The following is a 288,358-nucleotide window of genomic DNA, read 5'->3' on the forward strand; positions in this document are numbered from 1 at the left end:
CGAAACAGAAGTGGGCTGAACAAACTATATATAACCCCACCCTAACAACCAAACAAGAAACAGGTGATACCAATCAGACAAAACCAAAGGAACACAGAACAACGGATCGGTGATAGCTAGTAGACCGGCGACAACAACCACCGAGCGCCACCCGAACAAGAAGGGGAGTCACCTTCGGTAATATTCGTGACAGTCATATACGGAATTTCAACCAGATAAACTCCTAAAAGTAATAGTCCATACAAGCCATTGAGAAGACTGAAGCAAACCCCATTGCTTAAATTGTCCCTCCATTGCTTATGAAGACACACCCGACACCAAACAGAAGCATATCAGGCAATGCTGACTTCTATCAGGTTGTTTCCTGGGGGGGTTGCTGACTGTTGTCCCTCTATACCCTCCTCAACCCTATCTTCTAACACGCATGTTAAAATAGCCCGCTGTCACGTTCTGACCTTTATTTCCTTTGTTTTGTCTTTATTTAGTATGGTCAGGGCGTGAGTTGGGTGGGCAGTCTATGTTTGTTTGTTCTATATTTTGGGTATTTCTATGTTTCGGCCTCGTATGGTTCTCAATCAGAGGCAGGTGTCATTAGTTGTCTCTGATTGAGAATCATACTTAGGTAGCCTGGGTTTCACTGTGTGTTTGTGGGTGATTGTTCCTGTCTCTGTGTTTGCACCAGATAGGACTGTCAGGGTTTTCACATTTCTTGTTTTTTTTTGTAGTCAGTTGTTCATGTGTACAGTACGTATTCAAAAGAACCATGGACACTTACCACGCCGCGTATTGGTCCTCTGATCCTTTTCGCCTCTCCTCATCCCTTACACCCGCCCTCCCCATTGGCACATCCCCTCCTCCATGGTAAACATATGTGGGCTATTCAACTGGATGGGTCATTTATTAAAATAAACCTAATTTTCCATGATATATTAAATCTCTGCCTCAGTAATCATGGCCCATTTCATTGTAGTGAATTAGGCGCCCGCTGCTTTGTGAGATCAGAGGCCTGGAAAATGAAGCCGCCCCTCATATTAGTGAGTGTTCACAGGCCGCTAATGGTCAGGAGACTGAATAGATCACCAGACAATTCATTACAGTTCACTGGCAAAACTGAGCACCCAAATACAGTATGTGTGCATGGTCAGAGTGCCATCTGTGTAACAGCCTCCACACATATGAGGGCTCTGGAGGTCTCCATCATCTCCATCACTATATTGATGTGTTGATGTACTGGGAGGGAGAAGGATAGCATCTAGGCGACAATCTACCAAGGTGAATGTTGACACTTTTCTAATATCTTTTCAAACTAGGTATGCACTAGGTGTACCTACAGAATAACATCAGTGTTAGTGCTATGACAATCCTACAACCCTAGCAGAACAGTACACTGGCAAATTTGTCCATGCTAAATCTAGTGAACAATATCTTGTTTGATACAGTTGGATAGAACTGGCATATCCCATCACAGTCTTCTAAAGTGTGGCCAGGCCCAGGTTTCTCTATCTGACTGGCTTTTTCCTCATTCGATGTCTTTAAGCTAGACCCTAGACTGAGGAAGTCAGGATAAAGGCTGTCAAAAGCCAAACCTAGCGCCATCCTGCTGTCTGCACCCCAACATGTAAGGTACAAAAGAGGACAAAGTTGCTCCAAATAAATGCACATTCATAGACATATTACATCCAGTTCATTCTCATAACTACATTCTTATATTACATCCAGTTTATTCTCATAACTACATTCTTATATTACATCCAGTTTATTCTCATAACTACATTCTTATATTACATCCAGTTTATTCTAGTTTCATTCTTATATTACATCCAGCTTATTCTCATAACTACATTCTTATATTACATCCAGTTTATTCTCATAACTACATTCCTATATTACATCCAGTTTATTCTCATAACTACAGTGCCTTGCGAAAGTATTCGGCCCCCTTGAACTTTGCAACCTTTTGCCACATTTCAAGCTTCAAACATAAAGATATAAAACTGTATTTTTTGGTGGGACACAGGTGGGACACAATCATGAAGTGGAACGACATTTATTGGATATTTCAAACTTTTTTAACAAATCAAAAACTGAAAAATTGGGCGTGCAAAATTATTCAGCCCCCTTATGTTAATACTTTGTAGCGCCACCTTTTGCTGCGATTACAGCTGTAAGTCGCTTGGGGTATGTCTCTATCAGTTTTGCACATCGAGAGACTGAAATTTTTTCCCATTCCTCCTTGCAAAACAGCTCGAGCTCAGTGAGGTTGGATGGAGAGCATTTGTGAACAGCAGTTTTCAGTTCTTTCCACAGATTCTCGATTGGATTCAGGTCTGGACTTTGACTTGGCCATTCTAACACCTGGATATGTTTATTTTTGAACCATTACATTGTAGATTTTGCTTTATGTTTTGGATCATTGTCTTGTTGGAAGACAAATCTCCGTCCCAGTCTCAGGTCTTTTGCAGACTCCATCAGGTTTTCTTCCAGAATGGTCCTGTATTTGGCTCCATCCATCTTACCTGTCACTGCTGAAGAAAAACAGGCCCAAACCATGATGCTGCCACCACCATGTTTGACAGTGGGGATGGTGTGTTCAGGGTTATGGGCTGTGTTGCTTTTACGCCAAACATAACGTTTTGCATTGTTGCCAAAAAGTTCAATTTTGGTTTCATCTGACCAGAGCACCTTCTTCCACATTGTTTGGTGTGTCTCCCAGGTGGATGGTGGCAAACTTTAAACGACACTTTTTATGAATATCTTTAAGAAATGGCTTTCTTCTTGCCACTCTTCCATAAAGGCCAGATTTGTGCAATATACGACTGATTGTTGTCCTATGGACAGAGTCTCCCACCGCAGCTGTAGATCTCTGCAGTTCATCCAGAGTGATCATGGGCCTCTTGGCTGCATCTCTGATCAGTCTTCTCCTTGTATTAGCTGAAAGTTTAGAGGGACGGCCAGGTCTTGGTAGATTTGCAGTGGTCTGATACTCCTTCCATTTCAATATTATCGCTTGCACAGTGCTCCTTGGGATGTTTAAAGCTTGGGAAATCTTTTTGTATCCAAATCCGGCTTTAAACTTCTTCACAACAGTATCTTGGACCTGCCTGGTGTGTTCCTTGTTCTTCATGATGCTCTCTGCGCTTTTAACGGACCTCTGAGACTATCACAGTGCAGGTGCATTTATACGGAGACCTGATTACACACAGGTGGATTGTATTTATCATCATTAGTCATTTAGGTCAACATTGGATCATTCAGAGATCCTCACTGAACTTCTGGAGAGAGTTTGCTGCACTGAAAGTAAAGGGGCTGAATAATTTTGCACGCCCAATTTTTCAGTTTTTGATTTGTTAAAAAAGTTTGAAATATCCAATAAATGTCGTTCCACTTCATGATTGTGTCCCACTTGTTGTTGATTCTTCACAAAAAAATACAGTTTTATATCTTTATGTTTGAAGCCTGAAATGTGGCAAAAAGTCGTAAAGTTCAAGTCACTGTACATTCCTATATTACATCCAGTTTATTCTCATAACGACATTCTTATATTACATCCAGTTTATTCTCATAACGACATTCTTATATTACATCCAGTTTAATCTCATAACTACATTCTTATATCACATACAGTTTAATCTCATAACTACATTCTTATATTGCATCGCGTTTATTCTCATAACAACATTCTTATATTACATCCAGTTTATTCTCATAACTACATTCTTATATTACATCCAGTTTATTCTCATAACTACATTCTTATATTACATCCAGTTTATTCTCATAACTACATTCTTATATGACATCCAGTTTATTCTCATAACTTCATTCTTATATTGCATCCAGCTTATTCTCATAACTACATTCTTATATTACATCCAGTTTATTCTCATAACTGTAACGGTTTTCATGCGGTGAAGGAGAGTCGGACCAAAATGCAGCGTGTAGATTGCGATCCATGTTTAATGAACAAAACGTAACACGAATTTAAATACAAATACTACAAAACAAAGAACGTAAAGAAAACCGAAACAGCCTATACTAGTGTAAACTAACACAGATACAGGAACAGGGACACTAAGGACAATCACCCACGAAACACACAAAGAATATGGCTGCCTAAATATGGTTCCCAATCAGAGACAACAATAATCACCTGACTCTGATTGAGAACCGCCTCAGGCAGCCATAGACTAACGCTCGACATCCCACAAAACCCCAAGACAAAAACACACCACAATAACCCATGTCACACCCTGGCCTGACCGAATAAATGAAGAATAAACATAATGTATTTCGACCAGGGCGTGACAGAACCCCCCCTAAGGGGCGGACTCCCGGATGCACATCAAAACAATAGGGAGGGTCCGGGTGGGCGTCTGTCCATGGTGGCGGCACCGGCTCCGGCGTCTGGTTGACTGGCGGATCCGGAAGAGTCTGGCTGACTGGCGGATCCGGAGATCCTGGCTGACTGGCGGATCCGGCAGATCCTGGCTGACTGGCGGATCCGGCAGATCCTGGCTGACTGGCGGATCCGGCAGATCCTGGCTGACTGGCGGATCCGGCAGATCCTGGCTGACTGGCGGATCCGGCAGATCCTGGCTGACTGGCGGTTCCGGCAGATCCTGGCTGACTGGCGGTTCCGGCAGATCCTGGCTGACTGGCGGTTCCGGCAGATCCTGGCTGACTGGCGGTTCCGGCAGATCCTGGCTGACTGGCGGTTCCGGCAGATCCTGGCTGACTGGCGGTTCTGGGCAGACTGGCGGCGCTGGGCAGACTGGCGGCACTGGGCAGACTGGCGGCACTGGGCAGACTGGCGGCGCTGGGCAGACTGGCGGCACTGGCGGCGCTGGGCAGACTGGGGGCGCTGGGCAGACTGGCGGCGCTGGGCAGACTGGCGGCACTGGCGGCGCTGGGCAGACTGGCGGCACTGGCGGCACTGGGCAGACTGGCGGCGCTGGGCAGACTGGCGGCACTGGCGGCGCTGGGCAGACTGGCGGCTCCTTGCAGACTGGCGGCTCTGGCTGCTTCATGCAGACTGGATGCTCTGGCTGCTCCAAACAGACTGGCAGCTCTGGCTGCTTCATGCAGGCTGGCAGCTCTGGCTGCTCCATGCAGGCTGGCAGCTCTGGCTGCTCCATGCAGGCTGGCAGCTCTGACTGCTCCATGCAGGCTGGCAGCTCTGGCTGCGCTGAACAGGCAGGAGACTCCAGCAGCGCAGGAGATGAGGAAGGCTCTGGCTGCGCTAAACAGGCGGGAGACTCCGTCAGCGCTGGAGAGGAGAAAGGCTCCGATAGCGCTGAACAGGCGGGAGGCTCCGGCAGCGCTGGAGAGGCGAGGCGCACTGTAGGCCTGATGCATGGTGCTGGCACTTGTGGTACTGGGCCGAGGACACGCACAGGAAGCCTGGTGCGGGGAGCTGCCACCGGAGGGCTGGTGTGTGGAGGTGGCACAGGATGGGCTAGACCGTGAAGGCGTACTGGAGATCTTGAGAGCAGTTTTGGCACAGGACGTGCAAGGCTAGGGATGTGCACAGGAGGCCTGGTGCGTGATGCTGGCACCAACTTCACCAGCCGACTAACACGCACCTCAGAACGAGTATGGAGCGCTGACCCAGGTGCCATCAAATCCCTGACACGTTCTGTCGGGCGAATTCCATTCAAAAAATACCAACACAGCAACTCCCTCATTTCTCTCTCCTCCAATTACCCCATTAACTCCTTCACAGTCTCTGCTTTGCTCACCTCCAACAACGGTTCTGGTTCTGGTCTCCTCCTTGGCTCCTCACGATAAACAGGGAGAGTGGGCTCAGGTCTGACTCCTGACTCTGCCACACTCTCCCTGAGCCCCCACCCCCAAGAAATTTTTGGGGCTGACTCTCGGGCTTCCATCCGCGTCGCCGCGCTGCCTCCTCATACCAGCGCCTCTCAGCTCTCGCCGCCTCCAGTTCTTCTTTGGGGCGGCGATATTCTCCAGGCTGATCCCAAGGTCCTTCTCCGAATAATTCCACCTCCCATGTCGATACCTCCTTTTGTTGCTCCTTGGGGCGGCTACACTCCCCTGGTTTAGCCCAGGGTCCTCTCCCGTCAAGGATTTCCTCCCAAGTCCAAAAGTCCTTTTTACGCTGCTCCTGCTGCTGCCTTTGCTGTTTCTCCTGTGGCTCCTGCCTGTTGACACACTGCTTGGTCCGTTTGTGGTGGGTGATTCTGTAACGGTTTTCATGCGGTGAAGGAGAGTCGGACCAAAATGCAGCGTGTAGATTGCGATCCATGTTTAATGAACAAAATGTAACACGAATCTAAATACAAATACTACAAAACAAAGAACGTAAAGAAAACCGAAACAGCCTATACTAGTGTAAACTAACACAGATACAGGAACAGGGACACTAAGGACAATCACCCACGAAACACACAAAGAATATGGCTGCCTAAATATGGTTCCCAATCAGAGACAATGATAATCACCTGACTGATTGAGAACCGCCTCAGGCAGCCATAGACTAACGCCAGACATCCCACAAAACCCCAAGACAAAAACACACCACAATAACCCATGTCACACCCTGGCCTGACCGAATAAATGAAGAATAAACATAATATATTTCGACCAGGGCGTGACAATAACTACGTTCTTATATTACATCCAGTTTATTCTCATAACTACATTCTGATATTACATCCAAATTATTCTCCGAACTACATTCTTATATTGCATCCAGTTTATTCTCATAACTACATTCTTATATTGCATCCAGTTTATTCTCCGAACTACATTCTTATATTACAACCAGTTTATTATCATAACTGCATTCTTATATTACATCCAGTTTATTCTCATAACTGCGTTCTTATATTGCATCCAGTTTATTCTCATAACTGCATTGTTTTATTACATCCAGTTTATTCTCATGACTACATTCTTATATTGCATCCAGTTTATTCTCCGAACTACATTCTTATAATACATCCAGTTTATTCTCATAACTTCATTCTTATATTACATCCAGTTTATTCTCATAATTACATTCTTATTTTACATCCAATTTATTCTCATAACTACGTTCTTATATTACATCCAGTTTATTCTCATAACTACATTCTGATATTACATGCAATTTATTCTCCGAACTACATTCTTATATTACATCCAATTTCTTCTCCGAACTACATTCTTATAATACATCCAGTTTATTCTCATAACTTCATTCTTATATTACATCCAGTTTATTGTCATAACTAAATTCTTATATTACATCGTTTATTCTCATATCTACATTCTTATATTACATCCAGTTTATTCTCATAACTGCATTGTTTTATTACATCCAGTTTATTCTCATAACTAAATTGTTATATTACATCCAGTTTATTCTCATAACTACATTCTGATATTGCATCCAGTTTATTCTAATAACTGCATTCTTATATTGCATCCAGTAAATTCTCCGAACTACATTCTTATATTACATCAAGTTTATTCTCATAACTACATTCCTATATTACATCCAGTTTATTCTCATAACTACATTCTTATATTACATCCAGTTTATTCTCATAACTACATTCTTATATTACATCCAATTTATTCTCCGAACTACATTCTTATATTACATCCAGTTTATTCTCATAACTACATTCTTATATTGCATCCAGTTTATTCTCATAACTGCATTCTTATATTGCATCCAGTTTATTCTCATAACTGCGTTCTTATATTGTATCCAGTTTATTCTCATAACTACATTCTTATATTACATCCAATTTCTTCTCCGAACTACATTCTTATAATACATCCAGTTTATTCTCATAACTTCATTCTTATATTACATCCAATTTATTCTCCGAACTGCATTCTTATATTACATCCAGTTTATTCTCATAACTGCATTCTTATATTGCATCCAGTTTATTCTCATAATGTAACGGCGTTCTTCGTTTGTTGAAAGAGAGTCGGACCGAAATGCAGCGTGGTGGTTACTCATGTCTTTAATGAAGAAGATAGCGATACATGAAATAACTTAAATAAATACAAAAACAACAAACGGAACGTGAAAACTAATTACAGCCTATCTGGAGAACACTACACAGAGACAGGAACAATCACCCACGAAATACAAAGTGAAAACCCAGGCTACCTAAATACGGTTCCCAATCAGAGACAACGAGAATCACCTGACTCTGATTGAGAACTGCCTCAGGCAGCCAAGCCTATGCAACACCCCTACTCAGCCGCAATCCCAATAACTACAAAACCCCAATACGAAATCTTGGATCCAAGATAATTGTGCAGTTTAGAGTGTGTAGACTTAGAGTGATTATCTTAATTTACCGAGGTTAGCTAGCCAGCTATTTGTCGTCCTTAACGTAGGAAATGCTGCTAGCTAGCTAGCCAACAGCTAGCCAACCTCTACCGAATTTAACTCCAACTACCCGGTCAACATTCCGCGTCGCTCCACAGGTAGTATCACATTTTCATTTCACTTCATTACAGTACAACGGTTTGATTTGTTTGATCGTAGCTAGCCAGCTACATAGCCGTCTTTGTATCTAAGACAATTGTGTAGTCTAGAGCGATTTTCTAGGTTAGCTGGCCAGCTATTGTCGTTCTTTTAACGTAGCTAGCCAGCTAGCCCCGAATAGCAGCACTGTAGTAACTATTACAGTACAACGGTTTGTTTTGTTTGATCGTAGCTAGCTAGCTACATAGCCGTCTCTGTATCTAAGACAATTGTGTAGCCTAGAGCGATTTTCTAGGTTAGCTGGCCAGCTATTGTCGTTCTTTTAACGTAGCTAGCCAGCTAGCCCCCGAATAGCAGCACTGTAGTAACTATTACAGTACAACGGTTTGTTTTGTTTGATCGTAGCTAGCTAGCTACATAGCCGTCTTTTATCTATGACAATTGTGTAGCCTAGAGCGATTTTCTAGGTTAGCTAGCCAGCTATTGTCGTTCTCTTAAGGTAACGTAACGCAATCAACCTGCTAGCTAGCCAGCTAGCCCCCGAATAGCAGCACTGTAGAAACTATTACACTCGACGGAACGACTTGATTAGTGTAGTGTCAACATCGCAGCCACTACCAGCTAGCCTACTCCAGCAGTACTGTATCATTTCAATCATTTTAGTCAATAAGATTCTTGCTACGTAAGCTTAACTTTCTGAACATTCGAGACGTGTAGTCCACTTGTCATTCCAATCTCCTTTGCATTGGCGTAGCCTCTTCTGTACCCTGTCAACTATGTGTCTATCTATCCCTGTTCTCTCCTCTCTGCACAGACCATACAAACGCTCCACACCGCGTGGCCGCGGCCACCCTAATCTGGTGGTCCCAGCGCGCACGACCCACGTGGAGTTCCTGGTCTCCGGTAGCCTCTGGAACTGCCGATCTGCGGCCAACAAGGCAGAGTTCATCTCAGCCTATGCCTCCCTCCAGTCCCTCGACTTCCTGGCACTGACGGAAACATGGATCACCACAGATAACACTGCTACTCCTACTGCTCTCTCTTCGTCCGCCCACGTGTTCTCGCACACCCCGAGAGCTTCTGGTCAGCGGGGTGGTGGCACCGGGATCCTCATCTCTCCCAAGTGGTCATTCTCTCTCTCTCCCCTTACCCATCTATCTATCGCCTCCTTTGAATTCCATGCTGTCACAGTTACCAGCCCTTTCAAGCTTAACATCCTTATCATTTATCGCCCTCCAGGTTCCCTCGGAGAGTTCATCAATGAGCTTGATGCCTTGATAAGCTCCTTTCCTGAGGACGGCTCACCTCTCACAGTCCTGGGCGACTTTAACCTCCCCACGTCTACCTTTGACTCATTCCTCTCTGCCTCCTTCTTTCCACTCCTCTCCTCTTTTGACCTCACCCTCTCACCTTCCCTCCTACTCACAAGGCAGGCAATACGCTCGACCTCATCTTTACTAGATGCTGTTCTTCCACTAACCTCATTGCAACTCCCCTCCAAGTCTCCGACCACTACCTTGTATCCTTTTCCCTCTCGCTCTCATCCAACACTTCCCACACTGCCCCTACTCGGATGGTATCGCTCCGTCCCAACCTTCGCTCTCTCTCCCCGCTACTCTCTCCTCTTCCATCCTATCATCTCTTCCCTCTGCTCATACCTTCTCCAACCTTTCTCCTGATTCTGCCTCCTCAACCCTCCTCTCTTCCCTTTCTGCATCCTTTGACTCTCTATGTCCCCTATCCTCCAGGCCGGCTCGGTCCTCCCCTCCCGCTCCGTGGCTCAATGACTCATTGCGAGCTCACAGAACAGAGCTCCGGGCAGCCGAGCGGAAATGGAGGAAAACTCGCCTCCCTGCGGACCTGGCATCCTTTCACTCCCTCCTCTCTACATTTTCCTCCTCTGTCTCTGCTGCTAAAGCCACTTTCTACCACTCTAAATTCCAAGCATCTGCCTCTAACCCTAGGAAGCTCTTTGCCACCTTCTCCTCCCTCCTGAATCCTCCTCCCCTCCCCCCTCCTCCCTCTCTGCAGATGACTTCGTCAACCATTTTGAAAAGAAGGTCGACGACATCCGATCCTCGTTTGCTAAGTCAAACGACACCGCTGGTTCTGCTCACACTGCCCTACCCTGTGCTCTGACCTCTTTCTCCCCTCTCTCTCCAGATGAAATCTCGCTTCTTGTGACGGCCGGCCGCCCAACAACCTGCCCGCTTGACCCTATCCCCTCCTCTCTTCTCCAGACCATTTCCGGGGACCTTCTCCCTTACCTCACCTCGCTCATCAACTCATCCCTGACCGCTGGCTACGTCCCTTCCGTCTTCAAGAGAGCGAGAGTTGCACCCCTTCTGAAAAAACCTACACTCGATCCCTCCGATGTCAACAACTACAGACCAGTATCCCTTCTTTCTTTTCTCTCCAAAACTCTTGAACGTGCCGTCCTTGGCCAGCTCTCCCGCTATCTCTCTCAGAATGACCTTCTTGATCCAAATCAGTCAGGTTTCAAGACTAGTCATTCAACTGAGACTGCTCTTCTCTGTATCACGGAGGCGCTCCGCACTGCTAAAGCTAACTCTCTCTCCTCTGCTCTCATCCTTCTAGACCTATCGGCTGCCTTCGATACTGTGAACCATCAGATCCTCCTCTCCACCCTCTCCGAGTTGGGCATCTCCGGCGCGGCCCACGCTTGGATTGCGTCCTACCTGACAGGTCGCTCCTACCAGGTGGCGTGGCGAGAATCTGTCTCCTCGCCACGCGCTCTCACCACTGGTGTCCCCCAGGGCTCTGTCCTAGGCCCTCTCCTATTCTCGCTATACACCAAGTCACTTGGCTCTGTCATAACCTCACATGGTCTCTCCTATCATTGCTATGCAGACGACACACAATTAATCTTCTCCTTTCCCCCTTCTGATGACCAGGTGGCGAATCGCATCTCTGCATGTCTGGCAGACATATCAGTGTGGATGACGGATCACCACCTCAAGCTGAACCTCGGCAAGACGGAGCTGCTCTTCCTCCCGGGGAAGGACTGCCCGTTCCATGATCTCGCCATCACGGTTGACAACTCCATTGTGTCCTCCTCCCAGAGCGCTAAGAACCTTGGCGTGATCCTGGACAACACCCTGTCGTTCTCAACCAACATCATGGCGGTGGCCCGTTCCTGTAGGTTCATGCTCTACAACATCCGCAGAGTACGACCCTGCCTCACACAGGAAGCGGCGCAGGTCCTAATCCAGGCACTTGTCATCTCCCGTCTGGATTACTGCAACTCGCTGTTGGCTGGGCTCCCTGCCTGTGCCATTAAACCCCTACAACTCATCCAGAACGCCGCAGCCCGTCTGGTGTTCAACCTTCCCAAGTTCTCTCACGTCACCCCGCTCCTCCGCTCTCTCCACTGGCTTCCAGTTGAAGCTCGCATCCGCTACAAGACCATGGTGCTTGCCTACGGAGCTGTGAGGGGAACGGCACCGCAGTACCTCCAGGCTCTGATCAGGCCCTACACCCAAGCAAGGGCACTGCGTTCATCCACCTCTGGCCTGCTCGCCTCCCTACCATTGAGGAAGTACAGTTCCCGCTCAGCCCAGTCAAAACTGTTCGCTGCTCTGGCCCCCCAATGGTGGAACAAACTCCCTCACGACGCCAGGACAGCGGAGTCAATCACCACCTTCCGGAGACACCTGAAACCCCACCTCTTCAAGGAATACCTAGGATAGGATAAGTAATCCTTCTCACCACCCCCCCCCCGTAATGATTTAGATGCACTATTGTAAAGTGGCTGTTCCACTGGATGTCAGAAGGTGAATTCACCAATTTGTAAGTCGCTCTGGATAAGAGCGTCTGCTAAATGACTTAAATGTAAATGTAATGAAATACAACATAAACCCATATCACACCCTGGCCTGACCAACTAATTAACTAAAACACAAAATACTAAGACCAAGGCGTGACACATAACTGCATTCTTATATTGCATCCAGTTTATTCTCATAACTACATTCTTATATTGCATCCAGTTTATTCTCATAACTACATTCTTATATTGCATCCAGCTATTCTCATAACTTGCATTCTTATATTGCATCCAGTTCATTTTCATAACTACATTCTTATATTGCATCCAGTTTATTCTCATAACTACATTCTTATATTGCATCCAGTTTATTCTCATACTACATTCTTAGATTGCAACCAGTTTATTCTCATGACTACATTATTATATTGCATCCAGTTTATTCTCATAACTACATTCTTATATTACATACAGTTTATTCTCATAACTGCTCGACAATAACGGAACATAAAGTGGATAAGAATAAATCTGCAGTCTCTCAGAATGAGCCAAACCCCTGAGACCATTTCGTGTGGAGACAGACAAAGCCTGGTCATTGTCATGTTGTTCAGCTTGTTTTGGGTTGAAACAAAATTAGCAGCTTCAGAGTTTTGAGGTCTAGGGAGTGGCAGGGACAGCACCCTCTCACGTAGTTCTGGGGCCGCCATTTGTAATTATGTAATTTGTCTGTGCTGTTTTCCAGCAAACAGGAAGTCCCCTAAACCAGTAGAGGATGTGGCGAGGGCCCGGTCTCCTCAGGAAGGATAATGGGTAACGGTTGATGCGATTGGACTGATCCAAGCTGGTGTGGTTATCTGACGGTCGGGAGGGATATTTTCTCTCTCTCTCTCACTCCTCTGTTTCTCTCTCTCTTATTGTACTATGCAACTGGCTTGGACAGCCTGCCAGAGATCCTAACCAGTCAAAGACATATCCCACAGAAACATTTTCATACCTGTAGTTCTTTGCCTCTGATTTCTCTTCTGAAACATGAATCTTGGACTTGTTTTTTCTGGTTTAATAGCAGTGAGAGACATGATATTTGTTGTATTACTGCTGCCATGTGTAGATAGTGTGATGGAGGCAATGAATAAGGTGATCCTAATATTGAGGCCATTCAACATTATTTACAAATGTCACACAGACAATGGTTCAAGACTCATTTTCATATGGTCCAAGATGTCCACAAACCCATATGACTCCTCTCAGACTTTCTTACTTAGTAGACTGTATTGCATGGTGATAATGCCAATATGTGCTATACCCCAACTACCAGTGAGAGTATTTGATCATAAAGTTCTCTATCCATATCAAGTAGAAGCCATGATAGCTGTCAGAATATGATGTGCCATGACACCACCATCTAGCAACATAATGTCACATAATGATACATTTGTTACCGAGCTTTACGTCATAGATATACGGTGGCGAAAAGACCATTATCTGCAGTATACACAAGTGTCAGAACTGCCAGTTGGCATGAACATGATTAAGGGCTGAATGGTGTCCCTCATGCCTTGGCATCATAGGCCTATTTCTATAAATGACTCAATAATATATTAGTGTCCTTTACACCTAGACCCTACTGCTCTCTAACCTAAAGGGTCATACACTCTGACAGCCATGGCTTACTTGACTCTCTCTTTGGGTAGCATACAGTAGGTCGTCCATGAACTTCCACGAGTGGACTCAGGGTTGTGTGATTTTCTCCACTTATTTCCTGGATGTTGTGACAGCCATGCTAGGGGCTTATCAGGTCCTGGCCCCTGTTAAATACTCCGCCTCCTAGTCACTACTGTGGAATGACAAAATAAGAGTATAAGTCAATGTAACACATTAAGTACATGTGGAATCATATCCGTGAGCTAGTGGACAGCCAAATGTGAGTTGGGGTTTATGATGATGGGAAAACAAAAATTAGACTTTGGGCTGCCAAAACAATGTAGTTAACCCTGCAGGGCATGGTTCTACTTGTGTTCCAGCCATCTAACCATTTACCCTGCTCTGTCTACAACTCCCTCTATAACAGCACGCAAAATTACATTAGTATTCTTTGAGACAGACAGACCATCAGCTTCAGTTCCAGCACTCAGTGTTTGTAAGCGTCAGATCTGAGACGACACAGTAATATCAATAAAATACCTTCTACTTCTTTCAACCTTCACTGTGGTGGGTATCAACTGTGTACTGAATAATGAAAGGTAATTATGTAGCTATACAAGCCCCACGGTAATGGGCCTTTGTTTTATTATTGTAACTTGAAATGAAAATACATTTTGTGGCTGAGCAGCGTGTCTGTCTGTTCTTCTTCTGGATCCTCTGTGGGTCATGCTCAGGACACATCACCACCACCACCACCAGCCTTCCCTGTCTTTTTATTGTGATTATTCCCATCCAAATGAATTAGACACAAGGTGTATGTATGAATGATGTGAACAGAACAGAACAGTGCAGCCAGACAATACAGAACAGAACAGTGCAGCCAGACAATACAGAACAGAACAGTGCAGCCAGACAATCCTGCTAAAACCTGGAGGAAAGGAAACAGGAGCAGGCTGCTCAGATTGTGTCTGTGGATTAATTATTCACAGCGTTGGATTCTCTATCCAATGACCCCAGTAAAGAAGCACAAATTATTTAGCGAGCTGCCAGGTCGGCGTTTGGTGTGAGGGCATGAAGCATCCGTTCCCACTGACTGAGGTATCAGAGGAGGCATGTGAGCCCTGCTTAAGGCAGACACACGCACAGGCAAGCAGACACACACACACACACACACACACACACACACACACACACACACACACACACACACACACACACACACACACACACATTGAGCTGCTGCATGACAAAGAGAGTGTATTCATGGCAAGATCAGATCAGGGTACAAGGATATGGTTTCCCTCCCTGGACAATGTCCAAACACACACACAGACACACACACCAAATTAGATGAGAAGAGTAGGGCATAATTGAACCGCTTGTTTGTTAGCAACAGTGACTAAATTAGTGTTTTTAGAAACCAGAATCCAGATGCAACTGAAGCTGTGACCTCGAAAGACCTGCTCTGTGAGGGATGCTGACCTTATAACCTTTGCCACTGAGTTCAAATAGTAGTGTGACTTTTACTGGTTACGCATTACTTTTAAGAGGTGGAAAAGCTGCATGTAGGTGTTTTCCATTAGGTTCATTAGGTCACTATGTTTCTAAACACCAGACTAATTTGTGAGGTAAACAGGTGGAGTAAGACAGACCAACATCGTGTGTGTTGTCGACTAGTAATAACACATCCTTTTAGTCCGTTTCTGCTGTCGATGTAGCAATCATTGCTTAGAACTTCAAGTGACAAAAGGCTGAACTCAGATGCCATTTCTAGAGAAGTATAATAGTCACCCGTCTGTGATGTTATTTCTGCAGCACTCAGTGACTTGAACCAAGCGGTATATTTTTCACGGCCACTCAAAAGGTGTCATAATTTCAGAGTGTTCCCATGAGAGAGAGAGCGAGAGAAAGAGAAAGGGGGAGAAAGAGAGAGAGAGAGAGTGGGAGCGAAAGAGAGAGCGAGAGAGAGAGAGGTGTTGGGGGAGAGGAGTGAGTGTTACCCTTGATCTTGTTAGTGGTGATTGGGGTCTCTCAGACCTCACACTGGGCTGTGGGTGTAATTGCCTCTGGCAGGCCTGTAACATGGGTTAGGGGAGGAGGAGAGTGCCATGCCTTTGTTTGCGGCAGTCACCACATGTCTGCCTGTGTGGCACTGTACTGCCTGCCTGCTGCATTCCCAGGCTTGGGATACAGGGAGATGATCGTTATAGCACTGGTGTTGGCTTTTAAAGGGCCTTTTAATGGGAATGCATTTCACAGGCGAGAGCAGCAAGGTTTCAGGAAACCAACATCACAGCACCACTGGGGCATAGGAGTTCCGCTCAGACTGAAGGAGCCTCCAACCGTGGAGAAAGACTGCCACCTACTGGTGATCGAGAGGATTATCAGGAGAGGCATTTGTTGACTCTATAATTATCACCATTAGCACATTTCAGTGCATTGTTATATTATAGTTCATTATAGATATTATAAAATTGTGTATCTGTTGCATGGCAAAGAACTTCTAGTAGTCTATTATAGACCTATGTTAAACAGTTATTGTATGCTATAGGATAATGTCGATGTACCCACTGAAAGTAGATGTTATTTCCTATTCTGTTTGAAATAAATTACTTTGCTCTGACAGTATTGTATTCTAAAATCACAATTTCTATGTTATATTGTTTTAAGTCAGTCAACCACTGTTACCTCTCAGGGGCAGTGTAATTACACTGTTATGTTTATAAGGCATTGGCTTCATTTTCTATTTAAAAATGCTATGTAGCCTCATAAACAAACAACACATTGGCCATGTCGTCTGCGTGTAAACATGGTTGTAAAGTAATTACTAAAGATCCCTTCAACACGTGACCTTTCTGTTTACCTATAGGCACTTTGACGCTCTTTCTTAATGAATGAATTATGGAGTAGCCTCTACAGATGAAAAGCATTTGCTGCCTAATGTGTTTGCCTAAATCATACTCAAGAGTAGGCCTACCTTTAAGTGGATAGTGTAGCCCTGTTCCGCCTGCGGTAAGTGTCTGGTTTAATTTAATTCAATAATCCCAATAGGCCTAGATGAAATAAATCCCTTATGGGACACTCATTTCTTGAGTAGTGAGATCATGTGAAATGAGGTTCACATAGAAAATATTAGGACATTATGGTTGATTGAGCTTTAACAAAAAGCACTATTATTAATACTGAGGTATTCTTTATGTTTATAAATTTGCTTTAATGAATGAAGGCAACCATGTGGAAAACAATCAGCCACCAAAATGGATGAGAATGATTGTGGGGCTTAGTGAGAGAATGATTTAGCATTTCACCCACTCCCAATGCAAATTGTTTCACTTAAACTTTTTAAATACCATTTTGTGTTCTGACTTCATTTTAATAAAACAGTTTTTAGATAAGAAGCATGAGGCGTGAAGTTAATGGGCAGACTGTCTGTATCCGCAACAGACGGACTTGTTATATATTGATTCAAGAGAGAAAATGAGCTAATTAAAAAAGAAAGAACAGTGTTATGATCTCCTCAGTAAAAGAATAATAGAGTTTGTGCTGAATTGATATTATTTTAACTATAGAAATAGCCTTATCATACGGATATTTCAATCATGTATTTTCTTTATGCATGAATTTTCTGTCACATAAAATGTATTGTCCAAACTCATCCTTCTCTTAACATCGATTTAAACAAGTGCATGCATATAACAATGGAAAAACATGTATGAAAGAAACACATTTCATTTTGAATTAAATAGCCCAATTAAAAAAGGCCAGTTTGTAGTATTTTCATTTTAGTAAATTACATTGTAAAACATGGCCATTTGTAAATTAGGCCTAAAAACAGAAATGTGAGAATATGGGCCTACTTGATTTATTTCTGACTCATTTAAAGGCGATCGGTCCACTCTCTACTATCCTCTGTTCACTATAGCTGACAACTGGGTATTTATGGACCTGGGTATTTTTTTATCATAACTGCAGCTTTGCATATCGTTGTCTTAGGGCGCCCTCCAGTGATATTGGATATTGCTAAATTTCATAAAATGGCTTGATTATCAACAATAGAAACTGTCCACCACTAGGCACAGGTTGATTTATCAAATTATATCTTGATAATGTGTGTGTTATTATAACATTTTATATGAGTCTCTCTCTCGCTCTCTCCAGTGTTCTCTATATTGGCACCAGTCACTACTCACTCTTAACTGAGTAAAATGGAATGAGTTGTCCTTGAACATCTGCTGTTCAGCCAACCCTCAAAGGTAATCACAGTAATGGACTTCGAAGTTATCGACATACACATATAAATAAATGTTTCCAAAGAGAATAGCTCAATGACTTGCCTGCTGCTGCTAACTAATCAATCGTAGTGGCTGCATCTGTTGATGAAAGTTTGTGGAAGTGCAGCGTAAGATATCGATGCCTGGCAGTTCGACTGCCCATATGAGTGACAGTCACCGCTCCACCGGGACACAACTATTACGCACACAGACTAGCAGACTTCTTGGCAGTTGAAAGCATAGCGTGCACAACATCACAAACAGATGTCACTCAGTTTCCCCATGACACACAAGCAAGGAAATACATTGGCAGAATGTCTATCGACAATACAGCGAGGAGAATCAGGGTTCATGCCACTGGAATAGACTGATAATTACAGGTCAAAGGTATGATCTAATTGAGTCTTATGGAAATGTCATGTTCCTCTCCTGTACACACAGCTGTCTTCCAGGATTGGATATGAAAAGACCATAGCCTAATGACAGTAGAAATAACAGTGATCTTGGACTACAGACCATTATTCTACATTGACAAATGTGTTTAGAACATGCCGTATTGCACTTTGTCTTTGGATGCATACTCTTGTGACTTGGCCTGTAGAGAAAAGTTCTGTTCAGACAGATCTACATTGTTTATGACATGAAAACAGCTAGTCCACAGGTATGGCTTTCCTTTATAAACCTCATATTAGAGTAAATGTATGATTTCGGAGAATCTCAGACATCACTTTTTTCTGAATCTCAACAGACACTCAAACTCAAATATTTTTAGTGCCTGGGTTTATGACAGCACAAGAACTGTCTGCATTGGAGATAACAGACCACCGAAGCAGGGCTTTTTGGATCACTCCTGCTGCCGAGCAATATTCATAAATTTAATTTCCAATCCGCTCTTCTTTTATTAGTTTGGATGTTATTAAATGAGATTGCTTCATCTTAATATATTTCTAGGGCCGAGGAATGTGGCTGGGAGCTGATATTCAAATCCAATAACACGGCCTGTACTTAAATAAATGCCAGCCTAGCTGTGATGCATATGCAGAAGGGTCTCACTCGCTTGTGTCACAGCAAGCAATAATACTCATGGTGTCCTTCAGAGTGATCGTACTGGGCTGATGTCTCCCTCCACCCCTCTACCCCGCCGCCCCCCTCTCCTATAGGTCTGAGGAAGCCCAGGTGACCTGAACAGGAAAAGCAGGTGTCTACACAGAGGTAGAGTCTATTTTCCATATTGATTTGGCTGGATTTGGCTCTGGACATGGTTTTTACACCCAGAGAGAAGACAGTGGCTTTGATCCTCTCCTTTTCAATATATGTCTGCTGACCTTTGAGACCTGCTATATTGGCATTTGGAAAAACATCACTGAGTGGATCATTCATTTCAGAACAATAAAATTGGCACTATGTGCCTCTGCTCTGTACTGAGTGGCATCAACTGAACATCAGTAGGCCTACTGCTTGCTAAGGTGAGACATATACCCCCCTCGGAGCAAAGAAAGCAGGACTGTAGAATGTTGGCTCTCCCCTTTGCCCCTTCAGGGTTAAAGCATTGACATGCTTCTCCCCCTCCCATTTTACCAGAGGAATCAGACAACTGCTCATGTAAAGGTTGCAGCTTAGGAAGCTTAGCAGTTTCACAAAGTGACCTTTACCTTTATTATGAATATTTCTATTTCATTATTATATAGTGTAATCTATGCACATGATCAGCACAATGGATTTCTTTTTCATTAGTTGTGTAAAATGCCAGTCAGTGAGTGTTAGGTATCAGGGGTTGACCCAGCAGATTACACTAACCCCCTTCCCCCATCTCTCCCCCACTGTCACGGCAGGATCTGACAATTGGAATTAATATGCATGGAGATCCTTCTCCTTCGTTTGCTGGCTGAGGCTCTTGCTGCCTGGGCAACTTTATCAGGGGTAACATTATCGAGAGCTTTGCCGGGAGCTTCTTCATCATGCTCACATCCGTGTCTGCCCAACACTTGTCACTGTCAATCACAAGGTGATAATACACAGATGATTCTCTCATTTGGTTTAATAAAATCTCCAGGCTTATTTGAACTGCAGTCATTACAGCAGATAATTGCTGCATTGAGATGTTAGCCTGGCCCTGGCCTGAGGGATAAGACAAGACTATTGCTATATGAAGGATCTGGTTGATTTTTTTGTGTGTGTGCCTTTTCCGCTCACCTTCCTAAAAATGAATATTGCATTTGAATCCAGCTCTGGCTTTTCTTATTTAAACTAACATTGTTATTACTTATTATCTGGACGTGGAGTCATCCGTTCTCACTTTTTTATGTCTGTGCTGTCAAGGCAAATTTCACCGGGGGCTGACAATTGCAATTTTTAACTGTCATTTAAACCAAATTGCAGATCTGAATTTGCGAGTCCCAAACTCTCTGAAGGAATGGACTGACAGGAGGCATAACTACAGGACATATTTCACCTTGGTTCAAATTCAGGGGCTTACTTATTATACTGTTCCTCCTCTTATTAGAAGTTTATGTATATAGACTGACCATGACCATGTTAACACTAAATGTTTTATAAAAACACAATTAATAGATTCCTAAATAGAACCAATTATGTTTGTAAAATTTGACAAATAGTTACTGACACTTGCCAATGGACTTGTCTCAAACAGCTGTATTGAATAGTCCGATTTAAATGGTTCTGTGATGTTGGGTCGTCAGATCTGATGCATGTCTTTGCACTGTGTGTCTGTAGCCTAACTCACAGCTGCACTTTAAACCACTGTGAAAAGGGGATCAGAATAGGCTACTCATGGTTGCAGACAATAGACAGGAGGATTTCATGGTACTTGATTAATGAATCACTAATGTGAAAGGGTGACACAGACTAAGTTTAGATTCATTGTTTTGTTGCTGTAATTGTTTCTAACATAAGACTGAAAGGAAAATAATGTGTTAAAGTGATGTTGAAATCTATATTTGTTGTCAAGATTAATTTGATATCAAAGTAGTAGACAGGTCAAAGGACTAATCATTGTGTAACCATTTTCAATCTTTCAAATGGCATGTAAATAACACTGCCCATAGCAGCACTCTCCAGTCGTTCATGTCCTTACTAATGAAGGGCAACACTTGTGGAGAATAACCATCGACCTGGTCGTGAGGGTCGGTTTGAGATAATTACCCAGTGACTATTACCATACACATTATTATCAGTCGGGGAGATGTTATCATACTTTTAAGGGACATTTCAGGAAATGATTAAGCCCAATCTTTCTTCTCTGATTGTTTTAATGTGTTTGTCTAACCATGCAAAGGTCACAATAGTTGATTGTAAAAAAGAATTAATGCCAAATACAAAAAGTCATTAGGAAATCAGTGGGGTAGATGTGCGACTTTCTCCATGTCTGAGATTATCTCAATGTTGGATGATGGCGAAACAGACATCAAGTTATTTATGTAGTTGCTCTGGTCTTTGATTTGTATGAGTCAAAGGAGTCAGTGACCTTGTTTTGTTGACTGCCCTAATAAAGAAATTGAACGCTAATTGCCTTTGGCACTGAAGTGAACTTGAGGACAAAATAGAATCAGATAATATAGCAATAATGAAGTCAATAATTCTTTTATGGTTTCAAACTTGGACAATGTAATTTCCTCTAATTAATTCAATCGGTGGTGCATTAAATTTGTTTTTTTTCTTCTGAATCATAATTAAGCTTAATTGTCAGCAAATCAATCAATCATCATGCAGCAATGGCTACTGAAGCGTGGACCAAAAATAAAACAATGTGATTACAAACAAGAGGCTTGGATGTGTCAACCTCTCTGGACCAAGTCTGTGCATCACACTAGGACAAAATACTTTCTCCTATGGACTTCTATTTCATTTGTTTGTTTCATTTCTGGAAACATGAATTTGTCCGTCCGACTCCACACTCAATGTCAGTTGCCAATCACTGTGACTTCATTAAAGGATTTAACAGGAGAAAAATTAACATACTGAATACCGGACAGGTGCAGTGAAATGTGCTCCAAATGTGAAATTAAATTAAGTGAAATGTGGGCAGCAGAGTGTTGGGCCAGTAACAGAAAGCGTTGGGCCAGTAACAGAAAGCATTGGGCCAGTAACAGAAAGCATTGGGCCAGTAACAGAAAGGTATCTGGTTTGATTACCCGAGCTGACACGGTGAAACATCTTTCGATGGGCTCTTGAGCAAGGCACTAATTTGATCCAGGGGTGCCATACTACTATGGCTGACCTGTAAAACAACCCATTCAATTATCCTGTAGTCCATCAAAAGGTCAATGATGCAGAAAGATCCATTCTAGAAAGCAATGGACTGTTGGAGTCACATAGGCAAAGATAGTAGGACTACAGTCTAGGTTCCTCATCACAGGAGACTTGGCATTATGGACATAAACCAGCTAGCTAAACAACAATGTTTGCTCCTCTACTTTGTCAAACAAATCAAAATGCAAAATTAGCTATTCTCGTGTTATCTGTGCAGAGTTCTCTCACTTATCGACAGATTAATTTGAGATTATGTACACTAGCCACATTTATATATTTTTTGCATTACATTGTTTAGAATTTACCTAGGTATGCCCTGCCACAACGTTTGCTAACTAACATTAGGTTAGCTAGCTTCTCACATTCAGCTAAACCAAATATTATGTATACTCTCTGGCTAAACAAACTGGTTGACATCAATACATGTTAAATTCCTTTGTTGTTTCTAAAAATGTGTTTTTTATTGAGCTAGTGAAGTTGTACAATAATACTTTGGTTGGTTTCTTCTTACACTGCCGAACTGCTGCCACACTGTTGTCCACCATTATTTTAGAAAGTTGGATCACGTGACCCTCAGGGCCCAGGTCAAGGCAGGCAGGGGATAATGGGGAACATGGACGACACCAGGAGGGGGGTGGAGACAATCACAAAGACAGGTGAAACAGATCAGGGTGTGACAGAAATTTTTTGGTTGTAGAGCCTTTCACCTTTCTAAAACCACCCTGAATGCACACTTCCAGTGCGATCAAGATAATCCAGATTTTCAGGATCAAAACTATCCTTATTCACCTTTGAAAAACGCAAACACAACATTTGATCCTGATTAAAGGTCAGACAGTTTTCAATGGTGCTAACATAATTACAAAAGGGTTTTCTAATGGTCAATTAGCCTTTTAAAATTATAAACTTGGATTAGCTAACATAGGAGTGATGGTTGCTGATAATGGGCCTCTGTACGCCTATGTAGATATTCCATAAAAAATCTGCCGATTCCATTTACAATAGTCATTTACAACATTAACAATGTTTACACTGTATTTCTGATCAATTTGATGTTATTTTAACATACAACATTTTTTGCTTTTCTTTAAAAAACAAGGACATTTCTAAGTGACCCCAAACTTTTGAACGGTAGTGTATATGGAAAACATATTGCATAAGTCAATATAATATAACATATCTATAAGTCAATATGCATTCCATAGAAAGTGATTTTCATTGTGGCCAATTGAATGGGTAGAGTAAATGGCTAGCAACACTCCATACTATTCAGTGCCTCATGAAAAGACATCATATACAGTATACATTCTACAGAATCTATTGAGTATTCCATACAATACTTTTACTGCGGCACCTAGAATAGTTTTTGCTCTATAAGCCAATATGTAATCGATATACAGTGATTTCCATTGTGGCCAATGGAATGGGTGGAGTAAAAGGCCAGCAACACTCAGTGTTATTCAGTGCCCCATGAAATGACACCATATACAGAGCCTTCGGAAAGTATTCAGACTCCTTGACTTTTCCACATTTTGTTACGTTACAGCCTTATTCTAAATTAGAACTCCTCAGCAATCTACACACAATACCCCATTATGACAAAAGAAAAACAGGTTTTTAGAAATGTTTGCAAATGTATTAAATAAAAACAGAAATACCTTATTTACATAAGTATTTAGACCCTTTGCCATGAGACTCGAAATTGAGCTCAAGTGCATTCTGTTTCCATTGATAATCCTTGAAATGTTTCTACAACTTGATTGGAGGCCACCTGTAGTAAATTAAATTGATTGGACATGATTTGGAAAGGCACACACATGTCTATATAAGGCCCCACAGTTCATGTCAGAGCAAAAACCAAGCCATGAGATCGAAGGAATTGTCCTTAGGGCGCCGAGACAGGATTGTGCCGAGGCACACATCTGAGGAAAGGTACCAAAAAATATTCTGCAGCATTGAAGGTCCACAGTGGCCTCCATCATTCTTAAAGGGAAGACATTTGGAACCACAAAGACCCTTCCTAGAGTTGGCCGCATGGCCAAACTGAGCAATCGGGAGTGAAGGGCCTTGGTCAGGGAGGTGACTAAGAACCCGATGGTCACTAACAGAGTTCTAGAGTTCCTCTGTAGAGATGGGAGAACCTTCCAGAAGGACAACCATGTCTGCAGCACTCCACCAATTAGGCCTTTACGGTAGAGTGGCCAGATGGAAGCCACTCCTCGGTAAAAGGCACATGAAATCCCGCTTGTAGTTTGCCAAAAGGTATCTAAAGACTCTCAGACCATGAGAAACAAGATTCTCTGGTCTGATGAAACCAAGATTGAACTCTTTGGCCTGAATGCCAAGCATCAAGTCTAGAAGAAACCTGGCACCAACCATATGGTGAAGCATGGTGGTGGCAGCATCATGCTGTGCGGATGTTTTTCAGTAGCAGGGACTGGGAGACTAGTCAGGATCGAGGCAGAGATGAACAGAGCAAAGTACACAGAGATCCTCAATGAAAACCAGCTCAGGACCTCAGATTGAGGCAAAGGTTCACCTTCCAACAGGACAATGACCCTAAGCACACAGCCAAGACAATGCAGGAGTGGCTTTGTGACAAGTCCCTGAATGTCCTTGAGTGGCCCAGCCAGAGCCGGACTTGAACTTGATCGAACATCTCTGGAGAGACCTGAAAATAGCTGTGCAGCCACACTTCCCATCCAACCTGACAGAGCTTAAAAGGATATGTTGAGAAGAATGGGAGAAACTCCCCAAATATAGGTGTGCCAAGCTTGTAGCGTGATACCCAAGAAGACTCAATGCTGCAATCGCAGACAAGGTGCTTCAACAAAGTACTGAGTAAATAGTCTGAATACTTATGTTAATGTGATATTTCCCTCTTTTTTTATATAAGTAAGCAAAAATGTATTTTAAAAATGTGCTTTGTCTATTGTGTGTAGATTGATGAGGGGGAAAAAACAATTTAATCAATTTTAGAATTAGACTGTAACGTAACAAAATACTTTCCGAAGGCACTGTATATATATTAAACAAAACCTACGGAGTATTCCCTACAATAATTTTACTGCTGCACCTAAAATAGTTCTTGGCTCTATAAGCCAGCCTGGTCTCATAGACTAAATGTAACATAGTAGTTGTAAATCAGGGGCAGTCAAATTTGTATGATATGTTAAGTTTGGTATGGTTACATAAAACAAGTGGTTACTTAAGGCAGAAATGAAAGAAGGTTGGTTAAACCTAACATATTATACTAAACGTAGCGTCTCAGATTTACATACAGAATAATACAAAATGCTCTGAGACCAGTTTGGGCTACTGCATAGCAACCAACTGTTTATATATACACTAGATAACAGACAGAGGGTGCTGTTTGGAAGCTGACACACCTCCATCTTGGCACTCCCCCACCAATGTAAAACATATTTTGGAAGCTATAGAAATGCATGTACAAATTTTTACATTTGTTTTAGCCATAATGCATACTTAAATTATATGTGAGCTAAACACAAAAATAAAATATTTTTTAAAATTCTTAAAGTATAATTTTTAGAAAGTACTAATGCTACTGTCCCCACTACCGTTGTGAACTACAACACAAAAAATACTTAAATACATGTAATTTTGTCCTTGAAACATCTAAAGGAAATACTGTAAAATACTAAAATTCCACTGCTTTTCTGATGAATGGCAACATGGTCGACCGGTGGCTTCAAAACCTCTCTTTGGCCAAAACACATCATCTGCAATCGTGTATGTATACTGGTATTTCTGCAATAAAAAAATCAAATGTGAACGAGCTTACCATGAATGCCTTACCCAGGTCTGTCCTAGAAAGCCTACATAAACTTTGATCGCCTGAAAGGCCAAACCATTTTATTTATTTTTTTTACAGATGTTTGGGCTCTAGAATTTGTTTATTAAGATCAAGTTTGATCCCCACTGTGAAATATTTTAAAGTTCACTACAAATCTAAATATTTATGTCATGCATAGGTGTAATAGGTGGCAGGGAAGTCAGGCGCAGGAGAGTCAAATGGAGTGTAAAATGGAGTCTTTTAATAAAGTCCACAGAGTATGCTCAATAACACTAAAAGTACATAACAAACAAACACGGGTACAAGGACCCGACGCGCACCTATACAACAAACACACTACACTGACAATAAAACAATCTCTGACAAAGACATGAGGGGAGACAGAGGGTTATATACACAACAGGTAATGAATGGGATTGAAAACAGGTGTGTGGGAAGACAAGACAAAACCAATGGAAAATGAAAAAAGGATCAATGATGGCTAGAAGACCGGTGACGTCGAACGCCGAGCACCGCCCGAAAAGGAGAGGCAACGACTTCGGCAGAAGTCGTGACAATTTAAATAAACTGTGATCCATTCTGACTACTGCATTTGTCATCACACAGGACCACGTGCTGACACCTCCAGCAGGCTTTGACGATGCTCCCGGGTTGACTCTTTCATGCACGATGAAAACGACTACATTGACCACGAACCTTTGTTAGTTCGAACTACTAATTTTGAAAATGACTCTCTCCAGAAATAAGTCTCTCACTGTTGCCACCTGATACCGACCCCCCTCAGCTCCCAGCTGTGCCCTGGACACCATTTGTGAATTAATCGCCCCCCCATCTAGCTTCAGAGTTTGTTCTGTTAGGTGACCTAAACTGGGATATGCTTAACACCCCGGCAGTCCTACAATCTAAGCTAGATGCCCTCAATCTTACACAAATCATCAAGGAACCCACCAGGTACAACCCTAACTCTGTAAACAAGGGCACCCTCATAGACGTCATCCTGACCAACTGGCCCTCCAAATACACCTCCGCTGTCTTCAACCAGGATCTCAGCGATCATTGCCTCATTGCCTGTATCCGCTAAGGAGCCGCAGTCAAACGACCACCCCTCATCACTGTCAAACGCTCCCTAAAACACTTCTGTGAGCAGGCCTTTCTAATCGACCTGGCCCGGGTATCCTGGAAGGACATTGACCTCATCCCGTCAGTTGAGGATGCCTGGTCATTCTTTAAAAGTAACTTCCTCACCATTTTAGATAAGCATGCTCCGTTCAGAAAATGCAGAACTAAGAACAGATACAGCCCTTGGTTCACTCCAGACCTGACTGCCCTCGACCAGCACAAAAACATCCTGTGGCGGACTGCAATAACATCGAATAGTCCCCGCGATATGCAACTGTTCAGGGAAGTCAGGAACCAATACACGCAGTCAGTCAGGAAAGCTAAGGTCAGCTTCTTCAGGCAGAAGTTTGCATCCTGTAGCTCCAACTCCAAAAAGTTCTGGGACACTGTGAAGTCCATGGAGAACAAGAGCACCTCCTCCCAGCTGCCCACTGCACTGAGGCTAGGTAACACGGTCACCACCGATAAATCCATGATTATCGAAAACTTCAACAAGCATTTCTCAACGGCTGGCCATGCCTTCTGCCTGGCTACTCCAACCTCAGCCAACAGCCCCGCCCCCCGCAGCTACTCGCCCAAGCCTCTCCACGTTCTCCTTTACCCAAATCCAAATAGCAGATGTTCTGAAAGAGCTGCAAAACCTGGACCCGTACAAATCAGCTGGGCTTGACAATCTGGACCCTCTATTTCTGAAACTATCCGCCGCCATTGTCGCAACCCCTATTACCAGCCTGTTCAACCTCTCTTTCATATCGTCTGAGATCCCCAAGGATTGGAAAGCTTCCGCAGTCATCCCCCTCTTCAAAGGGGGAGACACCCTGGACCCAAACTGTTACAGACCTATATCCATCCTGCCCTGCCTATCTAAGGTCTTCGAAAGCCAAGTCAACAAACAGATCACTGACCATCTCGAATCCCACCGTACCTTCTCCGCTGTGCAATCTGGTTTCCGAGCAGGTCACGGGTGCACCTCAGCCACACTCAAGGAACTAAACGATATCATAACCGCCATCGATAAAAGACAGTACTGTGCAGCCGTCTTCATCGACCTTGCCAAGGCTTTCGACTCTGTCAATCACCATATTCTTATTGGCAGACTCAGTAGCCTCGGTTTTTCGGATGACTGCCTTGCCTGGTTCACCAATTACTTTGCAGACAGAGTTCAGTGAGTCAAATCGGAGGGCATGCTGTCCGGTCCTCTGGCAGTCTCTATGGGGGTGCCACAGGGTTCAATTCTCGGGCCGACTCTTTTCTCTGTATATATCAATGATGTTGCTCTTGCTGCGGGCGATTCCCTGATCCACCGCTACGCAGACGACACCATTCTATATACTTCTGGCCCGTCCTTGGACACTGTGCTATCTAACCTCCAATTGAGCTTCAATGCCATACAACACTCCTTCCGTGGCCTCCAACTGCTCTTAAATGCTAGTAAAACCAAATGCATGCTTTTCAACCGATCGCTGCCTGCACCCGCATGCCCGACTAGCATCACCACACTGGATGGTTCCGACCTTGAATATGTGGACATCTATAAGTACCTAGGTGTCTGGCTAGACTGTAAACTCTCCTTCCAGACTCATATCAAACATCTTCAATCGAAAATCAAATCAAGAGTCGGCTTTCTATTCCGCAACAAAGCCTCCTTCACTCACGCCGCCAAACTTACCCTAGTAAAACTGACTATCCTACCGATCCTCGACTTTGACGATGTAATCTACAAAATTGCTTCCAACACTCTACTCAGCAAACTGGATGCAGTTTATCACAGTGCCATCCGTTTTGTCACTAAAGCACCTTATACCACCCACCACTGCGACTTGTATGCTCTAGTTGGCTGGCCCTCGCTACATATTCGTCGCCAGACCCACTGGCTCCAGGTCATCTACATGTCCATGCTAGGTAAAGCTCTGCCTTATCTCAGTTCACTGGTCACAATGGCAACACCCATCCGTAGCACGCGCTCCAGCAGGTGTATCTCACTGATCATCCCTAAAGCCAACACCTCATTTGGCCGCCTTTTGTTCCAATACTCTGCTGCCTGTGACTGGAACGAATTGCAAAAATCCCTGAAGTTGGAGACTTTTATCTCCCTCACCAACTTCAAACATCTGCTATCTGAGCAGCTAACCGATCGCTGCAGCTGTACATAGTCTGTTGGTAAATAGCCCATCCATTTTCATCTACCTCATCCCCATACTGTTTTTATTTATTTACTTTTCTGCTCTTTTGCACACCAATATCTCTACCTGTACATGACCATCTGATCATTTATCACCCCAGTGTTAATCTGCAAAATTGTCATTATTCGCCTACCTCCTCATGCCTTTTGCACACAATGTATATAGACTCCCCTTTTTTCTACTGTGTTATTGACTTGTTAATTGTTTACTCCATGTGTAACTCTGTGTTGTCTGTTCACACTGCTATGCTTTATCTTGGCCAGGTCGCAGTTGCAAATGAGAACTTGTTCTCAACTAGCCTACCTGGTTAAATAAAGGTGAAATAAAAAAATAAAAGTTGCGGCCAGTGTCTCCCTGTAGCAGGTGTTTTTCTTTTTCTTCTTTCACCCCCCAAGCAAGGAGTTTTGTATGGAAGTCAATGAGTGTCGAATTTGGTCAACAACTAAAAATATGGCTTATTTGCAACTTGAGGTTTATTTGATTGAATAGAAGGTTCATAATTCTTAAGTTAAGAGGGCTTTTCTTTGTGATGATAGCCAAAGGGTTTCACTGTGTTGATATCTCTGGTCTGTTACTAGTGCCGTTTCAACTAGTTTTATCTTGTTCTTGATACCATGTCTTGTTTTGACTGATGCTAATATGGCAAAAATTCACTTACTAACCAACAATGTATTTAACCCTTGTTTATCCTCACAAGGCTGCCGGCCCAGACAGCATCCCTAGTCAGGTCCACAGATCATGTGCAGACCAGCTGGCTGGAGTGTTTACTGACTTATTCAATCTCTCCCTATTCCAGTCTGCTGTCCCCATATGCTTCAAAATGTCCACCATTGTTCCTGTACCCAAGAAAGCAAAGGTAACTGAACTAAATGACTATCGCCCCATAGCACTCACTTCTGTCATCATGAAGTGCTTTGAGAGACTAGTCAAGGAGCATATCACCTCTACCTTATCTGACACACTAGAGCCACTTCAATTTGCTTACTACCCCAATAGATCCACAGATGATGCAATTGCTATTGCACTGCACACTTCCCTATCCCATCTCGACAAGAGGAATAACTATGTAAGAGTGCTGTTCATTGACTATGGCTCAGCATTCAACACCATCGTACCCTCCAAGTTCATCATTAAACTTGGGGCCCTGGGTCCTGTCGTGGCATTTTTCTGCATTACCAAATGGAGAGAGAGCGAGACAAACTTCACACACCAGTCAGAGTTATACTTAAACTACATATTTCATAACAATTAAGCTTTGCAATAGCATTTGACTTTCAACAATTCACTACCTCTAATGAACCGTTGAGAGTGCCACCAGAAAAGGACAAAAATATTTTATAGGCAAGATACACCCCTCTCAACTTACATGACGAATCACAGATCTTAGGAACAGTTCACAAATGTTAAGATTTGTATGAAAGATATCTATAAAACATAGCAGACAGTTACTGCTGTGTCAACAGTTCTCATTGTAAAGACCAGTGTCTGGCCCCCTCCTACTCCAAACTGGAATCCGTCTCGCCCTGGTATGGTATAGCATGAAAACATTACCTGTACTATCTGGAATGCTCTTTAGGCTTTATTACCCAAAGACATCGTAAATCTCCTCTGTCAGTGCTATCTCATAAAATCACATCCTCAGTGGAACACACACACAATACTCTATTCTGTCGAATGTAACAACTATTATAATGTAATACAAGCATTATAACAATCTTACAAGCATTAAAACATAATCTTGCAATTTTCCACGATAGTCCCGTCCTGTGCAACTGGTTCCTGGACTTCCTGACGGGCCGCCCACAGGTGGTGAAGGTAGGAAACAACAACTCCACTTCGCTGATCCTCAACACAGGGGCCCCATAAGGGTGTGTGCTCAGCCCCCTCCTGTACTCCCTGTTCACCCATGACTGCGTGGCCATGCAAGCCTCCAACTCAATCATCAAGTTTGCAGATGACACAACAGTAGTAGGCCTGATTACCAACAATGACGGGACAGCCTACAGGGAGGAGGTGAGGGCCCTGGGAGTGTGGTGCCAGGAAAATAACCTCTCACCCAACATCAACAAAAGAAAGGAGCTGATCGTGGACTTCAGGAAACCGCAGTGTGAGCACCCCCCCCCTATCCACATCAACGGGACCGCAATGGAGAAGCTGGAAAGCTTCAAGTTTCTCGGCGTACACCTCACACAGACAGGGTGGGCAAGAAGGCATAACAGTGCCTCTTCAACCTCAGGAGGCTGAAGAAATGTGTCTTAACACCTAAAACCCTCACAAACTTTGACAGATGCACAATTGAGAGAATCCTGTTGGGCTGTATCACTTCGTGGTACGGTAACTGCACCGCAACCACAGGGCTCTCCAGAGGGTGGTGTGGTCTGTCCAACGCATCACCGAGGGCAAACTACCTGCCCTCCAGGACACCTACAGCAACCAATGTCACAGGAAGGCCAAAAAGATCATCAAGGACAACACTCACCCGAGCCACTGTCTGTTCACCAGAAGGCGAGGTCAGTACAGGTGCATCAAAGCTGGGACCGAGAGACTGAAAAACAGCTTCTATCTCAAGGCCATCACACTGTTAAATAGCCATCACTAGCACCTTAGAGGCTGCTGCCCTATACACATAGACTTGAAATCACTGGCCACTTTAATAATTGGAGCACTAGTCACTTTAATAATGTTTACATATTGCATATACTGTATTCTATTTGACTCTATTTTAGTCTATGCCACTTTGACATTGCACATCTTAATATTTATATACTCCATTCCTTTGCTTTAAATGTGTGTGTATTGTTGTTAAATTGTTAGACATTACTTGTTAGATATTACTACACTGTTGGAGCTAGAAACACAATAATTTCGCTACACCTGCAATAACATGTGTTAAACATGTGTATGTGACAATACAATTACATTTGTATTTGAGAGACCACAAGTGTTCATTGACCACATGTATTTATTTTTTTAATAAGCATTGGAGACGAAATATCGTTGACATGTTGTCAACTATCAAAGTCCGTAATTGCGCATGCGTCGGTGTTACTAAACTAACCAACCCATCTCAACATGTTCTACAATCAGCAAATCGGACATTTCTGAGTTTCCTATTTCCGACTAGTACGTGAACGCGGCATAACAGCATGACTTAAGTGATAGAACGTCAGCGAATCATACTTTATCCACCCTTTGTTATAAGCCAATAGAAATATCCCGCGGTGAATAGGAAACGCCTATCATGAGGTTTATGATTGATTTCCGGTGTCTGTGAAATTACTTAGCTAGCAAGTTACGGTACACCTTTTTTGTTTTGACCAGTGGTGATTGCAACGTCTTTAAAACGCACATTTTGAAATTGTTCACATAAATGGGCAATTTTTGAACAGGTACTTGTCTGAATTTTCGTTCAGGGAAGGTAAGCTGGCAACTGGATAGTAGCTAGCTAGCTACCTTTGGCTTTCAAGCTAGGTAACGTTAGCTGGTTAGCTTGCAAGCTAGCAGATCTGGTTGGTTTGCTAAGTTTGTGTTGTGAGCGTTCTTGTCGTTCATCGAGTCGTAAAGTATGCCTATTTCATTATGGATAATAAGCAACAGTGCTAGATTCCATCGCAAATGATTATGTATACTTGATTTGTAATTGCAGACCTGGCGTCCAGCTAACGAACTGGACGTCTGGACGTATCTTGTTAACAATCTAACTAGCTACTGTAACGTAACTATATATCTTAACTAACTAGCTATGTGTTCAAAGTCATTTCGCAGAAATAGTTTCCTGCATAGGAACACGTGACCCAACACGGATACAATGTCAACATTGCTAGTTGCCATAGTAGTTGGCTACACAAAGATCTTAGTTAACTAACTTGTCAACTACTGTAGCCAACGGCAATAACAATGCCTTTTGGTAGTATGCGAATTAAATAATGAATCTAACACTCAACCTCCATGTTAAACAACCATTAAACACCAGACATCACGTATGTCTGGATTATTTCCGGTGGGGTTTAAAGTGCTTGGCCTGACAGAGACGTAAGTTATACATGTTTGACGTCATGACATGAATGAGGCACGACTGTCTGAGCAGCAGCATGGTCAGCAGATCAGCGATTCAGCAGTTGTCATTGAATACAGGTTGCCCCATTTTGTGTGTGCTCAGTAGAGGGCCTCATCTGTCATTTGGTCTCGTGTGGCTGTTAGTAGAGCATGGTGCTTTCAACGTCAGTTTTGGGTTTGATTGTCATGGGGGACTAGTATGAAAATGGCTCTAAATGAATAAAAATGTAACATTTGTTCTGTCAATTGTATCCCCAGTGATGCCAGTGAATGGCACAGGCAACACTTGTTGTGGGACTGACCTAGAAGGCGAAGTTGCACCTCCATGAGTAATGAACCTGAACCCATTCTGGAGCATGTCTACCAATACTGGTCGTAAGGTAAGGGAGCGCTCTTCCTCTTCTGCACTGAAAGCCAACTTCTGTCAAGTTCACCCAACACACAAGCGAGAAGAGAGACAAAAAAACAGGATCTTCAAAAGTTCCCAAAGAGACCCCCACACACTGAAAGTAAGACTTGTGTGGTCTGTCTTCCTAACGTTTCCCACAAAGACTGCATGGCTTCCTTGAAGCTTCATGCATTTTACTGCTGTTACCACCTGTCTTTTGTTTGAGAGGAATCTTGGGAGGACTGGAATTGTGGCATGGGAATGTCTAACTTAAGGTGTGGTGTCCTCTAAAAACGCATTAGGCCTACTCATGCCTTTTCGCCAACTCCTTGCCAGGGACACTCCTTTGCAATCTCGTCCTGAAAGTGGGCCGTTTCAGGGTTGCCTTTTACTACCTGGTGCTCATTAGGGCTGTGACAATACTCATATTGCAATATTTGACACGAAGCAGACCGAACTCTTTGGTCCTTTAATAACCTGCTGTATGTAAAATATTGTGCTATAGCTTGGAAAATATATTTGACTGGATGACAACTGATTGTTTCCAACTTTATGGCTGTTTTTCCTAAAAGTTAAATCTGTTTTGTTTCCTTGCCACTATCGTAGTACCTCTGCCAGTAGTAACATAGGTGTGACTACTCTCTGTCCTGCCTTGTCAGATGAATGGTTCACTCATTGCTCTGTGCCTCCTAAAAACATTAATTCTACAACATGGTTTGTTTAATGGCACTCACTGTGCTGTCCGTTAACCTGAATTATTTCCCTAGTTGCAGAGGGATAGGCCTTGAGGGTTTGTTGCTAATCTATTCCTTAGCTTACTGGCATCTCTCCTGCTGTGAACTAGCCTATCCTCCTCCCCTGTGCTTCCCACTGAGCTAGCATTGGTGGGATATGATGCGCGCTGTGTTTAGGGATGCTCTCTCTGGGTGCTCTCACCTCCCATGGAACAAGGAAACTGATGCCAGACCAGACTCTCTGAAACTTGAGGTTGTCACCACATGCCTATTGCCCAGGGCTCAACATGTGCTCCCACTGCTGTCTCTGTTGCCTTGTAGTTTGACAACAGAGCTTGCCTCTGTTTATGCAGGTAGATGTAAGACTGGCTTGAAATTGGTTGTCTGCATTCTCTGTAACATGGTGAATAGTGTTTTGCTAAGTGGGTTAAATCTAGGCATACTCCCCTCCTTGTAATAATCAATGCTACCAGTTTTTACTTCCTAGACATATATATTGAGTTGTTAAATGCCTTTTGTTCACTCTTCTGCTGAGCAGAGATCTGATGGTGAGGAACAGAGTGGAGAGCAGCAGCAACAAAGAGCCAGTCCAGCCCGTCCTAGCTTTGGGAAGAAGCAGCTTCCCTCCATCCCCAAGAATGCAGTCCCCATCACCAAGCCTGCCTCTCCTGCCGCCACGGCCCTGTTGGCCAACGGAACACATGCCTCCTACGGTCCATTCTACCTGGAGTACTCGCTGCTGGCTGAGTTGTAAGTACTGGCCCCAGATCAAACTTTATTTTGGGTAGTGGATGTAGTAGACTCACTGGCTCTGTTTTGGATACCTTTAAAATGATTCGTGCCTACCTCCTTTGCTAGAGGTAATCACTGATCTGTATGTGACTGGATAAGTGAAGGTATGTTTTATTTTCACCAATCCAACATGTCAGATCATTGATTAGCCTACAGAAAGGAAGGATGCAGCTTCGATGTATTTGTGCATAGGCCACTATGTTATGTAGTTCATTTAGAGAAACTGTTGATGAAAAAATGTGCTGTTAATTTCCATATCCATTTTCTGCTGCATTGATTTAATTCCATGTAACCATGTTACCCTGTGACCCACAGCACGCTAGTGATCAAGCAAAAACTGCCTGGAATCTATGTGCAGCCATCCTACAAATCAGCATTGAGTAAGAGCCTAATCTGTCATGTTTGACTGCATAATCTACACATAATCTATACAAAGGGATCCTGAGATTCTTTTCTTTCCAGTGTGGTTCGGGGTCATTTTCATCAGACATGGCTTGTACCAGGATGGAGTCTTCAAGTTCACTGTGTATATTCCAGATAACTATCCTGATGGTGAATGTCCTGTGAGTACTTTTGTGGACCTGCTGTAACACTACAGCTGTTTACACAAAATAAAGCATTTTCTGGCACATTTCAAAGGTTAGTTTGTTCAGCATTTCCTGCTTTGGTGGCCGAGACTGATTGGTTTGTGACAATCATAGTGCATTTGAAAAGTATTCCCTTTTCCACATTTTGTTACTTAACAGCCTTATTCTAAAATGTATTTTTTTCTCCCCTCATCAATCTACACACATTACAAAACAGGTTTAAACATTTTTAGCGAATTGATTAAAACTGAAATATCACATTTACTTTATTTGCTGCTCTACCATAAAGGCCTTATTGGTAGAGTGCTGCAGAGATGGTTGTCCTTCTGGAAGGTTCTCCCATCTCCACAGATTAGCTCTGTCAGTGTGACCATCGGGTTCTTGGTCACCTCCCGAACCAAGGCCTTTCTCACCCCGATTTCTCAGTTTGGCCGAGCGGCCTGCTCTAGGAAGAGTCTTGGTGGGTGGTTCCGTACTTATTCCATTTAAGAATGATTACGGCCACTCCGTTGGGGACCTTCAATGCTGTAGAACTGTTTTGGTACCCTTCCCCGGATGTGCCTCGTCGCACTCCTTTCTCTGAGCTCTACGGACAAATCCTTCGACCTGATGGCTTGGTTTTTGCTTTGACATGCACTATCAACTGTGTGACCTTATATAGACAGACACGTGTGCATTTCCAAATCATGTCCAAAAAAATGCACCTGAGCTCAATTTCAAGTCTAATGGCAAAAGATCTGAATAATTATGTATATAAGCTATTTCTGTTTTTATATGAATTTGCTAATTTCCAAACTTGTTTTCGCTTTGTCATTATGATGTATTGTGTGTAGTTAATCAATTTTAGAAATAAACCTGTAATGTAACAAAATGTGGAAAAAGTTGAGGGGTTTGAAATGTGTGTTTAGCTATTTATGCAGTATTCTAACTACTATTTTCTCTCCTGTACCCCCATTTAGAGAGTGGTGTTTGATATCCCAGTCTTCCACCCACTTGTGGACCCTGTTTCAGGAGAGCTTGATGTCAGGAGAGCCTTCACCAAGTGGAGGTCAGTGCATGGCTTCTATGCCCAGATCATTACATCAAAATGAATTAGGATGATTTAGAAATTGGTGTTTGTCAGGTACATGTGGCGTGATATTTTTCCATTAGTGTAATGTCTGCTCCACTATGTACTAGCCACTACTACACAGCCTTACACATCCCTTGATAGGCTAAATGCAGTTACTACTTTTTGATCTATGATGTTAATGCTTCATGTTGTGATTGATATGTGTTCTCTCAGGATGTTGTTCTGGTGGTAAATAGTGATACAGTGCTGTCCCTGAGAGTTGAACTGCGTGGGCCTGTCTGTAGTGTGCCTTAGTTAGAACTGACATGCGTTACATCAAGGCCCAGTGTTTACTCTGACTGCTGTTCCAGCTCTGTTCCTCATGGCCTGTTTCTTCAGCTGGACAGTGACACAGCCTTGTAAGGTCTTCTCCTCTTAAACCTCAGTCTCTATCAGCTGAAGGTAGATTTATAGGAGCACAGCACTATATGTTTTACTGAATGGGGAAAGTTGTCCAAGGTTTCCATTGAGAATGTCAGTCTCATTATGGTGTATATGTCACACTTTGGCTGTGCACTACTGGTGTTTGAGCAGTGCCACTGTTGGGTATTTCACTAGTCTGAGATGAACCTATGCACCATGGAATGCCTTTATGATACTTGTGTATTTACTGAGACTGGAGCTGTATTGGTTTGCCATTATGTTGAGAGAAACATAAATGTCTCCCTGTGGACATGAAGGCGTAATCACAACCACATCTGGCAAGTCCTGATGTATGCACGCACGGTGTTCTACAAGATCAACACTATGGAACCACTCAACCCAGAAGCTGCTGTGCTGTAAGTCTGTACTTGTTCCCTTTCTCCTCACAGCCTTCCTTCTCTTACTCCTGTACTGGGTCATGTGTACGTGTGGCCTGGGTCCGTTTATATAGGTCAACAAGCAAGCTAGTCTTTGTGCTCCTATTGTGTACGTACCCTGAAACTTCAATGAATAGCCCATACATTTATTTGCTTCAGTCACTGAACACAACCAGTGCTTATTAGATGGGCTTCTATTTGAGTTAAGTGTGTATTTCCTTAATGCACACAGCTATTGCACAAAATGTTGAATACTACCAAACTGTTATTTGTTACCAGTATAAATATAACAAATCAATCGCAGATCAAACACCCCGATTTGGCACCATGGAGAACTTGAGTTGTGTTTTGATAGCGAACAATGTTTTTAATGCACATGACTGGGATTATCAGAGCTGTGTCCATGGTAACATCGTAAACAATGAATTTAGACCCATTGTTTATTTACTGAAATGTGTGCCGATGCCCGGCTACTAAAAGGGACAGGCGGCTCTTGAGACTTGCTGTTTAATTGAAATGTTGTGGTATTCTGAGTCCTTTTTTTTAAATTCTCTTAGCTAATGAATTAGATTGTGGCCAAGTTGGGGCAATTATCTCTCCACACTGTATTGACTTGCAAATTGCATGTTTAATCAAATGTATTAGTCACATGTGCTGAATACAACAGGTGTAGACCTCACACAGTTTTTTCAGGTACGACAAGGATGTGCAGTTGTTCAAAAGCAAGGTGGTAGACAGCGTCAAACTATGCAACAGTCACCTCTTCGACCAACCCAAGATGGACGATCCTTATGCAATAAGGTTGGTAGTTGGAAATGCTCCTCGTTCCTGGAATTCCATTTCCCATTCTCATAGCTCACGAACAATCTGAACATTGTCTTTAATTTTTGTTGTCAATAAGTAACCTCCTGCAGCATATGAAAGGAGATTCAATAAATGGTTGAGAATTTGTTTCTCTTAAGTGTTATTTTTTATGCTAATTTTTCCAGTTTCTCTTCATGGAACCCAGCAATCCACGACGAGGCGAAGGAACGGATGTTCACACATAAAGTGAGTCTTCTAAACCCCAGCAGTATGCTTTTCAGACTTATGTAAAAGGACACAAAGCTCTGAGTCTGTCTGCTATGGTCCAAGGACTCAGGTTCCCTCTGAGCTTACTCCCAAAAGAGGCTTGTTTACTTGAATGAGAGCCAGCATGGCTGTGATTGGTCAAGCTGTGTGAGCGGCCATTTGTTTCCATGGTGCTAGTTGAACAGTGTGGTAATGTGTGTCTGTTATTCTAGAGACGGCCTGAGGATCACCAGAAGGGGCTGCAGGTGTCAGGACTGTCTTGGGTGAAGCCCGGATCCACACAACCCTTCAGCAAAGACGACAACCCTCCCCTGAGCTGAACCTGCAGTCCTTGTCAGCAGCCACTAGAGGAAGATGCAGAGCAGAATGCCACGCCACAGACTAGCTTCAGCAGCCGTTCAGTCGTTTGAATAGGAACTGAACAGGTTGAATGGACTTAATTTTACATTTCAACACTTGCACTCAGCTTTAAAAGCATTATAGGTATCTTGTGCTCAAACAGCTATAGAACAAAAATGTGTATATTATGTCAACCAGTTGTCATTGATTTACTAAGTAACACCGGCTACAATGCAATCGGCGCTTTTTCCCTTTATTTTCTTCTCTGCTCTTTGCACATGTTTGGGTTTGGTCTATGAAGATAACCACTCAAAGCTGGTTGAAAGGTGAGAATAAAAATCAGCATTAATTATAGGTATACTGTATGAGTTGACTATGGATTCATGACCGCTTGGTAAGGTGTGGTCAGGACAGTTAATTATTGGGACTTGGAATGTTTTTCAATGACTTCAGACTGAAGATGGACTCTAACCTTGGGTATTATTTTTTTCCCAAACATATTTCACTGAAATAAAATTAAACCAACACTACATTTTTGGGTTGGGGGGGAATTTGCATCCTTTTGGATTATGGTTTGGTATATTTTATTTCTTTACTGTGTAAACTACAGGCAAGATGGGTAATATATATTGCAGGTATGGTTTTAATGAATATGCTAAGTAAAATCATGGCTCTTTACATTGCTTTTAAATCATTTTGGATGTTCTATTTACCCTTATTGAGCTGATTAAAGGTTTGTCTAAATAAATAAAAATGTGCGGTGGGAATGGCAGCCCTCAACAGACATTGTTCAGCTCAAGCTTTTGGCTACTTGGCACTATATTGCTGTGAAATGAAGTAAACACATGCTTTCTGGACTGTTGAATTTGGTAAAACAATGCATATGTGGACTTCTCATTTTAACGTTCTTATATGGAACCAAATCTTCAGTCAACAGTTTACTCTGTATAGGTAGTGAGTTTGGAAAGCTTTTCTTTGAAAGGAAATAAACATGACAATGCATACCAATGACTGTTTTAAATTGAGCCTTTATATAACTAGGTAAGTCAGTTTAACACATTCTTATGTATAATGACTGCATAACCCGGATGATGCTGGGCCAATTGTACCGCTGCCCTATGGGACTCCCAATCATGGCTGATAGATGATACAGTCTGATATCAAACCAGTGTCAAGTGACACCTCAAGTCCTGAGATGCAGTGCCTTGGACAGCTGTGATGTACATGTATGTAGTGATTAAGGTTTGAGGTAAGCATTGTTTGCCATTGACTAGCTGTGGAGATCTAAGTATCCTTTATTCATCACATAGGGGTGTGTGGGTCATGTCGCACGACAACGTGTTAGAGCTCAATTTGGCCTATGTGACTCCAGACTCCGCAAATGCGTGACACCATCCATACGATGCTTATAAATCATATTTTCAGATCAATCATACATTTGCTCTTTAATAAATCAGCTGGACAGGTTGATAACCAGGGGTGAACTGAACATACGATGTTCGTGTTGAAAAATTTCGGAGCCTCAGAGGCACGCGAGGCCAAAAAAGTTACAACTTTACCCAGTAATACTTTCCGAAATTAAGGCATGTTCTTTGATTTAACTTTCAGAATAATCAAAAGGAGCGCGTTGAAGTATGTGTGAAAAATCTGGTTGGATCTCATAGATTTTAGAAAACCTTTCCACTATTTCTGATCTCATGGTGTCAGGCATAGATTTATGGTTCACGTCAAGACCATACTGACTTGGTTTAGCAGTACTGTCAAGAGCCACTGGGGGTCACCACACACCAACGACAGGTTGCCATGTTATTTTCCAACGATCTTGCCTGTCAGAGTCAACGTTATCCGGGAGACTACAGGTTTGTGTTATCAAAGTAAAACCTCCGCGGATTGGCTTCAGATCTACCGCGGCCATCTTGTGTGTCATGCCTTTATAACCAATTTTGTCTAATATTTGTCATTTTATTTTTTTACATATGAGGAGTTATTATGGAACAAAATTGAAAATGAAATTTGTCCATGTGGAACCGGCTCCAAGTGTAATCTGAGATTATAAAAATTGAACGACTCCTCAATTGTCCAATCAGAGAGCAAGTAACTGATATGCAAATTGTGTCATCATCGATTCGTCACGTCAGCAGCATTGGAGCCGCTGTGGTCAACTAGTTAACTTCGCTCTTATAATTTTCAGTCAACGGATTTTGCGTCACTTCGGTAAGTAATAAAATCATTTTCTCGTCATAAATAGAAAGTATTGGCTCCACACAGAGCCTTGAACTCTGGGAGCAAACCGTCATTCTAATGCCTGAGAGACAGTGACGCTCAGCTGTGGTCACTAACGTTACGTTAACAGTGAGAATCCCGGTCTGAAAAGCACCCAACTAGCTAACTACAATATCAGTCAAATGGCTCGCGGAACATTGTGAGTTATTCCATTTCCATAATGATTCTCAGAGTTCGAATTATTGCATTCGTGTTACTAAAGTTATTGATGGCGCTTCTGAACTGACAGCGACCCGCTGTGATGGGGTACGAGCCTCGAGCCAGCTCAGCAGCGTTACCATGAATGTTCATGCAGAGGGTAAAGTGATATCAGTCGGGGGTCTCAACGAAACTCGGTCGGGTCCATCAACAACTGGTTGAATTGTCTGTTGTCAATCTATTGCATTGTTCTTAATGAATGACTGTCGACCCCATCCACCTTTCCCTCCTCTCATACTCAGCAGAGGCGTCACGACACCACTGAAGTCGAGAGGAGAGGGGCTTGGATGAAAGACAAGTGGGGACACGTGTACGATTCGAGTCTCGAGGAGAACAGATGGTGGGAAAAAATCCCAAAAGCTTGCCACCTGACTTTCAGATTCAGAAAGTTAAGATTCAGCTAATTTCTCTAACTAGGTAGCTAGTTACCTGTTGTGATTGGGAAACACATCGAGTGCCAAGCAGCCTTTTACTAGGAGGTGCAGCAAGGCTATTGTGAAGATTCGATGCTCAGATAGCCACGAGCCATAGCTGCACTCAAGAGGATGCGGAGGTTAGTGGCCATTACAGACGGACTTCTTTTTATCATGGCTTCATTGTTACAGATTCTCGCTGTGCCACATAAACCAGGTGTGGTTAATTGAGGGATTCTAGAACCCATTCTAAAGTAAAATTTAACAATGCAATAGGATACTTATTAACCGTTCTTACTTCGTAATAATACTGTTATTCTTTGGATTATTCTTATTTAGCGTCTTTACAAACGATTGTAATCAGCAGCCAGTTGATTAAAGTCGATTGATGATTGTCATGGATGTCCGTTGCACGTATATGTAGTTTGTGCAAATTCTATTTTGATTTCTGAATCCATGATGGAGTTGGGTCGTTGACAGACGACGGGTTTGTGAGTTTAGACAGTTTGATTCTGCATTGTTTCTGTCTCTATGTCGTTATTGTGGCTGCACTTGTTATTTGTATTTTTTTGTTGTTGAGGATGCTTAGATAAGTCACCAGGACTGAATTCGACGACGCCTATTTATTTGTTGTGTATAGTGGGTTGGTGATATCATGCTACTTGAGGCAAAGAGGCATAGACTCATGGTAAACAAAGAAGCAAGCGGCAGGCATGCAGAGGTAGCTAGCCCACTGGGCACAGACTTCAATTCAACGTCTATTCCACGTTGGTTTAACGTAATTTCATTGAAATGACGTGTAAACAACGTTGACTCAACCAATGTGTGACCAGTGGGAGGAGGCTAAATGTAGGCAGGAAGCGCAGCAAAACACGAATGCATTTATATTACACTGACTGTAGTGGAACCTGTTGAATGTGCTCTGGAATGGCCTTGATCAGTGAAATTAATCTCCATTGTCCAATGCAGCTTTTTAACAAAATAAAAGTTTATTCAGGTGGTGGGGGGGGGGTCTTTCCTTATTGGTGGGCTGGTTATTACCCAATACTTTGAGGGTAGAGCCTACAGATAAACCAGCCAAACAAATAGTCTACATTCGATATGGCTATGAATTATGTTTTACATTTTAAAGTGGGTTTCACTGTAGCTAAATCTTAACTCCAGATATTAACTAGAGCTAGTTTCACTGCATATCTGGGTTCAACATCAATTTATAAAGACTTTCAAGACTGCATAAAGTTTTCATAAGAACTACATAGATGGTTCACAACCCTAGCATTTATAAGCAAAGTCATAGCCTACCTACTACATGCAATTCCCCCCCAAAACTGCCTGAAACTAGATCCTCAACATTCTGGTCTTGATGAGAATAAAAATAAAATATATGTCTGGATCTTATGCATTGTTCAACCAATCTAGTAAATGTAAAGGAGGAGTTAATTTGGAGTGTCACCTTGTTAATGGAAGGGCAGTCGTGTCACAGGCTATCTCTTCCATTTTCCCTGGAAACCGGAACTTGATTGTTGCCAACTCCGCTAAGGCTGCACCCTAGGGTAGTGCTATTTAAAAAAAAAAAAAACATTTTTTATTTTTTATAAACTGATTGACAGACGTTGGTTCAATTATTTGAATTGCATTTCCTATTTTTTTCTTCTTCGTTGAGCTCAATGATCACATTTCACACTTTCTCTAGAGATAAATCAGATCCAGCCTGGACTGTGCGATGTAGTAGGGAGTTGTTGTTTCCAACAGGTCAAATTTGGACATAGTTTAGCACATAAAACGTGAAAATTAACAAAAATTACCAAAAATTAACAAAAATTTCTTTCATGCCTGCTACAGAAGAGACAGAAGAATGCGCGATTGTGAGGTGATATAGAGAGCAGCTGTTGCAGTATCTCTACCTGAAAATACATGATCTAAGTCATTGATAGTTGGTGTCAGCAGTCATAAAAGTATGTCTTGTTTACTTTGAAGAACTACAAAATTGTGATTTTGTCAAACAGCATATGTAGCAACTCTATAAAGATGAGATGATGACTTGAATCAAATAATAAAGCCATCAAATAAAACAAATGTAATATACACAATAAGTTAAGTATTTTTGTAAAGCAAACTGGCTCTAACCAGAATAGAAAGAGGATTGGGAGGCCCCGGTGGACAACTGAGCAAGAGGACACAGATCCTCAACTGGCAGCCTAGAAGGCCAGCATCCTGGAGTCGCCTCTTCAAATCAAAAATCAAATCAAATTTATTTATATATAGCCCTTCGTACATCAGCTGATATCTCAAAGTGCTGTACAGAAACCTAGCCTAAAACCCCAAACAGCAAGCAATGCAGGTGTAGAAGCACGGTGGTTAGGAAAAACTCCCTAGAAAGGCCAAAACCTAGGAAGAAACCTAGAGAGGAACCAGGCTATGTGGGGTGGCCTGTCCTCTTCTGGCTGTGCCGGGTAGAGATTATAACAGAACATGGCCAAGATGTTCAAATGTTCATAAATGACCAGCATGGTCGAATAATAATAAGGCAGAACAGTTGAAACTGGAGCAGCAGCACGGCCAGGTGGACTGGGGACAGCAAGGAGTCATCATGTCAGGTAGTCCTGGGGCATGGTCCTAGGGCTCAGGTCCTCCGAGAGAGAGAAAGAAAGATAATTAGAGAGAGCATATATGGGGTGGCCAGTCCTCTTCCGGCTGTGCCGGGTGGAGAATATAACAGAACATGGCCAAGATTTTCAAATGTTCATAAATGACCAGCATGGTCAAATAATAATAAGGCAGAACAGTTGAAACTGGAGCAGTAGCACGGCCAGGTGGACTGGGGACAGCAAGGAGTCATCATGTCAGGTAGTCCTGGGGCATGGTCCTAGGGCTCAGGTCCTCCGGGAGAGAGAAGGAGAGAATTAGAGAACGCACACTTAGATTCACACAGGACACCGAATTGGACAGGAGAAGTACTCCAGATATAACAAACTGACCCCAGCCCCCTGACACATAAACTACTGCAGCATAAATACTGGAGGCTGAGACAGGAGGGGTCAGAAGACACTGTGGCCCCATCCGAGGACACCCCCGGACAGGGCCAAACAGGAAGGATATAACCCCACCCACTTTGCCAAAGCACAGCCCCCACACCACTAGAGGGATATCTTCAACCACCAACTTACCATCCTGAGACAAAGCTGAGTATAGCCCGCAAAGATCTCCGCCATGGCACAACTCAAGGGGGGGCGCCAACCCAGACAGGATGACCACATCAGTGAATCAACCCACTCAGGTGACGGCACCCCTTCCAGTGACGGCATGAGAGAGCCCCAGTAAGCCAGTGACTCAGCCCCTGTAATAGGGTTAGAGGCAAAGAATCCCAGTGGAAAGAGGGGAACCGGCCAGGCAGAGACAGCAAGGGTGGTTCGTTGCTCCAGAGCCTTTCCGTTCACCTTCCCACTCCTGGGCCAGACTACACTCAATCATATGACCCACTGAAGAGATGAGTCTTAAAGGTTGAGACCGAGTTTGCGTCTCTGACATGGGTAGGCAGACCGTTCCATAAAAATGGAGCTCTATAGGAGAAAGCCCTGCCTCCAGCTGTTTGCTTAGAAATTCTAGGGACAATTAGGAGGCCTGTGTCTTGTGACCGTAGCGTATGTGTAGGTATGTACGGCAGGACCAAATCAGAGAGATAGGTAGGAGCAAGCCCATGTAATGCTTTGTAGGTTACCAGTAAAACCTTGAAATCAGCCCTTGCTTTGACAGGAAGCCAGTGTAGGGAGGCTAGCACTGGAGTAATATGATCAAATTTTTTGGTTCTAGTCAGGATTCTAGCAGCCGTATTTAGCACTAACTGAAGTTTATTTAGTGCTTTATCCGGGTAGCCAGAAAGTAGAGCATTGCAGTAGTCTAACCTAGAAGTGACAAAAGCATGGATTAATTTTTCTGCATCATTTTTGGACAGAAAGTTTCTGATTTTTGCAATGTTACGTAGATGGAAAAAAGCTGTCCTTGAAATGGTCTTGATATGTTCTTCAAAAGAGAGATCAGGGTCCAGAGTAACGCCGAGGTCCTTCACAGTTTTATTTGAGACAACTGTACAACCATTAAGATTAATTGTCAGATTCAATAGAAGATCTCTTTGTTTCTTGGGACCTAGAACAAGCATCTCTGTTTTGTCCGAGTTTAAAAGTAGAAAGTGTGCAGCCATCCACTTCCTTATGTCTGAAACACATGCTTCTAGCAAGGGCAATTTTGGGGCTTCACCATGTTTCATTGAAATGTACAGCTGTGTGTCATCCGCATAGCAGTGAAAGTTAACATTATGTTTTCGAATAACATCCCCAAGAGGTAAAATATATAGTGAAAACAATAGTGGTCCTAAAACGGAACCTTGAGGAACACCGAAATTTACAGTTGATTTGTCAGAGGACAAACCATTCACAGAGACAAACTGATATCTTTCCGACAGATAAGATCTAAACCAGGCCAGAACTTGTCCGTGTAGACCAATTTGGGTTTCCAATCTCTCCAAAAGAATGTGGTGATCGATGGTATCAAAAGCAGCACTAAGGTCTAGGAGCACGAGGACAGATGCAGAGCCTCGGTCCGATGCCATTAAAATGTCATTTACCACCTTCACAAGTGCCGTCTCAGTGCTATGATGGGGTCTAAAACCAGACTGAAGCATTTCGTATACATTGTTTGTCTTCAGGAAGGCAGTGAGTTGCTGTGCAACAGCCTTTTCTAAGATTTCTGAGAGGAATGGAAGATTCGATATAGGCCGATAGTTTTTTATATTTTCTGGGTTGTTCTTAGGCTTACTGAAGCCGCGAACCCAGTCATCATCGTTGTCCTCCATAATCTCCAAGGAAGGAGATTTGGTTTGATGGGATATTCTGTCACGATTGTCGGAATAATTATCGGACCAAACTGCAGCGCGATTGCTACTTAAATATGATCCCCAATTAGAGACAATGATAGCCAGCTGCCTCTAATTGGGAATCATACCAAGCACCAACATAGAAAAACTAAACTAGAATCCCACATAGAAGATAATAACTAGAGTCACGTGACAGTCATGCACAAAGTAGATGTCCTAACCGACTTAACAAGAAATCTCTGAGTGGTTGAAAAACTAGTTTTAATCAAACGTTTTCTGTAAGTCTTCACACGGTTTTCACACACTGTTGCTGGTATTTTGGCCCATTCCTCCAAGCAGATCTCCTCTAGAGCAGTGATGTTTTTGGGCTGTTGCTGGGCAACATGGACTTTCAACTCCCACCAAAGATTTTCTATGGGGTTGAGATCTGGAGACTGGCTCGGCCACCCCAGGACCTTGAAATGCTTCTTACGAAGCCACTCCTTCGTTGCCCAGGCGGTGTGTTTGGGATCATTGTCATGCTGAATGACCCAGCCACGTTTCATCTTCAATGCCCTTGCTGATGGAAGGAGGTTTTCACTCAAAATCTCACGATACATGGCCCCATTCATTCTTTCCTTTAAACGGATCAGTCGTCCTGGTCCCTTTGCAGAAAAACAGCCCCAAAGCATGATGTTTCCACCCCCATGCTTCACAGTAGGTATGGTGTTCTTTGGATGCAACTCAGCATTCTTTGTCCTCCAAACACGACGAGTTGAGTTTTTACCAAAAAGTTCTATTTTGGTTTCATCTGACCATATGACATTCTCCCAATCTTCTTCTGGATCATCCAAATGCTCTCTAGCAAACTTCAGACGGGCCTGGACAAGTACTGGCTTAAGCAGGGGGACACGTCTGGCACTGCAGGATTTGATTCCCTGCCGGCATAGTATGTTACTGATGGTAGGCTTTGTTACTTTGGTCCCAGCTCTCTGCAGGGCATTCACTAGGTCCCCCCGTGTGGTTCTGGGATTTTTGCTCACCGTTCGTTCTTGTGATCATTTTGACCCCATGGGGTGAGATCTTGCGTGGAGCCCGAGATCGAGGGAGATTATCAGTGGTCTTGTATGTCTTCCATTTCCTAATAATTGCTCCCACAGTTGATTTCTTCAAACCAGCTGCTTACCTATTGCAGATTCAGTCTTCCCAGCCTGGTGCAGGTCTACAATTTTTTTTCTGTTGTCCTTTGACAGCTCTTTGGTCTTGGCCATAGTGGAGTTTGGAGTGTGTCTGTTTGAGGTAGTGGACAGGTGTCTTTTATACTGATAACAAGTTCAAACAGGTGCCATTAATACAGGTAACGAGTGGAGGACAGAGGAGCCTCTTAAAGAAGAAGTTACAGGTCTGTGAGAGCCAGAAATCTTGCTTGTTTGTAGGTGACCAAATACTTATTTTCCACCATAATTTGCCAATAAATTCATAAAAAATCCTACAATGTGATTTTCTGGAATTTTTTTCTCATTTTGTCTGTCATAGTTGAAGTGTACCTATGATGAAAATTACAGGCCTCTCATCCACAAGGAGACTGCCTGTTACGCAAATGCAGTAAGCCAAGGTAATTTGCTAGCTAGCATTAAACTTATCTTATAAAAAAACAATCATAATCACTAGTTAACTACACATGGTTGATGATATTACTAGATATTATCTAGTGTGTCCTGTGTTGCATATAATCTGACTGAGCATACAAGTATCTATGTATCTGACTGAGCGGTGGTAGGCAGAAGCAGGCGCGTAAACATTAATTCAAACAGCACTTTCGTGCGTTTTGCCAGCAGCTCTTCGTTGTGCATCAAGCATTGCGCTGTTTATGACTTCAAACCTATCAACTCCCGAGATGAGGCTGGTGTAACCGAAGTGAAATGGCTGGCTAGTTAGCACGCGCTAACAGCCTACAGCTGTGTCTGTTCGGAGCTCACTGGCCGGATACTCTGAGGGCCCAGAATATGTTATACATAGGTGCAAGTTTGCTAGCATGAGCTTTAGGCCACACTCTAGTTAATAGTTGATACAATGATGTTGGTTTTATGAGCTGTTTTTACATAGTTGGCAATGAAAGTAACTTTAGGTTTGTATCATTTTCATTAAGATTTGGATAGAATTTTGATTAACCACATAACAATGATTTTGACATACGTTATTATAAATTAAATCTAACTGTTACACGAAAATGTGCATATGAAAACCATAACTGGCATGTAGATCGGTAGAAATTGTAAGATAAAATGGCGTTCCACATCAGAAAAGTTACTGACTCGTGTAGCCTATTACCGGCAACTACAGAAGATTAGCTGCAGAATCTGCGAAAGCCAGTAGGAGCGGGAGAAGGATGGTCAGGTTAAGTTTTTCTTCTGATTATCTTCATCTCTGGCACCCTCATTTGTGTCTTATTTAATCAAAACTGCTCTTAAAGCATCAGACAAGCTCAAAGCATATATAGTTGCTTTTATTTAAATACATTTGGTGTGTCTATATGTGGAGAAATGCACATTTATAGGCTGTCTATGGTTGAGACTAGGGCTGTCCCACACTAAATAATAGAATCGACCAATCGATTGGTCGATAGAACAGACGACTTTCGGTAGACCAAGATATTATTTAGTGTGGGACAGCCCTAGTCTCAACCATAGACAGCCTATAACCGGTTGTATTGTACATCATACAGCTTAGGTTCTACAGTTCATCATTGGTCCCAACTAATACAAGACGAAGAAGCAGCAGCAGGAAAAACTATGCGGCTCAGATAAATACATTGCATGTTCATTGTAAGCTCATTTAGTCTACTTGTGACTGCCAGCCTATTCATTCAGTTTGTTGAGTGGCCCGGGTAGGATTCTGGTCTGATGTTACCTCTAATTGAGTGATCAGATTTTCCTGTCTGTTTGGGAGAATTAGGCCTAGCCATTCTGCTCATTGTCAGTTACAATGGAGCCCTGCTAAGTGACTGAGAGCGATGGGAGTTCTCTTTTCATGCCTAGCCTGCCCTCAACTGTAGGTCTGTGTTGCAAGAGAAGAGAATACTCTCCTATGACTGGGCTGGCTGCTAGTCACATGAGAACAGAGCTCTAGTATAGCCAAGAGCTGGGCATGGGATATGATCTGGCCCCTGCTATCTGGTGCTCCTGTTAAACACAGTTCTAACTGCTATAGCTGTCCATGTTGTGCTGAACCTCCATTCCATAACATCTGTCATTTATGAAGATGAGTAAGGCTACATTAATGATTCACAGTAACCATGTTAGGGTTAAGTCTTGATGCTTCCTGTATGAATCTTGTGTATTGTCTTGGTTGTGTGCTTGTGTCATACTGGGCCTTTGTAGCAATGAGTAAAAGGTAAGGTTTCATCATAGCCAGGGACAGCCCCACTACTAGGGCTGGGCAGTGTGCAGATTTTCATATCTTAATACTGTTCTTCTCTCATCCCGAGATGTACAGTTTTACCATGGAGGCTGCTAGCTAAATATGCTAACAAGCGCAAATGGAAAAATATTTCAAAGACCGGAGGCCCAGCTATAAAGTCATACATACATAGGTAGGAGCTACTGAATGTCATTTTTGGTGAGTCTGGACATTTACAAGCGAATGTGAACGAGATACATTGTGCAATAAACAGTACTGGCTCTGGAGCAGCATGTGTACACGCTGTGTCTGTGTGGAGTCTGGAGTCTCTAGGGCAACAAGCCTGCTTGCTCTGCTTAGAGAAGAAGAGACAGAATGCCCTTTCTGTTCTCGGCCTATCAGCTGACAGCGTTCTGATGAAGCTACTTTTCTCGGTGTAGCCAGCCTACTTTGCTCCAGATTAACTTCAAGAAAAACATTAGGAAATGTAGCTACATTCTTTCTATAATAAACAGAAATATGATGGCCATGCATTGTTTTTGAAAAAATACATTGCATGTTCATTGTAAGCTCATTTAGTCTACTTGTGACTGCCAGCCTAATAGCGTTGCGCTTCTGTTGTCATCTGATGAAAATGAAGCTATATTCTGCTGAATGTGTTGCAGTAATATATTTTATGTGAAGAAAAACTATACTTGCACATCCCTGATCACTCTATTGAAGCAAAAAAACACTTGCCTTTCAATATAAAACTCGACCCCTGTCAATACACAGCTGGACTCACCTGCTCCCGCTTTGTGCCATTAACAAACAAACACGTGACGGCTCAACTGTTCTGGGGAACTACGGTGAGCTTCATAATGGAAAATAATGTGACAAGTGAAATGAAGAACGCTTTATCTTCTAACATATTGCCCAAGTTGACTGCAGGTATTTACTTACAAAGTAGCTACAAATATTAAAATATATAGAAAAACTTCAAATAAATAGTTAACGGTATTTGTATTTGAAAACCCATCCCGTGGCTATTTCCAAATACCCTGGTATACGGTATATACAGTATACTGCCCAAGCCTACCCACTACCCCACTTAACCTTAGCAGAGGTTCACGAGTTGTGGTTGAGGCTTTGGATCTCAGTTGTATGTCCCCCCTCTGTATCAGAAGACTTGTGAGAGCCATGACTGTACATTCAGGAAGGCATGTCAAAGTGTTTGTAGTGAGGTGAGTGTGTGTGGTGAGTATGAGTCAGCAGGTCTTGACTAACACAAGTGTTCCGTCATCTTCTATTGGTCATTGGTCTGTGGTTAGATGCATCCTGAGCCAACCTCCCTGGCTGTTGACACAAACAGCATCAGCTGTCTATCTGTCTGTCTGCACCTTCCTCCCACACCTTCAGTAGCTACTAGCAGACAGACGGCTCGATAGATAGCAGGCACAGCAAAGCCACAGGGCTGAGGCTGAGCGGAACAGGGGTCTTTGAACTGATGAAGACTAGAGGCACCTGGCTGTTGGTCTGTCTGGCAGTTGGTTCAGTTTAGATCAGATCAGATGCGTTACCACACAACTACCTGCTGCCAACCAGAGATAATTGACAGAGCCTAATTTATCCCAGGCCTGTCTGACCTAGCCATTACTTGGCTTTTTGGCAGCCGCTGTTTTCACTGTTGACGTTTACGTGGCTGAGAGCGTCTGTTATGGTAATAAATTGTAGTGTATATGAGGTAGAGGTGTATGGAGATCTTGAAAACAACTAGAAGTGTATTGATTTGAATAACACAGGATGATGAACATCAAAAAGAGACGGGCTAAATTTCTTAAAATCTATTTGACAACTGAAAATCTCTTTATTGTGCAGCCCACACACATCTCAGTATGAACGAGACATGTTTAAAGATGTTTTTCTTCTCTCTGTTAAATCTGACTTGAGGTTTTGTCTTAGTTTTTCTCTCCAGAGCCAGTCTGTGATGGACATACTGTAGCTCAGTAACACGTGGCGCTCCTCAGCACCAGCTAGAACCCAGCAGAGGTCCAACGTGGGGGACTGGTCTCCGGAAGACTGACCCTGGCCCCTGGGCCATGACAGATCCCATCATGGACTTCTTTGACGACCCCAACCTGTTTGTGGGAGGGCTGGACGGGTTGGCTGAGGAGGGCTTCCCCCCTGGACCCTCGCTGGTGGATGAGCTCAACCTCAGCGCAGGCTTTGAGCCCCTACAGGTGGAGCCGATGGGGGCAGGGAAACACCCCGGGATGATACCCACCTCCATGCCCTCTTCCACCCAACAGAGCATGGCTTATGGGCAGCAGATGGGGCATTTTCCGGGCATGAAGGCCCAGAACTCCATGGGACAGCCCTTCGCTGGCTCTGAGGGTGTGGGTGGTGGAGGGATGATAGCAGCACAGCATACCCAGTTCCATGGACGCTCAACTGGTCAGGCACCCCAATCCAACGCGTTGTTTTCCAACAGCAGCCCCATGTGGGGCAACCAGGACCAGAACGGGAACCTCTACCACTCAGTGCCCCAGCAACAGCAACAACTACATCAACAACAGCAGCAGCAACTCCACAACCAACAGCATCACCTCCGACAGCAACAGCCACAGCAGCAGCACCACCCTTGTCAACAACAACTTCAGCAGCAGCAACACCAGCTTCTGAACCAGCGGCAACAGCAGCACCTTCATCAACAGGTAGTGAACCCTCAGTCTCTGCCCCAGCAGCACCACAGCTTCCCCTTCCACCAGGCCAACCAACAGCCAGCATCCCACAACCAGCAGCTTACCACCGGGGGGACCCAGTTCCACTCCAGGGCTGTGCCTAACTCAGGGGCTCTGGCCACAGTTAATGTGGAAACCCCCAATGCCTCGTTGGCTGGAACCCCACCACAGCAGGGTGGCTACCAGCTGGTGCAGGGGACTCAGGGGGCCTTTCCTGGGGTAGGGCCAAAGGACTCTAGCATGTCCTTCTCCATGCAGACCTGCTCCCCCATGGCTCACACCCAGTCCTCCTGCTCAGTGAGCTCCACCACCGCCTACCCTCCCTCCCTGTACTCCTTCCCTGGCCAGGGACAACCTGGCATCTCCAGCCTGAGCCAGCCTCTCTCTTTAGCCCCAGTGTCCATGATCCCCACCACCACTCCCCTGCCCTCCTCAGTGCCTGAACTCTCTCTCGTGGGAGCTGGATGTGCGTTTTTGTCTGTTCCAGGGATGTCTCAGCATCACCAGCCCGAGCAGGTCCCAGTCAGCCAGGCTGAGGACGAATGTCCCTTCCGGGCTCTGCGCTGCTCCAGGCAGACCTTAGGGAACTACGACTCATCTGAGATGTTTGGCCAGGCCATGAGCTGCTATCCCAGTGCAGTCAGCCAGCTCGTTCCAGACCAGCACCAGAGCTGTGGATCTAACTTAGAAGTTACCAGACCTGCGGCCAGCACCACTACCACTAACGGCTACGTGTCTCTAGAGGTTAGCCTGGCAGGGCTGCAAGGGGAGGTGGAGGCCCAAGGAGGGGGCTTTGAGGGCCTGGAGGCTCCGGACCTGCTGGCTGATGAGCTGCTGCCTCAGCTGGAGGCTGCCCTCAGTCAGCACGACCACCACGACTCCAACTGTTCCTGGACCAATGGTGGGGATGGAGAGAGGAATGGAAAGGGAGAGGAAGAAGAAGAGATGAAGGAGGAAGAAAGGATCTCCATATCCATGGACTACAAGATACAGGTAAACCCATTGGGCCATTAACACTTGCTTTCAGTCTGAGGTTGACTTGGCTGACATATGCTGACAGACATATGCTGAGAGAAAGGATGATATGGATGAAGTACCTAGTTATCCAGATTCCGCAGAGTTCTCCTTCATTCATCTATTTAAAGATGCACTATGCAGAAATCACTCTGCCATTTCCTGGTTGCTACAATTCTAATTTCAGTTTATGTGACAAAACAAGCAAGTGTAGTGTAGAGAGTCATCGTACCATCTAAACCACTGTGAAATATATTTCCCATAACCCAAAATATTGTATTTTCAGCTGTTTGAAGCTTGTGTACAAAACTTTAAGTAAAAGATGCAAAAATGGAAACGGAAAGCGTAGAAATAGCCCACATAGAACAGATCTACGACTTCTTGCTTTCAATTAGGATGACAGATCTATGTCACATTTCTATGTGAATTTGGTCAGGTCATTCAAAAAGTTACATATTGCAGCTTTAATGTATTACTACAGGGAAAGAAATACACATTGCCGATGTATAGAATAGTTGTGGTTGTTGGTGCTAATAGTTGTCCTTCCACTTGACCACATGGGCAGGAGGGGATTGGTCAAGCGAATTGTCAAATGTCAAATTATTTCTCATTCCATTCCCATTTAAATCTATATCTGCATCTTGTCCAGGTTGTTTTATCTATTCAGTTCCAACTATGTTGGAAATTAATGGAAAGAATTGACAGTGAGACATGTATTTGTGACAGCTACGTTAATGGATACATCTTTTGCACTGACAGAGAGACTCGAGAGAGCCTTGCCATGCTTTCACTCCTCTCAGCAGCCAGACGCCCGCCAGCCACCCACCCATGTAATGTTTAACTAGCCCTGGAAGAGCATGAGCATATTTGGTGCACCTGCAATCAGGGGGAGGTGGAGGGAGGGAGGGAGGGAGGGAGGGGAAGGAGGCTCAGCCCTCCTTTAAATGATAATAATACAGCCTATTCTAGCTATCCTCTCAGTATTGTATCCCAAATGACACCCGTTTCCCTATACCCCTTACCAAAGCCCTGGTCAAGAGTAGTGCACTAAATAGAGAATAGAGTGCCATTGTGGGACATAGACAGACAACAGGTAATTACAGTAGCCTAGCTGTGTCCCAGGGCCTGATTAATAGTGGCAGCAGTGTCTCCAGGACTTACAGTAACTAAGCGTACTCAAGGCTATAGATGTGGGTCGGGGCAGGCTAGAGGCTAGAGACACTGCCTGACTGTCTGTCTGTCTTGCTGCTGCGCACTGCACTCACTACATGGCTAGATAGAGTGTGGGAGTGGTTGCTGTTGTGGTTTTCTCTGTGTGTGTGTGTCTTTGAGTGAGAGAGAGGGAGAGGAGGGGGAGGGAGAGAGGATAGAGATGGACAGAGGGAGTGGTGAGTGAAGGAGGGGAGGGGGAGGGAGAGAGGATAGAGATGGACAGAGGGAGTAGTGAGTGAAGGAGGGGAGGGGGAGGGAGAGAGGATAGAGATAGACAGAGGGAGTAGTGAGTGAAGGAGGGGAGGGGGAGGGAGAGAGGATAGAGATGGACAGAGGGAGTAGTGAGTGAGAGAGAGGAGGGGGAGGGAGAGAGGATAGGGGTGGATAGAGGGACTAGTGAGTGAGAGAGAGGAGGAGGGAGAGAGGATAGAGGGAGTAGTGAGTGAGAGAGGAGGGGGGGAGGGAGAGAGGATAGAGACGGATGGAGGGAGTGAGTGAGAGGAGGGGGAGGGAGGGGAGAGGGAGATGGAGAGGATAGAGATGGACAGAGGGAGTAGTGAGATGGACAGAGGGAGGTGAGGAGGGAGGGAGGGGAGGGAGAGAATAGAGATGGACAGAGGGAGTCAGTGAGGGAGGGAGAGGAGGGAGGGAGAGAGGATAGAGAAGGATAGAGGGAGTAGTCAGTGAGGGAGAGGAGGGGAGGGGGAGAGATGATAGAGATGGACAGAGGGAGGAGTGAGTGAGGGAGTGGAGGGGGAGGGAGGGAGGGAGAGAGGATAGAGATGGACAGAGGGAGTAGTGAGTGAGGGAGAGGAGGGGAGGGAGAGAGAATAGAGATGGATAGAGGGAGTAGTGAGTGAGGGAGAGGAGGGGAGGGGGAGAGAGGATAGAGATGGACAGAGGGAGGAGTGAGTGAGGGAGAGGAGGGGGGAGGGGATAGAGATGGACAGAGGGAGTAGTGAGTGAGAGAGAGGAGGGGGAGGGAGAGAGGATAGAGGGAGTAGTGAGTGAGAGAGAGGAGGGGGAGGGAGAGAGGATAGAGACGGACGGAGGGAGTGAGTGAGTGAGTGAGTGAGAGAGTGGAGGGGGAGGGAGGGAGAGAGGATAGAGATGACAAAGGGAGTAGTGAGTGAGGGAGAGGAGGGGAGGGAGAGAGAATAGAGATGGATAGAGGGAGTAGTGAGTGAGAGAGAGGGGGGAGGGAGAAAGGATAGAGAGGGACAGAGGGAGTAGTGAGTGAGAGAGAGGGTGGGGAGGGAGAGAGGATAGAGATGGATAGAGGGAGTAGTGAGTGAGGGAGAGGAGGGGAGGGGTGGGAGAAGGGGAGAGAGAGAGAGAGAGAGAGAGGGAGGGAGGGAGGCTAATGACAGACACAGAGAGAGGTAGAGAGGTAGAGGAGGTAGAGAGTGCATTAGTGTGCTGCTCTGGCTCTGACAGGCACAAGGCAGATCCTGAAACAGAGCTGGCCAGTAGCATAGCAACATCCATCCACACACCTCTCTTAGCCTGGTTCCACAGTGATGCAGACAGCCAGGCAAAGAGGACCGTCAGCAGCAGTCTGTACTTTATGTCAGACCTGGGTTCAAATACTATTTGTTTAGGTCAAATACTTAAACTGTGCTTGAGTAATGGAACCAATAGAATAGTCCCAAAAGTACTAACCCCACTGATCTGGAACTCCAGGCAGGCTGAAGATTTCAAATAGTGTTTGAACCCACATCTGATCACCAGCAGCACAGTGTGTCTGTTCCCTTCCATGACCCTAAGTGCTGGCACATGCAGCTCAGCACTCATCAGAACTATCTCTGACTGGCTCTGTAAATTGTAAACAAGTGAGCGCACACACCCACAAACACACACACACACACAACTACTCTCTGGTGAATGGTGACTCATAAGTCGCTAGGTCTTTACCCTGCCTCTACAGCATAGCTCTGTCCCTCTCAACTCTACCACTTAGACTAACAGGTAGGCTGAAATACTCAAGCACAGACTGGTGTTTTGACCCAGCAGCCAATTTGTCCAATTTGTCCATCCGCTAATTGAAATGGGACATGGAACACCAGCGAACAGGCCCAGCTTCCCTACAGTCTGTGTCAACATCCACCCTTGTGTTGATGCTTATGGGTAGACTACTCTATTCATGTCCACTGGTGTGTGAAGAGCCAACAGATAGTGTGTTTGCTGAACAGGCAGGGCATCAGGGGATAGAGTGGTGCCCATCCCCCTGTCCTAGTCTCACTGCCTGTCTCTGGCCCTGTCTCACTGCCTGTCTCTGGCCCTGTCTCACTGCCTGTCTCTGGCCCTGTGTCACCCCCTAGTCCTGTCTCACTGCCTGTCTCTGGCCCTGTCTCAACCCCTAGTCCTGTCTCACTGCCTGTCTCTGGCCCTGTCTCACTGCCTGTCTCTGGCCCGTCTCACCCCCTAGTCCTGTCTCACTGCCTGTCTCTGGCCCTGTCTCACCCCCTAGTCCTGTCTCACTGCCTGTCTCTGGCCCTGTCTCACCCCCTAGTCCTGTCTCACTGCCTGTCTCTGGCCCTGTCTCACTCCCTGGCCCTGTCTCTAGCCCTGTCTCACTGCCTGGTCCTGTCTCACTCCCTGGTCCTGTCTCTAGCCCTGTCTCACTGCCTGTCTCTGGCCATGTCTCACTGCCTGGTCCTGTGTCTGGCCCTGTCTCACTGTCTGGTTCTGTATCTGGCCCTGTCTCACTGGCTGGTCCTGTCTCTGGCCCTGTCTCACTGCCTGGTCCTGTCTCTGGCCCTGTCTCACTGCCTGGTTCTGTCTCTGGCCCTGTCTCACTGCCTGGTCCTCTGCCTGGCCCTGTCTCACTGCCTGGTCCTGTCTCACTGCATGGTTCTGTCTCTGGCCCTGTCTCACTGCCTGGTTCTGTCTCTGGCTCTGTCTCACTGGCTGGTTCTGTCTCTGGCCCTGTCTCACTGCCTGGTCCTGTGTCTGGCCCTGTCTCACTGCCTGGTCCTGTGTCTGGCCCTGTCTCACTGCCTGGTTCTGTCTCTGGCCCTGTCTCACTGCCTGGTCCTGTCTCTGGCCCTGTCTCACTGCCTGGTCCTGTGTCTGGCCCTGTCTCACTGCCTGGTCCTGTCTCTGGCCCTGTCTCACTGCCTGGTCCTGTCTCTGGCCCTGTCTCACTGCCTCGTCCTGTCTCTTGATTTGGGTTGGGCTTATTGTTTGTGCAAAATTGTAATCTATGTTTGAGACCAACGCATGTGAAGCACACCTGTGTCTCTTACAGAACTGAAACAAGATTCACTTTCTATGATCTCTCTCTCCCTCTCTGCCCTGATAGACATGAATGAGCCTGCAACGCTGATCTCTCCAGTGTTGCACTTCATCATTTATTTCCTTATAGAATCATAGCCATGCGAAGGGTTCTGGAGGAGCTGCATCACCCCTGATACATTTGCCAAAGTTATAGAGTTACTGCTGTCTGTTCAGAAATAAATGAAATAATTCAGAATAGCCTAGTACACCATGAGAAAGCATATCATTTAGCAACAGAGGAACATTAGCGTCTTTAAAAAAAATGTGCCTAGCTGTGAAATGTAGCCCAATAACAAGGCATAGCCTACAGTTGGGAACACATGGGAAATCTGTCAGTTAATAAACAGCATGCATCAATACTGGTATATAGTATACCACCCAGACAGTTGTAGGCCTAGTCCTCAGGAGCTAGTGCTTGGCTGTTCACTGTTAGGCACACAGAGAGACTGACTTCTAGACAGAGGGCTTTTGTTCCCAGTCATTGTGAAGACAGCAGTATGATAAAGGAGCTGAGTATTTATTTTTTACCTTTATTTAAGTAGGCAAGTCAGTTAAGAACAAATTCTTATTTTCAATGATGGCCTAGGAACAGTGGGTTAACTGCCTTGTTCAGGGGCAGAACAACGGATTTTTTACCTTGTCAGCATGGGGATTCTGTAACGCTTGTCGTCTGGAGAAAGAGAGGAGGACCAATGCACAGCGTAGTAAGTGTCCATTATTTTAATAAAACAACTGAACAAAAACGACAAACAAACAGTCCTGTAAGGTGACGAAAAACACTAAACAGAAAATAATCACCCACAACTAAAATGGGGAAAACAGGCTACCTAAGTATGATTCTCAATCAGAGACAACGATCGACAGCTGCCTCTGATTGAGAACCATACTAGGCCGAACACAGAAATACAACAAAGAAAAAAGAACATAGACTACCCACCCCAACTCACGCCCAGACCAAATTAACACAAAGACAAAATAAAGGAACTAAGGTCAGAACGTGACAGTGCCCCCCCCCCAAGGGTGCGGACTCCGGCCACAAAACCTGAACCTGTAGGGAAGGGTCTGGGTGGGCGTCTGTCCGCGGTGGCGGCTCTGGCACGGAACGTGGACCCCACTCCACCATAGTCTTTGCCTGCTTCAGTGCCCGCTCCAGTGGCGCCTTTAGAGCGGCGAACCTCGTTGCCGACCTCGGACTGGGGACCCTTGCAGCGGGACATGAATAGATGGGAGACTCCGGCAGCTCCTGACTGACGGGCGGCTCTGGCAGCTCCTGACTGACGGGCGGCTCTGGCAGCTCCTGACTGACGGGCAACTCTGGCAGCTCCTGACTGACGGGCGGCTCTGGCAGCTCCTGACTGACGGGCGGCTCTGGCAGCTCCTGACTGACGGGCGGCTCTGGCAGCTCCTGACTGACGGGCGGCTCTGGCAGCTCCTGACTGACGGGCAACTCTGGCAGCTCCTGACTGACGGGCAACTCTGGCAGCTCCTGACTGACGGGCGGCTCTGGCAGCTCCTGACTGACGGGCAACTCTGGCAGCTCCTGACTGACGGGCGACTCTGGCAGCTCCTGACTGACGGGCGGCTCTGGCAGCTCCTGACTGACGGGCGGCTCTGGCAGCTCCTGACTGACGGGCTGCTCTGGCAGCTCCTGACTGACGGGCGGCTCTGGCAGCTCCTGACTGACGGGCGGCTCTGGCAGCTCCTGACTGACGGGCGGCTCTGGAAGCTCCTGACTGACGGGCGACTCTGGAAGCCCCTGACTGACGGGCGGCTCTGGCAGCTCCTGACTGACGGGCGACTCTGGAAGCTCCTGACTGACGGGCGGCTCTGGCAGCTCCTGACTGACGGGCTGCTCTGGCGCCCCCCCCCCCCAGGTGCACGTTTTCATCATCAAGCTTTGATTATTTGAATCAGCTGTATAGTTCTAGGGAAAAGACCAAAACGTGCACCCAGGGGGGGTCCCAGGACCGGGTTTGGGAAACCGTATTATAGACAACAACTAGGCTACTAGATGTAGTTGGCAGAGAACATCTCACCACGGGTTGTGCATTCCCTTATCTGTCCTCACACGTGATGCAGTCTTACTGCATGACAGCCCCATTACAAACAAATAGCCTTTTGATGTGGTCGTCTAAGCAGTAGGCACACCCTGGTGGTTGAATAGCTGATGATGAGCTGCTGTGCTGTATAGCAGGTGCCTCCTGTCTGACTCAGTGCATCAGTGGTTTAGATTTATTCTTCGACTCCCCGACCTCACTCTCCCCTCACCCCCTCCTCTGGCCTCTGGGGGCTTTGAAACTAAAGTGTGTGTGTGTGTGTGTGGGGGGGGGGTCAGGGGGGCCATGTGTGTGAAGCCGACTCAGCCAAGAGTGTCTGTGGCTGTCAGCCCCCACTGCATTGCTGTCTTTGTTGCTTCCTGACCTTCCTGGGTGAGGTTTATGTAACTCCCAGCCAGCCAGTCAGCCAGGCAGAGAGTGCTGCAGTCAGCCCTGAAACATGACACCAAGTCACTACTCTACTCTTTGGAGGGGGAGGGGCCCACTGCCGCTGTTTCTCTGGCTGCGGTTGGCTCTCTCTCTGGTCTGTAGGTCTATCAATCTCTCTCGATCTCTCAATTCAATGTTCAATTTAAGGGGCTTTATTGGCATGGGAAACATATGTTTACATTGCCTAAGCAAGTGAAATAGATAATAAACAAAAGTGAAATAAACAATAACAAATGTACAGTACACATTAGACTCACAAAAGTTCCAAAAGAATAAAGACATATGATGTCTATATACAGTGTTGTAATAATGTGCAAATAGTTCAAGTACAAAATGGAAAATAATTAAACATAAATATAGATTGTATTTACAATAGTGTTTGTTCTTCACTGGTTGCCCTTTTCTTGTGGCAACAAGTCACAAATCTTGCTGCTGCGATTGCACACTGTGGTTTTTCACCTAATAGATCTGGGAGTTTATCAAAAATGCATTTGTTTTCAAATTATTTTGGGGTCTATGTAATCTGAGGGAAATATGAGTCTATAATATGGTCATACATTTGGCAGGAGGTTAGGAAGTACAGCTCTGTTTCTACCTCATTTTGTGGGCAGTGTGCACATAACCTGTCTCTCGCTCTGTCTCTCTCTAGCTCTTTCTGACTGCCTATCTCTCTCTTTATGACTGCCTCTCTCTGTTCCTCCAGTCATCCGGCCTCATCTGCCTGCTGGTAGTGGAGGCCTGCCAGGACTGGGTGGTATCTAGTGGAGGTCAAAGGTGAACAGGAAGTCGGCTCTATTTAAAGTGGGGCGGTCTTTGCTGTGGACGGAAGGGGCGGGCTGTGGGGGGACACTAGAGGAGGAAATGGGTGGCTAGTTAGTAGAGGGAGGGGTGGGAGAGTTGTACTTGGATTTAGCCTAGACTGTGAGGAGCATGTGGGAGCCTTGCCAGCCCCAAACTGCACAGTAGGTCTGAATAAAAACCCATTCTTTTTTATTCTGCATTTTTTCTCTCTCCCGCTCACAGGGGATTAAATAGCTTTGACTATGTTGGCTGGCTAGGGTTTTGGAGAGGAGCGTGCGATAGCCAGCGGGTTCAGTGCTAACATGAGGTTTTGTGTGAGAGGAATGTGAGGGGCGACACAACCCAACGTGACCTCTTCCTTATACTGCAGTCAGGTTAACCTTTCACTGGCTGACAGGAATGAATTTAGCTCAACCACCAGGCAGCCTGCTGAACGCTAGCCTGCCTAGCATAGTCTGTCTCCGGGGAGAGAAAGTGGAGAACAGATTGACACAGTCTACTCTACAGGGACTCTAATGAGACTTTCAGTGGCTCTCATTCCGTTAGCTTAGCATTAAATAGGGAACCTAGCACTAAATAGGGCAAGGGGAATAAGGGAAAGGCATTTGGACTGTGGATCATGACATTGTGCTTTTAGTCAGCAGATTCGGCCCACTTGTTACAGCTGCACTAAGGTCGGACAGCATAACTGTGTTGATCAAGACACCGGGGAGCTAGCACGAGATATAGCTTGGAAAACCTACCTCAATATAGGGATGAGAAATGCATTGCATCCAAATTGTCTCATTATCCCAACTGTTACACCAGAAAGTTTGAACGACTGATAGTTTTTTTGGAAAGCTGCCCTTTTCGTCCCCATGCTTGTTAGCAGAAGCCACATCAGCCATTTTGAAATGGCACTAGAATGTAAGTTGAACATCAAACTATAGTCAGCCAATCAGGCTCCTTGCGGACTACGTCATCGCGCTGTGGAAATGTAAAAAAAGAGTTGCGGGTGGGGAATGGTTTGTATATTGCCGCGTTCAAAAACACTGGAAACTCAGTGGGAACTCTGAAAAAATTGTCTTGAATGGTCATCAAACTCGGAATTCCAAGTCGGAAACTCAGGCATCTTTCTAGAGTTCCAAGATGTCTTGAAAGTACCATAGGTCAAGCTTGACCAAAACTATGGATGCTTGTCTGAAGTACAATAATTCATTGGTAATCCATGTCATTGTTGTCAAGGGTGGATTAACAATGGCAATAAACAGCCACACACTAGAAAGTTGTTGTGTTTATCTTTCAATAGTTTATTTCTTTGTTCCAACAATTTTGCCTTTGTTAATGCACCCTTGACAACATTGACATGACCAATTATCAATTAATTATTACCAATTAATTATAACACTGGCTTACCAATAAATTATTACCAATTCATTATAAAAATGGATTACCAATTAATTATTGTACAGACATAGTTTTGGGAGAGTTTAACATGTACAAAGCCACACCTCACTTTTATTTTGACATTATCACAGTGCGAAGATGTAGGCTGACTATCCTTTGTTGTTCAACGCATGTGGCTTCTGCTACCTAGCATGAGGAGGAAAGGGCAGCGTTCAGGAAAAGTAGCAGTTATTCAATCTTGTAACAGTTGGGATAATAGGACAATTCGGAGTACAACTAATTTCTCATCCCTGGATTGAGGTACGTTTTCCAAGCTGGCTCCATGGTGTCTTGATCTACACAGTCGTGCTGTCTGACCCTAGTGCAGCTGTAAGTAAACAGGTCGGATCTTCTGGCTAATTGTTCTTTATGTGTCTGCTATACTTCATACAGTGTGCCTTTTTTGCCTTTATGTCTAAGGAACACTTGTTGGTTTGCGTTAGCTATTCCATGAAGATGACAGTTGCTTGGTGTGTGTGTGTGTGTGTGTGCGTGTGCGTGTGCGTGTGCGTGTGCGTGTGCGTGTGTGTGTGTGTGTGTGTGTGTGTGTTTTCACACAGGAGTCTCAAAGCAATCAGACAGGTTTGTCAGGTAGCTGCTGGTTCCTAGCCGGTTATGTTCACTGGTTTCCATGGCGCTGGGCCCTGAGTCAAGGGTTTGTTTACACAGAGAAACACTTTCACAACATTACACTGACTCTGTGGAAAGGGACAAAATGTAGGCTAACACTATCCTCTGTCTGTCTGCCTTGGATAAAGTTTAGTTTTATACCTCTAGTCTACAACACATAAGTTAATGTTTTAACATTTCAAAGTACAAAATGGAGGGTTGCTCTTTTCTCTCAGAATGTGTAGGCATATGTCTTGCTTGGATCCCTGAGGTGAATATGTTGGAAGAATCCTGTGAATTCCTTACTATTTAACTCAATCCTCTGTTGCTCAGTGCAATTACGAGGCTGCAGGTTTCAATGTTTTCACTGGCCTATTGGTCTGTGGCATTTGGCCTTCATATACATTAAATCAATCTCTGTGGAATGTTGAATCACATGGTTGCTTTCACTATACTGCCACAAAGCTGCTGTTATTTTGTATGCCCTCACCTCAAGACTGTCCTGTCTGCTGAGTTGTCAGTATGAAAAGCTTAGTGTTGTGGCGTGGATCATTCATTTGATTTATAAAGACTTTCTTGACATTCCTGCTCAGAACAGAACTACAAGTCTGTCTGTTGTCCTCAGTTGAATGTGTGTGGCTGTTCCCTGGGCCCTGTCCTCTGTTGACCCTATAATTTGGTCTCACCGCCATCATAGTTCTGGATAAGTCCATAGTTTGGCGATTCCACGGCAGCTTAGGCGGAAAATATTTATCAACAATCTGATTGTTCTGTCAATTCTCACATAGAAAATTAATTGGAAGGAAGGATGTTGGACAAGCTTTTAACATTTGTATCACAAATAATTTTCTTGAAAATCATTATGAAATTGGCAATTTCAGGCCCTTTTTAGACTTTACATGTCTCCTGTAAAACCATATGATCTGTGAACTGTACATGATACAGACAACATCTTGGTGTCATTATACTTCTTATCATGTTATCTCAAATATGGAGTATGTCTAGATTCTGAAATACAAATGTTCACATTCATGTTTTCAACGTAAAAATATCAATATAAATATCTCAAAAGTACCCTTTTTTATTTTGTTTATTTTTTAAACGTATTGTTTAGAACAATATACTTGTCAAAAACGTCAAATTTCCAGAGGGAGCTCTCTGGTACCTTTTGTAAATATGATCCATTTTATACGTAGAAATGGACATTATAGGTCATTAACCAATCACAGCCCTTTCAATCCATTTTCCCATTCACTGTGTTGGCGGTGCTCATAAAATGTATCATAACTTCAGAATTAGCACAGAACCCACTGGAAATGTCATGTACTTGTAAAGGGTACTTTTGAGATGTTCATATGCATGTTTTTTATATATATATTGAATGAATTAACGTGAAAATGTGTATTTCAGAATCTAGACATTCTCCATTTGTTAGAGCCCACTATAAGCAGTATAATGAACAATATGTTGTCTGTATCATGTACGGTTCAAGCAACAAGGTTTTACCGGAGGCATTTATAGGTCAAAAAAGTGGTCCTAAAATGGCCACTTTCATCATGATTTAAGAAAACAATTGTTTGTGATACAAATGTAAAAAGCATGTCAAACATAATTTACATTTACATTACATTTAAGTCATTTAGCAGACGCTCTTATCCAGAGCGACTTACAAATTTCTCCCAATAAAGTTTATATGTGAGAATTGACAAAACAATATGAGATAGCAAAAATAGTTTCTCCGTTGCAGCACTGATGCCTGCTTTTTTGCTGCTAACAACCTGGCTTCTCCTGATTTAACCTCTTATTATTGAGAGCTATAGCATGAAGAAAACTGGTGATGAACCCACCAATTGCTCATTTGAATGCATAAATCATACTATTTTGTGTGTTACCACCAGGTAATGCTGATTCATTTCTCAGTTCTCAAGCAAGGAATAGGCCTATGTTTAGAAATTTGTGACACTCCGCGACCCATTCAAAACCTCCCACAACCCAAATGTGTTGAGAATCGCTGTTCTAAGTGTAACAGTATAACTAACTAGCTAGCTGTTTCACATCCGTTACATAAGCTCTAAGGGAACCACTGTTGTTGGAATCCCCTCCCTCCATCTCTGCTCCCCAGTAAGTAGGCTGCTCATTGGCAGGTTGTTTTGATGGCTATATTGAAAGTTATTCTGCAATGACCTTGAATGTGTCCATTGTAATGCTTGCTATGATAATGTAATAACCATCCAGCTTATTTATCTGGAGAGGCCTAAAAACCTTAAGGTTTTGGGTGTGTCACTACACAACAAAGGGAACATTAGTTTGCCTGTATCATTGGGTGCTTAGCTCCTGACTTGTGGTGTATCGTACAGGCTCTCTCAGACCTTCCCCATACTGTGCTAATGAGAGATACAGCATCATCTTCAATGACCCCAGACTGCCCTCTTCCCTCTGACACCCCTCTGCTATCCTATAGAATCCCTAACGACCAGGCCCAAACCACCTTACCCTGCCCACTCCCAGTCCATCCATGAACCACTCCTATCACCATCCCTCTCAGAGATGCAAATGGCCATCGCATGCCTCTCTTAATGAAATGAAGGAGTCAGTTAACTGAATGACTAATGGACAGCTAATAGGTGGCTGTTAGTAAAGCTTCTTCATTGGGAGCTATTTGAGGATGTGTAATGGGTGTGATGGTGCAGCCGTCTCTCTCTGCCATGGCAGGTACGGCTAATGATATCATAACCTATGTGAATTGCTAATCGCTGCATTTGCAAGGAATTACATGCCAAGCTGTTTGTGTGTGTGTGCATGTGCCTGTGTGTGTGTGTGTCTTGGCCTGGGCCTTAGAGCTTTCTGGATAATAACTATAAATATCTCAACAGACCAGAGAGGGAGGCCCACACACACAGCCTAGCGTACTAGGAGTGTGTACTTGGTTGAAGCTATAGTTCCCCTGTGAATAGATCTACAGTGTTTAATACCATTATACCACCTAGTAGTGTAAGTGCATTTCTTGGGAAATAAGGCCAAGGCTTATATAGTATAATATGTAACTTTGGACTGGGAATCTAATGTTATTCATGTTTATACCATGGCATTGTGGAATACTTGTTTCTGATTGGCTTGTAGGGCATTCTAGAGTGTGAGTTATTTTAAGTGATAATGCAGAGAAGCCGGTGTTTGGAGGGTATATTGGCCCTGGTGCTGTTAGGCTCGAGACCAAGCCAATATATCCTCTAAACACCGGCTTCGAGGGCAGTATCACTTTTATACAACCAGTTACCAACATATTCAAATAATGATTGACATTATTTTTTATGAATTTATTCATACTATTTCATCCTTCCATAAGATATAGTCACGACACAAATCTAAGGTTGCTACCCAAGAAGGCTGGTCGTTTGTTCAATCGGTTTGGTTGCCTGAGACGCGACCCAGTCGTTCAGTCTTTTTGTTCTGTATCTTCAATATGGACGCAACCCAGTCTTTTTGTTCTGTATCTTCAATATGGACGTGACCCAGTCTTTTTGTTCTGTATCTTCAGTATGGACGCAACACAGTCTTTTTGTTCTGTATCTTCAATATGGACGTGACCCAGTCTTTTTGTTCTGTATCTTCAGTATGGACGCAACCCAGTCTTTTTGTTCTGTATCTACAGTATGGACGTGACCCAGTCTTTTTGTTCTGTATCTACAGTATGGACGTGACCCAGTCTTTTTGTTCTGTATCTTCAGTATGGACGTGACCCAGTCTTTTTGTTCTGTATCTTCAGTATGGACGTGACCCAGTCTTTTTGTTCTGTATCTTCAGTATGGATGTGACCCAGTCTTTTTGTTCTGTATCTTCAGTATGGACGTGACCCAGGCTTTTTGTTCTGTATCTACAGTATGGACACAACCCAGTCTTTTTGTTCTGTATCTTCAGTATGGACGCAACCCAGTCTTTTTGTTCTGTATCTACAGTATGGACGTGCCCCAGTCTTTTTGTTCTGTATCTACAGTATGGACGTGACCCAGTCTTTTTGTTCTGTATCTACAGTATGGACGCGACCCAGTCTTTTTGTTCTGTATCTACAGTATGGACGTGACCCAGTCTTTTTGTTCTGTATCTACAGTATGGACGTGTCTTTTTGTTCTGTATCTACAGTATGGACCAGTCTTTTTGTTCTGTATCTACAGTATGGACGCAACCCAGTCTATCTTCAGTATGGACGCGACCCAGTCTTCTTGTTCTGTATCTACAGTATGGACGCAACCCAGTCTTTTTGTTCTGTATCTACAGTATGGACGCGACCCAGTCTTTTTGTTCTGTATCTTCAGTATGGACGCAAACCAGTCTTTTTGTTCTGTATCTACAGTATGGACGCAACCCAGTTGTATAATTCCCTATATTAGCACGGTAGAACTCAATGGCTATAGTTCATTCTTACATGTTCTATGTTTGAGCTGCTTTTTAAAGCAAAACTTCAATTGAAAACTTTATTGGCATTGTTGAATCAGATTTTCATGGCAAGCTAGGACTGATGGTTTAGTTAGCCTAACTAACAAGTTTGTTTGTTTGGTTACCACAGCAACTACTGTAGCTATCTTGTAAACTTGTTCAGTAGATGTCGAACACATTTCTACCGGAAAATGAACACATTTCTGCTGGAAAACGAACACATTTCTACTGGAAAATGAACAGTTTCTAGCAGCAAATGTGTTAAATTATAGATGTGATATAAAAGAGATAATCAAATAGGGGCTATCCGTTCTCAGGAAAAAAAACTGTTGAATGTCAGTTCCACTTCGCTAGTGCATCGTGGAACACACATTCCACGTCATCCAATATTTTCCATAGAACGCATAGCCCCTCGTTGATTATCCTTCACAAATGGAATAAGAACACTAGATTTTTTAATTCAATACAACTTTATTGATAGTGTTTCTATACAGAATGGATAATTCCCTGTAGTTTCCCCCTTCCTAATCTGTAGGCCTAGCCTACCACACATGGTCTGCAGAACATTAGCCTAATTCGGCTATGGTATTAGACTTAACTCTGTAACATGTCCGTCCTTCTGCCACCCACATTTCTCCACCTCCGCTCCTCCATCCAGACACAGGCAAGCAGTACCCTTTTCACACTAAGCCAAACTAATCTTGAGCTGTACTGGGCTGGCCATTTGCCTGGTTACACATCCAACATAGAATAAGAAAATAGTGGTATCAGAGCCAGACTGTAAGGACCGCCGCCGGACAGGAGAAGCAGGTAGAGTCAGACATTTATTCGGGAACAGACAAAGAAACAAGACAGGAACAGCGTCAGAACCTGGGTAACACGGACATGAGATAATTAATCCCGAAGCAGGGAACAGAACTTGGGAACAGACAGATGTAGAGAAGGTAATGACACAAGTAATTGAGTCCACGTGAATCCAATGACTGCTGATGCACGTGACGGGGGGAAGGCAAGTGTGTGTACTGCTGGTGGTTTGAGTGCGTAATGCTGGGGATCCTGGGCCCCTTCGAGGGCCATGGGGAGGAAGAGCCGGAGCAGGCGTGACACAAGCAGTATGGTTTGGGTCAACCCAATGTGAATACAGCCCAGTTAAATGCCATATATTGTACTACTGCAGCTCTGCCTAAGGCCCTGCTGCCATGTGACCTGCTAGAGCTGTGTGCCAGCCAGGCTGTGACAGCACAGGTCAAAGTGGACCAGGTCAGAGAGTGACGATGGAGGACCTGTAAGCCCTGTTAGTCCACTGAGTGTCACTTCTGTTATTAGCCTCTCCCCGGGACAAGAGGTTAGCGCCAGCACACCTTACCTTCCCTCTCCTACCCTGTGAAGGATCATTAAGGCCTGATGCTCTTTTTAATTGGTTCAGGAAGCATCGCCGTGCAGTGTGCCCCCTTTCATTTATCAACTACACCTCTACCTCCCCCTCTCTCTCTCACACACAAACACTCCATCTGTCTCTCTCTCCTCTCTCTCTACCTCTTTCCTCACTCTCCATGCATGACTTTAAATTGGTCCACAGCCATAGGCCTAATTAACAGGCCTAATCTCTTCCCCACCTCCTGACAGACTAATCTATATTCCATTAACCAGGCAGTAGGTTTGGTCTCTGGTTAGGCTATGGTTGGGAACTGGGAAGGTGGGTAGTGTTGTATACTGCTGGTATTATCCCTCTCACAACACAAAGCCAAGAACTATTCTTAGGGACGTTATGCACAAAGACGCAACACACTTTCCTGTGAGGAGTGATTTTAAGGAAGAGTCGACGTCAAAGGTTGACTTCTAGGTAGACTTCAGATATTTTTAAAAGGAAAACGTTTAGACAAAGGCTGAAGTGAGAGAGAAACAGTGGATCATCTCTATTATTCCTGTACTATGCACTTTATTACTCATCAAAAGAAAAGTAGGCTGTCATTGATTAAAGTTCTAGGGACCAGTACCACACACCGTCTCCTATATTTGCTCTGAAGGAACACTATGTTCACTTGCTCAGCTCTCTGTTACAACAGCACTTTCCAACTAGCTTTTTCAACCAGCATTACAGCACTACCTAGTGGGTGAAAATATAGGCTAACTGTTGATATGGTGGGTCTTGTGGGCTCTATGATTGGCTATAGTGTGTGCACAGTTATAGTGCGAGTTCCATCCTGTCCTAGGATGATAAATGTCAATTTCCCTAACGGTGTGTTAGTGGAGTCCTACTCAAAGGCCCGCAGAGGGAGGCAGAAGTAAGAGTGGCAGGCACACTAATACAGGCTCTGAGTCTGTGATGAGGTTATTATGGACTGTTTAGAGACTCACACCTGTGCCTCTGGATCCCTCTTTATCTCTTTCTGTCTCTTTTACTCTTTCTTTCTTTCTCTCTCTTTCTTTTCTTTTTTACTCCCCCCTCGTCTCTCACTTTAGAGGGAAGCCCCCCCAGCACACTAATTTTTCTGCCGGGAGGCCTATTTGCATGTTAACAGTTGGGTTGCCAGCCTAGAGAGACAATACACCCTGTGCAGTCGCTGGCAGCTTAAAGCCTTCCTGTGTATGAATCCACGTATACAAGGGTGTAATTGAATCTCTTCCTAGCTCTCTCTCTCTCTCTCTCTCTCTCTCTCTCTCATTGAACAGCCTGTTATATAGTCTTTTGCATTATGATGTTGTCCCAGACTTAAAGGATGCTGTCTGTCCGTCCCAGTGAACCCCTCAGTGTACTATACATCAGCGCACTGTACTCCAGATCAGGTGTTCAAATGCTCATGCTCAACATGCAGTACATAACATGGTTGCATACCGTTTAGGCCTAGTCTCTGAAAGAACTGTTGTTAAAATATCTTCCTGAATTACTCTATAGATACAGTATTTGTACCTGTTCTTCTTGACAGTGTTTTAACAGCTGTGAATTGATTGTTTTCAGGGGCTCTGTGAAAGTGAGGATCTGTCTCTGTCTCTGTGAGAGTGTGACTGTCTCTGTGAAATTGAGGCTCTGTCTCTCTGTGAAACCGAGGCTCTGTCTTTGTGAGAGTGAGGCTCTGTCTCTGTGAAAGTGAGGCTCTGTCTCTGTGAAAGTGAGGCTCTGTCTCTGTGAAAGTGAGTCTCTGTCTCTGTGAGAGTGAGGCTCTGTCTCTGTGAGAGTGAGGCTCTGTTTCTGTGACAGTGAGGCTCTGTTTCTGTGACAGTGAGGCTCTGTTTCTGTGACAGTGATGCTCTGTTTCTGTGAGAGTGAGGCTCTGTTTCTGTGAGTGTGAGGCTCTGTTTCTGTGAGAGTGAGGCTCTGTTTCTGTGAGAGTGAGGCTCTGTTTCTGTGAAAGTGAGGCTCTGTCTCTGTGAAAGTGAGTCTCTGTCTCTGTGAGAGTGAGGCTCTGTTACTGTGAGAGTGAGGCTCTGTTTCTGTGAGAGTGAAGCTCTGTTTCTGTGACAGTGATGCTCTGTTTCTGTGAGAGTGAGGCTCTGTTTCTGTGAGAGTGAGGCCCACTGCCACTACACAATAGTTTATTCCTGTTGTATGGGATGCTCCCATCTGGCATGTGACATGTTCTCGCTCCACTGCAGGGATGGTAATTGACATGTTGTGTCATTTAGTTCCCTTCGTTCTGTCTCTCCAAGAACAGGAGTCCATCTCCAAAGGCCTAGCCTGACAGCTAGTCTATGGCAGATGCCCACTCAAACATGGGGAGAACACACATACAGTGGGGCAAAAAAGTATTGAGTTTGACCTCTGTCATTGCCAACAAAGGGTATATAACAAAGTATTGAGTTAAACTTTTGTTATTGACCAAATACTTATTTTCCTCCATAATTTGCAAATAAATTCATTAAAAATCCTACAATGTGATTTTCTCGTTTTTTTTCCTCATTTTGTCTGTCATAATTGAAGTGTACCTATGATGAAAATTACAGGCCTCTCATCTTTTTAAGTGGGAGAACTTGCACAATTGGTGGCTGACTAAATACTTTTTTGCCCCACTGTATAGCCTACCAGTAGTAAGAACTAGAGGTCGACCGGTTCATCGGAATGGCCGATTAATTAGGGGCGATTTCAAATTTTCATAACAATCGGAAATCTGTATTTTTGGGTGCCGATTTTCCGATTTTAATTTTTTTTTAAATGTAATTTTTTTTTTAAATATTATTATTATTATTATTATTTTTACACCTTTATTTAATCTTTATTTAACTAGGCAAGTCAGTTAAGAACGCATTCTTATTTTCAATGACGGTTTAGGAACCGTGGGTTAACTGCCTTGTTCAGGGGCAGAACGACAGATTTTCACCTTGTCAGCTCGGGCGATTCAATCTTGCAACCTTACAGTTAACTAGTCCAACGCAATAACGACCTGCCTCTCTCTCGTTGCATTCCACAAGGAGAATGTTACGCGAATGCAGTAAGCCAAGTTAAGTTGCTAGCTAGCATTACATTTATCTTATAAACAATGAATCATAATCACTAGTTAACTACACATGGTTGATGATATTACTCGATATTATCTAGTGTGTCCTGCGTTGCATATAATCTGACTGAGCATACACGTATCTAAGTATCTGACTGAGCAGTGGCAGGCAGAAGCAGGCGCGTAAACATTCATTCAAACATAGCACATATTGCACTTTTACTTTCTTCTCCAACACTTTGTTTTTGCATTATTTAAACCAAATTGAACATGTTTCATTATCTACTTGAGGCTAAATTGATTTTATTGATGTATTATATTAAGTTAAAATAAGTGCTCATTCAGTATTGTTGTAAATAAAAAAATTGTCCGATTAATCGGCATCGGCTTTTATGGTCCCCCAATAATCGGTATCGCGTTGAAAAAAATCGGTCGACCTCTAGTAAGAAAGCACACAGACACATGAGCACACACACAGCACAGGCTAATTTATCTAGACATGGGCATGGGGACAAACACATGGGCACTAGATTGGAGTTAACACAACCTACTGTGTACATTGTGACCTCCCACACATACTCTACGTTGGACTTTAACCAGTCGTATGTTATTCCTACATTTGTACAGTTCAATGTTTTGTCGTGTTTGTAGTTCCAATGTTTGTAGTTCCAATGTTCTTCCACAAAGTTAGGTGTCTGGCAGGTTTTTTAAGAGAGTTGTGCTCAGACATTGGCTGCAGATAGCAGAGGCAAATGATATTGCAGCTAAGCTGTTGTTTATTTAGCCAGTCAGGAAGGAGGGCTTTCCTTTTAGCTTTCACCTTTATTTCCTACCTCTCTCTCCCCTTCTCTTTCTCTGTAGTTTCCCCAACGCCTAACAGAAAGTTAGGAATATTGACATAGATTCTGTCTTACTTTAGGCCTACTAATCATACTAGTCTACTTATTAAACCGATAAAGCAACACAGATCAGCTAAGTGAAGTAGGCCTTTGTCCTTAAGAGCTCAGTGCCCCTTTCAGCTATTATCCATGTGAGATAATTCTGCTCTAATATCATTAAACAGTGTTATATTTCAGCCAGGGAGAGAGCTGATGCTCTGCTGCAAATGTCCTTCCCTTAGCCACATAGCCATGTAGCCTTTAGCCTGTAGCTTACTAGTCTGTAGCTTCAGACCTGTTACTGTTATTTCTAACTAGCAGGGAGCTAACTATCCATCTCCAGGTACTTGGCCTCCCCCTAGCCACATAGCCTTCGAGGCTAGCCATAGCCTGTTGCTTACCAACCTGTTCCCAGTTACTTCTGACTAGCAGGGAGCTAACAGTCAATCCCCAGGCTATGTAGTCCTTTGTGTAACCTGAGAAGGGGCTTATATGTTGTGCACAAGATTTCAAACGAGAGTTCACTGTGAAAACACAGTCGTGCTTTGAGAGTAAGATGTCTCCTTAAGATTGTGAGTGTGTGTGAGCGCGTGCATGCGTGCGTGTCTGTCTGGTGATGTGTGTGTCTCCACTCTGGGACCTAACCCTGTGCCAGGCAGGCTCTAGGCCAGCCAGGCATGTCCGTGTGTTCCCCTCCCAGCACTATGTGCCTGCTGGAGCACATGGTCCTTGTGTCATGTTCCAGGGAGCCCCCTCCCTCTCTTCCATTGCCCCTCCAGTGACTGTCAGTCATGGAAGGGACAGAAGGCTCGTCACGACCTGTCCTTTCACATCTTGCATACATTTGTGTGTGTGGAGGGCTATCCTGTCACCTCTTGCGAGAGGGATTCTCTTCCTGGTGGGAAGTGAACACGGCTGTGTGGCTGGGTGGCCAGCATCTGTCTTTGTCTCTTTCCCCACCAGAGTGTGTCTGAGACCACTGCTTTACTGACAGTCTCAGGGAGTGAGCTCTCAGTGTGTTAGTGTGCTGTACTAGGGACAGTGCTGTGGCTTTTTAGCGTCACGGTTTCATGGTTTTGCACACGTTAGTTGTTTGCTGTTTGGTTGTTTAATAGTGTCTCATTTAGTTTTTTCCTCATAGTGGATTTTCATGTTATGATTCTGTACAACATAAAATTATGTCATTCAGTTTCTTGTGTATACTGTTTTATGTATAGAGCAATGTGCAACACATGCGAGCCTGCATTCCTTTTATGTTAATCTCTGTGCTTGTGTAGAAATCCAGTGCTTTTGGGGTTAAGTTGTGAAAGTTAATGTAATAACTGCTAGCACCATCTGCTGGCCTACTTCCTCACAAAGAGAGAGTGAGTGAGTGAGAGAGAGAGTGAGAGAGAACGAGTCTGGATTTTAACGACATCTCTAATATTCATGCTGATGCATTTTGCTGCTTTGTGCTGCTTTCATTTTCCACCGCTCTGCTGCTGGAGACTCCAGCTCCTCGCCATACACACCCCAACACGGGAGAGGGAGGGCAGAGAGGGAAGAGGAGAGGAAAACCTGTGGAAAAAGGAAAACAACCAAGCAAGCTAGCTAGCTCAAAACCCTTTTTGTGTACAAAGGAGTAGCCTACCTTACCCTGGGATGTAAGAGAAAGAGGCACGAACGAAGGGAGCAAGAAAAAGGAACGAGTAGAGAGAGTAGAGCGAGCGAACGGAGAGAGCACGCGATTGCTGGTGGAGGGGAATCACTGAGAAGAGAGGAGGGTAGAGCGAGAGAGCGACGCTGACACTCACACCACGACCCGCCTGCCTGAGCCGGACGGAGCTGAAGCACGCAGTAGCAGCAGAATGAAACGAGCTTCCTGGACCTTCACTGCTTCGCACCTCTTCTGGCGCAACCAGCCCTTCTCCCAGCTCTCCCAGTGATCTAACAGCCCAGCCCCATGCACTCCTACTGAGCCTGAGCCCTGCCCGCTAGGGGAGGAGAGGAGTGGAGAGGAGGTGAAGGAGAGGAGGCTCCACCGCCCGCTTGTACGCTGCCTGTGGAGGGGGGAGGGGGTGGACACGCAGCTCAAGCAAGACAAACTGTCGAACGAGAGAGAGAGTGAGAGAGAGAGAGACAAAAAACCCGGCGAAAGGGCAAGGCTTTTGTTAGGTGGTTGGAGAGAGGGGGAGGAAGAACAAAAATTGAAAAAAACATGTCTACAGTGAAGAGGCCAAGAGGAAGGGTAAGTGAGCTGCACAGAGAGAGAGGGGAGGAAGGGTAAGTGAGCTGCACAGAGAGGGAGGAGGGGCCACACGACAGGAACTGAACAACTGAACAACCTCCTCTGCTACTGGCTCATGCTGCCTGCCTGATGCAGCTCCACTGTCGCCATCTTGAACTCCTTGTTGCTGCTCTTTCCCATACTAATTTGCTTAGCTGTGCTAGCTATGCTCTCCCTTCACTACCCCCCTCCTTTCACTTTATCCCTCGTTTTCTCTCACCCCCCAAACCCCTTCCCTCCATGGATTCCTCCCCACCTCTGGTTCGATGCAAAAGGCGGTGTGTGTGTGTGTGTGTCACAAGATGAGTACATCAGTCACACAGCGTTCTGCATGAGGGACTGAGGGAAGTAAGGGGTTAGTGAGTGAGTGAGCGGACTAACTGGCCCAAATGTCCTGGCTATCTCTATCTCTCTGTCGTCTTTCCTTACTGTAATAGTGCAAAGTGTTTTCGTGGGAGCGTGTGGTGGCAGAGAGAGAGATTGAAATCACTGCAGTGCTGGCAGCCTGTCATTTCAGTTATTTATAGTCCTATTACACAGCTGCAGGACACTTGGTTTTGGTGCATTTTTCTTCTCTCTCCCTTTCTCACTCACTTTTTATACAAACTCTCATTCCCACCCTCTGCCCTTGCTCCCCTTTGCTCCTTCCCTCTTTTCCCTGTTCTTTACCTTGACTTTCTCTTTCCTCACCCTCTTTTTTACCTTGAACTTCAATAATGAGAATATTTCAGTTCTGGGCAATGATTTCCACTAATAGCCTGGGCATTACAGCACATGTTAAACATAAACAAGAGCTGCAGCTACAGAATTATATCATCCAAATGAACTGTCATTTATTTCTCCCCTCCCCCTGCTTTGTTTGTGGCAGTTCAAGATAATTCTCTTTATTTAGCAGTCAGGAAAGCAACTGGCTGTGCTGTGCTGTGGCCCGGCCTCAGGTCATGTAGCCATCCACTCTGACTGCAACACGTTGAGATTAGCTCATCCATTTATAGGCTCTTGGCCCACCCGAAGGGAATAAACCTCAGCCCATGTTTTATTCCCATTTCATCACGTATCAGCCTTGTCTATATTATTTATTCTAGTTTGGCTGAATGTCAGTGTGCTGGTCCTGCCTGTCTCTGTTTCTTTGTGTCTGTCTTAATGAAAGTTTGTGCTGCTGCAATCTATGTGACTAGGGGGAAAAATGTGTGGCTAGCAGAAAGTTCAGAGAGCAACACTTTCAGTATGTCTGTGAGGTCGTGGGGTAGAGACACAGCAGCAGAATGGGATATTCTGGTGACTGGTTGTTTGTCATTAAAAGGCTATCAAGCCTATGTCAAGGCTATATTATTATCAAGCCTATGTCAAGGCTATATTATTATCAAGCCTATGTCAAGGCTATATTATTATCAAGCCTATGTCAAGGCTATATTATTATCAAGCCTATGTCAAGGCTATATTATTATCAAGCCTATGTCAAGGCTATATCATTATCAAGCCTATGTCAAGGCTATATCATTATCAAGACTATGTCAAGGCTATATCATTATCAAGCCTATGTCAAGGCTATATCATTATCAAGCCTATGTCAAGGCTATATCATTATCAAGCCTATGTCAAGGCTATATCATTATCAAGACTATGAAGACTATGTCAAGTCTATATCATTATCAAGCCTATGTCAAGGCTATATCATTATCAAGCCTGTGTCAAGGCTATATCATTATCAAGCCTATGTCAAGGCTATATCATTATCAAGCCTATGTCAAGGCTATATCATTATCAAGCCTATGTCAAGGCTATATCATTATCAAGCCTGTGTCAAGGCTATATCATTATCAAGCCTATGTCAAGGCTATATCATTATCAAGCCTATGTCAAGTGTATCATTATCAAGACCATGTCAAGGCTATATCATTATCAAGCCTGTGTCAAGGCTATATCATTATCAAGCCTATGTCAAGGCTATACCATTATCAAGCCTATGTCAAGGATATATCATTATCAAGCCTATGTCAAGGCTATATCATTATCAAGCCTATGTCAAGGCTATATCATTATCAAGCCTATGTCAAGGCTATATCATTATCAAACCTTTGTCAAGGCTATATCATTATCAAACCTATGTCAAGGCTATATCATTATCAAGCCTATGTCAAGGCTATATCATTATCAAGCCTATGTCAAGGCTATATCATTATCAAGCCTATGTCAAGGCTATACCATTATCAAGCCTATGTCAAGGCTATATCATTATCAAGCCTATGTCAAGGCTATATCATTATTAAACCTTTGTCAAGGCTATATCATTATCAAACCTTTGTCAAGGCTATGTCATTATCAAGCCTATATCAAGGCTATATCATTATCAAACCTATGTCAAGGCTATATCATTATCAAGGCTTAGAGGGTCTAATAAGAGAGGTACAGCCAACAAGCTAACAGTGTTGTTGTGACTTCTGCTGTGTGTGTTTTCTAGACCAGCTGGCTGTTGTTTTCAGTGTTCTCTGTCTATGTCTCTCTCTCTCTCCCCACGTCACTAAGCAGCAGTGTAAGTATACAGCTTGATTGTTATGCACATGGGGTTTTTTCAGAGCTTCACTGATTCACTTTTGTAATCCCATTCCTTTGTGTTTACAACATTTCCTTATTGAGCCTGACTGGGTGACTTGACTCTCATTCCAGGCAGCAAACGTGATATGGTACATTTCACACTTCTGTTCCTGAGGGGAAAGATGATGTGTGAGAGAGGCTGTGGAGGGTTAACCGAAGGGGAAGATGATGTGTGAGAGAGGCTGTGGAGGGTTAACTGAAGGGGAAGATGATGTGTGAGAGAGGCTGTGGAGGGTTAACTGAAGGGGAAGATGATGTGTGAGAGAGGCTGTGGAGGGTTAACTGAAGGGGAAGATGATGTGTGAGAGAGGCTGTGGAGGGTTAACTGAAGGGAAGATGATGTGTGAGAGAGGCTGTGGAGGGTTAACTGAAGGGGAAGATGATGTGTGAGAGAGGCTGTGGAGGGTTAACTGAAGGGGAAGATGATGTGTGAGAGAGGCTGTGGAGGGTTAACTGAAGGGGAAGATGATGTGTGAGAGAGGCTGTGGAGGGTTAACTGAAGGGGAAGATGATGTGTGAGAGAGGCTGTGGAGGGTTAACTGAAGGGGAAGATGATGTGTGAGAGAGGCTGTGGAGGGTTAACTGAAGGGGAAGATGATGTGTGAGAGAGGCTGTGGAGGGTTAACTGAAGGGGAAGATAATGTGTGAGAGAGGCTGTGGAGGGTTAACTGAGGGGGAAGATGATGTGTGAGAGAGGCTGTGGAGGGTTAACCGAAGGGGAAGATGATGTGTGAGAGAGGCTGTGGAGGGTTGACTGAGGGAGAAGATGATGTGTGAGAGAGGCTGTGGAGGGTTAACTGAAGGGGAAGATGATGTGTGAGAGAGGCTGTGGAGGGTTAACTGAGGGGGAAGATGATGTGTGAGAGAGGCTGTGGAGGGTTAACTGAAGGGGAAGATAATGTGTGAGAGAGGCTGTGGAGGGTTAACTGAGGGGGAAGATGATGTGTGAGAGAGGCTGTGGAGGGTTAACTGAAGGGGAAGATGATGTGTGAGAGAGGCTGTGGAGGGTTAACCGAAGGGGAAGATGATGTGTGAGAGAGGCTGTGGAGGGTTAACTGAAGGGGAAGATGATGTGTGAGAGAGGCTGTGGAGGGTTAACTGAAGGGGAAGATGATGTGTGAGAGAGGCTGTGGAGGGTTAACTGAAGGGGAATGTGAGAACTAGGAGCTAAATGATCTAACTATTCAGTCTGAAATTCAGGAATGTCGGTTTGGTTTGGCTATATGAGAACATGAACATAGTGGGGGGGGGATTAGTGTGTGTGGGTTAGGGCGGGGGGATTAAGGTGTGTGTGTGTGTGTTAACGACCACAAGATCATCCGCTTCGCAGGAAATTACATTAAGATCAGGGCGAGAGTCCTTTGTAATACACAGCTCTTTCCAGTCTTGCTATTAATGCAGATGTATGTATGTTACAATGACATCATCCTGTTGGTATATGTGTTCCCTCAGTCTGATTAATATCCCCCCTCCTCTCTCTCCTCTTCAGCCTCCCAAGAACAAGAATGCTAATGGTCCCAACAGCCACACAGCAGCGCGGGTCCTCAGCCCCCCGATGAAGAGCAGCTCATCCTCCTCGTCTTCGTCCTCCTACAGCTCGTCGTTGGAGAAGCGGGCCCAGCGGAGGCTGGTGAAGGAGCAGAGGGAGCAGCAGCAACTGATGGAGGAGGCTGGGGAGGACAAGCAGCAGAAGGCTAACAGGATCATCCATGAGGCCATTGCTAAGGCCCGGGAGAGAGGAGAGAAGAACATCCCCAGGGTTATGAGTCCAGAGAGCTTCCCCTCTGGGAGCTCCTCGGCCCACAGGAGAGAGAGGGACAGAGACAGGGAGAGGGACCGAGGCAACAAGACCAGGACCAAGGCCTCCAAGAAGGCCCGCATTGTGTCCTCGTCCAAGCCCAAACAGAAGGCCAAGATCGGGTAGGTGTCTCACTGACCTTGTTCTCATATGCCTCACTATGCCCTTATAACACCACAGCTGTATGGCATGATATAGGTTCACGGTGTTGTATTTCTTTTGAAAAGTAATTTCAGTGGCCTTCCACATTAAATCTACCATTTTGTTTTTGTTCTGCATCCTGTCTAAAGCAAGTTGTGTCACACTGTCAATTCTCCTTTACGGCTTGGCTTCCTTAGTGCCCATTCATTTCTGGAGCACAATAGAATAGCTAGTTGACTATCTGCTAGCAGCTGCCAGCTTGACAGACATAGCTGCTCATAAAATAGTAGCTGCCAAGATGGCAGCTCAAAGTTCATTTTAAAATTCATGACACAGACAGACACGAATGAGCAACAACGGCTGCCGTTAGCATTTAGGCTAGCTTGCTGCAGATAGGACAGCAAGGTTAGGACAGAGACTAGTGGATATAGGGATTTAGTATATACTGTATCCAGTCCCCTTCCCCCTGTACAATAAAACTGTGCTGTTATACTGTAAGCCACACCTTGTGTGAGCTCATGTAATAGCTGACCTGAGGTGGAGAAAGACAGGCAGCTAGGCTTGGAGACAGGAAGAAGGCTGGCTGGGAGTCAGGAAGACTGGCAAGCTGACTGGCTGGGAGGCAGAAAGACAGGCATGCAAGCTGGGAGGTAGGAGGACATGCAGGTAAGCTGGGAGGCAGAAAGACAGGCATGCAAGCTGGGAGGCAGGGAGACATGCAGGCAAGCTGGGAGGCAGGAGGACATGCAGGCAAGCTGGGAGGCAGGAAGACATGCAGGCAAGCTGGGAGGCAGGGAGACATGCAGGCAAGCTGGGAGGCAGGAAGACATGCAGGCAAGCTGGGAGGCAGGGAGACATGCAGGCAAGCTGGGAGGCAGGGAGACATGCAGGAAAGCTGGGAGGCAGGTAGACATGCAGGAAAGCTGGGAGGCAGGTAGGAGGAATCTGTATATTGTCACTCAGGTCATCACCAGGGCTGTTATGGAAGATGTGAAATGAACCAACCAGGGATAGAGAGAGACACTCTAGTTTCATATTCTCATCAAGCGAGCAGGGCTGAGAACAACATAATGGCCGACTATATTGTCTCCCTGCCTGCTTCTCTGCTTCATGATTAATGATTATATGAGCTCGGCTGCGGCATGTGGAAATGGCAGTAACAGATAATGGATTTTGCTCTATTTGTGAGAGATAGCGTGTTGCAGATGTTAATGAGGGAGAATAGACATCTGTCAGGAGGGTTGGGCTGAACCGGGTCTGTATGGTTCATACTCAGGAAACCCAATGGGCCTGATGTTGAACACTAGAGATGGTTTGAAATAATTTCACTATTAGAATAGTATATTGAATGTTTGTCAGATATTCATTATTATTATATATATTTTTTAAGTTTTTAACCTGAGTATTGCTGCGCGAGGGAGAGAGGCTGGTGCTCTATAGCTGCAGCTGCAGAGGGGGCGGTGTTTGTGAAATGAGAGTGAAAGAAAGAGACATTAAGGCGCCAACTCGGTTACAGCCAAGACTAGCTAACTTGTAGCAGCCACAATGTTATTTATCATCCCATATACAGTGGGGCAAAAAACTATTTAGTCAGCCACCAATTGTGCAAGTTCTCCTACTTAAAAGATGAGAGAGGCCTGTAATTTTCATCATAGGTACACTTCAACTATGACAGACAAAATGAGAAAAAAAAAATCCAGAATATCATATTGTAGGATTTTTAATGAATTTATTGGCAAATTATGGTGGAAAATAAGTATTTGGTCAATAACAAAAGTTTATCTCAATACTTTGTTATATACCCTTTGTTGGCAATGACAGAGGTCAAAGGTTTTCACACACTGCTGCTGGTATTTTGGCCCATTCCTCCATGCAGATCTCCTTGAGAGCAGTGATGTTTTGGGGCTGTTGCTAGGCAACACAGACTTTCAACTCCCTCCAAAGATTTTCTATGGGGTTGAGATCTGGAGACTCGCTAGTCCACTCCAGGACCTTGAAATGCTTCTTACGAAGCCACTCCTTCGTTGCTCGGGCGGTGTGTTTGGGATCATTGTCATGCTGAAAGGCCCAGCCACGTTTCATCTTCAATGCCCTTGCTGATGGAAGGAGGTTTTCACTCAAAATCTCACGATACATGGCCCCATTCATTCTTTCCTTTACACGAATCAGTCGTCCTGGTCCCTTTGCAGAAAAACAGCCCCAAAGCATGATGTTTCCACCCCCATGCTTCACAGTAGGTATGGTGTTCTTTGGAATCAACTCAGCATTCTTTGTCCTCCAAACATGACAAGTTGAGTTTTTACCAAAAGTTCTATTTTGGTTTCATCTGACCATATGACATTCTCCAAATCTTCTTCTGGATCATCCAAATGCTCTCTAGCAAACTTCAGACGGGCCTGGACATGTACTGGCTTAAGCAGGGGGACACGTCTGGCACTGCAGGATTTGAGTCCCTAGTGGCGTAGTGTGTTACTGATGGTAGGCTTTGTTACTTTGGTCCCAGCTCTCTGCAGGGCATTCACTAGGTCCCCCCGTGTGGTTCTGGGATTTTTGCTCACCGTTCTTGTGGTCATTTTGACCCCACGGGGTGAGATCTTGCGTGGAACCCCAGATTGAGGGAGATTATCAGTGGTCTTGTATGTCTTCCATTTCCTAATAATTGCTCCCACAGTTGATTTCTTCAAACCAAGCTGCTTACCTATTGCAGATTCAGTCTTCCCAGCCTGGTGCAGGTCTACAATTTTGTTTCTGGTGTCATAAGGTGAATTCACCAATTTGTAAGTCGCTCTGGATAAGAGCGTCTGCCAAATGACTTAAATGTAAATGTAAATGTCCTTTGACAGCTCTTTGGTCTTGGCCATAGTGGAGTTTGGAGTGTGACTGTTTGAGGTTGTGGACAGGTATCTTTTATACTGATAACTTTTATACTGATAAGTTCAAACAGGTGCCATTAATACAGGTAACGAGTGGAGGACAGTAGAGCCTCTTAAAGAAGAAGTTACAGGTCTGTGAGAGCCAGAAATCTTGCTTGTTTGTCGGTGACCAAATACTTATTTTCCAACATAATTTGCAAATAAATTCATAAAAAAATCCTACAATGTGATTTTCTTGATTTTTATTTCTCATTTTGTCTGTCATAGTTGAAGTGAACCTATGATGAAAATTACAGGCCTCTCTCATCTTTTTAAGTGGGAGAACTTGCACAATTGGTCGCTGACTAAATACTTTTTTGCCCCACTGTAACAGTGCCGGTCTTGACTGGAGTAGCCTAGAGAAGCTAGCTAGCTGGGCTAATTGAGGCCACATGCTGTGCTTTCTCCCCAACCCCATTCAGATAAAAAACTTATAATTCCCTGTATCACAATTCCAGTAGGTCAGAAGTTTACATACACAAAGTTGACTGTGCCTTTAAACAGCTTGGAAAATGCCAGAAAATGATGTCGTGACTTTAGAAGCTTCTGATAGGCAAATTTACATAATTTGAGTCAATTTTTTACATTATTTTATGTATTTTTTATTTCACCTTTATTTAACCAGGTAGGCTAGTTGAGAACAAGTTATCATTTACAACTGCGACCTAGCCAAGATAAAGCATAGCAGTGTGAACAGACAACAACACAGAGTTACACAAAGTCTCCAACTTCAACGACTTTTGCAATTCGTTCCAGTCACAGGCAGCAGAGAACTGGAAGGAAAGGCGGACAAAAAAGTATTGGCTTTAGGGATGATCAGTGAGATACACCTGCTGGAGCACGTGCTACGGGTGGGTGTTGCCATCGTAACCAGTGAACTGAGATAAGGAGGAGCTTTACCTAGCATGGACTTGTAGATGACCTGGAGCCAGTGGGTCTGGCGACGAATATGTAGCGAGGGCCAGCCGACTAGAGCATACAGGTCGCAGTGGTGGGTGTTATAAGGTGCTTTAGTAGCAAAACGGATGGCACTGCATCCAGTTTGCTGAGTAGAGTATTGGAAGCTATTTTGTAGATGAAGTCGACGATCGGTAGGATAGTCAGTTTTACTAGGGTAAGTTTGGCGGCGTGAGTGAAGGAGGCTTTGTTGCAAAATGGAAAGCCGATTCTAGATTTGATTTTGGATTGGAGATGTTTGATATGAGTCTGGAAGGATAGTTTACAGTCTAGCCAGACACCTAGGTACTTATAGATGTCCATATATTCTAGGTCGGAACCATCCAGGGTGGTGATGCTAGTCGGGCGTGCGGGTGCAGGCAGCGAACGGTTTAAAAGCATGCATTTGGTTTTACTAGTGTTTAAGAGCAGTTGGAGGCCACGGAAGGAGTATTTGTATGGCATTGAAGCTCGTTTGGAGTTTAGATAGCACAGTGTCCAAGGAAGGGCCAGAAGTATACAGAATGGTGTCGTCTGCGTAGTGGTGGATCAGGGAATCGCCCGCAGCAAGAGCAACATCATTGATATATACAGAGAAAAGAGTGGGCCCGAGAATTTAACCCTGTGGCACCCCCATAGAGACTGCCAGACGACCGGACAACATGCCCTCCTATTTGATACACTGAACTCTGTCTGCAAAGTAGTTGCTGATCCAGGCAAGGCAGTCATTAGAAAAACCGAGGCTACTGAGTCTGCCGATAAGAATATGATGATTGACAGAGTCGAAAGCCTTGGCCAGGTCGATGAAGACGGCTGCACAGTACCGTCTTTTATCGATGGCGGTTATCGGTTATCGGTTATCGTTATCGTTTAGTACCTTGAGCGTGGCTGAGGTGCACCCGTGAACGGCTCGGAAACCAGATTGCTCAGCGGAGAAGGTACGGCGGGATGGTCAGTGATCTGTTTGTTGACTTTCCTTTCGAAGACCTTAGATAGGCAGGGCAGGATGGATATAGGTCTGTAACAGTTTGGGTCCAGGGTGTCTCCCCTTTGAAGAGGGGGATAACCGCGGCAGCTTTCCAGTCCTTGGGGATCTCAGACAATATGAAAGAGAGGTTGAACAGGCTGGTAATAGGGGTTGCGACAATGGCGGCGGATAGTTTCAGAAATAGAGGGTCCAGATTATCAAGCCCAGCTGATTTGTACGGGTTCAGGTTTTGCAGCTCTTTCAGAACATCTGCTATCTGGATTTGGGTAAAGGAGAAGCTGTGGAGGCTTGGGCGAGTAGCTGCAGGGGGGGGGGGAGCTGTTGGCCGAGGTTGGAGTAGCCAGGAGGTAGGCATGGCCAGCCGTTGAGAAATGCTTGTTGAAGTTTTCGATTATCATGGATTTATCGGTGGTGACCGTGTTACCTAGCCTCAGTGCAGTGGGCAGCTGGGAGGAGGTGCTCTTGTTCTCCGTGGACTTTAGTGTCCCAGAACTTTTTGGAGTTGGAGCTACAGGATGCAAACTTCTGCTTGAAAAAGGTGGCCTTTGCTTTCCTGACTGACTGCGTGTATTGGTTCCTGACTTCCCTGAACAGTTGCATATCACGGGGACTATTCGATGCTATTGCAGTCCGCCACAGGATGTTTTGTGCTGGTCGAGGGCAGTCAGGTCTGGAGTGAACCAGGGGCTATATCTGTTCTTAGTTCTGCATTTTTTGAAAGGGACATGCTTATCTAAGGAGGTATATTGGAGGTGTATTTCAAGGCCTACCTTCAAACTCAGTGCCTCTTTGCTTGACATCATAGGAAAATCAAAAGAAATCAGCCAAGACCTCAGAAAAAAAATTGTAGACCTCCACAAGTCTGGTTCATCCTTGGGAGCATTTTCCAAATGCATGAAGGTACCACATTCATCTATACAAACAATAATACGCAAGTATAAACACCATGGAACCACGCAACTGTCATACCGCTCAGGATGGAGACGCATTCTGTCTCCTAGAGATGAACGTACTTTGGTGCGAAAAGTGCAAATCAATCCCACAACAACAGCAAAGGACCTTGTTAAGATGCTGGAGCAAACCGGTACAAAAGTATCTACATCCACAGTAAAACAAGTCCTATATCGACATAACCTGAAAGGCCGCTCGGCAAGGAAGAAGCCACTGCTCTAAAACAGCCATAAAAAGCCATGCACATGGGGACAAAGATCATACTTTTTGGAGGAATGTCCTCTGGTCTGATGAAACAAAAATAGAACTATATGGCCATATTGACCTTCGTTATCTTTGGAGGAAAAAGTGGAAGCCAAAGAACACCAAGCCAAAGAACTTGCAAGCCAAAGAACACCATTCCAACCGCAAAGCACGAGAAAGGAAGCATTATGTTGTGGGGGTGCTTTGCTGCAGAAGGGACTGGTGCACTTCAGAAAATAGATGGCATCATGAGGTAGGAAACTTGTGGATATATTGAAGCAACATCTCAAGACATCAGTCAGAAGTTAAAGCTTGGTCGCATATGGGTCTTCCAAATGGACAATGACCCCAAGCATACATCCAAAGTTGTGGCAAAATGGCTTAAGGACAACAAAGTCAAGGTATTGGAGTGGCCAGCACAAAGCCCTGACCTCAATCCCATAGAATATTTGTGTGCAGAACTGAAAATGCGTGTGCGAGCGAGGAGGCCTACAAACCTGACTCAGTTACATCAGCTCTGTCAGGAGGAATGTGCCAAAATTCACCCAACTTATTGTGGGAAACTTGTGGAAGGCTACCCGAAACTTTTGCCCCAAGTTAAACAATTTAAAGGCAAATACTAATTGAGTGTATGTAAACTTCTGACCCATTGGGAATGTGAAATAAAAGCTGAAATAAATAGTTCTCTCCACTATTATTCTGACATTTCACACTCTTAAAATAAAGTGGTGACCCTAACTGACCTAAAACAGAGAATTTCTATTAGGATTAAATGTCATGAATTGTGAAAAACTGCGTTTAAATGTATTTGGCTAAGGTGTATGTAAACTTCCGACTTCCAATTTTGTTTTCTGAGGTCTTTGCTGATTTCTTTTGATTTTCCCATGTCAAGCAAAGAGGCACTGAGCTTGAAGGTAGGCCTTGAAATACATCCACAGGTACACCTCCAATTGACTCAAATAATGTCAATTAGGCTATCAGAAGCTTCTAAAGACATGACATCATTTCTGAATTTTTCCAAGCTGTTTAAAGGCACAGTCAAGTTAGTGTATGTAAACTTCTGACCCACTGGATACCCACTGGATTGTGATACAGTGAATTATAAGTGAAATAATCTAAACAGTTGTTGAAAAAATGACTTGTATTATGCACAAAGTAGATGTCCTAAACGACTTGCCAAAACTGTAGTTTGTTAACAAGAAATTTGTGAAGTGGTTGAAAAGCGAGTTTTCATGACTCCAACATAAGTGTATGTAAACTTCCGACTTCAATTGTACATAGGGTAGGGTTAACGTGACTAAGCAACAGGATAGATTATAGACAGTAGCAGCAGTGTCTGTGATAAGTGTGTAAGTGTCTGTGTGGCTACAATGTGCCTGTGTATACGTGTTGTGTGAGTAAGTGTGTGTGTTCATGTGTATGTGTTTGAGTGTCATTGTGAGCGTGTGTGTAGAGTCCAGTGTGTTTGTAAAGAGTCAAAAAGGGTCAATGCAGATAGTCCGGGTAGCTATTTGGTTAACTATTTGTCCCATTCCTCCTGACAGAGCTGGTGTAAAACTACCCTATGTAGTGCTTTGCGGTCGGATGCCAAGCAGTTGCCATAGCAAGAGCTTATGCAGCTTTTCAATATGCTCGCAATGGTACTGCTGTAAATGTTTTGAGGATCTGACGGCCCATGCCAACTATTTTCAGCCTCCCGAGGGAAGAGGCGTTGTCTTGCACTCTTCATGACAGTATTGGTGTGTTTGGACCATGATAGGTCCTTAGAGATGTTGACACAGAGGGACTTCAAGCTCTCGACCCACTCCACTACAGCCCTGTTGATGTGCATGGGGGAGTGTTCGGCCTTCACCTTTCTATAGTCCACAATAAGCTCCTTTGTCTTACCGACGTTGAGGGAGAGGTTGTTGTCCTAGCACCACACTGCCAGGTCTCTGACCTCCTCCCTATAGGCTGTCTCATCGTCGTTGGTGATCAGGCCAGCAGTTGTGTCATCGGCAAACTTAATGATGGTGTTGAAGTCATGTGTGGCCACACAGTCATGTGTAAACAGAGAGTACAGGAAGGTACTAAACACGCACCCCTGAGGGGCCCCGTGTTGATGGTCAGCATGGCGGATGTGTTGTTGCATACCCTCTTTTTCTTCTCTATATAAGCGTTGTTGTACATTTAAGACACGGCATTTCAAACAGTCAGCAATAATCTAATTCAGGGTTTGTGAAGTTATACTTAGGCTAAATGGAAGCTTTCCACAACCATAATACACAATAATAGTTTAATTATTTTATCAAAATAGTTTAACCTGCTTTTTCTTGCAACAATCACTAATCTGGCTTTCAAGTCCGTCTATGAAAATGCTATTTTTTTGTTACAAATATAACTTCTTATGGGCAGGTGGGACGGTAGTGTCCCACCTGGCCAACATCCGGTGAAATTGCAGTGTGCGAAATTCAAACTACAGTGTTATAAATATTTAACTTTCATAAAATCACAAGTGTAATACATCACAATAAAGCTTAACTTCTTGTTAATCCAGCCGCTGTGTCAGATTTCCAAAAGTCTTTATGGCGAAAGCAAACCATGCGATTATCTGAGGGCAGCGCCCCACATGCAAGCACATGAAAAACATATTTCAACCAAGCAGGTGCGACACGAAAGTCAGAAATAGTGATATAAAAAATGCCTTACCTTTGATGATCTTCTTCTGTTGGCACTCCAAAAGGTCCCAGTTACATCACAAATGGTCCTTTTGTTCGATATATCTATAAAAACTCAGTTTAGCTGGCACGTTTCTGTCAATAATCCACCCAGTTTCCTTCCATCAAAATGCATTCAAAATTAATCCCAAGCATTACTAATAAACTTTTCCAAGCAAGTCAAACAACGTTTATAATTAAACCTTAGGTACCCTAATACGTAAATAAACGATACAATTTAAGACAGAGAATCTTTATTGTCTTTACCGGAGAAAAATACCAAAGAACGCGCTCTCTTCCACTCGCTTGGAAACTCTACAGCCAAAATGGGAGCCACCTAGAAAAACTACAATTTCTGGCTCATTTTTCCAAAAACCAGCCTGAAACTCTTTCTAAAGACTGTTGACATCTAGTGGAAGCCCTAGGAACTGCAATCTGGGAGGACTTGGCCTTACAATAAAAGTGATAGTGTCACGGCTTTCCTCCTCTTCGTCTGAAGAAGAGAGACGAAAAGGATCGCAGGATCAATATGCGGCGTGGTAAGTGTCCATAGTTTTAATAGGAAAACTCAAACATGAACAAACTACAAAACAATAAACGTGAAAACCGTAACAGTCCTAACTGGTGCATAAAACACAAAGACACGAAACAATCACCCACAAAATACCCAAAGAATATGGCTTCCTAAGTATGGTTCCCAATCAGAGACAACAATAAACACCTGCCTCTGATTGAGAACCAATCTAGGCAACATAGACTTACCTAGACAACTGAACTGAACACAACCCCATAAATCTACAAAAAACCCTAGACCAGAAAAAACACATAAATCGCCCATATCACACCCTGGCCTAACCAAAATAATAAAGAAAACAACGATAACTAAGGCCAGGGCGTGACAGATAGCCATTGAAAATAGTGGTAGGGAAAATTTTATTTTTGGGGGATGGTTTGTCCTCGGGGTTTCGCCTGCCATATCAGTTCCATTATTGTCACAGACATAATTGTAACAGTTTTAGAAACTAGAGTGTTTTCTATCCAAATCTACCAATTACATGCATATCCTAGCTTCTGGGCCTGAGTAACAGGCAGTTTACTTTGGGCACGCTTTTCATCCGGACGTCAAAATACTGCCCCCTACCTAAGAGAGGTTAACTAGAACCATGACTAATGCACATTCACTAATAACGACTAACTTCTTGTAGTTGGCATTTGGCTTTAGATAATTAACACAGGTCTCATCAACAATCTCTCAAGTCCACGTGTTAGTGAATTGTTATGAACACACCCTTCTGTCTCCAACTGTTTAACAGCATGTTATCCTGTCCACTTTATTCAGATTTTGAAATCAAGTGGTCTACCTTATTTCTCAGAATGAGGTTGAGTTGACAGTTCTTTATATAAATTGTGTTTTATGTAGAGGTCGACCAATTATAATTTTTCAACGCCGATACCGATACCAATTATTGGAGGACAAAAAAAGCTGATACCGATTAATCAGCCTTTTTTTATTATTAAAAAATGAATTTGTAATAATGACAATTACAACAATACTGAATGAACACTTATTTTAACTTAATATAATACATCAATAAAATCAATTTAGCATTTAAATAATATAAAAAATAGTGTTGGAGAAGAAAGTAAAAGTGCAATATGTGCCATGTAAGAAAGCTAACGTTTAAGTTCCTTGCTCAGAACCTGAGAACATATGACAGCTGGTGGTTCCTTTTTAACATGAGTCTTCAATATTCCCAGGTAAGAAGTTTTAGGTTGTAGTTATTATAGGATTTATAGGACTATTTCTCTCTATACCATTTATTTGTATTTCATATACCTTTGACTATTGGATGTTCTTATGGGCACTTTAGTATTGCCAGTGTAACAGTATAGCTTCCGTACCTCTCCTCGCTCCTACCTGGGCTCGAACCAGGAACACAACGACAACAGCCACCCTCGAAGCAGCGTTACCCATGCAGAGCAAGGGGAACAACTACTCCAAGTCCCAGAGCGAGTGACGCTTGAAACGCTATTAGCGCGCACCCCGCTAACTAGCTAGCCATTTCACATCACATCGTTACACCAGCCTAATTCGGGAGTTGATAGGCTTGAAGTCATAAACAGCAGAGCTGCTGGCAAAACGCACAAAAGTGCTTTTTGAATGAATGCTTATGAGCCTGCTGGTGCCTACCATCGTTCAGTCAGACTGCTCTATCAAATAATAGACTTAATTATAACATAATAACACACAGAAATGCGAGCCTTAGGTAATTAATATGGCCAAATCCAGAAACTACAGTGCCTTGCGAAAGTATTCGGCCCCCTTGAACTTTGCGACCTTTTGCCACATTTCAGGCTTCAAACATAAAGATATAAAACTGTATTTTTTTGTGAAGAATCAACAACAAGTGGAACACAATCATGAAGTGGAACGACATTTATTGGATATTTCAAACTTTTTTAACAAATCAAAAACTGAAAAATTGGGCGTGCAAAATTATTCAGCCCCTTTACTTTCAGTGCAGCAAACTCTCTCCAGAAGTTCAGTGAGGATCTCTGAATGATCCAATGTTGACCTAAATGACTAATGATGATAAATACAATCCACCTGTGTGTAATCAAGTCTCTGTATAAATGCACCTGCACTGTGATAGTCTCAGAGGTCCGTTAAAAGCGCAGAGAGCATCATGAAGAACAAGGAACACACCAGGCAGGTCCGAGATACTGTTGTGAAGAAGTTTAAAGCCGGATTTGGATACAAAAAGATTTCCTAAGCTTTAAACATCCCAAGGAGCACTGTGCAAGCGATAATATTGAAATGGAAGGAGTATCAGACCACTGCAAATCTACCAAGACCTGGCCGTCCCTCTAAACTTTCAGCTCATACAAGGAGAAGACTGATCAGAGATGCAGCCAAGAGGCCCATGATCACTCTGGATGAACTGCAGAGATCTACAGCTGAGGTGGGAGACTGTCCATAGGACAACAATCAGTCGTATATTGCACAAATCTGGCCTTTATGGAAGAGTGGCAAGAAGAAAGCCATTTCTTAAAGATATCCATAAAAAGTGTTGTTTAAAGTTTGCCACAAGCCACCTGGGAGACACACCAAACATGTGGAAGAAGGTGCTCTGGTCAGATGAAACCAAAATTGAACTTTTTGGCAACAATGCAAAACGTTATGTTTGGCGTAAAAGCAACACAGCTCATCAACCACAACACACCACCCCCACTGTCAAACATGGTGGTGGCAGCATCATGGTTTGGGCCTGCTTTTCTTCAGCAGGGACAGGGAAGATGGTTAAAATTGATGGGAAGATGGATGGAGCCAAATACAGGACCATTCTGGAAGAAAACCTGATGGAGTCTGCAAAAGACCTGAGACTGGGACGGAGATTTGTCTTCCAACAAGACAATGATCCAAAACATAAAGCAAAATCTACAATGGAATGGTTCAAAAATAAACATATCCAGGTGCCTGAAATGTGGCAAAAGGTCGCAAAGTTCAAGGGGGCCGAATACTTTCGCAAGGCACTGTATCATCTCGAAAACAAGACGTTTATTCTTTCAGTGAAATACGGAACCGTTCTGTATTTTATCTAACGGGTGGCATCCCTAAGTCTAAATATTCCTGTTACATTGCACAACCTTCAATGTTATGTCATAATTACGTAAAATTCTGGCAAATTAGTTTGCAATGAGCCAGGCTGCCCAAACTGTTGCATATATCCTGACTCTGCGTGCAATGAACGCAAGAGAAGTGACACAATTTCACCTGGTTAATATTGCCTGCTAACCTGGATTTCTTTTGGCTAAATATGCAGGTATAAAAAAAATATACTTCTGTGTATTGATTTTAAGAAAGGCATTGGTGTTTATGGTTCGGAACACGTTGGAGCAATGACAGCCCTTTTTCGCGAATGCGCAATGCATCGATTATATGCAACGCAGGAACACGCTAGATAAACTAGTAATATCATCAACCATGTATAGTCATAACTAGTGATTATGATTGATGAAGTTTAATGCTAACTAGCAACTTCCCTTGACTTCTTACTGCATTCGCGTAACAGGCAGGCTCCTCGTGAGGCAGGTGGTTGGGGCCGTTGGTTTAGGTAACCGGAAGGTTGCATGATTGAATCCCTGAGTTGACAAGGTAAACATCTGTTGTTCTGCCCCTGAACAAGGCAGTTAACCCACGGTTCCTAGCCCGTCATTGAAAATAAGAATGTGTTCTTAACTGACTTGCCTAGTTAAATAAAGTTTAAATAAAAGTGTTAAAAATTAAATAAATAAAAAAAAATCTGCAAAATCGGCGTCCAAAATTACCAATTTCCGATTGTTATGAAAACTTGAAATCGGCCCTAATTAATCGGCCATTCCGATTAATCGGTCGACCTCTAGTTTTATGCTTATTGCACATTCATAAAACACAGACTAGACAGCTAGTATAACAGTCTTTGGCTAAAATTCTGGTAGCTGTACCCCAATGCCAATCGCGACAAACAGAGCATACATATTCTCCAAAATGACCCAAGGAAGTGAAGCTACAGTATTAGCATTTAAACCTACAGTATTTGTTGTATCTCTGGAAGTTGACTTAGGCCTATTTATTTAAACTTTTCCCTTTTCTCATTGTGTTATTTCTTTGTCATGTCTGAGATTATTACTAACATCACTAAATTAGTAGTATGCCCTAGCCTTACAATAAATAGCATATCATATAAAGTATGTAACCTAACCTATTTTTACACAATGTAGAACTTGTAAAGCAAAGGTCTGATTTGTGAAACTAGGCTAAACACAGAAGTAAAATTAGTCTTTCCACTATTGCTTCAATGCTGCTTTCATGAAGCTTGTTACGTCATACATTCCAGCCATTTTGAAATATCAAGGTAGGCCTAATTCATGTTGAGGAAAACACTCTTACCTTACACAGTACAAATCACTGAACCAAACGGACCAATGAACTAATGTAATCTGATTATGAATGGAAGGAATAGCTCCTTACTCTAAGGAGATGGATGGTAGGGAGGGGGTGGAGGGTAGGATGGTAAGGAGGGGGTGGAGGGTGGGTAGGTTGGTGTGGAGGGGAGGATGGTAGGGAGGAGATGGAGGGTAGGATGGTAGGGAAGGGGTGGAGGATGGTAGGGAGATGATGGAGGGTAGGGAGGGGATAGATGCTCGGATGGTAGGGAGGGGATGGAGGGAAGGGAGGAGATGGAGAGTAGGGAGGAGATGGAGGGTAAGGAGGGTAAGGAGGATATGGAGGGTAGGGAGGAGATGCAGGGTAGGGAGGCGATGGAGGGGAAAGTAAGAGCGTCATCTCTTACATACCTTAGCCTAAATTCATTACAGTTAAGTGTTTTGGCCTGTACATAATGTTGCTAAATAAAAAACATGCTTAGACCTGTCCCGCATCTAAAGAATGAACTTCCTTCAGTGCAGGTTGGTCCATCCCAGAGTTCCTCAGTCTCCTCTCTGACTTGTAGGACTGTGCTCGTGATCCTATGAGACAGTCCCAAAGCCTTCCTCCCCAGGTGTCTGATTTACAGTAGTGTCTGTGGAGATCTGTCCAGAGCAGGGAGAGCAGAGAGGCTGACACCCCAGTGCCAGGCCATACACTAGAAAACCAGGCATGGACTCTGTCCGCTATAGGGAGGGATGGTCACTGTAGGGATGTTGTCTCAATGCAGAGGAGAGAAGAGGATGTTTTACTATGACCGACCCCTCTCGCAAAGCTTTTGCCTTGGTTTATATGTGTGTGTGTGTGTGTTGAAGACTGTTGTTCTACAGTGTGTCTATATGAAAGGATGTTTTCGTTGCTTTGAGTGGGTTGGCACAGTAGCATAGCATGTGCTTTCATGTTTGTGTCCTCTGTTCTGTTGTTGTTGCTACGTACCTGTAGGCCTATATGTTATGTGGCGAGTTTATGTTTGTGCTTTCTGTTGTCGCTGTGTGCCAATGTGGCTAGTGTACATGTGTGTGCCTGTGCAGTGTGTGTGTGTGAGGTGCGGTGCAGTAAAGTGTGAGGGATATTCCTCGTGCAGGGTAATGAAGACAGCAGGAGTACATGGTGCTCTGGGGAGGTTTCATGCAAACAGAGGAACCACAGTGTGTGTGTGTGTGTGTGTGTGAGGTGCGTTGCAGTACAGTGTGAGGGATCATCCTCGTGCAGGGTAATGAAGACAGCAGGAGTACATGGTGCTCTGGGGAGGTTTCATGCAGACAGAGAAACCACAGTGTGTGTGTGTGAGGTGCGGTGCAGTACAGTGTGAGGGATCATCCTCGTGCAGGGTAATGAAGACAGCAGGAGTACATGGTGCTCTGGGGAGGTTTCATGCAAACAGAGGAACCACAGTGTGTGTGTGTGAGGTGCGGTGCAGTACAGTGTGAGGGATCATCCTCGTGCAGGGTAATGAAGACAGCAGGTGTACATGGTGCTCTGGGGAGGTTTCATGCAGACAGAGAAACCACAGTGTGTGTGTGTGAGGTGCGTTGCAGTGCAGTGTGAGGGATCATCCTCGTGCAGGGTAATGAAGACATCAGGAGTACATGGTGCTCTGGGGAGGTTTCATGCAGACAGAGAAACCACAGTGTGTGTGTGTGAGGTGCGTTGCAGTACAGTGTGAGGGATCATCCTCGTGCAGGGTAATGAAGACATCAGGAGTACATGGTGCTCTGGGAGGTTTCATGCAGACAGAGAAACCACAGTGTGTGTGTGTGAGGTGCGGTGCAGTACAGTGTGAGGGATCATCCTCGTGCAGGGTAATGAAGACAGCAGGAGTACATGGTGCTCCGGGGAGGTTTCATGCAGACAGAGGAACCACAGTGTGTGTGTGTGAGGTGCTGTGCAGTACAGTGTGAGGGATCATCCTCGTGCAGGGTAATGAAGACAGCAGGAGTACATGGTGCTCTGGGGAGGTTTCATGCAGACAGAGGAACCACAGTGTGTGTGTTCTGCCCTCCCATGGTCTTCTCATGTAATATTAACGCTCAGCCTTCTCCCTGTCAGCACCCGCACCGCTGCAGAGGCACTTACCTTCCACAACTGTGCCTCTGCTATGTGGGTGTGTGTGTGCTCGTAATTATTTCTAGGTGTGTTCTTGAATGTGTGTGTTTATATGGTAGTTATACAGTATAATATAAGGGTGTATGTATGTGATTGTGTGGGACCGTGTGTGTGTGTGAGTATAATACACAACGTAAGCAAGTGTTTGTGTGTGTGTGTGTGTGCCTGTGTGTGTCTGTGTCTGTGTGTGTGTGTGCCTGTGTGTGTCTGTGTCTGTGTGCATGCATATGTGCCTGCATGTTTCTCTGCCATGTGACCAGCATGCTTGTCTGAGTGGGGGGTTGGGACTGAGCTAATAGTATTATCACGCTGGATGTAGGAGCCTGCAGGGGGGAGTAGCCTGTGTCTGTAAGACCATCCCAGCACAATGATTGTTAAGGTGTCAGCATGCTTCAGCTCGGCTGGCTTCTAGCTGAACTTGGCTAGCTGAACAGAACGAGTGTGCTCACATACTCCCTTAAAAGACCTTCGGTTGAAAAACAAGAAAAAACGCAATAGTACTGTTTGTCCATTTTGAGATGCCGTAGCCAGTATTCACTTTGAAAATGGTCAGAATTAATCTAAGATAACTCAAGACATCTGTTATTCATTTCAAAATTTTTGCAGAGGAGATAGATCGTAGTCACACAGTCTAACTAAGATGTTTGGTGCAGTATTTCTCCAGTAATTGTTTTGACATGTAAATGAGTTGTCTCGTTGAATGACAACAAACACTTCATTAAAGAGTCTACTGTTGACCAATCACCGATGAAGGGGCATAGACTCTGGCTACCGACTTCAGCTTGCCTCGAGAAAAAATGTAACGTGCACAAACAGCCGAAAAAACACTTGCCCAAGACCAAAACAAACAAAAAACGTCACAAAATGTTGTCATAATATATGCACAAACTGTTCAGAACTGTTTCGGATGGGAAGCATGCGGACGCCTTTAGACAATGGGTATGGGACCAGAGGACAAGGGGAGGGAGGAGTATGGGACCAGAGGACAAGGGGAGGGAGGGGTATGGGACCAGAGGACAAGGGGAGGGAGGGGTATGGGACCAGAGGACAAGGGGAGGGAGGGGTATGGGACCAGAGGACAAGGGGAGGGAGGGGTATGGGACCAGAGGACAAGGGGAGGGAGGGAGAGGACAAGGGGAGGGAGGGGTATGGGACCAGAGGACAAGGGAGGACCAGAGGACAAGGGGTATGGGACCAGTATGGGACCAGAGGACAAGGGGAGGGAGGGGTATGGGACCAGAGGACAAGGGGAGGGGACAAGGTGAGGGGGGGTATGGGACCAGAGGACAGGGTGAGGGGAGGGGGGTATGGGACCAGAGGACAAGGGGAGGGAGGGGTATGGGACCAGAGGACAGGGTGAGGGAGGGGTATGGGACCAGAGGACAAGGTGAGGGAGGGGTATGGGACCAGAGGACAAGGTGAGGGAGGGGTATGGGACCAGAGGACAAGGTGAGGGAGGGGTATGGGACCAGAGGACAGGGTGAGGGAGGGGTATGGGACCAGAGGACAAGGTGAGAGGAGGGGTATGGAGGGGGGTATGGGACCAGAGGACAAGGTGAGGCAGGGGTATGGGACCAGAGGACAAGGTGAAGGATGGGTATGGGACCAGAGAACAGGATGACCAGAGGAGGGGAGGGAGGGGGTATGGGACCAGAGGACAAGGTGAGGGAGGGGTATGGGACCAGAGGACAGGGTGAGGGAGGGGTATGGACCAAAGGACAAGGTGAAGGAGGGGTATGGGACCAGAGGACAAGGTGAAGGAGGGGTATGGGACCAGAGGACAAGGTGAATGAGGGGTATGGGATCAGAGGACAAGGTGAGGGAGGGGTATGGGACCAGAGGTCAGTAAAACGGGGGGGGGGGGGGTAGGGAGGGGATGGAGGGTAGGGAGGGGATGGAGGGTAGAAGGGTAGGGAGGGGAGGGAGGGGATGTAGGGTAGAAGGGTAGGGAGGGGAGAGAAGGTAGGGAGGGGAGTGAGGGTAGGGAGGGGAGTGAGGGTAGGGAGGGGAGTGAGGGGATGTAGAGTAGAAGGGTAGGGAGGGGAGTGAGGGTAGGGAGGGGGGAGGGGATGTAGGGTAGAAGGGAAGGGAGGGGAGTGAGGGTAGGGAGGGGAGTGAGGGTAGGGAGGGGAGTGAGGGGAGGGATGGAAGGGATGGAGGGGAAAGCCTCAAATCAAATGATCCTGAGGCGGTTACAGCTAGAAGTCAGGGTTGGCTGATTACACACTGCTTTCTGAAATTGCATAGTGTTTTTATAGCTACCTACCTGGTGAAAAACAAGCTCATCAGGAGATGAAACCATTATTGTAAAGCACCTTCCTCTTTATTCCTATTCTCCTCTCCTCCTCCCTCCCTCTCTCCCTAGTACATTTTCCTAAATATTCCTCCCCAGATATGGTATCTTCCTAACATACTGGGGGCTGTTAGCAGAAAGCTTCCTCCGTGTGTGTGTGTGTGTGTGTGTGTGCGTGCGTACGTGCAGGGCAGCAGGCGTGATCTGAATGTGCTGATACTACACTGTTGTCTACTGTGAAACATCTAACAAAATGGTGCAAGCGAGATCAATTACAATATAAAATGGGGGTTTAGGGTAGGCCTATAGACTACAGTAGAGTCAGTGTAGAGAGGGTTGGGTTCATATCTCCATGCCTGCCTGCCACGCAGTATAGTCTTCTTATCTAATCCTCTTCACTCACACTCTGATTAGAAAATCCCAAAGCTGTTTTCTTAATTAAGTGTTTTTTGTAATCCTTTGTGTGTGTGTGTGGGGGGCATGTAAATGTTGTGTGTGTGTGTGTGTGTGTTTGCGGGTATGTGAGCATATGCCGGCATATGGGTGTGTGAATGCCTTTGCTTCTGTGTGTGCATACGTGTGTGTGTGTATTTTTTCAATAGGTTAGTGTGTGTGTGAGCTCATAAATCGACTGCATGCAGAAAGAAGCATAAATCCCTTGTGCAGATCTCTGCACTCAGCTGATATTTTCCATCACCAAGCTCTCTGTGTGTGTGTGTGTGTGTGTGTGTGGGGGGGCAGATTACACGGCCATTCATAAGGAGGGGGATTTTCTCACGGCGCCCAGGCAGCACAGAGCCAGCAGCAAAACTGTCACTGTAATCCCCTCAGGATAGGTTCCACTGTGTTGCTTACACACACACACACACACACACACACACACACACACACACACACACACACACACACACACACACACACACACACACACACACACACACACACACACACACACACACACACACACACACGCACGCACAACATACATTCTACACACTCCATCCGCTGCCGGATTCATTCATCTCAGTCCATCTACAAACATGTAGCCTTTTAGCTATACAGTTGTAATGTTATACCCTGAAAGGGGGGATATGAGAACTGATTCACACTGACACGTAGCATCAGTGACTGTTCAGTCAGTTCTAATGACCAATGACATAAAATCATCAAATCGTTACATACATCTTTTTCTCAACTCACATAGCGTTGACATTTGTATTCCTAGGCATTACTAATTAGTGATGCACCGACATTACATTTTTGGCCGATACCGATATTTTCCTTGCCAAAAAAACGATACCTATGTTTACAATTTTAGCGGCCTTTTAAGCATTCTAGTACAGTTAAATAGTTAACACACACGCATGGACGCAGAGGTCTAAGGCACTGCATCTCTGTGCAAGAGGCGTAACAGTCCCTGGTTCGAATCCAGGCTGTATCACATGGGAGTCCCATAGAGCGGCGCACAATTGGCCCAGCGTCGCCCGGGCCGTCATTGTAAGTAAGAATTTGTTATTAACTGACTTGCCTAGTTAAATAAAGGTTACACACACGAACACCACGCTGACCAAAAAATTATTTTGTTGGCATTCATGTATGTCCCCATTACCAGAAAAACATAATCAAAACCTATTCCTTTCACTTACTTGCTGTGCTGTTTCGTTGTTCATTTGTTCAGTGATTTCATTCTCAACCAGGGTTTCTATGGAACTCCATTTGGGTCTTTGCGTGTCAAAACAAAATTACACCAATCAGGACCTGAATATGACTGCCTGTCACATAATAATTTAACACGTTCATTCATTTTTTACGTAGTTATAACACATTGATTACACTATCACTCATATTTCACATGTCACATTGATTCATCAATACATATGCTATGATGTTGGTAAAGTTGTCTTGCACATCTACAGTGCTGGTCATAAAAAAAGCTAGCTAGCTCATGGATGCAAACACTGTTCTTCCCCCAAAACATAGCAAAACGACATAACCTGTTTCAGTAGCTATAGTTAGCTAGCTAACTATACAGCTAGGTGTCATCTAAAATAACCCTAATTTATAAGACCGTTCTTATTTGATTAATGGTGGTCGGACCCATCTATGTGAAGCTAGCCACAATAAGGATTAGCCACAATAGTGGACTTTGCGGTTAGCCTTCAAAATAAAAGTATGGCATAATTCTACTTTTGTAATCATTTGCATCACTGTCAATGAGTTTTATTTTGAAGGCAAACCGCAAATTCCACTATTGTACCTAATCCTTATTGTGGCTAACTATTTTTTTTCAAGAAATGAAGAAAAGTTCAATTTCAATAGGCGAACAACAACTGGCAACCTTTCTAATACTTACTCACAAGGATTCCTAAATCATTGCTAAGAATAATGAAAATGACTGCAGTTTCTACTGGTTGCAGTTTCTACAACAGGCTGGTTGTATTGGTGCTTGCTAGGTATCAAGCTAAAGCTAGCTACCCCAGGAGGTCCGGTCAAATAAATTATGCTTTATTACCAACGTGATTTTATTTATTTTATTTTACCTTTTTTTTAACCAGGCAAGTCAGTTAAGAACACATTCTTATTTTGAATGACGGCCTAGGAACAGTGGGTTAACTGCCTGTTCAGGGGCAGAACGACAGATTTGTACCTTGTCAGCTCGGGGATTTGAACATGCAACCTTTTGGTTACTAGTCCAACTCTCTAACCACTAGGCTACCCTGCCGCGATAATTGTAAACACATCGTTCGCGTCCGGTGTTTGCTTGTTTGCAGATTTTCTCTACAGCTTTGACAGTGCTACTGTATCTTTTTAAACACGCAAACACCATGGCGTTCCATGGTATGTCAGTCGTGAAGCTAATAGCAGTGACGCTATTACTGTGTAACTCCGGTAGGGCAACATCTGAAAAATAGCTCACTTGGTAGTGTGTACCGGTGCTCGACCAGTCAGCGAAAGTCAACATCACCCACAATAGAGAACGGTTGATTGTCAAGGCCAATGAATACCATTATCTTGGCTTTCATGGATTTAGCCTTTTGAGTTGTCTTTCTGAAACGTTCTTACTCTTTCAAATGATTGCTGGACTGGTTGATTGCTGGATCCACACAACAGACATTGTAGGCTAGGTTAGGAATATTGTGTTGAACGTGTAGTGCAACATTTCTACGTGGCATCATTACGTCCTGTACCTACGTTATATAGGTATGCACGGCAGCTTTAACATCAGTTTATAACATCGGTGTTAAACTAGACATCTGCCGATACAGATGTTGACATTTTTAGCTAATATCTACCGATTCCGATATGTATGATTCTGTAATAATATCAGTGATGTAGTGGTAAAAAAGGTGGGTAATGGGTAAACTATAAACTCCAGTGGGAAATGGAGATAAGACAAACAACCACTGATATCAACAAAAACGTATGACATTTTTAGAGTCTTGTTTTTTTTTAAGTTACTAACTTGTTTGATAAGATTAGTAAAAGGGATGTATGTTTCCCTTTCAGGATGATTCGATACGTATCTAGATACATGGGCTCGGATACAATACAGGAACAATCTGTTTTAGTTTAAAATGATTCAGTGGGATAAGGTTTGATAGAGCTGGATCTGTGTGTGTGTGTGTGTGTGTGTGTGTGTGTGTGTGTGTGTGTGTGTGTGTGTGTGTGTGTGTGTGTGTGTGTGTGTGTGTGTGTGTGTGTGTGTGTGTGTGTGTGTGTGTGTGTGTGTGTGTGTGTGTATGATGTATGTCTATAGTGTATACCAGGGGTACTCAACTCTTACCCTACAAAGTCCGGAGCCTGATGATTTTCTGTTCTACCTGATAATGAATTGCACACACTTGGTGTCCCAGGTCTAAATCAGTCCCTGTTTAGAAGGGAACAATTAAAAAATGCAGTGGAACTGGCGAGTTGTGAGTTGAGTTTGAGGGGTGTGTATGTAGGGACCTGATCTGAGCCATAATGGAGACTAGGCATCTACCGCCCCACTATCAGATTAGGAGAGAAATGTAGCCTATGTTTTTGTCCACCTTTTGGTTCTGAAATCACCATCACCCACTAATTCATTTGTCATTTATGCAGATGAAGTGTTTGAGCTAGTAATCAAGCAATATTTATCATTTACAAATTAGCAATGACATAGCCAATGAATATATAGCACAACTTTGGATTTCACCCCCATCTCAAAATCAAATGTTTTTGAACATTTTTAAGTTTTTAGTTTGCTTCTTTTCTCCTCCTACTTTGGCATGCAGTGCGCCTCGCAAATGTGATTCATTGTTATGAAATTAGCAACTTTATTCAGTATATTAAAAAATACCGTACACTGATTGTTTAAAGCAAAACTACCAAAACTATTGCTGATGGTGAACCTGAACAATCAAGATAAAATAAATTGTAAGCCAGTAGGAGTGTTGTGAGTGTTGTTTCCAGTAGCTTACTTTTATTCCAGTAAAACACCATTTTCAACAGTGCATAGATAGCAAATTACATAGGTTGCCACTCAACTAATAAAGACTAATATCACGCAAGACATTTTAGCATTTGAATGCTGAAGGTGCCGGGCAGATGTGCAAGAACAGAAACATGCCGCCTAACTCGCGTTTGTCAGCATTCAGGCTGGACACAGTGCGAAGTTTGACTAGGCTACTGATTTTCTCTAGGGTTGTTTGGAATGCAAAATGACTTGTAGTTCAATAACTGTCAACACAGTTACATGCTTAGTTCCACACTGAAGGAGACGACACATCAGTTGTAACAAAATATTAGGTGTTTTCTGAAGGTAGAAAGAAATTAGTATGAGCAAAAAATGTAAATGAATCGATGGTTCATAATGTTTCAATCAATTTTGTGACCGACGCTGTCGTATCTTAAACATTTGAATCAAGGACCGATGTGTATCGATGAACCGTTACACCCCTAATTAGTATAGACTTTCTTAAGGTACCCTACTTGAGGCCCAGACCCAAGTTTGGGAACCACCATACTAATCTCTCGCTCTGCTTGCTTCTTCTCTCTCTCTCTCTGTCTCATCTGCTTCCTCCTGCGTGCATTTCAGGCTGCCCCAGCTTCACCACTGAGTACCACATCACTGTCTGTCTAAGTAGCCTACTCTCTGTATAGCAAAGTTAATATGAGAACTTAGTAGCCTATTTGGGTAGGCTCCTTTTAACCATCGCTTCTTACTGCATTCTTCTAGCTGACTAAGTAACACAATCCAGAGCCCTTCAACGTTACTTCAATAGCAAGGCAAATCAGGGAGGAAAATCAGGGGGGAAATCCGTAGGATGCAGGGGAACAAACACACAAACCACTGTTCATGATTCTACTAATTATCAGAGGCAGGTGTGATTATAACTCATTCAGAGTAAAGAATATAAGCGTTCTGATCTTTGAGGTGATGGCAGCAGATGAATGGCACAACAATGGGCCTCGGGATCTCGTCATGGTATCTCTGTGCATTCAAATTGCCATCGAAAAATTGCAATTGTGCTTGTTGTCCTTAGCTTATGCCTGCCCATACCATAACCCCACTGCCACAATGACCACTCTGTTCAGAATGTTGACATGAACAAAACGCTCGCCCACACGACAACATACACAATGTCTGCCATCTGCCCAGTACAGTTGAAACCGGGATTCATCCTTGAAGAGCACTCTTCTCCATCGTGCCAGTGGCCATCTAAGGTGAGGATTTTCCCACTGAAGTCGGTTACGACGCCAAATGGAAGTCAGGTCAGACTCTGGTGAGGATGACAAGCACGCAGATTAACTTCCTTCAGATGCTTTCAGACTTTTTGTGCAGAAATTCTTAAGTTGTGCAAACTCAGTTTCATCAGCTGTCCAGGAGGCTGGTCTCAGACGATCCCGGCGGTAAAGAAGCTGGATGTGGAGGTCCTGGGATGGTGGGGTTAGTACTGACAAATTTTCTAAAACAATGTTGGTGGTGACTTATGGTAGAGAAATTAACATTAAATTCTCATGCAACACCTCTGGTGGACATTCCTGCTGTCGGCATGCCAATTGCACACTCCATCAAAACTTAAGACATCTGTGGCATTGTGTTGTGTGACAAAACTGCACATTTTGGATTAATTATCTTGGCAAAGGAGAAATTCTCACGAACAGGGATGTAAACATTTGAGAGAAAAAGCTTTTTGTGCGTATGGAACCGTTCTTGGATCTTTTATTTCATCTCATGAAACATGGGACCAACACTTTACATGTTGTGGACCTCTGTGTCTTGTTATGTAGGTACGGCCCTGGCTACAGTGAACTTGGGGGTAACACTGGCACCTTGTGTAGGCTGGTCTGTCCCAAGTTCTCATTCCTCACGGGGGACCCTGGAACACGTCAGTGTGCCCTCAGCCTACAAAATGCTGTCACACTGTTCTCCCTCCAAACACACAGAATGGTGGGTTGTGTGCCAACTAGGACAGGGCAGTGCTGGGGGGCTGAGCATGGAGAGGAGAATGCTGGGTTATTAGACACCAGGCAGGATGAGGATCTGCTCATGGGAGCCAAACGGGGCCACTGCCAGAACTAGAAGTACAGCTCTCTGGGAATCACTGTAACAATCCATCAAACTATCTAGCCTGTCTGCTGGAATGAAGGCCAAACTCACCTACCGCGCAGGGGACAGCTGGACTTGAGAGGAGAAGGACATGTAGAGAGAAAGAAGATGAGAGATGGCACCGCTGTAGTTAAGTATTGGGTGCCTGATTGGTGCCTGTGTGGTTTCAGTAATAGTGCTATTGTTCTGTTATTTACTCTATGTGCGTGTGTTGGTGCGTCCCTGTGTATGTATCAACTGTAATACCTATGAAACGTCTGGAGTGGTGGTATTAGTAGTAAACTGTGGGTGGGAATGTATAAAGCCAGTCTGTGGTCTTGGTTGGGTTCTGAGGCTGTAAAGCCTGTGTGATGTGGGATGAGTTCCACGTGTGTGTCTGCGTCACACCTCCTCCTCCATTCTTCCTCGCCCTCCCATCATACTCTCTGTCTTCCTCTCTGAGGTCTTACTAAATCTCCATATACATTCCAACAACACTGACGCACATCACAGCTGCCAACCCATTGGATGCTTCCTCCCTCTCTCAAATCAATGATTTCACAGTAAAATTAACTGAAGAAGTGTCACTAATTGGTGGTTTTGATGGGGGGGGTTGCTATAGTCCAGTATGCCATTGACAGTCAGCAGCATGGTTTGATAGCCTTGTAATGGCCTCATTATATTAAGATAAAGCAAGTGCGTCTTGCTATAAATAGGTTAGCTCACAACGTCACGAAAACCATGTGCATGCTTCATTGGGGCAGAAGGCTGTGAGTTGTGTTTCTGGATGGCCAGATACTTAGCAACAATGACAAGAAACTGCCATCGCAGGTGAATCGTTTCAGCTAGTTTTATCTTGTTCTTGATACCATGTCTTGTTTAGACTGATTTTACGTCACTGCTAATATGGCTAACAGTAGCTAGCTAACAAACATCTATAACAATGTATTTGAGAGACAACAAGTGTTCTTTGTGCAATGTTTTCAATAAAAATTGGAAATTAAATAGTTACGTGTTGTCAACAATCTAAGCCAACCCTGTCTGTTTTGCCCCAGTTGCGCACGTGTTGGTTTTGTTGCTAAACAACCAACACGTCTATAGGAGAGAATATAGTATGGCCTACTGTCTGATGATAGGAGATGAAATTGCTGTATTTCTCTCTTTCAGTATTTCAGTCCTGCCTGTGTGGGAGAACATTCTCTTGTCCATATTTCCTTGATATTAGAGCGGTCTTGCCGTTTCTCATTCTCCTCAGCTGCTCATTGCGTCGCAGAGTAGAGTGTTCGCTCCGTTGCCACTCACAGGAAGTGATGTCACATCCACCGCCCACGCTGCCAACTATACTCCCTGGGGCACGTTGCCAGGCAACCGCAAAGTGTCATTGTGGATAGGATTATGGTAGTGTAATATCATCCGGAGGAGTAAAGTGAGAAAGATAGCTTTAGTCCCCACAACAACACAACATGTTCAAGGAGACCATGAAAGCTCTATTATTGACAGATAGTGGGAGAAACGCTCAGCCTCCTACAGACCACAGTGTGTATGTGTGTGTACACATAAATGCATGGTTATTTGTATAAATAACTGTGGTTGTGTGTGTATGTTTTATGCCTTCTCTCTAGCACCCTCTCTCTCCCTTTGGCTCCATCTAAACCACCACAGCCAATATCAGTCCTGATTTAGTGGGAAATGTCCAGGTGGGATAGTGTATCCTAGACCTAGCCTCGCGTGTGGCCGAGGACCAGTGTGTGAGGAAGAGACCAGCTTAGTGTGACTGAGACAGGCTAGGCTGTGGTATTAGCTGTAAGCACTAGGCAGGATGAATGCCTGGCTGGTTGAATGACTGGCTGGATGACTGACTGGCTGGCTGGTTTTCCTGGCTCCACTGTACTGTATTGGAGCATAAGCCCAGAGGGAGTCTTCTATCGCTTAACTAGAGACAGGCTAGCACAGTGAAGCATTTCTTCTTCTTTTGGCTCTATACTCCAAAAGTTTGGATTTGAACTCGAACAATGACAACACGTTTGAAGTGCAGACTGTCAGCTTTAATTTGAGGGTATTTTCATCCATATCAGGTGAAACATTTAGAAATTACAGCACTTTTTGTACATAGTACCCCCATTTTAGGTGACTAAAAGTATTGAGACAAATTCACTCATACAGTATGTACTGAAGTGAGAAAGTTAGATGCACAAATATCATACTCCCAAGACATGCGAACCTCTCACCATTATAATAACAGGGGAGGTTAGCATTTTATTGGGAGGTATGATATTTGTATATCTGTAACTTTCCCACTCATCATTACAATTAATTCAGGATTATCCATAATCATGGTAGCATCCACATTAATTTTGAAGTGTTTAGAAACATTCTATTCTTAATTACAATTAAAGTGACTCCAAAGTGACACAATACATTATTTACCATTAATTTCTATTGGGCACAAAAGAATCAGAAGCTCAACCAAAACAAACACAAATGCATCCAACAAGTTTCTAGAGTCACAAGCTTGATGTAGTTATTGCGTGTTATGAATATGGGAACAAATACTTAAATTTAATACACATACTTGTAGTCCCTTAAAATGGGGGGGACTATGTACAAAAATGCTGTCATTTCAAACTGTTTGCCCAATATGGATGAAAATACCTTAAAATGAAAGCTGACAGTCTGCACTTTAACCTCATAGTCATTGTTTGATTACAAATTCAAACTGTTGCAGTATAGAGCCAAAATAAAAAACAAAATTCTTCCCTGTCCCAATCATTACGGAGGGCACTGTAGTTAGCTATGTGTGCGTGTGTATGTGTGAGTACTTCTTTCAGAGTAGTTGGTGTTGTGTGAGAAGGAATCTACTTACTGCGTGTCTGCTCGTGTGAGCGTTGCCGTGTTTTGGAGAGTATCAGACAGAGCTAGAGAGCTTCTGTTCCTGTTGCTGTGTGAGAGAGTACAGGGGGAGGAGAGGGGTGGAGGAAGACAAGGTGAGAGATAATGTGCATGACAGAGGGAATGAGGGAGGAATGATCTGGAGCACACACAGAGAGAAGACAGGAGTACGGCCCCGGGAGGGAGGGAGCTGTTGTATTATCTCTGTGTGTCTGATCTCAGGTTATGTAGGGCGTTTAGAGCACTTACAACAGACATTGAGTACAGACATAGGCCTGTACAATACTGACATATACAGACATATATATGGTCCATGTCTAGGCTGAGGACTTCACAGTAGAGGTCTTCCCGGATCCACCTGTACCCAAATACCTGAGACCCAATCCGGGACCCCAAGCTAAACGTGCCACTCTTTTAACGAGAGTGGCACGTGTAGCTTGCTGTTGTTTTTGGCCAATCATAAGTCATCAAAGCGGCAATAGGCTACAGCCATAGAGCCTCCGTGTTAGGAGATATTGAGTCAATGGAAGATGGAATTCAAATTCTGTAATTAAAAATGAAAGGAGAATGATAGGCGACAACGACCAAGAGCCAACAGCTAAGCTGCTACTTTATATTCTGAATGGAGTTGTTGTTTAACTGTGCAGGATGAGAAAGCACATGCATTCTCAATTAGCCTAGCAGTTTGATGCAGTCAAGACAGGCTACATAATCATATTGGATGATAAATAACCTATCTATGGCAGCTATTAGTCTACTATAGCGCGACTCTGCTTGGTTGGTTGCTGTCTCTTCCTCCCACCTCCCTGTTCCCGTGTCACTCGCTCACACTCTCAGTAGCCTACACACACAGCACAGCCCCTACCCGAGCTTCACCTATGTTTACCTCCACTCCCTCACACTTTATCAGCTCCAGGTAATTAATAAAGTAGCTTAAAAATATACTTTTCTGCTGCTTCCTTCACTCGGATCGGACGACCAGGTCTATATGGAACGGGTCTAGTTGTCCGTGGGTCCTTTCGGAAGGGGTCTCTATATAATTTTGTATTTTATTTATGCATATCGGGTCCAGATGGGAAAGCCCCAGGTCCATTTCGAATGGGTCAATGTTTTTGGACCCGTGAAGGACTCTATTTCACAGTTCAATGAGATGGATGTGCCACTGTGTTTTCCTTTTTTGTAGTTAGGTAACGAAGTTCGGACGAGGGAAGAGACACAGGAGTATTAGCATGGACTTATACAGTGCATTCGGAAAGTATTCAGACCCCTTGACTTTTTCCATATTGTGTTATTTTGTTAAAGCCTTATTCTAAAATTGATTAAATATTTTTTCCCTCATCAATCAACACACAAGACCCCCATGGGGTGGCAGGGTAGCCTAGTGGTTAGAGTGTTGGACTAGTAACTGGAAGGTTGCAAGTTCAAATCCCCAAGCTGATAAGGTACAAATCTGTTTTTCTGCCCCTGAACAGGCAGTTAACCCACTGTTCCTACCACATTTACATAAGTATTCAGACCCTTTACTCAGTACTTTGTTGAAGCATCTTTGGCAGCGATTACAGCATTGAGTCTTCTTGGGTATGACGCTACAAGCTTGGCACACCTGTATTTGGGGAGTTTCTCCCATTCCTCTCTGCAGATCATCTTATGCTCTGTCAGGTTGGATGGGGAGCATTGCTGCACAGCTATTTTCAGGTCTCTCCAGAGATGTTCGATCAGGTTCAAGTCCCGGCTCTGGCTGGGCCACTCAAGGACATTCAGAGACTTGTCCCGAAGCCACTCCTGTGTTGTCTTGGCTGTGTGCTTAGGGTTGTTGTCCTGTTGGAAAGTGAACCTTTGCCCCAGTCCAAGGTCCTGAGTGCTCTGGAGCAGGTTTTCATCAAGGATCTCTCTGTACCTTGCTCTGTTCATCTTTTTCAGCGGCAGGGACTGGGAGACCAGTCAAGATCGATGCAAACATCCCCACAGCATGATGCTGCCATCACTATGCTTCACTGTAGGGATGTTGCCAGGTTTCCTCCAGACGTGACGCTTGGCATTCAGGCCAAAGAGTTCAATCTTGGTTTCATCAGACCAGAGATTCTTGTTTCTCATGGCCTGATAGATTTAAGTGCCTTTTGGCAAAATCCAAGCGGGCTGTCATGTGCCTTTTACTGAGGCATGGGTTCCGTCTGGCCACTCTATCATAAAGGCCTGATTGGTGGAGTGCTGTGGAGATGGTTGTTCTTCTGGAAGGTTCTCCGATCTCCACAGAGGAGGTCTAGAGCTCTTTCAGAGTGACCATTGAGTTCTTGGTCACCTCCCTGACCAATGCCCTTCTCTCCCGATTGCTTAGTTTGTCCGTGCAGCCAGCTCTAGGAAGAGTTTTGGTGGTTCCAAACTTTTTCCGTTTAAGAATGATGGAGGCCACTGTGTTCTTGCGGATCTTCAATGCTGTAGAAATGTTTTGGTACCCTTCCCCAGATCTGTGCCTCGACACAATCCTGTCTCGGAGCTCATGGCTTGGTTTTTGCTCTGACATGCACTGTCAACTGTCAACTGTGGACCTTATATAGACAGGTGTGTGCCTTTCCAAATCATGTCCAATCAATTTAATTTACTACAGGTGGACTCCAATCAAGTTATAGAAACATCTCAAGGATGATCAATGGAAACAGGATGCACCTGAGCTCAATTTCGAGTCTCATGACAAAGGGTCTGAATACTTATGTAAAAAAGCTATTTCTGTTTTTTGTTTTTTATACATGTGCAAAAAAAAATGTAAAAGCTGGTTTTGCTTTGTCATTAATGGGTATTTTGTGTAGATTGCTAAGAGAAAAAATATTGAATCTATTTTAGAATAAGACTGTAACACGTAACAAAATGTGAATGCAGTAACGAAGTCAATAGAACGCAGACCCTTCCATTGACCAGATTGGCGCACATTCAGCAAATTGGATCTAGCAAAGTGGATATTCCTCAAATCTGTCATGAGTTATGTATTGTATCAGGCCCACAATGCACTTACTTATGTCTGATTTTTATATATTTGGCTTTGTTCGCTGAATAACATTTATAAGTTGTCCGGCCTAAAAGAAGTAACTGTTAAACGCTAACTCCTGCTCGTATAAGCTGGTTAGCATAGCTGGTGCATACAGAAATCAATGGTGGTAGTCAAAGTAGTTTTTAACTGTAATGAAGTTGATTGGTGATGATGACATGAACATATATTGGGGTTGACATCCATACAGCATGATACTCTGATTTCCACCTCAGCATAGTGTGAAATACACATATGAACAATATCCTAAAAGTATTCTAATTTTGCTGGGATTCAGTGAGCAGACTCGGGATCTTTCCCCCACTCTATTCCATGGCAGTTGAGTTCAATTGAACTCTTTATCGCATCTACAGTATTAGCCTGTTAGATCCAGCCACGCTAGTCTCTATCTGCCTGCATGGGGATTTGGAGTCTGGACTGGCTCTTTGTGTAGGTTGAATCATATCCATGTTTATGTGTTTTCTGAGCCATAGAGGGAGGGGGGAGAGTGGAGAGGGATGGAGGGATTGGAAGAGAGAGCGATGGAGGAGAGACAAGATAGAGAGAAAGGTAGGTGGCAGGAGGCGGAGACTGAAAGGGGGGAGAAAGAGAGCGAGACCAGAGAGGAAGAAGTGAGGGGGATAACTGGGCCTAAAATCAGTCTTCTCCAGCAGGTGGCGGTAAAAAAAAGTAATTATCGCTCACCAAGCGAGGTGTTTTTGTATGGAGTGTCGAATTTAGTTAACAAAAAATGTAATGGCTTATTTTACGGGCAGTCATTGTAAATAAGAATTTGTTCTTAACTGACTTGCCTAGTTAAATAAAGAAAATGTGTTAGATGTGGCTTATTTGATCTGATAGAAGTTTGGTAATGCTTTTACCAGTCTAATGATATTAGGAGGACATGTGACATCCCGGCATCTTTGAGAAAAAAACACTATTGGAGTTTTGCCTGTTGTTCACACGCATATCTGCCCTCTCATTGGCTAGAATGGTCCCACCTGATCTTGCCTCCTCCCGACTGCCTTCCATTTCTGAAGTCATTTATTTTCATTGTTAGATCGACCACTTGAGTATCTGGTCAATATAATGGATCATCTGTGGCAAGACAGAGAGCTAGAGACGGAGAAGGGAGGAGGCTCAGTCACTATCTATATCTCTCTGTTTTGATCCAATAAACATGTTGATAAGAACACAGCAGGCTGGGGCAGGCAGGCAGGCACAAGAGAGAGAGACTGTATCTGTGTCTCTCTCTCAAACTGTACATAGCAGAGATCTATTGTATCAGTCTCCTGGTTCATATGTTCCCTGTCTGCAGACACACACACACACACACACACACACACATACACTACATATTTTCTCCCTGAAAAATATCTCTTCATTCTGCACATTATGAGATATTGAGTCACCACAGTCATGGACATATTAGAAGCTGATTCTCACACAATAACCAAGAGGGACATTATATTATTATATTATTGAATAAAAAAAAAAGTGATAATCCCTTATTGAGGTCATTAGGTCATTCAGTATGCTAAAGTATTTATTTAAAATATGTGCTAATATTGTAGCTAATACTGTACTGCATGGTTACTTCCCATGAAAATGTATGTTTTGAAGTGCTATAACTTAAATGTACTGCAGCCTTCTTGAATCAGTCACTATTTGTATCTAGGTTATGAAAGTGCATTTAATAAGGCATTAAGCAACCATGGAAACAATTAAATCATTCATTGTAAGTGAGGAAAATAAACAGAGCTGGACTGGTAATAACAGTGAAACAAAATAACTATTCTTACTTAATTATAATTCTTTGTGTAATAATTCCTTTTTGAGTTTAAAAGATGCAGTGAGGAACACGGCATGTACTGCACCGCACCACACGGCAGCACACACTCCTGAGGTCATTTATTTAGCACAGCAAGGACAAGCTTTATATTATCGTTCATCAATTATTCAGAGACAGTTTCCATGAAACATAGAGGGAAAGAGGAGAAAATAGAGTCCAGTTTTCCTATTTTGTCTCTCGTTTAACAGACGTTGATCCTTAATATTTGTCCTGATATCTTTATTTCAGGAAAATCGTCATTAAATTTGGAGGGATGAAGAAGAAGAGGGAGACAGAGTCTTCAGAGGAGGGGTCTGATGAAGAGCGTCCGCCTCGAAGATCCTTTAAAGACGATGACTCGGTGAGTCCCTCCCCCAGTCTCCAAGCTGCAGCTCGCAAAAGCCTTATGACGGTGTTATTGTGATTATTAAAGGCATGGAGTCCCTCCCCGTGTCTCCTAGGCTCTTCCAGTATGCAGGCTCTTTATGGCTGCAGAACTCTTATGATTGTGTTTTTGTGATGTTTAAGGCAGGGGTAGGCAAATATATTTATTTATCTATTGTAGTATTATTATTAAAAGGCATCGAGAGGCCATTTCCTCAGTCTGCAGAACGCAGGCCTTTGTGTTTAATGATTCATGTCATAAAGACTGGTTCTTATGACAGTGTTGTTGTGATAGTTAAAGCCATGGAGAGTCCCTGTCCTTGGGCTCTTATTGGCCATGCTGATGCTGATGCTGAGTGGAATACAGGAGTCACAGCTGTGGTATGGAGTCAAAAGTACACCGGGTGATTCAGAGTGAGTTCAGGACCTAACCAACTCAAGAACGAATAGCTCCAGTGTAATTTACTGTTGTTGATGGTAGAGTTGAGGATTATGTAGGGGTAGGCTTCTCACCCCTAACTCCCCTCTCCCCCTGGCTGTGTCATAGTATGGAGCGACTGGGGATTACACCCCCCCCTGCCCATGTGTGGGTATAATTATCCTCATTATCATCCCACCCAGTCTTAATTAGAGCTGTCTGAAGATGTCATTTAGAATGATTCTCCATTCCTGTCTGTTGCACTATAAGTGATGGAGTATGTAGACAGACAGCTCTGAGAACAGCTACAGCATCATCACCACAGGGGACCCCTCAGCCTGGGAGGTAACCTGACAGGCAGGGAAGGAGGGACCACTCAGCCTGGGAGGCAGCCTGACAGGCAGGGAAGGAGGGACCACTCAGCCTGGCAGGCCTGAGTCTTTTATGGGTTATTCTCATCCACAGACACGTTATTAGTTTCAACTGAATGGTATTTAGTATCTCATTAAACTGTGGCTGTCATTAGCAGGGTCTCTGATGTGATTTCCTAATAATAAACACTAAACACACTTCAATGCCACACCTATTGCTGCAGAGTGTATACAACTCACAGACACATGCACACACACTATTGAGAATAGACAGGACTGCCTTCGATGGCTGCCTACATATTAACCCAGTAAATCATAGGAAAAGAGTTATACTGATATTTTGGCTGTGCTGATTTGTACAATACAGAACCTCCGTAATAATAAACGTCTTTCCCTTACCCCCCGTAGACACGTCGGTCGAACCGCCAGGTGAAGAGGAAGAAGTATGCAGAGGAGGGAGAGGCCAGGGTGTCTGATGAGGAGGTGAAGGTCATGGTTAAAACCAAGAAGACCAGCACTGCTGCAGCACGCAAAGAGCCAGCACAGCAGCTGTTTGTGGTGAGGAGATACTGGCCTGGCCCAGGCAGCAATCAATAACTCTCAATAACATTCAGTTGTTCTAGACCAGTTGTTTCCAACTCCAGTCCTCCAGTACCCCCAACAGTACACATTTTTGCTGTAGCCCCAATGAGTGGAATCAGGTGAGTTTGTCTGGGGCCACAACAAAATTGTGTACTGTTGGGGGTACTGGGGGACTGAAGTTGGGAAACACTGTAGGACTGATAGGTTCTACAGTACCAATACATCTCAAGATTACATTCTTCATTGCTCTAGCATAGCCCTATCTAGTCTAATATGTATGTTGCATTGCAATGCATCTCAAGGCCATACTTCATTCTGATATACATTGAACATACATGAAACTGGTGTGTGGCGTATGAAGGTTGTACATGGAGCTGTTAAAGTGGTTTGTTTCCAATGCTGCAGGAAAACCCCAGTGAGGAGGATGCTGCGGTTGTTGACAAGATCATGTCATCTCGAATTGTCAAGAACGAGGTAGGATTACAATCATTATCTTTAATGCCACACTCACTCATACCACTCTTTGTAGTACTATAGTATTTTAGTTTGCAGTAGTACAACTACAGTCGTGGCCAAAAGTTTTGAGAATGACAAAAATTAATTTTCACGAAGTCTGCTGCCTCAGTTTGTATGATGGCAATTTGCATATACTCCAGAATGTTATGAAGAGTGAATCAGATCAGATGAATTGCAATTAATTGCAAAGTCCCTCTTTGCCGTGCAACTGAACTGAATCCCCCCCCAAAAAAATTCCGCTGCATTTCAGCCCTGCCACAAAAGGACCAGCTGACATCATGTCAGTGATTCTCTCGTTAACACGGGTGTGAGTGTTGACGAGGACAAGGCTGGAGATCACTCTGTCATGCTGAATGAGTTTGAATAACAGACTGGAAGCTTCAAAAGGAGGGTGGTGCTTGGAATCATTGTTCTTCCTCTGTCAACCATGGTTACCTGCAAGGAAACATGTGCCGTCATCATTGTATTGCACAAAAAGGGCTTCACAGGCAAGGATATTGCTGCCAGTAAGATTGCACCTAAATCAACCATTTATCGGATCATCAAGAACTTCAAGGAGAGCGGTTCAATTGTTGTGAAGAAGGCTTTAGGGCGCCCAAGAAAGTCCAGCAAGCTCCAGGACTGTCTCCTAAAGTTGATTCAGCTGCGGTATCGGGGCACCACCAGTACAGAGCTTGCTCAGGAATGGCAGCAGGCAGGTGTAAGTGCATCTGCACACACAGTGAGGCGGATACTTTTGGAGGATAGCCTGGTGTCAAGAAGGGCAGCAAAGAAGCTACTTGTCTCCAGGAAAAACATCAGGGACAGACAGATATTCTGCAAAAGGTACAGGGATTGGACTGCTGAGGACTGGGGTAAAGTCATTTTCTCTGATGAATCCCCTTTCCGATTGTTTGGGGCATCCGGAAAAAAGCTTGTCCCGGAGAAGACAAGGTGAACGCTACCAACATTAAAGCATTCTGAGACCATTCATGTGTGGGGTTGCTTCTCAGCCAAGGGAGTGGGCTCACTCACAATTTTGCCTAAGAAAACAGCCATGAATAAAGAATGGTACCAACACATCCTCCGAGAGCAATGTCTCCCAACCATCCAGGAACAGTTTGGTGACGAACAATGCCTTTTCCAGCATGATGGAGGACCTTGCCATAAGGCAAAAATGATAACTAAGTGGCTCAGGGGACAAAACATAGATATTTTGGGTCCATGGCCAGGAAACTCCCCAGATCTTAATCCCAGTGAGAACTTGTGGTCAATCCTCAAGAGGCGGTGGACAAACAAAACCCCACAAATTCTGATAAACTTCAAGCATTGATTATGCAAGAATGGGCTGCCATCAGTCAGGATGTGGCCCAGAAGTTAATTGGCAGCATGCCAGGGCAGATTTCAGAGGTCTTGAAAAAGAAGGGTCAACACTGCAAATATTGACTCTTTGCATATAATTGTCAATAAAAGCCTTTGACATTTATGAATTATACTTCGGTATTCCATGGTAACATCTGACAAAAATATATAAAGACACTGAAGCAGAAAACTTTGTGGAAATTAATATTTGTGTCATTCTCTAAACTTTTGGCCACGTCTGTACTTACCTTCCACAATGCGGGTTTGATTTAATTTAGCCCTCTGTCTTTTCCACTATACACTGAGTGTATAAAACATTAAGAACACCTTCCTAATCTTGCACCCCCCTTTTGCCCTCAGAACAGCTTCATTTCAACGGGGCATGGACTATACAAGGTGTCAAAAGCATTTCACAGGCATGCTGGCCCATGTTGACTCCAATACTTCCCACAGTTGGCTGTTGAGCGTGAAAAATCCTGCAGCGTTGCAGTTCTTGGCACAAACCGGTGTGCCTGACACGTATTAGCCCCGTTCAAAGGAAATAAAATATTCACTCTCTGAATGTCACACATACACAACCCATGTCTCAATTGTCTCAAGGCTTAAAAATCCGTCTTTAACCTGTCTCCTCCCCTTCATCTACACTGATTGGAGTGGATTTAACAAGTGACATCAATAAGGGATCATACCTTTCACCTGGATTCACCTGGTCAGTCTATGTCATGGAAAGAGCAGGTGTTCTTAATGTTTTGTACACTCAGTGTATGATGAGCTTTTGGACCATGCTGGTCATTTATGAACATTTGAACATCTTGGCCATGTTCTGTTATAATCTTCACCCGGCACAGCCAGAAGAGGTCTGGCCACCCAACATAGCCTGGTTCCTCTCTAGGTTTCTTCCTAGGTTTTGGCCTTTCTAGGGAGTTTTTCCTAGCCACCGTGCTTCTACACCTGCATTGCTTGCTGTTTGGGGTTTCAGGCTGAGTTTCTGTACAGCACTTTGAAATATCAGCTGATGTAAGAAGGGCTATATAAATACATTTGATTTGATTTAGTCTGTATTCTGTTCTGTAATATTGGTTCCTCTTCTAGGTCGCTCCAGGAGTTATCGTAGAAGTGGAGGAGTTCTTTGTAAAATACAAAAACTAGTAAGGCATTCTTTTTCATTCCAGCTAAGATAATTGCATTCACATTTTTTAATGTTTGTATTCAACCGAAAAAGCCAAATACAGTATGTTAAACAGAGCGATGTAAGACACAGCTTGTCATTACTCGTTCTTGCACTACCACTTTGAGATGCCTTTGACTGAACTCACATGTGACCTCATTGTAGTTTCAGTAGAACAAAATCCAGGCCAGTCTGAAATGAAGACTAATTTGGTGTGTAGTAGATTGTAAATCCTATACAAATGTCAAATGTACAAAATAGCACACAAATGGAACATTTAAACATAAAGTAAACATATATCCATTTGAAAGATGTACGACGTCATAAAAGACATTCAAGGTTTAGTTTGTACTATACGTGTGTGTTCTCGTGCGTTCCTGACTCTGTGTGTTGTCCCTCGGTCTCTCTCAGCTCCTACCTCCACTGTGAGTGGGCCGTAGAGCAGCAGCTGGAAAAAGACAAGAGGATTCAGCAGAAGATCAAACGTTTCAAGATTAAACAGGCACAGAGAGCCCACTTCTTTGCAGATGTAAGACCCTTTCACACCTGTGTGTGTGTGTGTGCGTGTCAGTGTGTGTGTGCGTGTGTGTGTTTGCCTGTTCAGCACAGGCGTGTTTGCATGCATCTCTGTAGTGTGCTTTAGGCCTTGATATGTTCATCCCACCCACCCATACAGTCATACAGTGCGTTTTTCCCCCCAGACTCCAGCTGGCATGAAGGCGGTTTACTATGTCTTCCTGTGTGTTTTAGATGGAGGAGGATCCCTTTAACACTGAATATGTCTTCCTGTGTGTTTTAGATGGAGGAGGATCCCTTTAACACTGAATATGTCTTCCTGTGTGTTTTAGATGGAGGAGGATCCCTTTAACACTGAATATGTCTTCCTGTGTGTTTTAGATGGAGGAGGATCCCTTTAACACTGACTATGTCTTCCTGTGTGTTTTAGATGGAGGAGGATCCCTTTAACCCTGATTATGTCTTCCTGTGTGTTTTAGATGGAGGAGGATCCCTTTAACACTGACTATGTCTTCCTGTGTGTTTTAGATGGAGGAGGTTCCCTTTAACCCTGATTATGTCTTCCTGTATGTTTTAGATGGAGGAGGATCCCTTTAACACTGACTATGTCTTCCTGTGTGTTTTAGATGGAGGAGGATCCCTTTAACCCTGATTATGTGGAGGTAGACAGAGTACTGGAGGTGTCCTATTGTGAAGACAAGGACACAGGAGAGGTACGACCGGTGGGGGGGCAGGAGGGGGGCCTCTTTCATTCACAACAAATGACCTCCAACGGAGAGATGATTAGACTGCCTTTTGTTAGAAAGAGAGAGAGAGAATGAATGTGTATGTCTGAACATTGTGTGTGTGTGTGTGTATGTCCTTGAGTGTGTCTCATCTCCTCATTTGTAGAAGATACTATTGTAAAGAATGGGGTCATTCCATACATGTGTATTATGGTTTTTGTCTCTGTTACTTTAGCTGTGTAGCTACTAGTGTTGCTTGGTGTACCAGTACCACGGTAACACCACAGTAACACCACGGCAATACCACGGTATCAACACCTCATGATAACTTATGATACCAACATTTTACAATACCATAGTACCGTTTGATCTAAAGAACCTGCTGGTGCCAGTTGAATTTAAGCATCTAGTCTGTTGTATGAGCAGGTCCAATAATATCCACTTCACTTTCATCAACATATCACGTGGCAGCTGTAATCAGCCAGCCTCATCCCCTACCAGCCCCCACTGACCTGCTTCTCTCCGGCCCCTCTTCATGCTCATCTATTCCTCCATATCAGCTCGTGATGTCGACCCTGATGAGACCTCTGTTGTTACATTTGTACATTTGTTACATTGGAGCAGCACGCAGAGCGAGCAGCAAAGTTTGTACATTATATAATTTCATCACCGGTTATAACCAAGAGCACAGGCCAGTTTGATCTGACTTTGCAAGTTCACTGTCGTGCAGCCTCTGAGGGTCAGAGAGGGAAAATAGAGCAGCGCTTCACGACAGGCATGCTTACAACTTTACAGCAAAGAAAATGCTTGTCCCTCGGGTAACCATGTCACCGCCACACCGGTGGTCAGGACACATGACGACAGTCAAATTCCACATGACCGTTTAGTTGCGGAAATTAGAGTTCTCCGAGCTCTGATACTTAAGCTCTGATACCATAAAAAAGCCAGCTCTGATAGTAGCCTACCAAACTTGCTAACTCTGTTGTCCCTCTAATAACTCTGACATCAATGCAAATGTAGTTGAAAATCTAATCAGACACTTCATATGAACTTGTGCAACATTTCAATAGGCTATGCAATTGTGTGAGAAAATCGAGTGATGGCTTCTCCTGAAAAGAGGAAGATCAGCCTTCTATAGGCTAGGCCTACTATACTATTTTTCAACTCCTAATATGAAGTACATTGCTTCTCTTTACAACAGTAGTATGGCCTACCTGGCTGGCATGAAAATGAACCACGGGAAAAGTGTCCTCCATTCGCTATTTAAGTACATAGATGACGTGTATTTGTCCCCCTGCCAGTTTCGACACAGTTGCATGATAATGGTCCATTCTAAATCAAAACAAATGTCACACATATATTATTTAGTATACGTAAAGACAAGATTAAATCAAGAATAGTCTGATGGGTGACAATATTAGCCTATCACTTGTGAATGATATCACTTGTGAATGATACCCAGCTTCAGGCAAACAGCTCATCATTTTTTAAATACTTTTTCAAATCATATTCGCACACCTCATATAGCCTAGCCCATAGACCTATATGTTTTGATAACATTTGTATCATAACTAAAGTGGCCAAAGTAACTTCTCAAAATTAAGCACATTCATCAACTTTACAATGGGTGTAGAGCCTAAATGACATACATCAAGTTTGGGGAAGATAATTTTTGCCATAAAAATGCACCTTTATAATAAAAACAATACATGCATAATCACATTTGGGTTACTTTTGAGAGTGGTGTTTTCCTGCTAATGGAACATTCACACTTACAGTTGAAGTCGGAAGTTTACATACACTTAAGTTGGAGTCATTAACCTGTTGAAACTCTAGGGGCGCAATTTCATTTTTGGATGAAAAACGTTCCCGTTTTAAACAAGATATTTTGTCACAAAAAGATGCTCGACTATGCATATAATTGCTACGATTCGAAAGAAAACACTCTGACGTGTCCAGAAATACAAAGATATTTTCTATGCGTGCCCTAGAACGTGAGCTTCAGGCAAAACCAAGATGAGACGGCATCCAGGAAATGAACAGGATTTTTGAGGCTCTGTTTTCCCTTGTCTCCTTATATGGCTGTGAATGCGAGAGGAATGAGAATGCCCTTTCTGTCGTTTCCCCAAGGTGTCTGCAGCATTGTGACGTATTTGTAGGCAGATCATTGGAAGATTGACCATAAGAGACCACATTTACCACGTGTCCGCCCGGTGTCCTGCTCCGAAATTGGTGCGCAAAAGTCACCTGCCACTATTTTTCCAAGGGATACAGAGAGTAAAGCAAGCTTCCACGAACTGCATGTCAATGAAGAGATATGTGAAAAAACACCTTGAGGACTGATTCCAAACAACGTTTGCCATGTTTCGGTCGATATTATGTAGTTAATCCGGAAAAAGTTTTACGTTGTAGGTGACTGATTTAGTGAATTTTTTTGGTAGCCAGACGCAATGTGGAAAACGGTTCGTCTTCAAAGGTAAATGATTTTATTTATTTGGTTATCTTTGGTAGCCAGAAAAGCGCAATGTGGAAAAGGCTAAGCTTGACAGTAGGCGATTTCTCCTACACACAATGAGCTTCAGGCTTTCAGGAAAAACAACAAAATGCGCATTTGGTTTGCAATGTAACTGAGAGTCTCCTCATTGAAAACATCAGAAGCTCTTCAAAGGTAAATGATTTTATTTATTTGGTTATCTGGTTTTTGTGAAAATGTTGCGTGCTACATGTTATTCAAAATGCATTGCTAGCTTTGCATACTCTTACACAAATTAGTCAATTTCTATGGTTCAAAAGCATATTTTGAAAATCTGAGATGACAGTGTTGTTAAGAAAAGGCTAAGCTTGAGAGTAGGCGCATTATTTTCATTTTATTTGCGATTTTCAGAAATAAATCGTTAACGTTGCGTTATGCTAATGAGCCTGAGGCTTTAGTCACGATCCCGGATCCGGGATGGGGAGTTTCAAGAAGTTAAAACTTGTTTTTCAACCACTCCACACATTTCTTGTTAACAAACTATAGTTTTGGCAAGTCGGTTAGGACATCTACTTTGTGCACGACACAAGTAATTTTCCCAACAATTGTTTACAGACAGATTATTTCACTATAATTCACTGTATCACAATTCCACTGGGTCAGAAGTTTACATACACAAAGTTGACTGTGCCTTTAAACAGCTTGGAAAATTCCAGAAAATGATGTCATGGCTTTAGAAGCTTCTGATAGGCAAATTTACATAATTTGAGTCAATTGGAGGTGTATTTCAAGGCCTACCTTCAAACTCAGTGCCTCTTTGCTTGACATCATGGAAAAATCAAAAGAAATCAGCCAAGACCTCAGAAAAATAATTGTAAACCTCCACAAGTCTGGTTCATCCTTGGGAGCAATTTCCAGATGCCCGAAGGTACCAGGTTCATCTGTACAAACAATAGTACGCAAGTATAAACACCATGGGACACCACGCAGCCATAATACCGCTCAGGAAGGAGATGCCTTCTGTCTCCTAGAGACGAACGTACCTTGGTGCGAAAAGTGCAAATCAATCCCAGAACAACAGCAAAGGACCTTGTGAAGATACAAAAGTATCTATAGCCACAGTAAAACGAGTCCTATATCGACATAACCTGAAAGGCCGCTCAGCAAGGAAGAAGCCACTGCTCCAAAACCGCCATTAAAAAGCCAGACTACGGTTTGCAACTGCACATGGGGACAAAGATCGTACTTTTTGGAGAAATGTCCTCTGGTCTGATGAAACATTAATAGAACTGTTTGGCCATAAAGACCATCATTATGTTTGGAGGAAAAGGGGGAGGCTTGCAAGCCGAAGGACAACATTCCAACCGTGAAGCACGGCTGTGGCAGTATCATGTTATGGGGGTGCTTTGCTGCAGGAGGGACTGGTGAACTTCACAAAATAGATGGCATCATGAGGATGGAAAATGATGTGGGTATTATTAGGCTATCCGAAACGTTAGACCAAATTAAATGCAATGCTACCAAATACTAATTGAATGTATGTAAACTTCTGACCCACTGGGAATGTGATGAAAGAAATAAAAGCTGAAATAAATCATTCTCTTATTATTATTCTGACATTTCACATTCTTAAAATAAAGTGTTGATCCTAACTGACCTAAGACAGGGACTTTTTACTAAGATTAAATGTCAGGAATTGTGAAAAACTGAGTTTAAATGTATTTGGCTAAGATGTATGTAAACTTCCAACTTCAACTGTATAGCCTACTGCCGTGTGTACATTGCTGCACTTATAATGTGAAGAAATAGCCTAATAGTTTATCAATGTTTTAAGCCATTCTCATCTGTTGCGTCAGGCTTATTGCTTAAAACAGGTTTTTTGATGCTAGTGGTTATATTAATTTGGGATCTATCGCAACCCACAACTGTCCAAGACTATGTTTTGAATATTTATTTATTGCACAGACTAGAATAGGTCAACCTTTGTACTATGGGGGATAGTAGATTGACATAGGATGGTGCGTTTGCTGTTCGTTAGGCCTACTCATCTTGTTGGCTGACGAAAAGTAAATGTGGACAGTTCTTCCAATATCTTCAATATGCACCTTGGTATTGGATAAGGACGCACGCAGTTGCGTCCCCGATGTGTCTGTCTTCACTTGTAGCCTGTGAGAAAGATCTGATCATGTGACGGAGAGCCAGTGAGAGGTGCTTCGGCACACAGCCGGGAGAAGGGATTCATGATTATTATATTCAGCCCAAGGGCCCAACGGTCACTGGCCGCAAAAGGCATGGATGTTTTTAGGGGACATTACGGAAACACAAAAGAGATGCAGCCGGGAAATTTGAGGCATTATCAACTGCTTGAGTGAGAGACTGATGAAGTGTGTACAGCCTGTGCAAAAACAAAGCAGAGCTCATGCCTTTCATGTAACTTTTTTCAAATCATCATTAGAGTCGCATCATGCAGCCTTAGAATGTATAAAAAATCTAAACATATAGCCTAACATTTGTATCACCAAAGCGCAGCGGGGTTATTTTGATTCATGTTTTAATAAATCACTTCACATGAACAAACTAACAAAAACAAGAAATGTGAAAACCCCAAACAGTCCTATCTGGTGCAGACACAGAGACAGGAACAATCACCCACAAACACACAGTGAAACCCAGGCTACCTAAGTATGATTCTCAATCAGAGACAACTAATGACACCTGCCTCTGATTGAGAACCATACGAGGCCGAAACATAGAAATACCCAAATCATAGAAAAACAAACATAGACTGCCCACCCCAACTCACGCCCTGACCATACTAAATAAAGACAAAACAAAGGATATAAAGGTCAGAACGTGACAATCACAACTAAAGTTACATAAATAACTCTAAATTAAGCATATAGGAGTACCTGTTTCTTTGTTAACTGCTCAACACAGAATAGAGAAAATATCCTTCCTATTTTATTCAGCCATGTTCAATTGTATTCTTCATATTATAAAATAATGGCACGGAATTCTAAGAAAATCTTGTCTGCTAAATGAACTAGTATAGCCCACAGCCATATGGCATAGCCAGATCAGGACCTAACATAAGGACAACTCAGAGTATGCTATTCTGTTCTTCTGAAATAGACTGCCTTTTCTTCATATCATGTTTTTAGACCGGTTTAAAATAAATAATAGATTTATTGTGAAGGTGTAGGATATATTACAATGATTTATTAGACTTGTTCAAATGTATATGTTCCAAAGGTCTGTATTAGTGGCTTGAGACTGGCAGTGAGACTGGCACTTATTTGCTTGACAATCCCCGGCTGACGAAATATCTTTGCCGCCACGGCCCTACTTGTTCCTAGCCTGAATGGTTCAGAAATCTATTTCTTTCTGGTGCTCCTTAAATTCTGTTTGGTGCCTAGCGTTTTAAAAGTTCAGAGCAGTGTGTGTTTGTGGGAGAGAGTGAGTGGTGTGTGTGTGTGTGTTTTTACGAGAGGGAGGGAGATTGAGTGTGAGGAAGGGATGGAGAGTGTGTGTGTCTATTTTAACTGAAGAGTAAAGAAGGTTTCATGCAGTGTTTTCTCATTACTGACACAATGACATGCAGATCATTATGCATGTATGTTCCTTCCTCCCATTCCTCCAGCCAAATCACAAGTAGTAGGCCTTTGCAAATATGAGGAAATCAGCCATTCTATGCAGTATTCTATTAAACACTGAACAGTGTGAAGTTAAATTCAATATGTGTTGCATTGAGTAAAAGTGTGAATTTCAGTGGCAGGTTTTTGCGTAGCTCATGCGCAGGAGGTTTAGAAAACGGGGGACTGGGTAAACAGGACGCTAGTGACAACACTAGTAGCTACTAAAAGGTGAAGTTTCTATGTTTTTTTGTGTTAACTCACAACATCTCTCTCTCTTTCCCCCTCCCTCCTCCCCCTCTCTCCGTCCCTCTTCCCCCAGCAGGTGGTGTACTACCTGGTGAAGTGGTGCTCTCTGCCCTATGAAGACAGTACATGGGAACTGAAGGGGGATGTGGACCAGAGTAAAATAGAGGAGTTTGAGCTGCTGCAGGCAGCAAGGCCAGACTCCCGCAGGATGGTAAAGCCCCCTTTATTCAACCTCCTTTCTCTTCTCTTCCTCTCTCTTCTTTTCTCATCTCTCTTCTCATCTTCTCATCCTCTAACATTCTCTACCCCACAGGAGCGTCCCCCAGCCAGCCTGTGGAAGAAGAGGGATCAGTCGAGGGAGTACAGGAACAGTAACGTCCTCAGGGACTACCAGCTGGAGGGAGTCAACTGGCTCCTCTTCAACTGGTACAACAGGTCAGTAGGGCCCCCCTAAGACTACACACACACACACACACACATACTGTACCTGTATTCATGTGCAAACAAGCAGACACACAGTGTTCTGCTGCCCTGAACAGATTCTGACAGTCAGAAACACAGGGTTGTTCCAGACTTCAGATCCTAGGTTTCAGCTCTGTGGTTGTAGCATACTGCATCCAGCCAGAGAGACAAGGGCTGGACTGACAGATTGCTAAGTAGTGCAGAAGAGAAGCCAGTGAAGCAGTGAGCTGACAGCATGTCTGTACCGAGACAGGGAGACGCTTGCCTAGAACCTTCTGACTTCTAGCTTGGTTTAGTATGCAAAACCTGTGAAGAATGTGGTTAATAGGCTTGGACGGTATGTCGTATATACCATATACCGGGGTATTGAGGTACCAACAGTATGATTTTAGTTTTGATTTGTTTTTGGGGGGTTTTGGGGCACCCTAAGCTCAGGGGTGCGTGCTATCCACTGCTTATAACAACCAGTTAACTATCTAAGATAAATTATCTCCTGCTCATGGCGCCAGCTATGCATCTGGTTTAATAACTTGCTAGCTATATGGCTAGCTTGCAAGATCACAGTTCTTGGTTACAGCAGAGACAATCAACCCCCTTGATCAAGATCTCTACTGCTTGAATTTTCTTTGTGCATAATAAAAATAAATACATTTAAAAATATATATATATATATATATATTTATTTTTATTACGCACAAAGAAAATTCAAGCAGTAGGGATATATAGCAGTGGCAGGTAGCCTAGTGTTCAGAGCGTTGGGCCAGTAACCAAAAGGTTGCAAGATCAAACCCCCGAGTTGACAAGGTAAACATCTGTCATTCTTCCTCTGAACAAGGCAGTTAACCCACTGTTCCTAGGCCTTCATTGTAAATAAGAATTTGTTCTTAACTGACTTGCCTAGTTAAATAAATGTAAAAAAAAAAAATATATATATATATATATATATATGCACGCACACTCCATGGCCAAAATTATGTGGACACACCTTAAAATTAGTGGATTTGGCTATTTCAGCCACACCCGTTGCTGACAGGTGTATAAAATTGAGCACACATTGTCAGTAGAATAGCCCGTACTGAAGAACTCAGTGACTTTCAGCGTGGCACCGTTTGTGTATGTACAGTTGAAGTCGGAAATGTACATACACTTAGGTTGGAGTCATTAAAACTCGTTTTTCAACTACTCCAGAAATTTCTTGTTAACAAACTACAGTTTTGGCAAGTCGGTTAGGATATCTACTTTGTGCATGACAAGTAATTTTTCCAACAATTGTCTACAGACAGATTATTTCACTTATAATTCACTGTATCATAATTCTAGTGGGTCAGAAGTTTACATACACAAAGTTGACTGTGCCTTTAAACAGCTTGGAAAATTCCAGAAAATTATGTCATTGCTTTAGAAGCTTCTGATAGGCTAATTGACATAATTTGAGTCAATTGGAGGTGTACCTGTGGATGTATTTCAAGGCCTACCTTCAAACTCAGTGCCTCCTTGCTTGACATCATGGGTAAATCAAAATAAATCAGCCAAGACAACAGAATAAAAAATTGTAGAGCTCTACAAGTCTGGTTCATCCTTGGGAGCAATTTCCAAACGTCTGAAGGTACCACGTTCATCTGTACAAACAATAGTACGGAAGAATAAACATGGAACACCACGCAGCTGTCATACTGCTCAGGAAGGAGACGCGTTCTGTCTCCAAGAGATGAACATACTTTGGTTCGAAAAGTGCAAATCAATCCCAGAACAACAGCAAAGGACCTTGTGAAGATGCCGGAGGAAACAGGTACAAAAGTATCTATTTCAACAGTAAAACGAGTACTGTATCGAAATAACCTGAAAGACCGCTCAGCAAGGAAGAAGCCACTGCTCCAAAATGGACATTAAAAAGTCAGACTACGGTTTGCAACTGCACATGGGGATTGCAAGCCGAAGAACACCATCCCAACCGTGAAGCACGGTGTTGGCAGCATCATGTTGTGGGGGTGTTTTGCTGCAGGAGGGACTGGTGCACTTCACAAATAGAGGGCCTCATGAGGAAGGACAATTATGTGGATATATTGAAGCAACATCTCAAGACATCAGACAGGAAGTTGAAGCTTGGTCGCAAATGGGTCTTCCAAATGGACAATGACCCCAAGCATACTTCCAAAGTTGTGGCAAAATGGCTTAATGACAACAAAGGCAAGGTATTGGAGTGGCCATCACAAAGGCCTGACCTCAATCCAATAGAAAATGTGTGGGCAGAACAGAAAAAGCGTGTGCGAGCAAGGGGGCCTACAAACCTGACTCAGTTACACCAGCTCTGTCAGGAGGAATGGGCCACAATTCACCCAACTTATTGTGGGAAGCTTGTGGAAGGCTACCCAAAACGTTTGATCTAAGTTAAACAATTTAAAGGCAATGCTACCAAATACTAATTGAGTGTATGTAAACTTCTGAGCCACGGGGAATGTGATGAAATAAATAAATAATTCTCTCTACTATTATTCGGACATTTCACATTCTTAAAATCAAGTGGTGATCCTAACTGACCTAAGACAGGGAATTTTTACTCGGATTAAATGTCAGGATTTGTGAAAAACTGAGTTGAAATGTATTTGGCTAAGGTATATGTAAACCTCCGACTTCAACTGTATATGTGTGTGTGTGTATATATATATATGTGTGTGTATATATATATGTGTGTGTATGTATATACACACACTCACACATACAGTGTATATATATATTTTACATTTGGAAATAAATTGCACCCTTTTTGTGCCTGCCAGTAATACCACATACCCTGGTATGGTACACGAACGGTATGAAAATACTGCCCAACCCTAGTGGTTAATAATATTTTTTAAAGGGAAGAACACAACGGCATAAACATGCAGTACTGGAAAACACTGCACTCTGCCACATAGGCTGAATGAAAAGATTGAAAGGTTGTCTGTCTTTCTTTTTACACTATCTTTGAAAAGAGGATGCTTTCATTGACTTAAGGATTTTTTGGTTGTCTGTTTTGATTTGTGTCTTAGTCTTACATTTTTTTCCATGAGGACATTTTCATTCACTTATCTTGTATGTTTTTGAGGCTTCGTCACTGCGCAGAGGTAGTGTAGATGTTTAATTATAAATGGTTTCCTTGTGTTGTGTTGAGATCGTGCAGTGATTTGGCTGAGTTAACATTATTGACCTGTGTGCCTCTGAGGCTTGTGGATTGTTCACTGTTCTGCTATCAACATCCTCTTTGTTTACATTTGACCTTTATTTAACAGGGCATGTCAGTTAAGAACAAATTCTGATTTTCTATGATGGTCTAGGATCAGTGCCTTCAGGAGCAGAATGACAGATTTGTACTTCGTCAGCTCAGGGATTTGATCTTGCAACCTTTCAGTTACTAGTCCAACATTCTAACCACTAGGCTACGCTGCCGCTGGGGAAAGGGAAGAGGAGGAAGACAGAGAGAGAAAGATCGAGAGCGACAGAGATATAGAGAGACCGATCAAGGGAGAGAGAAAGATGGAGAGACAGATCAAGGGAGACAGAGATATAGAGAGACCGATCAAGGGAGAGAGAAAGATGGAGAGCGACAGAGGGAGACAGAGATATAGAGAGACCAATCAAGGGAGAGAGAAAGATGGAGAGCGACAGAGGGAGACAGAGATATAGAGAGACCGATCAAGGGAGAGAGAAAGATGGAGAGACAGATCAAGGGAGAAAGCGAGTGAGTGTGGAACACATCCCAAATCATCTGTTTGTAGCCAGGCTGTAGTGTTGCTACTGGGACTGTGTTTCAGAGTGCTGTGAAGTTCTTAAAGGTCCAATGCAGCACTTTTTAATATCTCTATCAAATTATTTCTCGGTAACAATCAAGTACCTTAAAACGGTCAGAAAGAAACAAAATTAGCTTCTTAGCAAAGAGCAATTTCTCAAGCAAGAATTTTGCTAGGACTGCCTGGGATGGGTCTGAGTGGGGAAATCTGAAAACTAACTATTATTGGCAGAAAGTTTTGGACTCTCTTTGTTATTGGTCTATCAACTAATTTACTGTGATGTTACCAGGCAGGCCAAAACAACATCCCACCAAAACAGGCTGAAATTTCAGCTGGTATTTTCAATCAGCTCTTACACTAAAAGGGCATTATCATAATTTTCACAATTTCAGAGTATTATTCCATCCTCATATTGTGGAAATATTTATAAAACATAGGAAATCCTGTTTTTGACTGCGCTGAGCCTTTAAGATGAATGAAAACAGTATAGGAAGCAAGTGGGAGTATCTGCTCTTTGCAATTAATGTCAAGATTTGCTGTAACACCCCCACCCTCTGGACAACCAGATTAATGTTCTGCCTGAATACTAGAGGAAGGATTCTGTTCAGCTCAGTCTCATCACTTAGTATCAATATCAGACAGGACCACAACTACTATATACATTTTTTGGGACTGTAATGTCTCTCTCTCTCTCTCTCTCTCTCTTTATTCCTCCAACCCCCCTCTCGCTTCCTCTCACTCCTTTCTTACTCCCTCCCTGCCCCCCACCCCTCTCTCTCCCTCTCTTCCTCACAGACGGAACTGTATCCTGGCAGATGAGATGGGTCTGGGGAAGACCATCCAGTCCATCACGTTTCTGGAGGAGATCTGGCGTGTGGGCATCAGGGGCCCCTTCCTCATCATCGCCCCCTCTCCACCATCGCCAACTGGGAGAGGGAGTTCAGAACGTGGACCCACCTCAACGTCATTGTCTACCACGGCTCCATGGTCAGCAGGCAGATGCTGCAGCAGTACGAGATGTACTCCAGAGACACACAGGTAAACAACAACATAAATAAACAACACAGGCTAGCCGTACGAGATGTATAGTCAGGGACCCACTTCAGGGACCCACAGATGAACAACAATGTCAACAACAGGTTGGTCCTTGACGTTTCAAAAAGTTGTTCTCTGATGAGGGGAGGTGGTGGTTGTCAAAAACAACAGCAAAAGGGCCTTGAAACCCGCTGGCAGCCAGCATCTCATAATGGGGACTAAGAACAGGAGATCATGTGATGCACATCATTAGCTGTGAAAGATGAAGTGAATCTCAGGTGTCTCTCTGTTCCATTAAAGTAATGACAGTATTTGTATCAGGGAATAGTGACATGACATCAGAGATACTCAGTCGGACAATGAGATTTGTCCAAGGAGAGCTTGCAGGCCACATAATGAGAGAGAGATACTGAGATTGAGTAGCATGACTGTCATGTTCCAGCATGCCTAGTCACCTTACCCATAGACATATCTACCCCTAATGATCCAGTATCCCTTCACATTGTAAATATGCTACTGGAACCGTGTTCTTCTTATATCTTATCTTGTGTGTTTTTATTCTACCTTGTTATCTTTAGTATTACATTGTTATTGATTACTGCATTGTTGGGCCTTTCACTGTACTTGTGCATGTGACGTTAAAGCTTGAAACTTGAAAGCAGGACACAATTTAAAGGCACATGAGAAGGGTTTGAAGGGTGGCACATGTCAGGCGGTAGCCCTGGGAAAATGTTTTTTCTGCAGTTGTTGGCAGAGTAATGTGGAATGACAGACAGTGGTTAGGAGATCTTAGTATGCAAATGTAACAGGGAGGAAGGGGAAAGAACGGAAGAGGAAGGAGTGGAAAGAGGAGCTGCCACCAGGCTGTCTCACTGTAAGACTGTGATACCACAGAGCTTATTCTTACATCATGGCTCACCCCTTAACACACAGGGAATCACCTTAACACAGGGGCTGCAAGGTACCCTAGTGGTTAGAGCGTTGGACTAGTAATCGGAAGGTTGTAAGTTCAAACCCCCGAGCTGACATGGTGCAAATCTGGTGTTCTACCTCTGAACAGGCAGTTAACTCACTGTTCCTAGGCTGTCATTGAAAATAAAAATTTGTTCTCAACTGACTTGCCTAGTTAAAAAAAGGTTAAAAAAATTGAACACAGGGAGTTGCCTTAATACACAGGGAATCACCTTAACACACAGGGAATCACACACACTGCACAGGATGTCTCACTAGATATGAGAATAGTTTATTTCTCAAGGACCATCTTTATATTGTATTCTCAAATGATTGAAATCACTGATATTTCTTTACAAGGCATCTCAACCATTGAGAATGAGAAGAGCTGAATGAGTTGTATTGACTCCCTGTGCATTTCTTCCTGGTTTCCCTCCAGGGTCGTGTGGTGCGGGGAGCCTACAAGTTCAACGCCCTCATCACCACCTTTGAGATGATCCTGGGCGGCTGTCCAGAGCTCAACGCCATCGAGTGGCGCTGCGTCATCATCGATGAGGCCCATCGCCTCAAGAACAAGAACTGCAAGCTGCTAGAGGGCTTCAAGCTCATGAATCTGGTATGTCCAAGTCACTGAGCATAATGTAGGGCAGAACTGAGCAAAGGGCAGAAATGCAGCCATTACAGCTTGAATGTTTGAGATCCTGGGCCTAGTGTGTCTCCAATCAGTACCTTGTTGGTGTGTGGAGAGAAGCAGTGAAACGTGCCCTAATGGTAACCATCACTGTACACCAATCTGGTTGGATCTTAAGATTGTTTGTGATTGAGGTCTCCCCTCTCTCTGTAGTTGTGTTCAGTGGAGGCACAGCTTGTTGGTTGGAGTTCCTATGCTGTGTGTCTTGTATTGTTTCTAACTCACATCTCTCTCTTCCCTCTCCTCTCTCTCCAGGAACACAAAGCTCTCCTGACAGGGACCCCCCTCCAGAACACAGTAGAGGAGCTGTTCAGTCTGCTGCACTTCCTGGAGCCTCAAAGCTTCCCCTCAGAGAATACCTTCATGCTGGAGTTTGGAGACCTCAAGACTGAGGAGCAGGTGAGGCTGTGTGATTCTATCATGTGGTTGTTGGGTTCGTATCAAGTGTGTCGCTGTCAGTGTGAGTGTGTGAGTATTATGTTGTTGGGTTCCTATCAACAAAGTGTGTATGTGAGAAATACTGTGTGTTATAGTTTAGTCTCTGTCTGTTTACCTGTGTGTGAGTGTGTCCTTTACCATCACTGATCATAATGAATATGATTATTAATACAGAAGCTAATTTGTTTTCATATGGTGTCAGGGGACATGAGTGTGTTTTCCCCACTCACCCCACCTGGTGTTTGAACAGTGTGTCAGTGTGTGGAGATAATGATCCTGTTGGTACAGATGGGACTCTGAAGGAGAATAGAGCTCTCACACACACACACACACACACACATGCACAGACAGACAGACAGACAGTGCTGTTTTGGTAAGTTATGTTATGTTAAAGGCCCTTTAGCATTATGCTGATGTAATTACAGTTATTTAGAACCCCTATTATCAACCTCATGGACTTCATCAGTCAAATCAAATCAAATTTTTATTTGTCACATACACATGGTTAGCAGATGTTAATGCGAGTGTAGCGAAATGCTTGTGCTTCTAGTTCCGACAATGCAGTAATAACCAACAAGTAATCTAACTAACAATTCCTAATCTACTGTCTTATACACAGTGTAAGGGGATAAAGAATATGTACATAAGGATATATGAGTGAGTGATGGTACAGAGCAGCATAGGCAAGATACAGTAGATGGTATCGAGTACAGTATATACATGTGAGATGAGTATGTAAACAAAGTGGCATAGTTAAAGTGGCTAGTGATACATGTATTACATAAGGATGCAGTCGATGATATAGAGTACAGTATATAGGTATGCATATGAGATGAATAATGTAGGGTAAGTAACATTATATAAGGTAGCATTGTTTAAAGTGGCTAGTGATATATTTACAACATTTCCCATCAATTCCCATTATTAAAGTGGCTGGAGTTGAGTCAGTGTCAGTGTGTAGGCAGCAGTCACTCAATGTTAGTGGTGGCTGTTTAACAGTCTGATGGCCTTGAGATAGAAGCTGTTTTTCAGTCTCTCGGTCCCAGCTTTGATGCACCTGTACTGACCTCGCCTTCTGGATGATAGCGGGGTGAACAGGCAGTGGCTCGGGTGGTAGATGTCCTTGATGATCTTTATGGCCTTCTTGTAACATCGGGTGGTGTAGGTGTCCTGGAGGGCAGGTAGTTTGCCCCCGATGATGCGTTGTGCAGACCTCACTACCCTCTGGAGAGCCTTACGGTTGAGGGCGGAGCAGTTGCCGTACCAGGCGGTGATACAGCCCGCCAGGATGCTCTCGATTGTGCCTCTGTAGAAGTTTGTGAGTGCTTTTGGTGACAAGCCGAATTTCTTCAGCCTCCTGAGGTTGAAGAGGCGCTGCTGTGCCTTCTTCACGATGCTGTCTGTGTGAGTGGACCAATTCAGTTTGTCTGTAATGTGTATGCCGAGGAACTTAAAACTTGCTACTCTCTCCACTACTGTTCCATCGATGTGGATAGGGGGGTGTTCCCTCTGCTGTTTCCTGAAGTCCACAATCATCTCCTTAGTTTTGTTGACGTTGAGTGTGAGGTTATTTTCCTGACACCACACTCCGAGGGCCCTCACCTCCTCCCTGTAGGCCGTCTCGTCGTTGTTGGTAATCAAGCCTACCACTGTTGTGTCGTCCGCAAACTTGATGATTGAGTTGGAGGCGTGCGTGGCCACGCAGTCGTGGGTGAACAGGGAGTACAGGAGAGGGCTCAGAACGCACCCTTGTGGGGCCCCAGTGTTGAGGATCAGCGGGGAGGAGATGTTGTTACCTACCCTCACCACCTGGGGCGGCCCGTCAGGAAGTCCAGTACCCAGTTGCACAGGGCGGGGTCGAGACCCAGGGTCTCGAGCTTGATGACGAGCTTGGAGGGTACTATGGTGTTGAATGCCGAGCTGTAGTCGATGAACAGCATTCTCACATAGGTATTCCTCTTGTCCAGATGGGTTAGGGCAGTGTGCAGTGTGGTTGAGATTGCATCGTCTGTGGACCTATTTGAGCGGTAAGCAAATTGGAGTGGGTCTAGGGAGTCAGGTAGGGTGGAGGTGATATGGTCCTTGACTAGTCTCGCAAAGCTCTTCATGATGACGGAAGTGAGTGCTACGGGGCGGTAGTCGTTTAGCTCAGTTACCTTAGCTTTCTTGGGAACAGGAACGATGGTGGCCCTCGTGAAGCATGTGGGAACAGCAGACTGGTATAGGGATTGATTGAATATGTCCGTAAACACACCAGCCAGCTGGTCTGCGCATGCTCTGAGGGCGCGGCTGGGGATGCCGTCTGGGCCTGCAGCCTTGCGAGGGTTAACACGTTTAAATGTTTTACTCACCTCGGCTGCAGTGAAGGAGAGACCGCATTTTTCCGTTGCAGGCAGTGTCAGTGGCAGGCAGTGTCAGTCTGTTAAGTGTGAAAAATCCAGCAGCGTTTCAGTTATTGACACACTCAAAAACGGGTGTTCCTGGCATCTACTACCACACCCCGTTCAAAGGCACTTAAATATTTTGTCTTGCCCATTCACTGGATGAAGGAAAGGAGATAGGTTAAATAAGGATTTCTAACTTGTTCCTAATGTTTTGTACACTCAGTGTATTGTACTGGGTTGACAATCATAGTACCACTGACCGGCCCATGGTCAATCCCTCTTAATCCTGCTAATCCTTCAGCACCTCTGGTTAAAATCATGTGTGTGTGGGTGCGTGTGTGGGTGCATGTGTGGGTGCGTGTGTGTGTGTGGGTGAGTATGTGGGTGAGTGTGTCGGTGCGTGTATGTGCGTGTGTGGGTGCGTGTGTGGATGCGTGTGTGGGTGCGTGTGTGGGTGTATGTGTGGGTGAGTGTGTGGGTGAGTGTGTGTGTGGGTGAGTGTGGGTGCATGTATGTGTGGGTGAGTGTGTGGGTGCGTGTATGTGCGTGTGTGGGTGCGTGTGTGGGTGCGTGTGTGGGTGTGTGTGTGGGTGAGTGTGTGGGTGTGTGGGTGCATGAATGTGTGGGTGAGTGTGTAGGTGCGTGTGTGGGTGTGTGTGTGGGTGCGTGGGTGGGTGCGTGTGTGTGTGTGTGTGGGTGCGTGTGTGGGTGCGTGTGTGGGTGTGTGTGTGGGTGCGTGTGTGGGTGCGTGTGTGAGTGCGTGTGTGTGGGTGCGTGTGTGGGTGCGTGTGTGGGTGCGTGTGTGTGTGAGTGTGTGGGTGCGTGTGTGGGTGTGTGTGTGTGTGGGTGCGTGTGTGTGGGTGTGAGTGTGTAGGTGCGTGTGTGGGTGGGTGTGTGTGTGGGTGTATGTGTGGGTGAGTGTGTGTGTGGGTGAGTGTGTGGGTGCATGTATGTGTGGGTGAGTGTGTGGGTGCGTGTATGTGCGTGTGTGGGTGTGTGTGTGTGGGTGCGTGTGTGGGTGGGTGCGTGCGTGTGTGGGTGCGTGTGTGGGTGCGTGTGTGGTGTGTGGGTGTGTGTGTGGGTGAGTGTGTGGGTGCGTGTGTGGGTGAGTGTGTGGGTGCATGTATGTGTGGGTGAGTGTGTGTGTGGGTGCGTGTATGTGCGTGTGTGGGTGCGTGTGTGGGTGTGTGTGTGAGTGCGTGTGTGGGTGCGTGTGTGGGTGCGTGTGTGAGTGCGTGTGTGGGTGCGTGTGTGGGTGCGTGTGTGAGTGTGTGGGTGCGTGTGGGTGTGTGGGTGAGTGTGTGGGTGCGTGTGTGTGTGGGTGTGAGTGTGTAGGTGCGTGTGTGTGTGTGGGTGGGTGTGAGTGTGTAGGTGCGTGTGTGGGTGCGTGTGTGGGTGAGTGTGGAGGTGCGTGTGTGTGTGTGTGTGCGTGTGTGGGTGTGTGTGTGGGTGAGTGTGTGGGTGCGTGTGTGGGTGAGTGTGGGTGCATGTATGTGTGGGTGAGTGTGTGTGTGGGTGCGTGTATGTGCGTGTGTGGGTGCGTGTGTGGGTGTGTGTGTGTGTGTGTGGGTGCGTGTGTGGGTGCGTGTGTGGGTGCGTGTGTGGGTGTGTGGTGGGTGGAGGTGTGTGTGTGTGTGTGTGTGGGTGTGAGTGTGGGTGCGTGTGTGTGGTGGGTGGGTGTGAGTGTGTGTGGTGCGTGTGTGGGTGTGTGTGTGTGTGTGGGTGCGTGGGGGTGGGTGTGTGTAGGTGCGTGTGTGGGTGGTGTGAGTGTGTGGGTGTGTGTGTGGGTGCGTGGGTGTGAGTGTGTAGGTGCGTGTGTGGGTGCGTGTGAGTGTGTAGGTGCGTGTGTGGGTGGGTGTGTGTGTGGGTGCGTGGGTGTGAGTGTGTAGGTGCGTGTGTGGGTGGGTGTGTGTGTGGGTGCGTGTGTGTGTGGGTGTGTGTGTGGGTGCGTGTGAGTGTGTAGGTGCGTGTGTGGGTGGGTGGGTGGGTGTGTGTGTGGGTGGGTGGGTGCGTGTGTGGGTGGGTGGGTGGTGGGTGGGTGTGTGTGTGGGTGGGTGTGTGTGTGGGTGGGTGTGTGTGTGGGTGCGTGTGTGGGTGGGTGGGTGCATAAAAGAGTGCGTTTCCATTCCAGACTCTCCACATGTTAACCTGTATCTTCCATCTCTCTGTATCCGTCTCTCTGTGTCTCAGGTCAAAAAGCTTCACATATTACTGTAAACTGTGTCTGTGTGTATGTGTGCGTATGCATGTGTCCATATATGAACATGCATATCTCGGTCTCTCTCAGGTCCAGAAGTTGCAGGCCATCCTGAAGCCCATGATGCTGCGTCGTCTCAAGGAGGACGTGGAGAAGAAGCTGGCTCCTAAGGAGGAAACCATCATTGAGGTGTGTGTGTGTGTGTGTGTGCGTTGTGTGTGTGTGTGTGTGTTTGAGATTGAGTATTTGTGTTTTATTTGTTTTTTTTGTTTTGCTGACTGATGTGGTTTCTGTGTATTGTCCTATATAATTGAATGTTTCTATATAATGTGGTCAGGTTGAGCTGACCAACATCCAGAAGAAGTACTACAGAGCCATCCTAGAGAAGAACTTCTCCTTCCTGTCTAAAGGAGTCGGCCAGGCCAACGTCCCCAACCTGGTCAACACCATGATGGAGCTGAGGAAGTGTTGCAACCACCCCTACCTCATTAAAGGTACAGTGATATTGCTACAATCTAGGTTGTGGAACGCTGTATGTAGCCTCTTGATATATGGAAGGACAGTGTATGCCGTGTGGGGAAGGCTGATTTGGGTCATTCCCGTCCATACCGGTAGTAAAGAGCTCTATAGCAGCCCCGGGGCAGAATGAAAACCTGAGATGTCCTCATTCCTCACTATCTTTCCCTATGGCGCTGTCTGTTTCTCTCACCCACCCTCTCTACTCCTCCCTCCATCTTTCTCCGAACTGTGTCAGAATAGAGAAAGCAGGCCAGGAGGTTGAGGCTCTGGAACAGATAATGGACTAACTTCACATCTCCCTCCGTTCATCCCACATCCAAAAGCTGCTGTGTTGGTCTATTGCTCTCCCTCTTCCCTGCCCTCCTTACCATAGCTGTAATATATTTATGTCACTGGTGTACTTGTGCTCTGGTTAATCTGGTTAATCACAGTGCTCTCATACAAGGCCAGCCTAGTGAACTTTTGGCCTGTGGTTTGACAGATGCTTCTGTGTGTGTGTGTGTGTGTGTGTGTGTGTGTGTGTGTGTGTGTGTGTGTGTGTGTGTGTGTGTGTGTGTGTGTGTGTGTGAGTTTTAGTGAGGGCTAGGACAACTAAAGGATCAGCTTTAGAGTTGATAAACTGCCAAACGGAAATATGAAAGGCTTTCTAATTAAGCAGTAAGTCACAAGGGGGTGTGGAATATGTGCTCCTGAGTGGCGCAGCAGTCTAAGACACTGTGTCTCAATGCTAGAGGCATCACTACAGACACCCTGGTTCTGATACAGGCTGTATCACAACCGGCCGTGATTGGGAGTCCCATAGGGCAGAACACAATTGGTCCAGCGTCATCCGGGTTTGACCAGTGTAGGCCGTCATTGTAAGTAAGAATTTGTTTTTAACTGAACTAAATAAAGGTTAAATAGATTTAAAAAACACTGGTAACCAGTTTATAATAGCAATAAGGCACCTCAGGGGTTTGTGGTATACGGCCAATATACCACGGTCGTGCCTAAGAACAGACTTTAGCTGTGGTATACGGCCAATATACCACGGTCGTGCCTAAGAACAGACTTTAGCTGTGGTATATTGGCCATGTACCACAAACCCAAAGTGCCCTATTGCTACTGTGAACTGGTTACCAACGTAATTCGAATGGTAAAATAAAAAAATCATACCCGTGTTTTAAGGTCTGATATACCACAGATGTCTGCCAATCAGCATTCAGGGCTGAAAGTACCCAGTTTATAATATCCACTCGTTTGTAGTATGTCAAATCAAAAAAATGGGTTGTTAGACTTAATAAGCATTATAGAAGTCCTAACTTTCATATTGTCTTTGACCTGCATACAGATTAGTGTAATTATGGGACCTTTCTTCATCAAATCACATTATTTGTCACGTGCACCGAATACAGCAGGTGTTGACCTTACAGTGAAATGCTTACTTACAGGCTCTAAACAATAGTGCAAAAAAGGTATTAGGTGAACAATAGGTAAGTAAAGAAATAAAAACAACAGTAAAAAGACAGTGATGGCGGGTGGTGGTTGGCGGGACACAATTCAGATAGTCCGGTTAGCCAATGTGCGGGAGCACTGGTTGGTCTGGCCAATGGAGGTAGTATGTACATGAATGTATAGTTAAAGTGACTATGCATATATGATAAACAGAGTAGCAGCAGCGTAAAAGATGGGTGGGGTGGGGGGGCACACAGTGCAAATAGTCTGGGTCGCCATTTGATTACCTATTCAGGAGTCGTCTTATGGCTTGGGGGTAAAAACTGTCCTAGACTTTGCACTCCGGTACCGCTTGCAATGCAGTAGTAGAGAACAGTCTATGCCTGGGCTGGCTGGGGTCTTTGACAATTTTTAGGGCCTTCCTCTGACACCACCTGGTGTAGAGGTCCTGGATGGCAGGCAGTTTAGCCCCAGTGATGTACTGGGCCGTACGCACTACCCTCTGTAGCGACTTGCGGTCGGAGGCCGAGCAATTGCCGTACCAGGCAGTGATGCAACCAGTCAGGATGCTCTCGATGTTGCAGCTGTCTAAATCTTTTTAGTTTCCTGAGTGGGAATAGGCTTTGTCGTGCCCTCTTCACGACTGTCTTGGTGTGTTTGGACCATTCTAGTTTGTTGGTGATGTGGACACCAAGGAACTTGAAGCTCTCAACCTGCTCCACTACAGCCCCGTCGATGAGAATGTGGACGTGCTTGGTCCTCCTTTTCCTGTAGTCCACAATCATCTCCTTAGTCTTGTGTCGTGACATTGTATTAGTTAATGTGACGACTGTTTATCGAATGATTAAAAGTTTCTAATTGCGTGATTAACTGAATCAAGCAATTATTAACTCATTAACCTGGGGCACCATGGGAAATCGAGTTTTTATTGAGTTTCTATTTCCCAAATTAACTCAAAGAATATCAGAATATCGATTTTACAACAGCCGCTAATTAACCAGTAACCTCTACAATCTCGTTCTGATCGTCGTATAGCCCGTGAATCTGCACGTACCCGGGTCTCACCAATGAGTTCGTACCACACCAATCTTAGTTGAATATTTATTTACTAAAAAGCTAAAAGGATGATAAAAGATATACATATACAAAACACATTATAGTCTTAGTCAAACTTAGTCAAACAAGGGCACTGCGTTCATCCACCTCTGGCCTGCTCGCCTCCCTACCACTGAGGTATTACAGTTCCCGCTCAGCCCAGTCAAAACTGTTCGCTGCTCTGGCCCCCCAATGGTGGAACAAACTCCCTCACGACGCCAGGACAGCGGAGTCAATCACCACCTTCCGGAGACACCTGAAACCCCACCTCTTCAAGGAATACCTAGGATAGGATAGGATAAAGTAATCCTTCTCACCCCCCCTTAAATGATTTAGATGCACTATTGTAAAGTGGCTGTTCCACTGGATGTCAGAAGGTGAATTCACCAATTTGTAAGTCGCTCTGGATAAGAGCGTCTGCTAAATGACTTAAATGTAAATGTAATAGTCTATTAATTAGAACTTAGTATAACAGGCCAACACACTATAGCGCCTGTTACCCAAAATGGGGATTTCAAAGAGAGAGAAAAAGAGAAAGTACACGAGAGAAATATACATTTGGGTGAATTTGTCAGCTATGCTTATTCTAACCCTAGCCTTGCCCCAAACTGCCGCTCTTATGGGTCAGAATATAATGATGTAATTACGTGGGGAAGTTTTTATTTTTTCTTTATTTAACCAGGCAAGTCAGTTAAGAACAAATTCTTATTTTCAATGACGGCCTGGGAACAGTGGGTTAACTGCCTGTTCAGGGGCAGAACGACAGATTTGTACCTTGTCAGCTCGGGGGTTTGAACTCGCAACCTTCCGGTTACTAGTCCAACGCTCTAACCACTAGGCTACCCTGCTACCCTGCAAGTTATCTGTGGATCCTCCACGTGGACCTTTCAGGCTGCTCGATGATGCACTTCTCCTGCGCGCCTTTCTGGTCGTCCTCACGATGTCAGTGTCCTTTTGGCTTAGGAGTCTGTTCCCTCACCCTTGCTATGGAAGGGGTCTTCTGAGGACAGACCGCTCTGTAGCTCAAAGCTCACAGCATAGGAATGAAACCTTTTAGATACCACGATTCGCTGGGATTGGATGCTAAGGGGGTCCGGCTTGAATTCACCCGCTGAGACACAGCTACTCATCCGTAGCTTGGGTAGAAAAATATTTATTTGTCTTCAAACTTGTGTTGCGTTCTGGGTTCGTTGACTTTTTAGACCTTGGCTGCAGCTTGGGTCACGTAGTCTTCTCTGGAAATTCTTTACTCACAGGTTTTATACCCTTGGGTCAGAAGTGGGCGTAACCGCCTTTAGGGCAATTCTCTGGGCGTACCAAGTTAAGAGGGCAAGGTCTAGATTTTACTCAAATCCAATTTTAGACAACTAACTTCACATTTCATCTTCCCCAAAACATTCTCTTTGATTTGGATATTTTCCATACAACGTACAATGTATAAACATCAAACATATACTAGGAAAACTCTTCACGTTACAATGTTTTCGTAATAACGTCATCTATTAACCTTTAATAACAAAACAAAAATGACATACATTTCATATTCCATCTATCGTCATGACCACCGTTGTGGCTGACGGAAACCATTGTTCCAAAGTCCCTTTATTTCATGTTTAATGTTCTGAGGCTGGTTCTCCATAGTAACAGGACAAAGGAATTTGGGGCGTGAGGGGTCATAAAACCCCCACATCTTCAGACCCCTAGATCTTTCCTCCTCTGTTGGGGTTGAGAGATAAGCTGAAGGGTTGTGGTCTCCTGTAACCTGACCTGATCAGGACAGTCATGACACTTGGTTACGTTGAGGAATAGGTTGTTTTTCTGGCACCACCGGCCAGGTTTCTGACCTTCTCCCTATAGGCTGTCTCGTTGTTGTCAGTGATCAGGCCTACCACTGTTGTGTCGTCTGCAAACTTAATGATGGTGTTGGTATCGTGCCTGGCCATGCAATCGTGGGTGAACAAGGAGTACAGGATGGGACTGAGCACGCACCCCTGGGGAGCTCTAGTGTTGAGGAGCAGCGTGGCAGATGTGTTGTTACCTACCCTCACCACCTGGGGGCGGCCCGTCAGGAAGTCCAGGATCCAGTTGCAGAGGGAGGTGTTTAGTCCCAGGGTCCTTAGCTTAGTGATGAGCTTTGAGGGTACTATGGTGTTGAACGCTGAGCTGTAGTCAATTAATAGCATTCTCACATTGGTGTTCCTTTTGTCCAGGTGGGAAGGGGCATTGTGGAGATTGCATCATCTGGGGATCTGTTTGGGCGGTATGCAAATGTTAGTGGGTCTAGGGTTTCTGGGGTAATGGTGTTGATGTGAGCCATTACCAGCCTTTCAAAGCACTTCATGGCTACGGACATGAGTGCTACGTGTCTTTCTTAATTTAGGCAGGTTGCCTTCATGTTCTTGGGCACAGGGACTATGGTGGTCTGCTTGAAACATGTTGGTATTACAGACTCAATCAGTGACATGTTGAAAATGTCAGTGAAGACACCTGCCAGTTGGTCAGCACATGCCCGGAGCACACGTCCTGGTAATCCACCTGGCCCCACAGCCTAGTGTATGTTGACCTTTTTAAAGGTCTTAGTCACGTCGGCTACAGAGAGCATGATCACGCAGTCGTCCGGAACAGCTGATGCTCTCATGCATGCCTCAGTGTTGCTTGCCTCGAAGCGAGCATAGAAGTGATTTAGCTCATCTGGTAGGCTCGTGTCACTGGGCAGCTCGCGGCTGTGCTTCCCTTTGTAGTCTGTAATAGTTTCCAAGCCCTACCACATAAGACGAGCGTCGAAGCTGGTGTCGTATGATTCAATATTAGCCCTGTATTGAGGCTTTGCCTGTTTGATGGTTCGTCGCACGGCATAGCAGGATTTCTTATAAGCTTCAGGGTTAGAATCCCGCTCCTTGACAGCGGCAGCTCTACCCTTTAGCTCAGTGCGAATGTTGCCTGTAATCCATGGCTTCTGGTCGAGGTGTGTACGTACAGTCACTGTGGGGACGACATCCTCGATGCACTTATTGATAAAGACAGTGACTGATGTGGTGTACTCCTCAATGCCATCGGAAGAATCCGGGAACATGTTCCAGTCTGTGATAGCAAAACAGTCCTGTAGTTTAGCATCTGCTTCATCTGACCATTTCTTTTTAGACAGAGTCACTGGTGCTTCCTGCTTTAATTTTTGCTTGTAAGCAGGAATCAGGAGGATAGAGTTGTGGTCGGATTTACCAAATGGAGGGCGAGGGAGAGCTTTGTACGCATCTCTGTGTGTGGAGTACAGGTGATCTAGAATTTTTTTCCCCTCAGGTTGCACATTTAACATTTTGATATTAGGTAGAACTGATTTAAGTTTCCCTGCTTTAAAGTCTCTGGCCACTAGGAGGACTCACTCTGGGTGAGTGGTTTCCTGTTTGCTTATTTCCTTATACAGCTGACTGAGTGCGGTCTTAGTGCCAGCATCTGTCTGTGGTGGTAAATAAACAGCCACGAAAAGTATAGCTGAATACTCTCTAGGCAAGTAGTGTGGTCTGCAATTTATCACAATATACTCTACTTCAGGCAAGCAAAATCTAGAGACTTCCTTAGATTGCGTCCTGCTTATTGAAGAAAAAATCTTCATCTAATCCGAGGTGAGTGATCGCTGTCCTGATATCCAGAAGCTTTTTTTGCCGTAAGATATGGTTGCAGAAACATTATGTACAAAATAAGTTGCAAATAATGCAAAAAAACACATAATAGCACAATTGGTTGGGCACCTGTAAAACTGCTGCCATTTTTTCCGCCACCATTTTATATCAATGCTGGTTTGTGAGTTCGAGGCAGTGAGCTGTGTGTGTGAACTGTCTCCTTGGTCATTCAGTTGCTTGGTCATTATCCTTCTAACCAGTGACCAGAGAGAGAGTTCCTTGTACCGTCACCTCACTCAGGTCCACACTCTTTTTTCCAGTACCATATTGTACAAAATCTATTCCATGACAGAGTTGCTATTCCTGTCTGTCTTAAAGTAGGTACTGAATATGAACTGCATACATATTAGGTGAAAATGGTAGCATGGTACCAGATTAAGTGTCATCCAGTCTTTTCCCAATAGAAGCCAAACTCTAGTGGCAACAGCATTAGACGGGGGCCCGCCCTTCTTGTACAATTGCAGCAGAAACACTGATACCATCACTGACTTTATTTGCCTGTCCATTTCTCCCAGGTGCTGAGGAGAAGATCTTGGAGGACTTCCGAGAGGTGTACAGCCCTGTTGCCTTTGATTTCCACCTGCAGGCCATGGTGCAGTCGGCTGGTAAACTGGTCCTCATAGACAAGCTGCTGCCCAAGATGAAGGCCGGGGGACACAAGGTCCTCATCTTCTCCCAGATGGTCCGCTGTCTGGATATCCTGGAGGACTACCTCATCCAGAGAAGGTACTGCTGCCTGCCTCTCTTCTCGCCTTGTATTACTATGCTCCCAAGTACTCCACTCCAATAGAAGCCTGGAAATCAAGGTTCTCTCTCCTCAGATATTTCATATCTTTCAGCTGGGCTGATGCGGAAAAAGACAGGAATCATGCTTGAGAGGGTAATAGACTATGTAATTTCCATTTTTCAGCTCCATTTTCAAAGTGACGTATTTATGGTTTATTATCTGGTGTTAGCGAGCTAGCAGTTTGCAGTGCAGCAAAAGCTGAATCACTCCAGTACTTTCCCTTATTAAATTGAATGTAGTTGAAGAGAAATGTTGAATATCTAAGCATTAGCCTCTCTCTTCAGTGACTGTCTGAGAAAGAGCCTTTTAAAGCCCCCAGTGCTCATCACTCCATAATGCTACCCAGAGCAGGGAGATGATAAAGACTGTGTAACAGAAGCAGAAGAATGTACCAAGACCCTTTCATTCAAGGTCTTAATCTCCTGGCTTAATGAGCTTCCTGTTTGCACGCTAAATGAAAAGGATATTATCCCAGCAGCCCGTCTAAGCTGAGGAAAGCAGGCGACTGGCCTGGTCTGTGTGGTCTCTCTATCTCTTTTCCCTCCCTCTGGATATTTCTGTCCTCTCTCTTCTTCTCCCTCTCGCTATCCTCTCTTGTCTCTCACTATCCCTTGCCTGGCCCTGTGTTCTTTTCCCCTCCATGCTTTTTTCTGGGACTCAAATTTCAAACCAAACCAGTGTAAACACACAAGGCGAGGCGCTCCGCTCAGTGGCTAGGCAAGGCTTAGCCAGGGTTCAGCGGCAGGTCACAGACTCCCTCGGGGCACTCCCACAGCAGACAGAGGGGTCTGGGCGGGTGGAGGGAAGTGGGTCACTGTAGAGGTGAGGTGTGTAAGGTGAAGAAGATGAAGGGTAGGATGTGGGGGAAGGCAGAGGCGAGGCCAGGGCTCCTGGGAAAGAGGCTGCCCGAGAGAGGGGGAGGAAGGATGAAAGGAGGAAGAGAGAGCAAAATAGAGATAGGGGAAAAGAGAGACCGGAATGGAGGAAAGAAGGAGACAACTAGTGAATGTTGTTTGAAAGTGGATGACAAAAACAAATTCCTGGAAATATTGTGTGGCAATTGTAGGCCCCTTAATGCGTGATGGTTGGTGCTACTGTAAAACTCAGTGTCGTACTGTATGTAAATGTTGACCTTCATGATACTTGGATGTGACGCAAGAACATTTGTAATTATGTGTACTAGAAGATCCTACTCCAACCCTGCATGGTCCTGTGTTCCTCAGGTACCTGTATGAGCGTATCGATGGCAGAGTGAGAGGTAACCTCCGTCAGGCAGCTATAGACCGTTTCAGCAAACCAGACTCGGACCGCTTTGTGTTCCTGCTGTGTACCCGGGCTGGAGGTCTGGGCATCAACTTGACTGCTGCTGACACCTGTATTATCTTTGACTCAGACTGGAACCCACAGAACGACCTGCAGGTAAAGACACACACAGACATTTAAAGTGACTTCAGCCTCCACTGTAATACAATTAGCAACGAAGGTGTGGTCACTTTCTATTTCAATTCAGTCAATTCAGGAAGTCCTTGAATTGAGAAGTGTCTTTTATATCCAATTATAATAGTTTAACTTTTTAATTGACACAGCTTGGATAGTCAAATCAAATGTATTTATATAGCCCTTCGTACATCAGCTGATATCTCAAAGTGCTGTACAGAAACCCAGCCTAAAACCTCAAACAGCAAGCAATGCAGGTGTAGAAGCACGGTGGCTAGGAAAAACTCCATAGAAAGGCCAAAACCTCGGAAGAAACCTAGAGAGGAACCAGGCTAGGTGGGGTGGCCAGTCCTCTTCTGGCTGTGCCGGGTGGAGATTATAACAGAACATGGCCAAGATGTTCAAATGTTCATAAATGACCAGCATGGTCCAATAATAATAAGGCAGAACAGTTGAAACTGGAGCAGCAGCACGGCCAGGTGGACTGGGGACAGCAAGGAGTCATCATGTCAGGTAGTCCTGAGGCATGGTCCAAGGGCTCAGGTCCTCCGAGAGAGAGAAAGAAAGAGAGAATTAGAGAGAGCACACTTAAATTCACACAGAACACTGAATAGGACAGGAGAAGTACTCCAGTTATAACAAACTGACCCTAGCCCCCCGACACATAAACTACTGCAGCATAAATACTGGAGGCTGAGATAGTGAAATGTATGTATGCATGACTAAGTCGCTTTGGATGAAAGCGTATGCTAAATGGCATATATTATATTGTTATAGCAGAGCAACGATCTTGATCCTGAAGTTATTTTTATTGGACAAATATAAAATTTTGGGCTGGTCATAACCAAGTAATTTTCTATTATTCTCAGGCCCAGGCTCGCTGCCATAGGATTGGTCAGAACAAGGCGGTGAAGGTGTACCGTCTGATCACCAGGAACTCTTACGAGCGGGAGATGTTTGACCGGGCCAGCCTCAAACTGGGCCTGGACAAGGCTGTGCTGCAGAGCATGAGTGGCAGGGAGAACAGCTTGCCAGGAGGAGGGGTGAGTCTGCTGTGTCCGTCTCACACACACACACACACTCTGCAGCACCTGTATCAGTCCGGTGGATGCTCTATGCATTCGGAAAGTATTCAGACCCCTTGACTTTTTCCACAATTTGTTACCTTTACAGCCTTATTCTAAAATTGATTAAATATTATTTTTTTTCTCAGCAATCTACACTCAATAACCCATAATGACAAAGCAAAAACAGTTTTGTAGAGCTTTTTGCTAATTTTGTACAAATAAAAAACTGAAATACCTTATTTACTTAAGTATTCAGACCATTTGCTATGAGTCTCGAAATTGAGCTCAGGTGCATCCTGTTTCCATTGATCATCTTTGAGATGTCTCTATAACTTGATGGGAGTGGTAAATTCAATTGATTGGACATGATTTGGGAAAAACACACCTCTATATAAGGTCCACAGTTGGTCCACAGCATGTCAGAGCAAAAACCAAGCCAAGATGTCGAAGGAATTGTACGGAGTGATCCGAGACAGGATTGTGTCGAGGCACGGATCTGGGGAAGGGTACCAAAAAATGTCTGCTGCACTGAAGGACCGCAAGAACACAATGGCCTCCATCATTCTTAAATGGTAGACGTTTGGAACCACTAAGACTCTTCCTAGAACTGGCTGCCCGGCCAAACTGAGCAATCGGGGAAGAAGGGTCTTGGGCAGGGAGGTGACCAAGAACCCGATGGTTACTCTGACAGAGCTCTAGAGTTCCTCAGTGGAGATGGGAGAACCTTCCCATCTTTGCAGCACTCCACCAATCTGGCCTTCATGGTAGAGTGGCCTGACGGAAGCCATTCTTCAGTAGAAGCCACATGACATCCCGCTTGGAGTTTGCCTAAAGGCACCTGAAGACTCTCAGGCCATGAGAAACAAGATTCTCTGGTCTGATGAAACCATTATTGAACTCTTTGGTCTGAATGCCAAGCGTCACATCTGGAGGAAACCTGGCACCATCCCTACGGAGAAGCATGGTGGTGACAGCATCATGCTGTGGGGATGTTTTTCAGTGGCAGGGACTGGGATACTAGTCAGGGTCGTGGCAAAGATGAATGGAGCAAAGTACAGAGATCTTCAATTAAAACCTGCATCCAGAGCGCTCAGGACCTCAGACTGGGGCAAAGGTTCACCTCCCAACAGGACAACAACCCTAAGCACACAGCCAAGACAACACAGGAGTGGCTTCGGGACAAGTCTCTGAATGTCCTTGAGTGGCCCAGCCAGAGCTGGACTTGAACCTGATCAAACATTTCTGGAGAGACCTGAAAATAGCTGTGCAGCAACGCTCCCCATCCAACCTGACAGCGCTTGAGAGGAGTTGCAGAGGAGAATCGGAGAAACTCCCCAAATACAACCTTGTAGCGTCATACCCAAGAAGACTTGGCTGTAATTGCTGCCAAAGTGCTTCAACAAAGTACTGAGTAAAGGGTCTGAATACTTTGATAGTCTCAGAGGTCCGTTAAAAGCGCAGAGAGCATCATGAAGAACAAGGAACACCCCAGGCAGGTCCGAGATACTGTTGTGAAGAAGTTTAAGCCGGATTTGGATACAAAAAGATTTCCCAAGCTTTAAACATCCCAAGGAGCACTGTGCAAGCGATAATATTGAAATGAAAGGAGTATCAGACCACTGCAAATCTACCAAGACCTGGCCGTCCCTCTAAACTTTCAGCTTATACAAGGAGAAGACTGATCAGAGATGCAGCCAAGAGGCCCATGATCACTCTGGATGAACTGCAGAGATCTACAGCTGAGGTGGGAGACTCTGTCCATAGGACAACAATCAGTCGTATATTGCACAAATCTGGCCTTTATGGAAGAGTGGCAAGAAGAAAGCCATTTCTTAAAGATATCCATAAAAAGTGTCGTTTAAAGTTTGCCACAAGCCACCTGGGAGACACACCAAACATGTGGAAGAAGGTGCTCTGGTCAGATGAAACCAAAATGTAACTTTTTGACCAACAATGCAACGTTATGTTTGGCGTAAAAGCAGCACAGCTCATCACCCTGAACACCCCATGCCCACTGTCAAACATTGATGGGAAGATGGATGGAGCCAAATACAGGACCATTCTGGAAGAAAACCTGATGGAGTCTGCAAAAGACCTGAGACTGGGACGGAGATTTGTCTTCCAACAAGACAATGATCCAAAACATAAAGCAAAATCTACAATGGAATTGTTCAAAAATAAACATATCCATGTGTTAGATTGGCCAAGTCAAAGTCCAGACCTGAATCCAATCGAGAATCTGTGGAAAGAACTGAAAACTGCTGTTCACAAATGCTCTCCATCCAACCTCACTGAGCTCGAGCTGTTTTGCAAGGAGGAATAGGAAAAAATTCAGTCTCTCGATGTGCAAAACTGATAGAGACATACCCCAAGCGACTTACAGCTGTAATCGCAGCAAAAGGTGGCGCTACAAAGTATTAACTTAAGGGGGCTGAATAATTTTGCACGCCCAATTTTTCAGTTTTTGATTTGTTAAAAAAGTTTGAAATATCCAATAAATGTCGTTCCACTTCATGATTGTGTCCCACTTGTTGTTGATTCTTCACAAAAAAATACAGTTTGAAATCTTTATGTTTGAAGCCTGAAATGTGGCACAAGGTCGCAAAGTTAGAGGGGGCCGAATACTTTCGCAAGGCTCTGTATATTTTTTATATATATATTTGCACAAAAAAAACGTTCTTTGCGTTGTTTTTGCGTCATTATGGGGTATTGTGTGTAGATTGATGATATTATCCATTTTAGAATAAGGCTGTAATGTAACAAAATATGTAAAAAGTCTTGGGGTCGGAATATATTCCCGAAGGCACAAAATGTTAAGTCCATTCTACAAAATGAGAGTGTAGAAAGTGGACTAGTCAATATAATAAACACAGCTTTGAGATATCCTCTTAGTACATCATCAGTGTGTAGGAGGAGCTTAGCTGTTTCTCTCTCTGGATTAACTGGACTATCAGGAAGCAAGTGTTGAGCAGACATTATCACCACCAGTTGCATACTAACACACCATGGGTCAGCTGGGGGTTGCTGCTACTCTTTAAGATTTAAAAAGGTCTGGCATGTGATCCAGTTCAGCTTCAGTTCAACTAACTGTCTCTCTCCTCTGCGTTTCTCACACTAGAGTGTCTGTCTGTTTTTGTGTGGTGTTAATGCGTAGGGATGTGTTATGCACATGTTTGCGTGTACAAGGATGTAATGTGTAAATAGTCCAGTCTGTGATCTACTGTAGTCCATCATCAGTTCCCCTAACACCCTCTCTGTTTCTCCTTCTCCCCCTCCCCTCTCTCCAGCCGACCCAGCAGCAGCTGTCTAAGAAGGAGATTGAGGACCTGCTGAGGAAAGGGGCGTATGGAGCTCTGATGGACGATGAGGATGAGGGGGCCAAGTTCTGTGAGGAGGACATCGACCAGATCCTTCAACGCAGGACCAAGACCATCACCATCGAGTCTGAGGGACGGGGATCTACCTTTGCCAAGGTACCAGTGACTGAAAGAGCACCACACAGTGGTCATTGTTTGAATGTTGCTATCCTTTTCCTTTCTGCATGACGAACAGTAGTAACCAGTGTCTCCTGTCTACTCTCATGTCACTCTTCATCACAGACTCTCAGCTCTGTTAGGAGACTCAGACTTCTCATTGAAGGAGACTCAGGAAGGAACAGTGAATCAGATTAACAAGGTTTAATGTGATATAATGTCTTCTTCTCTCAGGCCAGTTTTGTGGCATCCGGAAACCGCACAGACATTTCTCTGGACGACCCCAACTTCTGGGACAAGTGGGCCAAGAAGGCTGAGATTGACATGGACACTGCCAATGGCAGAGTAAGTAATGCTTTAGTTTAAACACTGAACCTGCTCTTTCTGGGAGATAAGATGAATGCCATGTGTGAATTTGCTACAATAGTATCTGAGTATCTGTGTGTGTTCCTCTCCTATTCCACAACAGAACAGCCTGGTAATTGACACTCCGAGGGTGAGGAAGCAGACCCGACCCTTCAGTGCCACTAAGGACGAGCTGGCAGAGCTGTCAGAGGGGGAGAGTGACAACGAGGACAAGCCCAAGCTCCGCCGGCCCCACGACCGCCTCAACAGCTACGGCAGGACAGAGTGCTTCAGAGTGGAGAAGAACCTACTAGTATACGGGTCAGTGACAGTGATGGGACCACTTGTGTTCTCCTGTGCTCTCCTGTGTTGTCCATCTATATTGTACAGTATTGTGTCTGTACTAAGGCTTTCCTGTGTTGTCCATCTATATTGTAAAGTGTTGTGTCTGTACTGAAGCTCTCCTGTGTTGTCCAGCTGTGTTGTGACTGCACTGAGGTTCTCCTGTGTTGTCCATCTGTATTGTGTGTGTACTAGAGGTCGACCGATTGTGATTTTTCAATACCGATGCCGATTATTGGAGGACCAAAAAAGTCGATACCGATTAATCGGCCAATTTAAAAAAAAATATTTGTAATATTGACAATTACAACAATACTGAATTAACACTTATTTTAACTTAATATAATACATCAACAAAATCAATTTAGCCTCAAGTAGATAATGAAACATGTTCAATTTGGTTTAAATAATGCAAATACAAAGTGTTGGAGAAGAACGTAAAAGTGCAATATGTGCTATGTAAGAAAGCTAACGTTTCAGTTCCTTGCTCAGAACATGAGAACATATGAAAGCTGGTGGTTCCTTTTAACATGAGTTTTCAATATTCCCAGGTAAGAAGTTTTAGGTTGTAGTTTATAGGACTATTTCCCTCTATACCATTTGTATTTCATTAACCTTTGACTATTGGATGTTCTTATAGGCACTTTAGTATTGCCAGTGTAACAGTATAGCTTCCGTCCCTCTCCTCGCTCCTACCTGGGCTTGAACCAGCAACACAACAACAACAGCCGCCATCGAAGCAGCGTTACCCATGTAGAGCAAGGGAAACAACCACCCAAGGCTCAGAGCGAGTGAAGTTTGAATCGCTTTTAGCGCGTGCTAACTAGCCAGCCATTTCACTTCGGTTACACCAGCCTCATCTCGGGAGTTGATAGGTTTGAAGTCATAAACAGCGCAATGCTTGACGCACATCGAAGGGCTGCTGGCAAAAAGCATGAAAGTGCTGTTTGAATGAATGTTTACGCGCCTGCTTCTGCCTACCACCGCTCAGTCAGATACTTAGATGCTTGTATGCTCAGTCAAATTATATGCAACACAGGACACACTAGATAATATCTAGTAATATCATCAACCATGTGTAGTTAACTAGTGATTATGATTGATTGTTTTTTATAAGATAAGTTTAATGCTAGCTAGCAACTTACCTTGGCTTACGGCATTTGCGCAACAGGCAGTCTCCTTGTGGAGTGCAACGAGAGAGAGGCAGGTCATTTTTGCGTAGGACTAGTTAACTGTACGGTTGTAAGATCGAATCCCCCGAGCTGACAAGGTGAAAATCTGTCTTTCTGCCCCTGACCGAGGCAGTTAACCCACCGTTCCTAGGCCGTCATTGAAAATAAAAATGTGTTCTTAACTGACTTGCTTAGTTAAATAAAGATTAAATAAAGGTGTAAAAAAATAAATAATAATAAATAAATAAATAATCGGCAAATCGGCACCCAAAAATACAGATTTCCGATTGTTATGAACTTGAAATAGGCCCTAATTAATCGGCCATTCCGATTAATCGGTCGACATCTAGTCTGTACTGAAGCTCTCCTGTGTTGTCCATCTATATTGTACAGTATTGTGTCTACTGAGGCTCTCCTGTGTTGTCCATCTATATTGTACAGCATTTGTCTCCAGCATTGACCCTCTCCTCTCCTGTGTCGTCCAGGTGGGGTCGTTGGAAGGATATCCTGCTCCATGGTCGTTTTAAGAAGCAGCTGACAGAGCGTGATGTAGAGTCTATCTGCAGAGCCCTTCTGGCCTACTGTCTGGTTCACTACCGCGGTGACGACAAGATCAAGAGCTTCATGTGGGACCTGATCGCCCCCTCCGAGGACGGACAGACCAAGGAACTACAGAACCACCTGGGTACGTTACAAGCTCACAATGACCAAAGCTCAGGGGTCCAAACACAGATTAGAATCTGGTTCCTCTCAAGGAATTCTTCCTTTAAAGGGCATTTCCCCTTACCACTGTGCTATTGGTTTACTGTTAATGTTTATAATGTGGGTTTATAAACCGGTGTCCATAACCACAAATTGTATCTGTGTTCCTCCCTCAGGTCTGTCGACCCCAGTCCCCAGAGGCAGGAAGGGGAAGAAGATGAAGACTCAATCTAGCACGTTTGACATCCAGAAGGCTGAGTGGATCAGGAAGCACAACCCAGAACACATGCTGCAGGACGAGGGATACAAGAAGCACCTCAAACACCACTGCAACAAGTAAGAAGCTACTCTTGGTACTATGGGCCTATAGTATTAAATATATTCAGTACACTTTTAGATTTTTTTTTAATGGTATTGTTGTCTAATAGTTACATTGGAACAAACAACTTGTCTTTGTAAATGTGTCTTAGCTTGGTTTTTATTGATGATGGAAATAAACATAGGTTCTTGTCTCTGTCGTATATAGAGTTGAGGTAAAATTGATGAAATGTCTCATATTTTGTATTTCCCTCAGTTTGCTTCAGTGTATTGACGCTAGCCTGTGTGAAAACATAATTGTATGTTTTTGTCAGTAGCAGAGTTTTGACTCCTGCACATCAACACCACTGTCTGGAATTAAGACAAATTGAAGCAGCCATCTTCTCTATCTAATGACCGTGAATCAGATTATAGATTACACTGCTGAATGATAATCATCTGAATGGGATTTTAACACAAACTAATAGCTGTCATTGATCTTTTATTGACAGATAGAAAAAACAGATTACACTACACTAACAGCCAGGGATTTATTATATTTTATATAAAGCTACATAGATGATGGGAAGAAGAAAACAACTCTTACATCCAATGAAATGGTTTGAAATATGAACCTATAAGTTAGCAGATAATGGTTGTTGAGATATAAAACTTATCCAAATAGATGATGGTTGTTGAGATATAAAACTTAACCAACTAGATGATGGTTGTTGAGATATAAAACTTAACCAACTAGATGATGGTTGTTGAGATATAAAACTTAACCAACTAGATGATGGTTGTTGAGATATAAAACTTAACCAACTAGATGATGGTTGTTGAGATATAAAACTTAACCAACTAGATGATGGTTGTTGAGATATAAAACTTATCCAAATAGATGATGGTTGTTGAGATATAAAACTTATCCAAATAGATGATGGTTGTTGAGATATAAAACTTATCCAAATAGATGATGGTTGTTGAGATATAAAACTTAACCAACTAGATGATGGTTGTTGAGATATAAAACTTAACCAACTAGATGATGATTGTTGAGATATAAAACTTAACCAACTAGATGATGGTTGTTGAGATATAAAACTTAGCCATATAGATGATGGTTGTTGAGATATAAAACTTATCCAAATAGATGATGGTTGTTGAGATATAAAACTTAGCCAACTAAATGATGGTTGTTGAGATATAAAACGTAGCCAACTAGATGATGGTGAAATGTGTTAAACTACAGTAAATAGAATTAGGTTGCTGTCTTTCTAAAGGGGGTTGTTTGGGGGGTTTGTCTCCTGCCATCCTGCTTTAAACAGAGTCATGCAGGGCTTCCACAGAAAGTTCCCCATTGTTCCCAGAGCAGTAGTGCTGAAGCCAGGGATCGTCCGATGGGAGGCTCTCTGGTCAAACGGGGACACACTCTGTGGCTTTGCTGACCTCCGCGTTTTCCCCTCAGGGAGGAATGTGGACTGGCGTGGGGATGGGTCATGCACAGGCATGGCCCCCTACTGTCCCTGTCCCACACAGAGATCCTATGATAATGACATTTAGAAGATGTGTGTTCAATACTGTATAGCTACTAGTACTGGCCTGTTAGGAATGTAAGGTGAAGACTGACGAGGCCTGTGTTCTGTTGGGATATGTGTAACATTCTCAGTATGACTTGTGCTAGTACCTGCCATATATATGATCTGCATGTGATTGTGGATGTGTGTTTACCTTTATGTGTCTGACTGTTTGTATCTGTGCTTGTATAGTAAGTACAGTATGTACATGAGGGTATGGGTATTGTGTGTGTGTGTGTGTGTGTGTGTGTGTGTGTGTGTGTGTGTGTGTGTGTGTGTGTGTGTGTGTGTGTGTGTGTGTGTGTGTGTGTGTGTGTGTGTGTGTGTGTGTGTGTGTGTGTGTGTGTGTGTGTGTGTGTGTGTGTGTGTGTGTGTGTGTACTCACACTCATGTGCATGTATCAGCTCCTTGTCTGGTGCAGTAGAGGTTCCCTTCTCCGTCAGATACCTCCCACACTCCAGGCTGTCTGTCTGAGTGTAAGAGAGAGAGAGGGAAAGAGTGATGTAGGGCCTTGCTGACAGCCACAGGAAACAGCAGCTGCTGCAGGGAGACCCAGGGCACAGCCCCTCAGAGGCAGGGAGGGAGGAGAGAGGCCTGGACCTGAGCCTCAGCACTGGAGCTCACAGCTATGCCTGCAGAGGGGGTGTTCTCATGTCACTCCCTTTCCACTAGTGTCATACTGGATGTGTAAAGCTAGGGCCACACACACCGTCTGAAGAAATCTACACTGGACTTTTTAACCTGCCACACTGTTAGACAGATAAAAAAACTAGATTTTCTCAGACCCTAGCTAGGAAGGGAGACTAGAATGTATGCCAGTCCATCACAGATCAGGCAAACCACACTCCACCCACCACCCTCCACCTTCCACCTCCTGACTGATGCCTGGCTGGGTGCGTCATGGAAACAGCATCTCTCCTCTGACTCAGCCTGCCTCTCTCTTCTCTCCTCTCCCTGCCAGTCCAGAGATCACATCATATCACACCACTCATCCCTATGGCACAGACACTGTCTCACTCTCTATGGCACAGACACTCTCACTCTCTATGGCACAGACACGGTCTTGCTCTCTATGGCACAGACACTGTCTCGCTCTCTATGGCACAGACACTGTCTCACTCTCGATGGCACAGACACTGTCTCACTCTCTGTGGCACAGACACTGTCTCGCTCTCTATGGCACAGACACTGTCTCGCTCTCTATGGCACAGACACTGTCTCACTCTCTATGGCACAGACACTGTCTCAGTCTCTATGGCACAGACACTGTCTCAGTCTCTATGGCACAGACACTGTCTCACTGTCTATGGCACAGACACTGTCTCACTCTCTATGGCACAGACACTGTCTCGCTCTCTATGGCACAGACACTGTCTCACTCTCTATGGCACAGACACTGTCTCAGTCTCTATGGCACAGACACTGTCTCAGTCTCTATGGCACAGACACTGTCTCACTGTCTATGGCACAGACACTGTCTCACTCTCTATGGCACAGACACTGTCTCGCTCTCTATGGCACAGACACTGTCTCACTGTCTATGGCACAGACACTGTCTCACTCTCTATGGCACAGACACTGTCTCGCTCTCTATGGCACAGACACTGTCTCGCTCTCTATGGCACAGACACTGTCTCACTCTCTATGGCACAGACACTGCATCAGGTACTGACTACACAGTGACTGTACTGACTGCATATTTTCTATCCCACTCCAATTTGGGCATGTGTGTATCATTGAAGACAACATTTATACAGTATATACAAGAATACAAAATGTTTCCCTTTGCATGGACAGTTGATCTACTGTGACGAGCTAGGCACCGTGTTTCAATCATCTACCGTGACGAGCTATGCACAGTATGTCAGTCATCTACCGTGACGATCTAGGCACAGTATGTCAGTCATCTACTGTGACGAGCTTGGCACCATATTTCAGTCATCTACCGTGACGAGTTTCAGTCATCCCGGAGGAAAGTGAGAATGTGTGTGAGAGAGAGTGATATTTTGATTGTGTGTGTATATGCGTGAGTTTGTACGCCCGTGAATGTGTGTGTGTATTTACGGACGTGAGTGCGTGTGAAAGCCGTTCTGCTCTCTCAGCGTTTGTGCGTGCTGAGGCTTTGTGGTGACCGTGGGCGGGGCTGTGTCTGTGTGCAGGGTGTTGCTGCGGGTTAGAATGCTCTACTACCTGAAACAAGAGGTGATGGGAAGCCAGTCACAGAAGATACTGGACGGCGTGGACTCCAGGTGAGCTGAACTTTCACCTCTTTTACAACCAAACCGCTCTGAACATTGACAGACACCCTTAGAGTGGAGAACACAACATTTCCAAAGCTTACTGATGCTCTCTCTGTCTATCCTCTAATTGGACATTTCAGTTATTAGATTATTTGAAGAGGATTACACTATTTAATCCATTATTTTGAGATGGTCGGATTGATCGGGGCTATTCAGGCTAGACTGAATGTCATGCCAACCAGTTCAGCCAGGCTGCCAGCACTATGCCAGTATTTGTTTAAGTTTGGGATTTCTGGTAAGCTGCTGGCACGCAAATTCGGCTGACACATCGTTTTAGAAGGTTCCGTTTACATTCACTTTTTAAATAGAAACCTGTTCATTCATGGGCCCATGTTGTTCATGTTTTCCATGGTAAGGACATAGACCATACATGACAGGTTGTTCCCATACATACTGTAGCTGTCTCTATCTATCACCATGTATGAAGGAGGGCACAGCTAGTCAGACTCAGGGAAGGAAGGTCCATGTCTGAAGGAGGGCACATCGAGTCAGACTCAGGGAAGGAAGGTCCATGTATAACGGAGGGCACATCTAGTCAGACTCAGGGAAGGAAGGTCCATGTATAACGGAGGGCACATCTAGTCAGACTCAGGGAAGGAAGGTCCATGTATAACGGAGGGCACAGCTAGTCAGACTCAGGGAAGGAAGGTCCATGTCTGAAGGAGGGCACATCGAGTCAGACTCAGGGAAGGAAGGTCCATGTATAACGGAGGGCACATCTAGTCAGACTCAGGGAAGGAAGGTCCATGTATAACGGAGGGCACAGCTAGTCAGACTAAGGGAAGGAAAGTCCATGTCTGCAGGAGGGCATGGCTAGTCAGACTCAGGGAAGGAAGGTCCATGTCTGAAGTAGGGCACAGCTAATCAGACTCAGGGAAAGAAAGTCCATGTCTGAAGTAGGGCACAGCTAGTCAGACTCAGGGAAGGAAAGTCCATGTATGAAGGAGGGCACAGCTAATCAGACTCAGGGAAGGAAGGTCCATGTCTGCAGGAGGGCACAGCTAGTCAGACTCAGGGAAGGAAGGTCCATGTCTGAAGTAGGGCACAGCTAATCAGACTCAGGGAAAGAAAGTCCATGTCTGAAGTAGGGCACAGCTAGTCAGACTCAGGGAAGGAAAGTCCATGTATGAAGGAGGGCACAGCTAATCAGACTCAGGGAAAGAAAGTCCATGTATGAAGGAGGGCACGGCTAGTCAGACTCAGGGAAGGAAAGTCCATGTATGAAGGAGGGCACGGCTAGTCAGACTCAGGGAAGGAAAGTCCATGTATGAAGGAGGGCACAGCTAGTCAGACTCAGGGAAGGAAGGTCCATGTCTGAAGGAGGGCACGGCTAGTCAGACTCAGGGAAGGAAGGTCCATGTATGAAGGAGGGCACGGCTAGTCAGACTCAGGGGAAAGTCAGTAGTCACTCCACCTGCTGTTTGAAGATGGATCAGCAGCTTCTCAGAACCAATACTATTGAGGAGGGTATACAGAAGTGGGTGAGGAAAAACGTTGAGTATTTTTAGTCCCCAGAGACATTTTCAGCCTTGATGCTGACCTAAAAGTCTTATTGGAGCTCATGGTTTTGGGTGTACCACGCTGTTGCTTATCTGAGAATCTATGTTGGGATGGAAACCCAGCTGTCATAGTACCCATGAGTCCCCCATGCTGTTGTACCCATAAGTCCCTGTTCCTCCTGTCATGTTGTGTTCTGTCCACATTCCCTCCTCCTCATCAGTGAGATCAAGATCTGGGTTCCTGAGCCCGACAGCTCTGAGCTTCCAGCCCTGTGGTGGGACAACATCTCTGACAAGTGTCTGCTGTTGGGGGTCTACAAGCACGGTGAGTCGACAACAGGGACCAGGGATGTGCTAACTGACCCACAGGCCGGAGACATCTAGAATGTGGGATACTAGGGCTGCGATACTAGCTTAACACTTAGCATAAAGTCATGTATTTGGCATGTATTCTAAGTGGGTTTACTAGAATGGATATAGGAACAGAGCCTAGACAAATGTAGAGATTGAAAAAGGGTCAGGGGAATTCATCAGATACGGTGTAGTATGTACAATTCTGAGTTAGTGTGGAAAATGTACTGTAGGTGTTTTCATGTTCTTCCACGGGGATGTAGTTAACACTGGATGACAGCTGTCACACACCTTTGGGGGAAAGTGGCCAGCTGTATGTTTGTTTTCTATCTCTTCATGTTTCCAAGTTCTAACCTCTGTTTGCTTATCTGTGATCCACTATACAGGTTATGAGAAGTATAACACAGTGCGTGCAGACCCTGCCCTCTGCTTCCTAGAGAGGGTGGGCCGGCCAGACGAGAAGGCCATCGCTGCTGAACAGAGAGCCAATGACTTCATGGATGGGTAGGTAACATTACACATCATGGCTGACTGACTGACTGAGTCGGTCTCCTCCACTGACTCAGACAAGGCTTAAACACACAATGACACACTTAAAAAGTTTCAGTTGTTGTATCGCTTTTTATAACCAGTCATAAAACTATGATAGAAAAGGAAGAAACCAGAAACTAATATTATTGTAAAAACCTTTTCTGAAGTGAGTCTGAGTCTGTGTTTAGTTCAGAGCTGTTAGGAGCTGCCTGCAAGTTCCCCTGTCTGTTACCTTGTGTGGCCCTTGCTGACTGACTGAATAACTGGCTGACTTACTGGCTGGCAGGCTGGCAGACTGACTGACGGTTGTTATCTGTGTTTGCAGGGACGTGGATGACCCAGAATACAAGCCTGCCCCAGCCTTGCTGAAGGACGATATGGAGGTGAGGCCACAGTGAACGGGGGCAGAACAGAGCCAGCACAGCAACAGATAAGGCTGCTGTACACACTGACTGGCATGTGTATTCTCTGCCCCTGTAGAGACTAGACAATACAGGTTGTTTTGAGTGTTATTGTGTTCAGTTCTGTGTCCAGTGTTTTAACACACACTTCTCTCCTCCATAGGATGACGCCTCCTCTCCTGGAGACCTGGTTGTCACAGACAACCCTGGAGGTCAGTTACATCTTGCTATTCAGTCTCTTTCTACTCAGCTTTTGTACTATCACAACCCATACACATCATATTACAATATCTAGTACAAGTCACTACTACCAGTCACTACTACTATTACAAATATTGCTACTACAAGTCACTACTACTACTACCAGTCACTACTACTACCAGTCACCACTACCACTGCTACTACCAGTCACTGCTACTACTACTACTACATGTCACTACTACTACTACCAGTAACTACTACTACTACTAATACTACTACTACTACAAATATCGCTACTACTACTACCAGTCACTGCTACTACTACTACTACTTCTACTACTTCTACTTCTACTTGTCACTCCTACTACTACCAGTCACCACCAGTACTACTACTACTACCAGTCACTACTACTACTACTTCTACTACTACCAGTCACTACTACTACCAGTCACTACTACTACTACTACTACTACTACTACCAGTCACCACCAGTACTACTACTACTACCAGTCACTACTACTACTACTTCTACTACTACCAGTCACTACTACTACCAGTCACCACTACTACTGCTACTACTACATGTCACTACTACTACTACTACATGTCACTATTACTACTACTACTACTACATGTCACTACTACTACTACATGTCACTACTACTACTGATACTACTACTACATGTCACTAATACTACTACCAGTGACTGCTACTACTACTACCAGTCACTGCTACTACTACTACCAGTCACTGCTACTACTACTACCAGTCACCACCAGTACTACTACTACTACCAGTCACCACCAGTCACTGCTACTACTACTACCAGTCACCACCAGTACTACTACTCCTACTACTATTACCACCAGTCACTGCTACTACTACTACCAGTCACCACCAGTACTACTACTACTACTACTACCACCAGTCACTGCTACTGCTACTACTACTACTACCAGTCACTACTACTACCAGTCACCACTACTACTGCTACTACCAGTCACTGCTACTACTACTACTACTACCAGTCACTGCTACTACTACTACCAGGCACCACCAGTACTACTACTACCAGTCACTACTATTACAACAACAACAACTACTACTACTACTGCTACTAGCACCAGTCACTACTATTACAAACAGTCACTACTACTAGTGCTACTACTGCTGAAACTACTACAACTTCTTCCACTACTATAAAAAGCATTCTCCCAGGTTAAACAATGTATGTGTTGTGTATGTGTGCTCTCCAGAGGGTGCTCCAGTGATGATGGAAGGGTTAGGTGGAGGAGGAGGAGATGCAGCCTACTGGCCCTCTTCCTCAGTGCTAACAGCCAGACTGAGACGTCTGATCACAGCCTCACAGCGCTACACCAAGTCCAGACAGATCCTCCACATCCACCAGACCCAGACCCAGCACACCACCCATGTCACGCCCTCACTGTGCCCCCTGCCACCCACCCTCAACGACACTATCAACCCCAAGATGGCCGCCAAGATAGAACGCCAGCAGAGGTGAGTGAAGCTGCAAGGCCTGGACAGAAACGTAAAGTTAGTCATGGTCTATAACTTATACCACTGTCTCATTCTCTCTTCCTCTTTCTGTCCTCCCTCTCTCTGTGTATATCTCTATCTCTACCCCTGTTTTTCTTTCTCTCTGCTTCTCTCTCCCTCCCTCTCCCCAGATGGACGAGGCGAGAGGAAGCTGATTTTTACCGTGTGGTGTCTACCTTTGGTGTGGTGTTTGACCCAGACCTGGGCCGTTTCGACTGGACCAAGTTCAGAGCCATGGCTCGGCTGCACAAGAAGACAGACGAGAGTCTGCAGAAGTACCTGTGGGCCTTCACTGCCATGTGCAGGAGAGTGTGTCGCCTGCCACCAAGAGAAGGAGGTGAGAGATACTGTTCATCTGTGCTGTGCCACCTGTAGAAAGGCTGTGGAAGTCAATATACTTATAAGCTGTATACTGTGTTGTTTATTAGAGGAGTTGTGTGCTTACTAATACCTGCTGATAATGTGCTACATACAGTATGTATGTCAAGGTTAATGATTTAAGGAAATGCTGGGGAAACAAGCATGTGATAAGGTTAACGATCAATGGAAAGTTAAACAGTGAGTGGAATGAGTTCACACAAAATGCAAACACAGATGTATGAATTAAGCAGGACAGCCTTATTCTCTCTCTCCCTCTCTCTAGACACAGCGGTGGACCCCTCTCTGTCCATTCAGCCCATCACAGAGGAGCGTGCATCTCGTACCCTCTACAGAGTAGAGCTGCTACGCCAGGTCAGGGAACAGGTCCTGCGCCACCCCTTGCTCTATGAGCGCCTGCCCCTGTGCCAGCTGGGCTCGGACCTGCCCGTGTGGTGGGAGACCAGTACCCACGACCGAGACCTCCTAATTGGGGCCGCCAAGCACGGCGTCAGCCGCACAGACTACCACATCCTCCGAGACCCAGAGCTCTGCTTCATGGCTGCCCAGCGCAACTACAGCCAGAATAAAGGAGTCCAACTGCCATCCCAGACCCCTACTCCGCTCCTGAACCCCCAGTACCAGGCTAGTAGAGACCCAGCCTTGTCCGAGTCCCCAGTGCCAACCCCAGCCCAGAGGGAGAGGGAGGACATCCCGGGGGCAGTGCCCAAAGAAGAACCTCTCTCGGAGGGGGAGGAGCGCATGGAGAGAGGGGGTCAGGTGGAAGGGTGGAGTCCCCAGCCTGCCCCTCTCACCCCTACAGGGATAGAGGAGAAGCCTGACCTGGGGGTGGTGAAAGGAGAGAACGAGAGCCACATGGTGGCGGCACGGACCAAGCCACTCACACCCAACTCAGCCGCCAGGAAAGAGAAGAAAGCCAATAAAAGAAGTCGAAGAGAGGCCAGACGAGCCGCCTCCGCAGCATCAGACTCCGACTCGGACGGCTCCTCCTCCAGCTCTTCATCACGATCTTCTTCATCATCGTCATCGTCGTCCTCTTCCTCCTCACGCTCCGGATCCAGCTCCTCTTCATCTTCATCCTGCTCATCAGGCTCCTCATCTTCCTCTTCCTCATCTTCATCTTCCTCTATTAACAGTGAGAGTGAGGGAGAGGAAGGAAAGATCAAGGGTGAGTGCTGCTATTATTCTTTTGGTTCTTGCAGTGAAAGACTTTTACAGTACCGTTGAGGCAATCAATGTTGTAAATATGCCAAGGTAGTTAGGCTGTCTGAAGTTGTGTTGTATATTTTGAGGTTTTCTAAAGTAGAGTTATATTGCATGTTCTTCCAGTCCCGACAGCAGCCATCGTGAAGGGATTTGACGAAGACAGTGTGGCGTCTCTCAGCACCACTCAGGATGAGATGCAGGACAGTCACGTGACAGAGAACGGCAGCAACAACTCACACCACCACCCCTTCCAGGGAGGATACATGCTGGCTGCATCCTACTGGCCCAAGGTAAACACACACACCAAACCTCTTTGTGTTTCACTTCTAGCCTGAGTTAGTTTCCTGAGAATCACAACCATGTTTGAAACAGCCCTTAGGAGGGTGCTGTTCACGTTAATCCAGTTTTATTTCATCCTTCCACCAGACGATATAGTCCGGGCACAGCCAATCAGCATCCAGGATGCAAACAACTTGTTTTATAATGTCCCCTGTCCCCCTGTAGGACCGTGTGATGATCAACCGTCTGGACAGTATCTGCCAAGCAGTGCTGAAGGGGAAGTGGCCGGGGGCCCGGCGGTCGTACGAGGCAGGAGGGGCTGTAGCCTCCTTCTACACCACCAAGCTGCTGGACAATGCAGCTGCGGCCAACAACAGCAGCAACCACTGCTCAGCTTCGGCCTCGGCCTCAGAGGACCCCTCTGCCTCCCCTCAGGGTTCAAAGGTGAAGAAGCATGTTGCAGGAGAAAAGGAGTTCTCAGTGAAAATGAATGAAGTATGTTGATTTCCGTTACTCCCCTCTCGTAGGACCCTACACTACTCCAAAGCCTAATTGTGGTGTTTCAGCATGTTTTGTTGGGGATTTTGATTTTGTTGTTTTTGCTGCTGCCTACAACACTGATTTGTTTAATAGTAATACCCTCTTTAATTTCTACCCACTCCATGAGGATTGGGATCTGGGCTGTAATTACATTTTTACATAAATTAGTCGTTCATGGATGGGAAGCTAATAAGAAGCTTAGTGTGGAGAAACACTGGGGTTTGAGAGGGTTCATCTTATTGAGATGGGGCTGGCTCGCTATTGTGGGGGATTGTGATGGGGCTCTAGTACTGTGGGCGTTCTGACTCTAATGGGGCTGATAGCAGCTGGGCTATTAACTATGCAGGCATGCTTCCTGCTTGCTTTAATACTACAGTAGCTAGCTATGAGCCTACATTGCCATAGCAACAGAGGGAGGAGCATTTGTGTCAAATATTCAATAAGATGGCCACTGACTGCTGCTACAGTGTTGCTGGGGCTTTCCTGACCAGTCTGGCTGGAATCTTGACCTTAATAAAGAATATGCTGAAAGCTGCAGCCTTCCCTGTGACATAGTCCTTCAGTAAACTCCTGACATTGCAACTTACCCCCTATGCTTCTAGCTGCTACAGTATATGCTGTGTCCCTACCCATTACTACCCCTACTTCCAACTTCCAAGAATACAGAATGCTCTTAGAGCGAAGCCTTACAAGCCAACAAACTATTGTGCCAATGCAGTGAAAATCAAAACAAGCACTTAGACCCCCTCCCTTTTTCTGTTATGTTTTGGTTCGTTGTTTTCTGTAGAAGGGGCTCCAATGCCATCAGACAGTGTGACCTTGTGTTTCTGTGTAATTGACTGACCGCCCCTCTCTCTGCAGCAGGAGGGGGGTCTGAAGCTGACCTTCCAGAAGCAGGGGCCCGGCCAGCCCCAGAAGAGACCCCTGGAGCCTGAGGAGGGGCCCCTTAGCCAGCAGCAGTATCTTACAAGGCTTCATGAGCTCCAGAGTGCCTCAGACACCAGTCTGGCTGACTTCACCAAGCCCCAGGCTGCCAGCTTCCCACAGGGTATATACAGACTAGGGCTGACCACAAAGTCCTGTTTTAACAGCAATGTATTGTTAGTTTATACAATTGAAAGTTCATTCCTGTCTGGTAAAGAATACCCTTCATGAGAAATCTCAAAGCTAAACTGTGAGCTTTTTATTTGGTATCACTAGATGGCAGCAAAGATACATTTCCCCATATGTTGTACATTCATGATCGTGATGGTGTGTACTGCTTTAGTCTTCTGTTTTAATCTGGGACACGTTGTTTGTGTGTTTCCAGACTCTACAGGTCTGGCGGGTCAGATAAAGCTGAATGGAGGTATGGACGGCCAGCCGGTGGTGAAGAGGAGGAGAGGAAGGAGGAAGAATGTGGAGGGGATAGACCTGCTCTTTATGAACAGGAACAGAGGACCAGCCGTGCCTGAAAGCGTAAGATCTTAATTTACTTTTCTCTCTTCTCTTTGGGGTTCTATGTCTTCCCTGTCAATCCTCTCACTCAGATCTTGCCATCTTAGGTCCTTCAAACATTTAGTCCTTCAACACTGGCTACTGGAAAGCTACATGTGATTGCATTGTTTTAAGAGATATTTAAAGTTTGAAGAGTATGCCTAAATGTGTTTACCTAGCAATTGAAAATGAAATATAGGATTTACTGTGTGTACTGAAGTATAGGAGGCCATATGAAGGGTGTGTTAGTATGCCTATACAAACACTAGCCACTAGAAATTCACTGATGGGATGATGTCTACCCTGCATCTCCAGGTGCCCCCGGCGTGGGGTGGTATGAGTCAGGCTGGCACTGGGCTGTCTATTGCCTCAGGGCAGGGTAACCACCTAGGGGGCCAGGGCCCTATGGACACAGAGAGCAGGGTCTCTGTCATCAACCTGAAAGATGGGACCCGTCTGGCCGGAGACGATGCCCCCAGGAGGAGGGAGCTGGAGCTGTGGCTCAAAGAACACCCAGGCTTTGTGGCTGACACAGGGGCCTTCATCCCTGTGAGTCCCTCCCTTCCTCTTCCTCACCCTCTGATTCTCCATTCCTCTATCCCTAACCCAGGGTTTATTAAGGGCTGTGAATATACTGTACAACTACAATAGACATCCGTCAGGGTTACGGTCAATTCCATTTCCATTCAGTCAATTCATGACATAAACAGAAATTCCATTTGCATTTTGAATCCAAATGCAATTGACCCCAACCATGATTTCCATTGACAGTAGAAATTGTTTTGGATGTAGTCCTGTAGTTGAACCTCTGTATCTTTGACCCTCTCTTCTCCTCCTCAGGGAGTGAATAAGAGGCAGCTGGAGCAATTCCAGCAGGATGGTAGACCCAAGCAGAAGAGGCATCGCTGCAGGAACCCCAACAAGATCGATGTCAACAGTCTGACAGGAGAGGAGAGGGTCCAGATCATCAACAGGAGAAATGCACGCAAGGTGGGGTGTGTGTGTGTGTGTGTGTGTGTGTGTGTGTGTGTGTGTGTGTGTGTGTGTGTGTGTGTGTGTGTGTGTGTGTGTGTGTGTGTGCAGGTTGTACAACTTCTACTTTGTCTCATGTTGTCCTCCCGTCCTCTCCCCAGGTTGGTGGGGCCTTCGCCCCCCCTCTAAAGGACCTGTGTCGGTTCCTTCAGGAGAACCCAGAGTACGGGGTTCCACCAGAGTGGGCCGACGTCGTCAAGCAGTCGGTAAGTCTGATAGCCTTTACCTCCTTCATATGCTGTAGAACACCCCACAGGTCTACTTCACATGTATAAAAGAGGAATAATAGAACTACATTTATCTAGCTTGGCTAGTTGTCAGTGCAGTAACTGTGGTATAGTTAAGCAATAAGGCCCGAGGGGCTGTGGTATATGGCCAATAAACCACAGCTAAGGGCTTTTCTTAAGCACAACGCAATATGGTTGGCCATATACCACAAACCCCTGAGGTGCCTTATTGCTATTATAAACTGGATACCAACGTAATTAGAACAGTAAAAAAATACAGGTTTTGTCATACCCATGGTATACGGTCTGATATACCACAGGTGTCTGCCAATCAACATTCAGGGCTGGAACTACCCAGTTTCTAATTGTAGTTATCTAATGGTTGTTGATTAGAGTGCTAACCCTGTGTTTCTCTGTCTGTGCTTCAGGGCTACCTCCCAGAGAGCATGTTTGACCGGATCCTGACAGGACCCATTGTACCAGAGGAGGTGAGTCGGCGTGGACGGAGGCCCAAGAGCGCCCTGGCCAAGGCTGCAGCTACAGCCAACCAGGGGGCCCCATCCCTGGGCCTCAACCCCCTGCTGGCCAACGGCCTCCTCTCTGGCATGGATCTATCTAGTCTACAGGCCTTCCAGCAGAACCTCCAAAGTCTCCAGTCACTGCAGCTCACTGCCGGCCTCATGGGCCTGCCTACTGATGCTAACAACCTGGCCGCCATGTTTCCCATGATGCTCTCTGGCATGGCTGGGCTTCCCAACCTCCTGAGCATGGGGGGTCTGCTGGGGAAGCCCCCACAGGACGCAACGGGGGGAGCTGAGCAGAGGAAGAGGAAGAAGGGAAGCAGAGAAGGAGGAGTAGGGGAGCCCTCGTCTGCCTCCTCCAAAGCCCACGGCCCCTCCCACACCTCGGACACCAAAGGTGAAAGGACAGAAGGTCAAAGCAGGGACGGAGATGGCCGCATCCCCAGTGTCCATTCCCCCTCCAGTTCCTCTGCCACCACCTCCACCACCACCCCACTAAGTGCTTCTGCTGCCCAGGCAGCCTCCAGTCACCCTCTGTCTCTTAACCCCTTGTTACTCTCCAGTATGCTTTACCCAGGGATGCTTCTCACTCCAGGCCTTAACCTTCCTGTGTCCACCACACAGTCACCACACAGTGACTCAAACAGTGACCACAAACCCCACAAGCCCACTAAGACCTCTAAGACCGCCCCCTCAAAACCTCTGTCGCCAAGGAGAACACCAGAGTGTCAGGAAGAGGAGGGTCTTAGTGACAAGAGGGAGGAGTCAGGGGAACACAAGGAGGAGAACAGTGGTCCAGAAGGCTCGGGGAAGGCGGAGTCATCTTCTTCATCAGAGTCTGGGAGCTCTTCTTCATCATCTGATGGGTCATCAGACTCCAGCGATGAAGACTGAGTCTAATGAATATATAAATATATTTATGTATCTATTAGAAATGTACACACATACAGTACCAGCCAAAAGTTTGGACACACCTACTCATTCAAGGGTTTTTCTTAATTTTTTACTATTTTCTGCATTGTAGAATAATAGTGAAGTCATCAAACATATGAAATAACACATAGGGAATCATGTAGTAACCAAAAAAGTGTTCAACAAATTTTAGATTCTTCAAAGTAGCCACCCTTTACCTTGATGACACTCTTGGTATTCTTTCAACCAGGTTCTCCTGGAATGCTTTTCCAACAGTTGAAGGAGTTGTTGGCTGCTTTTCCTTGACTCTGCGGTCCAACTCATCCCAAACCATCTCAATTGGGTTAGGTCAGGTGGTTGTGGAGGCCAGGTCATCTGATGCAGCACTCCATCACTCTCCTTGGTCAAATAGCCCTTACACAGCCAGGAGGTATATTTTGGGTCATGGTCCTGTTGAAAAACAAATAATAGTCCCACTAAATGTAAACCAGATGGGATGGTGTATCACTACAGAATGCTGTGGTATCCATGCTGGTTAAGTGTGCCTTGAATTCTAAATACATCACAGACAGTGTCACCAGCAAAGCACCCCCACTCCATCACACCTCCTCTTCCATGCTTTACGGTGGGGACCACACATGCAGAGATTATCTCATCAGACCAAAGGACAGATTTCCACCGGTCTATTGTCCATTGCTCGTGTTTCTTGGCCTAAGCAAGTCTCTTCTTCTTACTGGTGTCCTTTAGGAGTGGTTTCTTTGCAGCAATTCGACCATGAAGTCCTGATTAAGTCTCCTCTGAACAGTTGATGTTGAGATGTGTCTGAATGAAGCATTCATTTGGGCTCTGATCTGAGGTGTAGTTAACTCTAATGAACGTATCCTCTGCAGCTGAGGTAACTATGTTTCTTCCTTTCCTCTGGCGGTCCTCACGAGAGCCAGTTTGATCATATCGTTTAATTGTTTTTGACACTGCACTTAAAGAAACTTTCCAAGTTTTTGAAAATGTCCATATTGACTGACCTTCATGTCTTAAAGTAATGATGGACTGTCATTTCTCTTTGCTCATTTGAGCTGTTCCACCCCTACCATGTCACAACACAACTGTTTGGCTCGAACGAATTACAAAGAAAGAAATTCCACAAATTAACTTTTAACAAGGCACACCTGTTAATTGAAATGCATTCCAGGGGACTACCTCATGAAGGTGGTTGAGAGAATAACAAGTGTGTGCCAAGCTGTTATCAAGGCAAAGGGTGGCTACTATGAAGAATCTCCAAATATAAAAAATATTTTGATTTGGTTAACAATTTTTTGAGTTACTACTTGATTCCATATGTGTTATTTCATAGTGTTGATGTCTTCACTATTATTTTACAATGTAGAAAATAGTAAAAAATAAAGAAAAACCCTGGAATGAGAAGGTGTGTCCAAACTTTTGACCTGTACTGTATATATTACACATATATATGGATTTCCTTGCACTTACATTGTGATTTCTTTTCATGTAAATACAGAAAACGAACTAAAATGTTGTGTGATAAAGACTCCAAAAGTGAGACAAGAAGAACCATGACCTAGGAGAAACTGAAATGAACCTTCAGTGTTTGTTCAAAAAGGTACAATCTTGTTTTGAGAGACATTTTGCATGTCAAACTTTAGTAGATTTCTGAACTTTGTGAACTTGTATTAGGCCTACACACATTGATGTACAATTGCAACAAACTGAGAAAAAGAAATCAAAATGGCATTATTGTAATTATCATGTTGGGATTTAATTTTATTAAAAAAGAGGAAATAAATATGCGCTCTCTGCTGAGCTGTACTGTTAATATATTTTGTAGTGGGAGGAAAAGACCTTGAATATTTAGCCTTCCTTTGTAAATACTTTTACAGGTTTTCTTCTTGCCACTTACAGTATACTTTGCGGATCATACGTTTGGAAAAGTCAGCAATAACTCAGGCAGCTAATGAATGTGACTGATGCTGTAGATCCTTCATCAGCCATGCTTCTCACACAAGGTGTTCAGTCTCTGTTCCAATGTCCACACTAACACAGTTATTCAAATGAAGAAATGTATTGGACATTCATTCTAAGTAGTATGCTAGTGTGCATTTAGGAATGTAGTCTCCCTGCCTGTCTCGCACAACCAACACACATGGTTCTTTAGTTTCCCATATTACACTCACTAGCACATAACCAGTTGGGTCTACTCCCCTAAGGACAGCAAACTGACAGCAAGGCTGCGCCAAATGCTGCTTTCGCTGGGACAGAAAAGACACTAAATTCCACCCCAGTGTTTTTGACTGCATCGTTACCTCAGCAGAGTATAGAAGGGATTGAGTTCACTGCAAATACATCCTGTTGTGTGTGTATTGGCAAGACTGGCTCACTCGTCCCCGCTGGGATCTGTGTTCTTTATGGCATACTCTTGAGAGCTTCCACTCGCTTAGTCTCTTCCAGTGCCTTGAGTCTGCGAGACTACCACTCACTGTGTTCTGGCTGTGTGTGTTTGTTTGCGTGGGCGTTTCTTTCCGTTTTGGCTGAGTCAGTGTGTTCTTCAGGCCATGTACTGATTGTGTCCCATGCGTACAGCATCAATCGGGCCATTGTGTACGGTGGTGTGTATTGGGGAGGCTAGAGCATTGGGTTCTACAACCAAAAGTCAAGTCACATAAACAGTGACTGCTGGTATAGTCGACATATACTCAACACCCCCTGAGTCATCTTTAATACTTTAAAAGCCCATCAGTATCTGTGTTCCACTCGTAGTGCCGCCTTCTGCTATCGAGTGAGCTGAAGAATCTCCAATGAGCTCTGATTGTGGGGGATGTCTATAGTCTTTCATTCTGAACACAGTGTGTCCCTGTTGTGTTGAATTACCTTTCTATCATAAACTTGTAATTAAGTAGCTATGTGTATTGAGGGACCACAGGGGTTTGTATTGTCTCTGATATAATTGTAGATTACTGAGTCATCAAAATTATTTTCATAATTGACTGTAGAAAAGCATAGTTTATACATCGATTGCAGTGATTCTGAATAGTATTGGGTTGGCTATGGTAGGTTAAGTTTAGGCTTGAGTAAGACTGAATATCCAGACCTTCCTTTAGAACTGAGCTGCTTTGCTGACTATGATCTCTCTGTTTCATGGGATTTGGAGGCTTTTAAGTGTTAATTTCTAGCCTGGAATATAAACTGATATGCTGTTTCATCACTAAACACATTGTTCAGTCTGATTTCACCAGGCTAGTTCATTTCTCCATATGTCTTACTGATCAATCCACTGATGACTGGATCTGCAGACAGACTGATAGACGTAGAAGTGTCCTTACGCTCGCTGTACCTCTGTGTATTTCACACCCTCACTTTCTCACTCAACTTCCAGTCAGTATCTCATGTGATTTAACAGATAGATGTTTTATGTTCCTTATATTCTACGGCTCAATGGTGGTGTATTTTTTCATTACCATATGACATGGCTCATCTGTGCTCATCCTCGTGGTAACCAAGGGAGACACTGAGACTGGAATTCAGTATACCCTAAGTACCTGTTGTAATTATGTTTAGTGGAACAGTGCTTTCCGGATTGATACAGCACTGTGTAGGAGAACTGTCGGTACACGTTGGACTGCAAGGCAGGCACACATTTGGAAATGATCTTGAAGAGGAATGGGACGTTTTATTTTACATGGTGACAATGAAACGTCACAACAGGTTACATCTGTGGTAGAGACATTCATTTAGTCTCTTTCAGCCTTCATTTAGCTGTTGACTGAGCCTATATTGAACCCATTCATCAACGTATACAAGCCCACCAGACAGACAGCCCTGCCCTGTTGTCTAAACCAAGACTGATGAAGAACCTCCACTCACTGAAATAACATTGACTTTAAAGATGTTTTGTTTTCCCCATTCACCTATGATGTCCTTTACCATGGTTTCTGTGTGTAAACTCAGAGACAGCCAGGTTGTTACTCTTCCTGAAAGTCAACCTAAATAGATTTATCATTGTCAGTTTGCCACTTTAGTTTGGGCTGGTTCCGACCACTAGGTCTCACAAGCCTAGTGAATTCAATAGAACCACCTTCAACTGTCATTTTGTTCCACTTCATACCGAGTCTATCCCTAAATCTACCAGTGCCCTTAGGCAGAAGCCCAGCCGTTGCTGCTTCCAGGTTACAATATTCACCCAAATATGATTGTTTTAGCAGGCTTTATTTTCAGACCCAACAGGCAGACAACAGGCATGGATTCATTCCTACTAGTGTGACAAGAAGCCTGCTTAATTTGCTATAGACAGACCCATAGCTCTGTTTAAGTTGAAATGTTACTACTGAGGGGAGAGCTGGATTTGACTAAAGATGGAACAATATATTTGCTTTTATTATGTATTTTGATTAGATATTTCTGGTAGTTTGTTATAGGTCTCCCTATGTCACATACATCTACAGTGCTGAACTGACTGATTAGAAGCAGTCATAGACTCGCCTCACTGGCACAATGAAATGACCAATATGCAACAGACAGAGACGAATAAAGCACACACTACTACACGTTAATTAGAATTGTCATTTTGGGTAAAGTAGGTGCTGAAATGACAAATTGATTATTGGCATTGTATTTTTTGTTTCAAGTTTGATAATATCCTAAAGTCAATAAGTCTGTTCTTGTTTTTGTTTGGTTGTTTCTTGGGCAGTTGCAATATTATCAAGTTGTGGTCTGTGTAGTGGAATAATACGTTATATAGTGGGGAGGACAAGTTGTGGTCTGTGTAGTAGAATAATACGTTATGAAGTGGGGAGGACAAGTTGTGGTCTGTGTAGTGGAATAATATGTTGTGTAGTGGGGAGGAAGTGTTGTGGTCTGAAGTGGAATAATACATTATGTAGTAGTGGGGAGGACAAGTTGTGGTCTGTGTAGTGGAATAATACGTTATGTAGTGGTGGGGAGGACAAGTTGTGGTCTGAAGTGGAATAATACGTTATGTAGTGGGGAGGAAGTGTTGTGGTCTGAAGTGGAATAATACGTTATGTAGTGGTGGGGAGGACAAGTTGTGGTGTGAAGTGGAATAATACATTATGTAGTGGGGAGGACAAGTTGTGGTCTGAAGTGGAATAATACGTTATGTAGTGGGGAGGACGTTGTGGTCTATGTAGTGGAATAATACATTATGAAGTGTGTAGGACAAGTTGTGGTCTGTGTAGTGGAATAATACATTATGAAGTGGGGAGGACAAGTTGTGGTCTGTGTAGTGGAATAATACGTTATGAAGTGGGGAGGACAAGTTGTGGTCTGTGTAGTGGAATAATACGTTATATAGTGGGGAGGACAAGTTGTGGTCTGTGTAGTGGAATAATACATTATGAAGTGGGGAGGACAAGTTGTGGTCTGTGTAGTGGAATAATACGTTATATAGTGGGGAGGACAAGTTGTGGTCTGTGTAGTGGAATAATACATTATGAAGTGGGGAGGACAAGTTGTGGTCTATGTAGTGGAATAATACATTATATAGTGGGGAGGACAAGTTGTGGTCTGTGTAGTGGAATAATACATGTAGTGGGGAGGACAAGTTGTGGTCTGTGTAGTGGAATAATACATTATGAAGTGGGGAAGACAAGTTGTGGTCTATGTAGTGGAATAATACGTTATATAGTGGGGAGGACAAGTTGTGGTCTGTGTAGTGGAATAATACAGTATGTAGTGGGGGGGACAAGTTGTGGTCTGTAGTGGAAAAATACGTTATATAGTGGGGAGGACAAGTTGTGGTCTGTGTAGTGGAATAATACATTATTAAGTGGAATAATACGTTATATAGTGGGGAGGACAAGTTGTGGTCTGTGTAGTGGAATAATACGTTATGAAGTGGGGAGGACAAGCTGTGGTCTGTAGTGGAATAATACGTTATATAGTGGGGAGGACAAGTTGTGGTCTGTGTTGTGGAATAATACATTATGAAGTGGGGAGGACAAGTTGTGGTCTGTGTAGTGGAATAATACATTATGAAGTGGGGAGGACAAGTTGTGGTCTGTGTAGTGGAATTTGTGGTCTGTGTAGTGGAATAATACATTATATAGTGGGGAGGACAAGTTGTGGTCTGTGTAGTGGAATAATACGTTATGTAGTGGGGAGGACGTTGTGGTCTATGTAGTGGAATAATACATTTTGAAGTGTGGAGGACAAGTTGTGGTCTGTGTAGTGGAATAATACATTATGAAGTGGCGAGGACAAGTTGTGGTCTGTGTAGTGGAATAATACATTATGTAGTGGGGGGACAAGTTGTGGTCTGTGTAGTGGAATAATACATTATGAAGTGGGGAGGACAAGTTGTGGTCTATGTAGTGGAATAATACGTTATATAGTGGGGAGGACAAGTTGTGGTCTGTGTAGTGGAATAATACATTATGTAGTGGGGAGGACAAGTTGTGGTCTGTGTAGTGGAATAATACATTATGAAGTGGGGAGGACAAGTTGTGGTCTATGTAGTGAAATAATACGTTATATAGTGGGGAGGACAAGTTGTGGTCTGTGTAGTGGAATAATACATTATGAAGTGGGGAGGACGAGTTGTGGTCTATGTAGTGAAATAATACGTTATATAGTGGGGAGGACGTTGTGGTCTGTGTAGTGGAATAATACGTTATATAGTGGGGAGGACAAGTTGGGGTCTGTGTAGTGGAATAATACGTTATGTAGTGGGGAGGACAAGTTGTGGTCTGGGAGGACAAGTTGTGGTCTATGTAGTGGTATAATACATTATATAGTGGGGAGGACAAGTTGTGGTCTGTGTAGTGGAATAATACGTTATGTAGTGGGGAGGACAAGTTGTGGTCTGTGTAGTGGAATAATACATTATGAAGTGGGTAGGACGAGTTGTGGTCTGTGTAGTGGAATTTGTGGTCTGTGTAGTGGAATAATACATTATATAGTGGGGAGGACAAGTTGTGGTCTGTGTAGTGGAATAATACGTTATGTAGTGGGGAGGACAAGTTGTGATCTGTGTAGTGGAATAATACATTATGAAGTGGGGAAGACAAGTTGTGGTCTGTGTAGTGGAATTTGTGGTCTGTGTAGTGGAATAATACATTATATAGTGGGGAGGACAAGTTGTGGTCTGTGTAGTGGAATAATACGTCATGTAGCGGGGGGGACAAGTTGTGGTCTGTGTAGTGGAATAATACATTATGAAGTGGGGAGGACAAGTTGTGGTCTATGTAGTGGAATAATACGTTATGTAGTGGGGAGGACAAGTTGTGGTCTGTGTAGTGGAATAATACATTATATAGTGGTGGAGGACAAGTTGTGGTCTGTGTAGTGGAATAATACATTATGTAGTGGGGAGGACAAGTTGTGGTCTGTGGAATAATACGTTATGTAGTGGGGAGGACAAGTTGTGGTCTGTGTAGTGGAATAATACATTATATAGTGGGGAGGACAAGTTGTGGTCTGTGTAGTGGAATAATACATTATATAGTGGGGAGGACAAGTTGTGGTCTGTGTAGTGGAATAATACGTTATGTAGTGGAGAGGACGTTGTGGTAAGTGTGGAGGACAAGTTGTGGTCTGTGTAGTGGAATAATACATTATGAAGTGGGGAGGACGAGTTGTGGTCTGTGTAGTGGAATTTGTGGTCTGTGTAGTGGAATAATACATGATATAGTGGGGAGGACAAGTTGTGGTCTATGTAGTGGAATAATACATTATGTAGCGGGGGGGACAAGTTGTGGTCTGTGTAGTGGAATAATACATTATATAGTGGTGGAGGACAAGTTGTGGTCTGTGTAGTGGAATAATACATTATGTAGTGGGTAGGACAAGTTGTGGTCTGTGTAGTGGAATAATACATTATATAGTGGGGAGGACAAGTTGTGGTCTGTGTAGTGGAATAATACATTATATAGTGGGGAGGACAAGTTGTGGTCTGTGTAGTGGAATAATACGTTATGTAGTGGGGAGGACGTTGTGGTAAGTGTGGAGAACAAATTGTGGTCTGTGTAGTGGAATAATACATTATGAAGTGTCGAGGACAAGTTGTGGTCTGTGTAGTGGAATAATACGTTATATAGTGGGGAGGACAATTTGTGGTCTGTGGTCTGTGTAGTGGAATTTGTGGTCTGTGTAGTGGAATAATACATTATGAAGTGTCGAGGACAAGTTGTGGTCTGTGTAGTGGAATAATACATTATATAGTGGGGAGGACAAGTTGTGGTCTGTGTAGTGGAATAATACATTATATAGTGGGGGGGACAAGTTGTGGTCTGTGTAGTGGAATAATACGTTATGTAGTGGGGAGGACAAGTTGTGGTCTGTGTAGTGGAATAATACATTATGAAGTGTGGAGGACAAGTTGTGGTCTGTGTAGTGGAATAATACGTTATGTAGTGGGGAGGACAAGTTGTGGTCTGTAGTGGAATAATACGTTATATAATGGGGAGGACAAGTTGTGGTCTGTGTAGTGGAATAATACATTATGAAGTGGGGAGGACAAGTTGTGGTCTGTGTAGTGGAATAATACATTATGAAGTGGGGAGGACAAGTTGTGGTCTGTGTAGTGGAATTTGTGGTCTGTGTAGTGGAATAATACATTATGAAGTGGGGAGGACAAGTTGTGGTCTGTGTAGTGGAATTTGTGGTCTGTGTAGTGGAATAATACATTATGAAGTGGGGAGGACAAGTTGTGGTCTGTGTAGTGGAATAATACGTTATGTAGTGGGGAGGACGTTGTGGTCTATGTAGTGGAATAATACATTTTGAAGTGTGGAGGACAAGTTGTGGTCTGTGTAGTGGAATAATACATTATGAAGTGGCGAGGACAAGTTGTGGTCTGTGTAGTGGAATAATACATTATGTAGTGGGTGGACAAGTTGTGGTCTGTGTAGTGGAATAATACATTATGAAGTGGGGAGGACAAGTTGTGGTCTATGTAGTGGAATAATACGTTATATAGTGGGGAGGACAAGTTGTGGTCTGTGTAGTGGAATAATACATTATGTAGTGGGGAGGACAAGTTGTGGTCTGTGTAGTGGAAAATACATTATGAAGTGGGGAGGACAAGTTGTGGTCTATGTAGTGAAATAATACGTTATATAGTGGGGAGGACAAGTTGTGGTCTGTGTAGTGGAATAATACATTATGAAGTGGGGAGGACGAGTTGTGGTCTATGTAGTGAAATAATACGTTATATAGTGGGGAGGACAAGTTGTGGTCTGTGTAGTGGAATAATACGTTATATAGTGGGGAGGACAATTTGTGGTATGTGGTCTGTGTAGTGGAATTTGTGGTCTGTGTAGTGGAATTTGTGGTCTGTGTAGTGGAATAATACATTATATAGTGGGGAGGACAAGTTGTGGTCTGTGTAGTGGAATAATACATTATGTAGTGGGGAGGACGTTGTGGTCTGTGTAGTGGAATAATACGTTATATAGTGGGGAGGACAAGTTGTGGTCTGTGTAGTGGAATAATACGTTATGTAGTGGGGAGGACAAGTTGTGGTCTGGGAGGACAAGTTGTGGTCTGTGTAGTGGAATAATACATTATGAAGTGGGGAGGACAAGTTGTGGTCTATGTAGTGGAATAATACGTTATATAGTGGGGAGGACAAGTTGTGGTCTGTGTAGTGGAATAATACATTATGTAGTGGGGAGGACAAGTTGTGGTCTGTGTAGTGGAAAATACATTATGAAGTGGGGAGGACAAGTTGTGGTCTATGTAGTGAAATAATACGTTATATAGTGGGGAGGACAAGTTGTGGTCTGTGTAGTGGAATAATACATTATGAAGTGGGGAGGACGAGTTGTGGTCTATGTAGTGAAATAATACGTTATATAGTGGGGAGGACAAGTTGTGGTCTGTGTAGTGGAATAATACGTTATATAGTGGGGAGGACAATTTGTGGTATGTGGTCTGTGTAGTGGAATTTGTGGTCTGTGTAGTGGAATTTGTGGTCTGTGTAGTGGAATAATACGTTATGTAGTGGGGAGGACAAGTTGTGGTCTGGGAGGACAAGTTGTTGTCTGTGTAGTGGAATAATACATTATATAGTGGGGAGGACAAGTTGTGGTCTGTGTAGTGGAATAATACATTATGAAGTGGGGAGGACAAGTTGTGGTCTGTGTAGTGGAATTTGTGGTCTGTGTAGTGGAATAATATATTATATAGTGGGGAGGACAAGTTTTGGTCTGTGTAGTGGAATAATACGTTATGTAGTGGGGAGGACGTTGTGGTCTATGTAGTGGAATAATACATTTTGAAGTGTGGAGGACAAGTTGTGGTCTGTGTAGTGGAATAATACATTTTGAAGTGGGGAGGACAAGTTGTGGTCTATGTAGTGGAATAATACATTATATAGTGGGGAGGACAAGTTGTGGTCTGTGTAGTGGAATAATACATTATGTAGTGGGGAGGACAAGTTGTGGTCTGTGTAGTGGAATAATACATTATGAAGTGGGGAGGACAAGTTGTGGTCTATGTAGTGAAATAATACGTTATATAGTGGGGAGGACAAGTTGTGGTCTGTGTAGTGGAATAATACATTATGAAGTGGGGAGGACGAGTTGTGGTCTATGTAGTGAAATAATACGTTATATAGTGGGGAGGACAAGTTGTGGTCTGTGTAGTGGAATAATACGTTATATAGTGGGGAGGACAATTTGTGGTATGTGGTCTGTGTAGTGGAATAATACATTATATAGTGGGGAGGACAAGTTGTGGTCTGTGTAGTGGAATAATACATTATGTAGTGGGGGGACAAGTTGTGGTCTGTGTAGTGGAATAATACATTATGAAGTGGGGAGGACAAGTTGTGGTCTATGTAGTGGAATAATACGTTATATAGTGGGGAGGACAAGTTGTGGTCTGTGTAGTGGAATAATACATTATGTAGTGGGGAGGACAAGTTGTGGTCTGTGTAGTGGAAAATACATTATGAAGTGGGGAGGACAAGTTGTGGTCTATGTAGTGAAATAATACGTTATATAGTGGGGAGGACAAGTTGTGGTCTGTGTAGTGGAATAATACATTATGAAGTGGGGAGGACGAGTTGTGGTCTATGTAGTGAAATAATACGTTATATAGTGGGGAGGACAAGTTGTGGTCTGTGTAGTGGAATAATACGTTATATAGTGGGGAGGACAATTTGTGGTATGTGGTCTGTGTAGTGGAATTTGTGGTCTGTGTAGTGGAATTTGTGGTCTGTGTAGTGGAATAATACGTTATGTAGTGGGGAGGACAAGTTGTGGTCTGGGAGGACAAGTTGTTGTCTGTGTAGTGGAATAATACATTATATAGTGGGGAGGACAAGTTGTGGTCTGTGTAGTGGAATAATACATTATGAAGTGGGGAGGACAAGTTGTGGTCTGTGTAGTGGAATTTGTGGTCTGTGTAGTGGAATAATATATTATATAGTGGGGAGGACAAGTTTTGGTCTGTGTAGTGGAATAATACGTTATGTAGTGGGGAGGACGTTGTGGTCTATGTAGTGGAATAATACATTTTGAAGTGTGGAGGACAAGTTGTGGTCTGTGTAGTGGAATAATACATTTTGAAGTGGGGAGGACAAGTTGTGGTCTATGTAGTGGAATAATACGTTATATAGTGGGGAGGACAAGTTGTGGTCTGTGTAGTGGAATAATACATTATGTAGTGGGGAGGACAAGTTGTGGTCTGTGTAGTGGAATAATACATTATGAAGTGGGGAGGACAAGTTGTGGTCTATGTAGTGAAATAATACGTTATATAGTGGGGAGGACAAGTTGTGGTCTGTGTAGTGGAATAATACATTATGAAGTGGGGAGGACGAGTTGTGGTCTATGTAGTGAAATAATACGTTATATAGTGGGGAGGACAAGTTGTGGTCTGTGTAGTGGAATAATACGTTATATAGTGGGGAGGACAATTTGTGGTATGTGGTCTGTGTAGTGGAATAATACATTATATAGTGGGGAGGACAAGTTGTGGTCTGTGTAGTGGAATAATACATTATGTAGTGGGGGGACAAGTTGTGGTCTGTGTAGTGGAATAATACATTATGAAGTGGGGAGGACAAGTTGTGGTCTATGTAGTGGAATAATACGTTATATAGTGGGGAGGACAAGTTGTGGTCTGTGTAGTGGAATAATACATTATGAAGTGGGGAGGACAAGTTGTGGTCTGTGTAGTGGAATAATACATTATGAAGTGGGGAGGACAAGTTGTGGTCTGTGTAGTGGAATTTGTGGTCTGTGTAGTGGAATAATACATTATATAGTGGGGAGGACAAGTTGTGGTCTGTGTAGTGGAATAATATGTTATGTAGTGGGGAGGACGTTGTGGTCTATGTAGTGGAATAATACATTTTGAAGTGTGGAGGACAAGTTGTGGTCTGTGTAGTGGAATAATACATTATGAAGTGGCGAGGACAAGTTGTGGTCTGTGTAGTGGAATAATACATTATGTAGTGGGGGGACAAGTTGTGGTCTGTGTAGTGGAATAATACATTATGAAGTGGGGAGGACAAGTTGTGGTCTATGTAGTGGAATAATACGTTATATAGTGGGGAGGACAAGTTGTGGTCTGTGTAGTGGAATAATACATTATGTAGTGGGGAGGACAAGTTGTGGTCTGTGTAGTGGAATAATACATTATGAAGTGGGGAGGACAAGTTGTGGTCTATGTAGTGAAATAATACGTTATATAGTGGGGAGGACAAGTTGTGGTCTGTGTAGTGGAATAATACATTATGAAGTGGGGAGGACGAGTTGTGGTCTATGTAGTGAAATAATACGTTATATAGTGGGGAGGACAAGTTGTGGTCTGTGTAGTGGAATAATACGTTATATAGTGGGGAGGACAATTTGTGGTATGTGGTCTGTGTAGTGGAATTTGTGGTCTGTGTAGTGGAATAATACATTATATAGTGGGGAGGACAAGTTGTGGTCTGTGTAGTGGAATAATACGTTATGTAGTGGGGAGGACAAGTTGTGGTCTGTGTAGTGGAATAATACATTATGAAGTGTGGAGGACAAGTTGTGGTCTGTGTAGTGGAATAATACGTTATGAAGTGGGGAGGACAAGCTGTGGTCTGTAGTGGAATAATACGTTATATAGTGGGGAGGACAAGTTGTGGTCTGTGTAGTGGAATAATACATTATGAAGTGGGGAGGACAAGTTGTGGTCTGTGTAGTGGAATAATACATTATGAAGTGGGGAGGACAAGTTGTGGTCTGTGTAGTGGAATTTGTGGTCTGTGTAGTGGAATAATACATTATATAGTGGGGAGGACAAGTTGTGGTCTGTGTAGTGGAATAATACGTTATGTAGTGGGGAGGACGTTGTAGTCTATGTAGTGGAATAATACATTTTGAAGTGTGGAGGACAAGTTGTGGTCTGTGTAGTGGAATAATACATTATGAAGTGGCGAGGACAAGTTGTGGTCTGTGTAGTGGAATAATACATTATGAAGTGTGGAGGACAAGTTGTGGTCTGTGTAGTGGAATAATACGTTATGAAGTGGGGAGGACAAGCTGTGGTCTGTAGTGGAATAATACGTTATATAGTGGGGAGGACAAGTTGTGGTCTGTGTAGTGGAATTTGTGGTCTGTGTAGTGGAATAATACATTATGAAGTGTCGAGGACAAGTTGTGGTCTGTGTAGTGGAATAATACATTATATAGTGGGGAGGACAAGTTGTGGTCTGTGTAGTGGAATAATACATTATATAGTGGGGGGGACAAGTTGTGGTCTGTGTAGTGGAATAATACGTTATGTAGTGGGGAGGACAAGTTGTGGTCTGTGTAGTGGAATAATACATTATGAAGTGTGGAGGACAAGTTGTGGTCTGTGTAGTGGAATAATACGTTATGAAGTGGGGAGGACAAGCTGTGGTCTGTAGTGGAATAATACGTTATATAGTGGGGAGGACAAGTTGTGGTCTGTGTAGTGGAATAATACATTATGAAGTGGGGAGGACAAGTTGTGGTCTGTGTAGTGGAATAATACATTATGAAGTGGGGAGGACAAGTTGTGGTCTGTGTAGTGGAATTTGTGGTCTGTGTAGTGGAATAATACATTATGAAGTGGGGAGGACAAGCTGTGGTCTGTAGTGGAATAATACGTTATATAGTGGGGAGGACAAGTTGTGGTCTGTGTAGTGGAATAATACGTTATGAAGTGGGGAGGACAAGCTGTGGTCTTTAGTGGAATAATACGTTATATAGTGGGGAGGACAAGTTGTGGTCTGTGTAGTGGAATAATACGTTATGTAGTGGGGAGGACGGTGTGGTCTATGTAGTGGAATAATACATTTTGAAGTGTGGAGGACAAGTTGTGGTCTGTGTAGTGGAATAATACATTATGAAGTGGCGAGGACAAGTTGTGGTCTGTGTAGTGGAATAATACGTTATGAAGTGGGGAGGACAAGCTGTGGTCTGTGTAGTGGAATAATACATTATGAAGTGTGGAGGACAAGTTGTGGTCTGTGTAGTGGAATAATACGTTATGAAGTGGGGAGGACAAGTTGTGGTCTGTGTAATGGAATTTGTGGTCTGTGTAGTGGAATAATACATTTTGAAGTGTGGAGGACAAGTTGTGGTCTGTGTAGTGGAATAATACATTATGAAGTGTGGAGGACAAGTTGTGGTCTGTGTAGTGGAATAATACGTTATGAAGTGGGGAGGACAAGCTATGGTCTGTAGTGGAATAATACGTTATATAGTGGGGAGGACAAGTTGTGGTCTGTGTAGTGGAATTTGTGGTCTGTGTAGTGGAATAATACATTATGAAGTGTCGAGGACAAGTTGTGGTCTGTGTAGTGGAATAATACATTATATAGTGGGGAGGACAAGTTGTGGCCTGTGTAGTGGAATAATACATTATGTAGTGGGGGGACAAGTTGTGGTCTGTGTAGTGGAATAATACATTATGAAGTGGGGAGGACAAGTTGTGGTCTATGTAGTGGAATAATACGTTATATAGTGGGGAGGACAAGTTGTGGTCTGTGTAGTGGAATAATACATTATGTAGTGGGGAGGACAAGTTGTGGTCTGTGTAGTGGAAAATACATTATGAAGTGGGGAGGACAAGTTGTGGTCTATGTAGTGAAATAATACGTTATATAGTGGGGAGGACAAGTTGTGGTCTGTGTAGTGGAATAATACATTATGAAGTGGGGAGGACGAGTTGTGGTCTATGTAGTGAAATAATACGTTATATAGTGGGGAGGACAAGTTGTGGTCTGTGTAGTGGAATAATACGTTATATAGTGGGGAGGACAATTTGTGGTATGTGGTCTGTGTAGTGGAATTTGTGGTCTGTGTAGTGGAATTTGTGGTCTGTGTAGTGGAATAATACATTATATAGTGGGGAGGACAAGTTGTGGTCTGTGTAGTGGAATAATACATTATGTAGTGGGGAGGACGTTGTGGTCTGTGTAGTGGAATAATACGTTATATAGTGGGGAGGACAAGTTGTGGTCTGTGTAGTGGAATAATACGTTATGGGGAGGACAAGTTGTGGTCTGGGAGGACAAGTTGTTGTCTGTGTAGTGGAATAATACATTATATAGTGGGGAGGACAAGTTGTGGTCTGTGTAGTGGAATAATACATTATGAAGTGGGGAGGACAAGTTGTGGTCTGTGTAGTGGAATTTGTGGTCTGTGTAGTGGAATAATACATTATATAGTGGGGAGGACAAGTTGTGGTCTGTGTAGTGGAATAATACGTTATGTAGTGGGGAGGACGTTGTGGTCTATGTAGTGGAATAATACATTTTGAAGTGTGGAGTACAAGTTGTGGTCTGTGTAGTGGAATAATACATTATGAAGTGGCGAGGACAAGTTGTGGTCTGTGTAGTGGAATAATACATTATGTAGTGGGGGGACAAGTTGTGGTCTGTGTAGTGGAATAATACATTATGAAGTGGGGAGGACAAGTTGTGGTCTATGTAGTGGAATAATACGTTATATAGTGGGGAGGACAAGTTGTGGTCTGTGTAGTGGAATAATACATTATGAAGTGGGGAGGACAAGTTGTGGTCTGTGTAGTGGAATAATACATTATGAAGTGGGGAGGACAAGTTGTGGTCTGTGTAGTGGAATTTGTGGTCTGTGTAGTGGAATAATACATTATATAGTGGGGAGGACAAGTTGTGGTCTGTGTAGTGGAATAATACGTTATGTAGTGGGGAGGACGTTGTGGTCTATGTAGTGGAATAATACATTTTGAAGTGTGGAGGACAAGTTGTGGTCTGTGTAGTGGAATAATACATTATGAAGTGGCGAGGACAAGTTGTGGTCTGTGTAGTGGAATAATACATTATGTAGTGGGGGGACAAGTTGTGGTCTGTGTAGTGGAATAATACATTATGAAGTGGGGAGGACAAGTTGTGGTCTATGTAGTGGAATAATACGTTATGTAGTGGGGAGGACAAGTTGTGGTCTGGGAGGACAAGTTGTTGTCTGTGTAGTGGAATAATACATTATATAGTGGGGAGGACAAGTTGTGGTCTGTGTAGTGGAATAATACATTATGAAGTGGGGAGGACAAGTTGTGGTCTGTGTAGTGGAATTTGTGGTCTGTGTAGTGGAATAATACATTATATAGTGGGGAGGACAAGTTGTGGTCTGTGTAGTGGAATAATACGTTATGTAGTGGGGAGGACGTTGTGGTCTGTGTAGTGGAATAATACATTTTGAAGTGTGGAGTACAAGTTGTGGTCTGTGTAGTGGAATAATACATTATGAAGTGGCGAGGACAAGTTGTGGTGTAGTGGAATAATACATTATGGTGGGGGGACAAGTTGTGGTCTGTGTAGTGGAATAATACATTATGAAGTGGGGAGGACAAGTTGTGGTCTATGTAGTGGAATAATACGTTATATAGTGGGGAGGACAAGTTGTGGTCTGTGTAGTGGAATAATACATTATGAAGTGGGGAGGACAAGTTGTGGTCTGTGTAGTGGAATAATACATTATGAAGTGGGGAGGACAAGTTGTGGTCTGTGTAGTGGAATTTGTGGTCTGTGTAGTGGAATAATACATTATATAGTGGGGAGGACAAGTTGTGGTCTGTGTAGTGGAATAATACGTTATGTAGTGGGGAGGACGTTGTGGTCTATGTAGTGGAATAATACATTTTGAAGTGTGGAGGACAAGTTGTGGTCTGTGTAGTGGAATAATACATTATGAAGTGGCGAGGACAAGTTGTGGTCTGTGTAGTGGAATAATACATTATGTAGTGGGGGGACAAGTTGTGGTCTGTGTAGTGGAATAATACATTATGAAGTGGGGAGGACAAGTTGTGGTCTATGTAGTGGAATAATACGTTATATAGTGGGGAGGACAAGTTGTGGTCTGTGTAGTGGAATAATACATTATGTAGTGGGGAGGACAAGTTGTGGTCTGTGTAGTGGAATAATACATTATGAAGTGGGGAGGACAAGTTGTGGTCTATGTAGTGAAATAATACGTTATATAGTGGGGAGGACAAGTTGTGGTCTGTGTAGTGGAATAATACATTATGAAGTGGGGAGGACGAGTTGTGGTCTATGTAGTGAAATAATACGTTATATAGTGGGGAGGACAAGTTGTGGTCTGTGTAGTGGAATAATACGTTATATAGTGGGGAGGACAAGTTGTGGTCTGTGTAGTGGAATAATACGTTATGTAGTGGGGAGGACGTTGTGGTCTATGTAGTGGAATAATACATTTTGAAGTGTGGAGGACAAGTTGTGGTCTGTGTAGTGGAATAATACATTATGAAGTGGCGAGGACAAGTTGTGGTCTGTGTAGTGGAATAATACATTATGTAGTGGGGGGACAAGTTGTGGTCTGTGTAGTGGAATAATACATTATGAAGTGGGGAGGACAAGTTGTGGTCTATGTAGTGGAATAATACGTTATATAGTGGGGAGGACAAGTTGTGGTCTGTGTAGTGGAATAATACATTATGAAGTGGGGAGGACAAGTTGTGGTCTGTGTAGTGGAATAATACATTATGAAGTGGGGAGGACAAGTTGTGGTCTGTGTAGTGGAATTTGTGGTCTGTGTAGTGGAATAATACATTATATAGTGGGGAGGACAAGTTGTGGTCTGTGTAGTGGAATAATATGTTATGTAGTGGGGAGGACGTTGTGGTCTATGTAGTGGAATAATACATTTTGAAGTGTGGAGGACAAGTTGTGGTCTGTGTAGTGGAATAATACATTATGAAGTGGCGAGGACAAGTTGTGGTCTGTGTAGTGGAATAATACATTATGTAGTGGGGGGACAAGGTGTGGTCTGTGTAGTGGAATAATACATTATGAAGTGGGGAGGACAAGTTGTGGTCTATGTAGTGGAATAATACGTTATATAGTGGGGAGGACAAGTTGTGGTCTGTGTAGTGGAATAATACATTATGTAGTGTGGAGGACAAGTTGTGGTCTGTGTAGTGGAATAATACATTATGAAGTGGGGAGGACGAGTTATGGTCTATGTAGTGAAATAATACGTTATATAGTGGGGAGGACAAGTTGTGGTCTGTGTAGTGGAATAATACGTTATATAGTGGGGAGGACAATTTGTGGTATGTGGTCTGTGTAGTGGAATTTGTGGTCTGTGTAGTGGAATTTGTGGTCTGTGTAGTGGAATAATACATTATATAGTGGGGAGGACAAGTTGTGGTCTGTGTAGTGGAATAATACATTATGTAGTGGGGAGGACGTTGTGGTCTGTGTAGTGGAATAATACGTTATATAGTGGGGAGGACAAGTTGTGGTCTGTGTAGTGGAATAATACGTTATGTAGTGGGGAGGACAAGTTGTGGTCTGGGAGGACAAGTTGTTGTCTGTGTAGTGGAATAATACATTATATAGTGGGGAGGACAAGTTGTGGTCTGTGTAGTGGAATAATACATTATGAAGTGGGGAGGACAAGTTGTGGTCTGTGTAGTGGAATTTGTGGTCTGTGTAGTGGAATAATACATTATATAGTGGGGAGGACAAGTTGTGGTCTGTGTAGTGGAATAATACGTTATGTAGTGGGGAGGACGTTGTGGTCTATGTAGTGGAATAATACATTTTGAAGTGTGGAGTACAAGTTGTGGTCTGTGTAGTGGAATAATACATTATGAAGTGGCGAGGACAAGTTGTGGTCTGTGTAGTGGAATAATACATTATGTAGTGGGGGGACAAGTTGTGGTCTGTGTAGTGGAATAATACATTATGAAGTGGGGAGGACAAGTTGTGGTCTATGTAGTGGAATAATACGTTATATAGTGGGGAGGACAAGTTGTGGTCTGTGTAGTGGAATAATACATTATGAAGTGGGAGGACAAGTTGTTGTCTGTGTAGTGGAATAATACATTATGAAGTGGGGAGGACAAGTTGTGGTCTGTGTAGTGGAATTTGTGGTCTGTGTAGTGGAATAATACATTATATAGTGGGGAGGACAAGTTGTGGTCTGTGTAGTGGAATAATACGTTATGTAGTGGGGAGGACGTTGTGGTCTATGTAGTGGAATAATACATTTTGAAGTGTGGAGGACAAGTTGTGGTCTGTGTAGTGGAATAATACATTATGAAGTGGCGAGGACAAGTTGTGGTCTGTGTAGTGGAATAATACATTATGTAGTGGGGGGACAAGTTGTGGTCTGTGTAGTGGAATAATACATTATGAAGTGGGGAGGACAAGTTGTGGTCTATGTAGTGGAATAATACGTTATATAGTGGGGAGGACAAGTTGTGGTCTGTGTAGTGGAATAATACATTATGTAGTGGGGAGGACAAGTTGTGGTCTGTGTAGTGGAATAATACATTATGAAGTGGGGAGGACAAGTTGTGGTCTATGTAGTGAAATAATACGTTATATAGTGGGGAGGACAAGTTGTGGTCTGTGTAGTGGAATAATACATTATGAAGTGGGGAGGACGAGTTGTGGTCTATGTAGTGAAATAATACGTTATATAGTGGGGAGGACAAGTTGTGGTCTGTGTAGTGGAATAATACGTTATATAGTGGGGAGGACAAGTTGTGGTCTGTGTAGTGGAATAATACGTTATGTAGTGGGGAGGACGTTGTGGTCTATGTAGTGGAATAATACATTTTGAAGTGTGGAGGACAAGTTGTGGTCTGTGTAGTGGAATAATACATTATGAAGTGGCGAGGACAAGTTGTGGTCTGTGTAGTGGAATAATACATTATGTAGTGGGGGGACAAGTTGTGGTCTGTGTAGTGGAATAATACATTATGAAGTGGGGAGGACAAGTTGTGGTCTATGTAGTGGAATAATACGTTATATAGTGGGGAGGACAAGTTGTGGTCTGTGTAGTGGAATAATACATTATGAAGTGGGGAGGACAAGTTGTGGTCTGTGTAGTGGAATAATACATTATGAAGTGGGGAGGACAAGTTGTGGTCTGTGTAGTGGAATTTGTGGTCTGTGTAGTGGAATAATACATTATATAGTGGGGAGGACAAGTTGTGGTCTGTGTAGTGGAATAATATGTTATGTAGTGGGGAGGACGTTGTGGTCTATGTAGTGGAATAATACATTTTGAAGTGTGGAGGACAAGTTGTGGTCTGTGTAGTGGAATAATACATTATGAAGTGGCGAGGACAAGTTGTGGTCTGTGTAGTGGAATAATACATTATGTAGTGGGGGGACAAGGTGTGGTCTGTGTAGTGGAATAATACATTATGAAGTGGGGAGGACAAGTTGTGGTCTATGTAGTGGAATAATACGTTATATAGTGGGGAGGACAAGTTGTGGTCTGTGTAGTGGAATAATACATTATGTAGTGGGGAGGACAAGTTGTGGTCTGTGTAGTGGAATAATACATTATGAAGTGGGGAGGACAAGTTGTGGTCTGTGTAGTGGTTATATAGTGGGGAGGACAAGTTGTGGTCTGTGTAGTGGAATAATACGTTATATAGTGGGGAGGACAATTTGTGGTATGTGGTCTGTGTAGTGGAATTTGTGGTCTGTGTAGTGGAATAATACATTATATAGTGGGGAGGACAAGTTGTGGTCTGTGTAGTGGAATAATACATTATGTAGTGGGGAGGACAAGTTGTGGTCTGTGTAGTGGAATAATACATTATGTAGTGGGGAGGACAAGTTGTGGTCTGTGTAGTGGAATAATACATTATGTAGTGGGGAGGACAAGTTGTTGTCTGTGTAGTGGAATAATACATTATGAAGTGGGGAGGACAAGTTGTGGTCTATGTAGTGGAATAATATGTTGTGTAGTGGGGAGGACAAGTTGTGGTCTGTGTAGTGGAATAATACATTATGAAGTGGGGAGGACAAGTTGTGGTCTGTGTAGTGGAATAATACATTATGAAGTGGGGAGGACAAGTTGTGTCTGTGTAGTGGAATAATACGTTATATAGTGGGGAGGACAAGTTGTGGTCTGTGTAGTGGAATAATACATTGTGTAGTGGGGAGGACAAGTTGTGGTCTGTGTAGTGGAATAATACGTTATGTAGTGGGGAGGACAAGTTGTGGTCTGTGTAGTGGAATAATACATTATGAAGTGGGGAGGACAAGTTGTGGTCTGTGTAGTGGAATAGTATGTTATATAGTGGGGAGGACAAGTTGTGGTCTGTGTAGTGGAATAATACATTATGTAGTGGGGAGGACAAGTTGTGGTCTGTGTATTGGAATAATACATTATGTAGTGGGGAGGACAAGTTGTGGTCTGTGTAGTGGAATAGTACGTTATATAGTGGGGAGGACAAGTTGTGGTCTGTGTAGTGGAATAATACATTATGTAGTAGTGGGGAGGACAAGTTGTGGTCTTTGTAGTGGAATAATACATTATGTAGTGGGGAGGACAAGTTGTGGTCTGTGTATTGGAATAATACGTTATGTAGTGGGGAGGACAAGTTGTGGTCTGTGTAGTGGAATAATACATTATGAAATGGGGGGACAAGTTGTGGTCTGTGTAGTGGAATAATACGTTATATAGTGGGGAGGACAAGTTGTGGTCTGTGTAGTGGAATTTGTGGTCTTTGTGTAAATACATTATATAGTGGGGAGGACAAGTTGTGGTCTGTGTAGTGGAATAATACATTATGTAGTGGGGAGGACGTTGTGGTCTGTGTAGTGGAATAATACGTTATATAGTGGGGAGGACAAGTTGTGGTCTGTGTAGTGGAATAATACGTTATGTAGTGGGGAGGACAAGTTGTGGTCTGGGAGGACAAGTTGTGTCTGTGTAGTGGAATAATACATTATATAGTGGGGAGGACAAGTTGTGGTCTGTGTAGTGGAATAATACATTATGAAGTGGGGAGGACAAGTTGTGGTCTGTGTAGTGGAATTTGTGGTCTGTGTAGTGGAATAATACATTATATAGTGGGGAGGACAAGTTGTGGTCTGTGTAGTGGAATAATACGTTATGTAGTGGGGAGGACGTTGTGGTCTATGTAGTGGAATAATACATTTTGAAGTGTGGAGGACAAGTTGTGGTCTGTGTAGTGGAATAATACATTATGAAGTGGCGAGGACAAGTTGTGGTCTGTGTAGTGGAATAATACATTATGTAGTGGGGGGACAAGTTGTGGTCTGTGTAGTGGAATAATACATTATGAAGTGGGGAGGACAAGTTGTGGTCTATGTAGTGGAATAATACGTTATATAGTGGGGAGGACAAGTTGTGGTCTGTGTAGTGGAATAATACATTATGAAGTGGGGAGGACAAGTTGTGGTCTGTGTAGTGGAATAATACATTATGAAGTGGGGAGGACAAGTTGTGGTCTGTGTAGTGGAATTTGTGGTCTGTGTAGTGGAATAATACATTATATAGTGGGGAGGACAAGTTGTGGTCTGTGTAGTGGAATAATACGTTATGTAGTGGGGAGGACGTTGTGGTCTATGTAGTGGAATAATACATTTTGAAGTGTGGAGGACAAGTTGTGGTCTGTGTAGTGGAATAATACATTATGAAGTGGCGAGGACAAGTTGTGGTCTGTGTAGTGGAATAATACATTATGTAGTGGGGGGACAAGTTGTGGTCTGTGTAGTGGAATAATACATTATGAAGTGGGGAGTGGGTCTATGTAGTGAATAATACGTTATATAGTGGGGAGGACAAGTTGTGGTCTGTGTAGTGGAATAATACATTATGTAGTGGGGAGGACAAGTTGTGGTCTGTGTAGTGGAATAATACATTATGAAGTGGGGAGTGTGGTCTAGGACAAGTTTGTGGTCTGTGTAGTGGAATAATACATTATGAAGTGGGGAGGACAAGTTGTGGTCTATGTAGTGAAATAATACGTTATATAGTGGGGAGGACAAGTTGTGGTCTGTGTAGTGGAATTACATTATGAAGTGGGGAGGACAAGTTGTGTCTGTGTAGTGGAATAATACATTATATAGTGGGGAGGACAAGTGGGTCTGTGTAGTGGTCTGTGTAGTGGAATAATACAATGTTGTGGTCTGTGTAGTGGAATAATACATTATGTAGTGGGGAGGACAAGTTGTGGTCTGTGTAGTGGAATAATACATTATGTAGTGGGGAGGACAAGTTGTGGTCTGTGTAGTGGAATAATACATTATGTAGTGGGGTGTAGGACAAGTTGTGGTCTGTGTAGTGGAATAATACATTATGAAGTGGGGAGGACAAGTTGTGGTCTGTGTAGTGGAATAATACGTTATATAGTGGGGAGGACAAGTTGTGGTCTGTGTAGTGGAATAATACATTATGTAGTGGGGAGGACAAGTTGTGGTCTGTGTAGTGGAATAATACATTATGAAGTGGGGAGGACAAGTTGTGGTCTGTGTAGTGGAATAATACATTATATAGTGGGGAGGACAAGTTGTGGTCTGTGTAGTGGAATAATACATTATGAAGTGGGGAGGACAAGTTGTGGTCTGTGTAGTGGAATAATACATTATATAGTGGGGAGGACAAGTTGTGGTCTGTGTAGTGGAATAATACATTATGTAGTGGGGAGGACAAGTTGTGGTCTGTGTAGTGGAATAATACATTATGAAGTGGGGAGGACAAGTTGTGGTCTGTGTAGTGGAATAATAATACATTATATAGTGGGGAGGACAAGTTGTGGTCTGTGTAGTGGAATAATATGTTATGTAGTGGGGAGGACGTTGTGGTCTATGTAGTGGAATAATACATTTTGAAGTGTGGAGGACAAGTTGTGGTCTGTGTAGTGGAATAATACATTATGAAGTGGCGAGGACAAGTTGTGGTCTGTGTAGTGGAATAATACATTATGTAGTGGGGGGACAAGTTGTGGTCTGTGTAGTGGAATAATACATTATGAAGTGGGGAGGACAAGTTGTGGTCTATGTAGTGGAATAATACGTTATATAGTGGGGAGGACAAGTTGTGGTCTGTGTAGTGGAATAATACATTATGTAGTGTGGAGGACAAGTTGTGGTCTGTGTAGTGGAATAATACATTATGAAGTGGGGAGGACGAGTTGTGGTCTATGTAGTGAAATAATACGTTATATAGTGGGGAGGACAAGTTGTGGTCTGTGTAGTGGAATAATACGTTATATAGTGGGGAGGACAATTTGTGGTATGTGGTCTGTGTAGTGGAATTTGTGGTCTGTGTAGTGGAATAATACATTATATAGTGGGGAGGACAAGTTGTGGTCTGTGTAGTGGAATAATACATTATGTAGTGGGGAGGACAAGTTGTGGTCTGTGTAGTGGAATAATACATTATGTAGTGGGGAGGACAAGTTGTGGTCTGTGTAGTGGAATAATACATTATGTAGTGGGGAGGACAAGTTGTTGTCTGTGTAGTGGAATAATACATTATGAAGTGGGGAGGACAAGTTGTGGTCTATGTAGTGGAATAATATGTTGTGTAGTGGGGAGGACAAGTTGTGGTCTGTGTAGTGGAATAATACATTATGAAGTGGGGAGGATAAGTTGTGGTCTGTGTAGTGGAATAATACGTTATGTAGTGGGGAGGACAAGTTGTGTTCTGTGTAGTGGAATAATACGTTATATAGTGGGGAGGACAAGTTGTGGTCTGTGTAGTGGAATAATACATTGTGTAGTGGGGAGGACAAGTTGTGTTCTGTGTAGTGGAATAATACGTTATGTAGTGGGGAGGACAAGTTGTGGTCTGTGTAGTGGAATAATACATTATGTAGTGGGGACGACAAGTTGTGGTCTGTGTAGTGGAATAGTATGTTATATAGTGGGGAGGACAAGTTGTGGTCTGTGTAGTGGAATAATACATTATGTAGTGGGGAGGACAAGTTGTGGTCTGTGTAGTGGAATAATACATTATGAAGTGTGGAGGACAAGTTGTGGTCTGTGTAGTGGAATAATACGTTATAGGGTGGGGAGGACAAGTTGTGGTCTGTGTATTGGAATAATACATTATGAAGTGGGGAGAACAAGTTGTGGTCTTTGTAGTGGAATAATATGTTGTGTAGTGGGGAGGACAAGTTGTGGTCTGTGTATTGGAATAATACGTTATGTAGTGGGGAGGACAAGTTGTGGTCTGTGTAGTGGAATAATACATTATGAAATGGGGGGACAAGTTGTGGTCTGTGTAGTGGAATAATACGTTATATAGTGGGGAGGACAAGTTGTGGTCTGTGTAGTGGAATTTGTGGTCTGTGTAGTGGAATAATACATTATATAGTGGGGAGGACAAGTTGTGGTCTGTGTAGTGGAATAATACATTATGTAGTGGGGAGGACGTTGTGGTCTGTGTAGTGGAATAATACGTTATATAGTGGGGAGGACAAGTTGTGGTCTGTGTAGTGGAATAATACGTTATGTAGTGGGGAGGACAAGTTGTGGTCTGGGAGGACAAGTTGTTGTCTGTGTAGTGGAATAATACATTATATAGTGGGGAGGACAAGTTGTGGTCTGTGTAGTGGAATAATACATTATGAAGTGGGAGGACAAGTTGTGGTCTGTGTAGTGGAATTTGTGGTCTGTGTAGTGGAATAATACATTATATAGTGGGGAGGACAAGTTGTGGTCTGTGTAGTGGAATAATACGTTATGTAGTGGGGAGGACGTTGTGGTCTATGTAGTGGAATAATACATTTTGAAGTGTGGAGGACAAGTTGTGGTCTGTGTAGTGGAATAATACATTATGAAGTGGCGAGGACAAGTTGTGGTCTGTGTAGTGGAATAATACATTATGTAGTGGGGGGACAAGTTGTGGTCTGTGTAGTGGAATAATACATTATGAAGTGGGGAGGACAAGTTGTGGTCTATGTAGTGGAATAATACGTTATATAGTGGGGAGGACAAGTTGTGGTCTGTGTAGTGGAATAATACATTATGAAGTGGGGAGGACAAGTTGTGGTCTGTGTAGTGGAATAATACATTATGAAGTGGGGAGGACAAGTTGTGGTCTGTGTAGTGGAATTTGTGGTCTGTGTAGTGGAATAATACATTATATAGTGGGGAGGACAAGTTGTGGTCTGTGTAGTGGAATAATACGTTATGTAGTGGGGAGGACGTTGTGGTCTATGTAGTGGAATAATACATTTTGAAGTGTGGAGGACAAGTTGTGGTCTGTGTAGTGGAATAATACATTATGAAGTGGCGAGGACAAGTTGTGGTCTGTGTAGTGGAATAATACATTATGTAGTGGGGGGACAAGTTGTGGTCTGTGTAGTGGAATAATACATTATGAAGTGGGGAGGACAAGTTGTGGTCTATGTAGTGGAATAATACGTTATATAGTGGGGAGGACAAGTTGTGGTCTGTGTAGTGGAATAATACATTATGTAGTGGGGAGGACAAGTTGTGGTCTGTGTAGTGGAATAATACATTATGAAGTGGGGAGGACAAGTTGTGGTCTATGTAGTGAAATAATACGTTATATAGTGGGGAGGACAAGTTGTGGTCTGTGTAGTGGAATAATACATTATGAAGTGGGGAGGACGAGTTGTGGTCTATGTAGTGAAATAATACGTTATATAGTGGGGAGGACAAGTTGTGGTCTGTGTAGTGGAATAATACGTTATATAGTGGGGAGGACAATTTGTGGTATGTGGTCTGTGTAGTGGAATTTGTGGTCTGTGTAGTGGAATAATACATTATATAGTGGGGAGGACAAGTTGTGGTCTGTGTAGTGGAATAATACATTATGTAGTGGGGAGGACAAGTTGTGGTCTGTGTAGTGGAATAATACATTATGTAGTGGGGAGGACAAGTTGTGGTCTGTGTAGTGGAATAATACATTATGTAGTGGGGAGGACAAGTTGTTGTCTGTGTAGTGGAATAATACATTATGAAGTGGGGAGGACAAGTTGTTGTCTATGTAGTGGAATAATATGTTGTGTAGTGGGGAGGACAAGTTGTGGTCTGTGTAGTGGAATATCATTATGAAGTGGGGAGGACAAGTTCTGGTCTGTGTAGTGGAATAATACATTATGAAGTGGGGAGGATAAGTTGTGTTCTGTGTAGTGGAATAATACGTTATATAGTGGGGAGGACAAGTTGTGGTCTGTGTAGTGGAATAATACATTGTGTAGTGGGGAGGACAAGTTGTGTTCTGTGTAGTGGAATAATACGTTATGTAGTGGGGAGGACAAGTTGTGGTCTGTGTAGTGGAATAATACATTATGTAGTGGGGACGACAAGTTGTGGTCTGTGTAGTGGAATAGTATGTTATATAGTGGGGAGGACAAGTTGTGGTCTGTGTAGTGGAATAATACATTATGTAGTGGGGAGGACAAGTTGTGGTCTGTGTATTGGAATAATACATTATGAAGTGGGGGGACAAGTTGTGGTCTGTGTAGTGGAATAATACGTTATATAGTGGGGAGGACAAGTTGTGGTCTGTGTAGTGGAATAATACATTATGTAGTAGTGGGGAGGACAAGTTGTGGTCTTTGTAGTGGAATAATACATTATGTAGTGGGGAGGACAAGTTGTGGTCTGTGTATTGGAATAATACGTTATGTAGTGGGGAGGACAAGTTGTGGTCTGTGTAGTGGAATAATACATTATGAAATGGGGGGACAAGTTGTGGTCTGTGTAGTGGAATAATACGTTATATAGTGGGGAGGACAAGTTGTGGTCTGTGTAGTGGAATTTGTGGTCTGTGTAGTGGAATAATACATTATATAGTGGGGAGGACAAGTTGTGGTCTGTGTAGTGGAATAATACATTATGAAGTGGGGAGGACAAGTTGTGGTCTGTGTAGTGGAATAATACATTATGAAGTGGGGAGGACAAGTTGTGGTCTGTGTAGTGGAATAATACATTATGAAGTGGCGAGGACAAGTTGTGGTCTGTGTATTGGAATAATACGTTATGTAGTGGGGAGGACAAGTTGTGGTCTGTGTAGTGGAATAATACATTATGAAATGGGGGGACAAGTTGTGGTCTGTGTAGTGCAATAATACGTTATATAGTGGGGAGGACAAGTTGTTGTCTGTGTAGTGGAATTTGTGGTCTGTGTAGTGGAATAATACATTATATAGTGGGGAGGACAAGTTGTGGTCTGTGTAGTGGAATAATACATTATGAAGTGGGGAGGACAAGTTGTGGTCTGTGTAGTGGAATAATACATTATGAAGTGTCGAGGACAAGTTGTGGTCTGTGTAGTGGAATAATACATTATGAAGTGGCGAGGACAAGTTGTGGTCTGTGTAGTGGAATAATACGTTATATAGTGGGGAGGACAAGTTGTGGTCTGTGTAGTGGAATAATACATTATGTAGTGGGGGGACAAGTTGTGGTCTGTGTAGTGGAATAATACATTATGAAGTGGAATAATATGTTATATAGTGGGGAGGACAAGTTGTGGTCTGTGTAGTGGAATAATACATTATGAAGTGGGAGGACAAGTTGTGGTCTATGTAGTGGAATAATACATTATATAGTGGGGAGGACAAGTTGTGGTCTGTGTAGTGGAATAATACATTATGTAGTGGGGAGGACAAGTTGTGGTCTGTGTAGTGGAATAATACATTATGAAGTGGGGAGGACAAGTTGTGGTCTATGTAGTGAAATAATACGTTATATAGTGGGGAGGACAAGTTGTGGTCTGTGTAGTGGAATAATACATTATGAAGTGTGGAGGACGAGTTGTGGTCTGTGTAGTGGAATATTACATTATGAAGTGGGGAGGACAAGTTGTGGTCTGTGTAGTGGAATAATACATTATGAAGTGGGGAGGACAAGTTGTGGTCTGTGTAGTGGAATAATACATTATGTAGTGGGGAGGACAAGTTGTGGTCTGTGTAGTGGAATAATACATTATGAAGTGGGGAGGACAAGTTGTGGTCTGTGTAGTGGAATAATACATTATGAAATGGGGGGACAAGTTGTGGTCTGTGTAGTGGAATAATACGTTATATAGTGGGGAGGACAAGTTGTGGTCTGTGTAGTGGAATAATAATTATGTAGGGGAGGACAAGTTGTGGTCTGTGTAGTGGAATAATACATTATATAGTGGGGAGGACAAGTTGTGGTCTGTGTAGTGGAATAATACATTATGTAGTGGGGAGGACAAGTTGTGGTCTGTGTAGTGGAATAATACATTATGTAGTGGGGAGGACAAGTTGTGGTCTGTGTAGTGGAATAATACATTATGTAGTGGGGAGGACAAGTTGTGGTCTGTGTAGTGGAATAATACGTTATGTAGTGGGGAGGACGTTGTGGTCTGTGTAGTGGAATAATACATTATGAAGTGTGGAGGACAAGTTGTGGTCTGTGTAGTGGAATATTACATTATGAAGTGGGGAGGACAAGTTGTGGTCTGTGTAGTGGAATAATACATTATGAAGTGTCGAGGACAAGTTGTGGTCTGTGTAGTGGAATAATACATTATGAAGTGGCGAGGACAAGTTGTGGTCTGTGTAGTGGAATAATACGTTATATAGTGGGGAGGACAAGTTGTGGTCTGTGTAGTGGAATAATACATTATAAGTGGGGAGGACAAGTTGTGGTCTATGTAGTGGAATAATATGTTGTGTAGTGGGTAGGACAAGTTGTGGTCTGTGTAGTGGAATAATACGTTATATAGTGGGGAGAACAAGTTGTGGTCTGTGTATTGGAATAATACGTTATGTAGTGGGGAGGACAAGTTGTGGTCTATGTAGTGGAATAATACGTTATGAAGTGGGGAGGACAAGTTGTGGTCTGTGTAGTGGAATAATACATTATGTAGTGGGGAGGACAAGTTGTGGTCTGTGTAGTGGAATAATACAGTATGTAGTGGGGAGGACACGTTGTGGTCTGTGTTGTGGAATAATACATACACTGAATTTATTGGATTACTTTCTATGAAGTTTTATAGAGGAAATTGAAGTTTAATTATTTTTATTAAACATTCTGACGATCCATGAAGCCTGTCTTACTCTATTCTTTCACATTGACCCAGTTACAGGCACTTCAAGGTATCCAGAATTACAATATTATTTATTATTCACTGGCGATATACAGTTGAAGTCGGAAGTTTACATTCACATTAGCCAAATACATTTAAACTTTGTTTTCACAATTCCTGACATTTAATTCTTGTAAGAATTCCTTGTCTTAGGTAAATTAGGATCACCACTTTATTTTAAGAACGTGAAATATCAGAATAATAGTAGAGAGTTATTATTTATTTCAGATTTGATTTCTTTCATCACAATCCCAGTGGGTCAGAAGTTTACATACACTGAATTAGTATTTGGCAGCATTGCCTTTAAATAGTTTAACTTGGGTCAAACGTTTTGGGTAGCCTTCCACAAGCTTCCCACAATAAGTTAGGTGAATTTTGTCCCATTCCTCCTGACAGAGCTGGTGTAACTGAGTCAGGTTTGTAGACCTCCTTGCTTGCACACTGTTCTTCAGTTCTGCCCACAAATGTTCAAAAGGATTGAGGTCCGGGCTTTGTGATGGCCACACCAATACCTTGCCTTTGTTGTCCTTAAGCCATTTTTCCACAACTTTGGAAGTATGCTTGGGGTCATTGTCCATTTGGAAGACCCATTTTCAACCAAGCTTTAGGTTCCTGACTGATGTCTTGAGATGTTGCTTCAATATTTCCCTGTAATTTTCTTGCCTCATGATGCCATCTATTTTGTGAAGTGCAGCAGTCTCTCCTGCAGCAAAGCACCCCCACAACATGATGCTGCCACCCCCGTGTTTCACGTTTGGGATGGTGTTCCTCGGCTTGCAAGCATCCCTCTTTTTCCTCCAAACATAATGATGGTCATTCTGGCCAAACAGTTCTATTTTTGTTTCATCAGACCAGAGGATATTTCTCCAAAAAGTACAATCTTTGTCCCCATGTGCAGTTGCAAACCGTAGCCTTGCTTTTTTATGACGCTTTTGGAGCAGTGGCTTCTTCCTTGCTGATTGGCCTTTCAGGCTATGTCGATATAGGACACGTTTTACTGTGGATATAGATACTTTTGTACCTGTTTCCTCCAGCATCTTCACAAGATCCTTTGCTGTTGTTCTTGGATTGATTTGCAGATTTCGCACCAAAGCACATTCATCTCTAGGAGACGGAACGCGTCTCCTTCCTGAGCGGTATGACGGCTGCGTGGTCCCATGGTGTTAATACTTGAATACTATTGTTTGTACAGATGAACTTGGTACGTTCAGGCGTTTGGAAATTGCTCCCAAGGATGAACCAGACTTGTGGAGGTCTACAGTTATTTTTCTGAGGTCTTGGCTGATTTCTTTAGATTTTCCCATGATGTCAAGCAAAGAGGCACTGAGTTTGAAGGTAGGCCTTGAAGTACATCCACAGGTACACCTTCAATTGACTCAAATTATGTCAGAAACTTCTAAAGCCATGACACAATTTTCGGGAATTTTCCAAGCTGTTTAAAGGCACAGTCAGTTTAGTGTATGTAAACTTCTGACCCACTGGAATTGTGATGCAGTGAATTATAAGTGAAATAATCTGTCTCAACAATTGTTGGAAAAATTACTTGTGTCATGCACAAAGTAGATGTCCTAACCGACTTGCCAAAACTATAGTTTGTTAACAAGAAATGTGTGGAGTGGTTGAAAAACAAGTTTTAATGACTCCAACCTAAGTGTATGTAAACTTCTGACTTCAACTGTAAATATAGGATTATAAATTCTCGGTTAATAGTGTGGTTAAAAAGTCATTTTCAAAACTGATATAGTATATATTGTTGTAAAGTATTACTTATTAATGTACTGCTATTCTTCTGCTTCCTTTATGCCCTATTATGTTCCTACTCCACCCCAGGGGGCGCTTGTTGCTCTGTGAGTCTCAGCCCTCAGGCCTCTTATCATAGCAACCCATTGCAGATGACAAGTTGGGGCTTGTCTGTTGTGAGCTGTGAGCCAATGGGCTGAGCCAGAGCTTCAGCTTCCTCTCTGTCTCAGTGCACTGCAGCCTGCTGCTGCCTGCCTGTAGACTTATAGTAGCGCTCACTGCTCTGTGCTGCTCTGATGCTCACCCACACACCCACAGCTGTTCAGCCTGGCTAGTCCCACAGAGAGAGAAGCAGAGAGGCAGTGTGTCTCCAAGCCTCTACAAAACACAATCAGATCCTTCTCACGAGCCTCTGTAAGTAGCTTGTTGCATCACTGCAGCTCTTTTGTCTCTCTTTGTCTCTGTAACACTACAGGAAATAACATGTCTCAGGATGTTGTTGGTTCTGGGTTGATGTGTGTCTAGCTGATGTTATTATGGATGATGATCATGTATGATTTGTGGCTGGTAGAGGTTGTTAGATTGCCAAGATAGAATGCAACATTGTTCTGTTCCATTTCTCTGAAATGGATGCAAAACACTTTAGTTGTATGTGTATTTTGAATGATGTGTGTGCCCCAAAATGACTGTAGAAAGTAAAAGTATTCTGGAGGTTGTCACTGAAGCTGCAGTCAGTCAGTTCTAAAGATATTGCAGTGTGACAGAGACCCAACATGGGAACAGAGAGAGGTGTGGTGGTGGTGGTGGTGGTGGGTAAGATGATATAAACTGATTCTGAAGGAGTTGGCATCTGGTGACGCATGTTGTCAGTTGGTGTGCCACTAGCCCACATCCGGTGTGTAGCCCACATGGGTGAGAGCATATGCATAGTAATATTAGTACCCAGCACATGGCTCATAGTAGCTACCTCTCCCTTATGACTGTAGCTTGCTCTCAGGAGGGATGTTGCAGTGACAGAGTTAAAGCCTTACTATAACCATCAACTTCCACAGAACAGATAGGAAGGTTGAATTGACTCAGTGGGAGGTGAGCTAAATCCATTTTCCTGGTAGTGGATGGAGTAGAGCCAAGCCAACCAAGGCTTTGTCCCAATACTGCAGAGTGAGAGAGGGATAGGTTGGCCAGTAGACCTGGATTCATATGCTATCTGAAATCTTTCAAATAATTGTAGTGTTTGCTTTAGAACAAGGCTGTAATGCCATATGAGCAGGGTTTGCACTTATATGACTATTCTATTGGTTCAATTGCACCATGCAAGCTCAATCAAGCCCAGCTAAAGTGTTTGAAATATTTCAAATAGTATTTGAACCCAGGCCTGTTGGCCAGTGTCTGGGGTTGGAACAGTAAGGTTGCTCGTAGGGAATGAATGGAAGGTATTTTTAGATTCAATGTTCGTGGTGTACTGTGTGACAGTGCATAGGAACACAGTGTACAGGTTTGACTCTGACAGAACACAGGAATTGATGTGGTTCAACATTGGCCTGTCCAGCCTCAGCCTGGCTCTGGCTGTAATTTACAGGTGTACAGTTATGAGTCACGTCAGAATATCGAGAACTTCACCTGGTATAACCTTACATTTTAGATTGTAGCCCTCTATTTCTCTCTCTGTTGCTCTTTCTCTCTCTGCCTCTCTGTTGCTCTCCCTCGCTCCCTCTCTGTCTCTCTCTCTCTGTGTTGGTCTCTACCCAAAGTGATACTCCTTAGTGTGGACAAAGTAAAACTGATTATCACCTGCAACCCATAACGACAGTCATTGCTAGCATCATCCTCAAATACCTTCCCAATAACCACACCCAGCTTATCTCACTGACTTACCATAACTTGAATTATTCCTCAGATATAGTACACAACATGTTCGGAATCAGCATCCACCTCCCCACTCACTGACATATCTGGTTTATATACAAAACCAGTTTAACTTAATTTTCACACACTCATAGAGAGATCCTCAACCCCAGGCAGCGTCTGTGCATCACACATTCAGACAGTCTGTGATAGTAACTTGGCATTGTAGAGAAATGGAGAACACGTGCAAATGATTATCGCTGTGGAGAGGAGACTGTGTTACCATTGAATCAGCACAATCTCTATTTTACTCCCTCAATTTCAAATCAATTCAAATGTGATTATTGGCATGGGAAACAGTTTTACATTGCCTAAGCAAGTGAAATAGACAAACAAAAAGGAAAGGGAAATAAACCATCAGAAATTAACAGTAAACATTACAAAAGTTTTAAAAGAATATAGATATGTTATATTGCTGGCGATGTACAGTGTTGTAACAATGTGCAAGTAGTTGAAGTACGAAAAGTAATATAAATAAGCAGATAAATAATTATAAAATTATTCAGCCCCCTTAAGTTAATACTTTGTAGCGCCACCTTTTGCTGCGATTACAGCTGTAAGCCGCTTGGGGTATGTCTCTAGCAGTTTTGCACATCGAGAGACTGAATTTTTTTCCCATTCCTCCTTGCAAAACAGCTCGAGCTCAGTGAGTTTGGATGGAGAGCATTTGTGAACTGCAGTTTTCAGTTCTTTCCACAGATTCTCGATTGGATTCAGGTCTGAACTTTGACTTGGCCATTCTAACACCTGGATATGTTTATTTTTGAACCATTCCATTGTAGATTTTGCTTTATGTTTTGGATCATTGTCTTGTTGGAAGACAAATCTCCGTCCCAGTCTCAGGTCTTTTGCAGACTCCATCAGGTTTTCTTCCAGAATGGTCCTGTATTTGGCTCCATCCATCTTCCCATCAATTTTAACCATCTTCCTTGTCCCTGCTGAAGAAAAGCAGGCCCAAACCATGATGCTGCCACCACCATGTTTGACAGTGGGGATGATGTGTTCAGGGTGATGAATTTTGGTTTCATCTGACCAGAGCACCTTCTTCCACATGTTTGGTGTGTCTCCCAGGTGGCTTGTGGCAAACTTTAAACGACACTTTTTATGGATATCTTTAAGAAATGGCTTTCTTCTTGCCACTCTTCCATAAAGGCCAGATTTGTGCAATATACGACTGATTGTTGTCCTATGGACAGAGTCTCCCACCTCAGCTGTAGATCTCTGCAGTTCATCCAGAGTGATCATGGGCCTCTTGGCTGCATCTCTGATCAGTCTTCTCCTTGTATGAGCTGAAAGTTTAGAGGGACGGCCAGGTCTTGGTAGATTTGCAGTGGTCTGATACTCCTTCCATTTCAATATTATCGCTTGCACAGTACTCCTTGGGATGTTTAAAGCTTGGGAAATATTTTTTATCCAAATCCGGCTTTAAACTTCTTCACAACAGTATCTCGGACCTGCCTGGTGTGTTCCTTGTTCTTCATGATGCTCTCTGCGCTTTTAACGGACCTCTGAGACTATCACAGTGCAGGTGCATTTATACGCAGACTTGATTACACACAGGTGGATTGTATTTATCATCATTAGTCATTTAGGTCAACATTGGATCATTCAGAGATCCTTACTGAACTTCTGGAGAGAGTTTGCTGCACTGAAAGTAAAGGGGCAGAATAATTTTGCACGCCCAATTTTTCAGTTTCCATAATGTCAAAGTGGAATTATGTTTTTAGAAATGTTACCAAATTAATTAAAAATGAAGAGCTGAAATGTCTTGAGTCAGTAAGTATTCAACCCCTTTGTTATGGGAAGCCTAAATACATTCAGGGGTAAAAATGTGCTTAACACGTCACATAATAAGTTACAGACTCCGTGTGCAATAATAGTGTTTAACATGAACGACTACCTTTTGAATGACTACCTTATCTCTGTCACCGACACATACTGTACAATTATCCGTAAGGTCCCTCAGTCAAGCAGTGAATTTCAAACACAGATTGAACCACAAAGACTAGGGAGATTTTCCAATGCAAAGAAGGGCACCTATTGGTAAATGGGTCAAATAAAATAATCAGACATTGAATATCCCTTTGGATGGTGTATCAATACACCCAGTCACTACAAAGATACAGGCGTCCTTCCCAGCTCAGTTGCAGGAGAGGAATGAAACTGCTCAAGAATTTAACCATGAGACCAATGGTGACATTAAAACAGTTACAGAGTTTAATGGCTGTGATAGGAGAAAACTGAGGATGGATCAACAACATTGTAGTTACTCTATAATATTAACCTAAAGGACAGAGTGAAAAGAGGGAAGCCTGTACAGAAAAAAAAAATATTCCAAAACATGCATCCAGTTTGCAGCAAGGCACTAAAGTAAAACTGCAAAACGTGGCGATGAAATTAACTTTATGTCCTGAATACAAAGTATTATGCTTCGGGAGAATCCAGCAAAACACATCACTGAGTACCACTCTTCATATTTTCAAGCATGGTGGTGGGTGCATCATGTTATGGGTATGCTTGTCATCAGCAAGGACGAGGGAGTTTTGTAGAGTAAAAAGAAACAGAATAGAGGTATTTTTTTATTTAACCAGGCAAACCAGTTAAGAACAAATTCTTATTTACATTGATGGCCTAGGAACAGTGCCTTGTTCAGGGGCAGAAAGACAGATTTTTACTTTGTTAGCTCAGGGATTCGCTCTAGCTACCTTTCGGGTACTGGCCCAACGCTCTAACCACTAGGCTACCTGCTGTAAAGCATAAGCAAAATCCTAAAGGAAAATCTGATTCAGTCTGCTTTCCACCAGAAACTGGGAGACAAATTCACCTCTCAGCAGGAAAATAACCTAAAACAAAAAGCCAAATATACACTGGAGTTGCTTACCAAGACAACATTAAATGTGGCCTAATTACAATTTTGAAAATCTATGACAAGACATGAAGATGGCTGTCAAGCCATGATCAACCAACTTGACAGAGCTTTTAATAATAATGTGCAAATGTTGTACAATCCAGGTGTGGAAAGCTCTTAGAGATTTACCCAGAAAGACCGTAATCGCTGCCAAAGGTGATTCTAACATCTATTGACTCAGGTGTGTGAATACTTATGTAAATTAGATATTTCTGTATTTGATTTTCAATAAATTAGAAAACATTTCTAAAAACATGCTTTCATTATTGGGTATTGTGTGTAAATCAATTGAATCCATTTTGAATTTAGGCTGTAACACATCAAAATGTGGAATAAGTCAAGGGGTATGAATACTTTCTGAATGCACTGTATGTGACTCTAATATGGTCTTACATTTGGCAGGAGGTTAGGAAGTGCAGCTAGGTTTCCATCTCCTGTCTTCTCTTGAGAGTCAGGTCTGCCGATGGTGACCTTTCGATAGCAAGGCCATGCTCACTGAGCCTGTACATAGACAAAGCTTTTCTTAATATTGGGTCAGTCACAGTGGTCAGGTATTCTGCTACTGTCTATTCTCTGTTTAGGGCCAAATAACATTCCAGTTTGCTCATTTTTTTGTTCTGTTGATTCTTTCCAATGTGTCAAGTAATTATCTTTTTGTTTTCTCATGATTCTCATGATTTGGTTGTGTTGCTGTCCTGTTGTGAACAGAGTCCCAGTACCCGCTGGCTGAGGGGACTCTTCTTCAGGTTCATCTCTCTGTAGGTCAGGGCTTTGTTATGGAAGGTTTGAGAATCTCTTCATTTTAGGTGCTTGTGGAATTTAATTGCTCTTTTCTGGATTTTGATCATTAGCTGGAGTCGTCCTAATTCTGCTCTGGATGCATTGTTTGCAGTGTTACATTGAGGATGTTTTTTCATAATTCTGCATAGAGTCAATTTGGGCTTTGAATTATTCGTTTGTGAGAGGACCCCAGACCTCACAACCATAGAGGGCTTCTGTGCTGCTGGTGTGTAGGTCAAGGTAGGTATATTGTTTTGTGTGATCTAGGGCAACAGGGTGGAATTTGTATTTGTGTGGCTGGAAACGGGACCTTTTTTGGAACACCATTATTTTTGTCTTACTGTGATTAACTGCATACATGTACACATTGTTTGTGTACACGTTTTCCCCCAACACCACATTCCATACATTTGTATAGGTGGGGTGACAGTGGGCTGACTGTGAACGCTCTGAAAGACACTGGGTTGAGGTTGATGATAAAGTAGTTTGCAGTACTGCTGCCAAGACATGAACTGTAGGTGTACCTACCGTAGGAGTCCCCTCGAAGCCTACCATTGACTATGTACAGACCCAGCATGCGACAGAACTGCAGGAATTGTGTGACCCATTTTTGTTGGTTGTTTTGTCGTAGTTGTTGGGCATATTGGGGAGGGAATGCTGCCACCTCCAGGTAGGTTTTTGTCCCCCTGTGTTCTGAGTGTGTCAGGTTCTTGTTCAGTTCAGGCGCTTAGGTCTCCACAGACTAGAACATTTACCTGGGACATGAAATGATGATCTCCACCTCTAGGATGGAGAAGCTGTCTTTATTCAAGTTTGGGGATTCTAGTGGAGGGATATACAGCACTGTACATTCTTAGAAAAAAAGATTCCAAACGGTTCTACGGCTGTCTCCATAAGAGAACCCTTTTTGGGTCTGGAAAGGGTCCTACATGGAACCCAAAAGGGTCCTACCTTGAACCAAAAATGGTTCCTCAAAGGGTTCTCCTTTGGGGATAGCCGAAGTACAGTGTAGGTAGCACACAGGACAACATTTTTATCTGTTGAGATTATTTCATTATTTATTTTAACCAAATGTAAAATGTTCCTGTTTTGATTTATTTAATAATGGTGAAATCTCTCTCTCTGAATCCTTCCACAGCAGAACTGTAGAACTGCTAGACAAACTGAGAAACATTCAAAAACGCTAGATCTGAATATTCCTCTTCAACAGGAAATATTGTTTTTTTGCAGTTCATCATCGTTTTCACCTCATAGCTGAAGGCCAGCCCCCTCCCTACACACACACACACACACACACACACACACACACACACACACATGCACACACACACACACACACACACACACACACACACACACACACACACACATTAACCTGACTCTAAATACAGTACACAAGCCTTTTGGGCCCAATTATCTCTGAGATGACTTAATATCATTACTGTGTGGTTCGTGTTGTTTCACATGTTTCTCATGCAAGGAAGTATAATGATGATCCTGTTTATACGGTCTCATGTACCGCTCTAAAGGGTTTTCAAACCTCTGCCTGGTGTGTGCATTATGTACAGGTGTCCACTGCTACTCCACTGACTGACACAGAGCTGTACTCTACCAGCGGAGGTGCTGTGAGTGGCTGGAGGTCGTCATGGCAACCCAGAGACATGTACCCAGTGACAGTCTGGCTAGAACATTCAGGTCAGCTATGGTGGGCATGTGTCTGTGGGCCTCATACGTAACTGTAGTAGACTGTAATGTGCCGCAGGGAAAATGTATTTGGGCCTGTAGCCTATGGTAGAGTACACTGATCTATGGTCAGTGTTGAGAGTAAGAAAACACATGTTGTTTTACTATGTTACACATTCTTCCCATTATGGAGTTGGTTCTGATTTGGAGGTAGATAAGCTTATCCTAGATCTATACCTATGGGTGGGCAATATCTATCAGTAGTCTATGGGGGTGGGAAAGTGGCTGTATGGTTCTTTAAGGTGTATTTTGTTTAGGTCCTGTGCCAGAAACCCTAGTGAGGTCATCTCCACTAGACTGAGAGACATGCGCCACACCTTCATCCAGCACTACCAGGAACCATGGGAAGAGAACCGCAGCCTAGACAGAGGTGTGTGTGTTTGTGTCTGTGTGTATGCATGTGTTGATATATTGACATTTCAGTAACTTCCTGTTGTTTGTAGAGAGAGGAGTGAAGTTCTCCAGCCAGACAGAGGCTTTGTACTACAGGGTTCTAGAGGCTGTCATCAATCAGGAGAGGAAGAGGCTAGGAGCCAAAGACCTTTCAGTGAGTCCTCTGCCCTCTGCTGTGTATGACTGGAACTGCACTGTTTAGTGTCAATACGCGTTCACGTTACAATTCCCTCTGGGGGCACTGTTGTATAGACACGTATAGTATAGAGGTTGTCATTGATGACTTGTTTCTTGGCAGGGCATTCTGGAGCATGATCTGTTCCAGCGCTCTCTAGTGGCCTGTTGTCTGGAGATGGTAATCTTCTCCCATCAGCCACCAGGCAGCTTCCCCCTGGTCATTGACATCTTTAGCCTGGCGCCATACGACTTCTACAAGGTAACATCTACACAAAACACCAGCCGTACATGTCATACTGTAATGTAACATCGTAGGTTTTGTGTAAAGGAGGTGGTTTCACGTGATAAGTAACCTTACCTGAAAACTGAAGCATTATGTTAGCTCCTCAAGCTAATGCCTAGGCTTGGGCTCAGAGGGCTTACACAGTCTTGGGGCATACAGACGTCCTGGGTTCAAACACGTCTACTGTATTTAGGTGCTGTTTAACCCTCTACTGTGTGTGGTGTGTGCCAGGTGATAGAGCTGGTGCTGCGGGCTGAGGAGGGCTTGCTGCCGGGTGTGGTCAGGCATCTGACCCATATAGAGGAACAGGTCGTGGAGAGTCTGGCCTGGAGGAGAGACTCACCACTCTGGGACCAGATCAGAGCTGCTAAGGGTCAGGGACAGCTGCCTGCATACCATCAGGTCAGTGGGCAAATGTTCAAATTCACCTATTTGTGAACTGTGCAAAATATACAGTGCACCGTCTCAAAATATATAGAGCAACACCGCTGGCGCACTCGAAACAAGTTGGTCTAATATGTCAGCATGGCGGCTGTCGTTCCATTCAATAGAGGAAACAAAATGATCCCAAACTTAAGGTAACAGATGGTTCTATGTGTGTTCAAGGTGATGCTCCCCCAATACTCAGAGGACACAGACAAGAAGGCCAAGATCCCTCCCAACCCTTCACACTTGACCCCAAGCCTTGTGAATGGGATCCATGGAATTGAACTGAACTCCCCGATTACCCACCATGAACGCTACAGCTCACCCCCTGCTGGCTCAAAGATGGGCGCTTGCCCTACCACACCAGTCAGCCCATCCCCCTCCTCCTCTGTCATTGTTACTGGACAGACTGTAGTCACCATGGCATCAGCCACTGTCACCACCAACAATGACCAGTCAGTCACCATACCGGTTCGAGGTAAAGACTATCCCTCAGATGAAACCCAATATGGCCATAGAAATGACAACCCTAATAGAATACTGACATAATGTAATACATCTTATAATAAACATGTTATATACCTTGTTTACATATTACAACAACCAGTGCTATTTGTTCAATTAAACCTCTTCCACACCCAGGCATTGCCAATGACCGGGGAGCCATCACATTTACCCTCAGTGTTGTAGGTCAGCCCATTCCTCCACAGCAAGTCTCCAACACCTCTACCCAGCAGCCCCAGAACCCTCTACCCTCTACCCAGAGTAAGGGCTCCATCTCCCTGTTCCTCCGCAAGGTAGGCTTTACTCAGATTTCTACATACCTGAGCTGGCCTGAATACTATGAGCCTAGATATTTAGTTACAAGATCCACAAGACAAAGGCCATACTCCTTCCCTCTGTCTCAGGTCTACCACCTGGTGAGCATGCGTCTGAGGGACATCTGTGTTAAACTGGACATCTGTGAGGCGCTGCGGCTGAAGATCTGGACCTGCGTTGAACACTCCTTGGTCCACTGCACTGACCTTATGCGAGACCGACACCTGGACCAAATACTCATGTGTGCCATCTATGTGATGGCCAAGGTAGCACAATTTGCTTTGCCTCTAGACGTTTTGCTATACTGCCTTAACGCAGATGGTTTTATGACTTGGGTGATCGACAGCAAGGCATTCGCCTTCTATACCTCTTCAGCTGGGTATTGATGATCATAATGTAATATATCACCTCATTTCCATGTTTGTGCTGTGTGTTGCTCATGCAGGTAACCAAAGTGGACATGCCCTTCAAGCTCATCATGCAGTGCTACAAGACTCAGCCTCAAGCAAGCAACTGTGTAAGGAGATCAATGTTTTGCTTGCTTTTGTGTGTGTGAGTTAAATCCAGCTTGTTTGTTATTGTGTAGTTGATGAAGTCTGTATTGTCCTTCTGTCAGGTATTCAGAAGTGTTCTGATCTCAGGGAGAAACACCAAGACCTCACAAAACTCTCCTGGAGGATCCAACAGAGAAAACAGTTAGACAAATAGAAAAATATATACATCATCATAATATGCATGAATTAACAAATTATTTAATGAAGAATGATTTTTGAATGTGATGCTGCTCTGTTTTCCAGTTGATGTAGACCCCAGCAGAAGCTTGCTTACCTACCAGAGCCCTCCCACCCATCGTACAGGACCCAGAGCTCCCTGTAGACAGGGCCAGGAGGAGAGAGGACACCTCATCTATTTCTACAACACCGTCTATGTCAAACAGATGAAGGACTTTGCCCTGCGCTTCACCTCCAGCTCTCTGACCATAGCCGGGGTGAGGGGACATTTTCATATACTTCCTAATGGAGTCAGTAGTCGTCATACACAATACGTAGGAAACACTTTACCAGTGGTCTCAGATATGTCCAAACTGAGGTATAACATCATTGGTACTTACAGGTTGATAGAAATAAGAGCAGTCGTTGTACAGATACAGTGCATTGTTCCTAGGCCCAGTGCTTTCATCACTGTCCAGAGATTCTGACGACATTCTGATCATTTTTCCATGCACAGGTTGAAACCCCTCCCCTTTCGCCATACCCCTTCCAGAGTGTTGGATCCTTGCGCAGACTCCGCCCCTCCAACCACCATTCCCTCTACATCTCCCCCCACAAGCCCAGCACACACCCCTCCCCCCGCACTGGGTTCCTCTACTACGTCAGCAGAAGCCCCTCAAAGGTCAGAGGTTGGAAATACCGCTCTAACCCTGCTAACGGTTACCTAACTAACCCTCTTCTATACTTCCTGTCTGAAACCTAACTAACATTACACATATTTTAACTTAAATTACTGTGAAAAGCAAAAGGCCTGGTCATCGTAAATACACAGTACACATCTAGTCATGTGTGTTGCTCATCGTTGTATCCCAACTGTATCCCACAGCATCTGAGAGAGATCAATGACATGATGAGGATATTTCAGTCACGCACCAGGAAGCGCTGTGCAGCCCAGCTGCAGGAGGACGGTGAGGAGGAGGGTGGGCCGCTTGTGAAGAGACCCTGTCAGGATAGACCGTCAGACTGGCAGAGAAAGCTCAGGGACCTTGGCCAGGACTTCAACCAGGCACTGACCAGGGCCCAGAACCAGCAACAATCCCAGACCAGGGCCAAGGCACAGCACCAAGCAACAGCACACAAGGGGACACATTGATGACATCTCACTTTCGTTGACTTACCGTCATGCTTCATACTTCCATCATCAGTGTCTGTGGTCCATATTCTTCCAATGAGTGTAGACCTGCAAGGAGAATGGATGATGTGGATCTACAATGCTAGAAAGAACTGGCATCATTAGCACTCAGTGAAGTTCTCTTAGCAAGCAATGTTCATGATTAGAAAAGCTGATTTGTAATAATAATTAGGGTATTGTAATAATCTGAGGGTAACTAGGGCTCTGTATCAAATATCATATTATACATATCATATACAGTATATATTTCAACATTTTAGTCCTCTGTGAACCATGTCCTAGTTACCTAAGGAAGCAGTAAAGGATTTGTGTTGGTACTGAGCACTGTGTACAGTTTGTTTTTGGTGAGAGGGAGGGGTTTCTCTCTGGAACATACAGTAGTAATTACTTTCAATTTTCAAGTTTAATTTGTCACATGCACAAGTACAGTGAAATGCTAAACTTGTAAGCCCAACCCAACAAACAGTGCAGTATTCAAAATAGAAAAAAGTATAACTAATTTAAAACATATCAAACACAGATATATGACATATTGGTGAGCCTTTTAAAATGATTATACATGTATCTGTTGGACCAGATGTTAGATAATATTATTTTTAATTGGTACTTTCAGTTTCACATGTTGCTTTTCTCTACCATTTGTACTGATCTGTGGTACAAATCCTTTACTTCTTTGTATTGTGATGTTGGATAAACATAACTCAGTTTTTACATCTCCTTACCCTACCGTCAACATTACCATAACATAGTGAGAGCCACTGTGGGAAAGAAACATAGCTCCATGTTGAATATATTGTCACTCATAGACAGCAAGGTCATAAACAGCATGTGACATACCAGTCTTGGTATATTAGTCTCATGTCGATATAGTAAAATGGTTATTTAGTTAATTTTCAAAATGGCATATTTTGAAAAACATCCGAACAAATGGCCATTTACCTTTCATAGTGGGGAAAATTGGTTTCCATGACGGCCTAGTGATTGAGTAACAATACCCATACTGTTGATCAGTAACTATGTCCTGACACGCTATGGGAAGTTCATTCTTAACCGATGTTGCTTGGCAAGCAAATCACAATAATCCTCTAAGAACCAATCAGCAAAGGCCTGTAAACTAAAACCCTGAGAGGTCAGTATAGAAAATAGAATCCCTAGAATGGGGAAGGCCCGGAGACCCATTAATTTGAATCGGAATGTCCATTCTAGTGATTCTATTTCTATGGTTACACAGGTGCCCATGCAGGCTCAGCCCTATAGGAAGTCTCCTGGTCGTCATGGAAACCAGGGGGACCTGCTTCCACAACAGTTATTTTCAGACCTCATAAAAATAAAAAAAACTCAACAGGACGTCTGTTTTAATCAGTCTCCCACTGGACAGAACCATGGGGTGCAACACCAGTAGGGGTGCTGTCGTGGTGGACCCTTCTAAAAAGCCAGAGACCAGACCAGCGTCGGCCAGCTCGACCAGTAAGGCCACCGCTGAGGAGACTAAAGAAACTACAGAGAAAGACAAAGATGAAACAGAAGGCATATCAAGCTGTGACTGACCTCCATCTTTTTAACCCAAACTCCTCAAAGTAAGATATCTGTCATTCTGCCAGTTACACTTGTATGCTATCTCATCACCCAAATATGGGCAAATGCAATTATCTGTATTATGTTTTGGGTCACTTTCTTTAGTCAATCAAATGGAAGTTAACTATTCTAACTATTCTATTCTAATGATTAAGCCATAAACAAGTTGAACATATGATGACAATCCCATTGGGTAGCACTATGATACAATCACCTCTATTACTTCTCTGTCTGTTGCTATTTGACATGACCAGATGTGATGTATAGCTAGTGAGATGGTCTCTCTCTCTCTCTCTCGCTGTGGCAGCGTGCGTGCGTGTGTGTGTGTACAGATTGGCCTTTCTGCAGGTGAAGGTGGACCTGTCTGCAGAGAAAGGCAATGCTGCACAACTGTCCATCAACCCCTGTGTCATCTGGTACCAGAACAGCCACACACCCCGCTCCACTCTGTGATGTAGACCTACCAGCCACACACCCCGCTCCACTCTGTGATGTAGACCTACCAGCCACACACCCCGCTCCACTCTGTGATGTAACCTACCAGCCACACACCCCGCTCCACTCTGTGATGTAGACCTACCAGCCACACACCCCCCCGCTCCACTCTGTGATGTAACCTACCAGCCACACACCCCCAGCTCCACTCTGTGATGTAACCTACCAGCCACACACCCTGCTCCACTCTGTGATGTAACCTACCAGCCACACACCCCGCTCCACTCTGTGATGTAGACCTACCAGCCACACACCCCGCTCCACTCTGTGATGTAGACCTACCAGCCACACACCCCGCTCCACTCTGTGATGTAGACCTACCAGCCACACACCCCGCTCCACTCTGTGATGTAACCTACCAGCCACACACCCCGCTCCACTCTGTGATGTAGACCTACCAGCCACACACCCCGCTCCACTCTGTGATGTAGACCTACCAGCCACACACCCCGCTCCACTCTGTGATGTAGACCTACCAGCCACACACCCCGCTCCACTCTGTGATGTAACCTACCAGCCACACACCCCGCTCCACTCTGTGATGTAGACCTACCAGCCACACACCCGCTCCACTCTGTGATGTAACCTACCAGCCACACATCCCGCTCCACTCTGTGATGTAACCTACCAGCCACACACCCGCTCCACTCTGTGATGTAACCTACCAGCCACACATCCCGCTCCACTCTGTGATGTAGACCTACCAGCCACACAACCCGCTCCACTCTGTGATGTAACCTACCAGCCACACAACCCGCTCCACTCTGTGATGTAGACCTACCAGCCACACACCCCGCTCCACTCTGTGATGTAACCTACCAGCCACACACCCCGCTCCACTCTGTGATGTAGACCTACCAGCCACACACCCCGCTCCACTCTGTGATGTAACCTACCAGCCACACACCCCGCTCCACTCTGTGATGTAACCTACCAGCCACACAACCCTCTCCACTCTGTGATGTAGACATACCAGCCACACAACCTGCTCCACTCTGTGATGTAGACCTACCAGCCACACACCCTGCTCCACTCTGTGATGTAGACCTACCAGCCACACATCCCGCCCCAGCCACCACTCTGTGATGTAGACCTACCAGCCACACACCCCGCTCTGCTCCACTCTGTGATGTAGACCTACCAGCCACACACCCCGCTCCACTCTGTGATGTAGACCTACCAGCCACACACCCCGCTCCACTCTGTGATGTAGACCTACCAGCCACACATCCCGCTCCACTCTGTGATGTAACCTACCAGCCACACAACCCGCTCCACTCTGTGATGTAACCTACCAGCCACACAACCCGCTCCACTCTGTGATGTAACCTACCAGCCACACACCCCGCTCCACTCTGTGATGTAGACCTACCAGCCACACACCCTGCTTCACTCTGTGATGTAGACCTACCAGCCACACACCCCGCTCTGTGATGTAGACCTACCAGCCACACACCCCGCTCCACTCTGTGATGTAGACCTACCAGCCACACATCCCGCTCCACTCTGTGATGTAACCTACCAGCCACACAACCCGCCACACACTCCACTCTGTGATGTAACCTACCAGCCACACAACCCGCTCCACTCTGTGATGTAACCTACCAGCCACACACCCCGCTCCACTCTGTGATGTAGACCTACCAGCCACACACCCTGCTTCACTCTGTGATGTAGCCACACTCCATGCTCTGTGATGTAGACCTACCAGCCACACACCCCCCGCTCTGTGATGTAGACCTACCAGCCACACACTCCACTCTGTGATGTAGACCTACCAGCCACACACCCCGCTCCACTCTGTGATGTAGACCCACCAGCCACACACTCCACTCTGTGATGTAGCCCTACAGCCACACACCCCGCTCCACTCTGTGATGTAGACCTACCAGCCACACACCCTGCTCCGATCTGTGATGTAACTTACCAGCCACACACCCTGTGATGTAGACCCACCAGCCACACACCCCGCTCTGTGATGTAGACCTACCAGCCACACATCCCGTGATGTAGACTCCACTCTGTGATGTAGACCTACCAGCCACACACCCCGCTCTGTGATGTAGACCCACCAGCCACACACTCTATGTAGACTCTGTGATGTAGCCCTACCAGCCACACACCCCGCTCTGTGATGTAGACCTACCAGCCACACACCCCGCTCCACTCTGTGATGTAGACCTACCAGCCACACACCCTGTGATCCGATCTGTGATGTAACCTTACCAGCCACACACCCCACTCTGTGATGTAGACCCACCAGCCACACACCCCGCTCTGTGATGTAGACCTACCAGCCACACATCCCGCTCCACTCTGTGATGTAGACCTACCAGCCACACACCCCGCTCCACTCTGTGATGTAGACCTACCAGCCACACACCTTGATGTAACCCAGCTCTGTGATGTAGACCTACCAGCCACACACCCCGCTCCACTCTGTGATGTAGACCTACCAGCCACACGCCCCGCTCCACCACACATCCCGCTCCACTCTGTGATGTAGACCTACCAGCCACACACCCCGCTCTGTGATGTAGACCTACCAGCCACACACCCCGCTCCACTCTGTGATGTAGACCTACCAGCCACACACCCTGCTCCGATCTGTGATGTAACTTACCAGCCACACACTCCACTCTGTGATGTAGACCCACCAGCCACACACCCCGCTCTCTGTGATGTAGACCTACCAGCCACACATCCCGCTCCACTCTGTGATGTAGACCTACCAGCCACACACCCCGCTCCACTCTGTGATGTAGACCTACCAGCCACACACCCCGCTCCACTCTGTGATGTAGACCTACCAGCCACACACCCTGCTCCGATCTGTGATGTAACCTACCAGCCACACACCCGCTCCACTCTGTGATGTAGACCTACCAGCCACACACCCGCTCTGTGATGTAGACCTACCAGCCACACACCCCGCTCCACTCTGTGATGTAGACCTACCAGCCACACACCGATCCGCTCTCTGATGTGTAGACCTACCAGCCACACACCCCGCTCTGTGATGTAGACCTACCAGCCACACACTCCGCTCTGTGATGTAGACTGTGATGTAGACCTACCAGCCACACACCCACTCTGTGATGTAGACCTACCAGCCACACACCCCGCCCGTGATGTAACCTCCCACTCTGTGATGTAGACCTACCAGCCACACATGTAGACCCCGCTCCACTCTGTGATGTAACCTACCAGCCACACCAGCCACACACCCCGCTCCACTCTGTGATGTAGACCTACCAGCCACACATGTAACTTACCCCCGCCCCGCTCCACTCTGCCTACCCACTCTGTGATGTAGACCTACCAGCCACACACCCCGCTCCACTCTGTGATGTAGACCTACCAGCCACACACCCCGCTCCACTCTGTGATGTAGACCTACCAGCCACACACCCGCTCCACTCTGTGATGTAACCTACCAGCCACACAACCCGCTCCACTCTGTGATGTAACCTACCAGCCACACACCCGCTCCACTCTGTGATGTAACCTACCAGCCACACACCCTGCTCCACTCTGTGATGTAGACCTACCAGCCACACACCCCGCTCCACTCTGTGATGTAGACCTACCAGCCACACACCCCGCTCTGTGATGTAGACCTACCAGCCACACACCCCGCTCCACTCTGTGATGTAGACCTACCAGCCACACCACCACTCCACTCTGTGATGTAGACCCACCAGCCACACACTCTACTCTGTGATGTAGCCACACACCCCGCTACTGTGATGTAGACCTAGCCACACACCCCGCTCCACTCTGTGATGTAACCTACCAGCCACACACCCCGCTACTCCACTCTGTGATGTAGACCCACCAGCCACACACCCCCACTCTGTGATGTAGACCTACCAGCCACACATCCCCACACATCCCGCTCCACTCTGTGATGTAGACCTACCAGCCACACACCCCGCTCTGTGATGTAGACCCACCAGCCACACACTCCGCTCCACTCTGTGATGTAGCCCTACCAGCCACACACCCCTGTGATGTAGACCTCCAGCCACACACCCCGCTCTCTGTGATGTAGACCTACCAGCCACACACCCTGCTCCGATCTGTGATGTAACCGATCTGTGATGTAGACCTACCAGCCACACATCCCGCCACTCCACTCTGTGATGTAGACCCACCAGCCACACACCCCGCTCCACTGTGATGTAGACCTACCAGCCACACACCCCGCTCCACTCTGTGATGTAGACCTACCAGCCACACACCCTGCTCCGATCTGTGATGTAACCTACCAGCCACACACCCCGCTCCACTCTGTGATGTAGACCTACCAGCCACACACCCCGCTCTGTGATGTAGACCTACCAGCCACACATCCCGCTCCACTCTGTGATGTAGACCTACCAGCCACATGTAGACCTACCAGCCACACACCCGCTCTGTGATGTAGACCTACCAGCCACACACCCCGCTCCCACTCTGTGATGTAGACCTACCAGCCACACACCCTGCTCCGATCTGTGATGTAACTTAGCCACACACTCCACTCTGTGATGTAGACCCACCAGCCACACACCCCGCCCTGTGATGTAGACCTACCAGCCACACACCCCGCTCTGTCTGTGATGTAGACCTACCAGCCACACACCCCGCTCTGTGATGTAGACCTACCAGCCACACACCCCTCCACTCTGTGATGTAGACCTACCAGCCACACACTGTGATGTAGACCTACCAGCCACACACCCGCTCCACTCTGTGATGTAGACCTACCAGCCACACATCCGCTCTCTGATGTAGACCTACCACTCTGTGATGTAGACCTACCAGCCACACACCCGCTCTGTGATGTAGCCTACCAGCCACACACCCGCTCCACTCTGTGATGTAACCTACCAGCCACACACCCCGCTCCACTCTGTGATGTAGACCCGCTCTGTGATGTAGACCTACCAGCCACACACCCCGCCCACTCTGTGATGTAGACCTACCAGCCACACACCCTGCTCCATCTGTGATGTAGACCTACCAGCCACACACCTCTGTGATGTAGACCCACCAGCCACACACCCCGCTCTGTGATGTAGACCTACCAGCCACACATGTAGACCCCAGCCCACTCTGTGATGTAGACCTACCAGCCACACACCCCGCTCCACTCTGTGATGTAGACCTACCAGCCACACACTCCCTGCTCCACTCTGTGATGTAGACCTACCATGTATATTACACACCCCGCTCCCGACTCTGTGATGTAACCTTACCAGCCACATGTACCCCGCTCCACTCTGTGATGTAGACCTACCAGCCACACACCCCGCTCTCTGTGATGTAGACCTACCAGCCACACACCCCGCTCCACTCTGTGATGTACACCTATGTAGACCAGCCACCAGCCACACCCCGCTCTGTGATGTAGACCCACCAGCCACACACCACTCTGTGATGTAGACCTACCAGCCACATGTAGACCTACCACCACACACCCCGCTCTGTGATGTAGACCGCTCTGTGATGTAGACCTACCAGCCACACACCCCGCTCCACTCTGTGATGTAGACCTACCAGCCACACACCCCCCGCTCCACTCTGTGATGTAGACCTACCAGCCACACACTCCACTCTGTGATGTAGACCCACCAGCCACACACCCCGCTCTGTGATGTAGACCTACCAGCCACACACCCCGCTCTCTGTGATGTAGACCTACCAGCCACACACCCCGCTCTGTGATGTAGACCTACCAGCCACACACACCCGCTCCACTGTGATGTAGACCTACCAGCCACACACCCTGCTCCATCTGTGATGTAGACCTACCAGCCACACACCCCGCTCCGATCTGTGATGTAGACCTACCAGCCACACACCCCGCTCTGTGATGTAGACCCACCAGCCACACACCCCGCTCCACTGTGATGTAGACCTACCAGCCACACACCCGCTCCACTCTGTGATGTAGACCTACCAGCCACACACCCCGCTCTGTGATGTAGACCCACCAGCCACACACCCGCTCTGTGATGTAGCCCTACCAGCCACACCCCGCCACACACCCCGCTCTGTGATGTAGACCTACCAGCCACACACCCCGCTCCACTCTGTGATGTAGACCTACCAGCCACACACCCTGCTCCGATCTGTGATGTAACTTACCAGCCACACACTCCACTCTGTGATGTAGACCCACCAGCCACACACCCCGCTCTGTGATGTAGACCTACCAGCCACACATCCCGCTCCACTCTGTGATGTAGACCTACCAGCCACACACCCCGCTCCACTCTGTGATGTAGACCTACCAGCCACACACCCCGCTCCACTCTGTGATGTAGACCTACCAGCCACACACCCTGCTCCGATCTGTGATGTAACTTACCAGCCACACGCCCCGCTCCACTCTGTGATGTAGACCTACCAGCCACACACCCCGCTCTGTGATGTAGACCTACCAGCCACACACCCCGCTCCACTCTGTGATGTAGACCTACCAGCCACACTCTCCGCTCTCTGATGTAGACCTACCAGCCACACACCCGGCTCTGTGATGTAGACCTACCAGCCACACACTCCGCTCTGTGATGTAGCCCTACCAGCCACACACCCCGCTCTGTGATGTAGACCTACCAGCCACACACCCCGCTCCACTCTGTGATGTAACCTACCAGCCACACACCCCGCTCCACTCTGTGATGTAGACCTACCAGCCACACACCCTGCTCCGATCTGTGATGTAACTTACCAGCCACACACTCTACTCTGTGATGTAGACCTACCAGCCACACACCCCGCTCTGTGATGTAGACCTACCAGTCACACACCCCGCTCTGTGATGTAGACCTACCAGCCACACACCCCGCTCTGTGATGTAGACCTACCAGCCACACACTCCACTCTGTGATGTAGACCTACCAGCCACACACCCCGCTCCACTCTGTGATGTAGACTTACCAGCCACACACCCCGATCTGTGATGTAGCCTACCAGCCAGACACTCCCCTCTGTGATGTAGACTTCCTGCCACAGGTTCCTTACACTTTCTACTGTTGCTGGTCCAGAACACTCTCGCAATCTCTCAACTGGACCTTCAGTGTCCACAGTGCCATGTTTATATCCTGTTAATGTGCCAGTATGGTCATTGTAACAACAATGAGACATGGTAGTAAATGTACAGATTCAATCTGACTAATGTCCTTTATTGTTCTTAACTCCATCTCTATCTCACTCTCTATCACACACCTCTGTTCTAAGGTGGCAGTTACAATCAGTTATTTCAAAAGCTTCCAATCCTGCCGCAGGCTAAACCAAGCAGCAGCCAAATCAGTAGGCTTTGAAGGCAGTTTTTTTTCTTCCAGCTGTACAGCATATTACTGACCACTCCAGCAGTCCTCGGCTCCAACACTACATAACACTGCATCAGGAAGCTGTTACAGCTCTGTGTTTGGGTAGACAGCAGGCTGCTTGTTCTTACCCATAAAGTAAATGGTTCCCAAAGATACAAATACATAATACTGCAATGCCCTTTTCTGCCACCAGGGGGCATATAAACATACCAACAGTTCTGTATGTCACCACCAGGGTGCAAAAGTGATCCATCAGTATTTGGTGGACTGTCCAAGGCCCTGGTTCATTTGCTCAAGACATTTCATCTGAAATATATTGTAAATGTATTACCAGCGAGTGAATAGAGCTGGAAGGGAATAGCCATTTCACAAAGCCCATATCACAAATACCCATCACAGAGGAAGCGGGAAATTACATGAAAATATTACCATTATACAAATGGAAAGTGTGATTGAATAATGTGTTTGAGAAGATAAATGAAAAGCACTTTGTTGGAAAATGTGGTTCTAAATAGCTTTTTAATTTCAGATGTGGGATAAAACAAAACACATTTTTACCCCATTTTCACTGGCAATTGATTAGTGGTTCCACACCTGCAGAGAGAAGGGCTCTTATCTTCTCATTATCAGTTAATTAATATGCATGCACACATGTCTATTATCTTTCTTCTGCCATTTAGCAGAATTGAGACATTGATGTTGTAATGGCCTTGGATGACTTCTCTCTCTGTTGCTTTAAGGAGAAATAAGACACATGACTGACATTGTCTTTAATTGTTGTAAGAGACAATTTAATTAAAATAAAATAAAAAGGAAAAATATGTCATCACCATTTCACTCTGGGAGGTGTATCTATAAACACAGCAACTCTTATTTGATTGGATGTATTTAAGTTAGCAGCTATTCTATGGTACTGTGGCTTTACGAAACAAGCCATTTGGTGCTGTCACGCCCTGACCTCAGAGAGCCTGTTTATTTCTCTATTTGGTTAGGTCAGGGTGTGATTTGGGTGGGCATTCTAGTTTTCTATTTCTTTGTTGGCCGAGTATGGTTCCCAATCACAGGCAGCTGTCTATCGTTGTTTCTGATTGGGAATCATACTTAGGCAGCCTGCTTTCCACCCTAGTTTGTGGGATCATGTTTTTGCACAGTAGCTGTATAGCCCTGCAGAACTTACGTTCGTTTATCTTTTGTTGTTTTTTTGGCGTTAATTTTTGTCACGCCCTGACCTTAGAGATCCTTATTATTCTCTATGTTTGGTTAGGTCAAGGTGTGACTCGGGTGGGAAAGTCTATGTTTTCTATTTCTTTGTTTTGGCCGAGTGTGGTTCCCAATCAGAGGCAGCTGATTATCTATCGTTGTCTATCGTTGTCTCTGATTGGGGATCACATATAAGTTGTCATTTTCCTTTTGGGTTTTGTGGGATCTTGTTTTCTGTTTAGTGTTTCTACCTGACAGAACTATGCGCTTTCGTTTTCGCTTTTGTTACTCTTGTTTGAGTGTTTTTGAAATAAAAGAATCATGAACACGTTCCACGCTGCGCTTTGGTCCACTCTTCCTTCTACCAACGAGAGCCGTTACAATTTTAAATAAAGATGATGTACACTTTCCACGCTGCGCTTTGGTCCACTCTTCCTTCTACCAACGATAGTCGTTACAATTTTAAATAAAGATGATGTACACTTTCCACGCTGCGCTTTGGTCCACTCTTCCTTCTACCAACGAGAGCCGTTACAATTTTAAATAAAGATGATGTACACTTTCCACGCTGCGCTTTGGTCTCATTCCGACGACGGACGTAATAGGTGCACTGTGTATACCTAAGAAAGAGATGTTTTGAAGAGTGATATGGAAATGTTTTACTTGAAAGACATACAGAAGGGAATAAGATATTAAATTCCTCACTCTGCCAGGGTTTGGCTATTAGAGAATCCAAGGCGTCACGCGTTGAAGCAAAACCTGGGTGAAAGTCAAATTAATTTATCTCCTGATCTTCAATGTTCCACTGCCATAAGTGCATATTGTATTACCAGTGAAATATGAAGTCCTATAGAAACTAGTCTGACTGGATATCTTTGCAGTTGTGCACAAATGTGCCTCGGCATGTGTTCTATATTATGCACATTACACAATGTCATTAGCTTTTTATCTTTATGGTTTGAGCCAAATTTCACATAGCAGTGGATGTTGTTATGGTTGAAGAGAGATACTACATGCTTCATGACCAAAACAGACAGTATAGAGGATGATTATGTCACTAACCCATAGTGGTTCAGAAGTCTAGCTGTTGATAACGGAATATTGTGAATATTAGGTTTACAAACATCATTTTCAAACCGAGATGTGCTAACCAATAAAGGCTAGCCTGGCAGTCTAAAATGAAAAAGGGCATCTGAACACTACGCTGGGGTGTAATCTGCTCCTCTTGTAATGGGACATTTATATGATTAGTATAATGGTCTGTCATTAGAATAAGTATTCATGTTATTTCCTGCAAGCCACTCTTTAAAGATGTGTTCTTCACAGGCCTCGTTTGTGAATATATGATCAGAACCCTGACAGACAGAGAGCATCTTTAATCTTTCTCTGGCCTTGAAGAATGTCACTGATCTCCCTGTAACTGCAGGGAGCAGGGCTGATCAAATCCACATTGTGTGTGTGTGTGTGTGTGTGTGTGTGTGTGTGTGTGTGTGTGTGTGTGTGTGTGTGTGTGTGTGTGTGTGTGTGTGTGTGTGTGTGTGTGTGTGTGTGTGTGTGTGTGTGTGTGTGTGTGTGTGTGTGTGTGTGTGTGTGTGTGTGTGTGTGTGTGTGTGTGGATCACATCTACTGATTGTTTGTGGGGACTTCATTTCACTATGAAATCACCCAGATATTCATAATTGTTTGTCAAAGCCATCTGTTCTGAAGTGTCACACTGGTTTCTTTGGGGTGGCCTGTTCACGTCGCCAGTTGTTTGATCGCAAAAAAAACAGATGTGTGCCAAGAGAGGTCAACTTTCATTTAAAGAAAAGTCAGTTTTCCCCCTTATTTGTGATTCTGGAAGCATATGTATACACCCCAAATGCTGTCATGTATTACCTAGGAGTTGGAGACAGATGTAAGCATTAGGTTTCTGCCTTGCAGAATGGGGACGTTTAGAACTTTTTTGTTTTTCTGAGTCTGATCTTTATTTGGTCTGCACGGTGGAAGGATGGTATTCAGAACAAACTCTGACTCATTTTACGTAGAATTTCTACCAACGAATAAGTAAACAACTGTTAACAGAAGCTAATGCTTCTAAGTGGTTGTATCATTTCTCTGACTCTGACTCTGTCTCTCTCTCCTTCCTCTCTCTCTCTCTCTCTCTCTCTCTGACTTGCTCTCCTCTCTCTCTCTCTCTCTCTCTCTCTCTCTCTCTCTCGCACTCTCTCTTCCTCTCTCTCTCTGTCTCTCTCTCACTCTCTCCTTCTTCTCTCTCTGTCTCTCCTCTCTCTCTGTCTCTCCTCTCTCTCTTTCTCTGTCTCTCCTCTTCTTCTCTCTCTCTGTCTCTCTCTCTGTCTCTCTCTCTGTCTCTAAAGTAATGGTAGAAAAGGAAAGGTCACTATGGAGAAAATCCCTGCTAGAGAAAACACTTCGAGTTAGCTGGTGATTAGTCAGCTTTAATACATATTTATGTTTTTTTTGAGAAGATCCATAGACAGACAGTGCTGTTTAATGGAGCTTGTGTCCAGAAGGTAATTTCTTTAGCCCACATAGAAATGGGGCCTGTGACTCTGAGTGAGTGAACTTATTCACTTCACATGTATATCCTCAGAGGTATAACCTACTATATCCTACAGTCAACCTCAAAATTAATCATATCGCTGATCTTACCATTAGGTTTTCGTTAAATGTCATGCAAATTAAACGTCTGTAGGACATCGCAAATAGAATATGAAGGAGTAGAAATCCTTATAAAATCCTGAAGGCGGATAAGATTTAGCCTGAGAAAAAGGTCAGGTAGCTGGAGGAAGCCTTGGACATATGGACTAAGATAATGTGATTATTCTGGATAGGAAACACAAGAAGATACATTGTTTTTGTTACAGGGCAAATCACTATTTCAAGGTACCTTGTTGATATGGTTCACTGTAGGTACACTGTTATCAATGTTGTCTGTTGTAAAGACTGGTATGTGCTATAGAAATTCTACCTACATAGCATCCATTTTTACACAACACATACACCCCTATGAGTACATGATGTGAAAAGCAGTATTGTGTTCACTGGGATAATTCGAATCCATTTGTTTTACCCATTGGCTCATGATCATTGCAAGGCGTCTGTGGGCTCATTTGAGGTTTACATTTAGTAGGCCCTACTTACACTCTTTACACAGTTGTTTACTCTATTATGAGTGGACATTGTGAATCACGTTGTGTTGTGTTCTAGCTGTTTCTGTTTCTAAGAAGCATGTTGTTGAGCCTGACGTTCTTTAAGGTGAGGGTTGGATTGTGAGTGAGGGGCTGAGGTCGAGGCAGGCAGCTGCTGTGTAATTATGGGAGACCCAGTGAAGTACAATACAAAAGCTACAGTGGCAGGTGTAGCTATTCATCTTTCCACATTTGTTTTGATTGGTGCAGTGTGCGGGGGTAGAGAGAGAGAAAGTCCTTTCAAAGCAAATGGCGAAAAATAGGAAAATGTAGTCTAAATGTCATTCATTCAGCACCAGTGCTGAGGTGACCTTAAAGAGAATCATCTCTCCCTTTTGTAAATGCGGACAAGTGGATTCTGCAAAATATCAAATTTGATAAAGGGAGTCCACGTGATGGAGCCTTGTGATGGTGAGCAGAATGTGGCTGATATGGGGGAGGTGAACTGGTTCAGGAGACTCTATGGTGGAACAGTCTGTTCTGTTCTCTGGTCATGACCATCTGAATGTTTTTTTAGATGCTTGTTCTAGGTCCCAAGAAACAAAGAGATCTTCTGTTGAATCTGACAATTAATCTTAATGGTTGTACAGTCGTCTCAAATAAAACTGTGAAGGACCTCGGCGTTACTCTGGACCCTGATCTCTCTTTTGAAGAACATATCAAGACCATTTCAAGGACAGCTTTTTTCTACGTAACATTGCAAAAATCAGAAACTTTCTGTCCAAAAATGATGCAGAAAAATGAATCCATGCTTTTGTCACTTCTAGGTTAGACTACTGCAATGCTCTACTTTCCGGCTACCCGGATAAAGCACTAAATAAACTTCAGTTAGTGCTAAATACAGCTGCTAGAATCCTGACGAGAACCAAAAAATTTGATCATATTACTCCCGTGCTAGCCTCCCTACACTGGCTTCGTGTCAAAGCAAGGGCTGATTTCAAGGTTTTACTGGTAACCTACAAAGCATTACATGGGCTTGCTCCTACCTATCTCTCTGATTTGGTCCTGCCGTACATACCTACACGTACGCTACGGTCACAAGACGCAGGCCTCCTAATTGTCCCTAGAATTTCTAAGCAAACAGCTGGAGGCAGGGCTTTCTCCTATAGAGCTCCATTTTTATGAAACGGTCTGCCTACCCATGTCAGAGACGCAAACTCGGTTTCAACCTTTAAGTCTTTACTGAAGACTCATCTCTTCAGTGGGTCATATGATTGAGTGTAGTCTGGCCCAGGAGTGGGAAGGTGAACGGAAAGGTTCTGGAGCAACGAACCGCCCTTGCTGTCTCTGCCTGGCCGGTTCCCCTCTTTCCACTGGGATTCTCTGCCTCTAACCCTATTACAGGGGCTGAGTCACTGGCTTACTGGGGCTCTCTCATGCCGTCCCTGGAAGGGGTGCGTCACCTGAGTGGGTTGATTCACTGATGTGGTCATCCTGTCTGGGTTGGCGCCCCCCCTTGGGTTGTGCCATGGCGGAGATCTTTGTGGGCTATACTCAGCTTTGTCTCAGGATGGTAAGTTGGTGGTTGAAGATATCCCTCTAGTGGTGTGGGGGCTGTGCTTTGGCAAAGTGGGTGGGGTTATATCCTTCCTGTTTGGCCCTGCCCGGGGGTGTCCTCGGATGGGGCCACAGTGTCTCCTGACCCCTCCTGTCTCAGCCTCCAGTATTTATGCTGCAGTAGTTTGTGTCGGGGGGCTGGGGTCAGTTTGTTATATCTGGAGTACTTCTCCTGTCCAATTTGGTGTCCTGTGTGAATCTAAGTGTGCGTTCTCTAATTCTCTCCTTCTCTCTCTCTTTCTCTCTCTCGGAGGACCTGAGCCCTAGGACCATGCCCCAGGACTACCTGACATGATGACTCCTTGCTGTCCCCAGTCCACCTGGCTGTGCTGCTGCTCCAGTTTCAACTGTTCTGCCTTATTATTATTCGACCATGCTGGTCATTTATGAACATTTGAACATCTTGGCCATGTTCTGTTATAATCTCCACCTGGCACAGCCGGAAGAGGACTGGCCACCCTACATATGCTCTCTCTAATTCTCTTTCTTTCTCTCTCCAGGAGGACCTGAGCCCTAGGACCATGCCCCAGGACTACCTGACATGATGACTCCTTGCTGTCCCCAGTCCACCTGGCCATGCTGCTGCTCCAGTTTCAACTGTTCTGCCTTATTATTATTCGACCATGCTGGTCATTTATGAACATTTGAACATCTTGGCCATGTTCTGTTATAATCTCTACCCGGCACAGCCAGAAGAGGACTGGCCACCCCACATAGCCTGGTTCCTCTCTAGGTTTCTTCCTAGGTTTTGGCCTTTCTAGGGAGTTTTTCCTAACCACCGTGCTTCTACACCTGTATTGCTTGCTGTTTGGGGTTTTAGGCTGGGTTTCTGTACAGCATTTTGAGATATCAGCTGATATACGAAGGGCTATATAAATACATTTGATTTGATTTGATTTACTATGTTTATTTTCACAAATAGAAGGATAATTTGTACACATTTACAAAACAACAACATAATGTGCAGGAGGCAGAAAAAAGCCGAACATTGTTCCCCCAATTGTTAGGGCATACATTACTGCTATAGGAGCATACTGCATATCACCCTACATCATAAATGACTACGTATGTCAAAGGGTTGTTGTGTTCGATGTGCCTTGAGAGAGTGCTGTCATCTCACTGTATGCCCTGCAATATTAGTTATGATAGAGTTTGATTATGTGATATGATGATTTGGACTTCCTTTAACCACATTATGAAGCCAGTCCTTGAAGGATCTACATGTACATACATTGATTTGTATTAGAATATGCCATGTATTTTGTCTATTCACTGAAAAACAACCTACCCATATGTAACCATCCATATCACGGAGTCAACATTCATAGCTTTCACCATGACAACTGGGCCAACCATCAGGGAACATTACTGAGGCATTTAGATAATGGTTTCCTTGTAGACATCCAAGAGGGGGAAAACAACCTAATAACAGCTTTACTGCTTCATGTGTCATCATGCCATAGAAACAGCACCGCATGGTCTGTGGAAGGAAAATAAACTACGATGCCTTAATACACTGCAATAGGATTGCAGTCATCATCATGTTTGTATAACTCCTATTCATGGTTAGGTCTTTGTGCTTGTATATTAATATGTTTAGATTTGTGTTTAGTTTGATAGGATTATGACTAGAGCTGGAAGGCTGAAGGGAGCTGGCTGTATATTAGAGTGCATGTTTGTTTGTTTGTCTGCAGATTCAAGATAACAAGCCTGGGCCTCTCTTCATGACTGGGCGCTGGCTGCTGGGTCTGACCTCATCTCAGTGAAAATAATTAGAGCTGCTCCTGTGTGTGTGTGTGTGTGTGTTCTGAATGCCCCACTCCCAGCTGAAACCCTAAACACAGAGAAGCCACTGTTCTACAACTATTAGTCCCCCTCAATATGTATGTCTCCTCTTCAGGAAAATAATATTAATGGGATCGCTAAATACAAACCAAGCCCGTGGCCCGTCAACCGATAACTACAAATACAGTGAGATTATTCATAAGAGGGGCATGGATCTGATCGCAGGGGCCTGATATATTTTCTACAAGCTGTAGGTTACATAGGGAGTGTGGTTCACGTCCCAAATAGCACCCTATTCCCTTCATAGCACAATACTGTAAGTCGCTCTGGATAAGAGCGTCTGCTAAATGACTTAAATGTTAATGTTAATGTTAATACTTTTGACCAGGGCCCATAGGGCACTTTTCAAAAGTTATGCATTATATAAGGAATAGGCTGCAATTTGGGATGCAGGCCTAGAGTAGAGCGGAGCACATGTTGGGTTTGAGCTCTTTTCAGCTCATAAAAGTCTGAACCACACAGAAGAATGCTATTAGTGTCCAATCATAAATAACACCATAACCTGTCTCATAGTGATCACCTCACACAGGATCTGGACCAGACTGGGGAAAGGGGCTGTCACTGTGTGAGCACTGATAGATTCATTTACATGTGACATTTAATAGCTGTTCAAGCTGATTTTTCCATGGGCTTAAATATAGATAAAATTTGTGTCATGTGAAAAAATATAGGTAATATGCGCATGTTTCTTCTCACCCTAATTTTGACTACAGGCATGTACAGTATGGCATGTTTTTAATGATTGCCTTTATTACCTCTATGAATGTAATCACAATTGCTTGTTGCTTTTGTATCTTTGATCCAGTGCAATTTAGACTCAAATGTTTTTTTTTAAACACAATTTGCTCCCTTATATTACATTACATTCACCATTTCAAAACGGATGTATTGTATATTGCAAGTTCTTTCAAAACATGCCTGGGGCACAGAAATGGACCTGACACATTTGTCATGATGCTATGCTTTCTTCTTTTTCCCAGTCCATCACGCTCAGATACATCTCAGCCTGATTTGCATAGAGCTGCACAATTATTTCTAATGGTCATTTGGAAGCTCTGTTAGCCTACATATATATATATATATATATATATATATGGTACCATTCAAAAGTTTGGACAAACCTACTCATTCAATGTTTTTTCTTTATTTTTGCTATTTTCTACATTGTAGAAAACAATGAATTATGTATGTGAGTATAACAGAACTCATATGGCAGGCAAACTTCCAAACAGGAAGTGGAAATTCTGGGGCTGGTTGATTTTCAACTCATCGCCTATTCACACCCCAGTAAGATATGGATCTGTTCGCACTTCCTACGCCTTCCACTCGATGTCACCAGTCAGTAGAACGTGGAATGAAGCCTCTAGTGTGATGTGGGACCGGATGGCAGCTATTCCAGTCAGTGGTCTGGCAGAATGCCAGTTCCTGGTCAGGATATCGCTTCTCATGATATTGCCATGCGTTCCATTACTCTGTAGACAAAAACGAATGCTCCGGTTGAAACGTTATTGGATATATATGATAATAACAAAGAAGATTGATTCTCTACTTAGTTTGACCAGTTTAGTCGACCTGGAATATAACTTTTTGAAGTTTTCGTCCGAGTTCGCCTGGACCGGTGCCAGCTTTTGGAAATGTGAACTAAACGTACTAGCAAAAGTAGCTAATTGGACACTAGTAATGGGCATTATCGAAACAAAACAACATTTTTTTGCGGAACTAGGATTCCTGACACTGTATTCTGATGAAAGATCATCAAAGGTAAGGGAATATTTATGATGTAGTTTCGTATTTCTGTTGACTCCAACATGGCGGAGAAATGTTGTGTATTTCTGAGCGCGTCTCAGATTATTGCATGGTAGGCTTTTTTCGTGAAGTTAAAAAAAAAATCTGACACAGCGGTTGCATTAAGAACAAGTGTATCTTTAATTATATGTAAAACATATATCTTTCATCAAAGTTTATGATGAGTATTTCTGTTTTATGACGTGGCTTTCTGTAATTACTCCGGATATTTTGGAGGCATTTCTGAACATGGCGCCAATGTAAACTGAGATCTGTGGATATAAATATGCATATTATCGAACAAAACATAAATGTATTGTGTAACATGATGTCCTATGAGTGTAATCTGATGAAGATTATCAAAGGTTAGTGATTCATTTTATCTCTATTTCTGATTTTGTGACTATCTTTGGCTGGGAAAAATGGCTGTGTTTTTTTGGATTTGGTGGTGATCGAATGTAAATATATGTTGTGTTTTCGCTGTAAAACATTTCGGAGGCGATGGGTAGATTAACAAGATGTCTATCTTTCATTTGCTGCATTGGACTTGTTAATGTGTGAAAGTTAAATATTTTCTGCCTTTTCAGTGGAATGTTGGGGGAGGGTTCTGCTAGCAGAACCTGTGTCCTAGACAGGTTAAACTCTTAGACTATCGATACCGACAAAATAAGAACAAGTCTTTGATATTAATTACCAGTCTGCAGCTAGAAATTCAGTATCATTGAACGCGAAGACCGACCACCGCTGGAAAACATCTATCCATAACGACATGAATGAATGTCACTCTGAACTATCCATTCTAACCACGACAGAGAGAACGAGTTGACGGACACTCTCTAAAAGAAACAAAGTTTTCAACAGAGACCCCGACGACACACTGAGCGTAAATATATATATTGATTGCAATTGTTCCCAAATGAGTGAGCGTTCATGTGCAAAGGATTAGCATTTCAAATGTTATAATTATCAACTCTGTAGTGACTTCTCAGCTGACCCCCACTCCCCTTTTGTCTAACAAGCCGCCATGCCGGTTTAGCCCACTAGGGCACATTCCCTTATCATTTCTTGTAACCATATTTACTTGGTTTGTTTGTGTGTGCACTTCTGTGATGGTTTAGTTAGTTAATAAATAAATGATTTAAGACAATTGATGTATGAATGACTCATAGTGAAGACTGGGTTCGTGCAGATAACCAACAATTTACGACGTTTGGAATGAGACTAGCGTGAGGTAGTCATTAATCAGAAGACTAATTGATCAGAAATAAATTATCTGAAAAGCTATATTAGGAAAATTATAACTTTGTAATCTGAATATTTTCCTTGTTGCCCCGACATCCTAGTTAATTACATTTTCCTGATTAGTTAACCTTTCTAGGATAGAGGACGCTTGTGTCCCACTTGGACAAAAGCCTGGGAAAATGCAGCGCGGCAAATTTAAATAAGATGACATAAAAATCTAACTTTCATTAAATCACACATGTAAGATACTAAATTAAAGCTACACTCGTTGTGAATCCAGCCAACATGTCAGATTTTAAATGGGCTTTTCGGCAAAAGCATAAGAAGCTATTATCTGATGATAGCACAACAGTAAACAAAGAGACGCTTTCAGATGTTTGGTATGTAACTGAGTCTCCTCATTGTAGCATATTTCAACCCTGCAGGCGCTACACAAAACGCAGAAATAAAATAAAATAAAACATGCCTTACCTTTGACAAGCTTATTTTGTTGGCACTCCAATATGTCCCATAAACATCACAATTGGTCACAATTGTTTGATTACTTCCGTCCATATATATCCAAAATGTACATTTATTTGGCGCGTTTGATCTAAAAAAAAAAACAGCTTCCAACGTCACTACAAAATATCTCAAAAGTTGCCTGTAAACTTTGCCAAAACATTTCAAACTACTTTTGTAATACAACTTTAGGTATTTTTAAACATTAATAATCAATCAAATTGAAGACGGGTCTATCTGTGTTCAATACAGGAAGACAACAAACCAACGCTACTTTTCAAGTCTTGCGCAACTCTCAACCGTGTTACCCAGTTCCTAGATGGCCATACTTCTTCATTGCACAAAGGAATAACCTCAACCAAATCCAGTGGAAGTGGTAGGAACTGAAAACAAGTGCCTAAGAAATATTGTTTCACAATGAGAACTCACTGAACAGACAGAGACCTCAATTTTTCTTTTTTTTCTGAACGGTCAGTCCTCAGGGTTTTGCCTGCTACATAAGTTATGTTATACTCACAGACATGATTCAAACAGTTTTAGAAACTTCAGAGTGTTTTCTATCATAATCTACTAATAATTTGCATATTTTATATTCTTGGCATGAGTAGCAGGAAGTTGAAATTGGGCACGCTATTTATCCAAAAGTGAAAATGCTGCCCCCTATCCCTTAAGAAGTTAATCACGTAATTCTAATTACAGAGAATCTTTGATAAAAACTAAAAGTCTTCAGTTAATGATAGTAAAGACACGACAAGACTGTTGGAAAAGCATTCCAGTAGAAGCTGGTTAAGAGAATGCCAAAAGTGTGCAAAGGGTAGCTCCTTTGAAGAATCTAAAATCTATAATATATTTTGATTTGTTTAACACTCTTTTGGTTACTACGTGATTCCGTATGTGTTATTTCATAGTTTTGATGTCTTCACTATTCTACGATGTAGACAATAGTAAAAATAAAGAAAAACCCTTGAATGAGTAGGTCTGAAATAAGAGAAACTTGACAAATTATCCACTTTTCAATCCCTACTGTTCAACCTCCTATTCATTATCTCCAGCACCAACCCAGTGTCTACATGTAAAAACAGCACATTTCTATCTGTGGTTAAAAAGATAAAAAGAAACGTCCTATTTTTTTTTTTTAATCTCATAATGTTTGTAAATCACAGTTTTTAAAATGTATGATGATGTCATAGGGTAGAACGTCATAGGGTAGAACTTTTTTTATGACATCATAGAGTAGAACTTTTAATTCAATTTTTTTTTCTACAAAACGTAGAAATGTGCTTTTTTTGTGCTGGAGATAATGAAAATATGGTGGAGTTGCCCTTTAAATTGTTGTGCAACATCATGTGTAAGCTATAGGCGTCGTCTTTCATTTGAAAAAAAGTACATTTCCGCCCTTGTGGGCGTGTGCATTGACCCTTTTTTTTCACTAACTCTCTTGCACTGACTCTATGCACAAACACTGGACTCACACACTCACCCCCTCACTCACACATACTTAAACTGACAACCCATCTCATACATACACACACAGGCACACTACATACACCCACACACACATAACATGAGCATGATTAACCCATCTTTGTACCCCACACATACAATCATCTTTAAGGTCCCTCAGTCGAGTGGTGAATTTCAAGCACAGTTTCAGCCACAAAGACCAGGGAGGTTTTCCAATGCCTCGCAAAGAAGAGCAACTATTGGTAGATGGGTAAAAAAGAAAAAAGAAGACACTGAATATCCCTTTGAGCAAACCTGCTTTCCAAAAGACACTGGGAGACAAATTCACCTTTCAGCAGGACAATAACCTAAATCTCAAGGCCAAATCTACACTGGAGTTGCAAGTAGACAGTGAATGTTCCTGAGTGGTCGAGTTACAGTTTTGACTTAAATCTACTTTAAGTCAAAATCTACTTTAAGTTTTTCTAGCAATGATCAACAACCAATCTGACAGAGTTTGAAGAATTTTGAAAAAGACACAGCTGTAATCACTGCCAAAGGTGATTCTAACATGCACTGACTCAGGGGGTTGAATACTTATCTAATGAAGTCATATTTGTGTTTTATATTGCATTCATCTTTTATAGAATATTCAATTTTTTCTTGTATTTTGACACAACAGTGTTCATATTTTATTCCAATTTGTAAAAAATGTTTTTTGGGGAAAGTCAAGGGGTGTGAATACATTCTGAAGGCACTGAAGCCGTGTTATTTTGACTCATTATTGTTATTCATTATTCACTGTGTATTTATTCCTCATGTCATTATTTCTATTTTTTATTTTGTATCTTTATTTTTACCTCTGCATTGTTGGAAAGTAAACATTTCACGGTTAGTCTACACCTGTTGTTTACAAAGCATGTGACACATAACATTGGATTTGATTAATCATAATCTCCACTTTTTGGGGGGAGGGCCAAGTACATTAGAGTGTCTAGTTTGAGAAACAGATGCCTCACAAGTCCTCAACTGGCAGCTTCATTAAATAGTACCCACAAAACACCAGTCTCAATGTCAACAGTGAAGAGGCGATTCCGGGATGTTGGCCTTCTAGGCAGAGTTCGTCTGTCCAGTGTCTGTGTTCTTTTGTCCATCTTAATCTTCTCTTTTTATTGGCCAGTCTGAGATGTGGCTTTTACTTTGCAACTCTGCCAAGAAGGTCAGCATCCCAGAGTCGCCTCTTCACTGTCGACGTTGAGACTGGTGTTTTGCGACACAGGAGTGATGGTCGCTGATAATGGGTCTCTGTACACCTATGTAGATATTCCATTAAAAATCAGCCATTTCCAGCTACAATAGTCATTTACAACATTAACTATGTCTATACTGTATTTCCGATCAATTTGATGTTATTTTAATGGACCAAAAATTTGATTTTCTTTAAAAAACAAGTACATTTCTAAGTGACCCCAAACTTTTTTTTTCATTTCCTTTAAAAAAAAACATTGTTTGAATTTTACCCCCTTTTCTCCCCAATTTCATAGTATCCAATTGTTAGTAGTTACTATTTTGTCTCATCGCTACAACTCCCGTACAGGCTCGGGAGAGACGAAGGTCGAAAGCCATGCATCCTCCGAAACACAACCCAACCAAGCCACACTGCTTCTTAACACAGAGCGCATCCAACCCGGAAGCCAGCCGCACCAATATGTCGGAGGAAACGCTGTGCACCTGGCAACCTTGGTTAGCGTGCACTGCGCCCAGCCCGCCACAGGAGTTGCTTAAAAAGATGAGAGGCCTGTAATTTTCATCATAGGTACATTTCAACTATGACAGACAAAATGAGAAAAACAATCCAGAAAATCAAATTGTAGGATTTTTAATGAATTTATTTGCAAATTATGGTGGAAAATAAGTATTTGGTCACCTACAAACAAACAAACAAAATTTCTAATTTTTCTGTCATAGTTGAAGTGTACCTATGATGAAAATTACAGGCCTCTCTCATCTTTTTAAGTGGGAGAACTTGCACAATTGGTGGCTGACTAAATACTTTTTTTGCCCCACTGTACATATATATACAGTATAGAGATAGAGAGCAAGAGAGAGAGAGATATATCTCTGAGTGCTAACTGTGATCTCTGGGCTGAGAGATAGACACAGAGCTAGAGAGAAATAACAAGAGAGAGAGGCAGCAATAGCAGTCTGAAGCTGAAAGTGAGAGAGAGGCAGTAATTGCAGCCTGAAGCTAGCTCTCACAGCCATTCCCACCCCTAATTGCATAACCATCATTAAAATGCTAATTCATAGTGTTAAAGGGGCAATTAAAAGGGTCATTAAAAATGCTTTGTTCCACTCCTCTACCTGTATGAACAGCGTGGCCATTACTGTGCTCCTTCTGAACTAGAGTATTTACATTGTGCCTACAGACTAATCCCTTTATCAAGGTTCAACTGGGAGCCAGGCAGTGGTAGTGTGGAGGGAATCATTATAATTAGAGAGGTGATAGAACAGGATGTGATGTCATCTCAGATGTATGCTGCTGTTGGATCCAGAGCTATAGATAGAAAAGTGTACATACTGTACATACTGTAGTGCTCTTGTCAGAACATAAACGACTGTCCTTATTATGACGCTAACATGGATGTGGATATGATCTGATATACTCTATGCAGCATTTTAAAGGGTGCCTGAACGCACCGATTTCCGCTTGTGTTTTTCTGATTCTCATTAAGAAAAATGTGATTTTGGTCTTGGGGGTGTGGTTAGATTTTACATTTTTTAAATTGAATTTGATTTATTTCACCTTTATTTAACCAGGTTAGCTAGTTGAGAACAAGTTCTCATTTACAACTGCGACCTGGCCAAGATAAAGCAAAGCAGTGCGACAGAAACAACAACACAGAGTTACACATGGAATAAACAAGCATACAGTCAATAACACAATAGACAAAAGTCTATATACAGTGTGTGCAAATGGCATGAGGAGGTAAGGCAATAAATAGGCCATATTAGCAAAGTAATTACAGTTTAGCAGATTTACACTGGAGTGATAGATGAGCAGATGATGATGAGCAGATGATGGTGTGTAAGTACTGATACTGGTGTGCAAAAGAGCCACAAAGTAAATAAAAACAATATGGGGATGTACAGCTGCAGCGATCGGTTAGCTGCTCAGATAGCTGATGTTTAAAGTTAGTGAGGGAAATGTAAGTCTCCAGCTTCAGCGATTTTGCAATTCGTTCCAGTCACTGGCAGCAGAGAACTGGAAGCGACCAAAGGAGGTGTTGGCTTTGGGGATGACCAGTGAGATATACCTGCTGGAGCGCGTGCTACGGGTGGGTGTTGTTATTGTGAGCAGTGAGCTGAGATAAGGCGGAGCATTACCTAGCATAGATTTATAGATGACCTGGAGCCAGTGGGTCTGGCGACGAATTCCTTAGCGAGGGCCAGATGACTAGCGCATACAGGTCGCAGTGGTGGGTGGTATAAGGCGCTTTGGTAACAAAATGGATGGCACTGTGATAGACTGTATCCAATTTGCTTAGTAGAGTATTGGAAGGTATTTTGTAGATGACATCACCGAAGTCGAGAATCGGTAGGATAGTCAGTTTTACTAGGGTAAGTTTGACGGCGTGAGTGAAGGAGGCTTTGTTGGGAAATAGAAAGACAATTCTAGATTTGATTTTGGATTGGAGATGTTTGATATGAGTCTGGAAGGAGTGTTTACAGTCTAGCCAGACACCTAGGTATTTGTAGTTGTCCACGTATTCCAGGTCAGAACCGTCCAGAATAGTGATGCTAGTCGGGCAGGCAGGTGCGAGCAGTGAAAGGTTGAAAAGCATGCATTTGGTTCTGCTAGCGATTAAGAGCAGTTGGAGGCCACAGAAGGAGTGTTGTATGGCATTGAAGCTCGTTTGGAGGTTAGTTAACACAGTGTAGAAAGAATTGCCAGATGTATACAAAACGGTGTCGTCTGTGTAGAGGTGGATCAGGGAATCACCCGCAGCAAGAGCGACATCGTTGATATATACAGAGTAAAGATTTTACATACTGAACTCTGTCTGCGAAGTAGTTGGTGAACCAGGCGAGGCAGTCATTTGAGAAACCAAGGCTATTGAGTCTGTCGATAAGAATGCGGTGATTGACAGAATTGAAAGCATTGGCCAGGTCGATGAAGACGGCTGCACAGTACTGTCTTTTATCGATGGCGGTTATGATATCGTTTCGTACCTTGAGATAGGTACCTTGAGACAAATAAGTATTTTTGTTGCATTCGTTTGCTCTTTAATAAGCCACAGTCATATACATACTGAAGATAAACACTGAGTGTACAAAACATTAATATTGAGTTGTACCCTCTTTTGTCCTCAGAACAGCCTCAATTTGTTGGGACATGGACTCCACAAGGTGTTGAAAGTATTCCACAGGGATGACGACCCATGTTGAGTCCAATGCTTCCCACAGTTGTGTTAAGTAGGCTGGATGTCCTTTGGGTGGTGGACCATTCTTGATACACACGGGAAACTGTTGAGCATGAAAAACAGCAATGTTGCAGTTCTTGACACAAACTGGTGAATCTGGTACCTACTACCATACCTCTTTCAAAAGCACTTAAATATTTTGTCTTGCACACATATACAATCCATGTCTAAATTGTCTCAAGGTTTAAAAATCCTTATTTAACATGTCTCTTCCCCTCTATCTACACTGATTGAAGTGGATTAAATAAGTGACATCAATAAGGGATCATAGCTTTGACCTGGATTCAACTGATCAGTCTATGTCATGGAAATACTTAATTTTTTGTAGACACAGTGTACAGTAGGTTTCATGTTTATAGTGTCTTTGGCTCGGCCAGAAGAACATGGTTTCAGGTTCACCAAGCAATTGTTTTATAAAACCCACATCTTTCAAGATTCTTCCAACATTAGTTACGGTATAATAACAATCCAACATCTTCAGATGTCTTCCAACAATAGTATATAATAACAATCCAACATCTTCAGATGTCTTCCAACAATAGTATATAATAACAATTCTTCAGATGTCTTCCAACAATAGTATATAATAACAATTCAACATCTTCAGATGTCTTCCAACAATAGTATATAATAACAATCCAACATCTTCAGATGTCTTCCAACAATTCCAATATCTTCAGATGTCTTCCAACAATAGTATATAATAACAATCCAATATCTTCAGATGTCTTCCAACAATAGTATATAATAACAATCCAATATCTTCAGATGTCTTCCAACAATAGTATATAATAACAATCCAATATCTTCAGATGTCTTCAATATAATAACAATCCAACATCTTCAGATGTCATAGTATATAATAACAATTCAGATGTCTTCCAACAATAGTATATAATAACAATTCAACATCTTCAGATGTCTTCCAACAATAGTATATAATAACAATTCAATGTCTTCCAACAATAGTATATAATAACAATCTTCAGATGTCTTCCAACAATAGTATATAATAACAATCCAACATCTTCAATGTCATCTTCTTCAGATGTCTTCCAACAATAGTATATAATAACATCTTCAATGTCTTCAACATCTTCAGATGTCTTCCAACAATAGTATATAATAACAACATCAACAATCCAACTTCTTCAGATGTCCAACAATCTTCTTCAGATGTCTTCCAACAATAGTATATAATAACAATTCAACATCTTTAGATGTCTTCCAACAATAGATATAATAATAATTCAACATCTTCAGTGTCTTCCAACAATAGTATATAATAACAATCCAACATCTTCAGATGTCTTCCAACAATAGTATATAATAACAATTCAACATCTTCAGATGTCTTCCAACAATAGTATATAATAACAATCCAACATCTTCAGATGTCTTCCAACAATAGTATATAATAACAATTCAACATCTTCAGATGTCTTCCAACAATAGTATATAATAACAATCCAACATCTTCAGATGTCTTCCAACAATAGTATATAATAACAATTCAACATCTTCAGATGTCTTCCACAATAGTATATAATAACAATCAACATCTTCAGATGTCTTCCAACAATAGTATATAATAACAATTCAACATCTTCAAAACCAGAGAAGACCACATTTGAACTGGAACACACTGATGTTCAACACAATTGCATTTTGGCGTAGAAGCAGAAAATCAGCTGTGGCACCAGCTAATGTAAATAGTTAGTGTTTGTGTGAACTGTGTACTGCAGCTGCCAGGATTCCCATCTGGGATTCTTTTAATCCTATGTTCAGTCAAAGTATGTTATTAGTTGATATCATATACAATTGACCCATTGTATAAAACAAGTCTGTATTTATCCATTAAAAAGTCCACTGTTGATCCCGTAACTGTTGATGAACATTAGCTGCAGATGAGAGAAGACCAGCAATTCCAGAATGAGAAATGAGGGATTCGATCCAGCTTGCTAGCTGCCGATGCTGCAGGCCAACTTGCTTTCAGGGCTGGTGAAGTGTCAGTGGTTTAATTTTATAGTGTGTAGTTTTCCCTGATTTCCCTCAGGAACAGAGCGCTGCCGGTAGAATGGAGAAACATCTGTTGCCACTCAGAGAGATACATATAAAAACCATCATTTCTATCAGCGTTGCTACAGCAGAGTGAGGACAGAGAGCCAAGCAGCACATTAGAATGCCTGCCTGTCTCCTGTCTCTGTCTGATGCTGACTCCTGGGGATTGCCAGGAATGAAACCCATGAAATGATCCTGTGTTGCCAGAACGCAGAGGCAATGCGGGATAAGGTAGCCTATCTCACAAACCAGTGGACAGTAGTTTATGAAGTCTACAGATTATATGTCATAATCTTATTAACGTATTACCTTGATTCATGTATAATATCAGGTGTGTATTTTCTGCACCTCTTTTGTTTTAATAACATGTTGTACGTGTACCGGTATGCAGAATTACTCAGTATATGAGGTTGCACTGTGTCCCTAACCACATAAGAAGCAATATTGCAGAAAGACAATTTAGAAAAATAATTTCCATTCTGGTATTATAAACAACTTTAATCATGTCATTTCTCTGTAGTCTGATTGTGTTGTTTGGCTTTATTGTTTTTTGATTGTATTTCTTGACAGTTTTTGTCTCTGTTTTTCCATTTGATATTTATCTGCTGTAGGCTACTTTACACAGAACATAATGTATTTCTTACTGTGGAGCTGAATTGAAGTCATTTTTTCTGTCATGCCTGCTATCATTTTTTGCAAATGAGATGGAGGAGCCTTCAAGTCATTATATGATAATGAAGCAATAGACTGTGAAATGTAACAAAGTACAAAGAGAGAAAAGCAAACAATGACCTTCACTGAGAATACAGAACGGAATGAAGTTAGACATGTCTCTATTGATCATCTGAGTCCAGAGCAAAGACTGCCCCTGGGATATCTCACTGTCTGTCTGTACATCCCTCTTTTGTTTCTCTGTCTTTCTTTCTTTCAGTTTAGATTCTGTATCCATTTCTCTCTGAGATCACACTCTAGCCTTTGGAACCATGGGATGTTTGAGTAAGAGCTGCTGCCATACTTGAGGTTGCTCAATCTACCCCTACTTGGCACGGGGACTCAGCCAAGTGTAATTTGGACCGGATCTCTCAACCCGAACCCAAACCCCTCTATTGGCGGTCCAGAGATGCGTTAGCAAATGTCAGATTGGTCATGGCTGCAGATTGGGGAGAGAGGAAAAGGAAAAACAAACAGACAGCTGTTTGCAATTATGGTTTTACTAGGCGCTGATGGGCCAGTAATTACAGGATTAGAGATGTGTAACTGCACACAGCCTTGGGTCCTGCTCTGCTCTGGGAGTCCTTCTGGGGGGAGAGCATGGCTGGGTCCAGCCAAACAGTGATGTTTGCACATTACTGCAATGGGCCTCTTAATGTCACTCATTGTGTCCGTTGGCCAGGAAGCTGCTGAGGCAGCGGCTGTGACAATTGAGTGGTTTCATAGTGTGGGAAAGAGGCCGGCGGGAGGATGGCAGGCAGCAGGCTCTGGTCAGGTTACGAGCAGCAGATACACCTACTTCTGTCTCTCTGTTGGTCACTGTGAGACAGTTGAGAAATCAGAGCCGTGAGGGTCCACCATGATTTATTTTGCAGTAGTTTATGTGTCGGGGGGCTAGGGTCAGTTTGTTATATCTGGAGTACTTCTCCTGTCTTATCCGGTGTCCTGTGTGAATTTATGTATGCTCTCTCTAATTCTTTCTTTCTTTCTCTCTCTCGGAGGACCTGAGCCCTAGGACCATACCTCAAGACTACCTGGCATGATGACTCCTTGCTGTCCCCTGTCCACCTGGCCGTGCTTCTGCTCCAGTTTCAACTGTTCTGCCTGCGGCTATGGAATCCGGACCTGTTCACCGGACGTGCTACCTGTCCCAGACCTATTATTTGACCATGCTGGTCATTTATGAACATTTGAACATCTTGACCATGTTGGCCACCCCTCATAGCCTGGTTCCTCTCTAGGTTTCTTCCTAGGTTTTGGCCTTTCTAGGAACTTTTCCTAGCCAATGTGCTTCAACACCTGCATTGCTTGCTGTTTGGGCTGGGTTTCTATATGGCACTTTAAGATATCAGTTGATGTACGAAGGGCTATATAAATACATTTGATTTGATTTTGATTTGATAACGCCAAGTGGGCGATCATTTGGCATTTCTGTCTGGCCTGTGAATTCGGGGGCATGTCGATCATAATCATGCTCCTCCTGGTCTGCTATAAACAACACTGTAAAAAATGACTTAAAGTGGTTACAAGTAAATAAGTTAGGTTTTCTCAATTGAAAACCAAATATATGATTCAATCAATGTCAATTGTTGTATTTGAATATTAACAAACCTATTTTTCAAGTTACAACTTATTTCTTTCAACATTGAATTTACTTTTCCCCTTTTGTTAAACCTAATAAATAACATAAATACAAACTAATATTTCACGTAGATACACATTTTTCATCCTGTTCCAAATTGATTTTAAACTTTGGAATTACCTATTCTAATTTCTTCAACTGGGTTACAAGCAATTCAATAAATTCCCTGTAAATCAATAAATGAAGTTGGTTCAATAACAGGAAATAATGACTCCAAACATATTTTTTACATTACTTTTTCAACTATATTGTAGCCAAATGGTGACAATCTTAAAAATGGAGACCTTATCAGACTCTTTAGTATCACATGCAGTTATACAAGTATCATTATGGATTCAGTGCTGGCAATGTACAAGATTAACCTTGTCTAACAAAGAAAAGAGAACACATTCATTGGAATGATATTCACTATCACGGGTGGCCAAAACAACAAACTGAAAGCCACTCTCCCAATAAGCCACACCTACAATTATTCTGATAGGCTGCCACCGCTACATTGCCCTGCCAACATTACGAAATGCACATGCGCACGAGGTGTTGAAAGCAATTTCTAAAAATTGGATGTGTGACTTAAATGTATTATTTGATTTCAGACAAATGTAATCTAATTTTCGAGTAAAAGCACTTCAGATGAACAATAGCACCGTCTCACTTTTTACAGTGAAGGGCAAGTGCCTCTTCCTTCTCTCTCCCTCTCCCACCAGCACCAGCTCCAGATGTTAATAATGACTTGAGGGTGAGGATGACGTCACTGGTATGGACATGCCCAGTGCCAATGCAGACAGAGGTGTCTAATTGATTCCAGGGTGTGGACACAGAGATGTCTGTAGGGCGCCTGGTGCTGCTTGCTGTTCTAATGGTACAGATGAGGGAGGCCGCTGGTCTCTGTCAGGAGCACTAGAACTGATCTCTGTGATCCATGGTGTCATGTAGAGTTAACAGAGGCATGGCATTGGCAGACACAAGGAGGGACAGCGAAGAGTATGAACAGGGGGCTACGATCAGTCTACAGTGACTTCACTAGTGATGGTGCCCCTGTCCACTTCACTCTGATCGTCTCTAACCTGCTTTGCCTTCACCGCTCTTACCCCTCCTCTTCCCCTGCCCCTCCTCTTTCCTCCCCCTTTTTTCTCTTTCTCTGTGTGGAGGTGTCGGCTGAGTAGACCGGTACCGTCTGGCCGTGAGCAAGGAGATGGACAAACCTGTGACAGCCCCCCTCCAGCCCCTCCGAGAACCCCCCACCCATCACCCGTGGCACCAGGACCCACCGCAGTGTTGTCCCCCTGGATCAACTCACACCCAGAAGCCTGCCATGTGGTAGAGGTCAGTGTTCAACATAGTTAGGAGGAGAGCTGGAAAGGAGCATATGTTCACAGTGACCTACATGCATATGTATGCAGGATCACACACATACATGCATGCATGTGCGCGCACACACACCCACCAAACAATGGCTGGACCAGAGAGACACACAAACAAGCTCCAGCCCACAGCAGCACTGCATTCCCTCATTGCCTCATTCCCCACACACTGAAACAACAACACCATAGAAACCAACTGGATTAAATCCAACATAATATGTATTAGATTTCATTGAGTCAAAGCCCTGGCCATGATCTAATTAAGTCTAATGTGTTTATATTTGTGTTGTGCGCTGGTGATTGCAGTCACGGTGGACTGGAGAAGGCTAACGCTGACATGATGAGGCCAGTGTTTTGGCTGCTCAGCGGCTCCTGGTAATTGAGGGCTGTGAGTTAGTGCATTGGTGCTTTTGTATTTCGGTAAAACAAGCCACGTAAACACAGTAGGCCGAGGTAGAGTAAAAGCTGTTTGACCAGTGGTACAGATGTAGGATCTTAATTTGAGGTCTGGTTCATTCTTGGGAGCAATTTCCAACCGCCTGAAGGTACCACGTTCACCTGTACAAACAATAGTACGCAAGTATAAACACCATGGGACCACGCAGCTGTCATACTGCTCAGGAAGGAGACACGTTCTGTCTCCTAGAGATGAACGCACTTTGGTGCGAAAAGCGCAAAGCAATCCAAGAACAATAGCAAAGGACCTTGTGAAGATGCTGGAGGAAACAGGTACAAAAGTATCAGTAAAACAACAGTAAAACAAGTCCTATATCGACAAAACCTGAAAGGCCGCTCAGCAAGGAAGAAGCCACTGCTCTAAAACCGCGATAAAAAATCCAGGTTACTGTTTGCAACTGCACATGGGGACAAAGATCTTACTTTTTGGAGAAATGTCCTCTGGTCTGATGAAACAAAATAGAACTGTTAGGCCATAATGACCATCGTTATGTTTGGAGGAAAAAGGGGGGGCTTGTAAGCCAAAGAACAACATCCCAACCGTGAAGCCCTGGGGTGGCAGCATCATGTTGTGGGGTGCTTTGCTGCAGGGGGACTGGTGCACTTCACAAAATAGATGGCATCATGAGGTAGGAAAATTGTGTATATATGGAAGCAACATCTCAAGACATCAGTCAGGAAGATACAGTATAGCGTGGTCACAAATGGGTCTTCCAAATGGACACTGACCCCAAGCATACTTCCAAAGATGTGGCAAAATGGCTTAAGGACAACAAAGTCAAGGTATTGGAGTGGCCATCACAAGCCCTGACCTCAATTCTATACAAAATTCTATACAAACCTGACTCAGTTACACCAGCTCTGTAAGGAGGAATGGGCCAAAATTCACCCAACTTATAGTGGGAAGCTTGTGGAAGGCTACCTGAAACGTTTGACCGAAGTTAAACCATTTAAAGGCAATGCTAATTGAGTGTATGTAAACTTCTGATCCACTGGGAACGTGATGAAGGAAATAAAAGCTGAAGTAAATCATTCTCTCTACTATTATTCTGACATTTCACATTCTTAAAATAAAGTGGTGATCCTAACTGACCTAAGACAGGGAATTTTTACTCAGATTCAATGTCAGGAATTATGAAAAACAGAGTTTAAATGTATTTGGCTCAGGTGTATGTAAACGTCCGACTTCAACTATACGTGCAGTATCATCCCTGCTTTGGTTTTCTGTTGTTGGCTTAGATTAATTCATATTTCATTCCATGTATGAATTTTGGCTTCTAGTTCTTACTTAGCACACATAATATACAGTGCCTTGCGAAAGTATTCGGCCCCCTTGAACTTTGCGACCTTTTGCCACATTTCAGGCTTCAAACATAAAGATATAAAACTGTATTTTTTTGTGAAGAATCAACAACAAGTGGGACACAATCATGAAGTGGAACGACATTTATTGGATATTTCAAACTTTTTTAACAAATCAAAAACTGAAAAATTGGGCGTGCAAAATTATTCAGCCCCCTTAAGTTAATACTTTGTAGCGCCACCTTTTGCTGCGATTACAGCTGTAAGTCGCTTGGGGTATGTCTCTATCAGTTTTGCACATCGAGAGACTGAAATTTTTTCCCATTCCTCCTTGCAAAACAGCTCGAGCTCAGTGAGGTTGGATGGAGAGCATTTGTGAACAGCAGTTTTCAGTTCTTTCCACAGATTCTCGATTGAATTCAGGTCTGGACTTTGACTTGGCCATTCTAACACCTGGATATGTTTATTTTTGAACCATTCCATTGTAGATTTTGCTTTATGTTTTGGATCATTGTCTTGTTGGAAGACAAATCTCCGTCCCAGTCTCAGGTCTTTTGCAGACTCCATCAGGTTTTCTTCCAGAATGGTCCTGTATTTGGCTCCATCCATCTTCCCATCAATTTTAACCATCTTCCCTGTCCCTGCTGAAGAAAAGCAGGCCCAAACCATGATGCTGCCACCACCATGTTTGACGGTGTTCAGGGTGATGAGCTGTGTTGCTTTTACACCAAACATAACGTTTTGCATTGTTGCCAAAAAGTTGAATTTTGGTTTCATCTGACCAGAGCACCTTCTTCCAGATGTTTGTGGAAGATGTTTATGTGTCTCCCAACCGGTGGCTTGTGGCAAACTTTAAACAACACTTTTTATGGATATCTTTAAGAAATGGCTTTCTTCTTGCCACTCTTCCATAAATAGATTTGTGCAATATACGACTGATTGTTGTCCTATGGACAGTCTCCCACCTCAGCTGTAGATCTCTGCAGTTCATCCAGAGTGATCATGGGCCTCTTGGCTGCATCTCTGATCAGTCTTCTCCTTGTATGAGCTGAAAGTTTAGAGGGACGGCAGGTCTTGGTAGATTTGCAGTGGTCTAATACTCCTTCCATTTCAATATTATCGCATGCACAGTGCTCCTTGGGGTGTTTAAAGCTTGGGAAATCTTTTTGTATCCAAATCCAGCTTTAAACTTCTTCACAACAGTATCTCGGACCTGCCTGGTGTGTTCCTTGTTCTTCATGATGCTCTCTGCGCTTTTAACGGACCTCTGAGACCATCACAGTGCAGGTGCATTTATATGGAGACTTGATTACACACAGGTGGATTGTATTTATCATCATTAGTCATTTAGGTCACCATTGGATCATTCAGAGATCCTCACTGAACTTCTGGAGAGAGTTTGCTGCACTGAAAGTAAAGGGGGCTGAATAATTTTGCACGCCCAATTTTTCAGTTTTTGATATGTTAAAAAAGAGTTTGAAATATCCAATAAATGTCGTTCCATTTCATGATTGTGTCCCACTTGTTGTTGATTCTTCACAAAAAATACAGTTTTATATCTTTATGTTTGAAGCCTGAAATGTGGCAAAGGTCGCAAAGTTCAAGGGGGCACGAATACTTTCGCAAGGCACTGTATATTATTTGCAAAGGGTATATTCTAAATTATACCTAAACCTAAGAAATACCCATCATCATCATCATCATCATCTCCACAACCACCACAACCATTCACAACATCACACAGAATCTCCATCACAAGGTTATTGATGGAACCACAGTTCTCTGTCAGATCCTAACCCTTAATAACAGAGAGTGCTCTGCTGGACAGACTCTGTCCACTCTCTGCCTTGTAAAGTACAGAGTGACATTTTGCAAGGTAACAATCCTTTTTGCTCCATTGTCTCACTCACCTGTAAAACATAGCGGTACTTTATTGGCTTGTTACTGCCACAGGGTTACTCTTTTATATATTTGCCGTCCTGCAGTGAGTGAATTGGTAGGAGGTTTCTCTCTGCGATGTGAAGCTCTTGAAGAAATCTTGATTTCTACACAGGTTCTATCAGGCCTATGAAATAATTATAATCCTACTGCATCTGCTACAATCAGTTCTGAGAGGCCTACAATGCTGGGTGTATGTACTGTATATGCATTAAAAAGCATATTTGTGGTGTTTCATTGGCTCATACTGTACACATGTTGACATTGTTCTTAATGTGGAAATATGTTTCTATTAACAAAAAACTATAATGTTGACAAACAGATTCTACCACAAACAATTATTAAATGAAGCTAGTTCTTCAGTAATGTGAACGATTCCAACAGAATTGACTAAACAATATGTACTGCATATTTCTTAAATGTTATATCCTGGCTCAGTCAGTGTGTGACCTTTTTGATGGGGTGTAGACTGCTGTGTCTGGACCTACTGTGTGTGTATGGATACCATTGAGGCCCAGTGCATTGAACTCCCAGATAAACAATAAAAGAGTTTAATCTGCACTAGCACGGGATCCTGCCTCCTCATTCTCATTTCCATAGCAGTCTCTCCCATTGTACCAGGATCAGTTCCTAACTGGCACTCAGCAGTTGTTTCCATTTGATCTGCACTTCTGGTCATGCAGCAGAACACAATAATGGTACCAGCTACAGCTATAAAATATATTATTCTCTGACTGTCACCATAGCGTCAGATTGCATTTTGCAACCAGACAGTGTTCATCTTGACTTGGACAGAGAGAGTGAGAGAAAGAGAGCTAGAGGATTGAGGGAAGAGAAAAGAGGAGGAGAAGAGATTATAGTGCACTCTGTTCTCTGCAATAATGAATGCTTTGTCAGGGAGAATCCCATCAACGGTCACCGTGGGGGGAGGAAGTTTCAGGGAAAGTTATGGTTTGTTGGTTTTTAACCCACGTGGCTCAGCCCTGTAAAGTAAATGAAGTACAGAACATGTGATGTTGTTGTACTTCATCTATTTGTTTAGCTGACTTCCATGATAAATGTAAATATTGCTGTGGCAACACAACATGCAACAAGTAGGGTGTCTTTCTTCAGACTCTACCGAAGCTGTGCTTTGCAAAGTGTGGGTGTAAGGGGAATAGCTCCACAATGAAACATCACCTGTCCCCCATGCTACACACATAAAGCATCATTCTGAATTCATGTTCACACTCCCGTTTGTGATCCTCTTTCCTGTGTTCATGATAGAAATGACAACAATGTCTCTGATCTAAAACCCTATCCACTAGGCAAAAACGTAAAAAACAACAACATTTCCACGTCATTTCAACAACAAAATTCAATGTGATGAATTTGAATCCATGTGGAAAACTGATTGGATTTTAAATAAGTAATCAACGTAAGGGATTTTTTTTGTAACCAGTGGTGGTCAGTGTCGTTTACAATTTTTCTTTCTTGAGCATTGGCTTATTTCTATTACAGCATATTGGATGACTGTCATTCGTATTTCATTCACTCAGTTCAATGTAACAGCGATAGGTTTAGGTTACTACATGATAGTCGAATTTTCCCTATACTCATCATGAGGTTGCTACAACCTAGCCTACGAATGAATGACAGTTGTAGGTGCACACAGTGTAGGTGCACACAGGTCAAGAGACACATTTGAGGTGATATAGCTGATATAAAGTGTAATCATTAGTCCAACGGTTGCAAACGAGAGTTTGGACACATTCATGTATTGCAATAAATGAATAAAACCAAACGCTTACCTTGACTTGGAAGAGTTTGAGTGGTATGTTGGATAGTCATAGTCAGCTAGCTAATGTAGCATCCCTCTGTTTGAGCAGAGTGTTTCAGTAGGCTAAACTAGCTAGCTGCATTTGCTAGCTAAGTAAGTGAAACTGAAAGTGAAAATAAATGATCAAATTCCTCTCTCTATTTCTCTCTCTTCTCCCACATTTTGGAAGAAATTAATGTGTTCAAAACTGTTCAACTACTGTCTTTCTTTGTCCTTGAGTCAATTACTCAACACATTTTAAGCACTGCAGTGATAGTTAGCTGTAGATTATGCTTTCAGTACTAGATTCATTCTCTGATCCTTTGATTGGGTGGACAACATGTCAGTTCATGCTGCAAGAGCTCTGATAGGTTGGAGGACGTACTCCGGAAGTTGTAATAATTATTGTGTCTATGGAAGGGGGTGAAAACCATGAGCCTCCTGGGTTTTGTACTGAAGTCAATATACCCAGGGGAGGACAGAAGACAGATGTCCTCCCGCTACACCATTGCTCTACCCTCCACTGCTTGTAATTTAAAAAAATATACATATTTTTATTTCACCTTTATTTAACCAGGTAGGCCAGTTGAGAACAAGTTCTCATTTACAACTGCAACCTGGCAAAGATAAAGCAAAGCAGTGCGACACAGACAACACAGAGTTCCACATGGGATAAACAAACGTACAGTCAATAACACAATAGAGGCAACAAATAGGCCAAAGTGGTGAAATAATTACAATTTAGCAATTGAACACTGGAGTGATAGATGTGCAGAAGATGAATATGCAAGTGGAGATACTGGGTTGCAAAGGAACAAAAAAATAAATAACAACATGGGGATGAAGTAGTTGGGTGGGCCATTTACAGATGGGCTGTGTACAGCTGCAATGATCGGTAAGCTGCTCTGACAGCTGTTTCTTAAAGTCAGTGAGGTAGATATAAGACTCCAGCTTCAGTGATTTTTGCAATTCGTTCCTGTCATTGGCAGCAAAGAACTGGAAGGAAAGGCGGCCAAGAGGAGTTGGTTTTGGGGATGACCAGTGAAATATACCTGCTGGAGCGTGTGCTACGGGTGGGTGCTGCTATGGTGACCAGTAAGCTGAGATAAGGCAGGACTTTACTGAGCGAAGACTTGTAGATTACCTGGAGCCAGTGGGTTTGGCAATGAATATGAAGCGAGGGCCAGCCAACGAGGGCGTACAGGTCGCAGTGGTGGGTAGTATGGAGCTTTGGTGACAAAACGGATGGCACTGTGATAGACTGCATACAATTAGCTAAGTAGATTGTTGGAGTCTATTATGTAAATTACATCTCTGAAGTCAAGTATTGGTAGGATAGTCAGTTCTATGAGGGTATGATTGGCAGCATTAGTGAAGGATGCTTGGTTGCAAAATAGGAAGCCAATTCTAGATGTAATTTTGGATTGGAGATGCTTAATGTGAGTCTGGAAGGAGAGTTTACAGTCTAACCAGACACCTAGGTATTTGTAGTTTTCCACATATTCTAAGTCAGAACCGTCCAGAGTATTGATGCTTGACGGGCGGGCGGATGCGGGCAGCGATCGGTTGATTGCTGCTCAATTCTCTGCTCAACTGAGGGACCTTACAGATGTGTGGGGTACAGATACTGAATTGTAATCTACAGTGCCTTCAGAAAGTATTCAGACCCCTTGACCTATTCCACATTTAGTTGTGCTACAGCCTGAATTTAAAACATTATTAAATAGATGTTTCTATATCACCCATCTACACACAATACCCCATAATGTCAAAGTGGATACATCTTTTTAGAAACGTTAGAAATGTATTTAAAAATATATATTTTACCTTTATTTGACTAGGCAAGCCAGTTAAGAATTAAGAACATTAAGAACAAATTCCTGGGGCGGCAGGTAGCCTAGTGGTATATATATTGACAAATATCATCTCATTTACATTATCTAAATGACTTAAGTATTCACACCCTGAGTCAATACATGTTAGAATCACCTTTGGCAGCGATTACAGCTGGGAGTCTTTCTGGGTAAGTCTCTAAGAGCTTTGCACACCTAGATTGTACAATATTTGCCCAATATTATATTTTTAGAATTCTTCAAGCTCTGTCAAATTGGTTGTTGATCATTGGTAGACAACCATTTTCAAGTCTTGCCATAGACGCCTATGTCTTCGTAGTGACTGGGTGTGTTGATACATCATCAAAGTGTAATTAATATCTTCATTATGCTCAAAGGGATATTAAATGTCTGCTTTTCTCTTTATACAAGGAGTACTGGTACCAAGTCAATGTGCAGGGATATGAGGCAGAGGAGGTTGAGGTAATGGAGGAAATATGTACAGTACATTTATGTACAGATTAGACAAACAGAGTAGCAGCACTGTACTGTATGTGACGTGTGACGTGTGACGTGTGTGTGTGTGTGTGTGTGTGTTTGTGTGTGTGTAGAGAGTGTGCAAGAGAGTCAGTAAAAAAAGGGGGTTACTGCAAATAGTCTAGATAGCTGTTCAGGAGTCTTTTGGTCCCAGAATTGGTGCTCCGGTACCATTTGCTGTGTGGTAGCAGAAAAAAAAGTCTATGACTTGAGTGGCTGGAGTCAATTTTTAGGGCCTTCCTCTGAAACCGCCTGATATAGAGGTCCTGGATGGCAGGGAGCTCGGCCCCAGTGATGTACTGGGCCATACGCTACCCTATGTAGCGCCTTGGGGTTAGATGCCGAGCAGTTGCCATACCAAGCGGTGCTGCAGCCAGTCAGGATGCTCTCAATGGTGCAGCTGTAGAACTTTTTGAGGATCTGAGGGCCCATGCCAAATCTTTTCAGCCTCCTGAGGGGGAAGAGGTGTTGTCATGCCCTCTTCACAACTGTGTTGGTGTGTTTGGACCATGATAGGTCCTTAATGATGTGGACACCGAGGAACTTCAAGCTGTTGACCCGCTCCACTGCAGCTCGTTGATGTGAATGGGGAGTGCTCGGCCCTCTCTTTCCTGTAGTCCACAATCTGCTCCTTTGTCTTGCTGACGTTGAAGGAGAGGTTTTTGTCCTGTCACCACACTGCCAGGTCTCTGACCTCCTCCCTGTAGGCTGTCTGATCGTTGTCGGTGATCAGGCCTACCACCGTCATGTCATCGGCAAACTTAATGTAGGACTCTGAGACTAAACACCTCCCTCTGCAACTGGATCCTGGACATCCTGACGGGCCGCCCCCCAGGTGGTAAGAGTAGGCAACAACATGTCTGGCATGCTGATCCTTAACACTGGGGCCCCTCAGGGGTGTGTACTTAGCCCCCTGCTGTATTCCCAGTTTACCCACTACTGCGTGGCCAAACACGACTCCAAAACCATCATTAAGTTTGCTGACGACACAACAGTGGTAGGCCTGATCACCGACAACGATGAGACGGCCTATAGGGGCAAGGTCAGAGAACTGGCAGTGTGGTGCCAGGACAATAACCTCTCCCTCAATGTGAGCAAGACAAAGGAGCTGATCGTGGACTACAGTTAAAGACGGGCCGAACAGTCCCCCATTAACACCGATGGGGCAGTAGTGGAGCAGGTCGAAATTCCACATCACCAACGAACTATCATGGTCCAAACACACCAAGACAATCATGAAGAGGGCACGACAAAACGTTTTCTCCCTCAGGAGGAAGGAGGGTCCATAGATCCTCAAACGGTTCTACAGCTGCACCATCGAGAGCATCCTGACCGGTTGTATCACTGAGTGGTATGGCAACTGCTTGGCATCTGACCGTAAGGCGCTACAGAGGGTAGTGTGAACGGCTCAATACATCACTGGGGACAAGCTTCCTGCCATCCAGGACCTATATAATAGGCAGTGTCAGAGGAAAGCCCATAAAATTGTGAGAGACTCCAGTCACCCAAGTTATAGACTGTTTTCTCTGCTACCGCACTGCAAGCAGTGCCGGAGCGCCAGGTCTAGGACCAAAAGGCACCTCAACAGCTTCTATCCTCAAGCCATAAGACTGCTGAACAATTCATATAATTGCCACCAGACAATTTACATTGACCTCCCCCCTTTTTGTACACTCGCTGTTTGTTTGTTACCGATGTATAGTCACTTCGCCCCCACCTACATGTACAGATTACAACTAGTTTGTACCCCCGCACACTGACTCGATATACTTTTTGTGTTAATTTTATTATAACTTTTTATTTTAGTCAACTTGGTAAATATTTTTTTATTCTTGAACTGCACTGTTGGTTAAGGGCTTGTAAGTAAGCATTTCACGGGAAAGTCTACACTTATTGTATTCGGTGCATGACAAATACAATTTGATTTGATTTGATGGTGTTGGAGTTGTGCATGGCCTTGCATTCGTGGGTGAACAGGGAATACGGGAGGGGAGAAAGCATACACTCTGAGGGGTTTTCACATGTTAAGGATCAGCTTTGCTGATGATTTGTTACCTACCCTCACCACCTGTGGGCGGCCCGTCAGGAAGTCTAGGATCCAGGTGCAAAGGGAAGTGTTTAATTGCAGGGTCCTTAGCTTAGTGATGAGGCTGAAGGGCACTATGGTGTTGAACGCTGAACTGCATTTTCACACAGGTGTTCCTTTTGTCCAGGTGGAAAAAGGACAGTGTGGAGAGCAATAGAGATTGCATCATCTGTGAATCTGTTGGGGCGGTATGCGAATTGGAGTGGGTCGAGGATGTCTGGGATGATGGTGTTGATGTGAGCTATGACCAGCCTTTCTAAGCATTTCATAGCTACAGATGTGAGTGCTACAGGGCGATAGTCATTTAGACAATGTACCTTGGCGTTCTTGGGCACAGGGACCATGGTGGTCTGCTTGAAACATGTAGGTATTACAGACTGGGTCAGGGAGAGGTTGAAAATATCAGTGAAGACACTTGCTAGCTGGTCAGCGCTTGCTCTGAGTACGCATCCTGGTAATCTGTCTGAATGTTAACCTGTTTAAGTGTCTTACTCACATAGGCTACGGAGAGCGTAATCACACAGTCGTCCAGAACAGCTTGTGATCTCATGCATGGTTAAGTGTTTCTTGCCTCGAAGCTTGAGTCACTGGGCAGCTCGCGGCTGAGTTTCCCTTTGTAATCTGTGATGGTTTCCCACCTCCGATGAGCGTCAGAGCCGGTGTAGTAGGATATGATTGGTCCTGTATTGACGCTTTGCCTGTTTAATGGTTCATCGGAGGGCGTAGCGGGACTTCTTATAAGCGTTTCTTTTAAGAATCCAGAATATGTCTCAAATGTCCCAAATGGCAACCTATTCCCTCTTACTTTTTTGAGGTATTTTCTTAAAACTGCATTGTTGGTTAAGGTCTTGTAAGTAAGCACTACAACCTGTTGTATTCGGCGTATGTGACAAAGAAAATTTGATTTGTATAGTGCCTTGTCAAAAGTATTGCACTATAGAGTGAATAGGGTGCCATTTGGGACGCAACCCCAGGCTTTCTGTTTTTCTTCTCAGCCAGAGGCTATAACATTCTTCTTGTGAGTAATGGGAGAGTTTGAGAGCATTTATCTCCTAGCCATTCAGTGTGCTGTTTGACTAGTATGCCTCCACTATGTAAACTGTAGGATTCTCAGAGCTCACAGGGATCACGAGTGGTATTTATTTATTTAGCCAGAGAGAGAGAAAAAAAGGGAAATATTTCACTTCAGCTGTAGATTAAAATACAAAAAATAAAAAGATTTATGATTTCTGTGGCTGGCTCTGTAGAAATGACCTGTCATGGTCTGCAATGTCACACTCTCAAAGCACTGAGCCTGGCCTGTCTATTCCCATCCTGAGCACAATGATCTGATTCAAGTATTATGATTGGGCTGAAAAAGATTATTGCAATCTTGAGTAATTGTTCCATGGAATGAAATTGATTCACACCCAACCGAGCGTGAAATGACATTGGCAGATGACATTGCCTGTTGTGCTGTTACAGTTCCTGGAACACAACACATTTCTAAGACGAATAATCAGCACCTTTACAGTGAGAAACATAAACTCACGCATGCGCACACACACACAGAGGCACTCTCGCTCGCGCTCATGCGTACATACACACACACACACACACACACACACACACACACACACACACACACACACACACACACACACACACACACACACACACACACACACACACACACACACACACACACACACACACACACACACACACACACACACACACACACACACACACACACACACACACACACACACACACACACACACACACACACACACACACACACACACACACAAACACACACACACTACTTCTAAGCAATTATTACAGGTAAACTGTCTGTCAAGCATTGTGTGTCTGTTATGAATGAATTTATAAATGGAGCTCACAGAAGGACATACACTGATTCTACAAACATTACAAACACCTCTCTTTCAATGACAGACTGACCAGGTGAATCCAGGTGAAAGCTATGATCCATTATTGATGTCACTTGTTAAATCCACTTCAATCAGTGTAGAGGAAGGGGAGGGGACAAGTTAAAGAAGGATTTTTAAGCCTTGAGACAATTGAGACATTGTGTATGTGCCATTCAGAGTGTGAATGGGCAAGACAAAAGATTTAAGTGCCTTTGAACAGGGTATGGAAGGAGGTGCCAGGCATACCAGTTTGAGTGTGTCGAGAACTGCAACGCTGCTGGGTTTTTCATGCTCAACAGTTACCCGTGTGTATCAAGAATGTTCCACCATCCAAAGGACATGCAGCCAACTTTACACAACTGTGGAACGTATTGGAGTCAACATGGGCCAGCATCCCTGTGGAGCGCTTTCAACGAATTGAGGCTGTTCTGAGGGCAAAAAGGGGTGGTGCAACTCAATATTAGGAATGTTTAATGTTTTGTACACTCAGTGTATATAATTTAATTCGTTACAGTTGAAATGAGTAATTTCTATTTACTGTGTGAGTGATGAGGATGTTGATTATTTTCGTTGTTTTATGTCATGTGAATGCTTTCTTTTCCACCAGACAATTTGTACTTTCATCTTCACGGATTAGACTAAGAAACAAAAACATGTTAATATCTGAAAATCTGTGTTTGAATTGATTCTCACTCTTACCACAGTAATAAACACATACTGTATTCTGTACAAATTGCACATACTACATTGATGTATGCAAAAAGCTAGATTCTTGAGCTAGGCTCTTGCATAATCATTGCAGAATTTCCTGAACCACACAGTACTGACGCTCCATATTGTGTCACAAGATCCATTGTGAAGCCCTATGTAGTGGGCTCCTGGGTGGTAGCTGATACATGTTGTCTCTCTATGGTCCTTTCAGTCTGTTTCTCCCTCTGAACAACGATATTAGCTCAGTGGATCTCTGAGGGTATGGACGACGACACTGCAGCTCAGTAAACAGGGTGACCTAATTCTGTGGCCTCTGCCTCTGCTCTACAGCCAGCCAGCCTGCTGAACTAACACTCACTGTTCCCACATAGAGCACTACTTTTGACCCGGACCCATAGGGTTCTGTTTAAAAGCAGTGCACTATATAGGGAATAGGGTGCCATTTGTGACGCAGGACTCATTACATGCTGAGCATTTATCTGGACCCGCCTCCCTCCATCTTTCTTCTGTCTCACCAACTGCATGGGTAAATATAACTGTTTGTCCAGAGAAAAGGCTGGCAGTTGATGTAAATTAGTACAGATCACAAACCAGGGTTCAGTGGAAATCAATAGAAATTGATTAACTACTCTTAGGAAACATTTACTGTGGACATATTTAGAACGTGAGTAATGTAAAATGATGAACACACTGCAAATCTGAAATGGGAGCATGGAATTAGTAATGCCATTTTGCAGGAAGAGTTGTATTGGATAATCAAATTGTAAAAGATAAAGCTTATTTTGTTCTGATTAAATTATTTAGTGATGTATAGTAAAATCAGTCAACAATAAGGAGTAAGAAAACTTATTTTCCGATCTTCAAGAGATGTTTGGGTCAGTTGGTAGAGTTGGTGGTCCTGTAAGAATCAGTTGGTAGAGTTGGTGGTCCTGTATGGCCCAGTTGGTAGAGATGGTGGTCCTGTATGAATCAGTTGGTGGTCCTGCAGGAATCAGTTTTTTTGGGCCAATATGGGTCAGTTGGGAGAGTTAGTGTTCCTATATGTCCCAGTTGGTATAGTTGGTGGTCCTGTATGAATCAGTTGGTATAGTTGGTGGTCCTGTATGAATCAGTTGGTAGAGTTGGTGGACTTATATGAATCAGTTGCTACAGTTGGTGTTCCTGTATGAATCAGTTGGTATAGTTGGTGGTCCTGTATGGTCCAGTTGGCAGAGTTGGGGGTCCTGAATGGGTCAGGTTTTATAGTTGGAGGTCCTGTATGGGTCATTTTGTTTAGTTGGTTGTCCTGTATGGGTCAGTTTGTGGAGTTACTTTTCCCATGTGTGTCAGCTGGTGGAGTTGGTGGTCCTGTATGAATCAGTTGGTAGAGTTAGTGGTCTTGTATGAATCAGTTGGTGTTATTAGTGGTCCTGTATGTTTCAGTTGGTATAGTTGGTGTTCCTGTATGAATCAGTTGGTGTTATTAATGGTCATGTTTGGCCCAGTTGTAAGAGTTAGTGGTCCTGTATGTTTCAGTTGGTATAGTTGGTGTTCCTGTATGAATCAGTTGGTGTTAATAATGGTCATGTTTGGCCCAGTTGTAAGAGTTGGTGGTCCTGTATGAATCAGTTGGTATAGTTGGTGGTCCTGTATGAATCAGTTGGTAGAGTTGGTGGTCCTGTATGAATCAGTTGGTATAGTTGGTGGACTTATATGAATCATTTGCTATAGTTGGTGGTCCTGTTTGAATCAGTTGGTGTTAGTAGTGGTCCTGTATGGCCCAGTTGGTAGAGTTGGGGGTCCTAAATGGGTAAGTTTTTATAGTTGGTGGTCCTGTATTGGTCAGATGGTAGAGTTAGTGGTCCTGTATGGGTCAGATGGTAGAGTTAGTGGTCCCATATAGCCCAGTTGGTATAGATGGTGGTCCTGCATGAATCATGGTACAGTTGGAGGTACTGTATGGGTCAGATGGTAGAGTTAGTGGTCCTTTATAGCCCAGTTGGTATAGATGGTTGTCCTGTATGTGTCAGTTGTTAGAGTTGGTGGTCCTGAATGAATCAGACTGTATGGTTGGTGGTCCTGTGCGGCACAGTTGTTATAGTTGGTGGTCCTGTATGAATCAGTTAGTAGAGTTAGTGGTCTTGTATGGCCCAGTTGATATAGTTGGTGGTCCTATATGGCCCAGTTGGTATAGTTGGTGGTCCTGTATGAATCAGTTAGTAGAGTTAGTGGTCTTGTATGGCCCAGTTGATATAGTTGGTGGTCCTATATGGCCCAGTTGGTATAGTTGGTGGTCCTGTATGAATCAGTTAGTAGAGTTAGTGGTCCTGTATGGCCCAGTTGGTATAGTTGGTGGTCCTGTATGAATCAGTTGGTGTTATTAGTGGTCCTGTATGGGACAGTTGGTATAGTTGCTGTTCCTTTTTGAAACAGTTGGTATAGTTTGTGGTATTGTTCGAATCAGTTGGTAGTTAGTGGTCCTGTATGAATCAGTTGGTATAGTTGGTGGTATTGTATGAATCAGTTGGTATAGTTGGTGGTCCTCTAAGTATCAGTTGGTATAGTTGGTGGACTTATATGAATCAGTTTGTATCGTTGGTGGTCCTGTATGGGTCAGTTTGTGGAGTTACTTTTCCCATATGTGTCAGCTGGTGGAGGTGGTGGTCCTATATGAATCAGTTGGTAGAGTTAGTGGTCCTGTATGGGTCAGTTTGTTGAGTTAGTGGTCCCGTATAGCCCAGTTGGTATAGTCGGTGGTCCTGTATGGGTCAGTTGGTAGAGTTGTTGGTCCTGTATGAATCATTTGGTATAGTTGTTGGACTTATATGAATCAGTTGGTATAGTAGGTGGTCCTGTATGAATCAGTAGGTAGAGTTAGTGGTCCTGCATGAATCAGTTTGTATCGTTGGTGGTCCTGTATGGGTCAGTTTGTGGAGTTACTTTTCCCATATGTGTCAGCTGGTGGAGTTGGTGGTCCTGTATGAATCATTTGGTAGAGTTAGTGGTCCTGTATGGCCTAGGTTGTACAGTTGGTGGTCCTGTATGAATCAGTTGGTATAGTTGGTGGTCCTGTATGGATCAGTTGCTATAGTTGGATGTCCAGTATGAATCATTTGGTATAGTTGGTGGACTTATATAAATCAGTTGGTATAGTTGGTGGTCCTGTATGAATCAGTTGCTATAGTTGGTGGTCCTGTATGTGTCAGTTGGTATAGTTGGTGTTCCTGTAGGAATCAGTTGGAAGAGTTGGTGGTCCTGTATGGGTCAGTTGGTAGAGTTGGTGGTCCTGTATGGCCCAATTTCAGTTGTTATAGTTGGTGGCCCTGTATGGGTCCAGTTGGTATAGTTGGTGGTTCTGTATGTTTCAGTTGGTATAGTTGGTGTTCCTGTATGAATCAGTTGGTGTTAGTAGTGGTCCTGTATGGGCAAGTTGGTATAGTTGCTGGTCCTTTTTGAAACATTTGGTATAGTTTTTGGTCCTGTATGAATCAGTTGGTATAGTTGGTGGTCCTGTATGGGTCAGTTGTTATAGTTGGTGGTCCTGTATGGGTCCAGTTGGTATAGTTGGTGGTTCTGTATGGGTCAGTTGTTATAGTTGGTGGTCCTGTATGGGTCCAGTTGGTATAGTTGGTGGTTCTGTATGGGTCAGTTGGTAGAATTGGTGGTCCTGTATGAATCTGTTTCCATAGTTTGTGGTCCTGTATGATCAATTGGTATCGTTGGTGGTCCTGTGTGGGTCAGTTGGTAGAATAATTTGTCCCAAATTTGTCAGTTGGTGGTCTAATGGGTCAGTGGTCCTGTTTGGACAAACTGGTAGAGTTGGTGGTCCTGTATGGGTTACTTGATAGAGTTGTTGGTCCTGTACAGATCAATTGGGAGAGTTGATTGTCCTGTATGGCCAGTTGGTGGTCATGTATGGCCAAATTGGTAGAATTGGTGGTTCAGTATGAATCAGTTGGAAGAGATGGTGGTCCCGAATGAATCAGTTGGTATAGTTGGTGGGCCTATATGGGTCAGTTGGTAGTTTAATGGTCCTGTATGGCACAGTTGGTCGAGTGGAGGTCCTGTATTTTTCAGTTGGTATAGTTGCTGGTCCTGAATGAATCAGTTGGTAGAGTTAGTGGGCCTGTATGAATCAGTTGGTAGAGTCACTGGTCCTGTATGGCCCAGTTGGTATAGTTGGTGGTCCTGTATGTTTCAGTTGGTATAGTTTGTGTTCCTGTATGAATCAGTTGGTGTTAGTAGTGGTCCTGTATTGGCTAGTTGGTATAGTTGGTGGTCCTGTACGGATCAGTTGGGAGAGTTGGTTGTCCTGCATGGCCAGTTGGTAGTCCTGTATGGCCAAATTGGTAGAATTGGTGGTTCAGTATGAATCAGTTGGAAGAGATGGTGGTTCCAAATGAATCAGTTGGTATAGTTGGTTTGCCTATATGGGTGTGTTGGTAGTTTGATGGTCCTGTATGGCACAGTTGGTCGAGTGGAGGTCCTGTATTTTTCAGTTGGTATAGTTGCTGGTCCTGTATGAATCAGTTGGTAGAGATTGAGATCCTGTTTGGGTCAGTTGGTAGAGTTGGTCGTCCTCGCTTCGCGTTCCTAAGAACCAATGCAGTTTTTTTTTATGTGGTATTTCTTACATTGGTACCCCAGGTAATCTTAGGTTTTATTACATACACTGTTGAGGAACTATTGGATATAAGAGCAATTTCAACTCACCATCATTATGACCAGGAATGCGACTTTCCCGAAGCAGATCCTCTGTTTTGCCCACCACCTAGGACAATGGATCGGATCCCAGCCAGCGAACCAAAATATCGACGCCGTAAAAGAGGCAGACGAAGCGGTCTTCTGGTCAGGCTCCGGAGACGGGCACATCGCGCACCGCTCCCGAGCATACTACTCGCCAATGTCCAGTCTCTTGACAACAAGGTAGATGAAATCCAAGCAAGGGTAGCATTCCAGAGAGACATAAGAGACTGTAACGTTCTTTGCTTCACGGAAACGTAGCTCGAGACACTATCGGAGTCGGTAGAGCCAGCTGGTTTCTTCACGCATCGCGCCGACAGAAACAAGCATCTTTCTGGTAAGAAGAAGGGCAGGGGGGTATGTCTTGTGATTAACGAGACATGGTGTGATCATATCAACATACAGGAACTCAAGTCCTTCTGTTCAACTGACTTAGAATTCCTCACAATCAAATGTTGACCACATTATCTACCAAGAGAATTCTCTTCGATTATAATCACAGCCGTATATATTCCCCCCAAGCAGACACATCGATGGCTCTGAACAAACTTTATTTGACTCTATGTAAACTGGAAACCACATATTCTGAGGCTGCGTTCATTGTAGCTGGAGATTTTAACAAGGCCAATCTGAAATCAAGACTTCCTAAATTCTATCAGCATATCGATTGTGCAACCAGGGCTGGTAAAACCTTGGATCATTGTTATTCAAACTTCTGCAACGCATATAAGGCCCTCCCCCGCCCTCCCTTTGGAAAAGCTGACCACAACTCCATTTTGTTGCTTCCAGCCTATAGACATGATCTGAAACAGGAAAATCCTGCGCTCAAGTCTGTTCAATGCTTGTCCGACCAATCTGATTCCACGCTTCAAGACGCTTCGATCACGTGGACTGAGATATGTTCCGCATTGCGTCAAACAACATTGACGAATACGCTGATTCGATGAGCAAGTTTATTAGCAAGTGCAGAAGCACCTCTTCAATCTCAGGAGGCTAAAGAAATTCGGCTTGTCACCAAAAGCACTCACAAACTTTTACAGATGCACAATCGAGAGCATCCTGTCGGGCTGTATCACCGCCTGGTACGGCAACTACTCCGCCCACAACCGTAAGGTTCTCCAGAGGGTAGTGAGGTCTGCACAACCCATCACCGGGGGCAAACTACCTGCCCTCCAGTACACCTACACCACCCAATGTAACAGGAAGGCCATAAAGATCATCAAGGACAACAACCACCCAAGCCGCTGCATGTTCACCCCGCTATCATCCAGAAGGCGAGGTCAGTACAGGTGCATCAAAGCAGGGACGGAGAGACTTAAAAACAGCGTCTATCTCAATGCCATCAGACTGTTAAACAGCCACCACTAACATTGATTTAAGGGTCAGTTGGTAGGCTAACACAGACTAACACTGAGGCTTTATTCACGATCCCGGATCCGGGATGGGGAGTATCAAGAGGTTAATGGTCCTGTGTGGCCCTGTATGAATCAATTGGTAGAGTTGGTGGTCCTCTATGAATCAGTTGGTGGTCCTGAATTAATCAGTTTGTAGAGTTGGTGGTCCTGAATGAATCAGTTGGTAGAGTTGGTGGTCCTGTGTGAATCAGTTAGTGGTCCTGAATTAATCAGTTTGTAGAGTTGGTGGTCCTGTATGAATCAGTTGGTAGAGTTGGTGGTCCTCTATGAATCAGTTGGTGGTCCTGAATTAATCAGTTTGTAGAGTTGGTGGTCCTGTATGAATCAGTTGGTAGAATTGGTGGTCCTGTGTGAATCAGTTAGTGGTCCTGAATTAATCAGTTTGTAGAGTTGGTGGTCCTGTATGAATCAGTTGGTAGAGTTGGTGGTCCTCTATGAATCAGTTGGTGGTCCTGAATTAATCAGTTTGTAGAGTTGGTGGTCCTGTATGAATCAGTTGGTAGAGTTGGTGGTCCTCTATGAATCAGTTAGTGGTCCTGAATTAATCAGTGTGTAGAGTTGGTGGTCCTGTAAGAATCAGTTGGTAGAGTTGGTGGTCCTGTAAGAATCAGTTGGTAGAGTTGGTGGTCCTGTATGGGTCAGTTGGTAGAGTTGGTGGTCCTGTATGGGTCAGTTGGTAGTCCTGTATTGGTCAGTTGATAGATTTCCGGGTCCTGAGTTTTTTGTTTTTTATTTTACCAGTTAAGTTGACTGAGAACACATTCTAATTTACAGCAACGACCTGGGGAATAGTTACAGGATGAATGAGCCAATTGTTAACTGATGATTATTAGGTGACCGTGATGGTTTTGAGGGCCAGATTGGGAATTTAACCAGGACACCGGGGTTAACACCCCTACTCTTACGATAAGTGCCATGGGATTTTTAATAACCTCAGAGAGTCAGGACACCCGTTTAACATCCCATCCAAAAGACAGCACCCTACACAGGGAAGTATCCACAATTACTGCCCTGGGGAATAGAGATATTTTTTTAGACCAGAGGAAAGAGTGCCTCCTACTGGCCCTCCAACACCACTTCCAGTAGCTTCTGGTCTCCCATCCAGGACTGACCAGGGCCAACCATGCTTAGCTTCAGAAGCAAGTCAGCAGTCTTATGCAGGGTGGTATGCTGCTGGCATGGGACAGAATGGGTCAGTTGTTATAGTTGGAGGTCCTGTATCATTCTGTTAGAATTGGTGGTCCTCTGTGGCCCAATTGGTAAAGTTCATGATCCTGTATGAATCAGTTGGTATGGTTGGTGGTCCTGTATGGCCTAATTGGCAGAGTTGATGGTCTTGTATTAATCAGTTGGTCAAGTTGGTCCCGAATTTGTCAGTTGGTGTACTTGGTGGTCTAATATGGGTCAGTTGGAAGATTTGGTGGACCTGTATGGCCAAATTGGTATAGTTGGTTGTCCTGTATGGCCCAGTTGGTTTAGTTTGTGGTCTAGCATGAACCAATTGGTAGAGTTGGTGGTCCTGTATGAATCAGATGGTATGGTTGGTGGTCCTGTATGGCCTAGTTGATAGAGTTGCTGGTCCTGTATGAATCAGTTGGTAGAGTTGGTGGTCCTGTATGAATCAGTAGGTAGAGTTGGTGGTCATGTACGGGTCAGTTGGTCGAGTTGATGGTTCTTTATGAACGAGATGGTAGAGTTGGTGGTCCTGTATGTGTCAGTTGGTAGAGTTGGTGGTCCTGTATGAATCAGTTGGTAGAGTTGGTGGTCCTGTATGAACCAGTTTGTAGAGTTGGTGGTCATTTATGAATCAGTTGGTGGAGTTGCTCGTCCTGTATGGGTGAGTTGGTAGAATGGTGGTCATGTATTGTTCAGTTGGTAGAGTTGTTTGTCTAGTATGGCCCAGTTGGTAGAGTTGGTGGTCCTGTGTGAATCAGTTGGTAGAGTTGGTGGTCCTGTATTGGTCAGTCGGTAGAGTAAGTAGTCATTTATGGCCCAATTGGTATAGTTTATGTTCTTGTATGACCCAGGTGGTAGAATTGGTTGTCTTGTATGACTCTGTTGGTATAGTTGGTGGGCCTATTTGGGTCAGTTGGTATAGTTAGTAGTCCTGTGTGGCCCAGTTGGTAGAATTGGTTGTCCTCTATGAATCAGTTGGTATAGTTAGTAGTCCTGTATGGGTCAGTTTGTGTAGTTGGTGTCCTGTATGGGCCAGTTGGTTGAGATCGTGGTCCTGTATGTGTCAGTTGGTAGAGCTGGTGGTCCTATATGAACCAGTTGGTATAGTTGGTGTTCATGTACGGGTCAGTTTGTAGAGTTGGTGGTCATTTATGAATCCGTTGGTATAGTTGGAGGTCCTGTATGAATCAGTTTGTAGAGTTGGTGGTCCTGTTTTAATCAGTTGGTATTTTTGGTGATCCTTTATGGGTCAGTTATTATTGTTAGTGGTCCTGTATGGCCCAATTGGTAGAGTTGGTGGCCCTGTACGTGTCAGTTATTATTGTTAGTGGTCCTGTATGGCCCAATTGGTAGAGTTGGTGGCCCTGTACGTGTCAGTTGTTAGAGTTGGTGTTCCTGTATGAATCAGTTGGTGGAGTTGGGGGCCCTGTACGTGTCAGTTGTTAGAGTTGGTGTTCCTGTATGAATCAGTTGGTGGAGTTGGGGGCCCTGTACGTGTCAGTTGTTAGAGTTGGTGGTCCTGTATGAATCAGTTGTTAGAGTTGATGGTCCTGTATGAGTCAGTTGGTGGAGTTGGTGGCCCTGTAGGTATCAGTTGTTAGAGTTGGTGGTCCTGTATGAATCAGTTGGTAGGGTTGGTGGTCCTGTATGGGTTAGTTGGTGTAGTTGGTGATCCTGTATGGGTCAGTTGGTAGCACATGCTGCTTGCACTGTCTGTGTTATGGGTTCGATTCCCTGAGCCACCCTTACCTAAAATGTATGTAAGTTAGGATAAAATTGTCAGCTAAATTGCATAGATATCTATATTATTGTACATTATATTATATTACTATACATGTACAGTATATTACTTACTTATGTAAACGTGTTGTAATTAGAATATGACAGCTTCTTATCCCAGGCCTACAGCAACAGAATCGCAGTGTGATTTTGTCTTGATTGCTGGTAGTTTGTACAGTACACACTGTATCTCTATCAGCCAGAGAGTGCTAAGGATGGGCAATCCCATGAGCCTTCACTGCATTATCCTATTGTCTCCAGAGGGAAATTAGCGAGAGAAAGAATTAAGAACAAGGTTAATTAAAGATGAGCTTAAATCACAAATGCTAATCAGTCTGACTTCTCAGTGAAGAGCAGGACAGTAGCTCTCCATCTACTATCACTTTTGATGGGAGGGGGAGAACAGATAGCTCCATAGAACAGTGTTTGGTTGAAACAACAGTTTGAGAGGTTCATAAAACTGCTGTCATTACTTGATGTTTTCCTTTTTAGGACTGAGTTGTAATACTTGTAAATTAAATGTATATTAAACAATTCCACCTCCTCTAAGTTGCTTCTTGGTTTAATTAAAGTTCACATTGTATAATGGTTATGCATACATTTTCATGTCATTAGTTCCATTCAGCAGCAGGCTGAATACAGTGGAGATGGGATATGTTACATGTACATGATTATGCAGATTTCATATCTGCATCTGCTTTATGGATGAAGCTATTATAGAGGATAATCCACACCCGATATTACTTCAGGTGTATCTGCTAGTGTGTGTGTGTGTGTGTGTGTGTGTGTGTGTGTGTGTGTGTGTGTGTGTGTGTGTGTGTGTGTGTGTGTGTGTGTGTGTGTGTGTGTGTGTGTGTAGGCCTATATTTGAGTGTGTGTTGGCTTGTGTGTCTACATTTGTGTGTGTGGGGGGAGGTGTATGTTTATGTATATGCCTGAACTCCCTGTTCGTGACAGGTGCGGTATCAACAACAACATCTGGTCTGACATGTTTAGTGTTGGCAGAGTGACCTTTATATGTACAATGAAAGCATATTAAAGGGAAGATGTCCCTGTCAGCCCAGGAGGTCTTCATCTACAGTATCTCATTCATTCACTTTGTCTTGTGAACAGTACAACAAGTGTCACAGTTGTTTATGTAGGTGTATATCCAGGTGGGTACGGAGCCCCTGGGAAACCTGCTGTCCTCCTACACGAGTATTCTCAAGGCTGGCAGCAGGGTTTTGTGCCGTACCAGCTGCTCCATCCCTCCATCCACCAGTGTGGGAAATTCATACGGGCTAATAGAAAACAAACACCTCGTAGAGTGGCAGAGATACCACGAAAACGATTAAACCATGACGTACATACTGTTGTGTCTCTGGCCTTTCAATAGGCTGAACAGAACAGAACAGTAGGGGATCTCATCTGTGTGAAACAACACAACACTGGAGAGAGAAAACACAGGATACTAATGAAGACAATCATTCTTATTCTCCCCAGGTGCTGCAACACACTTTATGGTATTATTGGCTTAAGCAATTAAGACATGCAACGGCATTCTGCACTATCAATTATTATATAGAATAGATACTGTAAATTGTAACATGCTATAACAGGCTACCACAGCTTTACTAATGTGTAATAGAGGAGGTGTTCATGTAGGGATCTGTAGATAGCGTTCTCAGAAGAAAGGCTTGATTCTGAAGATATATATAAAATGTGTGGCTCAGTCGGTAGAGCATGGCGCTTGCAACGCCAAGCGTCGTGGGTTCGATTCCCGCTGGGGCCACCCATATGTAAAAAAGTAGTGGCCCCAGCCGACTTGTAAGTCGCTTTGGACAAAAGCGTCTGCTAAATGGGATATATTATTATTATTATGTAGGGATCTGTAGATAGCGTTCTCAGAAGAAAGGCTTGATTCTGAAGATATATATAAAATAACTGGTTAGTTTCAAGGGTTGAATTGCACCGTGTTTATCTTTATTGCGATTGATGCTGGAGCTCAATGGGCTGTATTTTCTATATTCCCCGTCTTGTTTTTCCCTTTCTTTCTTTTTCTTTCTTTTTCCCTTTCTTTCTTTCTTTCTTTCTTTCTTTCTTTCTTTCTTTCTTTCTTTCTTTCTTTCTTTCTTTCTCTCTCTCTCTCTCTCTCTCTCTCTCTCTCTCTCTCTCTCTCTCTCTCTCTCTCTCTCCCCCCCTCTCTCCCCCCTCTCTCTCCCCCCCTCTCTCCCCCCTCTCTCCCCCCCTCTCTCTCCCCCCTCTCTCTCTCTCTCTCTCTCTCTCTCTCTCTCTCTCTCCCCCCTCTCTCCCCCCCCCTCTCTCTCTCTCTCTCTCTCTCTCTCTCCTAAACCCTAGATACATGGAAAAAAGGAACCTTTTTATCCATGGGCTTTGGCTCCAGCTGGGCTCTCAGCGGCTGAATCAAAACCTGAATTGACCCATATCTGACTGCTAAAATTCTAATTGCCAAAGTATTTGTTGCAGTTTGTGTACACTTATATAACTCTCTACACAGTTGATATAGGCCTGGGTAAAACACAGACACAGGCTCTCAGAATCAGAATGGGGGGAATTGGGGACCCTGGTAAAGTGAATGAATCCCCTTGATGTGTTTGAGTGTTATTACCCGTGTGTGATAGGACTCTGGGGAGAGGCTGGGGAGAGGCTCTCAGATCCCAGTAGGGAGCACAGCAGGAGGCTCCAAGACTCCACTGTGATAAAGTCTCGTTAAAGAAGGACATCTGATGCTTTGTGCTTCAGATCATCTCGGAAGAGGCCTCAAAAAGTGTCCTCTCAATACCACAAGACAAGAGGGTCTCAATGTAGACTTCTGTACGTGGTCATGGCATTTAAAACATATGGAGAAGAATAAAGCTTTGTCATCTTTATATTGGTTGAATCCTATACCGTCAGTATGTTCTTCTGTAGGAGCTTTGACATTCACACTGGTCCACTGCTCTGTGAATATGGGAGCACAAATATGTGATGTCTTGAGATCACAGTCAAGAATCTAGCCATGACGAATTCATTCAGCAAAGATTCATGGTACCCATTCCAATGTGTTCCTTTTGGCCCTCCTGCCATACGTGTTTGGAATTACCGGGCATGGTGCTGTTACAGTGATGACCAGCAGGGGGCACTGACATGTTACAGTCCAATCCCGTTCTGCCTTGCTGGCACACAGAGATGTTTGCAGTAATTTAGTTCCAGTGCCAATATATAAATAGGAATTCTGCTGTTAGCACAAAAGAGCGGAGGGGGGAAAAACATACTGACGAATGAATGTGAATTGCTCCCCTGCTCCCATTTCAACATCAAAGTAATCAAGGAAAACAAGCTTCTTTAATCGAAGGGATGCAATTAGAATAAAGCAGAACTGTCCTGGCCGCATACACTGCCAGAGAGGAAAGACTAAATGGGGAAGAGAGAGAGAGAGAGAGAGAGAGAGAGATGAGAGAGAGAAACATCAAGAAATATCAAGGTTATCATCAGCTTACTGCAACATAGATAGCACCTCTCATTTCTGCCCTATGATGGCCATACTGTTCAGCCAGTTTGACTCAAGACTGACTCAATGCTAAAGGCTTTAGGGCGGAGGTAATGGCGATCAGAGATCGCTTACCTACAGAAACATGTAAGCGTGAAAACTGTTTCCATGTTAAATTGTAGCACATACAACGGTCCTTTACTAGTGAGTTATTCTGCTACAGAGGTCTTCTATCAATCTCTCTCACAGTATCTACTTACACCTGTCTTATACTGTCTTATACTATGTGGGGTCAAAACAAGGACAAACATTTGACTGCCATATGAGGCTCTGGACAATGGCTGCACTACAACTAGCAAACGGCTGTAGCCTACCATGCCCTGCACTCACCAGAGACTGACAACATTGATAGTGATAGCAGTATGTTTTTCTCAAGATGGCGAGGCAATAAGACGTATTTTGTTTTTGTCCCATGTAAATATTCAGTCTTTTTCGTTTTTTATTGTTGTATACATTTAATTATATTTCAATCTCTTTTTTCCATTTTCGAATTAAATATACCTTCCTGCAACCCGCCTCACCCAATGTGGTACGGATCTGCTATTTTCTTTACTTATAACTGGAACCTCCATCAGCAGCTAGCCATCAGCAGCTAGCAAGCTAATTAGCTACTAGCTATTTAGTCATTGTTAGCCACTGCTAGCGGTCTTCACCTTTAGCACGGACACCAGCCGCTTTAGCCCGGATAGCCAGGATAATACCTGCCAGTCTGGACAGAGTGATATCAGCCTTGAGCATATCGGACTGCATTTTTTCACACTACATCACCGGATTCCTTCCGCAAGCTCTGGACCATTACACCGGATCTTCGCAGCTAGCTAGCTGCTACCGAGTGGCTATTGTGCCCTTGTCCAGAAGTTAGCCTCGAGCTAGCCTCGAGCTAGGCCCATCGCGAGCTAGGCCCATCGCCCGTCTAGCAACGAAGTACACCAACTACAATACCTCTCTTGCCAATTTGGCCTGGACCCTTTGTCGACACAGAGCCCCGCCGATCCATCATGACTGGTTAGCTGATCTGCTGACGTAAATCGGCCGATGTGCTCTCAACCGGCCTCTGCGCCGTGGATGTGCTGAAGATCCATCTGCTTGCACCAGCCTGCTAGCTTCCTGAACACTGTCTCCCTCTCGCCTAGCGTAGTAATAGACTACCGAACGGCTCCTTGTTTCATCTATTGCTGCTCATTGGACACTATGATCACTTGGCTACACAGCTGATGCCTGCTGGACTGTTAAAACGGTACTTCTGTCAGCCCCAGCCTCGAACTCAGGCCCAGTGTGTAGCTAACTGACCCTCTCTGCCCATTTATTGCCATTTACCCATTGTTGTTGTCTTAGCTGGTTACCCGTTGTTGTCTCACCTGTTCTTGTCTTAGCTCTCCCAATCAACACTTGTGATTGCTTTTCGCCTCTCTCTAATGTCAATATGCCTTGTATACTGTTGTTTAGGGCAGCTCTCGTTGTTTTATTTTACTGCGGAGCCCCTAGTCCTGCTCAACATGCTTCAGATAGCTCCCTTGTCCCACCCCCACACATGCGGAATCCGCACCTAGCTTAACTAGCGCCTCCAGAGATGCAACCTCTCTCATCGTCACTCAATGCCTAGGTTTACCCCCACTGTACTCGCACCCTACCATAACCTTGTTTGTACACTGTGCCCTGAATCTATCCTATCTCGCACAGAAGTCTGCTCTGTTTATTCTCTGTTCCCAACGCACTAGACGACCAGTTCTCATAGCCTTGAGCCATACCTTCATCCTACTCCTCCTCTGTTCCTCTTTTGATGTAGATGTTAACCCAGGCCCTGTATGTCCCCAGGCCCTGTGTGTCCCCAGGCACTCTCATTTGCTGACTTCTGCAACTATAAAAGCCTTGGGTTCATGCATGTTAACATCAGAAGCCTCGTCCCTAAGTTTGCTTTATTCACTGCTTTAGCACACTCCACCAACCCTGATGTCCTAGCCATGTCTGAATCCTGGCTTAGGAAGGCCACCAAAAATTCGGACATTTCCATCCCCAATTACAACATTTTCTGTCAAGACAGAACTGCTAAAGGGGGCGGAATTGCAATCTATCGAAGAGATAGCCTGCGAAGTTCTGTCACATTATCCAGGTCTATGCCCAAACAGTTCAAGCTTCTACATTTAAAGATCCATCTCTCCAGAAATAAGTCCCTCACTTTTGCCACTTGTTATAGACCCCCTTCAGCCCCCAGCTGTGCCCTGGACACCATATGTGAATTGATTGCCCCCCATCTTTTGTCAGAGTTCGTACTGCTAGGTGACCTAAATTGGGATATGCTTAACACCCCGGCCGCCCTACAATCTAAGCTTGATGCCCTCAATCTCACACAAATTATCAAATAACCTACCAGGTACAACACCAAATCCGTAAACATGGGCACCCTCATAGATATCATCTTGACCAACTTGACCTCCAAATACACCTCTGCTGTTTTCAATCAGGATCTCAGCGATCATTGCCTCATTGCCTGCATCTGTTATGGGTCCGCGGTCAAACTACCACCAATCATCACTGTCAAACATTCCCGAAAACACTTCTTCGAGCAGTCCTCCCAATCGACCTGGCCTGGGTATCCCGGAAGGATATTGACCTCATCCCATCAGTAGAGGATGCCTGGTTGTTCTTTAAAAGCGCTTTCCTCACCATCTTAAATAAGCATGCCCCTTTCAAAATATTTAGAACTAAGAACAGATATAGCCCTTGGTTCAGTCCTGACTTGACTGCCCTTGACAGGCACAAAAACACCCTGTGGCTTACTGCATTGAATATTGAATAGTCCCCGCGATATGCAATTTTTCAGGGAAGTCAGGATCCAATAAAAACACACAGTCAGTAAGTAAAGCCAAGGCTAGCTTTTTCAAACAAAAATTTGCATCCTGCAACACTAATTCCAAAACGTTTTGGGACTCTGTAAAGTCCATGGAGAAGAAGAGTACCTCCTCCCAGCTGCCCACTGCACTGAGACTAGGAAACACTGTCACCACTGATAAATCCACGATACTCGAGAATTTCAATAAGCATTTCTCTACGGCTGGCCATGCTTTCCACCTGGCTACCCCAACTCCGGCCCTGCACCCCTGCAGTAACTGGCCCAAGCCCCCACCGCTTCTCCTTCACCCACGAAGTACAATGCTCAAAAACAATAAAGAGAACACTTAAACAACACAATGTAACTCCAGGTCAATCACACTTCTTTGAAATCAAACTGTCCGCTTAGGAAGCAACACTGATTGACAATACATTTCACATGCTGTTGTGCAAATGGAATAGACAACAGGTGGAAATTATAGGCAATTAGCAAGACACCCCCAATAAAGGAGTGGTTCTGCAGGTGGTGACCACAGACCACTTCTCAGTTCCTATGCTTCCTGGCTGATGTTTTGGTCACTTTTGAATGCTGGCTGTGCTTCCACCCTAGTGGTAGCATGAGACAGAGTCTACAACCCACACAAGTGGCTCAGGTAGTGCAGCTCATCCAGGATGGCACATCAATGCGAGCTGTGGCAAGAAGGTTTGCTGTGTCTGTCAGCGTTGTGTCCAGAGCATGGAGGCGCTACCAGGAGACAGGCCAGTACATCAGGAGACAGGGAGGAGGCCGTAGGAGGGCAACAACCCAGCAGCAGGACCTCTACCTCCGCCTTTGTGCAAGGAGAAGCAGGAGCAGCACTGCCAGAGCCCTGCAAAATGGCCTCCAGCAGGCCACAAATGTGCATGTGTCTGCTCAAATGGTCAGAAACAGACTCCATGAGGGTGGTATGAGGGCCCGACGTCCACAGGTGGGGGTTGTGCTTACAGCCCAACACCGTGCAGGACGTTTGGCATTTGCCAGAGAACACAGAGATTGGCAAATTCGCCACTGGCGCCCTGTGCTCTTCACAGATGAAAGCAGGTTCACACTGAGCATGTGACAGAAGTGACAGAGTCTGCAGATACCGTGGAGAACGTTCTGCTGCCTGCAACATCCTCCAGCATGACCGGTTTGGCGGTGGGTCAGTCATGGTGTGGGGCCGCACAGCCCACCATGTGCTCGCCAGAGGTAGCCTGACTGCCATTAGGTACCGAGATGAGATCCTCAGACCCCTTGTGAGACCATATGCTGGTGCGGTTGGCCCTGGGGTCCTCCTAATGCAAGACAATGCTAGACCTCATGTGGCTGGAGTGTGTCAGCAGTTCCTGCAAGTGGAAGGCATTGATGTTATGGACTGACCCGCCCGTTCTCCAGACCTGAATCCAATTGAGCACATCTGTGACAGCATGTCTCGCTCCATCCACCAACGCCACGTTGCACCACAGACTGTCCAGGAGTTGGCAGATGCTTTAGTACAGGTCTGGGAGGAGATCCCTCAGGATACCATCCGCCACCTCATCAGGAGCATGCCCAGGCATTGTAGGGAGGTCATACAGGCACGTGGAGGCCACACACACTACTGACCCTCATTTTGACTTGTTTTAAGGACATTACATCAAAGTTGGATCAGCCTGTAGTACTCTTAAATGCTAGTAAAACCAATGCATACTCTTCAACCGATCGCTGCCCGCACCTGCACGCCCGACTAGCATCAGTACTCTGGACGGTTCTGACTCAGAATATGTGGACAACTACAAATACCTAGGTGTCTGGCTAGACTGTAAACTCTCCTTCCAGACTCACATTAACTTCTTGGTGACAGGTGGCAGTATTGAGTAGCTTGGATGAATAAGGTGCCCAGAGTAAACTGCCTGCTACTCTGTCCCAGATGCTAATATATACATATTATTAGTAGTATTGGATAGAAAAGACTCTGCAGTTTCTAAAATTGTTTGAATGATGTCTGTGAGTATAACAGATCTCATATGGCAGGCGAAAACCTGAGAAAAATCCAACCAGGAAGTGGGAAATTTGAGGTTTGTAGTTTTTCAACTCTTTGTCATTCCAATATACAGTGTAAATGGGGTCATATTGCACTTCCTAAGGCTTCCACTAGACGTCAACAGTCTTTGGAACGTTGTTTCAGGCTTCTACTGTGGAGTGGGGGCGAATGAGAGGGGATTGAGCCAGGTGTCTGGCAGGGTGCCACAGGCTCTGACGCGCGATCACGAGAGGTAGCTCTCGTTCCATTGCTTTTCTACAGACATAGGAATTCTCCGGTTGGAACATTATTGAACATTTATGATAAAAACTTCCTAAAGATTGATTCTATTCTGATTTTGACAAGTTTCTATTGGCTGTAACGGAACCTTCTGAACTTTTCATTCGGCGTTCAGCTGGACCTGAACGCGCGTTTGGATTTGTTTACCAAATGCCCTAAAAGAAGAAGCTATTTGGACATAAATTATGAACTTTATCGAACAAATCAAACATTTATTGTGGAACTGGGATTTCTGGGAGTGCATTCTGATGAAGATCATCAAAGGTAAATGAATATTTCTAATGCTATTTCTGACTAATGTTGACTCCACAATATGGCGGATATCTTTTTGGCTGCTTTGTTGTCTGAACGCTGTACTCAAATTATTGCATGATTTGCTTTTTCCGTAAAGTTTTCTTGAAATCTGACACAGTGGTTTTATTAAGGAGAAGTATATCTCTAATTCCATGTATAACACTTGTATTATCATCAACATTCATGAGTATTTCTGTAAATTGATATGGCTCTCTGCAAAATCACCGTGTGTTTTAGAACTACTGAACATAACGCGCCAATGTAAAATGAGTTTGTTTTATATAAATATGCACTTTATCGAACAAAACATACATGTATTGTGTAACATGAAGTCCTATGAGTGTCATCTGATAAAGATCAACAAAGGTTAGTGATTAATTTTAGCTCTATTTGTGCTTTTTGTGACTCCTCTCTTTGGCTGGTTGGTGGTGACCTAACATAACATAATCGTTTGTGGTGCTTTCGCTGTAAAGCCTTTTTGAAATCAGACACTGTGACTGGATTAATGAGAATTTTATCTTTAAAATGGTGTAAAATACTTGTATGCTTGAGGAATTTTAATTATGAGATTTTTGTTGTTTTGAATTTGGCGCCCTGCAGTTTCACTGGCTGTTGGCGAGGTGGGACGCTACCATCCCACATATCCCAGAGAGGTTAAGCATATCCAATCCAAAGTTAAATCTAGAATCGGCTTCCTATTTCGCAAAAAAATCCTCCTTCACTCATGATGCCAAACTTATCCTTGTAAAACTGACTATCCTACCGATCCTTGACTTCGGCGATGTGATTTACAAATTTGCCTCCAACACTCTACTCAGCAAATTGGATGAAGTCTATCACAGTACAATCCGTTTTTGTCACCAAAGCCACATATACTACCCACCACTGCGACCTGTATTCTCTCGTTGGCTGGTCCTCGCTACAGAACCCACTGGCATAACCCACTGGCTCCAGGTCATCTATAAGTCTTTGCTAGGTATAGCTCACTGGTCACCACAGCAATACCCACCCGTAGCACGCGCTCCAGCAGGTATATTTCACTGGTCATCCCCAAAGCCAACACTTACATTGGCCGCCTTCCAGTTCTCTGCTGCCAATGACAGGAACGAACTGCAAAAATCACTGAAGCTGGAGACTTATATCTCCCTCACTAACTTTAAGAATCAGCTGTCAGAGCAGCTCACCGATCGCTGCAGCTGTACACAGCCCATCTGTAAATAGCCCATCCAACCAACTACCTACTTCATCCCCATATTTCTTTTTGTTTTTCTACTCTTTTGCACACCACTTGCACATCCTCATCTACACATATCACTCCAGTGTAAATTTCTAAATTGTAATTTCTTTGCCACTATTGGCCTATTTATTGCCTTACTTAATATGCACACACTGTATATACATTTTTCTATTGTGTTATTGACTGTATGTTTGTTTATCCCATGTGTAACTCTGTGTTGTTGTTTGTGTCGCACTGCTTTGCTTTATCTTGGCCAGGTCACAGTTGTAAATGAGAACTTGTTCTCAACTGGCCTACCTGGTTAAATAAAGGTGAAATAATATATATTTTAAAGTAAAGATGTGCAGTATGGATGTTTTGAATCCTATAGTGGATAATATACAGTACTGGAGCTCTCAGGTACCATTTGATACCCTCTACTTTCCAGTGAGGCCTGAGTATATTTGGCTGTCAGCTTGTGAACTGGGGAAATAATATCTCTCTTTCTGTCATTTTCTCTTTCATCACTCCCCCTCTATTTCTCTCTCTCTGTCACTTTCTCTCATTTTCTCCCTCTCCCTTTCTCTCTCTCCCCCCTCTCTCCCCCTCTTCTTCTCTCTCTTCTTAAAGATAGATGAGAACAACTAGAAGCAGCCATAACAGCCCAGAAAAGAGAGTGCTGTAGCTTCACAGTTCTCATGTTATAGGCGGTGTGTGGGGATAGACGGATGGATGGGTCACAAAGCAATGTCATACACCACAGTCACACCGGACTATTAAAAGAGCATATTCTTGTCATATCACTGGATATGTCCCACTCACTTTAGAATGAACATAGTAATAGTGTTCATGGCCCCTTCCCTATCTGTCCATTACTTTATAAGACCACTGCAGAGGCTTCATGTAGACTGTTATTTGGGCGACTAGAGTCCCACTGTGTACAGATCAACTCTCACTTGTTCACGAATGGACGAAGCAGCTGTCATTTCATATTGATTTCCCAATGTAATAAACACTCTAGAGAAAGTCTCTGTTTTATTGGTGTGTGTGTGTGTGTGATGAGGCCTCGTCACGCATCTGTAGACCAATGCCCTGGTGTCTCCGAGTTACCTCTCTCTCTCTTTGGGGAGGCAGGTAACCTAGTGGTTAGAGCATTGGGCCAGTAACTGAAAGGTTGCTGGATCAAATCCCCAAGTTGACAAGGTAAATATCTGTCCTTCTGCCCCTGATCAAGGCAGTTAACCCACTGTTTCTAGGCCGTCATTGTAAATAAGAGTTTGTTCTTGGTTGACTTTCCTAGTTAAATACATTTAAAAAAAAGTAGGACCCCATGTTTATACCCTGTACCTCCAACCCCCTCCCCCCATATCCATAATTAAACACACATGCATGTCCACACACGCACATAAATACTGACGTTTGCATGTACCGACGCAGATACACAGTCACATGTCTCACACAAAACAAATACATGCACATTCTGCACATACATCCAGTACACACTCTGTGAGACATTGCTCATGTCTGCTGTCACTTCTGCCACCTGGCCAACTGCTGGAGGTTCTGTTAGTCCATCAGCCTGCTCTGCTCCCTCATTCATTCCTTGCCAGTCATTTAGACAGGACCATAAGGAGGGCCACATTGTTAATTAACTCGGCTCACTTAATTAGCTTTATGGCTTCAGTCTGTATATTTAAAGCGCTGTATCATTTAGCTGACATGAACTGCTCTGTTAAACCAGAAAACATAATTTATTCAACTCTGTCCAAACCTATAGAGCGCTGTGTGGAGGTAGTAGTGGTAGTGGTGGTAGTAGTAGTAGTAGTAGTAGTAGTGGTGGTGGTAGTGGTAGTAGTAGTGGTGGTAGGAGTAGTAGTAGTAGTAATGGTAGTAGTGGTAGAAGTAGTGGTAGTAGTAATAGTGGTGGTAGAAGTGGTAGTGGTAGTAGTGTGGTGGTAGTAGCAGTAGTACTAGTGGTAATGGTAGTAGCGGTAGTGGTTGTGGTAGTAGTGGTAGGAGTAGTAGTGGTAGTAGTGGCGGTAGTGTAGTGGTAGTAGTATTAATGGTAGTAGAAGTAGTAGTGGTAGTGATAGTGGTAGTAGTAGTGGTAGTAGTGGTGGTGGTAGTGGTAGTAGTAGTAATAGTGGTAGTAGTAGTAGTAATAGTGGCAGTGTTAGTAGTGCTTGTGCTAGTGGTAGTGGTAGTAGTAGAAGTAGTAGTAGAAGTACAAGTAGTAGTGATAGTAGTGGTGGTGGTGGTGGTAGTGGTAGTAGTAGTAGTATTGGTAGTAGTAGTGGTAGTAGTAGTAGTAGTGTGGTAGTGTGGTGGTGGTAGTAGTAGTAGTAGTAGTAGTAGTAGTAGTAGTAGTAGTAGTAGTGGTGGTGGTAGTGTGGTGGTGATAGTTGTGGTAGTAGTAGTAGTGGTAGTAGCGGTGGTAGTGTGGTGGTGGTAGTGGTAGTAGTAGTGGTAGTGGTAGTAGTGGTGGTAGTGTGGTGGTGGTAGTAGTAGTAGTAGTGGTAGTGGTAGTAGTGGTGGTAATGGTAGTAGTAGTAGTAGTAGTAGTAGTAGTAGTGGTGGTTGTGTGGTGGTGGTAGTAGTAGTAGTGGTAGTAGTGGTGGTAGTGTGGTGGTGGTGATGGTAGTGGTAGTAGTAGTGGTAGTAGTAGTGGTAGTAGTGGTGGTAGTGTGGTGGTGGTAGTGGTAGTAGTAGTAGTAGTAGTAGTAGTGGTGGTAGTGTGGTGGTGGTAGTGGTAGAAGTAGTAGTAGTGGTAGTAGTAGTGGTAGTAGTAATAGTGGTAGTGGTAGTAGTGCTCGTGCTAGTGGTAGTAGAAGTAGTAGTAGAAGTAGAAGTAGTAGTGGTAGTAGTGGTGGTAGTGTGGTGGTGGTAGTGGTAGTAGTAGTAGTAGTAGTTGTAGTAGTAGTGGTGGTAGTGGTAGTGGTAGTAGTAGTGGTAGTAGTAATAGTGGTAGTAGTGCTCATGCTAGTGGTCGTGGTAGAAGTCGTAGTAGAAGTAGAAGTAGTAGTGGTAGTTGTAGTAGTAGTAGTGGTGGTGGTAGTGGTAGTAGTAGTAATAGTGGTAGTAGTAGTAATAGTGGCAGTGTTAGTAGTGCTTGTGCTAGTGGTAGTGGTAGTAGTAGAAGTACAAGTAGTAGTGATAGTAGTGGTGGTGGTGGTGGTAGTGGTAGTAGTAGTAGTATTGGTAGTAGTAGTGGTAGTAGTGTGGTAGTGTGGTGGTGGTAGTAGTAGTAGTAGTAGTAGTAGTAGTAGTAGTAGTAGTAGTAGTAGTGGTGGTGGTAGTGTGGTGGTGATAGTTGTGGTAGTAGTAGTAGTGGTAGTAGCGGTGGTAGTGTGGTGGTGGTAGTGGTAGTAGTAGTGGTAGTGGTAGTAGTGGTGGTAGTGTGGTGGTGGTAGTAGTAGTAGTAGTGGTAGTGGTAGTAGTGGTGGTAGTGGTAGTAGTAGTAGTAGTAGTAGTAGTAGTAGTAGTAGTAGTGGTGGTCGTGTGGTGGTGGTAGTAGTAGTAGTGGTAGTAGTGGTGGTAGTGTGGTGGTGGTAGTAGTAGTAGTAGTGGTAGTAGTGGTGGTAGTGTGGTGGTGGTAGTGGTAGTAGTAGTAGTAGTAGTAGTAGTAGTGGTGGTAGTGTGGTGGTGGTAGTGGTAGAAGTAGTAGTAGTGGTAGTAGTAGTGGTAGTGGTAGTAGTGCTCGTGCTAGTGGTAGTAGAAGTAGTAGTAGAAGTAGTAGTAGAAGTAGAAGTAGTAGTGGTAGTAGTGGTGGTAGTGTGGTGGTGGTAGTGGTAGTAGTAGTAGTAGTAGTTGAAGTAGTAGTGGTGGTAGTGGTAGTGGTAGTAGTAGTGGTAGTAGTAATAGTGGTAGTAGTGCTCATGCTAGTGGTCGTGGTAGAAGTCGTAGTAGAAGTAGAAGTAGTAGTGGTAGTTGTAGTAGTAGTAGTAGTGTGTTGGTTCTTCTGTCCTTGTGGGGACCTTAGGGTTAGCGGTTTGGGAAAATTGCATTTTAAATGGAAATGAATTTTAGTTCCCCACGAGGTTAGAAGAACATAACATAGTGTGTGTGTATGTCTGTGTGTGTGTGTGTGAATAGCTGATTCTGTGGTACTGTATTGTTGTTAGCACATTCATTTAGGGCCTCGAGACAATGTTGGCTTGCTGTATATTAACCCTGAGACGCCCATTGACAAAGAGTGATAAAGTACGTCCTCCATGGAGGTAGAAATGTCAGTAAAGCAGCAGTGATAGAGGCCGTATTGTTAACACCTCTGTACGTGGTTAGACCTACAATATGCCTGCCCGCGCTGCGTTTGCTGGCTCCTTTATAACACATGCACAAATCAGCCTTTTTTTCTCCATGAGCAGAGAGACCTCATTTAAACAGGTTAAGGCAACTCCCTAATGGTTTCTCTCAGCACTAATAACACAGAGTCACCTAATATTACACATGGCTTTGTTCCCTTCTCACTGCTATTTATCATAGATTACTAATGACCAAGTATCAGGAAATCATACTCACTATAATCCTAATGATGTTCCTGTAGCCAGGGTTAAGACATGCAACACTCACTGTGTTACCAGGGTGACTTATGGGTGTACAGTGCATGGGCAAGGCAGGAGGGCTGGATCAAATACAAACGCTGGCCTTACATCCAATATGGCTTTTGTCTTTGTACTTCTTTGACATTGATATTTTCATACAATTTTTGACAGAACACACTGGTGCCCAGTAACATCAGATTTGAGGCGTTTTGTATTGGTGATTTCTAATGTTACTCAAAGGGTGAACTGGAGAGCAGAAATACACATTATTTTTCAGTGAGCAGGTAACAGTGGGGGACCCAAAATGTATGTAAATACAATCAACTTGATCTGGCATTGTGACCCATTACCTAGCTTGTCAATTCAATTCAAGAATCGCTATGTCATATTTCTAGTAATTTTATAAAGCAATAAGAAAGGTTTGTCTGAGAGGGATAAGAAAGTTTTTAGGTCTTATAGTGAATTTCTATGGCCCATTGTCTTTATACTGTTACAAATACATGAAGGCCCAATGCCAGGAATCACCAGTATATTTTATGCTCTAAATATGAAGTACCCTCATAAATGACATACGGCACATTCTAGACTTTGGGAAATCTCACCTCAGTCATAGTCACTTGAATCTTTGCATTGCCAAGCAGGCTAACTGATGTGATTTAACCTAATTTGAATAATGCCATTCATGGGAAATCATTTAGCTCCTCATTTACAATTACTCTCCTAGCTCCTGTCCTGGAGTCCAAGGCCTCCGTGGTAACATGGCTTATTTCATTACTGTACTATCAATGTTTTTATAGTACAGAGACACGTAATTACTGGGAATATCTCCATTGCTGTAAAACAAATGTTAGCAAGTTTCTTTTCTCTCCTGTCTCTCATTGAAAGCAAATGAAACTAGCTCTCCCTGTTCCTGCTTGCTTGCTTGTTGAGGTTCAGTGCTGAGTCTGTCAAGGTGATGCTGTCGTTTTAAATTGCTGTTTATAAAAGCTGAAATCAAAATGTTTACATGCAGCGAGAGAGAGTGTGTTGTTGCCGAGTTGCATTTTTAATATGATCTGAATAGTAAATAATGAATTTGATCATAAAGGTACGGCTAGGGAAAAGTAAATAAATACAAGCAGCCTGTTGTGGAATGTCTGTGTTTTAAATCAATCTGTTCAAGTCGAAAGCATTGACCTGACATATTCAGCTTGTTTTAACAATGTTATGACTCCAGTATACTAAAGTCTTTCTTGGATGCAAGTCACAACTAGCTAAATACTGTACCTTACCATTACTATCCTAACATCATCTGGTATCAACATTAGACATGCATGTCAATGTCAATAAATTACAGCTATATCTACACTCATCCCTTATAGTCAGTGGATGTGGAGTTCAAAGTCTTGGGGATATCTTCAGCCACAGAGTTTATGGAGATTATACAGCCCCATTCCCTCTAAAACCAGTGAATGTGAGGTATTGAGTATTGGGTATACCTTCAGCCACAGAGTTTATGGAGATTATACAGCCCCATTCCCTCTAAAACCAGTGAATGTGAGATATTGAGTATTGGGTATACCTTCAGCCACAGAGTTTATGGAGATTATACAGCCCCATTCCCTCTAAAACCAGTGAATGTGAGGTATTGAGTATTGGGTATACCTTCAGCCACAGAGTATACATCACCATCATCCCTTTAACCAGTAGATTTGAGGTACAAAGTGTTGGGTATATACAGCCCCATCACCCCTATATGTGGGGTACAAAGCCTCAGCCTATCCGTTTCCTTGGAGATTACAACACCAATTAGTCGGCTGTTTCCTGACATTCAACCATCAAAGCTGAGTTGGTTGCTTTTATTTCTTCACATCAAAGCCTATTATTCTTTCTTTTCTTCCTTCGAATCAACATCTACCCTCCGGATCTGTGAGTTTCTTCACTTTTTCTCCCCCCTACCACTATCCGAGTTCTAGCTCTTCTCCAATCCCCATCATCATAGAACAGGCAATGCAAGCCAAACACAACAAGGCAAGCACTCCTGGTTGCAACCCATAGATGTCAAATTGTTTATTGTCTTTCCTTTATCTATCTCTCTCTCTTTGTGTACTGATGCTTATTATTCTGACACAATGTGCGAAGCGAAAATCTATGGGCAGCTAGTTACCTCTCTCTCTCTCTCTCTCTCTCTCTCTCTGTATGGAAAGCACATTGCTTCATCTCACCATTGCAGTGTACATCAGCAGCACAGGTTTAATAATGTATGATCTGAGTGCATAATGTATAATAATGTTTTAAATATAAGATCTCTTCTTTTCCTTTGAGACAGAGAGAGAACTGCATGGAACAGGTTATCAGGGCCCATTGATCTTGTCTGGGTTTGGAATTTAAATACCTGTAAAGAGAGAGAGAGAGAGAGAGAGAGAGAGAGAGAGAGAGAGAGAGAGAGAGAGAGAGAGAGAGAACTTACGAGTGCTATCAGAAGACATTGAATTGAGATCTAACTGTAAATACATGATGCACGCTCATTATACACCTTTCTTCCGTCTCTGATGTACCTATCTCTGAGTGGGATTGCAGCTGATGAGAGAGTCCGTCTGCATACATTACTGCTCCCATCCTCTATCTCTCTCTCTTTATGCGTTGTGTCTATCAAAACAATTCTGTCTGCCTTCAAGCCAGAGGAAGCAGAAGCAAGAGAAGATATTTTCTCACAGCAAAGTTCTTCCCCTTGTTCTGTCTCAATTGTTTTTTATTAACCTAACATGCCTCCTTAAATGGATTTACAAACAGAATTTTCTTCAGAGACGTCAGAACCGCAGGACCTTCACAAGCACACATCCAATCCCCCTTCCAAACCTTCTGATGGAGATCTGGCTGGCCAATCAATGGGCTCCATACTTCAGGTGGTGTGTTGGGAGATGATTGATCATGGCTTGTGATAGGCCGGTGAGGGTCCACGGGGTACTACCCCCCCATCTCATGTGGTGCTGTTGTATGGTGTGGCAGATGATGTCCCATTAATTCAACACGGACACTATGGGCTGTTTAAAGATGGTCTAATGTCTAACTCCTGTGGTGTTGGCAATACAAGTCAATACAAAGAGGGTGAAATGGAAATGTGTTTTTTGCATGGCACAACGCTCTAACTGCTAGGCTACAGCACATACAAATCTGGAACCAGGCTAGGAGTATCATTGTTGACAGTTGAGATACCGTAAGATAGAACAAGGTTTCACAGTGATACAGGGGGGTAAGGGTCTGAAACACAAAGAGTTTGGTCTTAATATAACCTATGTGGTGAAAACATTCTATGACATTTTAGTATTTTTTAACACTTTTAAAACACAGAAGCCAAACAGGGAAACTATGGATACAACTTCCTCAATGATTGTGCATTATCATAATCCATATGAGCGCTACTAGAAATCCCTGCACTAGCATGTTTCTGTTAGCCAATACATTATGACAAAATACACCATATTACTGGCCTGCTAATGTGCCTGGCACTTTAAAATTTGTATTTATTTAACTAGGCAAGTCAGTTAAGAACAATATCTTATTTACATTGATGGCCTACCCCCACTGCAGTTTATGGACGATAGACAATCATTTTTTACTCACTTGATAACAATAGTACATTCCTCATTGCACTGTGTTGTTGTAGCCCAGGTAGAATATATATATTTTTAAATGTAGGCGTAATCTATTGAGGAGCAAGGGGATCAGAGCCGCAGCCTGAGGAACGCATTACAGATCTGCCATTTCAGAATCTGTTCACTTATTTTTCTTGCACTTTGACAGGTAAATATTTAGCCTGTAACTCTAATATTTAGTTAATCATTGGCCTAATATTTAGCTTATTTAGCTTCTTACTTCGACTACACATCACTAGCCTCTCACTTCCAGCTGTTTCCGTGGGCAACAGGATATAGGCTGTACACAAGCCTCTCTGCAATATACTATTCCTCTTCTCCTGAAATCACAGGAAAAGTTATAGGTTATGAAAGCTATAGGACATTTATATAAAATATATACAGTGCCTTGCGAAAGTATTCGGCCCCCTTGAACTTTGCGACCTTTTGCCACATTTCAGGCTTCAAACATAAAGATATAAAACTGTATTTTTTTGTGAAGAATCAAAAACAAGTGGGACACAATCATGAAGTGGAACGACATTTATTGGATATTTCAAACTTTTTTAACCAATCAAAAACTGAAAAATTGGCCGTGCAAAATTATTCAGCCCCCTTAAGTTAATACTTTGTAGCGCCACCCTTTGCTGCGATTACAGCTGTAAGTCGCTTGGGGTATGTCTCTATCAGTTTTTGCACATCGAGAGACTGAATTTTTTTCCCATTCCTCCTTGCAAAACAGCTCGAGCTCAGTGAGGTTGGATGGAGAGCATTTGTGAACAGCAGTTTTCAGTTCTTTCCACAGATTCTCAGTTGGATTCAGGTCTGGACTTTGACTTGGCCATTCTAACACCTGAATATGTTTATTTTTGAACCATTCCATTGTAGATTTTGCTTTATGTTTTGGATCATTGTCTTGTTGGAAGACAAATCTCCGTCCCAGTCTCAGGTCTTTTGCAGACTCCATCAGGGTTTCTTCCAGAATGGTCCTGTATTTGGCTCCATCCATCTTCCCATCAATTTTAACCATCTTCCCTGTCCCTGCTGAAGAAAAGCAGGCCCAAACCATGATGCTGCCACCACCATGTTTGACAGTGGGGATGGTGTGTTGTGGTTGATGAGCTGTGTTGCTTTTACGCCAAACATAACGTTTTGCATTGTTGCCAAAAAGTTACATTTTGGTTTCGTCTGACCAGAGCACCTTCTTCCACATGTTTGGTGTGTCTCCCAGGTGGCTTGTGGCAAACTTTAAACAACACTTTTTATGGATATCTTTAAGAAATGGCTTTCTTCTTGCCACTCTTCCATAAAGGCCAGATTTGTGCAATATACGACTGATTGTTGTCCTATGGACAGAGTCTCCCACCTCAGCTGTAGATCTCTATCCAGAGTGATCATGGGCCTCTTGGCTGCATCTCTGATCAGTCTTCTCCTTGTATTAGCTGAAAGTTTAGAGGGACGGCCAGGTCTTGGTAGATTTGCAGTGGTCTGATACTCCTTCCATTTCAATATTATCGCTTGCACAGTGCTCCTTGGGATGTTTAAAGCTTGGGAAATCTTTTTGTATCCAAATCCGGCTTTAAACTTCTTCACAACAGTATCTCGGACCTGCCTGGTGTGTTCCTTTTTCTTCATGATGCTCTCTGCGCTTTTAACGGACCTCTGAGACTATCACAGTGCAGGTGCATTTATACGGAGACTTGATTACACACAGGTGGATTGTATTTATCATCATTAGTCATTTAGGTCAATATTGGATCATTCAGAGATCCTCACTGAACTTCTGGAGAGAGTTTGCTGCACTGAAAGTAAAGGGGCTGAATAATTTTGCACGCCCAATTTTTCAGTTTTTGATTTGTTAAAAAAGTTTGAAATATCCAATAAATGTCGTTCCACTTCATGATTGTGTCCCACTTGTTGTTGATTCTTCACAAAAAAATACAGTTTTATATCTTTATGTTTGAAGCCTGAAATGTGGCAAAAGGTCGCAAAGTTCAAGGGGGCCGAATACTTTCGCAAGGCACTGTATATACACGTATATATGTATACTAGGCATAATTGCCTTATACTAGGCCTAACAGGCTTACGCTTGCTAATTGCTTAATGTTAAACAGGCTTACAGCATAGGCCAAATGTCACGTGACTAGGGGGTGTTCTAGTATGTCTAATTCTATGTTGGTGCTAATATGGTTCCCAATTAGAGGCAGCTGTTTATTGTTGCCTCTGATTGGGGATAATATTTAGATAGCCATTTCCCCACCTGTGTTTTGTGGGATATTGTTTGTGTTTCGTTGCCTGTGTGCACGGCATGATGTCACGTTGTTTATTGTTTTGTTTGTTTCACGGATGTCACGTTCTGACCTTAATTCTTTTGTTATGTCTTTGTTTTAAGTATGGTCAGGGCGTGAGTTGGGTGGGTTGTCTATGTTCTTTTTTCCATGATTTCTGTGTTTGGCCTGGTATGGTTCTCAATCAGAGGCAGCTGTCAATCGTTGTCCCTGATTGAGAACTATACTTAGGTAGCCTGGTTTCTCTTTTGAGTTGTGGTTGCTTATTTTCTGTTCTGTGTTTTGTTTCACCGTTCATAACTGTTCGTTTTGTCATTTTATTGTTTTGTTCAGTGTTCAGTATTTCTTATTAAAACAAGATGAACACTTACCACGCTGCACCTTGGTTCTCCTCTCTTTCTCCCAATGACGAACGTTACAACGGAGATTAAAAATATGTGGAACTATACTCACGCTGCACCTTGGTCCGCTCATTACGATGATCGTGACACCAGATTAACTGTCTGGGAAAGTTGAGGAGAGAAAGTGAGTTGGTGTGATCACTTTTGGCCGACTATGATAACTTTGCTGCACTGATGCATTGTAAATAGTTGCACAGGACAGACAGAGAAATGACCACAGTGGAAAAGAAGACCCAAACGAATTGTCAACCATTGGAAAAATGGAAATCACTTGCAAACCACTTGAGCAACAACGCAATGACATGCTGTAAAAGATGCAGCATTTCTACTTGTACATCCTCATCTGCACATATACGTGTCACTCCAGTGTAAATTGCTAAATTGTAATTACTTTGCCACTATTGGCCTATTTATTGCCTTACCTCCTTACTTCATTTGCACATTTGTATACAGGTTTTTCCATTGTGTTATTAACTCTACGTTTGTTTATCTCATGTGTAACTCTGTGTTTTTGTCGCACTGCTTTGCTTTATCTTGGACAGGTCGCAGTTGTAAATGAGAATTTGTTCTCAACTGGCCTATCTGGTTAAATAAAGGTGAAATAAAAAATTAAAATGCGCCGGCTAAATGGCGTTTGTTGTTGAATTGCTACATTTAAATACGAGTTACTATATTATTCTTCATTAGGCCTACATGTACATTAAAGTATTTGTTGCAGTTATCACTATGACAATGAACACACCCTGAAAGCACTGAATGGTCTGAACCAGTATCTGTGTGTTAGAGACCTCATGAATGGTCTGAACCAGTGTGTTAAAGACTTCATGAATGATCTGAACCAGTATCTGTGTGTTAGAGACCTCATGAATGGTCTGAACCAGTATCTGTGTGTTGGAAACGTCATGGATGGTCTGAACCAGTATCTGTGTGTTGGAGACGTCATGAATGGTCTGAACCAGTATCTGTGTGTTGGAGACGTCATGGATGGTCTGAACCAGTATCTGTGTGTTGGAGACTTCATAGATGGTCTGAACCAGTATCTGTGTGTTGGAGACTTCATGAATGGTCTGAACCAGTATCTCTGTGTTGGAGACGTCTTGGATGGTCTGAACCAGTATCTGTGTGTTGGAGACTTCATGAATGGTCTGAACCAGTATCTGTGTGTTGGAGACCTCATGAATGGTCTGAACCAGT

General features: G+C 43.8%; 3 protein-coding genes across 6 annotated transcripts; all 3 read left to right on the top strand.

The window, feature by feature from the left end:
- Positions 1–32,781: 32,781 nt before the first annotated feature.
- On the top strand, positions 32,782–40,428 carry LOC135557159 (AKT-interacting protein-like). Of its 3 annotated transcripts, none has more exons than XM_064990377.1 (10): positions 32,782–32,960; positions 33,857–33,978; positions 35,259–35,470; positions 35,828–35,892; positions 35,975–36,075; positions 37,059–37,147; positions 37,891–37,989; positions 38,695–38,811; positions 39,000–39,060; positions 39,294–40,428. In XM_064990377.1, the coding sequence occupies exons 2-10, from the start codon at positions 33,931–33,933 to the stop codon at positions 39,399–39,401; spliced, it is 900 nt and encodes a 299-aa protein (XP_064846449.1). In that variant the 5' UTR covers positions 32,782–32,960; positions 33,857–33,930; the 3' UTR covers positions 39,402–40,428. The 3 variants fall into 3 exon arrangements, with proteins under 3 accessions (XP_064846449.1, XP_064846442.1, XP_064846453.1); XM_064990370.1 differs by having other exon boundaries at positions 32,782–32,931; XM_064990381.1 differs by having other exon boundaries at positions 32,782–32,931; positions 38,704–38,811.
- A 1,107-nt stretch (positions 40,429–41,535) lies between these two features.
- On the top strand, positions 41,536–170,488 carry LOC135557182 (chromodomain-helicase-DNA-binding protein 9-like). The gene is given in 41 exon segments (XM_064990390.1): positions 41,536–41,634; positions 52,504–54,275; positions 80,201–80,631; positions 113,283–113,394; positions 114,615–114,764; positions 115,194–115,262; positions 117,738–117,793; positions 118,225–118,342; positions 118,956–119,042; positions 125,482–125,619; positions 125,722–125,843; positions 130,433–130,539; positions 130,542–130,675; positions 132,063–132,239; positions 132,570–132,713; positions 137,424–137,522; positions 137,671–137,827; positions 144,574–144,784; positions 146,069–146,264; positions 147,152–147,325; positions 150,637–150,822; positions 151,057–151,167; positions 151,292–151,488; positions 153,167–153,366; positions 153,560–153,719; positions 157,417–157,506; positions 159,278–159,381; positions 159,794–159,911; positions 160,264–160,321; positions 160,503–160,551; positions 161,799–162,060; positions 162,231–162,436; positions 162,743–163,645; positions 163,807–163,973; positions 164,188–164,457; positions 165,364–165,550; positions 165,812–165,960; positions 166,294–166,527; positions 166,819–166,968; positions 167,112–167,216; positions 167,666–170,488. Coding segments are annotated over 40 exon segments (9,210 nt in total). The 5' UTR covers positions 41,536–41,634; positions 52,504–52,640; the 3' UTR covers positions 168,653–170,488.
- A 30,433-nt stretch (positions 170,489–200,921) lies between these two features.
- Positions 200,922–212,654, top strand: LOC135557193 (retinoblastoma-like protein 2). Of its 2 annotated transcripts, none has more exons than XM_064990400.1 (14): positions 200,922–201,126; positions 207,874–208,000; positions 208,306–208,418; positions 208,492–208,595; positions 208,740–208,877; positions 209,133–209,303; positions 209,508–209,805; positions 209,970–210,124; positions 210,236–210,412; positions 210,592–210,663; positions 210,742–210,841; positions 210,944–211,134; positions 211,374–211,538; positions 211,743–212,654. In XM_064990400.1, the coding sequence occupies exons 2-14, from the start codon at positions 207,951–207,953 to the stop codon at positions 212,007–212,009; spliced, it is 2,001 nt and encodes a 666-aa protein (XP_064846472.1). In that variant the 5' UTR covers positions 200,922–201,126; positions 207,874–207,950; the 3' UTR covers positions 212,010–212,654. The 2 variants fall into 2 exon arrangements, with proteins under 2 accessions (XP_064846472.1, XP_064846478.1); XM_064990406.1 differs by having other exon boundaries at positions 200,928–201,126; positions 210,763–210,841; positions 211,743–212,369.
- Positions 212,655–288,358: the final 75,704 nt, after the last annotated feature.

This window comes from Oncorhynchus masou, chromosome 2, assembly GCF_036934945.1.
Source record: "Oncorhynchus masou masou isolate Uvic2021 chromosome 2, UVic_Omas_1.1, whole genome shotgun sequence".
NCBI classification, from domain to species: Eukaryota; Metazoa; Chordata; class Actinopteri; order Salmoniformes; family Salmonidae; genus Oncorhynchus; species Oncorhynchus masou.

What these genes read in the sequence shown, in the direction of transcription:
- LOC135557159 (XM_064990377.1), top strand. Translation starts at nt 33,931, where the DNA reads ATGAACCTGAACCCATTCTGGAGCATGTCTACCAATACTGGTCGTAAG. An exon ending in TACTCGCTGCTGGCTGAGTT is followed by an intron (nt 35,471 to 35,827) that starts GTAAGTACTGGC and finishes TGTGACCCACAG; the next exon opens with CACGCTAGTGATCAAGCAAA. An exon ending in AACGGATGTTCACACATAAA is followed by an intron (nt 39,061 to 39,293) that starts GTGAGTCTTCTA and finishes CTGTTATTCTAG; the next exon opens with AGACGGCCTGAGGATCACCA.
- LOC135557193 (XM_064990400.1), top strand. Translation starts at nt 207,951, where the DNA reads ATGGCAACCCAGAGACATGTACCCAGTGACAGTCTGGCTAGAACATTC. An exon ending in AGGATCCAACAGAGAAAACA is followed by an intron (nt 210,842 to 210,943) that starts GTTAGACAAATA and finishes TCTGTTTTCCAG; the next exon opens with TTGATGTAGACCCCAGCAGA. An exon ending in TCAGCAGAAGCCCCTCAAAG is followed by an intron (nt 211,539 to 211,742) that starts GTCAGAGGTTGG and finishes TGTATCCCACAG; the next exon opens with CATCTGAGAGAGATCAATGA.